General features: G+C 37.0%; 1 protein-coding gene across 1 annotated transcript; it reads right to left on the bottom strand.

Moving 5' to 3' along the window:
* Positions 1-49,965: 49,965 nt before the first annotated feature.
* Positions 49,966-283,129, bottom strand: TMTC2 (transmembrane O-mannosyltransferase targeting cadherins 2). The gene is made up of 12 exons (XM_015629085.2): positions 283,047-283,129; positions 183,235-183,805; positions 146,381-147,209; positions 132,202-132,316; positions 123,049-123,134; positions 122,029-122,213; positions 120,329-120,407; positions 107,099-107,220; positions 93,489-93,570; positions 79,589-79,703; positions 73,009-73,072; positions 49,966-52,715 (listed from the first exon to the last, which is right to left on the bottom strand). Exons 1-12 carry the CDS (start codon positions 283,127-283,129, stop codon positions 52,536-52,538), a joined length of 2,511 nt encoding a protein of 836 aa, XP_015484571.1. The 3' UTR covers positions 49,966-52,535.
* Positions 283,130-288,358: the final 5,229 nt, after the last annotated feature.

Below are 288,358 nucleotides of genomic sequence, written 5' to 3'. Positions count from 1 at the left end.
GGGGTTTTTTCCATTGCAGGTTTTAATGGTGCAAATTTCATCTGTCAAAAAATCATATTAGTATAACCTAGGTACATATATCAGGTAAATACTCACATACATACATTTTCTTTAAGTCCTGGAAGAATACAGTTGCTTCTAAGAGGTGTCCACTGAGATGGTTTCTGCCACTCACTTTCTGGGGCTCCTGAAAGCCAGGCTTTCCAGATTTCAGGCAAATGTTACTGACATTCAAAAGCCTCCTTTAAGAAAATAAATGGAGTCAAGAATGAACCAATTATAAATCCACTATAGGATCCACTAAATAAAATCCCTATAAGTAAATCATAGAATTGCAGAATCATAGAATATCCTGAGTTGGAAGGGACCCATAAAAATCATTAAAGTTCAACTCCTGAAAGAAACCCAACCATCATTGTTAGAATTATGCAGTGCCAGGACAACAACTCACCCACACAAGGATGCATGGCAGGTAAAGTATCTACTGAATCAAACTTCTTGCATTTTTCCTGTGCTTCCTTTCCTCATTGCTCTGAGGTCATGAAAATAGATATTGACTTTAAAATCATATTTCAAATAGGGAACTTTAAATTATTTGTCTATAATTTTCTCTACCTTTCACAGTATCAACACAGATTTCCTCTCAAATTGCGCAAACATCAAGTTAAAATTCTTACAGTGATTTGCTAGCAGCCATGCATATTTTTGTATCTTGATTGGCAGGCCTATACTTAAAACAATTAACTAAAGATTATGTTTTTAAGTAGTTATTAAACCTTCCATAAAGCTTGTCTAGTGTTCTGCAGGGCTTTTTAACATAATATTAATATTCAGAAAATTATTTCTTGATGGGGAAATATCTTTAGAGAAATACCTAAGTGCAGATTCTGCAAAAAGTAGAATAGAATGTAAATTACATACTTCAGTTAGTAACAAAAAGAGTATTAAGACTGGCAGTCAGCCATCCATTATATATTATAGCTATAATATTTGCAATACTTAGTTGGTTCACAATTGCTCCAGGAGAATTAACTTCCAGTCTAGAGCAGAGAAATGACCAGCAGCATCTTGTTTTGATGACAAAAATGTACAGCTTCTCTGAAAGAACAAGTGGGAAGCAAGTTTCACACAGCTTTATTAGCCACTTAAAGATAGTTCTAGAGAGTCCTTTAAATGAGAAATTGCAGGATTTCTTCTATGTATCAAGTCTTTAGTGGTGTCAACTGTAAGCCTAAAAGGAATGTTCAGTGGCCTGATTTCTTCTGTATATATCATATATATATATATATATATGATATAGAGATAGATAGATAGATAGATAGATAGATAGATAGATAGATAGATAGATAGATAGATAGATAGATAGATAGGTAGATAGATAGATAGATAGATAGATACTAGCAGATAAGCCCATAGGTAGGACTCAGCATCTTATTATAGGTGCTTTTAGGAACAGACAGCCATCACAGCATATTCTGGATTGCTCTACCCAAGGCTGTTGTTAAGCATTGAAGTACATTTTTGGCCTTTACCTTATTGTCACATATGACATACTAAGACATCCTAGCATACAGAAAAGATTTTAAAGACCTGGAAAAGGATTTATGCCGCTCAATGTCTGATGAACATACAAACTTCTACAATTTCATGTGTAAAAGAGATCTCTGAAGCAATGCTAGTTCAGATTTAGATGCACTATAATGACAAATTTGATTATAGAACTGAATTTTTATTTTCAAAATACAGTTTAACTTCACAGGTTTTCTACCAGCTTATTTCTTCTTGAATATTTAAATGTCCAAAACCAGTTATTCCAGAAACATAGGGCCTCCAGATGGAGCATTAAAGTATAAGTAAATATATTTTAAATTGAAAACAGTGTTTAATTGAACTCATTAATGGCTGCTGAGTCTGGAGAGAGAGGTAAAAAAAAAACAGAAAGACAGCTCACCAGACAGGTTCTTCTAATCTTGCAGGATATTAATCATGTCCCTTGCAATGAGAAAATTCTATTAGCTATTACATTTAAAATGATGTGCAAAAACATTGAAAAGAGCTTATTTTAATAACAACATTATATTGAAAGTTTTTAATGGAACAATTGGATTCAATACAACACGACATAAAACACATTTGCTATATATAAATAGGTATATAGGAGCTCTGTAGTTGGGTGACTGGATATACATTTGGATGTGTATTTGGGCAGTCAGGTTTGGATTTCTTTTACTTCATAAAGTGACTGTGTCCCACCACTACAGCTCTAATAATTGAGCAATAGCCTCACAGTGAAAAGATTTTTATACACGGGAAACATCATACACTGTGAAAGAACCAAGATAAATTAACAGTCAAGGTCATTTATGTCTCAGCTTGCCAAACTTACTGCAACTGAAACATTCCTGAATGGTATCTAAACTGCTACATTTACCTTGCAGCCAAAAGTACAATCTAAATTGGAGTCCAGACCCACCATATTTTAAGTACTTCATTAAATGTTTGGATTCTACGTCCATAACAAAGCCAAACATCATTAATATTAGCCACTTAAGGAAATTGGGCTATATTATAATCTGTGTTCACCACCTAAATTGTGTGAAGCTTTCATTTTCATTCAGGAAACTGCAGGAGCTTTCTGCTCCTCACTTTGCCCAGGATTCAGAAGGATCTGATTTTAGACATCACACAGCAAACCAGTTTTACTAGCAATTACTAACTAGTAATTTTTCCCACTGGAAAGTACTAAAAACAAAGGTGCAAGTACTGCAAGACAACACTCTCTGCACTCTTGCAACAATTGCAGACATATAGATTTGAGTTTCATGTCTCTGACAGCCCATTAGAAAAAGCTTTATGTGGAAATTTTATGTCTCCTTTCCCTCCACAATACAGTACACTATTCAAATATCATAAAGTTTTGGGGAAATTAATCTGGTAGGAAGGGATACTGTACTCCTGATGTTTTGAGTACATTACCCAGTCATTCTCTGTAAGGCCATTACTCTCTTTTCCATAGACACAGAAACAAATTCAATGAACTGTCAGGCCCTGAATTGTGGCTCCTGCTCAAGTGGTAAGAAATATTTTGTGCTTGCCTCATTGAGAATAATCACTTGAATAAAACCAAACAATCTCATTCAATATATGCATTTCAGTGGCTTTGATATTCTTCACAATATAGTTCTTGTATATATTGGATTTTTTATTTCTTTTTGTTTGTTTGTTTCTGCTAGGCTATTGAATAAGAGACACTTTGAATGAGAAACTTACAATGACGGCTCAAATTAAGTTTTCCAGTTATGAATTTAACCAGACAGCTATTGGAAACTACAATTGGTAAATACTAACTGTTAAAGAAAAATCAGACATGATTAGCTGTGTAATATATACATATATATTGCATTACTGTAAAAGCTCTGTTTTATTGGGTTTTACTAACCAAGTGCTGTTTCAAGTGCTTATAAAATCTAACTACGCTATTAAACCTGGTTCTTTAGCCTGAATGTGATGGATTATGTATTATTCAGTTACTATTTGTGACTTGACCTGGATGTTGAGATTGCTAGCATATGGCTGTGTTTTGCTACTGGCAGAGTTGGATGGTCAGTGTCCTCCTGGCTGTGCGTCAGTGAACTCACGCTGCACTAAAACCAGTAAGAGAAATACACTGCACAACCCTCCTGTAAGGCCTCATCATACAGCAAAGACAGCCTTCAATCTTCTGTAAAGAAGTCAATGCCTGAACGTGACTGATAGCCCTGCCTTCAAGGTGACTGAAATTTAAGTCTTGACTCATGGATTCACAGAACTTCTGAAGTTGGAAGGGACCTCTGGAGACTGTTCAGTTCAACCACTCTGCTCAAAGCAGAGCTAGCATAAAATGTCTTTTAATACCAGCTTCATTAAGGAATTTTAAGATGCAGGGCTGCTTCTTTGAATCAGATAACCAAAAAACCAAAAATTCATTTTTGGTGCTATTAAAAAGTCTTGCCAAAAGAGACCATTAAAAGATGATTTTCAGATAAGATTTGTGCCCAACCCAATCTATGATATTCTGATAAAAAACCAAAGTATTGTTGTCCTTGCATATCCTGCTTGAACTTCAAAACACATTAATTTCTTTAAAAGTACCAAATTTCTGTTTAAAAGGGCTCTTGCACACAATAGTATTATTACAGCTTTGAGATTTACTCTGCCTCTACTGAACACAACAGGCTCAGGGAAAGAAGTTTCAGCTACCACATTATAGTTCAAGCTGGAGTACGTGCACAGTGAGCAACAAACGCTCAGATGATCAGTAGCGTGCAGAATATGCAGTTTTGGTTTATGTCTGATCCATAACAGAGTGACAAACGAAATCCAGCACCCATTGCCTTTGGAAGGAGTGTCTAATGTGAATCTGTGCTAAATTACTACCCCATGCAAAGTATTCCACCAAAAGTATTCACCAAAATGAGTCCAGAGTTTCCAGATGCTTTTTTTTTTTTTTTTTTCAGTAGAAAATGTTCATTCTTGGTTTATAGAACTAAATCATCACTAAAATCACAATGACTTGGGACCATCCATACAAACACACAGAGTTAAAAGTGTGCCTAGGGAAAATGCCTGCATAACTACTTGCTAGATTTAAGCTTTCAGTGTGAGGAAAATGCATGAACAATAACTGAATCTCACACATTTCCATTTTTAGTCTGGAACTCCCCATCTCAGTCTGTTCAGAAAGGTTTCAGATTTTATTGCCATGGTAGTAAAAACAATGACCCAATAGTAAGTCCCCATCCAGCCAGTGAAAATTCCGAAACCTAAAAGGCTGATCCGGTAAGATATTTAAACCCATGTGATTCCTTAGTACAGAAGTAGTCCCACTGAAGTAAACTAGAACTGTTTCTTTCCTTGAAATAACGCCTTCTCTTAAGGTCCCAGTATTCTGCCAAACTGAGACCTAAGAGAAAGTGTCTCATAGAAAAGAAAACAGCTATAATTCCTATTTTCTGTTGGGGACTATCAATTTCTTTCCCTAAGTTTTTACATCTGGGCTCAGACTTGCTTGCTTCAGTAATTCAACTGGCACTAGGAACACACAGACTTCTTTTTTTAAAGAAAGGCTAAGTTGGGGAACAAAAAGCTTACAATGAAAATAAAACAGCATAGCTGAAGACCAAAAAGAATTTTTTCCAAACAATTCTGAGGCAACTCTCCAAATTATTTGTGTACAAGTAATCCCCTACATGCAACAGATCATTTCAGCATAGTTAAAATTATTCAAAGAGCCAGTGAGCTCCAATTGCTCATAATAAATTTAAAACAAATTATTTACCTACATTTTCTGGAGCGGCTTTCCCTGATGATTCACTACATTCATTCCCTAACTACACCTTCAGAATACATTTTCATTCAGAGAAGATGAGCTATTTCATGTGGTCAGATGGCATCCTTGTTCAAACCCTGCTCTGGAATGGCAGACATCCTTAGGCAAATTTAAACACTAACAATTTCTAGTTGTTTCTGAGGTCTTTCATCAGTAAAAAACAAGTCAGCCTGTAGAGATGCATACTGCTTGTAACTTAGTATACTATCAGTAATTTATTTTTTCATTCTTGCTAATGTGTTATGCTGTCAGGTGACATTGGAGTTGACTTTGACTTTTGCCCTGTTTATTGCCTTCCGACAATACAATAATGAATTATTGCTGGGTGTCTAATTAATAGCATACTTTTTCAGAGGGAGTTTTATGACTCATTGAGACCATAAAATCATAGTTATTAGACGACTCACCCTATATTTTTTGTTAGAAAATTCTGATTTATATGTCAAATATTGAAATTTAGTGAACTTAATCTGCTTCTAGTTTTAGAACAAACAGGGAAACGCATCTTGTTTTCACATCTTGCCCCTCTAATCACACTCTTTCAAGACAAATATCCATTACACATTTTACACAACCTAGAATATAAATACAACAAAACCTAGTAACTGTGTTTATGATACCACAACTTGTTTTTAACAAATGGATTTTGAAGACCCTCAGTCCTGGGAAGGTAATTGTATAATGGGGTCCATAGTAGCTGTAATCTGATTAGAGAACTCATAACATTAGTGTTGACCATGAATTTTGAATATATTCTTTTCTACTCAATTTTTTTTTTGTTTTAATAAAGTTAGATTATAATTTTAAAATATATGCTACTGTAATGTAAATTATCGCAATGTATAAAGCAAATTTTACTGTCACTAATATCTTGTTAATTTTATTTCAATTTTTGTTTTATTTGATTGTTTCAATTTGTTGATAGCAAGAATCTGAAGGAGCCACCCATTATATCAAATATACATTCTTCTTCTTGAAGTAAATCATATAACACAGTCATCTTAAGCTTCCCCATAAAATCATTCAGGCATTTTTGGCTCCCAGTGTTGAAAAGTGGTCCAAACCTCATTCATCTAATGGGTAAAAACCTTTATACTAATTTCCACCCTAGACCTATACATGACCACTTTGCTTACCTATGTTCATATGCCAAGCTAAAATTTAGTTTGCAGCTAAAATTGTCATTTTATTCCCTAGTGTTCAACTTTATGAGCTTTTTAGAGAAAAAAAAAAATACTTTCCAACCTTTCATTCCACTAATAATTAAGATAATCCATTCTAGCCTCGTCTCCTGCAGTTTGGAGATTAGCTCTCCAAACTGTCATCAGCCAACAGCCTTTTCCTATACTTGTGAGAACTGGAAAAACTTCTAGACCATGGGGGAGAAGAACTGAATCCATTCTCTTCTGAACTGCATCCAGTATCTTGCACTGCTTTCTCTTGTGGAAATGCCTCTCCTTGTGTTATGTTATCTCTATTTTCAGAGCTGAATCATGTTGATAGCTCACAGCAAACCTTCCATAAATTAAAACACACATATTCTTCACATGCATGATCATGCATTGTATCTTATGGAATGTTGTGTTGTTTAAATTATTATTATTATTATTAATTAGTTTTTCCAGTTCTTCTTTACAGAATTGCATCTGATTACACCTTTTATTTTATTACCATTTTTCTACTTACTGTGAATTTTTTAATCCAGACAGTCCCGAGACCCACCTTTGCAAAGCGTTCCGAAGTAATGTCTGCATACAGGCTGCTTCTTTTTCAGTGCCTTCTCCCCACTGCCTTGTTCATCCTCTTCTATACATTTCTTCTGAAGTCGAGTTTAACTAAAAGATCTTCAAGTGAAATAATTATTGAAAAATACATGACGCTTCCTTTGCTTACAAAAGGAATTACCAAAAAATGTACTAGTTTTGTCAAATATAATCAGCCTTTGGTAAGCCATCTTTCCATGTCCTGGAGTGTCTTCATTTGTTGTCTTTGTATCATCTGAGAATAATTTATTTAAACTAAGCTATATTCATCTAGTCTTCTGAATGACTTCTTCCTTTTAACAAACAAAAAATCAATACTAACAAAGATATAAATCCTGTGTTGACAAGAAAGAAAAAGACAGTCTTTTAATCTAATGGAACCTGTTACATACATGTTCAATTCCAACACTCCCCAAATATGTCATGCTGCCCACCCTGATCTCTAAATCTGGATTTATTCCCAAAAAATAGTACAGGAAACTGTACAAATTTTATCCGCTACTACCATGCCTGTTCCCTCACCTTTACCCAAAAGGAAAAAAGTAATGAAAATAGTATTTCATTTGAGGAGGTTTTTTTTCCTGCTCACTGAAGTCCTCAAGAGCTGATTAACAAAAATATTTTGTGGTGTTCTGGTTATGACCATTTGTATGCTGGTACAGAGCAAGCATTTACTAATACCGGGTCAGTATTAGTAAACATGCATCAGCTGGTAGCAATTTCTCATTGTGCTAAAGCGTGATGATGGGAAAAGCTTCCTATGCAAGTACAAATATATCATGTAACTGTCAGATCAAATTAACTGAAATTTAAAAAAAAAAAAAGCTAGGTGTTTTTGAAGCCAGTCAAACTCAATTTTTGCAATACAGTTCTTTGAAGCAACTGAAAGCTGAGCCCATTTAAGCCATGTGCTCAGCCTTAAAGTGAATTCCTTCCCAGAGAAAACCTCGCATTGATTTTCATATAGAATTTGTAAAAAAAATAAAAAAAGGACAAAATTATCCAGAAGCTTTGTGTATTCTTCACCTAATACAAAAGAAGAGGAAGAAATAACAGATGAGAAAAGAAGTGTTCCCTGAAAATTTTTAACTCACATAATGTTAGACATTTTGGTGAATATGGCCAAGTGACTAATATGTATAATTTTAATTGCTTAAAAAAAATTTCAGATGAATATTTGGCAACTGTTATTTAGCAGTTTCCTTCTTTCCTCAATTATTAATTTCACTTGTAAGCTTTTTTACAATAGTGTTCATGAATGTTGTGGAAAACAGACTGGTTTATAGTTTGAAAGGTATGGATGGAACAGTAGCTACTGAGCTATAGGAAATTGAATTTTTTTTCAGTAAATGTAAATACATTAAAACTAGGAAATAGAGAGCATTTAACTTCTACTTTGTCATTCATCTTTAGAGCTATTTTATGGGGTTCTTTTTGTTTAAAGAAAATAAAATATGAATCTACTTTAAATTATTTTTAATAAAATATACCGACAATATTTTTAAAGTATCTGGTAAAAAATATTCTAAAAGATACCTTATGTCAACATTTCTGTTTTGCTTAGGGTAAAAAAAATACCTCTAAATCTTCCCCTCTGGTAATATCACCTGTTAATTAACCACAAAAATTCCAGCGGTACGTCTGATGATGTAACATGGTTTAAATCCGTGTGACTTTTAGAGTCCTGCTGAAATTTGAACATTTTAAAATAAACATCTTAAAGCCACATCCTAGGTTTAGGGATTGAATTTGCCTTCCAGGGATGTAGTTTCCTTCCATTTTATTCATTTGGTGAGAGAAGGCCCATCCCTGATCCCAGTAAGTTCTCTGGACCTGGAATCCTGCTGGTTCTGGTCCGTGAATGTGATTTCTGCCTGTCTCAGTGAGCCTCTCTGCCCACCTGCCCCCCATTCCTGCCTTTCTCCTTCTCCAGCTATTCCCTCTCCTCATATGTATTAATTCACTCTTTGTGCACCATATTCACGTGCAAACTGGATACATATTAATGACCAGTCCTGACTCTAAACACCCTACCAAAACAAGAAATCTAATAAAATTACACCTAAATGGGTTTTTTAAAGAGTTGCATTTTATAGTAAGGCATCAGCAGTAAAGACATACTATTAAGCTAGATTGAAAGTCAAAAGTTACTTCTTTTTCAAGGGTACTCTACATATAATCCTAACTAAAATCAAAATGTAAGAAAACAGCTCAGTCATCAAAACTTGAGTGAAAATCTATGCAGTATATATCTTACTGCTGCTGAATATGAACACCTGGGGGCAGGGGGGCAGATCTTTTCTAATACTGCTTCTCAAGTCTCTTTTCCTGTACATTTCCTTTGAAGCCTTACGAAGCTTTCAAGTGACAAACCACACTCTTTTGAAAGATGTCACTGGCCTGGTTGGAAAAAACAGAGTGGGAGAGGCTGACAAAGTCAATGCATTTTGTTTACAAAAATTTTGCCTCAGTGATCAATAACCATGCGGAACAGAAAGATGGTTTTATTCTCCCTTTGACATGATGCCAGCTCCATTGCCTAAGGACTATTTTCACTGTCAAACATGTTTTGTTCTAGTATCTATAGCCAGTTTAACAGCAACATAATGTTTTATACTCAGAGGTGCCAGCTATGCTTTCACGTTTGATTTGCATTTATTCAATAAAACGTCAGTATTCTAATATGCTGTAGCACCTGGCTTTAAATCACTGGCAGCAACACAAACCTGCTGAATAACAAGTTCAGACTCAAAGAGGAGATATCAGAATGTGGTTTTACTGCTGAGTTTCATTTTCTAGAACTCAGTCTTCACAACATAACATCAAATATTGTGGCAAAGGTTATCATTCCTCTGAAAGTATTTAGTAAATATAGGTACTTGGGGAAGCTTGAGGAGAAATAGGCAATACTGCTGAAAAGTAAACATACCTTCTCTTCTCCACTTAGATTTAAAAAAGAAGGTGTAAATATGGATGGGGTATGGGCATACAAGAAAGCCCACATGTATCTGGCTGTCATGCTGACATTCACTAACCTTTATGTCAGGAAAATATGGATTTAAGGTTTTTAAATTACTAGTCTGTGTTTATTTTTCTTTTGTAAAATCCGTTTTTCTTTCAGATTTTTATAATAAGTTTCTGGACTCATGACTAAATGTTATCATCTTACCCTGATCAACAATTTGCATACTGACAGCTGACCTGCCGTGGCTGGGAGATATAATGTATTAGCTCAGTGATGAGGAGTACTAAAAGTGTGATGGTGGTCAGGAAGACCTTCCACTTGTCCAGGAGCTCTAATTCAGTTCCATTTAGCTGTATGTCCCTACCTTTAAAATATGTCTCTGTCCCAGACTTCCAGACATAGAGGTGTGGGTTTGGTAGTGTTAAGTTCACAAAGAAAAAGCTAAGTAGGTGTGACTGTTTATGAAAAGGAATAATTCTAGAGAAACAGTAAGTTGTTTCACTGAAATGGAAATATAGATGAAATGTGAATTTCATGACCAAGATTTAACAGGAAGCTCTGGGTTGTTTTTCAGTTTTGGTTCATTAGGACAAGAGTCTTAGAACCTGATCTCCTGATGTTTTAGCTAAGAAAAAACAGCTTTAAAAACTCTGTCAGAAGTGGTAATTATGTCTATACAGACATGTCTTTAACTAAATGAGTTCAAATTTTTCCTTCATGTGGAATCGGGTAATAAACAGCCCATTTATCACTGTCCTGATCCTAAAGTTAAGTCCTTATTTCCTTTCATGTTTCTTTCCCCATTGCAAACTAATGGCACATTTTTCTTAAATACAGACTATATAATATATATAAAAATTTAAAATAATAAATCATTAAAAAGCAAGCATTTTGCAACATAGTTGTTTCTACTTGGAAGCCTGTAGTGTAAAACTGTGTCATTTCCAATTACAGTAGCTTACTACCTGGAAAAAATGGACTTTGGAAGATAGGAACCAGAATTCATAAGTGTTTTTACCAACTTGGTGGGCCAGCACTGGGTCAAGGGGCCAGAGAGGGTTATTATTTACACAAACTTTAATTTAGTCCCTTGTGTTAAACCAATGCTTTAGGGATGAACTGTTGTCTAACAGTAGCTCACCAGTTAGAACAAATAGATTAATTCCTAGTCCAGAACCAGCAAAAGACTGAACTGCTGTGAAAATGGCCTTATCCTGTGATTTTTTTTTTGTCCTTTTTTTGATTTCTTTATTCAGGCCCTTCCACTTTTTGGATCAAAAAGCCTCGGGGGACACACATCCCAGGTTTCCTTTTTAGTTACTTATAAACACCAAGCTTTTGGAAAAGACATAGGTTATCAAATCACTTAAAATTTTGATAATATTTTAAAGTATTAATATATGTGAATATTTGAAGAAGGGCAAAAACATGGATGTTGTGATCCCTCAGGCTGGAAGAGATGTTTTTCTTTTAGACATGTACAAATCTTTTACTAATTTTTTTGCAACACTGTCATTCATAAAAGGGCTTCTGCTTTGGATATGACTCTGAAGAAATGTTAAAAAACTTGAAGTTTTGTTTGCCAGAGCATCACAAAAATTAGGCAGTGAAATGCATGGAAAAAAAGCTGCTTTATAGCTTTGTTTTTTCCTCATGGAACATAACAGAAGGAAATGTCAGGGCTTTCAGAAGGAAACAGTTGATAGGCAGGTGCTAAAATAATTCAACGAAATTGAATTTGACTTGGGCAATTATAGTGTTGACAGTGTGTGCACATGTGTGCATAAATGGGGTTTAATAAATTGTTTGGCACACCAAGTGATTAGAAATAGGCACCCAAATTTAATACAAGATTTGGTACAAAAGAACACAAAAACTGAAAAAACTATTTAGCAACAACACAGTGTATTTTTCTTTAAAAACCAAGTTAGTTCATTGGTTGGTTGAATAAAATGATATTGCAGGATGTTACACCTGATCTATTTTCATTTTTATCCTGTTGACCAGGTAATGTTAATTTTGTGCTTAGTAAAAACAAGGACATGTTTTCCAGGAAATAATTAAATTTATTTTTTTTTAATTAATTGTTAAAGAAAATAATCCCTGGAAGCCACAGCAGATTCATTTCTGCTTATAATTCTATAGGGCCTAAAGATGTTCTAGAGATCTTTAGGGACTTAAGAGAGTCTACTCACATTTTCTCAATACCAGTAAAATTCTTGGGTTTGGTTTTTCAATTACTGGAAAATCATCTCCATGCACTGATCATAAACAGGAGAAAGTGGAATTTTTATTTTTTTTTTTCAAATATGCACACAGCTAGATATTTCTCCTGAGTGATACTGTGAATTTGAAGCTTCTGCAGTTTTACTTTGGTATTTTCTCTAGGGTGCACAGAGAAATGTGAAAGGGTCTGTGCCGAATATCCTGAATACTGAAACTTTTTGCAAAAGTGTCCTGGCAGTAGCTTTAAACCATTTTGCTATTATTTCTGAAGGAAATAATTTCATAGAAGCATTCTAGCTGATATAGGCTATCTGTTCAAAGTTTCTCATTATGCAACAGTTACAGAGGGGATATCAAGGTCATTGAACCCATCCATCTAATATTTCCCTCTTACTGATATAACAGTTTTAGTCGGCATGATCGCTTTGTTATTTACCTTGGAAAATTGTTGAGTTGTATTTTTTTTACTACAATTATGCATATTTAATATTACATTTTTCATTAAAAAATATTAAAATTGCATAATGAAGTAGGAAAAATATGCCTTAAAAATGAAGGGAGTGAGTTAAAGGTCCCGAACTATACATAAAGAAACGAAATTACTAGAAAATCTTGTCCAACACACCTAGATAGAAAGATGTGACCACTTGGATGAAAACAGGTCATGTGATGTCTGTTTGTGAAACTTTCTCATGCTGGAGAAAATGTGCACAACTTCTATTGGTGTGTATGCATTTCTGAACACTGGAAAAAGGAAACAACCCCCCTCCCCCCCAGTATCCAATAATCTTAAACTTAGTGGAAACCCTCTTATCTTCCTGACTTTTGAAGCTTTACTTCTCACTCTTCACACCACATGTATAAAAGAACTAAAAGCAGTTGCCTAGAGGAAGGAATTAACTTTACAGATACATTTTTATTTTGGATATTTATTAACCTTTACATTTTACAGTTTTCAGAACTGGTTGTCCACTTTTTCCCTTAGAGTAATTTTCTAGGTTGAGAATGGATTTTATTTTCTTTTCTTTTGTTGCTGCACATTACCTTGCATGACTGCTTGGATTTAATTTGTGCAGCACAGGAATAACTCTTACCTTATTCTCTCTTGTTAACCGTAGAAATACTTCTGCAGGGGTGAAGGTGGGTGCCATTTCCTGAACAACAGAATGAGGTGGATTGGGCCCAAAAACATTCTTCAGCACTTAGACATCAGTTTGGCAAGATATGAAAATATGGAAGATGGAACACATCAGTTGCCAACAGCCAATCTACACATTCATGAGAATCTACAGCTGGCGTGATGTAGATAAGCGCAGTGCAATTAGCAGAGCTGGAATTTAGACGACAGAACAATGGAGCTATCCCTCTTCCTCTTGAAAATATCATCAGGAAACTATTCTTAATGGCAAGTAATTAATATCTTGATTAAACTCTTCCGTGAAAAAAATTAAACTCCAACATCATGGACAATTATGCAGGAACATTAATTTAATTAATACTGGCAAATAAGGATGAATATCATCTATTAAAATGTCAGCATAGCTTGTTTTAGGCTCTGAAAATATCCTATTTTATTGAGGTATATTTTGTACAACTGATGTTCAAGGAGTAGATTCTGAAACATTCTCTTTTTTTTTGGTATATGCCTACAGATAATGGAAGGCTTTTATTGAAGGATAATTTATGGTTTATGTCTTAACACTCATATTTAAAGGAGAAAAAAAAGCATTTTACAAGTCCACATAAAAGAAAAAGTATCTGATATACAACCCTCAATTCTGAGTAGGAACACTATCCTGTTACTTCCTTAAGCAATAAACTACCTTTTTTGTTGATTTACATCATTCAAAGCAGAATAGTTTCTAAAAGAATTTATACCTTTCAAAGAAAAAGAAAGTCACTTTAGACCTGCCCGATCACAGGAACACATCCTGTCAACAGCTCTGCAACAAGATACAGCAGATAAATGGTGTGTAAAGAATACTAATCAGGTTTCTGTATAAACAAAGTGCATCCTACGCTTCAGTGTCTGGAAGCTCATTGTCCACATATTTCTCTAAAACAATAACTCCCTTTTTAAAAATCCTTCTTCCTGGGGTAAAAGATAAGCTTGCAAGTTAGCTTTCATGATGTGTTTTTGCAAGTACCAACTCTGTTGCTGCTATCAGCAAATTCTCAATTTGTGCAGCTTCAGTGATTTCACAGTTGGGTCATTTGAGTTTCTGTCCTTCTAATATTTTAGTAGGTGAGGTAGTGTGTGCATGTGGGTGGCTGTGGAGAATCACTTCTGTGGCCAAATGTGTTGGTATTTTAAATGTTAAGGTAGAGTCCAATAAAAATATTAGAAGCAAGGACTGCACACATTCCTCTTGCTCATCTCATTTCTCTAAAGCACAGAACAAAGGATGCTGAACACATTTGTAACACAGCACACTCGCTGAATTGTTGAATACTTATATCAAACCAGCACCAGCAAATGCAGTAAATTCCTATGAGGCAACACTTCAGTGTACAGACTCAGCAGCAGGAGGTCCAGCGTGTCCACTCTAAATTCTGAGCTCTCAAAGTCCAAGACACATGAAGTCTAAGGCATACTAATTACAGGTCAAAGTAGAACTGTGAAGTTTCAAGTCTTCTTGTTTAAATATTGACCTAGAGAAACAGATGTTAAAGGGTATTTTGTTTGTATTTCAACTGATTACTTTTTAAGCTATAAATTACATTTGGCAAGGGGAAAAAGTTTTCTGCAGAACAGTGTGAAGATGCTGTGTTTCAGAAAGCAGAGAGAGGAATGTGAAAGGGCAAACAGTCCCAAATTCTCTGTCCACACAAATTAAATTCTGTATGGATTCCTATTCAAAGAAGGACAAAAACAGAAGACCTTCAAAATCCAGAACCCTCCTGCAAGAGCTGTTAAACCTGAACTTTTTCCATCTCCCTAAACTTAAAATTTAACTCCAAGTTTTGATCTTCTTGCTAATTCTTTCTGGTAGTCTAAAGACTAGTAGGGAAGGAGAGAGGGTAAAATGGTCTTTCAGACAACCTACTGTAAAAACATGGGGATTATCCTTTATCTTCTGCCCCAAATATTTTTCCAATGAGCCCATTCCCAATTCTTATAAATGATCCAAGGCCCTGTCTCTTTTCTCCCTGTGGATGACTCCTTACCCCCTGAGTGGTTTGGAATGACATTAGAAATCTCCTCTGACATTATCACTTCTTCAAAGCACCACAACACCAGATTCCTGCCATAGCAAAGATCATCATATCCTCATTCCTCCAAACACCCATCCTACCACTAATTCCTGAGTTGAAAATGCCTCACCTTGTCACAACACCCCTATTTTCTCTATCAGAAGTTCACCAAATAAATCCTTGTCTCCTTTCGCATTTCTTACATAAGTCACTTAAAAATAATTGCCATATTGAGCCTTCTTGTTTCAATGCCATGCTCAAGCAGCCAGGTGTTATTTCTTACCTGTTTCCTTCAATTTTGTCTGTCACACCCCTGAATTCTCTACTTATAGCTGCTGTGAGTGCCAAACTCATCGGCGAAACACTGAATATCCCATTTGGTTCAAAATCCTCTAAAGCCTCCTGAATCATCCTTAGAGAGGTAACTGTTCACTAAATCCCTATTCTGACCCAGCCATTCACCTAGGATTAAATTTGCCAGCCTTATTTCTCCCAGGGAATTAAAAAATCCAGATATAAAAATCCTATAGGGTAGGACCCTATGAAAGGGAAGGGACTGTAAAGAACATACTTGGGGAGGTGGGAAATAAAAAAAACAAAAACAAACTAATACTCCTATATTGTTTTCTTAGTCTCTAAGGAAGAAAATGCACAGTAGGATGCAAGGTGTATATGCTCAAAATGTAGTTTTCTTTCTTTTCCAAGTTTCCCTTCTCTTTCCAAAATACAAGGAATGGGCTCCAGGCAATGGCAGCAGTGAGAAGTCGTTCCCTTTGTGTCTCACCTATTAATTTGGTCTCCATCTCAGGCTGCTTGTTGTACTCACCACAGCTCACCGACCAGGCAGCTTTTTCTCTTGCCAATTCCTTGTGCACAATATACTCTCACACACACAGTACTCTCTCCCAGCAGGGAGAGGGGCCAGGGCACTGCCAGCCACGAGAAGCTCTGCTCCTGGATATGCCAGGCACACTCAGGATGCAATCCAACTCAGACACCCGCAGCCTTCCTACCTGAGACCATGGGGAGGCTGTGGAGAGACTCAGGGCAGGCTCTCATGTAATGGAAAAGAGAGAGAGGTTGGTAGGTGTTCACAAAACTGAGACATTTCACACCAAAAATAATATTGACTCTCAAATAGACCTGGACATTTACAAGATCTGAGAGCACTTTCCAGCAGTTTGCCTCAGGGGAAAAAAACATAAGGACACACCATTTCTCCACACATTCTGTAATTGCCATGGCAGGAGAGCCCACTGTGGGGCTGGAAGTCTGACACAGCCCACTCCAGCCAAGTTTTCCAGCAGCCCAACCCAGGGACCACAATCCCAGGTGCATGGCACAGAGCACAGCCTCAACAGCACGAGGTACCATTTCTAGTTCAATTTCTCTCTGTCTGCCAAGTAGCACTGGATAGGTACTTCCCGTGGAACTGTGTGGAACACTGTTTTGTGCCAGTGAGGAGAAATAGGGAATTCAGGAGTCAAAGTGATTGCCTTGCAGAAAAGCCACCACTATCAGAAGATTGTTGGTCTTTCACCCAACACTTCTCCCCCAGGTTCCTATATACAATTATTATGGATTAAAACTCCATTTCCATACATATCTCAGTGAGATTAATTGGACAAAACTTTAATTTCAAGTCTTTATTAATAACTTCTTCAGAAACATCCTTGTGCTTTAAATCCATGCCAGTCAATTCCAAACCAGACATGAAGAAGCCCCCCCACACCCCACTAAGGACTGTCTAAATCTTTTTTGTATTGCAGCATCAATAGAAATCTGGAAAAAAGAAGCTGTTGGAGGGTCCAGATATGGTGTACATGTGGTGATTTGCTACTCAGTATCAGTGGGTCTGACTTATTTTTATATAAAATATTTTTATTCATCTACAAGCTGAGCTCCCATTCATTTGATAAATAGCTACATGTTATTGTCCCAAAGGTTATGCAACCTTTTCAGGCAGGGCTATGCATGGCAGTACACATGCCAAGATGGTAACACCTTGAATTAACACAGATTACAACAGCCTCTTTGGAAAGAACTTTGTTTTTTTAGAATTTAGAATTTTAGAATCTAAAACTTTTTTAGAAGTTTTATTAGAATTGTGATGCAAAAAAAACCCTATAATGTCATTGACTTCATTATAGCATAACAACTGGCAACATTTGCATTTTTCTTGAGTTTATCTCCACAGAATTGAGAAGTGGTTTTCCCACATCATAATGCTACAAGAGAATAGTTTGAAAAAGGCTAAGATAATGTCACAGGAATATTCATTAATATGATTAAATTTCTTTTAAATTTGTCATAAAGCCTCTTTCTTAGAAATTGAATGATAATGCCTGCCAAATACATCTTACTTCAGCAGAAGACCACTGCTTAAGACAATATGCATGTAGACATTCTCAGAAGATCCTTTAGGCATCAGTTGAGTATTCATAAATTAATTTATATGTGGTGTTTTGAACACATGAGAATAGGACATGTTACTGTAATCTCCTGATTTTATTTTCCACAATTAGAAAAACCTTAATGAATGACCATGTTAGCCCAGCAAAAATATTATTCCTATTAAAGAAGAATGTATTCTAAATACAATAGTTATTTCACTTTGAAAAGAAATTCCCTTTCAACATAATTAACTTTGCAAATGGTTTGTCATGTGGAATTATTCAGGAATAGCTAATTTCTTGTGTAATCAAGCTCTAATGAAGCTTCAAATCTCCTATAATATGCACAAAGTAGTATCACCTTTGTACAGACAACAAATTCAAAGCAAAATATCAAGGAAAAGTAAAGTTGTTGACATGACTTGAATTAAGACCTCCAGACACTCTTGTATACACACACTCAGGGTCAACTAACCCACTTCTCTTCCTTATAGGTTTATAACCTATCACAGATGTTGAAACAAGTAGCAAAATTGTGTGAGTAAAATGAAAATACTTTCTATCTCTAGAAAATTGTCACATGGCTAAATCAAAATAAATCCTATCACATTGATTTATTGGTGATTCATAACTAAAAAGGGGTTGCTATTTTAAATAGTAGTTTCTTTTAAGAAGGCAATTTGACAAAGCATAAAGATTCTGATCTGGACAGGCAATCCTAGACATATACATTTCTGAGACAACAAACCAATAATATCTGCTAACATATGTATTTACATATTCTTATTGCTTAAAAAAGTAATGAAGTCATAGTCATGATGCAGGGTTTAAAAAACTTCCCATATGTGCTTGTTCCCTTGAAACAATAGTTCATGTCTCCTTTTGGATAACTTATCAACATACACTGAGTATTCAGAAATGATTAAAAAATGTTTTGCTAATACTTTCCCCATAGCAGGCAGCAGTAGTACTTAACTAAATAAAACCACACTTATATGTTAGAGTTTAACTTAAATCAATGACTATAGGAATAAACTATTTACTTTAAACAAATAATGTTATTAGAATAAAACATTATTACATAATAATTTCTCACTAGGATTGACAATTTAATATCCATTTTCTTCTCATAACTGAAAAAAGTCCTTTATCAAATCCAGTAAATTACCACAAGCTGCTTAAACCCCACTGGCATTAAAATTGTTCTTCTGCTTTTAGGTACCATTAAATGTATCTCTGTGCATCCTCTTTCTTCAGATGACAATTATTCAGTGTACTTGAGAAAGATCAACAACTCCATCATAGCAGACATTCCAGCAGTTTGATTGGCACCATGCAGAACTCCAGCTGCTAAAATTTAAATTCTTTAAAGCAATGAATAAGAAACTCAATTTGCATAATAAATTCTTTTGTGTTAATTGAGATTGCTCATATCATTATGGAATTTGATGGGTGAATAAGGAGTCAAAAATCTGGCTGTGAAAAAAGCAGCCTCATTAAGGCTTATTTCTCCTTTCTGAAAAGAGAATGGATGTGAAAGTATAATGAAGTACCTCTGCACATTGTGAAGCAGCAGCACATACACACAAACAAAGAGTAACTTCCCTATCTGTATAAACTGCTTGCACATACTTGAAAAAGAATTCCTTGCAGTTCATTCTGCAGAGAAGATAGAAACAGTGCTCATTCTTGTCTTGAAATTGTATTATTACATGAATGGTAAATATTGCCTAAAATGTGACTGGAGTCACTGATTATTATATCTTGTTTCCTTTGGCAACCAAAGGGTTGAAGGTACTCTTTGACACCAGCTATTAGTTGTCTAACCTTTCCACTCTGAAGACATGAATTCAAGTCATGCTTTTGTCCCTGTGCCCAAGGACACAGTTTGGCATGCATATTTATAAAACTTGTTTAGAGCTGGACAAGATATGCAAGCCTTGCTCTCAGGAAACCCATGACAGCTCTCCTTTTGGCTTCCACCAGCCAGGCTTTCCCCTAAGGCCAAGAATATAAAAGTGTCACAAGAGATCTGCCTAAACTTTAGCTTCCTCTTTGGCTCCTTCACTTCTTGGCAACACTTCAATTTTTCTTGGCCAGCTTTCCAAAATTCTGGCAAAGAGAGTACAAAAGAAGAAACAAAGAAAAAACCCAAAACTTTGTCTTGCCTCTTGACTATTTCAGGATCTTGTTTTTCCTTTAAGTTGCATCTGATTTGATCTATTCTTTCTTGCACCAGCCAGAACAGTCCCTTTGGGACATTCTCCTCACTCAAGAGCCCAGAAAATTTTGGATTCCTTTCCTTTCTGATCTGGCAAATCCTCTACACCAAAGGGCCAGCAGCAAGTGGCTTACATCCAGTAATACAATAGTTGTTTCCATAAACAATTGTGTTTTTTTTCTTTTACAAAATTTTCTCAAACTTCTGAAGACTTCACTTGATTTACTTATGCACATGGGTTTTGTTGCTTTTTATTAGACCCCTCTTTTAACTGAAATCCGTTTTATAGCATATTTTCTGCTTGTGTCACTTGCTGTCCCTTAGGTGTGTTGAACTTTATCCTTGTATTTAGTTACAGCTGTGATTTGAATGAGTTTTCTTGTGAATTACTTTGAACTAAGCCATGATAGCCTCTGATGCCATTCTCTGTAATTATCTATTTTAAGAAGCAACCACTTAAAGTGTCAATAAATAGTTTTCACAATCACTATACATTTGTACGTGCTCCAAGTGGGTAGCAGAAGTCCCCTGTTATGTCTCTTGTTAGATTTCTGTCGCCTCTCTGATCACACTTACTGCTGAGCACCAGAATACTGGGAATCAGACCCTTTTCTATTTTTTTTTTGGTTCAGAGGCTGTCATTAATGCCTCACCAACAGAAACTATTACATCTGGGTATTCTAGTCACACAGATGAAAATTCCATAAGATAAGGGAAATAAAATGGAGGAAAAATAAATCATTGAGGAAGGAGATTCCCATGACTTGGATAAATTTAGCAATGTAACTAGATCTGTGCTATCAGGGACAGTAGCAGAGCATCAGGTACCAAACAGGGAGCAGTTACAAGTGAGCAGACATTCACTCGTGCTCCCCCAAGGCTTACGTGCTCTTTGGAGTGGGACACAGCTGCAGAGAAGGAGACCAGAGCAGAGATTTGGCAACATAGGCTTGGACAGAAACATTTATTCTTAGCCTTATTCTTATGAGGCTTGTATCCTAAAATACGTCCCACAGAAAGAAAGCAAGAACTTATGCAATTTTTTTTTAAGACGATGGTATATTTTTCTAAGAGGCAGAAAACATTTTCAAAGAGACAGGACAAAAGAGATGACAGGCAGACATCAACCTATGCAAATGTGAGGGCTAATTTCAAATTAGTGAGTTATGAAAGCTAATTTTATGTCAGATCATGCACGAAAAATCAGACTAATCGTATGTCAATATTTTACTGAGATTTGATCTAAAAACAATTGAGCTGAAATAATGCAAACCATTACTAACTGAAGAGCCTAGCACACAAGCTGTGAAAAAATATATAAATAAACTGTACTTTTATGGCAGAAATTCTTATTTATACATGGTTGGTGCAATTTAACCAGGAATAATTGCATTTAAGGCTTTTTGAAATAAACAGAATTGTAAGTGGGTATGTATGAGACTGTTGGAGTGACTGATCTACAGATGGCAGTGAATTCTCTCTTCTTGAAGAATTTAGCATGCCAAATCAACCATCCTGGAAAACAGAGAGTCTGTTTGTTATTTGCTTACTTCCATAAGCATCAATTCTATTAAATTTGTTCTTAAATAGTGTCAGTGTTGTTGTTTTCTTCCTTTTTTTTTTTTTCATGGAAAACTACAAAGATTCCTCTTCTCATCCTCTTAAAAGCAGATTTGTATTGACAGGCACACATCACTCTCTGAATTTGGTTTCATCCCCTGAAGAATTTAGTTCTATGGTCTACAAGAAGTGCTAATGACTGACGGAAGAGGAATTCTCTGCTGCTGGAAGGTTCTCCTATCTCTGCACAAAGCTGATGCTGTTTCCAGTGTCAATGAAAGGTGCAGTGCTGTGTGATCTCAATTCGTCTTCATCACAGTACACACAGCCAGTGCCAAGACAAAGATTCACTCCTGAAACAGTGCAGAATTTCAGAGGGAAACTCCACCCTTGCAGAGCGTGCAGTCAGTGTGATTTGTAATAAAGACGAGAACAGAACCCTTTACATAAATAATTTAAATGCAGAAACTACTGTAGCAACCACACAGAATATAAATTGCTAATTTCAGACAGTAAATCCCCTGATTTCAATATCAAACCATTAAGAGGCTATATTTGTCAGACCACAGTCTGTGCTTGCATGGCACAGCTCAGGAAACTAATAGCACTTCTGCATTCAAATGGTAATTACAAGAAGTAGAAAACCAACCCCACCTTAAATCTTCAGTTATAAATGTTCACTTTTCTCATAAATGAATAAAACAGCACCCTTTTCTAAGGAGCACTTTCGAAGTGCCTGTACAGTTAAATTGAACCATTTTGCATGTGTGCTTGGAAATGTCCCTCCGCACTCTGCCAAATCCATTCCTTTGAGCAGATAGGTCACGGCCATTTACAAGAGTTCACTTCCCCTGGAGAGATTACTCCTGCCTGCTCACAGCCACTGCAGACTGTGCACCCTCACATGCTTCTCATGAAGCAAGGAAAGCCATAAGACGAAAAAAAAAAACACCACAGCAAAACCACTGGGTACTAGAGGTGAAATGAAAATAAACTACAAACATCTGGAAATCCAAAATTGTGCATTATCTAAAAAATGCTAAGTAATCCTGAAAAATTGCAGATGCCAATGAAAGTACCAGCCTCTTTCTTTTGTTATATAAAATAGATTTTGGGGTGCTTTTGAGATTAGTCCCCTTCAAAGCAAGACATCTAGAAACAAACTGGGTCTCTCTACTCAGCTTTTTATCCTCAGGTGAAAAACGCCACGTAATTTTCAGCTAAATTCAGCAGAATGGGCTTGATTAGCTGTGCTGCTCATCATCTTGTTCATTCTGGTTTGTTTGGGTTTTTTTTAATGCCAGCTAGGAAAACTTATAATGTCCCACAAAGACATCCTTTCAGTACCAATGCTTTACATAACCAGATGATTCTCTTTGGAAAAAAATTGTCATATAATTACTGATCCTACCTATGTTGGACATGGCCTGTGTGGAACAAAAAGTAAGGAAAAGTTCCAGTTTTATGCAATATTACTTCCACTTGAAAATTACTCTCTTTTAAGACTCTGGAAGAAATGTTTTTGTCATTCATTCAGACACATGAGAATGCTGAGAAATAGGAGATCTGACATGATTATGATTTCCTGAGAAAACATCATAGATTGTAAAGATCACATCTCACTGTTTTCTAAGCAGTCCAATACCAATATGCATTCACAAGAAATTTAGACTGAGCCAGTTACTTTATCATATTTTTGATAACCCTGGTAAATATATACTAAAAGGTAGAAAGGCAAATTATATTTTCTATTTCACATAAAACACCCAAAACAACTCTGCTTAGAAAGTTTTTTAAATTGCATTGTGTAAAATGTGTAAGATAATCACCAGAGTTTCAAACACGTTTAACAAGTAAACAACACAAAAATAATCAAAGGAATGCTGGTTGCCCAACAAAATTCAGGGGAGCATAAATAGACAAAGTTCTCTGCATAATCTGGTCTCCAGTGTGGTTCAAATTACCTGAGAAGAATGGCAGCAAGCACACCCAGCAGCTGGCACAGCAAAAATATGGTTCTGCTGCCTATTTAAAGCATTCCATTTCTCTGGACCAGGAATCATCTCTTTCTGGCATTCAAACAGAAGGAAAGGAGTGATAAAAAATGAGCATTATCTTGTACTCCATACAAGGACCACAACAGTGAAATTCCCATAACTGATATAAGAACAGAAAAGCAGAGTACTTCCCTGAAACAGCAGACTAGTTCCTCAATGGTCTTGGATTTGCTCAGAAAGGAATTTCCTTCAGTCATCTGTTCTCCAAAATAAACTTATCTCACTTGATGCACATACCATACACCAAAGAGAGTGAGATCCCTATACGGTAAACAGAAGGCAATCATCCCCACTACTTTGCGTAATGAAGAAACCTATAGCAGACTTTTACTCTTCCAAAAATCCTGTGGAGAATGATTTCTTTGTCTTACTGCCATTAATAGCACCAAAATTTCCCATTTCATTGATAGGAAAAGTGTTTAGATGTTGGTATCTTCAGTGCAATTTGCCTTCCTAATAGGAAGAAAGCCTTAAAGCTGCTTGTATTGCTTACCTTCAAAAAAGTGTTAAAGTGCCCTTAACACCAAAAGATACTTAGAGAAAGCAGTTTCTATATGACAAATTGTGGCAGACCAACATAATCTGCTACTTTTCACATGAATAATAATAAAAAAATCCAGATGCTGATGTAAGAGCTTTCTAATTGTCAGGTTTGGTATACCAAAGTGACAGTAGATGTTTATCCCATCATTGCTTTGATTGACAGAAATGTAGGTCTTTTTGCAGATGAGCTTATAGAGCAACTCCGGCAGCTGGTTTGGTTTCAAAATCATAGGACATAAGTGATGAACATCAGAACAGCAGAATTTGACTTCTCATGAGAGTTTCTAGAAATAATCACACTTACTATCAAGCTTCAAATACATTTTTTGGCACGCAAACACACAAACAAATTTTGGTCAGACTCTGTAATCTGGACGCTAAATGTGAACAACAGAATTAACATCTCCTTGCAACTAAAATCCATACATTACTTTCGAGAGTGCATTCGTTCTATTTAGTTAAGGGGTAAGAAAGATGTAAAACAGAAAAAGAGGGAGACAAGGTATGAGTGATCAGAGTATACTGGTCTCTATGTGCTTTTCAAGAATTGCATGATAGGAGCAATAAAATCAAGGTGATTAAGTTAAAACTATATAGATGTGATGTGATCTGACATAGAAGCCTTACATTAAAGGAAATTGAAGAGTACTGATGTCACTTCTGGTGTCATGATATTGCTTATGTTAACACTAGTTTTTGCAATACAAATACAGCAGGGCATATTAAACAAATGAAAGCAATCAGGGCTCTGAATAGAATTCATCAGGCCAATGCACAGTGATAAAATAACCAGCCAACAAGAAATTATCAGCACACAGTGTACCTTGTAGGCACAGTGTAAAAAGAGCCTATATAAGTAAAGATAAAATGTTGTCTCTAAATGTCTCAAATTTTCTCCTTGGCCAGGACTACCAAGTCAAAGCAGGACAGTTTATGGCTGTGCTGCCTACACAGGCTTTTTCATGCTAGGTTGCTTTCCATTGAATCAATATTTTCTTCTTAACTGGTAAATTCTCAAGAACAATGATGTGTTTCAGTGCTTTGACTTTGCTCATAGCTCTTTATCACAGCAGAGAAGACTGACTGAAGAATTCCAAACACCTGCCTGCTTTCTGTGCTGAGCTAAAATCTAAAGTTGCAGTTATTTACCCAGCATTTTCGTGGTGAGCTTGTAAGATCAGCCAGGAAAGATGATCAGTGTGAGCTGAACATGTCCACTGTCAGCTTAGTGGCATGGAAGAATGTACTTCTTTCGCTTCTCCTGGGCTGTAATACACACACAGGGGTTGTTTTGACTGCTCCTGCTCTCTTTAGGCTTGCCTAACAAGATTTGTACTGCTGCCTTTTCTGTGTACATTTAATTCTCATTTAACTCTTGTTTTGCAAGTTATTTCTTACAAAATTAAACCAAAAAGTATTTTTCTATTATTATTTTAAACTTCAGCACTACTATCCCAGGGCCATAAAAGAAGGTCTTATTTAGAGGACTTTTATAGCAACAGCGGCTGTATCCAAAGTTTTCTCTCCCATGATATTCCAGGGTCATTTAGCTTCTCTCCTTCTCTCCTAGCTATTGTTATGTCTCCTGAGACTAACCTGAAATTGTGGTGATTACTGATATTTTTAATGCGCTTTTCAGTACTTTTCCACGTACTTCAATATATTAAGCTCTTGGTTTTTTGCTCTCCTATCTCCCTGTCTCTCTTCACCACCAAAACCATGATCCCCTGCCCCCTAGTATTTCTTAGGAAGAAGAAAGTATAATAAATGAATATATAAATTACGTGTTTAGAATCCCCACATGGGCATTCAAAGCACAAACAAATATTGTTTTCTACTCTGCTCAAATAAACTTTTCATAGTAGAAGTAGATAATTTATTTTCCCAAAGAAGTATTGATTTAAGCTGAAATAAGTTACAGAAGTATTGGGGAGAAAAAAAGATTACAATCTGGCTTCACTAATAGATGTACTCTTTCAACAGCTGAAAGCTTATAAAAGTATATCTAACTCTTTGTCATCCACGATGTTTTGTTACTTATGAAACAAAGCAATTTTGAAATAAAAGACTAATGATCCTCTCTTTCTTGAAAATGTTCTTCTTTCTGCCCTACTATGTCCTGGTTTTTTGACACTTAAAATATTTCTTTCTAGTAATAAACTGAAAACTCTGATTTAGATATTTAGTCCAGGATATTCCCATTTAGACCTGGACTTCAGACAGATGAAAACTAGAATTAGATTTGCTTCTTATAAGGGCAAGGTAAGATTTCAGAAATTCCTGATCTGCACTAAATCCCTATTTTTTCCCCTCCTGTAAGTAGTAGACTGCCTTGTCTGAAATCTAGGCTTTGGTGATAGGTCGTAATTCAGTCATCCAAATTAATTTGTTTGAACTGTCCCACTTTCCATAAATAATTAAATATTCTTTGGACTGCAAAGAATAAGACTAAAGGAGGTTTTTAATCTAGGTCTCCCAAATCCTGCCTAACCCCTGAGCTTCTCAGGAATTTTCCTTGAAAAGAAACTACAGACAGATTCTTTTTCTTTCTTCAAACATACAAATCCAGAAAAAATATTAATTTTGACAATTTTATCCATTTTTTGAGAGAAAGCAGTTGCTCAAAGATTCCTGCCCAGTTTTTCTGGTGACATCATTCAACATCCAACTGTTCTCAGTCCAGGTGCCATCTCAAGCTGTACTGTGGGACCAGTGGCCACTGCTGGGGTCTGAACCCTCCTCTGGCAGCAGCCCCAGTCTGAGAATACCTCACCTGTGGGGAAGCCTCAGGCATGTAAACAAACATTTTTGGGGTGGGGATTTGGGTTTAGCAAGAGTCTTCATTTTACCCAAGAAGCAACTCATTTGAGTCTGGAAATTTGCTCACTTTTCCTTCCCACTATTAGTTCTTAAACAAATTTAGGGTTGTTAACTCATCACACAATTTTAAAACAGCAATGGATTCTGAAGCAAATATCAACACAATTAATTTTTAAACTGACAAAATGAAACATTGTTCTTTATTATTTTTTCAGGGTTTGTGCTTTACTTTTTATGAATATTGTTCATCAGATTAAGAATAAATCCTCAAGGTTTTTCCTTTGACTGCTATCTACTTAGTCACCAATCTAGCAGAGTACCTGCAGATGAGTAAATACAATAGCTGTTGCATTTTATTGTCAAAAAGTATTATGCAAGACTTCTAATGATATGAAAAGAGTCTAGCTATTTGAAAGAAAATATGTGGCTGTTTCTTTTTGCTGTTGAAAGAAAAACATCCCAAATACGACAAGGCTGTAGCTTTTAAATTTCCTTAAACTTAGCCTATCTTCCATTCTTCTGTGCAGGACCTGACATTTGCAGTCTAACATTATTCCACTAAATCACCTCCCAGGAACCCTGAAGTGTCTTCTGTGATAACCTCTGAGATTTGCTGCGAGGTTTTTATTTTCTTTCACATAAGCAATTTTTTGCTGAACTAGGTGTTCTTGAAGAACTCTGGTTTTATGGGCACAATCCTGCACCTGTAATAATTGTAAGTACCAATTAAATTTATACATTTTCAATGCTCAGTTACACATACAAATTCTGACATTTGCCCTAATAATTTGGCTGTGGAGACAAAACCATAATCACAAAGCAGCACACCAGCTCACGCTCACTTCTGCAATTGATACCACAGCATCTTTAAAATGTCTTATTCCCAACTAGAACCTCTCATTCTAACAAGCACAGGGAGACAATTTGCCCTCTTTTTAGACTGCAAGAATTAATACTTCCTAAGTGTCTGAGTTGTTTCATCACACTGGACACCTCAAGCAATAACTGAACTTAAGCAACTATTTTTTTTTGGCCTGCATTTGAGTTACAGATGTGGAACTAAGTAAGAAGGGCCCATTTGGGATTAATCTCAACTGGCCTTGCTCCTTAAAACGCTTGTTCACTGAATGGTCAGCGAGCATCCCTTCAGAAGCTGTAACTCCAGTTCTGTGTACCTCCATTCTCTGAACACCTCAGCCATCAAATCTCACAGTGCCATTTTCAACATTCACTAATCAGTAATAGGTAACACTTCTGGTGAAACAGCAATTTTATACATATGTTTATAGAGACACATAGTCACACCTGATACAAAGTGTATCAATTCCTAAATGTGAACCATAATTATACTAGGCACTCAGTAGAATTGAATTTAATGTGATTTAATTTAATTATTTTAAAGTTTCAGGCCAAAGATTCTCTGGAAATGGTAATCCAGTAATTAGATTATCTGTTTCACTCATTTTACTTTCATTCAAATGCACATTTATTATCTAAGAAATCAGACTAAAATACTAAAAGTACATTTGACTTTTATCTGTGCTTTTTTAATTTTGTGGCTCAATTACATTTATGACACATAATTACATATTTTCTAAATAATTGTAGTTATGGACAAAAAAAAAAAAAAAAGACACCACCATTGTATTCTCATCTTCCTTTACCCAAAATGTATGAGCATCACCTAATTCCTTGAAAGAAAGAGCCCAAGACCAAAATGCAGTCTGTGGCTGAAGAACGAAAACAGGAAAGAATTTCCCCATAGCTCATTCACAAGGTGCAGGTTGTTCTGTGCATTCCCTTGTACCATATTTCAAATATCTGGCATCCTTCCAGAGGACATGGTGAGTGCTTTGGATGACTACATGCTGAAGAACTTTATCTATTGTGTGGATCAGTCATTTTTTCCTTCTAGAGAGTTTGGCCCCTGCTAGACCTATGCATGGCTGCAAATATGCAAGATCGTACATAGATATAAAGAGCAGAGAAAAAAAAGAAAAAAAAAAAAGAAAAGAAAAGAAAAAAAAAGGGGGAAAGAAAAAAAAAGCAAGTTGATCCAGAGCAAAAAATTCACAAGGAAAAATCCACATCAGTGAAAAACTACCCTGACTTTGTAATGTGATCAAATAATGCAGAGGTACAAACGTATAAGTTACTGCTTTACATGCTGCAGACCACCAAATTTGTAATATTCGGGATAATATTAATTTCACTGGGAATTTAATAAAAAGAAAGAAATAGTCTCATGAAGAAATGGTAACTAATTCTTGCAAAACCAAAATTCTATAAAAACAAACTGTCCTAAAATAAGCAGAAAAGACATGTAAATAAGAAACAATTCTGGACTGTATACCTTCTCAGTTCCTAATATGAAAGAGAATCTTTAAAACAAAGAGACTAGAATGCAATTAAGAAGCATCAATATGAATGATGTGCTTCCTGTTTGTTCCACTGCCCACTAAACCAAGCTTATTACTGTTAGCTGATGGAAGAGACAAGAGCAGCCTAAAAAGGAGTAACTGGGAACGCATGACTCATGAATGAGAAGTAGATTCCACCACACTGTTGTCAAATACAGCATTCTGTTGATAAATGGAGATGAATTCCTGGTTTCCTCTTTGTGTCTTTTCTTCAACCTTCTATTCTGTCTGTGGGGCATGGTTTGTTTTTCCTGACAGTTTGAGATTTCTGAGCTACTGCGTTATGGTGCCAACACACACTGTGCACAGTAAGTGAACAAGAAACAATCTGGCTGCTGTTCCGTGCTTTGCAAATACCAATTTTCTTCCCATGACTGTATTTTAGCTCCTACCACCAGACGCCTGCTTTTAGAAAGCTAAATGTTTCTGTCCCAATTTTATGTGTCTAAGATTACAATTCTGACGAAAAATCAAAATTGTCATCCAGTTAAAATAAACTATGCCAATAATCAGAATATGTCACAGTACTACTTACACAAATTAGAGTGAAAACAATTGTTGTTTCTATTTATTACTGACCTTGGCTTTCTGAGGAATCTAGCTTCCAATATTGAATGGCTTCATCAAGGTGAAGTTCATTCAACTAAATTTAAACCAAGGAGAAATTTAAAAGCACTTTTCATAAATAGTACTTAATTATTATCTAGCATTAAAATAATAACAATTGAACAAATCTTTTATATTTAATACTGATTAGGTAACAAAAGCAACAGATTTGCCACTCCCACTTACTCTATTTAGACACCCACCGGCTTGAAGCTAAATTTTCAACAGTAGAATTCAGATCTTTTACCAGATAGTAATGATATAATGTAAAGAAATGCCTAGAGCAAATTGTGCTATAAATGATATGCCACTTGCAATTAACAATACATTTCATTTAGCTTTAATAGGCTATTTACTGCATGATCTTTTGTTATAAATTATCACATCTCTGTTGAAGTCAATTGAGCCTGTTTATACCAGCTAAATCTCTTCAGCAATATTAATTGTCTGTTGGACAATTAATATTGCTTTTAATATTCAGTAGAAAAAATATGATGTGATATTGAGAGGCGTGAAGAAAAGAACAGGCAAGTAAACATTAGAACTGCTTTTGGACTTTTGCAAGAGATGTTGAAAGCCAACATTTGTGTAGAAAAATAAAAGCAAAAATCTCATCCTAATTGGTTTACAAGATATTCTGGCTAGTTTATTTCAAGATCTTTAAATTAACTCCCAAGACAAAAGGGAGAAGGGAAACAAGTAGTAATGAAAATGAGCCCTGCATAAAAGTAGCCCTTGATCACACACGTGAGGTAAAATGACTAATTGCCTAGTCTAGAGATTATTGAAGATCAGCCTGATTCTGCAGTAATGACCATTCTTAAACACTGGATTACATAAAATAATCCAAAATAATCCAATTTAATTACTCGTACTTTTGTCTCTTCAAGAATGTGACAACTTCATTCGTAAATACTCTAATGAAGAACATCATACATCGGCTCATTCACTCTCATCACATTCATTGCTCAGTGCTGTTAGTGAAGTAAGAGGTTCTTTCTCTTTTATTCTAATAGACCACTCTGTTTAAATTGCTGAAAAAAAACATAATGACCTTTACAAAATAATTAAACGTGATAATTCTAGATTATCTCTTAATTAAACCAGAGCTTTGAAACACCCTTTGTGATTCTATCAACAGCTGATTCCAGATAATCTGGGGATAAAACAATTAATCTTTCCTTTTGATTGCTTTCTTTGATCCGTTTTCTGAAAGCAGGTATTAACATTATTTGTCTTAATCATCATATGTCTGAGCATTTGAACTTAGTTTTATTTACAGGTGTATTTTCATATTTCCAATGGATTGGGCACCTTTTCAAGCTGTTTCTGTCATTCATCAAGGTTTTTCACACAAGCAGTAGCTCCACACCAGACACGTGGGGTTTTCCTTGTGTTGAACTCCTTGGTTGGTTCCTGAGAACAGCCATGTTTTGATCTCACAGCTTCAAAGGTCTGCTATACAGGCTCATTAGTCTCTGTATTCATGTCATAAAATCCCAATAGCTGCTGTCAGTCAGTCAAAATGTAGTGGTAGATTTTGAAAAGGATAGAACATGTTAAGGAAATTGGAGCTGAAGTGAAATTTTACTTCACATGATTATTTTAATTGACCTACTTAATTAATGGAAAACCACACAGAATGGCTTTAAACCCCTGGAGATCAATATCATCCCTTTTACATTCTGTATTACCTCATTTTAGGAAACTGAAAGTCTGCCATAGAATTGGCCTTACTGGATGTAAAGGTTTTGTAATAGTTTGGAAAACAGGATTTATTTTAAACCTTTTCTGAAGAGGCTTACACATGTATTAGTGCTTTATTTCTCTTTCATCCCAATTAATCTCTATGAGGGTTGTTCATAAGGGCCAACATTATCCTAACAAGGCCAATCTCTCCCTGGATATTGAATCCAAAGAGGTGGAGGGCCCTTTAGAAGAGCTACATCAGGTCTATCCCAATTAAATTGTAGCAAGAGTGTAGGGAGTTTTATATCACCCTCTGCAAATATCCTCCAAAATTTTCCCATGTAAAAATAGCTATAACAATTTCAGGCTGTTTCCTGTAAACTATAAAATAATTACAACTGCCATTTGTCTTTCTTTTCATATATTTCATGTTATCCAGAAACATATTAACACTGAAACTGCAGTTGATTATTAACAGATATGTTGCAGGGACAGATAAAGTTTCATAATGAGCTGGAATGTACTGAGTTATAACAAACCAAGGTCAAGACTATTAAAGAGGATATATAGAAATATCTGCTCTATCAGCAATCATAGGCAGAAAGTATTTGTATTATAACTTTTCATTAAAACAGACTTGTCAAAATTATGCATGAATTTTCTTGCTGGTAAAAGGAAATGGAAATTTTGTTTATATTGATAAAGAATTTATAATACTTACACCTTGAAGGCTCTCATCTTTAAGGGATTCCTTGACTTTAATGTAAATGTCTTTATTAATTCTTTTGTTAAGATGAGAGTGATATGTAGCCCAGTAAAAATCTGTTACATAAGTCTGTAATAGGTACATTTCTGATGATTATCACCAGGGAATAAAATGGAGAAATTATCATGTTTCCAATTGAATTTCTGCACATGAAACACCTGAAGAGTTTTGTGGACTGCTGATAATAACTGAAACATGTGGCAGTATTGTAGATTTTTGTGCATTAGAAGTGTTACGTCACCACTGAAATTAACCTATGATTTTAACAGTATACTTACCACATTCCTGAACTCCTGTATCTTGGACATAAAGAAAGAGAAAATATTATGCTTATCTCTCAACTGTTAAATTTTCATGTACAGCAAGAAATAATTTAAAAGTCAATATTGCATGGTTCTTCAATGAAACATTTATTACAGAACTGCAAACACTGCCTGTGTTTGTTTAATAGTGATTTTGATATGCATATAACTAAAAACAATGAACTCTACCTATGAAAGCGAGGTTTTCCTCTTTTCTTCTACTTTACAGGACTAGAATTTGCTACTGGTTCCACTTTTCCTGTGTGAGTCTTCTCAAACCATTGACTGGGATTTATTCTGAATGACAAAGAGACATCCGAACACTTCTGTCTCTTCTACTTAGTCTGCAAACTCCTGAGACAGGAGGTTGTATCTTGTGTGGGTGAGAAGAGTAACAAACTCTTGCTAAGGTGTGAAATGATGGCATTTCCCCTTCTGTCACTTTTCACAGGAGTGGCCTGTCTTTTACTGCCCCTTCCTTGAGCTAGAGGAACAAAGCCAATTGAATCGGGACACTGAGCCAGGAGCATCTAGAAGATGGTCAATATGGAATTGTTACTCACTTCAGATTGTCCCAAACTGATGGCTGATGACTCTCTTTTCTCCTAAGCCAGTTCATGGGTTTGTAAGAGCATAGTCCAACACTACCAAAGTCAATGAGAACACCATAATTTACTCCAAAAGGATGGAAATTGAACTCAAAGAGAGAAAAGAGTTATCATGCTGCTTAACTGTTATTTTTCCTGTTCCCAAAGAAAATGTATCTCCTTCAAGGATTAAGAATGTGGGAGGATAGTGTAAGTCTAGTGCGTCAAAAAATTGTAAAGCTTTGAAAAAAGAGGAGACACAATGAGCCACAGGAGATCCACAGCTCAAAGCAGATATCTGGAGATGTAATACTCTTAAAGCATTCATTCAGTGAGACTCAGAAACTGCTGCAATTTCAGCTAAAAGTGTATGTACGTGTATATGCACTTGATTAATGCTCTACTTGACATACCTCATATTATACTGGGAAGTTCCTCTTGTCTCAACAGCCACAACAAAGGAAGTTGCTGAGCAGTACCCAGACTACCATTTGAAAAGAATTTGAAAAGAATGAGAGAGTGAATGCAAAAAATGGCACTTGCTTTATTTTCTGACTTCAGATGGCAAGTAAAGTAGTCTGTGCCATCTGCTGAACAATTTGCCTCCACACTGTCTTGTCTGCCACTTGTTTAACATGTAATGTTATATGTCACTCTGACAGGAGTGCAACATTAACAGGCCCTAACAGGGAATGTCTCTCAATGGGATGACAGCTGACGCCGACTCTGCCTCTGAAATACCGCCAGTTTCAGTTCTATCCTCCAGACTCATTTCTCAAGATTATTAATGATAGCTTGAGACTGAATTTGCAGCACACTGAGTTTAGCTCCTGACAATTACTCCCTGTCCTTTCCAGAAGGGAGGCCTGTGGGTGTTATGACAATATCATTTTATTATTTTAGCTCACATCTTTTATCCTCGCTGGTTTTTATCACACTCAATCTGTCATCCTCTCTTCCTTGTTACGTGATCTTTTTTATTTTTTTTTTTTTTTTTAACTTAACATTGCCTGCTTTTAAAGAAACCTCAAGAGTCTATGCTCAATGTCTCCCTTCTCTGCCATCCCTACTTTTGACACTGAGGAATCACTGTAGGAGGGTACAGAATTTTTGGACAATGGGTGGCTACTCCAAGTTATGCCTGCTATTAATCCAGAGCACTAAATTAGGGGCTGAAGCTATGTGATACATGCTTCAAATGAAGCTATGTGATACACTTCAAATTGGAAATACCCCCAGATACTTCAAACAGAAAACTATCTATGATCTCTAGCTGTTTACCAGAACAACTGTCATGGTTGCTAGGTTTATCTCACTTTTGTATGCTCCCGTCAGACCTGGGTCTTTTCTTAAATTTTATGAGGTTTTTTTCACAAACAGTGCCAGAAACGAATGAAAATTTTCATATAATAACTACTGATAAATTTTCAGGTCCAACAACATTTAAAATATTTCATGCTTTCTCTCTTTGAAAAAGTGATTTGCAGTCCTGTTAAAATACAGGATTTTATATAGTAGTTGGAACAAACCATGAGAGCAACTTCATTAAAAAAACAGTTATAGAGAGGTTATTGAAACAAAAGTAGCCCTAGCACTGGTAAGGCTTATGAGCTCCAGCATGGCAATGCATTAACATGTCTTTATGGCTTCCAGGCCAGAGCTGGCTTCCATTCAGACAGCTCAGTGTGCAAGCAGATCAAACGCGTGACTGTCTGCACCCGTCTGTGCAGACAAAGCCTCGGCTGCTTTCTCTGGCTCATCCTGCTTAGGCTGGTTTTGATGCTCCCCAAAGAAAACACACTAAAGCCATTAAAAGTATTTATGTGTGCTCTTCTAAGGCCCCAAAAGCTAAGTGCTGGTGGTCAGCAGGGCTTCCATCTCTTTTCTTGTGGAAAAGACTCTGCTATGTAATCAGACCATAAGCTGAGTGCTCGTTCGATTACACAGCACACAGAAACAAGAAATTATCAGTGACTGATAAAGGCTCAATATTAGCTTTACTAAAGAACGTGCCATCTTGCTGAATTTCACTTACAAACAGAATTAACTACACTTTTAAAGTCACTTTTAAATGATCTGCATGCACAGATCATCACAGCTCAGGTTTGATTTGGAAGCAGTAGTCAGAACCGAGTGCAGCACAAATCAGATGTGACATGCTTCCCAATAAAAGCAGGGCATTTTCTCCAGTTCCCAAATTGCAGGAAAAGTCAATGACCTTTATTTTATCAATAAGGCTCATCACCACATGTGACTGTAACACCATGTCTGAACAGCAACAAAATGTTCCTTTGTCCTGTTGTGGAATCACTCTCCTTATGGAAGTGTTTACTAATGCTAAACATGCTTCCTCATCTAAGAACCATAGAGACTAGCAAAAGTTATCCTTGGCTTTCTTCAGTGGAAAGAGTCAAGTTTCAGGTCAGACTAGCCAATATTCCTAAGTTTTCAGATATCTATGTCTAGCATGTAGAATGTTTACATAAACCCCTTGACAAAAATCACAGTATACAGTTTTGCTTTTCTGGCACAACAGAGCACTTCAAAGCAAGGATAAATCTTGCCCAACCATTAGATAACATTTTTACACAGCCTGGTCTGAAAATCTTTTATAGATTTTCATATAGTAAAAGTCCAAAGCCCTCACTGGCTTCCACGCTAAGATGCTGTTTTACATCTTTTTGTGCCAAATGTGCTCAGCTTAAGCACAGAATAGTGCAGCCACATTCATGATATTTTTAAAAACCCAACTATTAGAACAATAACTACAAAGAAGATTTTAATCATAAGTTTAAGTCATTCACATACATTTGTACTCTCTTTTCCCCTGGGAAGAAAATAAAAACGAGATACAGGTCAATTTTTCAGGTCAGCTTATGAACTTTCAGAACATATTCAGATACTATTGCAAACAAGTAATAAAAAAAATTTTAAAAAAGCCCTCAGATAACACAATAGTATTGCCAATGCTTAAAGCTATATGTAATAAACATAATATTAAATTCCAATGGTCCATGCTCCCATTGAGTCAATAATTTTGCACCTCCCAAGCAGCTGCATAAAATAAGGAGATCCCCATTTGTTATGATTCTAAATATTTTGGATACAGTAAGACAAAAGATACAATATAAAGATACTCTATTTCTGGGTGGCCAGTTTCTAGTTCACTGCTTTTGATGGTTTGTTCCTTGATGTCAGTTTCAAAATATGGTTTCGTTTATTGGAAGATTTTTGTTATAGTATTTTACACTGATCTCATGACCTCCCTTGATCTCCAGTGAATCTCCTCCTTGATCTCCAGGAATCCCATATTGCAGCAGGAAGTGAGTAACTGAGCAAGCAACTACTGCACAGAACCTTGAACATAACACTATAAAGCAGTAAACTTCACAAGGATTCTCTCTTTCCAATAATAATTAACTCAGAACATCTTCTCAGCTGTGGTTTCTAAAAACTTCGTGGATCTTTGGTACAAGAATAGGGGGCTAACCTCATTATCTTCCAAAATTTCTAGACACGTAATTGCATCTTGCTGGCCTACATTCCTCTGGCAGATGCAGTTGGGTTTAGTACTGTTTCTCATTGACAAAAGCAAATGCCTTTGAGCTTCAGTTGCTCTGAAGTGTTAAATATTGCTTTGTTTTGCTTCAAAGACATTTCTGACATGGGAAAACTATCACTTTATGACCCTTCTGTATGGTGCAGGAGTGATGGGACATTAAAATATTCTGATAGCCTCAAGAAAAGATACTAAGGAATATACCAGTATTAATAAAATAGTGAGTGGTGTTTTAAACCTCTTGTATCAAAGCTCCCAATGTGACATTGAAATCTATAGAACATACAGTGCATGAGGAGAATGCCAGTATTTCTCAGCTTATCATACAAGGAACAAAAGTTTTCAAAATATCAAATGAACAACAATTACATTACGTGAAATTTTCCTTCACTGCTGGAAATTGGGTCCAAAATGGCATATGCCCCACAACTATGCATCCAGATTTCAAGATCAGAAGAAAAACCTGCTGGCAAAACTGAACCTCTGTACTTCAGAAAAACAGGCCTGTGAAGTGCAGAATTAATGAGGCCTGGTTTCCTTTGGCTTGTGCCTAATGGACAGATCCCCTAATGTCCAAAAAGGTGCAACTTCTTGTTTTCCAGCACTGAAGATCTCACTCTCCAATCTGAATTTGCATTTAACATTTCTCTCCCAAAAGGACTGAGAGAGGGGAGGACAGGGGAAAGCAAAATAACAGAATCTTTTTTTTCCTGTGTCCAGCTTCCTATTTTCTGGCTACTAACAGTAGAACTACAAGTATGTCACTCTTGATAGAATTCGGCCAAGAAAGATCACAAGGTGGTAAGAGCAGGACAGGCAGACATCACGTAAGCCTCATCTCACTAAAAGAGAATGCAAAATCTGTTTACTTTGTTAAATGCAAAGTCTTTTACTTGATGCTGGTCTTCCTTAACCACTGCTTAGAAAGCCATTCTTCATCATACTGATCACAGAATCATGATCCAAGGGTATGCAAGGAAACAGTCACTTCAAGAGGTAAATGTGTTTGCTTATGCAAAACTACTGATGAGACAAGAAAGCTAAACTGCATGCATGCCAGTTTATAAAGGTTTTTTTTCTACCTGACTTTGGCAATTAAAGATTTTGTTAATTTCAGTTTATGGTGGGTTTTTCTGATTACTTTCAGATGCCTGTGCATCAGGTATTTTTACCTCCTCTCTCTTTCCCATGCTTTATATTCCTGTCAGCATTTGATAGTCTTTATTTAGGTAAGTTAACTTGCTCTGGGGAAATGTAATTCCTTCGTCACTTTAAAAACAAGGCAGCAACAATGAAAGATGTCATCAAACTTTTAAATGTGAAAGCTCAAAAAGACGTTAATCACAAAGAAAGAATAAAATCTATTCTGTCAAAATAATGGTTTAGACTCTTCTGTTGGAGGCTTCTGAAGTAGTAGTACAAGTAAATCATTTTATTAAATGTTTGAAATTAATTAAATATAATGAGATGGAACAGCATAATGATTAGTAATATTGGTATTTTAAAGTAATAGAGCATAAACTCCTTAAAGAAACATATTTATAGAGCAATTTTAAATTGAGAATATTTTCAAAACATAACGTCTTAGAAATGGATTGCCTCTCAACCAACTGAATAATTCTGTCAAAGTCAAGAGCACTTGGAAAAAAATCTATCAAGGGAGCATGAACAGTTTAAAAATATACTAAACAGAAAGCATGACAAAATTTCTCAGTAATGTTAAAGGCTAAATCAAACATTAAAAAATGAACATCAGTATTTCATATGTACCAAAACCCAACTAGACAACATCAGACACCTGGAATTAGGAAAACTATAGACTATTTAACTCTTTAGAAAGAGTATTAAAAAACACTGAGATGCTGCATGCTTTGTTATGGGGACAGGAGTGAGTCAGGTCTCTTGATACTCAAAATTAACTGCTTGGTGTCCTCCAAATTGGAGACAGAAGTGAGGCTGTTAAACATGAGTGCTAGAGTTATCACTGAGATACAACCATGCAAGAATAAAAAATAAATCCATCCTCAGCTCAGAATTAACATTCATAAATTATGCTTAAACTGAATTGATTATTTGTGCTTATTATTCTAAGCACAAAAAAGTTTAAAATATAATTAAATTCCATATTACTCCTCTGAATTATGTGTGGTTGTGTGAAATCAGGTATCTTTAAACCACACAAGAGGAGTAGACCTGTGGGTGAAATCAGACTTGCTCTCAATATGAAACAAACACTTTCCCTCAAGGTTAATTTTTTCATACTCACCTTTGTTGTAGAGCTCCATCTCCAGAATGTGTTTATCTAGTACAAAGTGTCATAGAGTGACTTTACCTTTAAAATAGCTTTGGGAGCTAAGGAAAGTTGAAGCTGCTGGTGGCTGATGGGAGTCTCTCCTCCTGACCAATTATCGGTCATTTCTAAGAATTGACAGCAGTTTTGACCATTGAAAAGTGAGATCAACCTGTGAACACCACCTTAAGACCTAAGCCTGGGAATTTCTTTGTCTCTTTGTTTCCTGGCTGTGAAAGGTACCAGAGCTCCAGCTGGCTCCCGTTCCCTGCCCAGGCCATGCGGCCCCGTGGGGCAGGGGCTGGGCTGGGCCCAGCGGCTCCCGGCCGGGAGATGGGGCCTGCGGGGCTTGCCCCGGGCTCTGGCCGGGCCAGGCCGGTCCCTGGCTCGGCTGCAGGTTTTGCTGTGACTGAATTCACCAGAGACTGCCGAGTAAGGAAAGAAAAATCTCTTGACCTGCGGCAGGCTGAGACAGTGACCACACTCTCCAGAGCAGCCATGAAGAATCTCCCATCGCAGACAGCTCCAGCTGCTGCTCCGGCAGAGATCATAGAACTTAACCTTTTCATTACCCAGATGAGACTTGCAGATTAATCCTTTTTTCCAGAGAAAGAAAAAGAGAGTAATCAACACATAAAGAGACTTTATAAACTATCAGAGACAGTAAAGAAAAGAATTAAACTTCAGAAGACGTAGAGAATAAGGAGATGCTTTATAAGCTGAAATATTTTTTTGTTAAAGTTATGGAGATGGACAATAGCGTTCTGAAAAAAACTCCTTTAATTCATGACAGAGTATATAGGGAGGAATTGAGTGTTCAAAGCATAGATTGTGAGCAAAAGGTGGAGTAATTGTGATACAGTAAGGTGCTGGAACAGAGGGGGAGAAGTAATAGTTGAAAATTTGAAGCCTTGAGAGGCAATGAGAAAATTTCTGTTTCCAGAGAAGCTCACAGAAACAGATGAAGATAACTTCTGCCTTTGAGTAACTCATCCTTAAAAATGACATCCCTAGACTCATTGACCTATACACACATCAGAGTGATGTCAAATGGGAGGAGTGAACTGATGACAGGATTTTTGGGCAGCTGGCATCAGAGAGATATATAGCTATAACAGAAATAGCTTTCTTGTGAGAAACTCCATAGATTAGCAGAAGAAGACTTCTGTTTTCTGTACAAAGGCTTATGAAAAGACTCTAGCAGGAATTGAGACTGTTTTAAACACCAAAGTTCCAAAGTTTTTTGTCTCTTATGTTGTCATGTTAACAAGGGAATAGTTGGGTAGTGAAGGATAAAGGAGTTTTCTGGAAGTTTATTCTGGTGTTCTTATTCTTGTAGTTTTGTTAATAAACTTCCTTTATTCCTTTTAAGTTTTAAACCTGTTTTGCCCTTGTTCTAATCTATATCACACAGGAAGAAATAAGTAAGTTTTCTAGTAATTTTTTAGTTACTGCTTTAAAACCACAACACAAAGATAATTAGTGAGCATTCCAGCTCTCTGAATGGCTAACTTCAGTCAGAACTATCTTGAGTCTAAATGTAAGAAAAACAGGAAACCTCTTTTGAAACCCAAAAGAGCTGCAAGATGTAGTGACTAGTACTGTTAGTGTCTCTAATCCACTTTATAAAGGTAACTAAAGGTAGTAATTTCCCTTTTTGTCTCTTTGCAGGCACGATGAAACAAGGATTAGCAAGAACAGAATCAAACATAGCGCTGGTAGCTATTCAAATAGTTTGGCATGTGTTTGTCATCGGTAGTGAATAAAAGATGCTGTTAAATTTGTGTGGGTTTTTTCTAAGGGCTTAGTTGGAGATAAATCCATGTCCTACTTAATAACACCCATTCTTTAGTTTTCCTTTTTAAGCTTGCAGAAATAATTAATTATTGCTCTTCATAATTATTACCTGTTGTGAGGAATAAATGACATGATAAATAACAAGAAAAACATGGGATCTTTGGGCTGAGTTCTGTGCCTTAGCCTGTAGTGGGACCCTATGATTTTTCTAGATATGGAAATGTAATGTGTGGGCACTGCTACAGAATGAAACGAGTATGGGATTAATTTATCGTGTGATAGACAGCTGGCTTTCAAAAAGCTTACACATCTAATCCTTATTACAGCACTGGACTGAAAAACAGATACGATATAAAGGCCATTTTTGTTGTGCTTCAGTAATTCATTCTCACGTGACCTCCTCTGTCCTTGATGATGTTCCTCCCACTGCTGATGGATTGCATTTGGATCCACTAGCTTTTCATTGACCAATTTCAAATTATTCAATGCTATGCTTTTGGCTTTCCCAGACTACTGCTTGTCCTATTTGATCTCAGTAGATTTCATTGAGTTCACCTAAAATGTAAGTGATCATATTACAACTTGGTTTTCCTAGTGCTCTTTTTTAAGCAGAAAATGCTTGTATTGTTTGGATGCTAAGCATTGTGTTTTTTAAAGGATTAGATATTACCCATTCTGGAGTGAGTACTGTGATACTGATTTCTTGCATTAAGGAAGGGCCTATTAATAGATCCAATCAGTCTGTCTTCTCAGATGGAATAATTGTCCTCTTTCATGTGCTGTAAGCATGAAGGACATCAACTGGTACAATTATAAAAGCAGCTTCGACAAAACGAACTAGTCAATTTTCTTTGTTAACACTCTCAAATAACTCTGACCTAGAATTCTAGGTCAGCCTAGGATCCAGCCATATCACTTTCAGTACTGTTACCTTGTACATCACCAAAAAGTAGATTTTTGCTTTCAGCATGGATAAGTGTTGCCCTGAAACTTCAGGCCTTCTGATGATGTTTTCATAGTTTCAGTTACTTTCCCATGAAAGTTCTATAAACATAAGTTGTTTATCACATTCCTTCTAAGAAACATCTTTTGATGGACGTTTCTCGTGACCAGTGTGATTGGGTAGGTGATAACTTAATTATCCAATCCCTGGTCATTGTTGAGAATCTATAAATACTGGAGTCAGAGAATGAAGTTGCTATTTTCCTGTTCTAACACTGAGAGGCATTCCTGTGAATCATTTTGTGTCCTTTAGAAACAGATAATACTCCATAAGTTACTGTAGGTCAGCTGACATACAGTAAACATCTATGAAAAAACATGTTTAGACACATCAAGTGTGAGGTGACTAGCCTTAAATTAAGCTTCTTCCATTGTTGTTTAATTAAATTAAATTGGTCCATGCTTGCAGTGACTGTTGACGGTCACTGAGCCCCAGCTGGAAAATATCCTGTAATAGTCACAACAGTTTAAAGGCAAATCTGGACCCTGCAAGGAACCGTAAATTTTGTGCAAGTTTGCTGTTCTTGTGTTTGTTTAGGTTAGGTTTACCCTCATCCTCATGAGATAGCATATTTAGAACTAGTTTCTTTGGTTTATACCAACTAAAACCTGCTCTTTATTATACTGAGGTTGAAGAAATCCACATCATTTCAAGAGGCTTGGGATCTATTAGGGGTGATGGCTGTATCTGTGATTTCTCTCTTTTTGTGTGTTAAAAACACCAGTAAAAGAATTCATCTAAATTTCAGAAAATACAGCTTTTTGCTTCAATTAAATTTTGCTAGAGCAGAAGTAAGTTTCAGTCTGAGAATCTTCCTCCTCCCCTTGATTACTTGGCTTCATCCTATCAATCATGATTATGTTCCTGGTACAATAATTACAGTTTTTAATCAATTTTCAAACATTGTTCAGTGGACTATGAAGTGCATTTGAAGCCCATTATAAGAGAAGTTATACTGCAAGCAACTAAAAACTAATGATTTTTGCAGAATGGGAGGAGAAGGAGTTATACATAGCAATGACAGATCATCTTCTTATCAGGCTTTGCCATTAATTCAGCACAGCACTGAAATAATTACAAATGTGCACTTGACAAACTGAAACATAAATTAGTTCTGAGTTGATTACTCCAGTTGCCTTAACAACAGAAGCTCTCCCAGCATTTGGAGGGAGCATATCTTTCAAAAAATTTTATTTTCTCAAACATATAAGAAAAAAAAAATTACTTTTGCAAAGCATTCTTGTTATAATTTAATAATGTCACCTTGCACAGTAAAACAACAACTCAATGATTGTGTCCAGCCTTTCTCTGCTCCAGCACTGATGCTTTAAAGCAGCTTCTGTCTTGATGCTCTTAAATAACACAGCGTCACATTGCCTGAGTGAGGCAGTAAGCTCCAGCAGAAAAACACAGTGTACCTGAGTGGTTCCTTGTGTAAAGACCACTTCATGTCTCAGCTCCTGAACAAAGTACGTGAAGGAGTAATTTTTACCATGCTGGGAGATCAGAAAAATAATCAGCAGAACCAGCACAAAAATGTTAGTAAGTCCTTATCACAAACAGTTCACTACAGTGAAATTTTAGCTACCTAAGTCAGTGACAAAACCGTTATCATCTTCAATGGGAACAGAATTTCTTCCTTACAAGCCAAGTGAAAAACAGCAGCACATTGTCAGAAAAGCAGCAGAAACCGTACAGCAACAATTTCTGTTATTTGGGTGCAGGCCCTCAAACAAAAGGACCCTTGAGAAGTTTCCTGTTTGAAATAGTATGTTTATTTTTTTTCCCCAGTTTTGTCATATATACTGCTATGTCTTGTTCTCTTAGGATTTTGTGAGTAATCAAAACTTCTCTCTTCAAGAGATTTATTGCGCTCTTCCAGTTTTCAAAGTACCACCAAAACACAAATGTCTGGCAGGGGAAATTACTGCCAGAAAAGTGCCAACATATTAAAACATTTATTTAAAAGACATAACTACCTGGAGCTTTTCAAGCATTTCAGACACAGGATATGTTTTATCTAATATAGAAGGATTGGAGCAAACTGTTGCCATTGAACTTTGCAGTGAGTGACACTCCACTAAAAAAAAAACCCAACAAACTACCCTTCAGTTCTTCTAATTGGGTACATCCAACTTTGTGAATCAAGTCGGCTCCAAGGGCTTAGGTATGTGCACAGAGTTATCATCCCCCTTGTTCCAGGTCTGCTCCAAATGTTCATAATGTAATCATCAATGTTTAACTTAGCAGATGGTTGGAACCTGTATAATTCCTCTTACAAGGTACACAGTATGGTTATATCATTTTCAGTGTCGAATTAAAAGTAGAAATCCAGCACCAAGTGATGCTCCTTATTCACAATAAGTTAATCTATCATTTCTACAGCTTTCTGAGTCTCTCTGATCTGAAATGTGAGGTAATTTTTATGTTTTAGGTATTAATTACTGTCTTGTCATTTAAGAGGCACATATTAAAAAACTATTAACCCTGCAATGAAGTAATTTTTAGAAGTTAGATTTGTGTACCCTTTTATTCTTACTTATAGTCCCTTGAATGAAGCAGAAAAACTAATTACTTTTATTTATACAGTCCCATTAGAGCACTTTACAGCCATCTGGAAGGTACAAATCACAGCTCTCAAGACTATAGTGTCTGCAAGGAATGCCTTGTCTGCAGGGCAAGTAGGGACAAGAGCCAACAGTAGGAGTGGGGTTATGGAAAGTTGCAGAGATGATCTCTTCATCTTGTCACTTCCTGAGATTCTAAGCAGGGAACAGTCAAGATGAGTATGCCAATTGGGGATTTGTCAGAAAATGCAGCAGTGTAGTCCCATTCAACCCAAAGTTCTAGGAGCCCAATTATCAGCTGGTATTTCTACAATAAGGACTAAAATGGGGATTTCCTCCATGCTTTTCTTTAGATGCTTAGTGAGCTGATATGGCTCCTTTATAATTTTGAAGGTAGAAAAAAACCCAAACCAACAGAAAACATGTTTTTGAGCCCTATAGCAAATGAGGACAGCAGGTTCAGCGAGGTGTCTGAGCTACTGCATAGCTTCTTTTTAAAAAAAAAAATTAATCCTTGTGTATTTCTACACTTTGATTATAAATGCTTTCAGGATGATTTGGTCCAGTTTTGCAATAGTTTTTGAGCTATTTTGTATAGCTCAAGCTTAATGAGGTTGCTGGGATTCCACCTCTACAAAGAAAAATATTTATCTATATGGTCACCTCTAATTGACACACATATATCACTACTCAGAGTCCATAAAAATCTGAAACAGTACCCATCTCATTTCATGAGATTTCATTTCATGGCTTCTTTTTTTCTTCCTGCTATGTCTGAAAGGAAGTTTTCATATCAATCAGAATAAACATTACAGTAAATAACTGATTCAGAATAAACTGGATAAATATCTGCAGAACTGGCAGGAAGATTATCAGGCACTGGTGGTGCCAGTGGGATGTGCATGTGTTCACATATAAAGCACATATTTAGTACAATGAAGTGCAAAACCCATCAACTGGGTATCAAGTTATTCTTAGAATGCTGAAGACAACTGTCAGTACCAAATGAAACCAAACTGAAACAAAACAAATGTTATTTCTTTTTGGCTTTGGCAAAAAGGCATAAAACTGATGAAGAAGCTCAACCAAAGGTCTTCTCTGCCTTTCGCTTCAGGGAAAGTTGTTCCTCTTCTGGCCCCTAAATAATTCATAAAACTAACAGAGGAGATGGGGAAAACTATTTTCTAAGCAAGAATATCTAAAGACTCTTCCAATTAATGAGAATTATCAGGAGACATATTCCAGTTTTAAAAATCAAGAAACTCAAATTTGCAGTTATATAGCTAAAAGATTAATTGCCACTAAAACTTCATAGAGAAATGGCATTTTGGAGGGAAGAATAGTAATTAAAATAATAGATTTTAATGACTGAGCTGCTACACTCTATCCATGAATTTTAAGGTATAAGTGCCATTTACTGAGCTCTGTTGCTATTAATAGTATGTTTAATTTTTTTTAAAAAGTCATTGTTAAAGTATTTCTTCAAGGAAAAGGACAAAAAAGGCTATGAAATGATGGTGGTTAAAAAAAAAGTCCTATTCTATCATCTTACATCTTCCTGTTGTCACATCAAAACATTCTCTACCACAATAGGAAAAGTAATGCTGTATCCCAGAAACTGTGGGTGTGCAGAAATGATTGGCAATGATTTGCTTTGCATATCACTATAAACCAGAAAAGGGAATTGATTTAATATAAGGAACAATACACTGAATTATACAGTCATGTACTGTAGAGAAACTTATGGTTGCAGTTGCAACAAACATGACCAAATAATAAAGAAATCAATTCTATGGAAAGCTAATTTCTCATTGTATTAAAGAAAAATACCGGGCATGCAGGAGCATCTGTTTTCAAGAAAATTAGAGACAAAATAAAATATCTCTCCAGAAGAGAAAAAAATATGCTTTGCTGACAGGAATAAAAAAACCTAGAGAAGAGCCAACAAAGACTCTCAAACAATCTCTGCTTTCCAGTATTACCTGCTGCAGCAAAACACTGTATATTGGGCTGAAAAATCTATTCATCTGGGTTAAATAATTACTGAAAGCAAAACTGAGCTCAAGTTTAGCCATCAAATCTCCATTTCTACCTAGCTCTAAACAGAAACTGTAGCTTAAACTACTGAAACTCTGCAAGAGAAAAAACCAAAAATATCCACGTAGAAATAGAATGTCATCAGCTAAAGGAGCAGTGATGCAAGGAAAGACAGGTTCTTCAGTTCTATCAAATGAAGAAAACCCCACATCTTCTCACAACATGGCTTCCACACCCATTTCTTCAAAAGGAAATCTCAATTTTTTTAAAAACATGCATCTGTGGTTAAATGCACACAAATGGATAGAAATTTGTATGTATAAACAATTTCATCTCCAGCCTTACACGTAAATATTTGTAAGCTCAATAACTTTTGTAAGTAAAACCAGGCTTTGTCACTGAAACTATATTCAAAACAATCTGAGTGTACAGCAAGAGTGAATGATTTAATCTATTTAATCTTAAACCCTTCTAGAAGGAGCACTGTGCTGTTTCTGCCCTTCTGAAATGCTTCCTCATGAGTAACCTTTAAAGCCGTCCAGCTCTGGAACTGTGGTAGCACTAAAGAGACACTGCACAACAGGGGAAATAAGATAAAGAATTTATCTTTACTGGAAAGGAGAAACATGAAAAGTGAATAAAAATACAACTTTAAAGGTTTTCCAATCAAGTGGCATAACTTGAGTCACACTTCAGTCTTTTGTGGGTGTCATGGTTTAACCCCTGCCAACAAGTAAGTACCTCAGAGCCACTCACTCACTCTTTCCTGGTGGGATGGAAGAGAGGATTGCAAAGGTAAAAGTAAGAAAGATCATAGGCTGATTTAGGAAAAAAATTATAATTAAAACGTCAATAAATTTAATACATTATAGAAAACCAACAGTAATAATAACAACAGAATATTACAAAAACATGAGAAAAATAAAGCCCAAGAAAAACAAGTGATACAAGTGAAAAACAATTGCTCACCACTAAACCACCAAACAACTGATACCCAGATGGCTCCCAAGCAACAGTTGCCCCCTGCCAAACTCCACCCCAGTTCTATTGCTGAAAATGAAACCATATGGTCTGGAATATCCCCCATGGTCAGCTGTCCTGGCTGTGTCACTTCCCAGCTCCTTGTGCACCCCCAGCCCTCGCTGGTCGGGAGGTGTGAGGGACACAAAAGGCCTTGATTCTGTGCGAGCACAGCTCAGCAACAGCTAAAACATCCCTGTGACATCAACACTGTTTTCAGCTCAGATCTGAAACACAGCACCATTCTAGCTACTGTGAAGAAAATTAACTCCATCCCAACCAAAACCAAACCAGCACAATGGGGAATATATTTTTATGTCCTGAACTTTATAATACTATGTTCCAAGGGCAGCTTTTCCTGTTGGCAATGTTTGGTTTCAATTTATTGTTACAACAGAAGAACTTTTTACAAGTCTGTATAGCTTTGGGGTTTTGTTTTCTTGCACTTAAAAAAAAAAAAAAATTACTGATGAATTCACTTTTCCATAGTTTATTCTAGAATAACTTGATCTCAGGGTTCCTTCTTTGCTCTTGGAATAAAGTCTGTCCCTCTAAAGGTTTACTAATTTTCCCCAAAATGTCTGCCTCTGCTCTCAAACTCCTTCATAATATCCCTTCACAACATCAGATGTATTCTATTCCTATAACTACATTCTTTCAACATCACACTACTGAATCTCAGGGAGATTAAATGTTAAGCATCTGTGTGAAACAAGGCAGGGACTTTTCAAATTGCAGGATCAGTCTACCCAAGGGAGCCTATCTGATCATAATTCAGCTGCTGATGCCTGTTATCAGATATGAGCTGGAAGCAGTGTCTCCTCCCATGCTACCTGCATTCACCTCTGTCAGGCACAACTGCCATGGGAATGCCTACAACAGAATGCCAAGCCAGATCCAAATGAGCTGGTATACTTACACAGAATCATTTAGTGCCTTACCTTTATCTTAGTTGAAATCCCAGAAGTGACACAGCCATCCATAACAGCTATTGAGAGCAAGTTCAGATGGGTCTGTGAAAGCAGGACTAAAAAAACCACCAGAAAGCGGTCGTGTGCCTTCATCAGAAATGGAGACGTAGCAAGTATCTCTTGCCTGAAAGTTGATCCTTGGAAGAACAGAAATGTTGGAAGCATAGCACAAGGCAGACAGAACAGGATCTCACTCAGAAGGGTTCAGGGCTAAGGTGCCAGAGCAGGAGCTCAAGCCCATGCTTAGGCTCTATTTCCAAGAGAAACAAGTGACACAATTCAGATGATTCTTTATATTCTCTACATTCATCATCTGCCATTTATTTATTACCTGCTCAGGCAAGGAATGTCTGAAGGTGAGGCGTGATCTTCAACAGAAATAAGGTGAATTTGCAAGTCACTGACTGCCCTGCTTGTGCCCATGCATGTTTTTCAATCATAGAGCACACCTATCAATGCTCAGGACTGGAATGCAACAGAATTAGGAAGATATTAGAATATTAGTTCTGCACTGAGTTAAGGAGGTTCTGTCCATAGAAGATTAAGAGAAAGCCAAAAGGCAAAAGAACCATGTTGTTTCATAACATCTCTGCACAGGAAGGCAGAAGATTTGAAACTCATCATATGACATCCCAGCATGAGGAAAAGGTGACCTCATACATGCAAAAGACCTCATCCCTAAGTGCAATTTTCTCTTTAGCTTTTGCAACCAGTAACACTTTAGCAAAGTTTTTACTGACATCATGTTTGTATAGTAATATAAAAAAATTTTGTAAATATATTAATCAGCTTTTATTCCTATAGAGTTTAGAAAAAATAATCAAATATAATAATTATGACATCCCTTTGGCTAGATTTAATAAGTATAAATATTTAAAAATGCTTTCAGGGAACCTTTTTGAAAATATCCTCTGAAGTCTTATTGCAATAGAGCATAGAAGTAAGCCAAATGTGACAGGTTGTATTTTACTTATGCTAAACAGTTCTCCCATACATAAAATAATCAAGATTACTCATTAAATTAGAACAATTAAAAAACCCACAGTACTGTTACAGTAACACAAAGAAACACACAGGGTATTAGTTATCAATGCTTTATTATTGAACAAAATTGAAATTCTTTTATCTGGCACATAAACAATTATTTCTACAAAAAGGAAAGCCTACAAATCTGATAATTTATACAAATAACAGTTTTTCAAAAAATAAAATTTTAATTTAGTAAACTTGTCTTGTGCTCTTTTTTTTTTTTTTTTTTTGTTTAGCACTGTCTGCAATAATCCACCACAAATCCCTGAGCAGAGAGACATATTTTAAACATGTTTTAAATTTATCCCAAAAGAAGAAAGTCATCAAGCCCAGACCTATATTAAAAAAATGTATTCAGGGACATTCTTGGTAAATTTACGGTAGTCCTTTTTTCTTTTCCTTTTTTTTTTGTTTTTTTTTAAAGAAACAAACAAAACCAGTTATCAATGCAAGCATGACACCATATCACAGGAGTGCTCCCCTCTTCCCCTTTTTGTGCAATGAATAAAAATTACCAAACAAGAATAAGTACAAGTTGAAGGAGACAATAACCTGGTGAATGGTTAAGACAAAGAAGCCATCGAAGTGTGATGGCTGTTGAGCAAATAAAGCTGCAGGATACCACAGTTCTATACCAAGCTCAGTTACAGTTACTATCTATTTCTATATCTTTTCCCAGAAAGTCAGTAAAGCAAGAGAATAAGTTCAAGCTACCATTGTATTCTAACACTGGTTTCAACGATCAAGTAGAAATTCAAGTTTTGATCCTTCAGTTTTGCTTTTCCAGCAAGAACATAATTTGAGAAAAACTTGACACACTCCACAAAACCAAACAATCTTGCCCCTCTGGTCCTTCTGCTGGGCCAGCTGTAAACTTAGCAACTTCCGGTATTTTAGTGAGCAAGAGGGAAGAAAAGGAAACACATGTAACTACAGTTTTTCTACTATACTGACTTTGAAACAGCTATTCCCCAATCTATTTCAATCCAGATTTCAAATCCAAGTATTCAATTGTAAGGGTAGAATGACCAGGAAGGCAGAGTATAACTCAAGTGTTCCCTTTCCCTTTTGGTACATATACTAACCACAGAACAAATGCAAGTAAAACCAAATAAAAGAAATAGCAACACTTAGAGACTGTAGTGTTAATGGCAGGTAACATTGCTGCAGTCAAGTAATAAATAAATAAATACAGCAAAGTGTTCTTCTCTACATTTTGTTGGAATGGTGCTCAACAGTTAAAAAGGAGTACATAAACTAAAAACCCCAAACCCCTTCTCAGTAATAAAGAGTTTTTAAAAGAAGATCCTGAAGAAGCTTCAGTTCAAGGTGCTCTACCACTTTAACATTTTATCTATCATTATGAAAGGAATACTGAAGCAGATACCAAAGGGCCATTAAATGAAATAATACATTTTCTTACAAGCAATAATACTTATTCCAAAGAAAGAAAGCAGTTAAAAAATGGCCTGGAAAATAATTACTAAAGCTTCATACACTTCGATTTAAAATAAATTATTTTTACATTTAAAATCTGAAGACTAAAACAGTAATGAGGCTAAATTATTCTGAAACAGAAATAAATTGAACCTCACCAAAAGCATATTTAGATACTTGACAGCTCTGCTGCTAGCATGTGTCAGAATACAAACAGAATGCTAATATTTGGTTAGAATCTGAATAAGTTTGTTTAAAACACCAACAATATGGAAAGTAACTGGCAACCACCATTACTGATTCCTTTTAATCTACACTATTTTAAGCATGATCGAATCAAATTCCTTCTAGCCTCATCAATGCATAACATTCCCTTTTCTCTGAGATGCTCATGAAGTCTCATTTTAGCCTACCCAAGCACTAACATTTTCAAATCTAATTTTAATTAGTAATTGCAAAAATATCATATGCAGAATTCAATTTAAAGTTGGACTTATCTGATAGCAAACTAAAGAGATTCAAAGACATTATAATACCAATTATTTTTTTCTAAGATGACAGTCTGACCACACTGATTTGGTATCAGGGCAAATACTCCTCTTCCTTGTATTGGTAAATCACAACTCTGGTCTTTTTTTTACCAGCCTACATACTACATCTGATGTAGAATAAATACAGACAGCTCCTTGATCATTCTGCTACCTCACAGAAATTTGACTGTGTACCTCAAGAAAACTGTACTATAAGTTAAGAAGCTGAAGTAACAGGCATTTTCTCAACTTGCAATGCTGTCATCTAATCACGTGACAGGTTTGAAAAGAGTGGGCCATATAAGCTGTGAAACTGGCTAGCAAGTGGTTCAAAAGTGAGATACAGCAGCATTAAGACAAACTGCAAACACATTGGATTTAGTACACATTTTAATGAATTACAGTATCAGCAAAATACTTTAACCTACTATTACCACTTTAACTCCCATATGGCTTTACTGTGTTTAGTGTTTACTGTGTGATTTTCCCTTCGTATTTCTATGACAGTATACATTTCAAGTACCCATCCAAAAGTAAGCAATATGGGATTTGCAATTATTTATCAAATATACCGAAACAACTTCTCTCACGTGCCATTGTTCCAACTATTTTTGTTGCGTAACAAGTTCTTCATGAATCCCTCAAAGTCTCCCTTTTTCTATTTCTCTAGCAGAGTATCTTCTCCTAGCAGCAATTAGGACCTCTGATCCCTGCAGTCAAGTCCAGCAAGTTCTCTGACCTGACAACTGTGTGGAAGTTCTAGTTCTTGGGTTTAATCACTTTAAGGAAAAGAAGTTCAGAGTTTTCATCATCATCATGTCTTGGATGTTTTCAAACCTTGTTTCTCCATGATATTCCACAATTTGCGAAGATTGGACTGGGTGATGACATCATCAGGTTTCAGTTGAAGAGCAAGGAGGTAGTTTTCTTCAGCCTCTTTCAGTTTGCCATTCAGATGCAGAATGGCTCCAAGATTCATTAGGGCAGCTGGATACTGGTATCAATAATAAAAAAGGAAGGAGGAACATTACAAATATTTTCAATTTTTCTTTTTAGACAATCTTCTTCCACTTAAATTGCTCCCTTATGTTTGCTGATTTTTCATGGAAACAATTTAGTAATTTAAGCAAATACAGATAACAAGAAAAAGTTTCTGAACAGCTGTGCTGTTGAACAGCTGAACAGGTTGTGCTTTAAACAGGTCAAGCTCTAGTGCCTACAGACATAAGACTTTTCTCTTTAATGAGAAAATACAGAGCTCAAAAAGCTTTAAATGTGGTAATGTTGGCATAACACAGGTTCCAAGAGAAAATTAAAGTAATGCAAGAGCGAATTAGCAACAAGAATTTAATTTTAATCAAACCCATTGCCAATAAAGAGTTTATAATCATTGGGAATAGTTAACACAGTGGAACTTATCCCTATTTTCTCTTTGTCTTAATTGTAACTGGTAGAAAATACAACCTGGTCTCAGATTCTCAGTGTGTTCAGGGGTTCTAGAATATCCATTTAGATTCAGGCTGTGGCAATTATTTCTTAATGAATGATTGAATAGAACCAACAATGGTGGAAAAATGTTAAAATTTTGTAACAAATTAATTTGAAAGCTTATCTTACTAAATTATTTTTTTTCATGTTTAGCTAAGACAAAATGCTTAAATTGTTTCTATTTTTTATCTCTAGCTTACTCCATTAAGAAATAATAGGTTTCTTCATGATAATAATGTGCCTGGTCACTGGAGTTAACAAATATTCCAAGGGCAGAAAAACACATTTATGAAGCTGAAGAGTCTAACCTACCTTTTGGCAAGCACTAAAGGTATTCACATCCTAGTGAGAGCACAGTAAAAGCATTTGTCAAACCAGTACTTTGCATTTTAAAGAACAATGGGAAAAAAAAACCACACAAAGTTCACTGTGGTTCTCACCCTCAGGTCTAAGTTTCAATAAGAAAATTCATTAATTAGGAAATTAATACTAATTATAAATTTTATATATATATTTATATGTTTATGTGTATATATGTATATGCATGCATATAAAATAATAATTATAAAAATAATTAGGAAAACACATTTTCAAACTCACATAGTGTTGCCTCAGAGGATAAGTGTTTCAAGCCACCACTTACCAGTGTTCTGCACAAAATAATATTCCAAATGTGAAGCCACATGGTATATCAAGTTCAGACTACTGTAAGGGTGTGTTGGGATGCTTTGGGAGACCTCCACTGACAATAACTTCAGGAAAACTGATGTTTTTAAGACACTGGAACAGGCTGCCCAGAGAAGCTGTGGAAGTGTTCAAGGCCAGGTTTGATGGGGTTCCGAGCAGCCTGGTCTAGGTGTCCCTGCTCATGGCAGGAAGGTTGGAACTGATGGTCTTCAAGGTCCCTTCCAGCCCAAACCATTTGATGATTGTATGGAAATATACGTTAGGTAGAAGGCCAATAAAATATGTACTACAGTTGGTCTCCCAGATTGATGTGGTAATAGGAAATCATTATGGCGAAGACGACTTACCTTTGTTCCAAACCTCTCCACTACAAAGTTAATCTCATTACTCTTATGCTTTCTAATCAAGCTTCAACAAAATCCCTATAATTCTTATGTCCAAAACCTAAATTTTGTGGTGGAAATGTTGTTCAGATAATTGCAATGTTTTATATCCTCATACTATATATTCATTCTTTTTCAGCTTTCTTCTTGCTTCTTTTAACCTATTAATATATGCATCACAAAAACGCATAAATAACTGTGATGTATCAAATTTTCAGAACAAATAGCTTACAGAGTTTCAAAATGAAGCAAAACAAAATTAGTTCAGCCCTCCTTAATGAAACACCACAATGCTAACGAAGAGGAATTTGAAGACGCAATTTCTACATTTACTTCTTCTTGCCTTACCCTGACAGATTTTTTTCCACCTTCCATAAGTCAGTTACTTCATTCTACTGTGAATCAAACAAACAAAAATACCAGCTGTGTTTCATACAGTTTTATCAGTTAAATGCTCTTCAAAAGAAGGGAAAGAAGGCCCATGAAATGTTATGAATAACTCACACTGGCAGCCATATTTTCATAGCTCCACCTTTGAAGTGCCAGTCTTGCATACTGTTTTGTAATGCAGTAATATACTCCTTAATTACAGATGCTCTGGGTGCCAACTGATGTTATTAAAGGGAAGAACGCTTGGAAATCAGCTCCCATGTACATTGATGACTGTTTAAATATCCCCATATCTAATTTATTTTTAGACTTCAGATTGAGAGAATTTTCACAATTCATGAGTAGGAATGTCCATTTCCTCTAGTCATGCTATTTCTTTGTTTAATCAGAGTTCATGAATGAAACAGCTTTCTTAAAGTTATTGACACAGAGCTGTCCTCTCACTTGAATTATAAGTGTGGGTGTTTGCACTGAGACAAAGCTTACAATGAATAAGGACTAAAAAAATCTTAAACCTAGAAAAACTCATATAAATAAGGCACATGTTTAAATGTGCTCAGGACTAATTCTACAGCATTCACAAAACTTACTGTGCAGGAAATAACTCAGTTGTCTCATATGGCTTCCAGAATTCCTCTCCATTTCCTCCATACCCTCCTGAAAACATGATGTGTGTATGGGACTAATCAAGAACATCACATATGTAAGACTATATGCCTAGCTAAGAAACTCTTCTACCATCATGTCTTTAATTTGATATACCATTTCACGAGGGCGAGCAACAAAAACAAATAAAATGAACAAACTTCATGCCTTTTAACTGAAATTTTCCAGCTTCTATACATCATTTTTGATTTCCTGGAGGCCTAACAAATTCCAAGCCATTAATGTTTTACACAAAGGTATCCACGGAAAACGTGAACAGATAAATCATTTCAGGTAGTACTGAAAGTTCATTCCAACTCCATTACATTTCAAATAAGGAAGTGCATGGGATTTTGGAAAGACTGCTCCCTAACTTTCTAGGATATCAGTCACCCCAGCATCTATGGTTTGTTTTAACAGTCACAAAGATTTTGCATGTCTGCAAGATTCCATATCAGTGCTCTCTGGCATCAATAAAGGATGGTCAGAGGATAAGAGAGCAAGAGACATTTGCTGTAGTTTAACTTCACATGGTTTGTCTTTTATTAAAGACAGCTGATAAAACTTTTCAGTACGTTAACAAAGGCAGTCAGCAGCTACCACTGCAATAACATGGGGCTTGTAGCACTGTATAACAAATGACACCACCTACTACTTCAGAGACTTGAAAGGAGAAACAGGCCTGCCTTCATTTCCTTCTGGAGACAGATGCTTTACATCAAAAATAGCTGACTGGCATTTCTATTGAGGTTATAAATGCTGTCTTTTACAGTCTATTTGGAATTATTCCCATTATTAGCATTTTATCGTGGTGTGCTTGTTTCCTTAGTGGTTTTTTGGGGGTGGTGGGGGAAGGTGCTCAGGGGGAGGAGGGGAAAGGAATAACAGAGTAGTTAATGAATGAGGAAATAACACAAGGCAAGCATTTAGTTGCCTGAGGTGGTTTTGGTTTATATTAATGACAATTTTTTCCAATTTTCCCTTGAGTACCAAAATAAAAGGAGAGCATTGGGCCATGCAAAAACCCTATCAAAAAGTCCTCTCTAAAATCAGAGAACTATAGAATCCTCAAATCATTCAAAATAATTCTGAGTAGTATTTCAGGATTACACTACTGTAACCATGTACAGTACTGGACCCACAAACAGAATTAATGACATAGAAGATGAACTGCCTCCTTGTTTGTCATCTCTGCCTCCACATATAGCAAATGCCATAGCAGAAGTACAGTCACAAAGACAAAAAAACAATTTTACTCCTACATGGTCAAAGAAGTTATGGAGAGAGAAACAAATACACAAACATTTAATCTAGCAAAAATATACCTTTTGCATTGCAGAGAAGTATGAACAAAGAACAGTCCAAACACAAGCAAGGAAATCCAAAATTGTTTTCCTCAAAGCTCTACTTACAGATGACCTTCTCTGCTCAACACCACAGAGATCAGGGCAGTAAATTCTGAGAGGAAAGTGCATTTTGTTAAATCTCTAAGGAAATCACAGCAATTTTTACTCCAGTAGAATCACAAGTGCAAGATACTTCTCAATCACCCATTTTAAAAGATGTTGCCAAAATCCATCTTACTCTTAAGGAATTACTGCCCTGTCTGATACTTTAGATGTTTCAGAACAACACCAGGACTGTTGAATGAATTCTGTAGTACGTGTGGCCAACCTACCAGAAACACAGAGGCTGTGTATTGTTTTTAAAAAGTGCAATTAAGGACACTTATTCTTTTAAGGATTTCTTTTGAGTTAAAGAAGGACACAAAACATCAATCACAAATGAATATTTCATGCCAGCACTTCTAGTTCAAAAGGGGTGAAGAATTCAGAAATTTCTCTTTCATAGCTGAAGACACATAGGTGGTACAAGGACTGAGCAGTCAAACAGCAGAGTATTAGCTGTAGAATGGCTCACTAGACATGAGAGAAAATCATGGTGGACTGCTGCACCTATCAGTGGCCACTAAGTAATATGCTGTCATGCCCTTTTTTATCCTTTTACAGTGATGGCAAGAATTTTCTCTTGAACTTTTATTATTGGTGGAAGGAAAAGGTGGGGAGAAAAATGCTGAGAGATGATTGCTGCCAACTGCATCTTCCTCTCCAATGTAATACAGCGACAACACTGTAAATTCATCAGTGGCACATGGAAGCAGACTTTTTTATTGGAGTGCTCTCAGATAAACCAAGCAGCAGTTATGGAGAGAGTCTGATGTTTCTACCTGATTCTCTATGCTATAAGGCTTCTAAAGAACTGCAGTTTGATGTGCTGTGTCTGTCTGTTTTGTTCCAAATGGTACATGAACCACAACTAAGACACTGATCTTCAGTAAGCTGGCTAAGACAACGAAAGTCAATTGTCTAGGCACTGATAATTTGGTGCAAAAAGCATTCTGGATCAAGATGACAGGATGTATTGCTTAGTATGGATCAGACAGAATAAAAAAGCTACAATTCAAAGTTGAAAGGGATTTCCTGTGTCACCAAACCAGACAGCAAAACATTCAGTTCTTTTGGAAAACAAATAAACAAAAAAATGAGCATCTTTGCAAGCTCTTAAAATGGAAAAATGTTCTGCAACTGCTCCTCTACAGTAGTTATGTACATCACTTAAATTTCAATCTGCTTATGAACAATTTTAGTAAGTATGCTTTTGTGTCAACAACAGCTTTCAGTTTAAACAGTTAAGAAGGGAAATGGAGAGGAAAACACTTACCCTGCCAGTATTAATTTGAACATAGAGCACAGTTTCCACTGTTGTATTAGTCAGAAATGGACCTAATCACCTCTGCTGCAAAGGAAATGTGTCTCTATCTAATTACCTCAAGAATGAATAACATAAATAGCTATATAAATCTAAGGAGCAATAGGCCAAGGCTCTGGAGGGGAGTGGATCCTTGGATTCAGTCATCCTCTTTAAGAGTAGTATGTTCTTAACACTGGAAAGGGAACAACCTTACCTATTATTTACTAACATGTCACTAAACAGAGAGAGACCTCATTCACTCTTCACCAAACTAACAAATAGTTGATTTCCAGGGAAGATGAACACCCTGCAGAAAAAAAAAGGACCTCCAAAGAAATATTCAATAAATAAATAAAACTATTTTTTAAAGTAAATAGCAATTAAATAGTTTGTGTTGAACACTGTTTATATATAGTCTCAGGTTCTGATAATATATTACACTAATAAGGCAGAAAACCAGAATGAGTTAACACCTGGTCACCTTAACAGCTGATGATATTACAAAAACATTAGGTCACAAATAATTTTTCTTAGTTTTTTTATTATTTTACATTTGGATACTCTCATCTGGACACCTAAAGCAGATGACACTTTAACCCACCTGGTGACAGACAGATATATATGGAAATTGTTTGTATGCATCTAACCTTGTGTATTTTGAAACACTGAATACTCTCTTATCTCAAATTGCAAACTACATGATACGTACATTTAAAGCCAGAAATTAAAAAGTGAAGGAAGTGTTTCTCAGTTGTTTTTTTTTTATTTATGGGTGGCAGATGTGGTCACAGATTGTGTCCTCATCCACAAATATACCATGAAATTATTCAGTTTGCTTCTGGACTCAGACATCAGCATCATTAAGGAAACCCACATCTGTGAGTCAGGGAAGAGTTCTAGACTTGGCATAGGAAGGAAGCATCAAGCAGTCTACTTTGTTTCTCAAATTGCCACATCAACAAGGGACACCTTACTCTCAATGTTCCCCAGCGGAGATTTTTTATTCCTCAGCACCTCTCTAGTCTCAACCCTCCAAGAGTGCTCAGCCAAGCAAACCAAACAGCCAAACATATATGGAGACATGTTACATCTTACTGCTGAAAAGCTATCTACCACTGGCCTTTATGTAAGTTCATGGTAGGCCACTTTACAGATCAGCAAGTTAACAAAAGCATGTATTACAACTGTTAAAGGTTGTGGATCCTAACAACAGCTGAAAACATCCCACAAAAATGTACTTACACTTGTAATTTCTGTGTATCTAGACATTTTTTCCCAATGGCCATGCACTGATTGCTTTGGTTTATGCTTAAGAAGCCACCTAGTAATCACTCAGTTTATATGGAAACTGTGATGGACATTTTTAGATAACACACTTGGATTACCACAATAAAAGCTAAAGAAGAATATACGTTACAGGCATTTCATATTATGGTCGTACAAAAAAACCCCCAATAATAATTAAAAAAGGTAACATTTTCCAGACCTCAAAGTGTTTCTAATTAAACTTTTTTGCTTTCCAGTTGTCATCAGTATAAGATAGATATAATCTCACTCAGTTTTCCTTTCACTTTAGGATTCCATTTAAAACAAAACAAAAAAAATAAAAATAAAAATAAAAAAATAAAAAATCAAATTACTTAATTTTTGCTTATAGAAACCCAACTATGCTCTAATATCTGCAATTTGATGATTTTAATATATAGTTACAATTATGTTACAAAACACTTAACAATTTATTTACCTTATCAAACTCAAATAGGCTGCATACTAAGTAGGAAGTCTGTACTTCAAGCAAATTAAAAATTTGGTGAACAGAAATGTCATCTCTACTGTTGTGCAGCGATGAATAGAAATTGCTCAAAATCTTTCACTAACAGAATTTTGTCCTATTAAGACAAAGTAAGTTTATTAAAATGAAAATCAATTTGTAAGTAAATGCACTTTTGCCTGCATTTTCTTTCTAAACCTTGGAAAACAGAAAAACAAAGGGCTTTGTGTTGTTACCTAAAGACAAAACCCACTTTTAATATAAAAGAAATGTAAAATGTTAAAAAAATGTATATATAATGTACTTCACCTCAGCAGCTCACATACAGGGCTGATTAATAGCTGTCCATATTAACACAATCAAAACTGGCTAATCTTCAGAGAAAACTCAAATGTACAGAAGATCAGAATTTTTAATCACAATTATACTCACACTATTAGCATTAAAACACGTTCATTTTTCATTCAAACACGTTTCATTTTCTAATGACAATAAAATGTCATTAGAAAATAAAAACACCTGCTGAGAATGAATGTATTATCCATTTATTTTTGCTCAGATACTCATCAAATACATCAGTACACAGAGAAGGTTGTAAGCTTTTCCTAGATGCCTGTAACAGCATTAGAGTTTCTATTTTTCTGGAAAACAGACAACAACTGCAGACTCAGAAAGAAGTCATGCTGATTCTAGCCTTGAAAATTTAACTAAGTTCTAGTTATGGGAATCTCAATATAATGAGATTTCCAATATTTCGACTCAAATGTTCAGTTGAACATTAAATTTCCAAAAAGCCTTTGCACCTTTGGCTGACAACTGAATTAAATGCTTGACAACTAGATTAATATTGGTATAACTGTATGTTTCCCCAAACTATTTAGGTATTTTTAGTTTATATAAGGCATTGCTTTCAGCCACATTGTGTAAACAATTACATAATTTGACATAGCTGGTCTGAGCACAAAGAACAATAATACTGTTTATTTTTAAAGGCTTCCATCATGCACAATCATTTTATCAAGAGAGCCCGCAGACAAAGTGTGGTCTTACAGCATTACTGAAAAGAAGACTCTGAGGTCTAGGAGATTCTAAGGCATCAGAATTTTTTCTTCCCTTTTGTCCTTTTTCATCTGGCTCCTATCACTTCCATCCTAATACAATAAAGTTATGCCCAAACTTCTCTTGAGTTTGATTTTTGTGCACAGAATTATGAGAGCAGCTGAGAAGAGACGCGTGTACTAGAGGTCCTTTGCAAAATGCTGAATTACAGTGTTCTGTATAATTCATAAAAATTCATGCCTTACTTTCTGGCAGCCACTAACCTGCAGGTGTTCCCTGTACAGTATTTAGCAATTAAATGCACAGTACATATTAAAATTATTAACTTCCACAGTAAGTCCATGGATTTAATTTTTATTCTTACAGCCTAAATATTTAAGGGCTGCAGTTTCTAAAATTTGGTCTTTTGATTGCTAATAGTTAAGACCACTGGGCACTAATTGCTCACTAAGCATTTACAATGTTGTGACTTCTAAAAAAATAAAATTACTTGCAGCTAGGGTAGCCTTATTTACCATATCTGAATAGTGGCATGTGTTTACAGTAATTAATATCAATAATAGCAGGACACATTCAGTGGTAGATTTACACATTCTACTCTGAAAGACTGCACTTGATGCAGCATATGCTGACAAATGCTGTTTATCAGATAGAAGTTTTTTGTATTTGTCAAACTAAGGTTTTAAGATATGGACACAAAGCAATAATTTGGATAATATTTTCCTTTTTTAAAAGTGTTAAATTAATTACTTCTAAAGGCACAAGAGGACAATTAGTATTTGCAGGACTAGCACCAAGAAATCAAAGTTCAATTCCTGCCTCTGAAATTCAGTGTTAGAAATTATTCAGTGAAACCAGATGCTTTCTCCAAACTGGTCCAGAGAAAGTCCTCTATGGCTGGAGCGAAGTACAATCCAGGGTCAGTAGACTTAATAAACAATTTCATAGTTGATGACTCAATTGAGGTTATTTTGCCTCAATTTTTACTACACCTATCACTCATTCTATATGAACACCACAGGATACCACAGAAATTAACTTTGGGTTCTACCAGTGAACTGTCTGTTCAAGCTCATTTTTCCACCCAAACCAAAAAGTTTGTCTCCTGTGCAATTTCAATAATCTCTGTTCAGAGAGCATTTTCTTCCTCTGTTGTGGGTAAAACAATCAATTTTTGAATGAATCAGCAAAAAACCTCTATCAATGCAGCTATCTGAATAGAATTTTCCAAACAATTAATGAAGGATCATGGATCTTTCAAAAAGGACAGAAAATGTCTAATCTAATAATTTCAAGTGTATTTAAATGCAGTCAGAATGTGTAAAAATGAAGTAGAACTACTGAGTTGCAATAAAACTCCACCAAATAACTCCACCATGAACATATTAATCATTCACCCCCATAGAATCTAAGAGACATACAGCAAATCTTCTGGAATTCCATCTAGGGGTTTTATTGTGAATTTTATTTACTGTTGCTGTTTTATTGGAAGAAGTTTATATTTTCTTTCATGCTGCAATTGTTTGCAATGAGCTTGAGGCAGCCAGATGTTGAGGCAACTGGCACTGCTACAAACCATAATGTCAGATTAACGTTATTTATTGTTAAGGAAGACAATCCTTATTGGAACACCTGAAGAATTAGTTAAACTTCCTCAACTTAGTAATAAAGCTGTTCATTGTATGGGAGACATTTCAATAGGGTAGGTACACTGGAATGCACATTTGCTCTCCAGTAAAACTAACTGTGGTAAACAGTATCACATGAATGCAATATGAAGAGGTAACCAATAAACAGTGGGGTTCAGACAGTCTCAAAAAGGGACTTTTCCTTGGGGGAAACAAGCAACTCTCCATCCCCTCCCCTCTGCACCTTCTCATATGCAGGCATCTGATCTCTAGACTAACTTTCCAAGGCAAGAATATGTTCAAACTGATACTGAAGTTACTCTGAAAAACAAATTCAAAGCAAATTACTTCATACAGATGCCTGACACCCATCCCCTTCCTAGCGGTCTGCAAATGTACAGCTCTTCTCAGGCAGATCTCAGACCAAAACCAGCCTCACTGCAGGGCATTTCTCCTCTACACACAAAATTACATTCAACCCAAAGGTGTGGGAGGGTGGGGAAGAAAACCAGCTGCAGCAAAACAATCTTGTGAGAAAGGAACTTTCTCCAGAACTTGCGGGGGAAAAAAAAATCTAGTAGACTATGTCAATACACAACTAAAAATCATTCCTAGATTGAGAAATACATCAGAACTACAAATTAGGAAGAAAATTAAACAGTTATCTATTGCAAAACATCCTATTGAGAATGTACAGTTGCCAGGTTCATTTAATGGGCATTAAACCCACATTCTTATGAGTTCTAATTGTGTGATAAAACCATTGCACTCTTTCTAAAATCAGCACTAGAACACTCTATTAGGAAAAGCCTTGCTGGATTATCTTTTAATTGAGTTCAAACAGATGGTTTAATTTCTGAAATGCTATTCTACTGGTGTGAGTTCTCTATTTCATGGCACTTTATTTCTGATTGACACCAAGGGCAAATTTACCAGGCAAATGCAATCTTTCTCTCTCCAGGAACTGATGTAGGCAGCACAGTATCCCCTGCCATATTACTGTCAGACTGTTAAGCACAATCAAGTGCATAAATCTATCCATGATACACTATCTTCAATTCCACAGTTTTAGCAGAGACTGCATCTTTACAAACTACTACCTCTCATCCTCTCCAAGCATAATGATTAATTTTATTTAACTCTGTAGTACAAATCTAGACTATTTAGTTTCCTATTAATTAGTTTCAAAAACCCAGTTTTCAAATTATTTAGTAAATGAACATCACAGCTGAGTACAAACACAACCATTGTGCAGTATTTTTCATTCTTGAAGAGTAAGCACACGAAAAAAAATATATCTGTCTACTAAGATATGAATGAAAAACACTAAAATGCTAGATGAAACAAATCTGCACTCCAAGGGACAGGCCTAGATGACTTCACATCTTTTTCTTTCTTCAAGCAATTTTGATGGTGGATTGATCATATCTATACATGAGATAAAGACTTCAGATTGGCATAATGAAAATACATATTTAAAAAATTTTGAGATTTCCATTCAAATTAACTGAGGTGCAGTCCTACAAAATTTCTGAATCGAAGTCTTGACAATGAAATAGCTCCAGTATTCTTTGGTATGGGAATACCTTCACTTTGGAGAATTTATGAGCCATCCAAGGTGAATTACATCACCTAATGGTACTGCAAGAACATGGGTAGGTGCTCAGAGAGAAAACAGAATCTATAAATTAATACTTCTCTGATTAACTTCTTGAGAAACATACTAAACCAACAATAAATATGTATGATTTTTGTGAAAACATAGTCTTTTTCTATTTTGAAGTTTTAGTCATAACATTTTGAACCCCTGGACAACCAAACCTACAACAGAAAAATGGCTGCATTAACTAAAATACCCTGAGGTACTTCTGGTTTTTTTGTGAGGAAAAGACTTTCCTTCCCAGAAGAAAAGCATCTCCAAGCAGCACAAGGGATTGCCATCAGACATACTGAAAACCTGGTATGACCTATGGGCTAAGTGAATAGTGTATGAATTATTGGAGAGTTTCTTTCTCCCAAACTATGTGTTACGCAGAAAATTACTGTTTCAACATTTCTTGGTAAGAGTAATTGATTATTCAATGGAGTTCTAAATGTTAAATAAATTAGAAAAGGGGAGTTAGTATATAGATGCCTATTTCTAACATTTGTTTCCCTGTAAGTAAAAGCATGACTACACATTTCACTGTTCAAGAGGTTGAATGACTTGCAAAATACATTACATCAATAATTAGACTGTAGAAGGACTAATATTTATGAGAAATTTGTAAACATTTTTATAGCTAAAAATGAAAGGAAAAACACTGAATTATCATGATGATGAGTTTCTGGCTTACTTTGCTGAGTACTTAAGCTAAAGACAGCTCATAGCTGCTTGCATACTTTCACATGAAATCAGAACATAGAGAGTCCAATTTCTCTCTCATATGCAGGAGAAACAGAAGCAACTCTTAAGTCAATGATGGTACTGCAATGCAATATCTGTGTGAGCAGAAGAAACTTGAATGTATTTTCATTTCAGTAAATTAGAACTTGCAAACAGACAAAACAATTCTGTATTGATTAGAATATCAATGTACAACAAATTATTCTAGATGGAAATAAACAGCAACTTAAATGCATTTTAATTCAATTTCAAAGCTCACAAATTACACTGAGCAAACCATTTTATCTCAGACATTTGTGTGTTTAACTGCTTGTATAATCAGGAGAGTACAAATCAACTCCCTAACTCTCAGAAAAGTGAAGATGTGAACTGTAATGACAGCATTTCCAGCTTGTTCCTCTGCATCTTACACAAAGATGGATCACAATATTTAGAACTAGATTTAAGTAGTCTATAATTGCCCAAACGTACATTCAATCTTTGCTTTTACAGAGCTGGTACAATGCAGGAGAAAACACATGTACGATTTTCTGGGGTAAGACAATAAATATTTTCATGTATTTCTCGAAGGAAATTCAGTGTTTTCCACAGCTGAGTAAATCGGTTTTCAAATTATATAACTCATTCTGATATTGTACTTCAGGTACAGGTAAATATCCCCATTCCAGTGGCCTGTATTCTTTCTTTGTCCCTTGATAGAGATCACAGGGATGGAAAACACTCTAAGAAGTTTTCTGTTTTTTCTGTTGTGTTTTTTTTTAAGGTGGGAGACACTAATCTCCACTGAAGAAGGAATACTTTAAGATTCAGAGCAACGTCCTGTACAGAAGCCTGTCCTGGAGCTGACAATTGTGCACAAAAACCTGCCCAAATGTGTAATAAAAATGTTTCAGAGGGCTGTGAACAAATATAACTGCAAATACAGAAAGAAATAGTTTTGTTCGAAAGAATAAATACTGTTTTTCCTGAACAGCTGGATGTAAATAACATATCTGCCTTGCACTTAGCCCCAGACAAGAAGGACCTGAAAGGGGTGAAGCAAAACAACAAGAGAAGTGAGTTGGAGACTAATAAGATTCAGAAAAAGCTCAGGAGGAGCAGAGAGACTTGGATAAGAGCAGAGGAGCATAGGGAAGTATTACATAGGGATACATATTCCCTATCTACATAGGGAAGTATTGCTATTCCTGTGCAAACACTGAAGAGTCTTTCTACCTGAAATGATGGGAAGCTTGCATTCAGTTAATATTAATTTTCTTGAATTTTTCCATTCTGCACAACATTTAGGCTAGATCACCCTTGCACTATGCAGAATGAAAAATGTCACAGCTATTCTGATATCAAATCTCAGAGTCATTTTTATGGTGTTTCAACAGGGACAGTCTAACCAATTTACAGTAACCAAGAAGGGGCTCTCTTGAACTTTTGAGATCAGAGAATGATATCCTCTTCTCAATAAGGGTGTTCCACTGTCTCCTCTCCCAGTGGAGCTGATCCATGCCTAAGCATCCCACCCCTGTATCTGTCTGAATTCAGACTTAAAAACATGTCATCTGTAAATACAGTTCTCATCAGTCATGCCTATTCTTCTCATTAGGAAGCCACAGTACCTGTTTTACTGCCTGAAAGTGCTACATGCCCTGTAACAATTGCTTGAGTCTTTAGCAGGAAGAGAGAAAGAACTGGATCCTGGGAAGTTTTCTTTTTCCTCACACCTTCAACAGGAGCAAAGAAAGGAGGCATTTTCAAGAGGCCAAGAGCACTGCTGGGCTGGAAGGAATCCACAGCCATTCATATTATTGAGGCAGAAAATTTGGCACACTTCAGAGGAAGCCTTAAACAATGTGAGGCTTAGCAGCAGATGGTGTGGGTAGTAGGAAGATGTGCAGCCCTGACACAAGGCAGGAGAAGCTGGGAGCATCTCAGAGGGCACACAGGCAGTCAGCAGAGGCTCCGGCTCCACAGGGCCCACTTTTAACTTTCAGTACAGGCAGACAACTGAACAGATGAATCTGCTGGATGCTAACTACTTAAAAACACAGCTCTGTGTTCATGCCATAGCACCAGTAGATAAAGCTAAAATATTACCATGTCCTCATTATTTTGAAAAAAGAAGTAAACAGGCAGAACAACATTTTAAAACAAGGATTTGCAGCTGTAAATTGTCACGCTTTACTGGCAATAATACATAATTGTTAAAATCATATATATATGGTTTCTCTAGGGAATTATCTGTACAGCTTTATCTGTACTATGCTCCAGAAACCAGGAGTACAGATGGCAAGGCACTCCAGTTGCATTTGAACAACAGGGACTAGGTAGATCTGCTCAAAAGAGCTGCAGGGGTAATAATAGATACATTACTGTGAGGAATCTGCTGTATCCCTGAAGCAGTGTGGCAATGAGATTGGATCCACTGTAGCCAGTTTTTCTGTCAATTGAGGATCAGCTGCAGACAGTGCAAGAATTGCTGTTAACCCATCCATTACTGCCATCATCAATAGATTTAACATAGCAGAAACTCCTGAAAGAATTTATGAAAATTCTCCCTGGTAATAACAGATGTCCTTAACAAAGCTGGCAAAATGTGTTTAAGTTTTTTTCCCTCACAATTACTCCAAACCCAGTAAAGCTAAGTGAGGCAATTACTGAATGTTCATGAGAAAATCAAACAGAAAATTTGGCACAGAAACATTGAAGGAAAAAATATATAATAAAGCAGATCTTGATTACAGATGTTCCAAGACAAAAATGCTGCATTTACTTTCTTTTTTAAAGATGTATGTACTATTGGAAGTATTTTCTTTTAGAAGTCCTGCCATGAATAAACCCCATAAATTATGAACACTTTCCCTAAGAAGGCAGTGAAAGTATGTTATCTCTAAGGTGCCTATGAAATTACAGTCAATTATGTAGAAATCACTAGCATTCTTCTTTCACCAGTTAGACAGCTTGAGGCAGAGCTTATTGCAAGCCTGGAGCCCTTGGCATGAAATCTGTACTTCAGCATTGGGGAAAAAAAAATGAAAATAAAAGAAGCACTTGTAGAAACTTCTTTTTAATATGATATTGTGTTAACTGATTACATAAGCCCTTCAAGTCAAGAAATGGTTTAGTCCCCCACATCATGATTAAACCATCTAGTGGAAATTGTATTTATTTTGCTTATAGGTACATTTCTCCTTTCCCCCTCACTCTCTGTGTGTGTCTTTATGTATGTTGTTACAGTAAGACATTTAATCAAGCCCTTTTGAAGTGGTAGAGTGGAAACAGCTGTATCTGACAATGTGCTGATGACATGGGGCTTAAAGCTGTCATGAGCTCCAGATTGCAAGCAGCACTAATATGTGGTTGGGATGGTAGTGACTTACAGGTCATGGCACCTCCTTGAGGAATGCTCCTAAGCCAATCAGCTCTAGGTGGTGGCTCAAAGTCTTAGGGCTCTGGTGAGCTCTCTTTCATTTAATACTCTTGAGGTCACACTTCAAAGTGCCCTTTCTTCCCAAAAGCCATTGGCCATATGTGGGGGTTCTAGAGCTGCTTTTTGAAGACTGGCTGCTTAAGGCTCAGACTTAAAAAATTAGAAACGCAGCTCTATTACACAAATGATATCTTAAAAGTTGAACAAAGGCTGAAGCTTAAATGGGAATCTCACATTCTTGTAAAGAATGCCAATTTAAAGACAGTTTCCGGATGACTGATTTTCCACAACAAAGCAAGCTTAAAGCTCACATTTTAGAGTGCCTAACAACTTGTTAAAACTATTTCCTGGTTTGTGAAGATTACAATATGTAGGGCACCCAGAAATCAACCCTGAACATAGCTTTTCTTCAGCCATACTCACAGTCAGAATAATTATTGTATAAATGCCCAAGAAAATTATGGTTTCATATCCTCACGCAACTTAATTTGTTAAAATTAGACTAATGTGATAAATGTACACTCAAGCCAACAATGCTAGAACAAACATTTAGGTGCTTCTCAGTGAGAAGGCTCTAAAATCATTTTTTTTTGATCATGGTATAGCAAACAATGCAGTAACATAATTTTTGGAAAGCATTCATAAAGTTCAAGGGGCTAGGGAGGCTAATCTCTGTAGGTTACCTACAGACTTGAAGGAAGAAAAGAGAGTCCTGTAGGAAATAATTAATTGCAAATAAAAGTAGGTTTGTTTTCTGAACTGCTTCCTGGATTCCTCTCTACCTATTCCCTTTCCAGGGGAAATTGACCCTCTGAAAGCTAAAACAGACATAACCTTGAGAATGCTTGCTTCTTCAGTAGAGACAAATTGTTCCCATCTTTAAAGCAGCAGTGTGTTCTACAGAAAATACTGCTCTTCTGAAATTTGTCTGGAAATTACTGTCATGGAGGATAAATACCCATCTATTGCAAATAAAGCCAATTGTGAACATTATTAAGAAAACAGCTAGGTCTGTATCTCAAGCACTAATAGAGCCAGACTTGTTTTTAATTTGCATCCAAGCTTCTTTTCAGCTGGTGCAGCAATTGTATCAAAGTGTTTTAATTCTTTTACCATCTGCAGACAGAAAGTGTATCCAAAAGCAAGGATGGCATTCAAGATGTGGATATACATTTTAATACACCTTTACTATTCAGTTGTTCCTTTGCTGTATATTTTTCTTGCAAATACTTTATTCATTGTAATAAGGCTTGTAATGAAAAAAACAAATTGTATTCTCAGACCTCTCAGAATTAGTTCAGTGATGAATGAATCATCCCCAATATTGCAAAAATAAAATCTTTTTATGCTTTCTCTCTTAAAAACAATAGCCTGCAAGTTTCAGAGAAGTTATATTTTCTGTAACTGAATACTGTGTTTCTGGCAATGTTTTAAGCTGCCTTAGTCACAACTTTTCTAAAAATGGATTAGCTGAATGTGAATGTGACTCAGACATGCAGCTATATTGGTGCTCGCTGCTGCTCTCCAGTTCTGAGACACTGAAATAAAAGGGCTTGTCTAGGAGACAAATGCAAGAGTGGAGACTGCTGTCTGGAAAAAGCACTAAAATAGCCAATTAAGTATCTCTGAAAGTAGTAAATCAGATGGCCGTTTAAACTGGACATGGGTGAAGAAAAGCTCAGCCGAGCAGTTTCTAGATCCAAAGGGCTTATATATTAGGAAGCAGATAAGGAATTGTTGCACATAGAATATTGTTTCATTCCAAAAGCAACAAGAATGGTTGAGAAACCAGAGAGAGGGATGCAAAATGAAAATAGAATGCTGAGAACAAAACTGTGTCATGATAGCTAAATGAGAATAAAAAAATTCACTAATAATCAGTAAAAGATTGCATTTACAGTATTACTAAAATCTCTTATTGCTCCTAAGGACTGTATCTTATAGTAGCAATATTAGAGATATTATACAATATGTTACATTTGTAAAGAAACAGATGCAAGAGTGGAAATCTGAGATTAGTTTCAGGCTGTGCTACATGAAAATCTCACAGGAGCCAGTCATAGGTCTAAAAGTGATAATTTAATTGTCTTGGCACAGTGAAAGAAAGAAGTTGATAACAAAGAAGTGGATCTTCAACTTGGGATCTGGCCAAGTGACTAGGGAACCAAAGGAAAAGTCATACTGAAAAAAAGCAGAGTGCCAGTTTACTTGGGATGCTGCTCCCTAATTCACTCATATCAAACAGTACTGTTTAAAGCACCAGAAGAAGGAAGACTTGTGTTAAACAGACCCTTTGAGCACTTAATTATACTAATAACAAGGTTGATCCACTGCACAGATTGAGACTTCACTGCTGCCACAGTATTCTCACTGAGAGGCAATTTGGGGTCAGACCTATTAGCAACTAAAGAGATGTACACAAATATACATACATGTATACATGGAATGGTAGGAATCTGTATATTACATCACATGAATACATCTAATATCTAGAATTTTCTGTCAAGAAATGTTTCTAGACCATTAGTGATGGATACAAAAAAAAAAACCCAACCCAAACAAAGATCCTTCAAGCACTTATTCTATTTAAGGATATTTCTTTATCATCTTGACTCATGTAATTTTGCTGATCCTTCATATTCATAAGACAGTGAGAGAATACACAGGCCACATACAAAATCAACTGTGGGCATTTTCAGGCTGTGAAAATGGTTTCTACACAGCTCTGGACTGGGCAACTGCAGTCTCTAGGACAATACCTTGATATGCAGCTGGTTCAATTAGCACTGGGCACATTTAATTTATTGGCACAGTTGCAGCCATGAAGTACAGAGTTCTTCAATAATTTTCATTCCATATTTTTTTGCAAAGATTGGAAGCTTATGTCTTACCATGTACACATTAAACTGCTTACTACCAAGTAAGCCTCCTCAAGTGGCTGCTTTTCCTCCCAGTCTGAAACTAGTATGGTAAATTTGAGAGTTAATAACAATAAGAGAAATATGTATGACTACTTCTGGTTTTGTTTACATTTTTAAGACATACCCCTGTAAAGTCATCAGACAGTTGATAATGGCTGTGAAAATGGATACAAGTTTCCCACTTGGCACCAATAAAATATTCTTAAAAAGTCATGAACCATATGCACACCATGCTTACCTATAAAATTAAACTATTATCTTGAATATAAAAGTGTAATTATCTTTTGAAGAAAGCTGAACACCAGTACCTATTAGATTTTTACTCACACTAATCAAAGTTAAAAGAAAGTTTCTAATATAAATTGTTTTGATAATCTTATTCTTCAAAAAGGATACTTCGTTCATAACATGTTAAGTTTGTCATCAATAATCAGAACTCTATACTCAATAATCAATAATAATCAATACTCTAATCCTTAGAGTACTATTGCTGTGAATTTGCTGTCAGTCACTCCAAAGCTCTCTGAGAAACCTCACACAAATAACCAAATATATATAATATATATATATATATATGTATAGGGATATACACAATAAACTTAATTCTTAGTTTCTGGGAAGCATTTTGAGCATACAAGGAAGCACAGAAAAGAGAAATTGTGCCAACTTGCAGACAGCTGAGGGAATACTTTTAACATTAAGGTTTCCTCTCAGAAAAAAAGGCAAAAAAGTATTGCATTATGCAAGCATTATGAATCACAAAGTCTTTATTGTTATTTCACCAAGCATGAAGTAGTTTTAAATAAGTAGTTTTCTGAGAGTTCTTAAGAGACAGTATGAAAATCTGAAATTCCATATGAATAAGTTATTATGGGGGTTTTTATTATATTTTGTTAGCTTGTCTTGAGTCTTCGCTGTTGTTGCTTTTGATTCTTAGCTCTGAAAACTCTTAAGTATTTTTTTTTTACTTGGGTTTTTCCTTTTTTTTTTACTACATTTGCTGACTTGTATCCTCAAATTTGGCACTACAGACTTCTGTGACAGAAATTTTCCTAGGTTTGATTTATTGCATAGACAAAGTGTTATGTATCTACAATAAATTCTGCCCCATTTCTATTCATGATTTTTTCCTCAAAATGTGAAGGTAATTGAAAAGAAATTATATAAAAAATGGTAAGTAAAAAATACTTTATTTCTTTAATTCCTGATGCAATGAAAACTGGAAATAAGCTTCCCTTCTTAAAAACCATCTGTCACTTACTATTACATGTATCTGCTCAAACAGTAAGTATTTCTTTGCCAATACACAACTACATCAGAGATAAACATCTTTACGTTTGCTGAACAATGTTTGCCAGAAGTTCATGACAGATGAAAATGCATAAATGTATTATTAAAAATGCCTTAAACTGTGGCTCACAGTTCATTCTCTTTTACTAGTGAAGAGATGGAATTGGAAAAGCTTTCCAAACTTAACACATTCAAACATAGATAAATAAATCTAAATTTGGAATTCTTTTCCAAGTATGTTTGCCAAATAAGACTTATGGCTAGACCACTTCACTGAGGCAACTTGCAGTGATTGGTTTGACAAATGAACAGCTTCATCAAACTACCCAATAATTAACTAATCAAAGAACCTATATAACACAGGCTGAGAGATCAAATGCTCCAGCAAGTTCTCCTCAACACAAAGGGTTCGGTGCCATGGCACGTTCATCAACTTAAGTAATGGATGTCATTAAGAAGGTACTTACATTAGGTCTCAATTCTGCTGCCATTTCATAATACTTCTCGGCCTCTTCATTAAGACTGGCTTGTCTATCAGGATGGAAAAGAACAACATAGTTACACCTCATTTTCCTCATGTTAAAATGAAACCATACCTAAAGAAGCATAGTTAGAAACTAGACGCTGCAACTATTCCCTGCTGTTTAAGGATATTATCCTAACAAATGCACAAAATATGTAAATCTGAAAGTCTTCTTATGGACATTTCAGAATGTCCATTAGCACAAATCCTCTTTGCTTCATTTTCTTTTTAGTTCTGCAGTGATATTAGTACATAATGGAAAGAAATACAGAAGGCTGAATACTCATCTCAGGCAAAAACAGAGACATACTGGACTTCACCAGAAGAGAATGCGGCTCACTTTTTATCAGACATACTTTAAATTCTGAAACTGTATATATTATACCATAATCCAGTTTCTCACTTTGTGCCTTCCCAAAACCAATATAATTACAGTAAAAAAAAAAAGTAAAAAAAGGCAGAGAACATAAAGATTTCTGAAAACTAGGTTTCCATGATTGAGGGAATTAATTCTGAAAAGAGTTCTGATTTCAAAATTTACTCACATAATTCTAAGCAGGCATTTAAATGTAAATCTCATATTCCAAGAGAATAAGATGAGTTTCTGGGTACCTGAAGCAGTATTAGCTCAACACTTTTTCTCCTCCTTACTACTACTGTCAGCATCTACATGCTCCTAGTAGTTTAGTTTTTATTTCTTCTCATCAGTTTTCAGTTTAATATCTTCATATAAAAGTGCAGCATGTTGCCAAAGAAATCCAAACATGTTTTTGTCTCAACAGGCCCTTTTTATCACTTCTCTCAAATTCGTCTCTTTTCCTTTTGTCTCCACGTTATTAAATATCTCCATGTTATCAAATTGTGTTCAAATTTTGTTTCTAACCACTCAGATTTTAAACATTAGCCCCATAATACATGGACAGACAATTAATCCCAAACAACATATTTTGACAGCTATTGGTCTTGCGGGGAGAAAGGATAATCCCTTTGAAGTTTCTCACGTAATTCCTGAGCAAACTGAAACCACTTCATGACTAACAATTTGCTAAACAGAACCTGGTTTATACCTGTTAACTGTTTTAAATTACTTTGTGCATGTATCATTGACTCAGCGGTTGTAGTGGTTAGAAATGATTGAATGTCTAAAAATATCCGTTCAACCTGCTTCCGAATCACTCCTGCTGGGCATCAGTAGCACTTGAAACGACTGCAAAAAAAATTAATCTCATACTTAGGAATTTCAGGATTTACAACAGGGCACTGTAAAATGAAACATGTTACAGAGCGCTTTTTTCCCCCCCCCGTTTGCACAAATCTGTCAGGACACAAATCATTTCTGAAAGTGGTGAAATAACATACAGTAAACAAGGTGCCCTTCCCAGGAGGCAAATACAAAAGGTACACTTAACCTCCAAAAAGAGTTGCTGGCATGTGAGTGTGGAACACATTAAAATCCTGTCCCTCTCTTTACACCAGTGGAAATGCATGGCTTGCTTTCCTGCCACATGTATATCTTGAAACAAAGATTGTTAATAGACAAGTTGAAATCAGTTTGAATATATAGTTGTCCATTAAAAACAGTTTAGAGAAATGAATGTAGAACAAAGTAACATGGTCAGGAAAATGTTAGTCCAATTTCTGGGGCATTCAGCAACAGTTCCGTTAGTTAAGATGCTGCAGAATTCTGGTTCCCATTTTCAGTGCAAATCTAAGCTAGAAATTAATTATGCTAAGCCCCGAAACAGCTTTCCCTTGAGAAAAATTAAAGGCACAGAGGTAGGAAATTGCAGTAACCCTATGCCACTGAGCAGTAAAGAGCTCTGGATCAACGTCAAATAATGGAAGGACACTATTAAAAGTAACATAACTCACAGTACAGTAAAATATTAGCTAAAATGTTGATAAAAAAGCAGAGAGGAAGGAAAGGGAGCAAAGAGAAGTACAGAAGATAGTCTTTTTCATAGTTACGAGCTATATTTTAAGCTCTATCTTGAATCTTTTCATGAGGACTGACCTTGAAAACATATCTGATTTTCCCCACTAACAACTAGCATCCAATCTCATTTTAAGGGAAAAAAATATTTCCACTTTTTATTCTCTCAAATGTCTTAACCTGAGATTCCAAACCAAACAATTCCCTATATTTAGCTCCAGCTGACTAACAGTGACACCTAATAAATGTGCTTGACAACACATCACTCTTAGATTCTCCTGATACTCAGCTATAATCAGTTTACATTCATTTTGATTTTTACATTTTTCACTGGAAAAAATACTGTTGTAAGAGAAAAACCACCAATGTTGACATGTGAGTGGGAAAGGGTTAGATTTAACCTGCCTGCTGCTTGGTACAAGGCTTCAGACTGTCAATTTTTACAGTAAAACCATAGATATTGGCACACCTACAATGAAATTTTCTTCAGTAATTCCTATTTTAAAATGCTGAATGCTGGTACTTGGCCTTCTTAATGGACCTTTTTGTGTAACAAGAAAATTATAATCAGGTTGTATAATCAGCTGCTCTGTTGCAAAGAGCCATTCATCCACAGCTCTTTTGTTTTATAAATCTATATAGACTTTATGCTTTGCCATACATACATATAGATAGTAAATAAAGGATGAATATACTCTGTTCAGACAATAACATAGAGTTAAGTTGTGCCTATGATACTCTATCAGCAATTACACTCTGTGTTTGGTCAGTGTACTCTTGAGAGCCAAAATACTCGTACAGAAAATCACTGAAAAATTAAGACCATGCCATGTAGTACTGCTCTAAATTAGACTTCTGTTTTCAACAGCCAATAAACATCCTGTAACTTCATGTCACATGAGATCTTCCCAGAACAACCCTTTCACAAAAGCACGGAAAAATGAATTATTCCTACAGAATTTGTTTTTAAGCAAAGAGGTCGTTTTCCCAGATTTGTTGAGGCAAAGCGAAATTCTTTTCTGGTCTCTAATACTACAGCGGTGCCACCACACTGCCACCCTTCACTCTAGAAACAATCATTCCCCTGCCCACAGGAAGCCTTGCTCATGGCAGCTCTAGGAGAGCCCAGTGAGCCGCAGCCCTTGTTAAGACACGGCTCAGCGCTGAAGCTGCAGCCACCGTACGGCATCGCACACGCGCGTCACCGCGTCGCTGGGGGACTTCCAACTCCTCTGAGCAACAGCACTGCAAACACTACAAATGTAAAACACATGACCAGATACTGTTTTAAGAACCACCCAAATGGCTGCGTGACCCTTGAAGAAAGCTGTCTGGAAAACAAATTTGTCGAGAAGATGAATTTTGCAGACAAGTATTATGCAAGTTAAAAGTTACCAGACTGTTGCAAAGAAATTAATTGCATTCATCCCACATCTCACCCATCTTACAGATGACTTGAATCATCTTGCATTGCATTAATGGGATGCTACAGAAGTCATTTAGGGAAAAAAAAATTAATAACCATCATGTAATTAGGAAAGGGGAGGTCTCTCAATAATGCAAACAGAACTAAGTAATTTTATTTTTTTTTTACTTTGGATTCAGCAACAAAGAGAGGAAATCAGCAATGTTGGAATATCTGATTGGAAGAGCAAAAATTACTGTGACTGCTAAACTGAGAACAGGCTATCTAAAAATACAGCCACTGCATTTCAGCCCAGTTAACAATCCTGTTGCAAATTTAAGAAAAAGAAAATTAATTTGCAGCACTGCAAAATTTTCAGAAGTTGTAAATTTTTATTTATGTTGCATTTCAAATTTTTTTATCGGCAAGTAGGGGGATTCAAAAGAAAGGAAAATATTTAACACTAGACTAGAAAAATAAATTGCATTTTGAGAGAATGAAAGGTATGTTTATTTTCCATCCAAAACAGCAGTAAACCAAGAAATGTCTTCATGTTTCTGAGTCTTATGACACTCCTTAGGCTAATGGTGGAAACAGTAGGAGAGAAGGAAAAGATGATTCCTTCCTAATTCAAAAATACATCACTGTGTAAAATATTTGGTCTGAAAAAGAAAATATCAGAATCTATACAAGAATATAAGCTTCTGTTATTATCTTGCAGTCATTTTGGAAACCTTGCATCATCCATATTAATATCAATTTCTGTCTCTTATTCCACAACACGTCTTTAAAATTTATCCCGTGTCTCTCACAAGAGTCATTTCATTTTCATGCTCTGTGAACTTCTATAATGTATTTTCTATCTCACAGCTGTGCAGTTCATTCAAAATTCTTACTTGCTTACCAGTCAGTTTTTATAGCTCTCTAGGGTACCTAAAGAGCAGTTGGTCACCTACTTGAAATTATGTCAGCCTTTCATTTATGACTGTCTTTAGCATTCAGTTTCTACCAGTTTCATTCTGTGTCAGTTGGAGTACTCCCTTCTTTCCATCCTCCTTTGTGTGCTGGTATCTGCTTTCCTCTTGGAATCCCCTCAGCTCCCCATTGTTCTAAAGATCCTAAAAATCATCTGCTTCTGAAGAGCCAGACTCCTGGTGGATTTGTAGCTGCTCTGTTACAATGAATGAATATGCATTGCCCTTGTCCAACAAGTATTACGGAAGCAATATATTTGAATTAATTGCTACGTAAAGCACTGAACAAGGACAGACAACAAAACCTTTAGCAAAATCAGTCAGATGTTAACACATGGGGTTTTAGCAAATATTTGTCAGCACTGAATTCAGCTTTGCCACCCTGACTCTTGCTAAATCCTACAGACCACTTTAGACTCTCAGAGAGTATCAGGAAGACATTATGTTCTTCCACAGAGCTGAGTATTAAGTGAAAAATTAGATCGACTGGGTATCCCAAAGGAGCACAGAGGATTCTAGTTAAACTAAAGCAGGCCTATTTTTTTAAGTGTTTCAGTTTGGTGCATCTTCTTTGTTTTTGAAGGTTGTGGCTTTGCACTTACAGTAAAAATTGAGAATGCAGCTTAGAGTCACTGAGCTCATTGCTTGTGAAGGCCTCCCAAAAACAGTACACTCCCAGCCAGATCAAGGAGGATAACTATGGCTGATGGCAGCACAGCAGCCTAGCTGTTACTTTAAAAGTGAAAAAATACTCATATCCAGATGTACATATATATACCTCAAAGACCTTGAACGCTACACTCAGTGCTCACAGAGAAAGCAGGAGCTTTATTAAAACTATTTCCAAAATAGTACTGATCTACACCACCCCATTTTATAATATACACAATCATACCACTAAACCATCTTGTACAACACACTCAGTAAAATCAGTGACCCCTCTACGCCTTTCTAAATTCAGCTGTCATGCCTAACTTGCTCTGCTTCTGTCTGTGGATTTGTAACACTAATCAAAATGTTTCAAATTGCTGAATTCTGTCTTGAAAGATATTATTCACAAAATCATCATAGGGAAGGGAAGGATCCTTAAAATAGCTGATAACCACTTTCAGGTCAAACTATTGTTTACCAATGAGCTACTTGTCTTGGTTTTCTTTCTAACCTACAAACACTAAGTTATTTTTAAAAAACAACTTTTGGGGCTTATTTACAAATCATGGCATAGAAACCATAATTCTGAAACACAGGTCACTTGCCTGAAGTGGATTCTACCTTCTCTTTTACACTCTTTTCTTTTTTTCTTCCATTTCTTATTTAAAATGCTAAAAGCATAAAGGAACCTAGTAAGGTATCTTCAGCAGAGAAATTATATGAAGAACTGTTTTGTGCTAATGAACTAAATTTTTTAGATTTCCTTTTTCATGCATTTTCCATGCTTAGATACCATCTAAATGAAATCAAGTATCCTTATAGCTGTAAAGCGGACAATAGACAATCATTTGATAGTTATCCTAGAAATAAGTATAGAGGATACCTATTACAGTAATGTGAGTTTAATGTTATGTTATACTCAGAGACAGAAGCTTAATGTTACTGAATAACCAGGTCTGACAGCTTTACTAGCTAAAGTAGAAGTCCAAAGTTTTGTTCTATTCTGATAGAACAGAATTAAATATAAGACCACATTTTAAATAACAGATTCTGAGAATATCACTAAGTGCTCCAATGCATCTCAAAGTAATTATCAGCCTGGGAATATTTAGATTTCTATTTATCATAATGTTCCCTACTGATATTAAGAGAAATTTTCAATATTCTCTATTTACATCCATGTAAGATGAGAAATACGGTCTCCTCTCTTCAGTTGCTATGCACATTAAAATTTTAAAAATCAAGTGAAAGGAAATCCTACAGAAGGTTCTTCAAAAAAGAAACACTTGTTTCATATGCAAGCAAACTGCATTACCTGTTTGTGAACAACAGAAGTTTTGAAGGCTTTAAGTTATGATATAATAAATAGAATTTAAGAAATGCAAAGTGCTAAATTCTGCAACAGTTTAATTCCACTTCTTTGTATCTTATTAGCAAGAATATTGAATTATTCAGAAGAGTTGCTGGGCTTTAAAAAGAATCATGCATAAGCAAAGGCTATAAAGACTATTTTCCTCAAAAGAAGAGGAAAATCAAGTGAGGCAGATGTTCAAGCACTAACCTGAGCATATGGGCTGCATTGAAAACAACATCAAATTCTGTATTATCAAGTTCAGCTGCTTTTTTTGCCATTTCAGCTGCTTCTATCAGGCGGGATTCTTCTAGGAGGAACTGACCTGCAATGGAGAGTGTGAACATGAGCCCACAGAAAATAACTGATGTAATACACTTCAGAGAGTATAGTCAGGAAAAGGAAGCACAAAAAAAAACCCCCAAAAAACAACAAAAAAAATAAAACCCCCCCCAAAAAAACCAAGCCCCAAACCAAGCAGCAAGCCAAGGTCTCATGTTCAATGTTTAGTTATTTCTTGATCTGCTCTGCATTTCATTATTTTTAACATACAGCCAATGTAGAAAAATTGCAATAAATATCACAAGTAATAACAATATTTTTAGAATATATTTAAGAAAAGTGAGAATGATAAGATGAAACTCAGACATCAAGAAACAATACTCTCAGGCCTGAAGAAGCCTGCCATTTGAGAACACGCTTTTCTGCCTATATAATTACAATGATATTTGCTTCCTCAAAACAAATTGAAATAAAATAATATCTACAAATTAAACACATTCCCAAAGCACATCCCAAAATTTGTTTTAAAAGCATATCCTAAAAATCACATAAAATGATCATTTTTTATATACATACATGATAACATTTTTCCAGCTTTAGAATTCTAAGTAGTATTTGCTTTAAAACCATTATATATGTATGTACACCTTAATGGACTGGTATTTTATTATGTATTTCACTAGCACTAAAAGAATCACAACAGGTAGCTTTTTACAAGTTTCCTAAATTATACTTACCTCTCACATTAAACAAAAACAGAAGATGGCTAAAATCAAGTGACTCACTTTTTATAAATTAAATGATCGTTATCTTCAAAGCAAATATAAACTGAAAAGAATGAGTAATTTAGCATTAACCAAGCTTTAACTAAAGTACAGTAGTTTCTAAACAGAACATGCAACATAGAGTAGAACACTATGAGTTTTTCTTTGAGGAAGGTGAAAAAAAGAATTTTAAATGTATTCAACCTTATTTTTGCTCCTTTTAATGCTTTTTTACGCCTAATCTGTAAATGTGTCATTTTTAGTAACAACTTTGTTCAAGAATTCAACCACCTCATCTCTGTGCCTACTTTACATCTGGAAAAGCTACCCTAAAACCTAGTGATTATACATTCCAGCATCCCATCCTTCCCTTTTTGTCTTACTTTGTAAAGTCTCTCAACCAAAACTCCGCCAAGCCATCGCTAACCACAAACTTCATCAGGATCAATATACCATGAGCAAACAATACCCTCTCTAGTAAGGGATTTTCTCTTTTCTCTTTCCCTCTTTCCTTATGCATTCCCTGTTGGTCACATACTTGCTTTGTGCTTATTCAAAAAATTCCCTTAACCAGAGCTAGCAAGGTCTGTACAAGCATTGTGAACCCAGTGATGCTTTGGTACAACAAAGACATTTGCAGAAGGAATCATTTCAATACAAAAAGTGATGAAAGGCAGCTTTCTTAACTTTTTGTTTTCTCTGTGGATACATTTCAGCTTTGGAGAGTTGGCAGATTATTTATTCAGTCTCCTATATCTTAATTATTCAGATCTGTGAAACTTGTAAAAACATTTTGGTACCTCATTGCATTCATAGAGGAAGATTTCCTTGTTTTAGTTACATCTGCACTCTAATATACATCACATTTTGCTACAGTACAATACTCTGTGCTTACTGTGCCCAGAAACAAATGATTTTTTAAAAAAAGCCTTTTCACACAGGAAAAGAAGTAAATAAATAAATAAATAAATAGAAAAAAAATCTAAGACAAAAACATAGTCCAAAAATAGTTTGGACCACAAGAAATTCATTTGTCTTCAGAATTATATATCAGTGCTTGAACTGTTAATGGAAGTCTCTTAATGGAAGTTTCTTCTAAAGGGAAAAAACTTCTGACAAAAGCTAAAAGTTTACCTTTTTTTTTTTTTTTTTTCTTTTGGGTACCACATCAGTGCATGCCTTATATGCAGCAGGACAAACTCAGATTTGAATCTGAAAATTCTCCAAGTAAATCTATCAATAAAATAGCTCATATTTCTTGATTTGGGATGAATTCCCATTTCCTTTAAAGAGCAATCTTTGAAATAAGCTTGACCAACTAGTATTCCTATTCTCTTCCAATGAATGAAGCAAAACAATATTCCTAATCTTTAAGCCCATGTTAAAGCAAACCACCATAAAATGTTAAAATTAAGGTACTTTTGCAAATGAAAGCCCTGGATTAGCAGAGCAAAACACTGTTAAGTGGATGTGCTACTAATACATTCAGCCAGGGGGAAGAAGGAAGATATAAGTAAAACTTCCAGTTCTTCAAAAAAGAAAATTCTAGGACTGTACATTACCATACAGAATTCTCTCCCCTGTACTGGAGGTGGCAGTAACCCATGCTGAGTGGGAAAGTAGCAGATGATGCATATATGAAACCAACTGTATTATCCTCCCTACATAAGCCCTTACAGAACTCCATTTTAGGGCCACTTCTCTTCATAACTGACTTGGATGCAGCTCTTAAAGACAGACTAAGTAACAGTATACTTACTATGTATACTAAGTAAGTTTGCCAATGATAGGAACTGTCAGCTCCCCTGAGGGCAAGTGCTGGATTCTGCACCTGGGCTGGGACAACCCTGGATGTACAAACAGACTGGGGAATGAGATGCTCAAAAACAGCACCACAGAAAGGGAGCTGGGGGTCCTGGTAGATGACAAGTTGAACATGAGTCACTGGCACTGCTGAGCCAGTTGAGGGAGGTGATTTTCCCACTCTGCTCTGTAGTGGTTTGATGTCACCTTGAATATTGTGTGCAATTTTGGGCATCATAGCATAAGAAAGCTACAAAGCAATTAGAGAGCATCCAGAGGAGGGTTGCTGATCAAAGATTTCCTTAATTGCATGGGCTACAAATAAAATACGCTGCATCTTTCTCAGTCTAGTGAAAAAGTCTATACCTGAGTGTATAGGTGTGTGGTGAGTTGGCCCTGCCAGTGTCCAACCACTCATACAGGGTAGGGGGAGAAAACAGAAGAGCAAAACCAAGAAAATCTCTGTATCAACATAAAGACAGTTTAACATGGGGAAGAAAAAAAAAACAAAAAAAACAACCCCAAAACTAAAACAGCAAATTGAAGGAAATTTATCACCACTTCTCACAGCTAGAGTGATGCTCAGCCAGTATCCAAACAAAGCCACCTCAGAAGCCAAAACCCTTCTTGTTTCTCTACCCCAGTTTTTATTGTTATGATGTTATATGGACTGTTATTTCTATCCCTTTGGCCAGCTCAGGTCAGCTGTCCAAGCTGCACCCCCTCCCAAAAAGAGAAAGCCTTGACACTGCTCAAACACTATTCAGCAACAGCCAAAACATTGTGTGTGTGTTATCAAGGCTGTTTTAGTCACAAATCCAAAACAAGGCATCATCCAGGCTGCTATGAAGTTAACACTATCCCAGCCAGACCCAGTACAAGGTGGAAACTTTCAGCTGAAAATTGATTTGCCAAATTCTCCTGAAAGGCAGACTAATTTCATTCACACATCTCAATTTAATTTAAAGCACCTAAGTAGAAAAATACCATTTTGAAAACATTAGCTGCCATTCCTTTTAATCTGATATACTAAATTCATACAAGAACGAGCTGGATTGGCAGTTTACTGCTGCACTTTCTTCATTAAAAATCAGACTTCTCAACCTTTCCTGTCAAAGCCATAAAGAGGTTTTCCCAAGAGAGAGCACTAGCAGGGTGTAATATTGGCAAGGTGTTGAAGGTGGATCAGAAGCTATGATCCACAAGCCCCTGCATCCGGGAACCACTTGTGTGGGTCTAAATTTATATGTAGGATTTTCTTCTCTGACAAGCAGCTGGCAAACCTCATGATTTATGAGATACTGCCCAACATCACATAGAGAACTTACTTATTGCAGGTGTCATGATTCCTGCTCTTGCCAACAACATAAATTATGGTAGCCTGACTGTTTTTTGGAATCACAACAGCTTTTGAGAAAACAGCTCCAAATACCACGTTTTCCTATCTAGAGGAAAAAATATTTTTCATTACTCCTCTAAACTGGAAGTGGGAAATCCATAGTCCAGGAGAATATGTGACTTTCAGAAACACTGATCTTTGCCTGGAATGTCATTTTTTAAAATAAAATTTTCTACCTTTCTTGCTAGACAGCACAGGAGTGACAGTAGATGTGTAGCCAGTAGTTGTTAAAGACCTTTGATAGCAGAGAACTGATTCAATATTTCACAATCCTCTTAGTCATTTTTCCTACACTATCTAAGAATCAGAAATAGCATTAAAGCTGCTGAAATCTGTACCTGCAGACTTGCTCAAATTTACTTTTCATTGCAAACCATCAACAGTGGTTTAGAGTCTATATTTGAGTCTTTATAGACGAAAAAACCTTTGGGGCAATATGTGCAATCTACTGAAAAGTAAGATACAAGTATGTATCTAATTTAAACAAGAACAAAATATTCCAGTTCCCAGCAATTGAAAAGAACATTTATTTTCATCTTTTATAATTTCTTTTAAAGCATTTGTCCACATAAATGAAAGTATGCAACTCTCTATCCTGTAGAAGTGTCTCCTTAAAACAATCATGAACATTTGTAAAGCATTTGTTAAGACATGCACCACCACCAATTTAAAAACCAGACATCTGAACTGATAGTTCTGCTGCTTTATCGTAACAAGAAGCGTATTAATTGGTTGGGATATGTCTGTGTGTAAAAATCTCTTATGTTCACAGCAGAGAGGCATTAGTGTGTTCCTCTAGTATGGGCTTAACTATTCCTTGCAGGCACTGTGAGACTTTATTTTACTAGATAAAAGTGCAATTTGCTTAATTTACTAGATAAAAGTGCAATTTGCACCAATCTTTCAGTTGACATGTTCCCTCTTTTACTCACTGCCAAACATACAAAGGTACTCTGTCCCAGAACAGAGTAGATTTCTGAAATATCTCATCTTGCTGGTGTTGTTTTTGAAAAGAACTATCTTGAATGTTCTCAGAATGCTGCTGGTTCTGCATTTACGCAGGTTGCCATGACAGACTTATGTGGTAGTATCTTCAGTAATCCAAGGAAAATTGAGTAAACTACCATCTGAATAATAATGAAAAAAACTTCCAATGCCATCCTAACAGGAACTTGCTCATTTTAATACACATTTCTCACCAAGTCTTCTGCTTCTTATCCTCTTCAAAAGAATTTTTTACTTCCACAACATGAAAAGTGGCTCTACCAAGATTCAACTGTAAAATCTGTTTGCAATAAACTTCACTAGAAGTTCTTTCAGCACATTTAGCATTGAGGATTTTAAGCTGAGTATCTGCTGGTGCTATTAAAGCATTTCAAGCTTTTAAAGAAATCAGTAATCGTCAGAAGAGGGAGCGGATTCTGGCTGACTCAATACATTGTATCTTGTCCGATGTAGATGATGTCCTGAGAGCAGAATTATATCCTCAGTGGCTTAAGCAGAACCACTACTGAAGTTACTATCAACTTCAGCTCTGCTGTGGCAATGCAGAGCTAAAGAGCTGATGCAACTACGGATTTCAAAATGGAAAATTTAAATTGCATTCAGTGGAAGAAATGAAGACAGACCTTGTCTGGAAGTTGATTTCCAAAGTATTTCAGGTGATGAATCAATGCTTCAAGATGCAAAGTCAATAGATGTGGCTTAATATAACTGTTTCCTTTAGGAGTTTCAAAACAGATTCACTGGCTGTGAAGGAGAAGTTTCCAGAGCAAGGGAATATTTGATTAAATATCCTGCTTTACCAGGCCTGTTTAGACAATTTCTTGCTGAACGTGAAAGATGTGATTGGAGAAACAACAGCAACGTATATCACAATCACTAAAATGGTAGTAGCATTTCAGTTTTTGTTGCTCCTTGTATCCCATTCCACCTTAATCTATAGGTGTACTCTTGGTTTCTTGCTGGAAGGACTTCTGGACACTTTCTCCCTTTAATTAGTTCCCATAGAGAAAATTCTTCCATGCAAATAAAATATAATGAAACACTAAGAAAGCCAGTGGGTGCTGCAATGTCATTATATGCACTGGCTTAGAATTGACTTTTTTTTATTAGCCTTTGTCTGAAAAACTTATCTGTTGTAGTTGAGCTAAATATACCACTGGATGTCATTCAGAGCATGATCACAGATAAGACAGAAAAAATTAACTAGCAGACCTTTGGGACTTGATGACTAAACCTGTGACCACATCTGGATCACTGGAAGCTCTCACCAAACCAAAAGATTAATGATGAAAATATACACTACAGAGGATCTCATGATTTACACATACTGAGGAAGATCCTGAACTCTATATAATTTTCCAGACACCTGATGATGTATAAGGTTTGGAAATGTAAAATTTGGCTGAAAAAGAACTATGCAGTTGTACTTCTGTAGCAGCTTCATGCTATCTCTACAAAATTCCCCAGTGCCTCTGGCATTGTTCATGTTCATTTTTCAGTTCCTACAGAATAGCTACATTTTGGCAATATGGAAGAAGCATACAGACACATTTCTAACCCTGTCTCTGATCTGCACTATCTATATCACATCTCTTGAGCAGTTTAGTATATTGTGCTGAGGAAGCAGAGTCAACCACGTATTAGAGACATCAGAATGATTAGATTTAAGGCTAAACCCAAGGGAAGAGCCAGAAGCATGGAAATTCCACAGCATTTCAGGTCAGTGACCTAGCTTGTTTGGAAATACTCCACTGCATTCCACTTGAGCAATTGGTTCTAAAGGGAGTTAGGAAAAAATGGCCTGTAATAATCTTCTTTTAATGTTGTGTGATAACAGTAGCCTAGAAAGTGGCAAAAAGGAATTAAAATTGGTAGATTGTTCTGCACAGCCCTGTTTTTGTCCTTAGTTTGGAAGTAAGAAATACTGCTGGTTAGTAGTAGCTGAAGATTTTCTTGAAGTTTATAGAGAGAGTTCTGGGAGCAGAAAGTCAAGAAGCTTAATGAAGTCTTTTTTCAAGACAGTTCTATCTTCCTGTTTCAGGTCTAGGAATCCTGTCTTCTCAGAATTACGTGCATTGATATTGCAAAAGCAGGTATAAGCCACAGACCAAAGTCAGGACCCTGATTTGATGGCACATGGTATGTTCAAGACAGAGAGACCCTTTCTCCAAAAAGCACATATGTTCTATGAACATGTATTATTTGAGTATCATAAACTTGTTTATAGTTTCCCTACAAAATAATTGTAAACTAATATTAGGATTTCCAAAAGATTTAAAACAGCAAAATCTCTGTCACTGGCAGAAAGGTTCATGAGTGCATATTGGGTAGTGAGTTAGTGATGGACATATCTGGTTCACTTTGACCCTACCTCATCAAGGGATTTAATTTCTCAATACAAAACCATCATGTAGGTTCCCAATGCAGCAGATCCATGCACTTCTATTTATCATTTAGCAAATACTCCATTTAGCTAACCTCAGTCAGAAATAGGATAATCCAGGCACTGGATTTATGGCTTCTGAAATTCTATTCATTTCATTGACAAAAGTGAACATTAATCTACCTGTGGACTAGGGTGACATTTCTACCATGCACATAAAACTCTCCTAAAAAAATTAGTAATATTACATAAGCAGGTCATGGTTGATATTCCTCTTTCTTATAAATACAACATTGATACTCTATTTTTCATTAGTTCACTGCTTTCTTCATAGAAACTTTTCCTAATATATGTGAGAAAAATAAATTTTTTCTAGGCTGTTCTTCAGTCAATGAAGAGAAAAACCACAAAGCTCAAGCACTGACAGCAATGTGACTACATGGAAATATTATAAATACAGCACAAAGAATCAATTAGGTTGTAAAAGACCTTCAGGATCATTGAGTCCAACCTTTGACTGACCACCTCAGTGCTCCTTAAAGTTAGTACTAAATGCCATGACCAGCCCTCCTTCCTCATCTCCAGTCATGATGACTCCACCACCCCCCTGGGCAGCCTGTTTCAGTGCTGAACTACCCTTTTCAGTGAGAGAATTCTTCCTGATGTCCAACCTGAACCTCTCTGGCTCAGCTTGAAGCCATTTCCTTTAAACTGGTTGCATGGGAGAAGAGACCAAACCTCACCTGGCCACAGCCTCCTTCCAGGGAGTCAGAGAGAGTGATAGGGTCTCCCCTGAGCCTCCTTTTCTCCAGGCTGAACAACCCCAGTTTTCTCAGCTGCTCCTCACATGTGTTCCAAACCCTTCACAGCCTTGTTGCCCTACTCTGGACACACTCCAGCACCTCAGTGTTTTTCGTACTGTGGGGCCCAGAGCTGGACCCTGCACTCAAGGTGTGGCCTCACCAGAGCCAAATACAAGGGGACAATCCCTGCCCTGCTCCTGCTGGCCACACCATTGCTGACCCAGGCCAGGATGATGCCCTTCTGGGCCCCCTGGGCACTGCTGGCTCATGTTCAGCTGCTGACAAGCAGCATCTTCAGCTACTTTTCCTCTGCACAGCTTTCCAGCCTGCAGTGCTGCATGGGGTCGTTGTGACTGAAGTCTAGGACCTGGCACTTCACCTCACTGAACCTCAATCTAAGTAGAAACATCTAAGAAAAAAAAAAAAATCAAGTCACACCTGTAAATATATAAAAATTTTCACACTCACTAATACATGTAAGCCTAAGACTTAAAGACTGAAAAAAATGGTGCTTGAAAACTCACTGCAATCGTATTTCAATGAAATATACTTTGACCTTTAACCAACAGCAGTTCCAACCTATTTTCAGGCTGTGACATAGGAGTGGTAAAGCAGCCATATTTGGAAGTAAGACAGATGCAAAGCGCTCATAAATTTAGGTAAAAATTTAGGTATCAAAAAGGGCTAAGAGCCCTTTGCAGAAACAGTGATTAGAAAGATTAGGATGAAATTGAAAAACAATAAAACAGCAGTTAAGAAGTTAAACTTGCTTAAAAAGAAACAGATAATGTAAGAATATCTATAAAAAAAACCTCCTAAATTATCACAAATTCAAAAGTGAAAGACAATGTAAAAATAAAAGTATATTTGGGAATATGTTAATCTGTTCTTAGTTCAATGAGGATATAGCTAACACAGTTCAGCTTTAGGTAATTTGAAAGTCTCTTTTTGCATTATGTCTCTAACTGAGAACGCACTTTAAAAGGCAGATGATCAGTGTGAACTGCCAAATTCAGTGAGTGCATAATTAATATAATGAGAATAATAAATTTTTATAATGAAAAAGAAATCTTTAAGCAATTAAGAATTATTAGAAACAATGTATTATTCAAAGGAAACTATTTTAAAAGGGGGGGTCTTCAACAGCTATTAATAAAACAGAGTTAATTTGAACATCCTGTGGGGTTCTAGACTTTTCTATTCCAATTAAGCCATTACAAATATAAGGGAGAAGGGTCCTCTACCCATATTTGTCTTGAAGTCTCACTCCAGCTTTGTCTCGCTCTTTTATCCCCCACTCCATTTTCATCATTTTGGAGAGAGGCCACTATATGCACTTTAAGAGGCATAGTGGCATAACATATTTTTAGCAGACAAGTAAATGAACTCTGCTTTAGTGTTTTTTGAGGGGTTTATTGGGTTTGGGATTTTTTTTGTTTGTGTTTTGTTTTTTTTTTGTTTGCTTTGTTGTTGTCTGCCCGGTGGAGTTTCTATGATTATTATTATTTTAATTTTGTTTTTAAACAGCAAATTATAAATAAAATAAGACTCTTCTGGAGATAAAATCTTTACAAAACAAATATCACCGTAGATTTATGGTGTTTATCATTTAAAGGAAAGCTAGTATAGAAAGCTTTCAACAATTTCCAACTCCTCAATTACACTGAAGAATTTATTTTGTTCATTTTTTAAAAAAAGATGAGCACATAAGTATGTCACTGTTTGAAATGCACCTCATTGTGCACTGACAAATTTCATACATAATATTTCTTCAACTTCTCCTGAGATAGGCTCAGTGTGGACAGAAATATGGACCTTTACACCTCCTTTGTCATATATCCAAAAACCATATCCAAAACAACATAGTCTCTGAGCCATAAGGGCACTTGTCTGACCTGACTGAATATCCCTATGTTGGGCACATTTATTAACAAATTTGATGTACTGGCTCTTTAGATGCCATTATGTTCTTAAAATATTTAGAAAACAGTTCCTTTTAATTTGTTTAGTTCATACTAAACATACATACCACTCTTTGTGGTTTATAGGACTGACACTTAGATTCATCCATTTCATTTCATCGAGGCAAGTAGCTCAGAAAGAATCAAATAGTCCATGGAGATCACTTCAATTATGTCATCAATCTGCTGATGACCAACATTACCAAGATTTTGAAAGATTCAAAATGGCCTACATGAGTTAAATGTTCAAAGTAGAGTGGGATGCATGTCTGCCAATATCTTCAGTAGATGTGGGTATGACACTTTGATAAAAACTTTCCCAGAGGAAAAAAACTGGAAACAAATGTTAAATTCTCTTTCAGTCAAAAGTGTTCATTTTAGGCAGTCTTCAGAAAATGTGTATTAATGATATCCAATTAAAAGCCGCAAACCTTACAGAAGCTTTCAAACTCAGTACCCAAAAAAATTCCTCCAGTGTTCTAGTTCAAAAACATATATATCCTGAAAAAATAAAAATAAAAGTAAGTATTGGTGCTTCTTCACTCTTTCCTCTCTCACTTTTTCTTCTTCCTGATTCATGAGAATTTTCTCTCTTCCATCTGTGAGGTGTTTCTGGTAGCATGCTGTGCACCTGTGCAGCTTGTACCACTCTTCAACACTCTTGTATTTGTAAGACAATGGTTTTGCACCAAGGTCAGATGTTCATATAACTGCCATATCAGAGGTAGAAAGGGAAGAAGGGCAAAATAAAAGTGGTCAGGTGAGCAGCAGCCTGCATTTCCATCTGAGAAGGGACTGCCATTCTCTCTGGTCACTAGAGTAAAAGCCCCTTCCCCTTATGTCCAATGAAGTGACATCATGTCAGCAGTCTACAGGGATTTATATCTCTTCTGCTTTTCCATTATTTCTCCCTTCAGACATCTTCAAGCATAATGAGTCTGGGAAACACTGCTTAAAACTTAAATCCCCTTAAATCCAAAGTCAGCCAAGTACCTATAGAACACTAATTATAATGCCAGCTTGAGCAGAGAAACATGCTGTGGTGTTATCTTTCAAGGAGCAACTATGAAACTGTTCCACTCTCTCCAAATTTTCATGTGATTAAATAAGCTGCCTCCTGCACCAAGTCATACCTAAAAATAGCTTTGGCTTAAGGCTTGAATTTAAGCACAATATAAAACAAAGGTAAGCCTCTTAAAAGATACAGCATATTGACAGTTTTTCTCATAGATCCAAGAAAAGTCCAGAAGGTTAGAAGTCAAAAAGAACATCTGCACAACCTGGAAGCACAAGTTTAAAGTGTATGCAATCCATGTGTACTTGGAAGAAAATCTTCAGTCCATTTATTCCTGCTACTCCATCAACACCCTGTCATGTCCCAGCTGACCACTCTTTTCATTTGGCTGCTTTGTGAGGTATGTGTTTTTTTAGGAGTGATGCCAGCTACTTTATTCTCTCTTCCAATATCTTCATGCTGAGAAAAAAAGTAATCTCTAAGATTTACATGCAAAATATGGATGTATTTCCCTATAATTAAACTCTTGGCATACAGGATGTAGAATGTACCTGTGACAAGGTGCTGGAACAAATTAATGAGATGGAAGGGTAAAGCTTCAAGTGCTCGCTAGAGATTCCAGTGGATTATTTGGAATGTCCCTGGTAAAACACAGTACACAGCCCTCGTTAATTCAAGAAATAGGTGGAAAAGAGAAGAGAAATAAAGCTAGGAAGAAAAGAAAGGAAAAAAGGAAAGAAAGAAAGAAATAAAAAGCAAGGAAAATTTATTTCAAATTTTATAAAGTCCTGTGACCAAAATAACAAGGATTTGAGATCAGCTGTACTACACAGACACAAGAGCCAAGCAGAAGTGGACCATATCTTTCTCATAGCTACTTTGATAAAAATGTAGAATAATATCACTGAATCGGTGAGGGGATCAGAAGTTATTTTATGAAAAGATTTCACATATACTCATAAGAGATCTTTGGGTATAATGCTCCAAGACCTAGTGACTGTTAAAGAGAAACTTCTTCTATCTATTGCCCTTCAGCATCCTATTTTTCTATGTTGTTATTCCAAACACTGATTAAATTTTGCTCTTCACTCCTAAACTGCTGAGTAGAACCTCACTTATTTTGCAATTACCACCTCTGCACGATGACAGAACCCACTTTTCTAACCTGGGACACAATGAAGGAAAAGTTTTCCAATGCTTTTAAGGAATAGTTTTAATTAGGAAACAACACACCATGTTAATATTGTAATGAAGAAGTCAAACAGACATAAATGATGATTTGAATAACCATGCTTTTAGTTTATAGGGTACTTGAAAATGAGACGGAGGGAATATTGCAGGAAAGGACAAGTAAGTTGATGACTAATGAGCAAAAACGAAAAAAAATTCTAGACTTGTAATAAAATACACTAAATCCTAACATCATTTGCTGAGATGGACTGTTGAGACCAACCATTGAATTTGTAAGCAAGATTTCCTACTAAATGAAGACAGATTTCTTAGTAACAAAGGCTGGAAGAGGCTTGAGTAGGATTTCAAGAAACAATCAGCTGTAACTTTTTCCTCATTGTCTTGAGATATACACAGTACTTACATCCCAATGAAACAATGGGGTTTATATGCACAAATATCCCTATCATCTTTACTTTTACAGGCATAAATAGAAAACAGGGCAGTGAACTGCAGTGTTTCATAATGCAAAATAATGCAACACTGGGCTACATTAATTTAAAGTCTCTGAAATGTCTGAAGTCCAAAGGTTGTTTCTAGGTATTTAACATACAGAATTTCATACTGCACAGACCAAACAAATATAATGTGAGCAATGTAGACAAAGATATCACAGAGTAAAAACATGATCATTATGTGATATTTATTTTTCCCTCTTGCCCACTCATTTTTAATCATTTTACCAGCTAGAATCAGAAGAAGAAATTAAAATAATATACGAAGATACATACGGTATGCTTTGTGGTTCCCTACCTTCTTCCTAAACGAAGATGAAACTTATCACTTTTTATGTTATGCCAATTGGCACAATATAGCTTGTGTTTTAGGATTTGTCCATTATCAGCTTTAAAATGCAGTTAGAATTAGTCCATAAAGATAAATAATTTTGGTTCCCTGAGACTAAACACATCTGGAAATGTTTTTTGCACATCTAGCAAAAACAATCCAAAGTTACAAAGATACCTTCAAATTAACGGTGTGCAACATGCATGGCTTGAAAGGAAAGATACAGCCAACATGTCCAAATATTTTGTGATACTTAGCCATTTCAAGCCAAGAAGGTGCTGGGATGTAAGGCCTGTAAGACACTTCAATATATGAAACTCATGAACACTAAAGTAAAACTTCTGGTTGCCCACCCACCAACAATGAGTGAAGTCAGGCCGAAACTGTTAACAATAATATTCCAGGCCATGAAACTTTGACATATGGCAGTTTGTTCTTTCCCAGAGAGGCAGCAACACTGAAATTCCTCTCACAGGAGGAAAGCTATGCAAAATATGAAAATCTTCACCTCTCCCTCTACAATGATTGAAACATTGTAATGAAGTAATATATGGTAGATTAGTTTCTTTCCTTTTAGAGAAGATATTTTGCCAGTAGAACTTTTCAAATCTTTAATCACTGGGAGAGATTAACAGCAAGCCTGGAACACGTGTTGAAATCCTATCTATCTGAAACATACCATAATGCATGTAGCAGTTTCCTTTGGTAGGATCCAGCTGAATAGCCTTCATGAAGTACTTCTCTGCCTCACTCTTGCGCCCCTAAAAATAGAAAAAAAGGGGTGAAATTATTTTAAAAGTGTGTCATCCTGGAGCAATCATGTACAGTCAAAATTTCCAAACTCCAGGCACTGCAGAAAAACAACTACTATTATCACTAGATTTTAACTTATATAAATATGAGTGTTTAAGTACTACAGTAAGTTTTGTGGTCAGCTACTTTATGGTGAAGATCTCCAGACTAAGGAAGAAATGCATCCAACATTATCAATGTCCAAGAAGTAAGGAAGTGGTAGAAACATATTGCAAAAAGTATTGTAAAGGGCTTTGGGGTGAACATCAGTTCCATGCTACTTTTCTGGACAAGCAATTACACTCACCCAAGCTAAACTCAGAAGGGAAACTAGGACAGAGCTTTAGTCATGCTCTTAAGAAAAAAAGTCAGTGAGGGCTGGGGGAGGAAAAGCATGTTATGGTTCTATGAAATCATAGAATCCTAGGAGTTCTCATGTTGGAAATGACCCATAAATATTCACTCCTAATCCCTGCTCCTCACAAGACTACCTAAAACCATGTGACTACATGTTTTCCAGATACTTCTTGAGCTCTGACAGGCTGGGTGCTGTAACCACTTCCCTGCAGAGCCTGGTCCAGTGACTAGTCACCTTCACAGTGAAAAATCTTTTCCAAATATCCATTCTGGATATCAGGATATGCCCCTGAGGCAGCTCCATTTCTTTTCCTTGTATCCTAAAAAATACTATATACACAGCCAAAGGTAAAGTTACCACAAATGGAAGTACATAAATAGAAACTATTTTAGAGTTTAATGTGGAAAGTAAAAAAAAAATATGTGTTTCTGATTTTAATGTGGGAAGTCAGATTTCATCAGAAATCAATTCTGACAATCATAAAACAACTGTAGCAGAAATGCTAATTTTTAGAGACAATGGTCAAGGGTTTGACAATTGGTCAGGGAAAAAAAGAACCAAAACTAACAAAACCACAGCCTAACAGAACTTATGGTAAAAAGAATAGACATTTTCTGAGACAGAGATTTTCTTATCACTGGAATCACCAAATCTCTATAGGTCCATTATGGTATAGAAGTGCCAGAGCAGATGCATTAGTGGTCATTATTCTTGAAAAAACAGTGATATTGGATTAGTCTAGTCTGATACTCAAACACAAATCACTATCACATATTCACTAAGACACCTGCGACCTGTTTATCCCTATCCCCACGAAATTAGCTGCTGTGGTTTGTGCTATAAAATAGGCAGCCTGCAGAATAAAGAACAGTTAAGCTTAACCCCTGTGGAAGAAAGGCTTTGTGGTCTGCACCTCTCAAGTTGCCTCGAGTGTTATTTCACAGATACAGCCATATAGGCTTTCTCAAGTTCTGTGGTTTGGAAAGAGACATGGCACACATCCTGCACTATCCCACAAGTTAACACAGGAATAACAATGAGGTCTGTTCATGATTACAGCTGCTTTAGATTCTCAGTATTTCCCTCAGGGGTCTTAAAGACAATAAAATAGAGTGAAGGAAGTTGCGCAGCAGACCAAGAACTGTATGAAGACCAGGTTCCACCAAAACCAGCAGAGGCCATATTTCAAGAGATCATCCTGGAAAAGATACGAGCAGGCTTAACATTTACAGGATTCCAGTTTCACAAAATGAATGTTCACTGGAGATAACAATTCAGCCTTATTATATTGTAAACTTTCTTTGGCAAAGCCATATTCCTTACAGCCAAGTCCTCATGGCACAAGATTCCTACCAACCAAATGGTACAACTACATCATAGAGTACACTATCTTATACTGCAGTGGTTCATTCTGCTTTATTAAAAAACCCAAACAACTAAATAACAAACCCACAAACAAAAAGCCCAAACCAAAAAACCATACGACAGGTAGTCCAGACTGATTTTTCTTCTTTTACTAGTGGAGTAAAGACATACATATATATATATATGTGTGTGTGTGTTTGTGTGTGTATATGTATGTATGTGTATGTATATGTATGTATGTATGTATATATGTATGTATGTATATCTAAACCACCATTTTTTTTAAATAGCATGTAAGTATAGTTAAGAACAAAAAATTAATAAGAAAATAATCATCAATTAAAACAATTGGCAGGATGTTTTAATGATAATCAAACACTCAATTTTGCACATTAAATCTGAGGCTGGTAATTGTGGTCTGCTGAAAGTTACAATGGCATTTCTAAGTCTAGCATCGAGGCTTCAAAATGCGAGGCACTAAGCATATGTATCATTAATACTGACAGAATGAACATCTACAGATTTTGCATAATTGCCTTTTTTATCAGAGTCACATAATTAGTTTTAGCTGGTTGCACTCTGTGTCTATTTCTAGAACATCAAAGCACAGTTCATTGAATACAGTCACAAAATTGTAGCTTCTATGTACAGAAATATAAGGCCACAAACATTTGTCAAACTTGATTAATTTTTATTTACTGGAATCACCAAAAATACATGACTGCTCTACTCTTTTTGGCACTTTCCAAATGGCATGCTGCACTCAAGTTCAGGCTAGTCAGGAGACCTACAATACACAATGATGACAGGTGCCAGCATACATAACATCAAAAGAACTGTGCTATTTACAGGCTCAAATGGTCATTTCACAGATAAAGGGGAGAAAAATCTTTAATTATATCAGCCAAGACATAAAGTCCTCTGATTAAAAATAATCAGCAAAGTTCTATTTGTTCGTGTTGGCCATCAATTTAATTTATATACATTTCTCAAAAACTATTTTAAAAAATGAATAAAAGTGTTTTCTTGTAGACTGGCATTGTGAGGAACCTTGCACAACATCACTAAAATGTTCTGCTTAATGCAGTCTACTGCTAAAATGTCAATACCTCAGCATAGATTTAATATACATCATTTTTTGTGTCAAAATATGCAAAATACAACCACTTGACAGAATCAGGCTATTTCACAATTAAAACTTAGTTTTTATCAACCTTTTTTCAATTATCCAATATACATCTTAACTATCCAACAGAATGCAGACACTGTGCAGTTTACTTGACAGTAATCCTGTCATTGTCCCTTTCCCACATTTCTCAGCATTAAATAAAACAAATGGTATGAGAGAATGAAATTATAACTTTTAAAGAAAATCCAACTAAGTGTTTTAACAGCTGAAAAATACTGATTGGGGGCAGGAAGCCATTTGGTGTGCATGCTCACTGTTACGTGTATTGACCCATACAAACAGGAATTGAGAGCTACTGGAAACCTCCCAGTTTCTAGCAGCAGGGTTTGCAGTCGTATATGCACAACGACATACCCTGGCAATTTTACAAAGCAAAAAACTCTAAGTTTACAACCACATGATAGCAGACTTTTTTTAAGGATAAAGAAGTTATTCATAAATTTTAATGAAAATACTTGACAGCCCTGAAGATTAATAATGGGACACAAAATACCTTCCTCCTCTTGGTCACCAGTTTACATTCAGTCCAGGTCAGTGGCTAATGAAAAGGTGCTATATGACAGCTCAGGGGAAAGGAGTGGGTAGTCCCAGCCCAAACCCTAATGGAGATCCTCTGCACAGATGCACTGGCATATTTATGGCTTTTCAGTGCAGAGACTAACAAGACAATCATAAAACAATCAATGTCAATCTCCTTGCTGAAGAACTTGAACATGATGAAGACACTTTAATAATTGATTTGAAAGACTGGCTGATATTTGCCTTACTGGATCTGGACCTAAAGCATATAATAAGGACAAACTTCCCAGAGTTTTCCATTAATAAAGAGAACATCAGTCCCCCTTCTCCCTTGTCTCATGCCCAAATAAACATTTTTTGCCTCTGATTACCATCTTCCAGCAACACCAACAAATTTAAAAAGGGAAAAAAGAAGTTTTAAAAGTGCAGGTAAGTAAAACAGGGCTCTTACAACATAACACGTAAGTTCTCCTGGTTTTCAGAAATACCTCTCTCTCCACAAATCATGCAGACTCTAAATCAGAGTGGCTGGGTGCTTGCAGTTTTTGAAGACAAACTGTTAATTGTTTAAATATTATTTCAGAAGCTTGATTTTTAAAACAAGTTCTTTGCAATTGACTGCAAGAGGGTTTTTTTGGTTGGTTGCTTCTTCCCTAGAGACCAAATCAATGTATCTGTGCTTGCTAATATGGTCAAACATACAGCTTATCTGGGCTTTCATACAAAATAAATATAAATGACTGTTATGACCACCAGAACAAATGAAAGAGAGCCAACTAAGGGCAGTTCACACATTAGTAAAATACTATATTTATCCTTAAAATATTAAAAAGCTGAGGATAAAACTAGCATTTTGGTATCCACCCCAATTTCTTTTTCCTCAGTTTTCTGGTAAATTGTGCCAAATTCATGTTGAGGCAGCTGTTGTACTTGAGGCTGCTGGAGGCCCAGGGACCCTGCAATGGTAGTAAAACTGGAAAAGACTAATACAGCTGAGCAGCTCTGAATAACCCTCCTGTGGAAACTATGATGACACAGTGGCAATCAGTAAGGTGGTTCAACAAATTAGGTGGTCTTTGCAATTTGAACCAACTTTATATGACATAAACATTCATCATTCTTCAAAAGTTACGGGGGATCACCAGTAGGACACAGACTTCATTCTTCAATACTGTTTTACCAACTTTAACAGGTAATAATGTGATTGCATAAATAACTTAATTTATGCCACAAATGCAGTTAACTGTCACTCTCTACATCTGTTCTTTTTTTCTTTTTTTGGCAAGCATTCACAGTTTTAATAAAAGAGATTGAATTATGAAAAGATTTATTAACGGAAGTTTGATTAAAATGTGCACACTGAAAAGAGAAAACCAAATATTATGTTACATGTTTTTTTTCCTCCTCTCTAGAACAAGTCACAGACTATTCAGTGATAGTAAAAAAGTTTGAACTGAACCTGTGACTTCCTTTTCATGTTTCCATAAGTAACTGCAGATCTACATATCCTGTTTCATAATCAATTCCTTTTGCCTCACAAAAGTTGTGAGGCACAACACAAGTGGTGTGATACTGAGTAAATGAGTAATAAATTCTTCAAAAGCTTTTACTTAGCTGGACTAATGAAACAGGAACTATGGAATTGCATCTTACAATGATGTCATTGACATAGGCAAGCTCTCCACCCCAGATCTAAATATTAGTAGTTCAAAAAGAACTTCAATATCTAGTATTTGGTAGCTAAAGGGATTCTTCTTTCTTCCTTCATTTTGCTGTTATTTCTACAACTCTTCCTTCTTCACTCTGGATTACAATATAAATATACCATAATTTGTATATGAAATGCTAGACCAAGTGAAATATAGAGGACTCAGATTTTTAATATCAAAGGTTTAAAACTTATCTCTGTTTCTATACTTCCTGTGCATTAAAAAGACAAATTTTGCCTTTTCATCTCATCTTTGTTAAAATAAAATAATAATAACCAAACATGGCAGAGAAGCCATCTCAGTGTATGGAAGCATGACTTGGATTACTCTGGAGGAAATTACACTATAAATCTTTATCTACCAAGTCAAGGTAATTCACCATACATTAAACTTTATAATAAATGTGAAGCAACTTTCTCATTGTTGTGACATATCCACATAACTTTGTCACTGAGGTCATGACTAACATTCTCCTTCCCAGTCATTTCACTGGACCAGGGTCCTCACATGCACAATTCAGTACAATGCATACTTTCTGCAAAACCCAGTACATAACCTAGTTCCCTTTGGAAATAAACCTTGGTAGAATCAATAACATCCAACCTCTTCTTTTAGTTTAATCTTCTATTTGTACCTTAAGTGGTCCACTTACATCTTAATATATAACATTAGTCCTCCTTCAAACAGATGCAGAATTTTGTTGAGTAAAAATCCATCCACTATTTTCACTGAGATACTGCTGAAGTCAGTGTGATTGTTCCAAGAGCCAAGGTTAATTGAGAGAACAGTAATATACTGTGCTCTTGAATGTGTATCTACAGTGGCAATTAAAGGCATGATAACCAGAGAGTTGAGATTGAAGCAGTGCCTATTCCAGCTCAAAACTTACTGACTTGGGACATGACTGAGACAATATTAGGGTGATACTTTTTTCAAGTATTATGTATCAAATGAATCAATAATATATTAAAGCTATTTGACATCCATTTTTTCAGTTTATGTGTCCCCTATCACCAAAATCATTCTTGTTCTATTAAAGTATTCAAAACAATATAGAAAAGAAATGTAGGCATATTTTTTTTTCCCCTTGGAGGTTTTTTTTTGTTGTTCTGTTGTGGTGGGATTTTTTGTTTGTTTTTTTTTTTTTTTTAATGATGTATCTTATTTTTAGTCTTTCTTTTGGGATAGCTTGAAGTCTAGAAGGAATTTACCGCCTTACATCACTGTTGAAACCAAGAAATATTGTGTAAAGTCTTAAGTAAATATTTAAAGAATAGATTTCATTCTATACCTTATGATTTATTTACTGTCTATAACCCTATTGAAATGTTCACTTCAGTCATTAAGCTTTGACCATTTTGTACCAAAAATATGTACTGAAATGTGAACTAAATTTCCAGGTTAGTCCCTTTCTTTTCTGTTTAGTCTTAAACCACATTTTATATTTTCTGATAAAGAAGTGAATTAATATCTACTCATATTTCATGACCAGTCAGTAGAATATAAATTCAGTATCATGCTGCTTTCACTGAGTCCTATGAATTTCTTCTAAGCTAAATTTGACCTATTTTTCCACAATTAGTGACCAAATTACTATGCACAGAGTAACTACAGCAACTATATCTAATCATGTAATAAAACAAAAAGATCTCTCTTTTGGTGGGTTAGATCTTTCACGTTGCTTCCAAACCCAGAACAGTCTGTGATTCTTTCATGAAAGCAGTTCATCCTGTATCAGTGATGTTCTCTGTAACAAGCTTTAAACTTATGTTGAGTGAAGTGAGAAGTTTAGGGCTCCCCCTTTCCTGTCTACAGGAAGTCAGAAACACGATACCAAAGATGAGATTCCCTAAAGGAGGTTAGTGAGGGGTTATGTGCCTAAATACCTGTTCCAGAGACATTTATGAACTAGACAGATATGCTATATTTAAATGAAAATATTCTGTTTTACAATTAATTCTATTACAACTGGCATGCAGCCAAACTCATGTCCTAAGGGGACTGGAAAGAATATCTATGGATGCAATACTTCTGGCATGCAGCCAGCCCCTGAAGAAATGCAAACTCAATATAGATGTCAGCTATTGAAATTACTGTAGTTCGGAAATCCTGTCATTCATACTGGAGGTGTGAAAGCTCCAGATACACAAGACAACCAAACCTTTAAAAAAGGGCTCACACTTCTTAAGCCAGTAAACCTGATTTTCCCCACTGAAGAGGGAAACCCCTTCCTTCTAGCCCCTGCAAGTGAATTGCTTGTAAGCTGGGAACAAAAATGAAAATAACTCTCATTTTGCAAACTCAGAACTAAGTACAAACTGTGCATGTATTGATTACAACCCTCAAGAGATTTCAAGTGTCAAGAAAGCTTATAGTGTCTGTGCCAGACTCCAATGACAAACTGACTACAAGACAGAAAAGCAGTAGTGGCTATTGCTTGGCTTAACTTGACTTCCTAGGCAAGGCATTCTCGTGGATTCAGTGTCATTTTGATATTGTCATGATGTGACTTTTGCTGAAATTTCCAATTTTCATTTAAAAAAAAATCTTCCTAGAAGCAGTACTAATAGCCAAGGGATATAGTTTCCCAAAATGAAATACCTAAGAGCTTTGCTGATCTAATTAAATTGACCTGTTCAGAAAATGCCTGTTCACTAATTAAAGATTCTTCTATGTGTAGGCATTTATTGGTCCCCTAAGTATTACTGAAAATACTTTTGTTTGCTTTAAAGGAGTTGATTACTAAAAGAAGAAACCATTCTAGAAGATCATGACTAGATTTAACATAGAGCATTTCAATTTCTATATCTTAAAGACAGTCACAATTCTTTTGACATCATGACTGTTCTCCCTCATTCCTGCTTTCTTCCTATTTGTGTAGATCTAGAGAGACAGAAAAAAAAGTAGCAATGAACCAGTGGCATTAAAGATGACAATATGACAGATTTTTCCAACAGAAATGCAAATTTACTTTCTGTGCTGAAACACCAGCAGCAAGTAATTACAGAAATAGTAAATGTTGAATTAGTCTATTCATTGTACACCATTCTCCCTTTCCCCTGCTGTCCCATTCTTTTCTATTCTTCCTATCTTCCATTTATTTCTATGTTGCCATTTATTTACATTTATTTTGAGACGACAGTCAAGCACTAACACCAATTACTGAATACAGTAGGGTATTTGATAGCAACACTGAGTAATTTCAGAACTGACCAAAAATGGCAGGATACCTCACGTCTTCTGTTTGTCAGAAGCATAAGCAACAATCAACTGCAGGCAAAAATATGGTCACTCACTGAGAAGCAATTATCTCAGAACTTCAGAAAAGTACTGAACTTCAGTGTTAATACTTGAATGTCACAATCCTGCTACTTTTATACTAATCCAAAACACTGCCTGTCTCTATCAAGTCTATAACTGCCTTTTTCCCAATCCCCTTTAAAGAAAACATTTTAAAATCAAATATGTTATATTATAGGGAATCTTCTAGGATGATTATTGCTGAATAGTTGGAGCTCCAGTACCAAAATTTTACAAGGCAAAGTAAATTTTTCTTACAGCACTTCGGGTGATTTTCCAAGCCAGTAAAAAATAAGAGATTAACAGCACTGTGTGAAGCCATGTAAAATGCAAGAAAACACTGTGCAATTTTTTCCAGAGAAATAAAGCAAAGCCTGTAATTCCTAGATGCAGCACACTAAATATTACAATATGAGGCTGTCCCTAAGTACTTCAGCAATTAGAGCCACTACTGCAGACTATGCAGGGTCATTTGTGGGCTCAACTTCACTCAAAAGAGATAAAACAAAACTTAAAAACATTTCTATCCAATTGAAGTAAAGCATCTCAGAGTGGCATGCTACTGTAACAACCGAACACTGACTGATGGCAGAGAGGCCAGACATTAGGAGGGAGGATTTCTTAGTCTTCTCTTTAGGATTACTGAAGTGCAAGGAAGAAAAAAAAATTAAAAGCCTTACTTGCAAATGGTTTTTTTAGCATAACAGCCAATGCCTTCTCTTCTAGAAGGTCTGCTCATATAATGGAAAATGAATTACAGTACATGCTCAAGGCATCACCTGGCACTGTCATTTTTGACAGACTCATTTTTATCCTAAAGCTGGGAGCTTTGCAATTTAAAAGCCTTTCAAAAAATTATGCTTTTCTTTACAATGTAGAAATAAATTACCTAAGCAAGGGATGAGGCTCAGATGGTGTGGTACAAAGCTACCAGAAGATTGGCTATGTCAACTAACATATCAAATTGAAAAACAAATTCCTCAAGCGATTTAAGCAGCTTAACAAGTTAAAGGTATGAAAAAGCACGTAATGCTAAAGGACTACAGTTCTAAACAGCTACATGTCCTTACTAAATATAAAAAAAGGACAAACCTAAGCCCCAGACAACTGGCTATTTTCCAATTATTCTAGTAACTGAGCTACTAATCATGATTTTCAACCACTAAATTATGCTGTCCTAACATATTTTCAAGAAAATTGTAGCTTAGTGAGCTGTAATTCTTAGATACAAACATATAACATGAATTAATATAGGAGCTAGGAAATTCTTGTGACTTATGATATTAGGTAACAAGACTGTAAATTCATTAGCTATTCCTCTGGAGCTCTTAAGCTGGTCTGTTTTTTTCCTACATATACAGAAGCATGCCCAAGTCCATTTGAGTATTACTTGTGTCTTTTCCAGCCTAAATGATTCTCTGATTCTATGTGATGCTGCTTTCAGTAAGCATTAATACTGGCAGCAGACTTGAGAAGGCAGAAAAACTGAGGTTAAAATTAATCCACTTCATTGGAATTAAAGCAAAGAAGTAAAACATAGCTGAATTTGTGAACTTTACAGGTCTGACTTTATTGCTGGGGGTTTTATATTAGAATTGCCTTTGGCTGGAATTTAGGAATTTGTCTGGAAATTACCTCCTCTCTTCCCTTACACCCCCAATTTCACTGCCAGAAAATTTTCTATCTATATTAGCACCTACATCTGCCCTTCACTTCATCAGTGATCTCACATTTCTCTCCTAGAAAAGACACAGAGAGCTGTTATTAACAGTTTTGTCTCAGCACTTATATTCAGAAACAGGTTTATAAAAAGTTCAAAGGTTTGATTCCAATAGATGACAGCAAAGAAGCCTCTAACACATCTCTTCTCCAACATCCAGAAACTAACTGAAGAAGGCTTTTCTCTTTTCTAAATTTACAGGCTGTGAGACAATTACCACTAACCCAGGTAGCAAAGTGTAACGGAAGAATAAGTCACAGCGGTAGCTCAAGTTGGGGTTGGGCTGAAATAACTATGCCAAAGGGAGCAGCACTAACCCAAATCCCAATGAAGTTTATGAAAACTTCCAGGAAGCATGTCAGTTACAGCAACTATATATTTGCAATGGGAACTAATACTAGGACAAGTTCAGTACACCAGGAAGTAGACAAAATGCATTTTGTGAATCGCTTAGCAGACAGTAACCTGCAACACTGATTAAGTGACCAAAATGGAGACAAACCCCATATATTTTACTGCCAAATCTCTTAATCCATTTTTGTGTTGAATATTTTTTCAGACCTGTAGCTCAAAGAACTAATTAGAATTAATGCAAAATTTCAACAAATCAAAGATAAAGGAACTTTTATTTTTCATTAATGAAGTAACCATCAGAAAAATATTGTGCCCATCTGTAAATATTTTGTCATCATAATGTTTCTTGCTATATATTTATGAAATTCTAGAAGTCAACAGGACATCAGCACCATCTTTTCAGCTTATACTGCTGTCAATAGAATGGACATCAACCCTATCTATACATATTGCCATGAATATGAGAAGCAACAGTAATAAAGAAAAAAGTGTCAAGAGATAATAATAAATAAATGCGAGGAGAATAGATCACAGTTGTGGTACAGAACAATTATAGGAAAGCAAGTGTGTGTTGAGAAAGGAAAGGTATTTTACTGCCTATCCTAGTGCAGTATTCAGTGTTGAAAGCTGTATACAAATCTTCTCCTTGCTCAGACACATCCTCCCACAAACACAGCCCAGATGCTCAAGGCACAATCCACCCCACACTTATCTTCCATTTATATCCCCAGAGAAAAGTAAACAGTTCAATTCTACTATAAGGACTAGTGCAGATTTTTCATTGCCTCCTTCTAAAAGTTGGGATAACAACACTAAATTTTCATCCTATTCCTGCACTTTCATAATAAGGGGACAGAATTTAAAAAAAATAAATTAGTGGTTAACAATGTTTGGACACTTCTGGGATTTGGGGATTTTGTTATTTTGAAGAAAACTGTGAGACCTCATTTCCCAGAACCACTGTAAGGCTTTCCCTAACAGATCTCATATTTCACACACTCAGCAGTCAAAAAAATTAACCAGAGGAGTATTGGGGTAGGAGTGGGTGTGTGTGTGTAACAAAAAAATCAAACAAACAAAAATTTGGATTTTATTAAGAAAACTCTTTACTTCCTGTCCTGGCTCTGGCCAGGATAGGGTTAATTTTTGCTGCAGCCAGAGGAGGCATGGCCAGGACCCCGAGGTTGTTCTATACCACCTCCCCATCCAGGAAAGGGGGAAAGGGGTCACTTCTGGATCAAGAAGCATGGTGGCAGGGTTGGATACTGCTGAGAGTTTCTATTTTGTGAGCATTCCCACGCGAATAGTTCGCCTCTCTTGTGCACTTTGTTATTAATATTGTTGCTCTTACTGTTTGTTTTCTTATTTTATTACTGTTTGCAGTAAGTTGTTCTTATTTCAGCCCATGATCTTTACCTTTTGTGCCTCCAATTCTCCTCTCCAGCCTGCTGCAGTGGGAGGGACAGGGAGTAGTGAGAGAGCAACGTGTGGTTTAGAGTGTTACAGTGGGAACACTGAATTGGGAAATACTATTCCTGAACCACAACACTTTCCCACAGCAATTCCAATAAATTAGCACTTTTGTGTCAAAGATCTGCTAAGAACAAGCTGGTAACACTGAGTTTCTGCTATTATTCCTAGGTACAAGGTACCTGCTAGAAAAGCAAGGTAAATACAGCAATTTTCCTGTACAACCTATTTGTAGTTCTATTCTAGAAGAAGGCAAACAGTGGGTGCATATATTTGTTAATATCCCAGCAATTTTAACAGTAACTGGACATTGTTAAAAAAAAAAACCCTTTCCAGGACGTGAAACTGACAGGCAGTGTAGATATAACACTACCACCTTGACTTCATTGCAAGTTAAAACCTTCCCTTCTAGGCAGCTTTTAATAAAACTCTGCAATTAACATTAACACAAGCCGATTTTTAAGTCTTCAACTGTTACTCATACAGAAAACTTTTGTTGTATTTCCTTCCCCTTTTCCAAATTCAAATACTAACAGTAAATGATCTCCTGAAATTAATCATGAGCTGTTGTTTTCCACTGGATAAAAGACATCTTTTGCTTGAAGATTGGACAGCACAATCAAGACTATAGAAAAAGTTTATCACCAAGTGAAAAGCTGAGGAACTTTCAGCTGAGGAATATTCAGACTAAGGCACAACAACTCAAGAACCACAGAGAAGTGTGTCATTAGTGCACAGAAAGCAAATATGAACTCACCAAGGTAAACAATGAAAGTAAATGTAGAATAGATAAAAATGAAAGAAAAATGGGAATGAGAAACTAATAACAAACGAAAGGCAGTTTTAAAACAGAATTATTTAAATTAATAAAATAGAAATCCATTTTCATCTTCAAAATGTGTGAACATCAAGGAGGGATTGGCACTTTGCTATAACGATGATATGGGGTTAGTTTACCTGGAGCTACAGGCACACCTGCAGTCAAAAATTAAGTAAATTTTACAGAAGTAAGGAAGTCCAACTCTTCTGATTTTTTAGAACTCGCTCTTAGTAGTTGAGCAGTTCTTTCACATGCTCAAAGAGATACCCCTAAAGAATGTAAATTCAAAGCATGAGATGCTATTGACAAAGTATAGGTGACACCCAGCCATATGCTGCTCCAACAACCCTGAGTCAAACACTGAATATATTACAGAATTAATTCCAATACTTATCCAAAGAACTTAAAGGCTTTATCAAGAGAACTTCTTACTGTGCATTACGAAGTTCCTTTGCCATTATAATTATTTTTTTTCCCAGCACAGAGTTGGTACTACCTCAAGAATAGATGCAATGTCTAACAAAAAAACCAACAAAAACAATACTAAGTCTTTAATTAGAAGAAGTAACTGAAACAGTGTGACAAATAAGGCAAAAAGCAATTTTCAGGCCAAAGCCTGCCCATCCACCCCTTTACCTAAACTACACAAAGGACCTGAGACCACTTCCCAGGAGTATATAATAATAAACTCACTGTCAGAGCCAGCAGTTTTCCATAGGTGAGATGGGCCGGGATGTGGTCACTCTTGGATCGCAGTGACTCCACATACCAGTGCTCTGCTTCGGGCAGCCGGCTCATTCTCATGTAGGCTTCTCCTGCAGGATCAAACAAATGCTAGTGAGAATAACACATATTTCTCAAGGCTTCCATAATTTATCTCATAATTTTCTATGTTTTTAATGTGCAGAGATCTAGAAAATCATGAAGTGATTTGAACACTTGCAACCACACCCACACACAAAAGGCCTTGCAGACACTTGAGTGAGGAGATTAAGTTAAGGCTTTATTAGGGCTGGAATAGCATAGCTGAGACGAAAACTAGTGTTGGAACAGAATTACTAGAGAGAGAACCACGTGGTAAGCTTTAGTCAAAAGTCTCAAAGTAGCAGAAATTTTACCTTATCTACTTCTCCTCTATCACTCTACATTGCAAAGCATGGAAAAGCATGGAGAACGTGGAAAATGTTTGCATTTAATCATAATAACTCAAGTACCGAAATTTTGTTTCAAAACGCAGGGAAATTTAAGAAAACAGTCCTGCAAGTATATTGAAGGGATTGGCAAGATATTAAAAAACCTAATCTCTGAATGTAGTTATATTAGGTCATCTGCCACAACTTGTTTAAATTAAAAACATAGCATCCATTATTTTAAAATTGCTAATCTTAAGAAGTCACATACAAAATGACTGAAGCTGGACATTTTTCAAAGTGAAATCCTTGACAATGAAAGGCAGAGGTAGGCAAAGTTGAAGAACAATATATGAATGGGATATCGGAAAGCCTGTTATATGTTTTTATATATATATTAGTATTAGATAATTGTAGTCATAAAGTTTCTAAGAAAGAGTTTAGCGTACACAGCAAGAAAGTGTCTTTCTTCAAGAAGCAATTTTCTCAAAGGTTGGAAACAATCAATATGAAACAAGTATGCAGTGGTGAAGAATAAGAGCTTTCAGATTAACACTCTGGACTTACACAGCTCTTTCACAAGGACTCTGCATATAAACGTGCCCTTGCCTAAGTCAATGACAGTCTGAAAATGCCAATTGAAGATTCAGGATTTCATCATCCCAGCAGCTGATCCATCTCTAATAAATGACTAAGTAGCTTCCAAAAATTATGAAGTCACAGGTTATCAAATGCTCCTACTGGAGGATCAAGAGACTGCAGCTGAGAGACCCAAGTAAAGATCAGCTAAGGTTGTCTCCAGGTGAGTCACAGCCTCCAGTTGTTCATTACATGAAAATTAGTAATTGTGAAGGCACCAGGGAGACAGAGGGACCAAAGTTCTTTCACTGGATTAAAGCCAACTACCACACCCCCAAAACTTGGAGAAAAGTATTTTCAAAGAGGAAAAATAAGTAACTCATAGCATGGGAGCTATTTTATCTCTTTATCTTGAATATTTACAGAGGCTATGGAAGATTTTCTTCATAAAAGAAAATTGGTCAAAAATTAGATTAATTAGATTTTTTTCCCTGTCTTTGTCACCAGAGGAGAAGGATCCCAGGCACAATGTGGCACTGAAGTTTTGAGTTTCAGGAGTTAGGGTGTGGTGCATGCAAAATGACCAAACTTCAGACCACAGATAATATAAGCATGATGCAGAGACAGAAGTCATGCTGAGCCAAGGCTAAGGGAAACCAGCATGATTGTTAAGAACAAACAGACTTTTTTTCAAACAATCCTGCTGTATTTAGAGGCTTGCATCCCAGTTTGGAAAAAGAGTCTATGTGTCTATACTTGTCTACCTACATATATTCCTAAATCAAAGATCTACATAGCCTTTTGTACTCATGCACTGGTCTTGATATCCAATTACATACACAGAAGCACTCAAATAATTCTGCTGCTGTTTAGGGCCAAAAAGACAGAACAACTCCCTCCAAAAAAGCTCAGGTTAAATTTAAAAAAAGAAAAACAAATCAAAAAATCCAAACAGGTAAGAAATCCCAGAAGAACATGAACATCAAATTCCATGATAGGAATATCACATGTGATTTTTTTCACTATGTCAGCACTCACAAATATAACATTATACTTTTATCTGCAGAAAACAAAGTCAGTAAGTGCTGAAAGGATGGAAGAAGCTGAAAATCAAGCTATATGCTCCCCTCAGCTCCTCTCCCTAGCTGCATGTTTTAACGCAGAATGTTTAATTATTTGATCGCATAGTATTTTTCCAAGAGGCTCCTGCTTCATTAGCATACAGGAAATGAGGAATCCATATCGTTCTTTTCTCTTCTTCAAGTGGAAAATTCCATCCCAACCTGTTACAGCTTGGCAGAGTTTCAAGTAATTAACAAGATGCTTTAAGAGTAATGTAAGCAGCCATAAGTGATGGAGCTATTATCTGTGGGTAGTAAAGGCTGAATGCACTGCCAAATATAAAACAGATCCAAGGTTCTCATCTATTTTTCATGATAGATTCTGATATAAGAAGAGATTAAGAACTTTGGAGTACTTGCAAATTCAATTTTTAGTATGTTTTAGGAGCTCAACTACTTCACAAACTAAACTCCTAAAACTTTGAGCATGTTTCTGAGTGCGGGTACCTAGAAACAAAGCCACAGTATGTCAATCTAAATATGAAACTGTAATGAGAGAAACTGTATTTCCCTGAACTTCACAGATGAAAACTGGGAGGAACTGTTGAGTTACTTGAAGGCAGGGAGGCTCTGCAGAGAGACCTCAACAAACCAGAGAGATGGGCAATCACCAACCATATGAAGCTGAACAAGGGCAAATGCCAGATTCTTCACCTGGGATGAGGCAACTCGGGCTGTACGGACAGACCGGGGAATGAAAGGCTGGAAAGCAGCGTAGTGTAAAGGGTGCCAGTTGACAGAAAGCTGAACAGGAGCCAGCAGTGCCCTGACAGGAGGGCCAACTCTGTCCTGGGGACATCAGGCACAGCACAGCAAGCTGGGCAAGGGAGGCGATTGTCCTGCTCTGCTCTGCAGTGGCACAGCCTCAACTCCACTGCTGGGAGCAGTTCTTGGTGCCATGATGTGGACTCTGTGTCTAACTGTGAAACAGAGAGCCTCTAGAAATTACAGGCTGCATAGCTCTCTCAGTCCTGCCTGAGAAACTAGCCTGGGAAAAACAAGAGAAAGAATTAAAACAATCCTCAGAGACAGAAAACAGCTGTGCCAGGTGCTGTTTGTCTGTCCCTTGTTTTCCTTGCAAGAGAAAGTCAGAGGGTGGTGTGCACCACTGACCAGTGATGGTAATGTAGTGATTTACTGACCAATCAAAGTTTCCTTTCTTCTTTTCTACAGGAAAGTCTCCTGTACTTTCCACAGATCAGTCTATAAAACAAGCCTGAAGTAATAAACTAAGAGATATTCTCCTAACCGACTCCTTAGAGAGTCTATGTCACTCTCCCAGCCGTTCCTAATAGAGCGACACCATGATAAAAAAGTCCTTAAACTATTAAAGAGTGTCCAACAGAGGACAATGAGGATGGTGAAGGGCCTTGAGGGGAAGCCTTATGAGGCGCAGCTGAGGTCACCTGGGCTGTTGAGCCTGGAGGAGACTGAGAGGAGACCTCATGGCAGTTGTGACTTTATTTGGAGGGCAAGAGATGGGGCAGGCACTGATCTCTACGGTGCCCAGTGACAGGACCCAGGGGAATGGCCTGAGGTTGCTCAGGGGAGGTTTAGTTTGGATATCAGGAAAAGGTTCTTCACTCGGGGGGTACTGGCTGGGCACTAGAACAGGCTCCCCAGGGAAGTGGTCACAGCCTGACAGAGTTCAAGAGTCTGAACCATATTCTTGGGCACATGGTGTGGCTTTTGGGGATAGTGCTGTGCAAGGCCAGAAGTTGGACTCAACGGTCCTTGTGGGTGTCTTCCAACACATATGATTATGTGATTCTGTGACTCTTTGCAGATAATGTAGGTGAACACTTTTTTCTAAGGAACCTGTATGAAGAATTCCTATATTATAACTGATTAGAACATAGATTACTTCAGAAGGAAGCACTGTTAGGGGGTCTGTTATTAATTCCATCTTCTAAATGAAGAAAAGAAAAAGTTGAAAATTGACAACAGCTCCTATCACTGCCATACTCAAAACCCAGAATAGAATCAAGCAACAGATAACTGAACCATTAATTCAATCAAGTGAATTTATGCATTAGGCTGATGCAATTTAATAATAGCTATGCCACCTTGAGTTAATTTTCCAACAAAATGTCGGAGAAAACACGTATGGATTGATTTCTGTAATTCAGGATGCATTTGAGTGCCTGAAATTAAAATATGAAAAATAATATTTTCCATTTATAATCATGCATTCTTATAAACTTGCAACACAAACTATTTAGGCATTAGAAAGATAAAAGGAGTGTCCACTGGCAGAAAACATGCATACCAACACATAAGCAGATTTCTATATTTACTTTAACAAATGCTTTTTTTTTTGCAAAATCTTTCAAGTCTCATTCTAAAAATCTGAAAGATAACACATGGACACTTTATTAATAAATCTTGTCAGATCTCTAAAGTTCAACAGAGGTAACAACGACAGAGAACGAAATTCATGGCAGTGAAAACCTTAAGATATAAATGGTCATTTATCTTCAGTCCCTAATCTGTATCAACAGAGACATGTGTGGCATTGCCTGCACAATGAGTGGTGGTAATAAATTCAAGAGACAGCTAGAATAAAATGGGACCAACCAGTATTTCAAAACTGTTTCCAGCTTCACAAGGGTTAGTTCAGTTAATATTTTCTGAGTTTTATGAACAAGTTTTTTTCTTGTTCTATTCTACGAGAAAGATCATATATAAATAACCTGTAATTCTCATTTATTAATGTAGTGCAAGAAAAACATAATATGCAACTGAAAGACCATTAAAAGAAGGGCATTAACATTTCTATTAATACTTTCAAAGAAATCTGCAAAGGGATACCTTTTAGCTAGATTTACACCACCAAAATTAAAATCCCTATATTCAAGTGGATTTTATTTTTGCCTCAAAGATAGACTACTTGCAAAACTATCATTCACCAACAGTATTTTACCAAATTTCCTCACAATCCCTGGAATTTAAAAATAATCCTTCAAAATAAAATGAAACAAAATCCCAAAAAAATAATGAACTAGCCAAAAACCTCCCACTAAAATCACGCCAAGATATTAATTACAATTAAATATATTTGATTAACATAGCATTAACAATAATTAATATAGAATTAATAATAACTAAAACCTTATAACAATCATAATAAACATTAAATATTTATATTAAATAATGATGCTAAGAAAAGATTAGCTTGCTAGCAGCCATATTCCCTAAAGGCTAAAATTTTTCTTGAAAACTAAGTGGGATGTGTTTGTAAGAAAAATAAACCTACGGACACAAGATTTTCCAATACATACCACATATTGTTAAAAAGAAAAATTAGGTAGCATTTACATTAATGTATGTTACATGGTTCTAGCTTTACCTCTCATCTGCTGATTTCATGTTTTTTCTGTTTCAGATGCATGTAGTCACACGAAGCAAAGGACTGGTGGGGGAGCATGCCAGACTTTCTAATCAGAAAGTACAATAGAACTGTGGATGTAAAAGCACTGTACCTCCACAGGTGTACAGTACTGATACTTTCAGATTAAAAAGATATGTCCTTCCAGTGGTCCTTCTTTTAGGAACCCAAAAAATACTGCTGAAAAGACAACCAAAAAATTATCTCCATAAAGGAGACAATGTAGGGTAAATATGCCTTGCATCATCCTTATATATGCTAATTATCTGCCCCTCAAATTTTGGCATGGTAAAACTGTAATATAGAAAACATTGAATTTGACATGGATAAAACACCAAGTGTCAAAACACCAAGGAAGATGGAGATGCCCTTTGAAAATAAAAATCTCTAATATAGACATTCCATCAGGATTTAAATTTAATCTTTCCATCATTTCTTTTAATTGGGAGTATAAACAAGTTGCCTTAGAAAATGATGGAGAGGTCTGTGTCCCTGTGTGTCGCAATAATGTGAGGAGTTTATGTCTTTGATAATGTGACCGTGCAGCTTTCTTGTGCAAATCAAGGATGCAGATGTGCTTCCCATAAATGCACCTCTCTAGATATATGACTTCCCTCTTTTTTCTCTTTGGTACCAGCGCATAAAATAACACAATAAATCTGGAAGCACAGTTTGATGTTATTCTATACTGTTGTATAAGATATACTGCATCAGATTAACAGTTTTGTTTATAAATATGCCGTGCATGCACATCTTCCCTGAAACAGCTGAAGCATGTGAACATAGTGGGCACCAAGGTCTGCACAGACCAAGCACATTGTTGGTCGATTTTTTTCCCTTTATAGAATAATCTCCTTGAAGATTTCAAGGAATGTATTGTATATTATCAGGGTGTTTGATGGATGGAAGTCAATCTACATTTACTTTGGCTGAACAAATTCTTATAGGCCTCAACTGGCTAAAGCAAAGCTTTATCTGATTTAATCAGACCACTAAGCTACTTTTGAAGGAAAATACCTAAGTAGAAAACAGATATAAATGAAGGGCAAAATAACATCAGTTGCAGCATGGACCTTGCACAGCTGTTTCCTGCTGTACAAAGGCTTCCAGTGAAAGAAGTATACTGACAAAAATAGAGGCATTGAGATCACACAAGATAGGTAATTTCATTTTCATGCCAGTACAGGTTTCTTTAGAACTCTATTACTAGAAGCACTTTCCATTAGAATCATGCCTGACTGGGATCCCTGCAGTCCATTTTCAGTATTGGACCATATTTTTGGTCTGCAAATGTTATGATTATATTTATTTTCATATAAAACCCTGCATGTTTAAAATAAAAATGCATTTCTCATCCTTAGAATCAGCTTTTTCAGACTACTACCTAAGAAAACTCAAGCATTTCATATTAAAATATAGATTAATAATCCAAAGAGATAAAACTAAGAAAATCTGGGAACCTAGGGAAAAAAAAAACCAAACAAACCCAAACATGCTCTCAAACATTGAATCAATTACCATCTCCAGCAATTTACTGCTGTAATCTTCATAACCAGCTTGATTCCCTCAAAGCTAAGTCCAAAAAATAGGAGACATTGCAATCAGATCGAAGATTCATACTTAGAATCATAGAATCACAGAATCATTTAGGCTGAGAAAGACATCAATCATCACCAAAGTCCAACCTTTGATTAAACGTCACATCAACTAGATCACTGCACCAAGTGTTACATCCAGTCACTTCTTGAACACTTCCAAGGATGGTGACTCCACCACCTCCCTGGGTAGCCCATTCCAATTCCTGACAACCTTTTCAGTTAATAAACTCTTCCTGATGTCCAGCCTCCCCTGACACAACTTTTTCTTGTTTCCTCTTGTTGTATTGCTGGTTGCCTGGCAGAAGAGACCAACACCCAGCTGGCTACTTGCAGGTGGTTGAAAAGAGCGATAAGGTCTCTCCTTATCCAGGCTAAATATGCCAGGCTCCCTCAGCTGCTTATTGTAGGACTTGTGCTCCAGACCCTTCATCATCTCTATTGCCCTTCTCTGGGCATTCTCCAGCACCTCAATGTCTTCTTTGTAGTGATGGGTCCAGAACTGGGCAGAGGATTCAAGGTGTGGCCTCACCAGTGCAGAGAACAGAGTCAGTAAGTTCTCTGGTCCAGCTGGCCACACTATTTCTGATACAAGCCAGTATGCCTGGGTACACACTGGTGGTTCATGTTCAGCTGTTGGTGACCAACACCCCCAGGTCCTTCTTCTCTGGGCTCCTTTGCAACCACTCTTCCCCCCTTCTCCCGTGGCTGTTGTGACCCAAGTACAGGACCCAGCAATTCACATTACTAAATCTCATACAGCTGGCCACAATTCCTCATCAGTCCAGCCTGTCCAGGTCCCTCTGCAGAGCCTTACTGCTCTGCAGCACAGCAATTCTCTCACCTCAACAGAGTGACAGCTGTGAACTTACTGAGGGTGCACTCAATCCCCTCATCCATATCATCAGTAAAGATATTAAACAGGACTGGCCCTAATACTGAGCCCCACGGAACATCACCAGGGACTGGCTGCCAGCTGGATGCAGCATTTAGCTTCTTAGCTTTGGACACCTGATATAACCTACCACAGCCTGCAAAGTCTCAGAGGGGGAAGGGTTAAAGTACCAGAATGAGGGTGGGAAGGGGGAGAGAAGGAAGCCTAGCACTTTATTCCCATCACCATTGGAGAGGACACCATTCTTATTTCCATGGAACATGTAATAAAATGTACATATGGAAGAAAAAAAAACAACCTTTTTCCATCCAAGCTAGTTTTACAAGAAAAAAAATTACTTGAAATGTACACTTAGTAAGAAATTACCAGTAAAACTTCATGAGGTGCATAGGAAGCACACAGATGACTAAAGCTTAGATAAGTGCAGGTACCATACTCTGCATAAATTATGATGTGGGGTATGTGTTTCACAGCTTAATCATCTTTGGATCTTATAAATTAAGTGTTGCTCAGCATGCACAGTAAAACAATACCAAAGGATTTCCTGGAGTTCTAAAAACTATTTCAAAATAATTCAATAAGAAAGCATCTAATGGGAACAAGGGGCAAATGGGATAGGAGTCTTAACAATATTAACAGGTTTGTAGAAACAGCCACATCCACGCAAAAGCATAATCAAGTAAAGTGATAGCTATGTTATAATCATCAACACAGAAAGTTTCTCTGCATGCTAAGCCTTTGTACTTATGAGACAAACCTCTGCACCAGATGTAAAATCTGGCTCCCCTTTTCTGGACTGTACACTTGTGTATGATTTGTTTTCTGTCCATGTGCAATGCAGCAGATTTGCAAGGAGAAATTTAAATTTTGTGCATCATGAACTGTATTCATTCCTACAATGTTAGCTTTTTTGTGACTTGCATTTCTCATAAAAAATGTTTGTAAGGCTTTGCCTGAAGTGCATTTGAAAACAGACATTCAGTTAGTTAGCAAGGGCAGATGAAGTACAATCAAGACAATGATCTTTATGACAGTATTGTGCCAATCTAAACCTGAACAATGCCACCCCACCATCTTTCTTGTTAGTTTGGTATTAAAATAAAGCCTCCATGGTCCACTTCACACCACTTAACTGTCAGGAGTATGAATTACTGTAGCAGGTGGGCTAGTGTGGTTTTAAAAGCAATGTAATACAATCAACTGTACAATATCAGATTTCAAGGAACGCAAAAGACATCTAGAGCAGAGGCTGATCCTTCAGCAATCCTAATATTGGCTTTAAAGTGTTCAAGATCCCACAGGGACCATTTTATCTTTTGACCTCAGGCTTTAATTGAAACTTTAAACAAAATATATTACCTATTTAATACAGCTGAGCTGGACTCTGGCCTTTGTAGTGCAAGTTGCCATGCCAAGCAAATTAATCTGTGTAACCTTAGCATGTACTTTTTAATTTACATCAAAGCAATATGGTATACAGAAAATAAATACCAAGCCAACCTTATACAGCTTGTTGAATAACTATTTTGATTCTAGTTTTAAAGTTTCAATTTTAGCTGTTTTGGGTTCTCCTAAGGAAAAAAAAAAAAAAAAAAAAAAAAAAAAAAAGAAAAGGTTTTATTTCTTGGTACAATGCCAGAGAAACATATGGTTTCCTTAGCTGAGTTGTTGTGCACCTGGCAAAATAAATCACAGCAACAGGAGACCAAAATCTTCCCTGCAACTTTTTCATATGCACAAACTCAGAACATCTGATGCTGGTATTACAGCCCTATCTTTTGTACCATGAAAAAAATGCAAAAGTCAAATGGATGCCTGCTTCTTCAGCCCAAATACTTCTTTCTCCCATTAAGAGGCAAGTTACAGAGTGTTTTAAAGGATGACAGTCTGTCAGGCAGACTAACACACCAGAGGAATGAGTCACAGGGCCTGTCAGAGCAAAAGGCCAATAGAAGCAAGCACAGGAAAAGAAGTGTAACACAAACAGGGAAAGCAGGTGGTGTAAAGGCTTAGCACTGCTGGAGTGTTAATGCTACTGCACTCAGAGTGCTGGAGTTCAAACCTGATTCAGTTTAAGCAGTTCATCTCCTGTTTATTCTCTTTCAAGTAGGTCGTGTACATCATACAGGAGAAAGAAAACCGTCCAAAAATTTTTCAGTTACATGAATGAGTAGTTATTAAAAATTAGAGGAAGCACTGTTTCCTTGTATGACATACATATATATGCAGCAATATGTGTGCCACTCAACTGAGCAAAGAGATTACCAGAGACTGGAAATACAGTCATCAATATCAATACAATAAAAACCACAGCAAATAATCCTCGAAGTGTGACTATTCTTGGATTTCATGATAAGGTGTGAAGACTTCTTCCACATTTAAGGAGATAGGGAAGACTACTTCCTTCTGCTACTTGCCAAACAGATGGGGAGCACTCCCCAGTTTCTCCCCCCTCCTCCCCAGCAATGAACATACAAGGAGTGGTGACAGCTCAGTCAGGTTTACGCAGTTGCAAGCGCACAACACAGGACTGGCCTATTTCAGTTCCTCTAGTCTCCCTTTTAAAGGCAAGAAGTGGGCAGATAAGTTTATGTAATGCTGTTTATCAAAGAAAGTGTTATAGAGAACGTGTTTATAATTTTGTCTTGAACATCAAAACAGAAATAAGCACTCCAGGCGGCCTTCAAATACTCAGCGGCACCGTGTGAGCTGCAAAGCGGATGAACTCCCGATAATGGATGTGGCTACCTTGTTCTCCTGTCACACACAAAGCAAAGAGATGACTGAAAAGGTACTTAGGATTTATCTCACCCAACTCGAGCTACTAGGTCTAAGTTAGTCATCTCAGCTCTTTTAGAGGAAAAGTATACTTTCAGGGATTATGTGTATAACCTTAAATAAATGTCTAAATCAGAAAGGCTTCATTACTCCTCAGAGGTATGCTTTTCTTTCCACGCTGTAAAGAAGCATAGCTACCTAGCTCTGTTTTGTCATCTCAGGTAGGAGACACTAAATGCAGCCATGTAGGCTTACATAGACACATCCAGGACAGCTTCAAACAAACCACTCTGAGTCCTGTTAATACAGCTGCATTGCATTTTATTCAGGTCCCTACCCAAGTTTACACAGCCTGTTGGATTGCCTTTGCAGCATAACCTACAAGCAATGCTTCAGCAACCAGCGTGAAGCAAGTTCTGCCTTCCCTGCAAAAGCTGCCATCACAACAGCAACCAAAATACAAATACAAGCTATGTTAATAAAGCTGAAATTCTCAGAGCTCCACAAGGAGCTAAGGTACACTCACTCAGTTGACCATGTCTTGTTATGCCACCAGGACATCCATGAAGTGTTGGCAGCAGCTTAAAGGAAGCGGAGGCCAGGCTATGGGCTAAGGAGAGAAGGGAGGAAGTATAGCAGGAGCCAAGCCTGGACAAGGAACTGAGCTAGTCTTTGTGTTTTAGTGAGTTAAAGAATGCAAACCCCAGGAACTTGGACATCACAGAGTGTGCTTTCAAATGAAATTGAGAAAGGCCTCCTGAACCTAAAAAAATGTAACAAAAAAAGGAAAAATCTGAATAAACTTATGGATCATAGTGGTTTTAAAAGCATCTATTCACTGGAAAAGAAAAAGGGTAGCACAGACCTGCTTTGCAATGGAACAAGCATTACATGCTAGAAACAGCACTGGTTTATGCTTTCAAATTTTGTATTCTGAGGAACACTTATCAGAATTATGAAAAATGTATCTACACTAAAGAAGGCAGTCAAACATCAGAGAATTTGCTGAAGCACTGCAGTATTTCAGCAGTCACTGTAAGATACCAATAGCAAGCAGAGGTTTAATTCACACAGTAGTGATTTTTGATACCACCACTAAATCGATCAGCAAGTGCTGATAAATAAAATTGATAAAACAATAATTTCACTAAGACTGACAATGAACAAAAGTATATGTAATAATCAATTTGTGCCATTCATGGATTTAACCACTGGTATCAATCTGGTAAAGTTTGGTGTTCAGGGAGAAGTAACTCTCCATTGAACTGTATGAACTGCTAAAAAATGTTTAGACTGACATCAGATACTTTGTCACTGTGGCAAGAGAACTACTTAATCTAGCATTATCATTTACATTTTTCAAACATAGAGCATCAGTCACAAGCATAATTTTACTTTTTCCTGTGCCCTAGTACTTATAAGGTGCAAATAAAATCTGCCTTTCCTGAATAAGTAATCAACAACAGTGTAAAAGCAATTGGTATCAACCAATATATTCTCTTGTACACCAGGCAATGGCAGGGGGAACCACACAAAACACCATATGCTTCCTGTTGATCCTAATTGCTTCCACAGATATTTTTAATTGCTCCACTTTGAACTACTTGAAAGTAAGGGTTCTTACATCCTTTTCTATCCCAAACAAAAGAGTACTAGGCCAAACACTGAGGTTGCTTAGCAGAAACACATGAACTTTGAGAGAGAATTCTACTTACAAGCATCTCTGTAACAGTAAGAACCAGCCCTCTTGTTTTCAGATCTGAGTACTAGAAGCAATAATTCATATTATCTTCTTTCTTTTATCTGCTTAATGTATGCCATATAAAAATGCGATCAAGAGTATGAGGAACTGAAGTTAAACAAAAAACGCCTCACAGATAAATTGATTTTTTTTATTTGTTTATTTGTTTATTGTGGTACTCAAAGGACTCTTAAAATTTTGAAGGACAGAGAGCTGGTCCTGGAAGAAAAATAAGAATTCTCTCATTGTAGACATTTAAACTAAAGTACATCAGCTGAAAATAAGATTTTGGCACAACCTAAAAAAAAAGTATGTATCTGTGGGTCTGTTTGAATACCTTGTTGGTTTACAAGGCATTTCAACACCTAACACCTACACACACTGGCACATGGGGTCTCCAGAGTAGTGGTTGAGCGATTCTGCAGACAAAAACACTAATCCATGCATTCTAAATGTAAAACTGCTACACTGACACTCTTAAAGGTATCTGGTGTCTAATAGTCTCATCATTTATTGTACCTTATGCAGCATTGTAGTTGCTGGCATTTAAGCTCTGAACCTAGTTTGGCTTGTACTGAAGGTAATTATTTTGGGGTTTTATTAGCTCAATAATTTGAGCACCAGTTGCCTGGATAAGGTCTTTTGTTTCACCCTGACTCCTCAAATATCATTCTGAAGCACCAACAATGCACTTACCCATCATGTTATATAGGCTCTGCGGTGCAAACTGTCTTGGCATTTTCTGTATTGCTTCTTTGTAAACCGTAAGGGCCTCCTGAAAAGAGACACACAGGTGGGAAAATGCCAACTTAAAAAGCACATGTAAAGTAAAACCAATCTATCTTCCTTCCCCAAATGAAAGGTGCAGGGATAGAGAAAACACATCAGCATCAAAAATGCCACAAAAGTGCAAAATTTTTCCTTTTAAAAAGTTTTTTTTACCTGAATTTTACCAAATTCAGTAAGGCTTATAGACAAGAGATCAAGTTAGTTCCAATATTGCAACTTCTTTTTCAGGCAAAAGTAACAAGGACATTTTTTTATACCTCTTAACGACTGATGAGTTTATAAACATAAAATTCTATAGGCTGTCAAAGAATATGGAGTATTATCAAACTGCAGACAAAGTACACTGATGATTAACTACACTAAGTGACCTAAAAATAAAGAAATCATTATCTACTGCCAAATAATAACAAAGCAAATAATAATAATACTCCCAACAGAAGCCTGCTCCACAGAAAGGATGAGATGCACTATAAAGTCAAGAAAGCCAAAACTGAAATCCCTTTGCAAATATGCTGTGCCTTGAATTACCTGATCATGCATTTATTTATTCACCACTTTGGACACCTGCTGCTCCGTCTTTTAGCTCTGCATCACACAGTCACAGCTCATGAAGGCTGCAATGACCACCAGGAAGAAATCTGAAGCTTTATATTCCTAAAAGCTCTTGTATCTTGTAGGTATTGAACTCCAACTCTACACTCTATCAGCTGTGCAGACAACATGCTGCTGCTCTCTTCTCTGTATATTTGTATTAGATGTCTGTATTTTAACCAATTAGCAACTCCATGTGACAGAGCTGGATGCAGCAGACAGATGACAGGGAATCTGTCCAGCTTGTGCATGTCTGATCTTACACAGCTGACATAACTGTCATGGTCAGGAACACTTCACATGGATCAAAACCACTCAACTCCTATTCTGAAGTATGCCTGACAATGCAAAGAGAGAATGAATTTATTTCAAATACTGCTGAAGGTCAAACCTCAAGTGAATGTCCTGTTTCAGTTAAGTTCATCAGGGAAAATAGAGAGGAATCACAACAGTCACAGTTGCATGTGTAAATGAGATGGGATGGCTTGGGCAGTTTATTGTTACATTAAAAATATCCAACCCACTCTAGCACTTAGGTCAAGTTATCTGAAAATAACACAGTGGGATGATTTTAATCACCGAAGTTTTAAATTATTTCAACTGGGTCTTATTTTTGGAGACTTAAAAGCAAGCATAATTGCACTTTTCCAGCTGAAGATGGACTCACTATGTTTTGAATTATAATGCCTCTACACTTTAGGTTGACTGACACTTAATCAGGTTTTATCCTTGCATACCAGCTATGGGTAAAAAGCCAAAACCAATGAACTAACACATATCAGATGAAGACCACTGCTAATGTTGACTGTGACATGAAAACATCACACTGCTAATTAATAGCATTACACCAGTGGCTGTAGAGAATAAATATTCTCTGTAACGAATGCTAATCTTGATCTGGTGAAATTCATTCAGTTCATGTGTGTGATATATTTTGAAAGTCTGGGTGGAAGCAGTACATATTATTTGTACATGAAGTTTTTATAAGTATATTATATATAAATCTGTTATTTTACCTCATAGTGTCCTTGTTCATGAAAAAGTTTTCCTAAGTTATAAAGACAGCTGGTAACAGAGCTTTTATGAGCATGAGGATCTTTCAGATTTTCATCAGGGATCTCTGAACACTTCACAAAAGTCCTCCTGGCTTCCTCTGTCTTCCCTTGGTTCATCAGGATGATACCAGTATTTAAATAGGCAGCTGCGAAGAGGGAAAAAATGTTATCTTTTAATGGAGTTCTATTATGCTGTAGCTACTGTTTCAATTCTAAGTAGTATCTGGTAGAGGTCCCAAAGTTACCTGATTGGGGTTTTGAATAACACAGATCACTCATTGGTATGTGAACATGTAATATATGTAAACATATAAAAGGTACAAATTCAGAGGCAAGGAAGGAAGGCGACTATAAAGACTGAGTAAGTAGGGAAGGAATCACTGGTTAGGCAGGGTGTTCCATTTTGTTCCTCTTTTTAGGACTGTATAAAGCATATAGCACCCTTGCTTGAAGTGTAACAAAAAATACACATATACATAAAAACAAATATACATACAGAGAAGATTAATACCGAAGGTACAAAAGTCTCAGCCATCTTAAACAGCAACACGTAATTTTGGAACCTATTACTGGCAACACCTGAATAATTATTCTCTATTTTCCCCAGGCAAGAAAGAAAAAATGAAAGGACTTCAGAAATATTTGTATTATTCACTCAAATAAATACCAGGGACTGGATGTAGGAAACAGAAAACAGTCTGAAAATTTAGGTAGTAGTGTCTGTGGCTCAACACCCCAGATCAGAAACATTTTAAGTTCTAGAAGTGCTGCTGAGTGTTAATTCATTATCTGCTTCTTACTTATATCACATTAAATTTAGTTGTTTACTAATAAACACTTGCTTTCAAGGGCACAATTTCACCTTTTGCTTTCTGACTTAAAAGCTTCTGGAAAAAAAAGAAAGCATTATAAAAGAGAAGGAAAATTTTCTATGAAAACTGTAGTCAATATTATACAAGCTGGTATAGTTAAAATACTTACAAGCTAGTGTGGGTCTGCTACCAATTGCCAGTTTATAGTAATGCAATGCCTCTGAAAACCTGCTGTTTTCCTGAAGAAGTAATCCTCTGCATAAAGGGAAAAAAAAGAAAAAAAAAAATAAAAAGAAAAAAAAAAAAAGAAAAAGAAAAGAGAGAGTGAGGTGTGAGGTTACTACAAGGAGTAACTTGAAAACAAATACCAAAAACAAAACTTGAGTAACAAAGAAAGATATGCTTACTGGTACTTCAGTGATACAAGCACTCACTAACATTTCAGTTTGAAAATTATTCCATGTATAAAGATGCATAGACATCAGGTGCATCCATATGGCTTTAACAAAGCAGATGTTCAACAGAATAGTTTTGGGTTTCTTGGAAACCAGGATATTCGTCTACTCAGTTGAGAAAACGTTAGCCTGAAAGACTTTAAAAAGTTGACAGAATATGATGGAGGAATTTGTAAGTCATTAATGATTAGCTTGGCCTCTTGTCTTAACCTGAAATAAGCAGGTCTTTTTCAAATGCATGACGAAGTTAAGCACCCAGCCCTTCACATGTTATGCTAAGGACTCCCCTTCTTGAGCAACTTCACTAGATTATTCACTGCAACAGGTTCTAAGAACCCACAAAAATTCTGTTTTTTCCTGTATTCTTTATACTCTAAACAAATTTACAAACTGAAGAGGTATTAAAGAATACTGAATATTTCCAGTTTCATAATAGATGGGCTTTAATTTAGCTTTTAAGACAAACATCCTTGTGAATTGTGCCAACAAATTTCTGAGAAGTGATGTGGACATCATGGACATGAATGTACATTGTATGTATGCTTAAATAAAGACCCCAAAGCATTATTTTTCAGAAGACTAAAGAGCATAAGGAATATATTAAAAACAGAATGATTTTAAAACTCTTAAAAATTAGTCATTTCAGAGTGGAGACTCGGACCTCAGTATCCAGGGGTAAACATCCCTTGTCATAGAACTCAAAATATCTAAGAAAACATAGCTCTTCCTCTAAGGTAGTAGTGGTACTTTAATTTTAATTTAATTGTAGTTTACCTAACCTACAGCAACTTTCTTTTTTTCTTCTATGCTTTTATCTGCTGATAGCTTTTTGAACTGCAAAGAGCTTGGAATTCTTTTAACTCCAGTCTCAAATCAGAGATGATGTTATTTTCCCCTGAAGTTTTCCTTCAAGAAAACTTTTTCAGTTAAACCAGTAAACTTCAAGGGACAAAAAGGGAAGGACAGTTGGCTGAAGTAGCCACCACCTATGTTTGCTTCTTGTCACTGGGTTAGGATTTAACAGAATTGAGGAATATATAATATTTTTCTTCTATACTAGCCTAACAGCATCATATGACCTCACTTTGAAATTGTTTCCCAATTAACTTCAGATTAGGCAGTAAATAATTTTTAATATTAACAGAACTCACATTTAGTAGGTACTCGTAGTAAAGTAAGCAATGAGGAAATACATTCAAGATACTTTTTAGCATGCCACCAAGGTTTGTAACTACTGTCAAGTATCTTGCAAATAGCAAGAGGTATGATCATCAGGATGGAAATAACATTTTCTAAATTTTCTAGAAGCTGAATTTTGTTTACTCTAAAAAATTTTGTATACTGTCCTTACTTTAGGGAAGATTAATTATGGTACTTTGATCCTGTTTGCTATTGATAGCAAGAGAATTAACAGAAAAAATGAGGTGCTTGGTCTGGCATTTAAGCTGCTTTTTACTTTTTTTAAAAGGCAAACATTCTTACACACAAGTTTGAAACAATTTATCTAAGAAATTCCATTCTTATTTATTTTAGTTCTGGAATAAATAATATTGAGAGAAGTACTACAGTAATTGGTCAACTTCACCAAAACAAATTACTTTGGTAAATGTACAACATATGTGGGTTTGTGATTAAAAGAACTTTTATTTGCAATTATTACAAATTAATCCTTTGCATTCACTACATGCTCTAATACTGATACTTTTGATTTATTACTTGTAACTTTGAGGTGGGTTTTTTCTTAACTTCTCTTCCAAAAGATGTTTTTATTTTAAAAGCTGTTCCATGAACTGTCAGTCTCTCAGTGTGTGTCTCCCTCTCTCTCATATATATAACCCAAGCAGCTCAGATGAAGGACTGAGTGTTGAATTACACCAAATAATTAGTGATTTATTTGTATTTTTTATGAGTTTGGGAGAAGAAAAAGAATATAATCTTACCAAGGCATGAAACACTCTCTTCTCCTTGTGAAATTGGTCTTGATTGATCACTAATTTTCATTGTAGCTTCTGGCAGTACAAACACTACCAATTTTTGAGTGTCCAGATCTAGTCTGAGGTTAAACAAAGTCAGGAAGAAGCTGACTTCTCTAGATGCAGTGGAAGAACATCCCTCAGCTGGAGTTCACACCTCGCAGGCACAGCAGATTCCAGTATCTCACAACTCCCAGCAGCCAGGGCACTCAGCTGTAAAAGCTCCTCTCCACTATAGCCAGGAGCAGATCTATACTTGACATGCCATTCACTTCTTTGCTTACACTGAAAAAATGATAACTGCTCTTTGGAGATTTTTGGCAAAGGGAAAGAGTAGAAAGACCACAGAGGGATCCATACAGTGAGAAGCACTGGACATAATCCAGAGGTGGAGCATAGCAACTGACACTTGTGGAGTATTTTTTAAATTTTTAAATTGTGGAGTAATTTTTAAATTTTGTGGTTACAAAAACATAAAGCTTTCCTTTTTCCTTACACAATGATGAACAAAGGAAAGAACATCCCTGAAGTAAGGATGCCTGATACAAAAGAGTAAGTTCAAGTGATAAACTTGGATGAAAACCTTAAAGTCCTTCTAGCACTTCTAACTTTTAACAGTTACTAAAAATGCCAAACAAACTAAATAAAAAAGCCTAACCATCAAAATGCTCCCACAAAAAAACAAAATACAGGAAAGGTTACTTCAAGCTGATATTTCCAAAACTTTTTATTCTCTCCAGTTCACCTTCCAAGCTGGAAGGCAGGCAAGTGAAAATGTTGACTGAAATATGCAACTTCTATGCAAAGACAGTTTACTGACAACTATATGTGGCTTCTATAGTTTAATAAGACAAGTACTGTGAAAGAACAAATGAACATGAGGAAGATCTTCTTCACTATGAGGGTGATCACACATGGAACAGATTGTCCAGAGAGGCTGTGGAGACTCCCTCACTGGAGATACTCAGAAATTGTGTGGACACAATGCTGTGCCATGTGCTTTGTGCTCTGGGGTGACCCTGCTTGAGCAGGGAGGTTGGGCCAGATGACCCACTGTGGTCCCTTCTAATATTACACACTTTTTGATTCTGTGAAATACATAAAGATAAAAGTACTCAAAAAAGAAAAAAGCAACTTAAACCCTAGGACACACAATGGACAGTCATAAACTGTCCATGAAATAATTTAGGATTAATTAGGAGATAAGTTCTATCATAAGTAACAAGATTCTGGAGCCTTACAGCAGGATTTTTATTTTTTTTTGCCTGCATTACTTCTATGTACTTTTCCATGGCGTGTTGTGCTGACCGCTTGCAGAAGTAGCAGACTTCTCCAAGTGACTTAGGAAGTGGCTCAGAATCCTGTTTTTTAAACAGGAAGAAGAATTTTTTAAAAATTAGAAGTTCTCACTATCTGGAAATGCTGCACGTCATTTCTGTAGATAGAATTGCTCATTTAGTTCATGCAGGAAAACACTTCCCCACCAAAATGAGATGTTTGCAACCTTTCTGAATTCTTTAAGCTGCCAACTTTTACCTATCTTGCATCACAAACAATAAAAAAATCTTCCTGTCTTCCTCCTCTGCTTTGGTTTTGACTGAAAGTCACTAAATACTAATGGTACAAAAATGTTTTCAGAGACCAGAAGGCATCAGAGAATATAAAAAAGCAGTAGATGGTCTATGGTCTTTCTGAAGTTTCATAGTAATTTCTTCCTGTTGGCAGTCCTATTCTAGTCAGCTGGTCTCTTACAAAGCAAACTCCTCAGTGACTAAAACTGGCATAAACTGGCTAAGTATGTTACACAAGAACTGCAATTGTCAAAGCAAACATGTGTTAGTGAAATATTTATAACATTTTCAATTCAGGTACAACACTGAAACAGTTTAATCAATTTTGTTTACTGGTTTATAATAACTAATACAGGGCCTGTAAGCTATTACTGTGCCATGACTGCGGTTCTTCCGTGCCTCAAGCTACATTCATCCCATTGATTTCAAGTGGGATTATCTACAAAGGACTACATCTACCTAAATGCTGCACTGGCAAACAAAGAAAGAAATGGAAGAAAATCCTCTTTTATTCCCCACACAGACGTGTCTCAAGTCACACACAGCAAGAGTGGATGTGCTTTGCTTCCTAAGGCAACTCTCATTGTAATGTGAAAGACTAGTGGGTAGAAAGGTAGCTATGGATGCTACTACAAAACATACTTTTTAATCAGTAAGAACTTAAACACAGACAATAACCATTTCTTTTGCAGAAGTCACTAAGTAATCTATTACTCCAGTAGTAAAAAAAAACCCCAAAAAACAAAACTAAATAATCACCCCAAAAACAGCCTCTAGACTTTCAGACCCTGCAGTAACCTTGCTTCATTCTCCCAGATCTGTGGAAGAGCTTCTCAAATGCAAGCAAACTGGTCAGCAAATATAGTCCCAGGTTGTTTTTTTTTGTTACTGGTACAGTTTGGTTGGGAATACTACCCTTTCAGGACCACATCAACTTGCACAGCCCTTATTTCCTGGGCAGAGGGAGGGCTGCTATGAGGATGAGGAGTAGCACTGCTTCTGTCTTTCTCACTCCTCTGGACAACAGGCAGCGCTGTGCTGTCTGCAGTCCTCCAACCAGATGCCTATTCTCTCTCATGTGCCCCAGCAGTCAATATAGAGAGAGAGCTGGACAGAACTTCCTGCAAGAGGGGTCTTTTTGGAAACTGAATGGCAGATACAAACCATTATTTTCCTAATTTTATAAAATGGTGGAAGTTTATGTGAAGACTAAGTGCCCACAATTTCAAATATTGAGACCTGTAATTGAATAGCTAGGTCACTGAGTGCCTTTCACCTCTAACTATGACTTTGAAAACCATCTGTACTTGATATAGGCCCTACAAAGTGCCCAGGGCATAGTTTTGCACTGCAGGGAACCACCAGTGACCTTTGGGTGCTACCTCAAGAGCCAGTCTGTCAACACAGCAAGATTTTATCGAAACATCTTTGGTTACAGAAAGACACAAATTTTAGCCGCTGTCTTTGACAGAGGAAGAACTAGCTGGCAAAGCAGAGATTAATTCCAAACAAATTTGCAAGAAGTTTGCATTCACAGCTGAGAAAAACAACATTCAAGTACTGAAGACACCAGATGACACATCCTCTTTGCTTTTTAATTTAACATCCTGAATGATAAAAACCTCTGGGCTGTCAAGGAAAAGAAACCACAACTTTGACCTGTTTCCCTACTAGGTGGCTGCTCCAGGAACTTGGTCTGGGGAAGGTTCAACCACAGTTCAGCACAGGTTTGACAGTGAAAGACTGGCTGCTTTTAGAGTTTTTTGTCTCTGATTAGGGGGTTTTTATGCCAGCACCCTTAAAAGGCAGGGAAAACATTTTCCAACTTATAAAGCCTAACAACAACAGACAAGGAAGAATTTTGCTTATATTGATTTTTACCTAAGGATGCAGAGTTAAATTTTGCTTGCAAAACACTGCAATCCTAGACTTTCTAGGACAGGTAGTCTTCAGTAGTGGCTGAAATTTCTAACAGAAACATTTTTAAAATCCACATTTATTGATATAATACCCTAAGTTTTCCAATGTAAAGTTTATGGAAATTCATAACACAACCTTATTCAAAGAAATTAAATGATTTTAATAATGAACTAACGAATTTGTACACACAGTGCTCTATCAGTACAGGCAAAGTGAGATACCTCAGGAGAGAAGCAAAGGGATGGCTGATTGCTAGAAATTAATATTTTACAGGGCACTGTATATTACAAAATTACATTTCAAGTAATTAGTATAATTTTAAAGGAATATTCAGTTTCAAGTAACTAGTATAATTTTAAAGGAATATTCAATATCTATGTCAGATTGAGAACATCCTTATAATCACACGAGAAACTCAAAGTAACATAGATGACTAATATGGTTGACAAAGCACAGAGAGGCCTAAACACAGTATATGCAAAACTGTCCTAAGACACTAATTAAAAGCAATTTGAAAAAATACATTTAAAAAACACAAGCTTTAGCTAATAATCATAAGGTAACAAAGGCTGAAAAGCCAAAGCAAACTGAAATAGTTTGTTTTTAATCTACTGAACATTTGTTTGTCTGAAAGAATAAACTATAATTTCTCTACAGCTCTGTCCTTGGTACTTCACAATATTAAAATATATGGTTTTCTCAGTCAAAAAAAAGAAGCAGAGAAAGGTCATTTTATGCTGTTTTTCTACCCTATGAAGCTTAGCTGAAATCAGCAAAGCTGCATAGCTTTGAGAATTCAATTTGAAATATAACATGTTCATAATCAGGTAAATTTTCAAATGTAGATTATGTAGTTATGCACTAATGCATTTTACATTTTTTTAAATGGCAAAAGCAGCTGTAACTCCGAGCCATAAGGTATAAGTTAAAAACCAAAAATACAGTACTGAATTCATCTAGTTTGTTAAATTCTAAGGATATTAATATATTAGTAGTCAATTTCTAAGCTAACCTTACATTGCAATTTATTGAAAAAGAAGGAAAGAGATCAAGTGCTTTTGTTTATGTAGTTTCTCTCTTTGATTGTTATCCATTAAAATTCTGAGTTATAATTTGTTCTGCAGCAGAGAGCACTTGGATTTGTTACTGCTATCAGTGAACACTGCACATGGAAATTAATTTGCATCAAATACTGAGGTATAGGTGCTTAGAAACAATAACAAACATGTGATGCCGTGCTTCTAAATAATGTAAAGATACTGTTTCCTGGAGTTCCATGGAGTGATTGTTTTAGTTTCAAAGGCACATACTGAAAACCAGAAACAGCAACACTGACTGGCCTCTTGTAAGCAGATATAAGACACATTTTCCATTACAGAGGTTTTTTTGTAAAAGGCTCCCACAAGACTATGTGCCAAAGATGGGTTTAACTTGAAAAGGAACTCTTGAGGGTTTGTGCTTAAAAGAATTGATTCATTTCTGTAATATCAAAGGACACCTCATTTACCATCTCTTTTTCATGCTGGATATTGAAGCATCCAACACTGATACAGCCTCCAAAAAGAAAAAATTATGTATGATTTTTCAACTACTGTTGAATAACTGAAGGTTTTGTAAAGCTTGTTTAAAAAATAAGGGATTCTATTTTATTCAAGGTAGTAGTAGTAGAATGGCTAAGAATTAAACTTTACTTCTTATGCCCTACACATATTACAACCAGCATTTTAGTTAAAATCCACACAAATTCAGTAGAATTTCAAAAACCTTTTTGTTCAACAGAGTTGAAGGTTTATAGACATATATTTTGCTTATTAATGGAAAACTGGAAGACTAGCAGCTTATTCTGAGAACAGTGAAAAGACTGAAATCTGATTTCTTTTATGTCCCTGTCTTTATCATCCAACAACCTTTCCTCTTCTTACCCTGATATTAACATCAGCTTCTCTCTACAACACAGTAAAAGAGACAAAGTACTGCATAGGCATATAAAAATTTAATAGCTATAATTTTCACCTTCAAAATGAATAGCATATAGGAAATATACATGTATCTAACTTGTCGCTTTATTTCCTACAATCTGCTGGGTTCAGAAGTTGCTTTTCAAATGTGAGCAGAAGATTCCTCTTAAAAATATGTTTGTCATGCTCCTCACTGCCTAACAGAGAGGGTAATTCCGAGCATACACATATTTGTGTAACTAAATGATTTGTAACAATACACATATTATGAAATATGGATTTCATTTTGGAAATTCTATCATTAAATTATTTTGAGTTTAGTTAAGTCAATAAATTTGCTTAACTGAAAGTCAAATTAATAAAATGGTCAACTTCTATTTTAAACAAGTTAAAAATAGTGAAAAAATACTATTATGGTAAACTTCATTTTCACATATAAGCAGTCATTTTAAAGTGGACTTATAGGCAGAACATTATATTTTGATTGATTTGAAGATGCTTACTATTTGAATGCAGTTTTTGCAGCTTTTGTTTATCTTACAGTCATGCTTTTCTGCTGCACACAGGATATTATTTTCACATGGCTACCTATGGAATGGCAGTCACCTGGATTCTGTCCTCCACACCCATCACCAAACAAGAGCACGTGGCTGCTGGAGGTGAGCAGCTTGTGCAGCAGAGCCCTGCTCCAAGGGCTTGTGCTGCCTGGGTCATGGTAGGAGGGGGAGGAAGGGCGAGGGCCAGCAGGACAAGCAGTGCTGAGCCTGGGACAGCCAGGGGATCAATCCCTCCCTGATGGGACACACAGCACACCCCACCTCAGTGCGAAGCTTGGCACGATGCCTGCTTCCTTCTTCGTGATTTGGTTCATTAATGAGATGGGAAATCTTTTCCCCTGCTGAATAATTATTTTGATGCTCATGTTATTTATCCTCTTACTCACCTACAACAGGGTTCAAGTAATTAAACTTTATTTAACCTATGTTGCTCTGAAGTCAGTCACAGGAGAAAAGTAATTTGCTGTTCTAACATTTCAGACTTCTGAACCTAAGGGAAGGGTATTGGTCTATACTAGGAAGTGTTTACACCCACTCTGCCCACCAAGTGTTATTCAGACTTAAAAAAGAAGTCTAAATAACACCTCACGATTTGAGTCTCAAACAGATGGAGGGCTACAGCTCACAACTCATCTATTGGTACTTTGTTTAGTGTAGGAGGTTTTTTCTTCTTTTGAAGCAAACAGATTTGTAAGTTTACCTTGTCCATACCCATTACATGAATATACAATAATCCTGTCCACCCCATAGTTTAAGGAGCACAATTAATGAAATTACTATTACAAAGCAACAAATAACATTGTCTCCATTTCCAGCAAGTAAATCAGTAGCTCTATTCACAACAGGTTTCAAAGACAATTCAACCCCAGGAAAGCCACACATACTTACAAATTATAAAGCATATCAGCCATGTTGCTGCGATAGTACAAGGCATTTCTATAGGCGCTTTCAGCTTCAGAAATCTTGCTCTGGCTCTTGAGAACATTTCCAAGGTTACCCCATGCTGTCAAGAGGAGAAAACAGTATTCAGAAAGATCTACAATCCAATTACACATGACAGAGTATGCAAGTATCAGGAAGTTTCTCAGGGAGACAAACCCCACAAAGAAACTATTTTTATGGAACGGGAGTGGAGGTTGGTTATTTTTTAACCCCAGCCCTCTGGTTCTGTGCATCTTACTGTGAGATTCACATTTCATAGAAGGGATTTACACGCACTCTGCATTAATATAGATTTTGGTTGGGAAGTTTTTTATAAAAATGTGCCTCTAGAAATTACTCTAACAAAGGGAAAGAACCATTTTCTTTCATGCCACCTATAAATAAAAATCTCCAGAGTCAAATGTGGAACTGAGGCATCTTTTTAGTTTTTATGGGGTTTTTTTTAAGCCTACTGACTCTAAATAGCAAGAAATTTTTTCCAGAGTAGACATAGTCCTCACTGAAGTACTAAAATTTGATATATGACACAGGAATTGAAAGAACAGTTAGGTAAATAACTAGGATTAAAAACATGCCATATGGATATAAACATACTACACAGATCACTAAAATGAATTTTTTTTTAATACTAGAAAAACATTTGGTCCATTTCCATACAATTTATTATGTTACTCAATGTGTTTTTACAGCCCATCTATAAAGGACTTTAGGCAAAAAAAAAAATATTTAAAGCTCCTCATGTGTTCCCTTTGCAGTTTTGAGTGGCACAAAAGCTACATAAAAAAGGAATCCAAATTAACATTGTATGAAAACGCAACCTCTGCTACTCAGAATTTAGGAAGCAAATTTAACCAGCATTACAATATAGTGCATGTGAACATGAAGAAAAAAAAATAACACCACTTTATGCTTATAAATGCAAAGTTGTTTCATACTATTTTCACACTTTCTTAAATGAAAAAAACCAATGGAAAGATGATGTATGTCCTTTCCACCAAATAGAATATATATCAGAACATTCTTCCCTCCAGATGCACTTAAACATTAGCTTAAGTAGCATTTAACTCTTTGCTTTTCAAGAATTTGCATCTATTCTGACTAATGCAAAATTTTAAGGTAGTTTTAATATAACACTGCTATCTAAGTTGATAATTGAGACAGGCATTTTTTCCTCAGAAACTACATCACTTTCAAGCTGCTGTGATTTGTTGCAGAATCATCCTACTACAGGGATGGAAACAGCAGCAAACACAGAATTTCCTCTGAGCAGAATAAGCCTGTCATTGCTGGGAAAAATAAATTAATAAATCCATTTGGAATTTATAAAAAACATGTTATTCAACTGAGCACAACATATTTCATAAATCAAAGAAAGAAAATATATGTAATATTTCCATAAGAAAATAAACTATTTCTTCTGTGAGTAAATCCATTTTGGCCTAGTATTTAATGAGAAATTATTTAACAATATTTATTTATCAATATATCAATAAAAGTCACAAAATTATTCATCATTTTGAAATAAAGCTGATAAGCTATTCTCAGGTTCACTCAGCTTTTCCACTTGGCTAGCATATGTGCAGAATTCTGAAATTTGCCCATTACTGCTACTCTTCCCTTTTTACACAGAGAAAACACTTTGGAAGTACCAATGAAAGTGACTAGCCAGTCTGTAGATATTAACCTTGGAAAAAAAACACACACTTATATATGATTTTTAAAATTAATTTGCTTCTCCAGTAAATGAGCATCCAGTTTTCCATAACTGCATGCTCCATATAATCTATAGGGACTTTTGTTTTCACTCTAATCTCCCGTAACAGTGCATTACATCAAATGACCATTTGAGATACTGATAACAATTGCCTACCACACAGTTATTTACTCCCAACCAATCTTAAGCTCAGTAAATGAAAGTATGCATAAAAAGATGACTCAGTTCATCTTTTCACCTCTTAGACTGGAAAGACACTGTTAGCACTGTTCAGTGTAACATTTTCTCCTCTACACTTCCTTTCGTGTCATGGGTTCTAGAAGTTACCCTAGTTAAAATAGTTTTTAAAACAATACTTTAATTTATATTTTGCAAAATAATCTGCATCAAGTTTTTAATATCAATCACTAATTAATCTATATATTTAATTTTAAATTTATTCCATTTAGACTTTTGTCTAAACTTGTAAAACTGTGAATGATTAACCTAATGTGATGCACTAGAAGAAATGACAATAGCAGAAAACAGCAAATGTAAAACATGATAATCTGACAATTTATCACTAATGTAAACATGAAAACCAAGGTCTTTTCACTTATGCAAACTACAGATATTTGATATAAACATTCATGTCTATTTAAATACAAAAAATAGTTAGAAGAATGATCTAGCTCTGGCTAGTGATGAAGCTACACAGAACATGAGTAGAGATGATACTCATACACCCTGCAAGTTATGAACAGCTAATATCTGCAGCAACCACATCCTCTTGAGTTTTGGTGTATGAGGAAAAGAGGATGGTGTACATACATGGAGAAGAGGCTACATGAACTACTCAAAGAACTTCACTCCTGCTTTGTCGTAAGTAAGCAACTAACCTTCAGGGAAAAAAAATTTCAGTTATTAACTTTTTTCCTTCAAAACTGTAATAGCATTGGTTCAACTATGAGCAACTAATGACCTAATAATCTATGACTCGAATTCAATTCTAGCACTCAACTGTACGTTGTAAAGAAAGAAAAATATTCTTAGAAGAAAAAGAAACTATTTCAGTAATTCTGGAATTTAGAATGGATGTTTATTCCAATTATTTTTTATAAACATCTTTCATGTAATATCTCTATTGGCTAAGTTGAAAAAATGGAATAGTTAACATTCAGAAGACACTAAAGTATACATATATATGCCACATTTTAATCTTTAATTAAAAATTCAAATTTACCCATACTGAAGACCCTATCTAGCACTAGAGAAAAAGGAAGCTGTGAATGAAAGAGCTTTGCAATATTTACTTTTTGCCTGCTGTTTAATTCCCTGTCCACAAAAAATAAAACTAACACAGACCCAGATCTTCAAGAAATAACATTCCATCATAGCATAGGAACAAATATAACATTCACATCTCACTACAAAACAGTCAATCCATTCAAATTTTATTTAACTGCTTATTTTTCCATAGATCATACTCAATATTAATGGGCATATTAAAAATTAAATCAATTTCATCACCTTTATCAAAAGTCAACTATAAACTGAAAAATCTCCTAATGCTTGAGCAGTCTTATGTTAGTTACATGTCTTTGCAAGAAAATGAAACTTTTTAAAGGGATTTTTTTCTTCTGTTTGTTGTTTGGAAATTTTAAATAAATAAATAACAGATGAAATTATGCAGCACTAAGTAGGAAAATAAAATCATTGTTTAAGTGTTAGAATTTTGGCTGTATCAAACTAGACCTCTATTAAACTTTAAAGATTGCATTTACGCCACTTTACAGTGAGAGTAGGTCAAGTTCTCATGTATTCAATTGCTTTCAAAATGAAAATTAACATAACAAATGTTAGTTTCACGTTTAAAATGCTTAACTTCTTAACTATCTCAGTTAAACTGATAATTAAGATGGAACAAGACTGAAAAATACCAAACTGGTATATTAAATTTTATCTAAGCACTTTCATTCTGGAAGAGTGAAAGACAAACAAGAGCAAAACAAGAACAACATTGTCTAATCTAATCTGCCTACTTTTAAGAAGTACATTTCCTAAAGAAAACTAGTAAACTTTCAGCTTGAAACTGAATGATGAAAACAGGTGAGAAATCGAAATTCATGTGTTCAAATATCTTCATTTAAATAAAATGTTCCCTTTTTACTGAACCAAAGATCATGCTATGCTATTCAGTGAAATGAAGATAATAAAGCAACAAAGTATCATAAAAGAGTAGTCAGAAATGATAAAAGCACTTATGTTCATCTCTTGATACAAAAGTTTGCTCTAAATTTAAATAAAATAACATCGCAAATCATTAACAAAGACAACCCAAAGTATTAAATTCTGATTCCTACCTGGCAGCCCTATATAATCCATGAAAAAATAGGTAATAATGAAATCTATTTGGAAACTGCCATTCTATTAATTTATCTGTTGTCCAAACACTTCTGCTGAAACTTGAAGAGGAAAAAATCCAACTAGAATTGCCCATTAAATCACTCGAATACATCCTAACATAGAGAAGAAAAGAAAAATGCTGCCTTTCCTTGTATGTTATGAAAACATACTTGAAAACTAAAGAAACAAAATGCAAGACTTGAAAATTGATACACAACATTCACTATTCACATGAAATTACTTAAGTTTGGTAATACTGTTCTCACCTTGTGCTATCAGACTTACACAAGTTAATCCACAAATTGATGAATGCATTAAGGAGTGTGAACTAGATTATTATTTGAGTAAAACAAACTACTTGAACAAAGACTGAAGTATTTAGGGAACAGCTCAGTAATTTGTAATCAACTTGTCAGCAGTTCTAAACTAGAGCCTTTAGTTCACAGAAAAATGCTCATCAAGCCAAGAAAACCTCTATGGAGCTTTACAGATATTTGTGTATTACTTATTATTCTTTATCTTGTGAAATTAGAAACAGCAGTTCCAGTTTGCTTCTCTCTCTTTAAAATCCTTCCTCGTTTCTTCTGACTTGTCTATGAAAAAGAAGTGAATGCATGACAATTAGAATCTCTATTTTTTTCTTCAATAGTGTTTAAAGGATGAAGCGATGCTGGTCCAGAAAGAAAAGCCTTCACTTTTTCCCTCAAAGGGGAAACAGTTTCACCAATAGAGGAATAACAGACTTCTGCAAGGAAACCTCTGAAAGCTCAACTTCACATTCATAAAAACAGAATGAAAGGAGTTCAATATCTAAAACAGTTTTTCTACAATACAGAGCCACTATCACTCACAAATACAGCCTGAAGATCAACTAGATCATGTTTATTAAGTGGTTTGAGAATGAAAAAAATCATCTAAAATGCTACAGGTTGCTACTTTCAAAGTGGGACAGTTTTTGCACTATGGTTTTTATATTTTTCCTGTTATTTCAAAGGAATCAATTTTTTTTTCAAAATATGTAATAAACGCACACATATAATTTGCAATAATTTTCCTCTAAAAACTTCACTTGTTAATAGAACAATTTGATCAAGTTATCTCCTTTTGCTAACTCAACCACAAAACTGCCCAATTTCTTGTTTCCTAAAGGATTAATAGATTATACATAACCATAATTTATGCATTTAATCTACTTAGCACATTGATTTTTTTTTTTTTTATGTCAGTGGATATGTGGCAATGTTGAGACAGACTGTGTTAGAGACCTATCACCTCAACTTTTACATATTCTTCTTCTATTTATTAAGGTTGTTATTTATATAATTTGTTCAACAGTTCATTTGTTGATCAATTGCAGGGCTTTTGTAATGCCAGCAGGTGAAAGAAAAAACAGAATTAAAAACTATGCACTGCTTTGAAAGCTATCCAGCAGCACGTCAGCATGGACACTAACCAACTCACATTTGGCAAGCGGTGCTTCGGTTTTGTTTCTCAGTTCTGAAAGCCTGATGCAAATGAATGTGAATGCATGACCTGTTCTACTGCTGATACACCCCCTTAACACTCTGGGCTACAGAAAATTAACTCTTCCTCCTCAACAGCAGAGTGACTCTGGAAGCTCAATGAACCTGAGATAGACTGAGCAGCTGCGAGTGTTCTTTGGCTTCACCATTACCTACCATCCTACACACAATCAAGTTCTGCCACACCATCCCTCATGCTAAAATGATTTTTGTGAAGGGTATGGTATCAATCTGATAACTAAACAAATCCAAGTTAGGGAAAACAATTAGAAAAGGATGACCACAGAACCTTTAACATCTAATCTACTCCCTGTTCTGTTCACAGCAGAGCCAAATCACACCTTTTCACACTTTGTTCGCTAAGTGTGCATTGCAAGCCTGTGAACAGCGTTAGCCACGAAGTTCCCATTCCATAAAACTTCACAATGGTCAGCAACAGAGCTGTGAACAGTGCTAACCTTAATCTCATTATATGAGGAACTGTATTTTATAGAGGTAAGGGATATAAATCATGCAAGAAAATGAAAGGAGGACAAAGCAGCAAAAAAATACAAGCGGAACAAGAGGACATGTCTGGGCACCCCAGTCATCTCAGGATGAACCCTGAGGAACTCTTCAAAGCCTCACAGTGACTCAGACAAAGAGGTGGCCGTGTCCTAAATTTGTCAAATTATGCAACCTTCTTAAAAATAGGCTTCTAAAAAAATTATCTGTGATACATTCAAAATTATCACTTATGTCCCAAGTGATGAACTGCAAGTCAGCCTCTTACAGCAATGGCAGGGTACGCTGAAATGGCAGCCCTGGTTCTCCAAGATAAGAGTAGATGGATGTCATGGTGGTTTAAAACCACGACAATGGAACACTGTTGGCTTCTTTCCAGAAAAGGGGAAAAGCACAGTGTCCTAGAAACATCCCAGAAGGGCCGTGGCGAGAAGAAAATCAGCATTTGGGCTTATCAAACCAAGAGAATCTTCAGATGTGCTCAAACAATATATGTCACACTTGGAAAATGCAAATTAGCTCATATCCAGGTAACAGACTTTTCATAACACTTCAAGTTGTCTGGTTTCATTTGTTTTGCTTTAAATCACTGAGAAAGGCAAGACAAGAGCCTGTGAAGTTTTGCCAACCGATACATATCCCCAGTGGTATGGAAATATAGGTGGGAGGAAGGAAAGTCATAAAATTACGTCCTTCATTTATCAGCAAATGAATTAAAGACACTATAACTATTAACTAGCATCTTTAATAGTCCATATTCAAAATACCGTCTGTATTTTAGGACCTCAAAGAAAAGTTCAGTGTGTTAGAGCACCTAAGGAAAGAGAAGGAAATGGTATTGAGAATTCAGTCATTCTGTATCATGATCTTTTCTGCAATTCACAACAAAACTATATACAAGCCTCTTGTGCATACTGTAATTGCATCATTTACTTTTTGGATGCATGATTGGCAACGATGACAGCTCAGGCTTAAGGTATAAAGCCCCCTGTTACAAAGGAGGAGCATTTGAAATCTTAAAATACTTGTATTTATCTATCTACATTGGGATTTTATCCTACCACAAGTGGTATAAAAAGGCATATATGTAGATTACTTCAATGTCCATATTAAAGGTTAGTTTCTCTACCAGATTTATGTAAGTGGACCTGAATATGTCCTGATACAAAATCCATCACAGGTAGGAAAATTATGACATGAAATTCATAGCCAAAATTTTAAATAAAGAGGAATTTTTCCAAGTTGTCATACTTTGAAAAAATGGCAAAATAACAAAAAAATTGGATGATTATCTGAAGTGCTTAAACAAATATGCTCAGCTTGAGAATCAATCCAAATAATCTCATCTTCCTAATTAAAAGTAACTTTTTCCTTCTGAAAAAAACATCAGACTAATTCTGCAGAAAACATACATATATGGACCAAAAGTCTCTCTTTTAATCAAACTAAAAATAAAATCTATCATTTTCTGGCAAAAAAAAACAAAAAACAACCCCCCCCAAAAAAGCCCAAAAAAAAAAAAAAAAAAAAAAAAAAAAAAAAAAAAAAAAAAAAAAAAAAAAAAAAAACTTAGGCCATTTTGCTTGATATTATATGATACAAAAATTCATCTTGGCAAAGCTGATTCCTCCTTGACTGGGCCTGGTTTTTTGGGTTTTTTCCCCTACACTGCAGTTTTTAGCCGAGATAAGCTTGTTGAAGGCTTCCTCAGGGAAGACAGGGGAAGAAGTAACAGTCTGATTGGCCCATGTCTCAATGTCTCATGTTTGTTTCTTTAAAAAAACCTATTAGTTAATAACAGTTTCTTTCCTATCCCCCTGCAATTTAAGATTTACAGATTAGAGATGCTGATGTACTAACTACACTCCAAGGGGAAAAAGAAAGAAATCCATGTTTTCAGACCTCTACACATAAGTAAAGGAAGAATATCAGGCTTTCTCATATCCTGCTGAAGAAAAAGCACATCCTACACTGACCTGGGTTTCAGAGGAAATTACAGCACTTCTAAAGAGCTGGAAGAGAGTATACTCTCACTGCAGAATAAATTCAGAGTTTGAATTGAACTGTAAACCACTTTGCTTCAGCTCTGCACCATATTTGGCATAATCAGACTGTTTTGCTGAGGGTGGGCTGCCTGTGGCATGCTCAAATGGCCTAAATAACTATGGCTGTTTCCCAAACAACTTACAAATGACCATTCCTTCTACACTGTTTAATCACCCAGAGTAGCACTACTACCCATTTAGAGAGCCCCACACTGTTTTCAGGGAGTAGGCCTTTTATTTAACTTCCAAACAATTCTATGTGGTTCATTTGAGCTAACTCTTTTAAAGCTGTGTCCTAGTTCCAGCCAGGACAGAGCTAATTTTTTACAAGAGCCAGGCAAGGTGGTGCCTGTAGTCCCAGCTACCCTGGCAGGCACTGCCAGACCCTGAGGTTATTCACTAATCACTTGCAAGATCTCTTGTTCCATTCAGGGGAGAAAGAGAACATATGGGAGAGTCTGGGTGGGGACACTAATTTTGGGAGCAGTATTCCAAAACCACAACAAGCTTTTAAGAGTGGCAGATATAAAAAGCATTTACAATTTATTTTAAGAACTTTGAAGAATTCTGTAGAACACTTATGCTTCAAATTCTGATGTTTTTGTTATGAGCAGAGACACCAAATTTATCATGGTACATACTGCATAATTCATATACAACAGGCTCATATGGCCATATAACATTATATATCATAAATGATACTTTTAATGTGTTATTCTAACCTATGATTTATGTGCAATTCTAACATATATAACAATATAGGTTAATAACCTATGATTTTGTTAATAATGTCATTTCATTTGCCATACAGTAGCTGTTACAAAGGTTCTTCCTGGCGGCTGGAAATATTTTACACCATTGAAAGATGATATACCTTAAAGTAATTTCTTCTTTAAAAAGTAGCTAAAGCTGAAAATTATTATAGAAGTCAAGGAAAATATCCATGCAACATTTAGTCAAAAAATATTAGGTATCAAAAAGTTCCAGCAAACATATTGGGAAAATGGATGATCACTTGTTATTATGTTTCTCTGACAACTTCTAAAAACATTAACTAAAAAGAACATCAAAAATCACCATAATGACTGTATATTCTGATATATATTAATCAGTTGACTTAGGAGAGATATTATACTGCCATAACTACTGAGAGGTTTTAAAACAACATAAATCATCAAAATAAAAAAAATTCTAATATTTTATGGTAATAGGTAATATGAGTTCCATTCCAGAGAAAAAAATTTAGATTAAAGTGGTTTGTTCAAAAACTGAAGAAGAGTTCATTAGCAAAATTAAAACTAACTCATGAATACCAAACTCCAGATGTTATGCTCATATCACTGGTATTTCTTAACAGTGATAATAAGCAAAATTTTTAAGTGTACTTACTTATCAGCAGGTTTTATATGTTCAAAATCTGATGCTTTATATGGCAATCTGTGCACTGAAATCACTTTCTCTCTCAAGATTTTTTTCCCCCAAACCCACATTTTCTATTCAGTGCAATGTTATATTAATCACAGCGCTAATTTTATTATTATTATTTACATTAAATGAGCCAAAGGAAAAAGAAATAACTACTATAGAGAGTAGTATATTGGGCTGTGGGGCCAAAGATGAGTTGGAGTTTTACTGACAAGATACATAGAAAAAACCTGAATATATGCACCAAAATTGAAATGCAATCCCAAATACTCAAATTATTTTTAAATGCCCAATGTGGTATTTATTAGGACACACACTACTATATTTAGGAGGTATAAAAAAATGTGTAGTGAACAACAAGCTGTATGTCAGAGCAACAGCTACTGAAAGCTCTAAATGTATTAGAGGAGATTTTGCCAGCATAATGCAAGCTCTTAAAAATAAGCATATTTGAAGAATGCTGCTTTTGGTTTCCAGTCACCAGTAGTGATACAAAAATATTAATAATGGAAAATAATGTTTCATTGCATCTTTTTTATTTGTGGGAAATATGGCTTCTGTCTAGCTTGGTATAAGGTATAGTAACTGTTTTTCCTCACTGAACGGTTAGCTGAATTTTTAGTTAAGCATCCACTTTGTGCACTATTTAATAGTTTGGTCAACTATTTCCTGGAATGATCCTCAAAGCCTATTTATACAGGTAATGGCACCAGGAGAATAAAATTCCATCAGTAAATATGACCACGCAACTAATAGCTCTGCAGCAGTCTAGCAGTTTGAGACTCTATTTTCTACTTCTTTAATCAATGTCTGTATCAGGTACAGGAAATACATCATAATGATCTTTAGTGTTCAGATGTGGACTGCAAGGTAAGAAATGGCCCAGAGGAAGATTATGCTTTTTGAAGCCTATTTTTGGTACCACAGGGAAAACTAGATTTAATGAGGCATAATATCCACAATTATTTTGTGTGTCATTACAATTTTATATTAAACACAAGGTAGTCATCACCACAGAATGACCCTCAGTATAACTGAAAAAGACGTGACAGCTAACACCTACTTTTAACTTTTTTGTTTCTTTTTACATTTTGGGAGGCTTCCTTTGCTATAAAAGAACATTGAGATAATGAGAATAGCTTTAAATCAGTTGGGCTGCTCATTAAGTTGAAGGCAGAACAGAGAAACACTTGTGTCTTTCCCTCCCTACAGTCAAAACACGCATATACCCACTTCAGAATCCATGAACTAAATTAGTGAGTCTTGCATATTTCTCCCTTAAGTGCTGACAAACTGTAACAAGGCACTGCTTGATCACTTTAAAGTTATTTAAAATACCAGTCAGAACCAAAACAGCAGAACAAGACCAGTAAAGATGCCGCTAAGGCATCCCAAGGACTCCCTCAGCCAAGGGATGACAGCTGCCTGCCCGCACGGTGAGGCAGCCAGGGTAATCTGGAGGTAGCTTTACCACCTTCTCACTTGACTCTCCCACGGTGCATCTGCAGGTTTTTTTAAGAGATAATCCATGCCCCATGCCTGTGAGTATTTTTTCCACATTGTCAGTGATAAACAAAAACAGCCTGCAGGAATGCACGCTGCAGAAAGGCTGTGGCTGCCTGCAGGAGTAGAGGTTTTCTCGCCCGCAGCAGAACACTGCTCTCTCTGCACTGCCTGCAAGGTACCCCTGAAGGGACCAGAAGAAAGTAGCAGCAAGGTGATTATCACCCATCTCTTCACTGAGGATTGAAGATGGAGAAGCTGCTGAATATGTTTGCCTGAAAGTCCCACAGCAGCAGATGAGATTATAATCTTACACATATCACAACACAGATGACCTGATAATAAACCATCACCAAATGAGGCAACTCCATTTCCAAAGCAGTTCAGCCACATTAGTACACAAATGCACCCATACTAAAAGCTTGCCTTGCAAATTGCCCTTATGCCTTATCAGCTCAGTGCTCAGCACTCAGCCATCAGTGGCACTCATCCTGCTAGCCCAGAAGACAGATGGATCTAGAAAAAAACACTCATCTTTTTGCTTTAGTAAAGATGGTCTTCACAGATTTCTATTTCGAGTTCTTCAAGGGATACCTCATTGCTTTTTAGATTATGACAGAAGCAGCACTTGTTCAGAAGCAGCTCTTTGCAGGAGATGAGAAAAAAAAGCAGAACTATCAGGGAAAATGATCCTGCTACTCCACAATTTTCAGAAGTAAGAAAATACTATTAAGGAGAAACTTGCTACGAGCTGAGGAAAGCAGAGAAATGAGGAGTGACAGCCTCTTCTTAGTCGCCTAAAAATAAGAAAAACACTTCTCCACTCTACCATTTGACTGAGCAGCCCATTGTCCCACTCTCTGAACAGCCTATTTAGCACTAGCATTCATGAAACTAGAAAAAAGAGGCAAACAAAAATATTTTTTTTTCCTATGTCAACCTCATTTAATTACTGAAGAGTAGTGTGAATTGTTGATCTCCTAATGCTTTGGCAGGATTGGCAGCCAGTCTAGTCCAGTCAGGCTTGCCTGACTATACGAGAAATAGAAAATAAAATTAGCATAGTCAAAGCCAGGGATAATCTTAGAAATATTCACAATAATGAATAGAGTTGGGTGACAGGTCACATTAGTTCGGGCTTTCTTATACCGAGCCTTGTTACAATGTGTGTGGGCTAGTAAATATTCAGCAGAAGTTTAACAGGATATTTTAAGCAGATTTATTTAAGTCAGCTCAGTCATGTCTATATCATCACACTGACATACTGTCTTTGCTTTTACACATCTTACAAGACGCTTAATGTCAGCTTATACGCCAAGAAACCAGACGATCATGTACACATGAGTCTGTGCATACTGAGATCTGTATGATGAAAATAACCCATCCTGTCTCCTGGGAGCATAATACCCAGTAGTCTAATTTCCAGACAATGATGCAGCCAATCCTACTGTTGGGCAAAAACTAGCAGAGTATTTTTTTGACCACAAAATCTGGCTCATTGCAAGCAAACAACTATTAATCTGGGGATTTCCACCAAGGATAAAAATGGAACATGCATTAACTGTGCATACACACTTTTCTTTCCAAGGAATTCCAGTGTTTTAATACATGTTTTATATTGTCTTTAAATTTGTCCGTCTAGAGCTTCATATATTCACTCTGGTGTGCTGGCTCCCTGTTCAGTTACTTCATTTCTTGCTCTCCTGCACTAATTTTGAAAAAAAGTAAAACAAATGGGATGCCCTTCTTTACAATTTTAAAAAGGTACTTACTGCAGCAACAAGTTTAGTACTTTTCCTAGGGTGAGAAAGTATATGGAGAAGAGTTACAAAATCAGAGTGACAAACTACTGAAATGTTGCTTTGCTAGGCATTTTATCTGCCAAATCAACTTTTTCACTCCCTGTCAGCTCACAGTAACCACCTGCATTTGCCTCTTACTATCACGGCAACTTTTAGACTGTGGTGTAATATAACTGTCTAGCCAAAATGCACAACTTTATCAGCAGATGACTTTGCATCATATAACGGATTTCTGAGCAGAGGACTGAAAAAACTCAAGTATTCAAGTGCTGTCAAAATTTTCTTTCACAGACAGGCAAAACAATCAGCTAATCCCTTCTCACTTCTGATGAACTGTGAATAAGGAAGGCTTAGTCAATGTCTACATTGCACTCACAGGTGATATTTTGACCATTCTCATGTAAACCTGCATGTGTGCCAAGAGCAGTTCAGCCAGGCAGCATGGAGTTCAGGATACAAGCTGGATCTGCCATACGTGGTTGAAACCACAAAACCACAGCTAAACATTGTTACCGATACCTAAATTGGCAGGTTTACTGCCTGTTTGGATGTGTTTACACTAGCTATGGTCACATCTCATTACAGCATAGATATAACCTTGGAGAGGTGGCTGGGCAAAGTTACAAATAGCTGGTATTTACACATGAACGGGAAGGCATAAGTATTCGACAATAACTTTACAGTACTTGTAGGCATGGGGAACTACAGTCATTTCCTAAACTGAATTATATGACCTCATTTCCTCATTTTTATTATGTAGCGCTGACGTTACTTGCATCAGAGGAAATAAAGGAACAGCACTTCCTTGATGCTGTCCTTGACTATTTATTTTATTTTCTAATCATAGAAAACAGAACATTTGGTAAACTCACAAAAAATCTTCATTAGCATGCTAGATACCAGATACCAAACGGAAAAACACCAGGGTGGGCTCTATAATACTAATAACGCATCTTTAATTTCAAAATGCAGAACCAATACCACTGAAAAGAAAGTATCTCCTTACCTTAGGGTCTCTTTTTCTCCATGTTAATGCCAAACCTGTAACACCTAATCAAAATACATTCCTGCTTTTCCCCGTTTATAACTAATGCACATACCACTGCAACTTGAAATTACGTTTCTTAAAGTATTCTCTTTAGAAGTAGCTAGTAAAATCAGACAATTCAAAGGCAAAGACAGACAGGAACAAGTAAAGCATTCACCATAAAGTGCAAAAATTACCTTTAGCAGGGTTTACTTTTATCCCTGACCTATACAGCATCTCCTCATTCTGCCAGTCCCCATTCCTGACAACGGTCTTGAGTCCATAGAAAACAATTAATGCAGCAGTGGAAAAAAAAACCAAGTTCTTCAGAAAGCGCTTTTGGGCTTTGACATAAAGGGCCCTGACACCTACTGTAACCAGCAGGCAGAAGCCCATACTAGGAACATACAGCACACGCTCTGCTATTACAAAGCCAACATAGAAAAACAGGTTTGTGGCAGGAACGAAGGGCACTATTAACAAAGAGAGAGACAGAATGACAATGTTCTCGGTTGAAGGAAGCTGCAGTTTCTGAATTTCATGCTTTTTTAGGCCATTCTCTTCTTTTGATGCAAAGCTTGACTTCACCTCCAGTGTCTTGTACTCCATCTCTGGGTGGCAGCTATGCCCATTAGCATTTTGCTTGCCATTCATCACAGTTTTCCCATTGCATTCTCTCTCATTGCTGGAGCCCTTCAAGCTAAAGTAGGCAAGGAGGAGTAGTCCTGAATAGAAGGCCACAGTGTGTAGATTCCTCCAGTCACTGACTGCTTTTAGAAGAGGCACAGCATCCATAGACCAGTCAAAGCTGAGGGTATCTGGGCACAGCAACAGCCAGAGGTTCTTGGTTGGCAAGTAAAAGAAGGTCAGAGTACGTGTGAGAAAACTGTCTGAATCAGCTGCTGGATTATCAGAATTAGAAAAACTTGGGGGCTTGTTGCCCATCCAGTACAAGCGAACACCCAGCAGTGCAGTTCCCCAGGAGGTCAATAAACCAATGCTGAAGAACAGGGTCAAATTCTTTCTCTGAAAAAAAAAAAATAATAATAGCATAAATCAACACTAAGTAGTTAGTTGTGTAAATTATACACAAAAAAGAACCAAGAAAATATCTGATAGAACTTTTTCTCAGTAATGGAAACAAACACAGTAGCTCTCCATCTCTGACATTTGGATCACGCCATGTTGGGGTACATTGCTGACTACAGACTAAAGAAACTGGCTTTTTTATTTAAGCTCTATCGGGAATATATCAGAGTCAAGCCTTCAGATATTTTAGGGCTGTCAGTCCTTGCTAAAAATTTAGTTGTATAATGTTCTGGAAACTCTTATTTTAGAGAAATATATGGAATCTTGCATTAGTTCCTACATAACCTCCCAAATCCCTTCTCTGTTTCTGGCTGTGACCAAAACACCAGATTGCCTCAGCTACATTTAAAGTCTAAAGGATGTTCCAGTTCCACTTTCCTTAATCAAAGTCTCTCCTGAGGCATTTCACTAGAGAACTGATTAAAATTTCCAAGAAAGCAAGAGAGGAAAACCTATTTAAGTCTCCTAGCTCCTGCCTATTAACTACAGTGATTACTTGGAGCCTTCAGATCTACCTACTACTCAAAGTCCCACTTCATTTTCAATAAAACACAAAAACTTTCACCTCAGCCTGAGAAAGGGCTTCTTTACATCAAGAGTGGCAGAGCACTGGAACAGGCTGCCCAGGGATGTTGTGGATTCTTGTTCTCTGGAGATATTCAAAACCCATCTGGGTTTGTTCCTGTACAGCCTGCTCCAGGTGACCCTGCCTGGGCAGGGGGATTTGAACTGGATGATCTCCAGAGATCCCTTTCTACCCTAACAATTTTGTGATCTCAGAGCCAAACAATACATTGGGGGTTTTTCATCAAGCACACCATAATAAGCGCTCCAAAACCTTTCAGATCTTTATATGCATCTAAATAACATTATGGGAAGCAGGCAGCTGACTCCATCTATCAATATCATCATTCTAACAACTTGAAGAATTTACACTTATTTATGGAATAACTGAACATTTTCCAGCAGGAGTTGCTTCTTAGGTAAGTTCTGCTCTAGATTGCATGGGCACACTAAATAAAAACTGGTTTACATCGCTCCCTCTCTATATAGAAGCTAAAATATATGTATTTTTGTACTTCAATTTCTCAAACACCTTTTGTAAAGATAGGAAAAAAAACCCCTTATTTGCCAAATAGTTCCAGATACAGAATAAGTACTTTGATAATCTTTTCCCCATTATTATAAAGAATTATTTGTCAATCATTTTTCATTTTATTAGGCTTGGTTTTTTCCATCTCACACTACACACTCCTGGGATGATTATTCAATGTTTACTTAGTTATTCAGAAGCAGAACTTCACAGTAGAATGTTTTATCCTATTTCTACAAAACAACTAATTTTTTTTCTTTGTAGGTGGGCTCAACCTTTGATATCATGAATTACAGATGATTGAGTTACTCCATTTTAGGTCAATTACTAGTAGTTTTCTACAGCTTACTGATGTTCTACTAAGAAGACATAATCTAGCAATGGTAATTTATAGTTTATCTTCTAATATATTAGGAAGAAATTTATATCCTTTCGTATTTCTATAGAGTTCCTCCTTGTGAAGTTTAAAATATTAAACATCAGTTAGATCAGTCATTCAGTTATGCTACATTATGGAATTTAATGGAGGCATTAGTAGGGAACAAACAAATTTATAATGAAAACATTCATGCATATGGATTGTGAACATCTAAAAAATGCTGGCACTTTTTATATATAAAACAAAGCCTGAGTCCAGATTTAATTTGCCACATTAACACCAGTTTAATTTACTAGCTTTTTTACATTCATAATCCACAATGTTCTGGTAATATATCAATCAAAACCCTCATCTACACATCATGGTAACTACATTCCCCAGAAACCTTATTAGAACAACTTGTATTTGTAAGCTGGATAATACTTTACAACTCACTTCTCACATGGTTTCATCCATGCCTGTCAAAACTATTGAAATGCTTTTAATCTTATAAAGCTGTGTCAACTGGTTATCACTACAACTCCCAACTAAGTTTATATTTGGAATAAAAAGATTATTCAGATTTCATAGATTTGCATGCATGTCCTCATAGTAAAACCTCATGTCCCTGGTTCAACTTGTCCTTTCATTCTCATCAAATTTTTCTACATGAAATTTCTTCTAACCACCATTCTGGCTCAATAATTTTCAAACTCATTTCCTTCAAACATACATATAAACAACTCTCAAATGTTAAATGGGACCAATTTACTCTTTCATACAACCTGCTTATGAATATCATATGAGGAGGCTGCTAAGCCAGAAAGAAGCTGGGAAGTGAAAGACAGTCTTTTTTGTTTGTTGGAGTTAGAAGTCTTTTCTGGAAGGCTATATATCACTTGAAAGACTAAGATATCCCACATAATAAGGAAGTGAAACTCGATTAACAGATGAAAAGTGAGCTTTCATGGACTGATTAGGCTGCTTTGCTATTTTGTTAATACTTACTTAACAGCTAGAAGAAAATATCACTTTTCTTAAGTCCTAACCATTGCACTTTTTTATTAAATGCCAAGAAAGTTCACATTACAAAGTTCACTGACAAAACCATGTGAGAGCAGATATGCTATTCCTCATGGAAAATAGTGAAACCTTCTAAAAATTTTCAGGTCTTCCTCGTATGTTAACCAAACACTAACAATCAGAAGTTTGCCTCTTGCTCCTATCCCAAAAATGTTAACAATCTGTAGCTCAGAGATGATCAGTCTTCACTACTGGAGTAACTATTTGCAGTCTCTCTTTTAAGTTTTACATTTGAGGTCTGTAATATCTTATCCTCACAGTTGTAGGTTTTACAAAGAACACAGATTATCCATATACAGGTTTGTGTGACATGCTGTAACAAAACCTTTTTTACGATTTTTTTAGCATTTCAAATGATTTTCAGATGAAATATCTAAGCATTCACTCATAGAGCTCAGAGATATCTGAGTAGGTTTACCACCCACCATATGAATTGATCATGCTGTAAGGCACTAGTCAATTGGACAGTGAGCTCTAGTAGATTCTTAAACTCTATTAACTGACCACAGGAGCAAAGTGCAAATTTCCTGTTGCTGCCTCAGATACAAATGGTTTGCATTCTTCCCCAGATTTCACACATTAATCTTTTCAATAGCCAGTAGCTATATAACCTTTTTAAATTAACTACATGTTAAATACAATTAGCAATAACCTGCATAATACTGACATGCCATTGTGAATTTTCAGATTTCAGAAGAGGCTCAGTCTAGAGGCAAGAAAAATCTGTCCCTAACACTTAAACATATGTCACAACAATTTAAAGTAGGATGCCTTTTTCCACTTTTTTTTTTTTTTTTTTTTTTAGTTTTCAGTTTCCAAATCTCACAGATAGCATTGGCCTAGAAAGGAAAGACAAATTCATTCCTCTTTCTTTCCTCTTTCAACATTCATTATTTTTGCATAGCTTTTATCCCTCTGTGCTAATATAGTCACAGATAATGAGAAAGGTTTACCACACATTTTGGCTTTACTTTCTTTTAAGGCTTTGGAAGAAAATCATTCCAGCAATTTATTAAAATTAAATAATATAGCCGTTCCCCCAGTAGATTTTTGCCTTCAAAGGAAGTGCTTTCAAAATGAACTCTGGTCAGACAAGCACTTTCACTAGTTACTCTTCTTCTGAGCCTCCTGACAGTCTGTACTACTCTGGTCTGATTGTGTAAATTCCGTGCAGTCCAAGAGCAGAAGAGATCCTCTGTAATGCTTGACAGAAAGGATTTGGATTACTATACCCATAAATCCTAATCCAGCCCATCTGCCATATGTTTTGACACCCCCATAAATCCTCTAACCTTTCTTAAGTAGCCATTTTCATGTGAGGAAAAAAATGAGCACTGATTTAGATCAGATTTAATGTCTCCTGCCTGCTCACCACTGCAATTTTAGTCTTTGTGACTGTAGAAACCTTCTTCATCACCCTAGCAAAATACATCTGCATGACACACCCATATTGCACATTTCCCTTGCATTAAATGCTAATTCCTCACTTCATTATATTGCCCTTAAATAAGGCATTGCAGCAGATTTCTTAATTGGGCAGTCACTGCCAAAACTCAGTCATTGCCTAAGTGGTATCCAAAGCATTTTCAAAAGACACTGTTCTTTTAACCTTACATTATCCATTTCACAAGCAGCATTAAACATGGCACATGATCGAGACAGTCCAGATATCAAAATCATAACACACAAAATGTTATTCTTTGAACTCAGGAAATGCAGAGATGAAAGAAGATGTGTCATCAGGCATTACTCACAGGAATTTCTTTTCCAAATTAGAGTTCCTTAAATATATGCTGGCTTGAAACCTGAGACTTCCGAAAGTAGTAAAATGCTGCCAGATCACTAGACTGACAGCATCTTCTTCCCACAGTAGGTAGAGGTTCAAGGATAACAGATCAGCCAATTTGGAACTAAACTACGATTCAAAACATATCCCCACGAGGAATGAAGCTATTTGCTACAACCCCTGCTGGGTCACAGTGCTGAGATGGAAGTGGCCTTTAATGCTGTCTGATCACCTGTCCAGTTTGTTCCTGCTTACATGACCCACTAAATGAGGTTTACTCATTTTCACTGCTGATGCAACGACTGACCTAAAGGTGTGTTCTTCCTCAGAGTTGGAACTCTGTCAACAGCTTGTCCAATATTGGGACCAACTGTGCATATTTAATGACATTTACTTCTAGGTTATGACCCCACACAATTCTCAAACAAGGTAGTCAGTGCATTCACAAAAAAAAACAGCTAAAGATTATCTGCACATACTTTTATTGTAATTAGCCTGTAGCACAAGTTAAACAGTCCTTACTACCACTAACTTGCCTTATATTAATTTGAGTTATAAATACTGGCATTTAAAATTGCCAAAGTCTTACTCTAAAATCCTTCATTCTTTAAAATGAGTTTTTAATTACAAAAAAAAAAAAATAAATCTGAAACCACAAAGACTAACCTCTCCACTGAAAAATAGTTATATGGACTACGGGTGAAAAGATCAGAAAGTGCATGAATGACTGGAGATCATAGAAGAGCAGAAGGACTTGCTACAGACAAGAGAACAGAACAACAAAGCCTTGGGGAAGTAAATAAAAGATGCAACTTAGGCAAACAGAAGTCATGCAAAACACAAGCAGGATGCCAACTCAGCTCTGCAAGGCTGACAGACCAAAGCAATGATATCACACTTACTCAAATGCTCGAGGAACAGCCACCTGAAAAGGACATCAGACACTGAAGATCACTAAAGAAGACCCCAAAAAACCATAAAAGGACTTCTGATAAGGGCTGTGACTATGTAAATAAAGTAATACATATATATCAAGCAAGTGGGGATAGCTAATGATATGTAATTATTGTGTATGATAAGAATAGTTTACCCAACACTCTGGGTACTTGATTAGTGGAAGAATCCTCCAAATGCCCAGCACTGCAATAAAGAATGCCTGCTTTGTAAGGCTCAAATCTGTGTTACAAAGTTTATATTTGGCCAAGTTCTGTATGAAAATACAGTAGCTTGATAAATCTGTTTCCATGGTCAGTGCTAGGAAAGGTTTTCTCTAAGTTGACATAGCTAAATGCTGTGTGACAATGGTGATGCTACCAATATCCACCCAGAGTTACTCCATCTATGTGCAGCAGCAAGAACTTCACACAGGAGATTAGAAACCCATTGGGACCAAAAGACATTCCTGGACTGTTAGACTGTTCAGGGATGCTGTCCAGCACTACTGTTACCACCACACAGGTAGGCAGGTGGTCATCATACCTGAATTTCATTGAACAAGTATTGTCTCATCCAGAGGTTTTACCAGAGGTGAAGGAAAAGCGCTGCACTTTCCATGCTAGACAAAACACTGAGAGCTCACTGAACATGGTAGAACTGGAATTCAGAATTATTTTGAAATAAAAGAGAAATGTTCAGAAAAAATAAATTTGCATAAAAGGCAGGGCCAACACTGTTTGCTTAAAGGTACACAAGTATGAGAAGTGGAGCAAGTAATTGGCTCATCTTCTGAGAAGAACAAGAGATCACCACAGATGAAACAAGCAACTCTTACAAGCCACTGCTAGAAAGGTAAACACTGTACTGAGGCTACAAATGAAAGCACACCTTCCAAGATGTGTGAAGTAATCCTTCCACTCTTCTCAATTCTAATAAATATTATCTGATCAGTAAGTACTGCAATCTTGAGAAGCAAGACTGGGACAACTACCATTTTAATAAGAACTTAATTTGTTGCCCTTTTTCATTAGATTGCAAGCTTTTTAATAGAATTTGTTATGGTCAAAGACTAATTTAAAGAAGAGAGAGCTTGGTGTTTTCTATGTTAATTACTGGGGAAGCTTTTTGTATTCATTCCCTATGGAATACACTAAACAGAAATGGGAATGAAAACCTATCAGAAAATGAATAGAGAAAACAAATTAAACTTTTTGCAGCAAACAGTCTTGGCTAACTATGTAAGTAATTACTGCTCAATGATAGCAAAGAGTGTTGCAAAGATATCACAGGAGTAAAAATGCTCAAATATAAGAACATTTAGCCAATAATTAAAACTGAAAACACTTCACCAGAAAGCTTCTTCACAAGTATGTTTGATAAAATCAATAGAATACCGTGAACAGGATGTTCTCTACTTTGTTTTGCTATACATAAAATATGAAGAAAACTACAAAAAATATTGGTGATGATTTCTTTCTCCCCTTATTCTAGGGATCCTTTTAAGGTGTATTTAAAAGGATATTTGCCTTTTCAAAATACAAACTGCATTACTAGAGTATGAATCAGAGACAGAGTAAAAGATACAGAAAGCATTTACTGACCTCCATATTACAAAACCAAATCTTCAATAATTCAAATAAAGAGAGATTAAAAATGGTGAAGCAGAATATGGATGACAAAACTTACTTCATGACATGGAATGTCATTACTCTCCATTAAGCTAATGTGAAGAAATGAGGCAGTTAGGAGCAATCTCAATTGAACCAATACAAAGATACTTGTCAGTTATTAAGGGGTGAAGTATTTAAAAGAGGTCAGTTACTGGTACTATAAGAGGCGTGCTGAAACCCCTTAACCGAGTACATTAAACTTACTTGAAAGCCTGCACAGTTATCTTGTTTAACTTAAAAAAAGATATTTAATATTTCCTGTGAGGTGATGGTCTGTGGTCAAATGAGTACCTGTAAAACAATCCAGCTTCTCTGAAGGAAATGAAAAACTACATACTCTTTTAGAAGCAAGGAAAAAATTTATTTTTTCTTGAGTACATTCAGTGTTATTATCAAAAACTTTGTTTAAAATAAATTTCTCATTTTTTATAGACAAAATAGAAGAAGTAAAAGAAGTGCAAACAGAAATCCCATTGCCTGTGTGTACTCATCCACATTTACACACGCAAATACACAGAGCTAGCCTTGGTAATTTCTGGTTTGTCCAGCTCCAGTGCATTAAAAACATGTTTTGGGCATCAAGGACATAAATGCAACAGTCTTTCCTTAACATGGCTCTGGTGCAAACAGCCAGCTATTATTAAATTCATTCCAGTCTCACTAATGAGTTGAGTTTGGAAGTGCAGTATTTTTGAGCCATAAAGACGTGATTTATAATGAGAAGTCACTCAGTAGGAAGGCTAAAGTACAGCAGTTCTCTCTGCAAGTTATCATAACAGAAAGCTATTTAATGAGTGTGGGTTTCTTCAAGAATTTAAAAAAGGCAAGATTTGGAATAGGATGTGTTACATTATGCAGACACCCACATCACTGAACATTGCTGCTACAGTAAAACTACCAAAAGAAAAATCCTCAAAGTTGTTCCTATCTTGAGTTTTTGGCTCGTTTTTTAGTAAGTTCTTTCAAATGTAAAACACGGATTTGTAGAGATTAGCAGATAGACACAATTCAGTATAAAAAAAATTTAGTAAAGTTTAATGAACTAAACTAGGTTGCCTAATGTCAGGCACTCCATAGAGCAAACAAAACAAATGAGCCCTGAAGCAAGACATTGTTTGGCAAAGACACAATGAAAGAGCAGAGAGGTACCCTTCCTCAGCAAGCTCAGGAGAGGCCAGAGTTGCCCACAGTTCATCTCTGCAGGAGAGCACCGATAACTCAAATTCTGTTACACACAAACCTGAAGCCTCCCCTTAACCCATCTCCAGTTCAAAGCTACATCCAGTCTCCAATAATAAAAATAAATACATTTTCAGTAGACTATATGCCATAATCTTTATGCATGTGATGGGGACATAAGGGCTTTGCATGCTAGAAATCATCCACCTTGGCTTTCAGATTAAATTGTTGAGGTTGCTAAGGAAGGATGCCAGCGAGATGGTGGGAAGAAGACAGTGGAGCATATTATGCCAAAATTCTTAAAATCAAAATGTAGGCATCACTGATTCAGGTTGTATTTTTCTAGTAAGAAAATTTAGACTGTGGTTCCCTGACCACAGTCTAATAGAAGAACTTAAACAGTAATGATGCCTTGGGAACTTTCTTGTTTATTTTCTCCTATTGTTTTCAGAGTGATGCTTGTAAAGAGTAACATTGTGTTAGCCCAGTGGAGGGAACAGTGTATAAAAGCTGAACAAAGTGGTTAACTTTGTTAAGCCATGACTGTTACCAAAAATGCCTATCAAAATGTGACTTCCAAGAATATCACTAGGAAAACTGCAATCTTCCATGCATGGTAAAAAAATACACATCCATCCCTGCTTCTTCAGTATACTGATACTTGTTTAGAATAGAATATACTTATTAGAAATACTTATCTGAGAACAGTTATAACTGTTCTACCTCAAGGAGTAACATGTCATTTTTCTGAGTCTTGAAAAATAAAAAAGTTCCACTGAACAAAAGATACACAGTCTACATTAAACGGAGAAGTCCTTAAGCTGTTGTGCATGTGGCCACAAAATTCCCCCCCACCTGACAGTCTTAAATATTCATTCCACACCAGCTGCTTGTTTTCAGGGTCACTACACAGGTTATCTAGATGTTATGACAGTAAAAGCCAAAATTTCTGAATCTTTCAGAAAGCTGTGACATATTTCCTTGTCCCTTGGAAGTATGTACATCTTCAGCTTCTAAATAATCCTCAGATAGTAGGATGAACTTCACTGCTGTGTTTGTCTGCATTTCAAACCATCTGCCCAACCCACAGATCCTTCTTCAGCTCATCATTTTCCTGTCAAAAGCACCTTAAGTCTTCCTATGAAACCTCCTTCATCTATACCTCATAGATGGTAGTTACATTCAAATCACGCCAAAAAGTGAAAATTCTTCTAAGTTTTGCTCTAACTACCACAACAAAATGCACCTGATAACAGATCATGATGATGCTTTTGTCACCAGCTCTAACACAGATATACTGAATGATACAAAGCAGATTGCTTATCCACCTTCTGTCTCCTTTTGCTCTAATCCTTCCATACTGCCCCTAAATTCAGACACTGTGTTCCTAACAGTAGTAGGAATTTGCAATTATGCTTTCTATGGAATTTAAGAAGGTGCCCCCACATAAGTATCTATGATACAAATAATTAAGCACTACAGACAGAAGCGAATTCTTTTACTTCCAATCTGGAAATTGTCATCCAACATGCTTCTGTTGCATATTTATTCAGCCTAAGTAGCAGCTTGTCAATAACTTCATTTTCATCTTTCTTTGCCCCCAGCTCCTTTCCCTGTTTGCTTCTGCCAAATATTACCCTGAAATGTAATGGTGCTTTTCAAAATAGTGCTTCCCACTATTTTATACCCAGTATAAAATCTAACATGATGGAACGCTGCATTCTAGGAAGCCCATATAAATATTCAACGAATCAAATAGTTTGGGTTGGAAGGAACCTTTAAAGGCAATCTAATTCAACACCCCTGCCATGAGCAGGGCCATCTTTAACTAGATCAGGTTGCTCAGAGAAGCAAAAAAACTAAGAAGTTGTTAATAATTCACGTTCTCAACTTTGCCAATCAATGAACAAAATACATTTCTTGATGTTGCTTAGAAAAAAAAAAGAGAGAATAACCTTTAAAGACGAGGAATAATCACACATTATGGATTTACCAGGCGAGCAATATTCATTTTAGTGATGAAAAATTTGACTGAAAAGACTAACATTTTAAATTATGTACCTACAATTTTCATTAAAATTCCTTCTTATCTACACAAATACATGAAAATCATTAACCAAAATACATTCCAGGACAGAAATTACAATTGCTAAATTTTTCAAGTCTCTATGAAGGGACCTTGAAGTTTTTCCAGTTATTAAAAACTACATCTTCCACAATTCATTTATCTAAACAGACATTAAACTGCAAAGATAACCCTGTAGTAGTATTTGCAGCTCTTTGAAAGCACTGTTGGATTGTTTGTCTGAGGTGATTTCTGTGATTAATGCTTTTAATACTAAAATGATGAAATCTATGAAAATGATAAAAAATTCACAACGATGAAAATCTATTTTTAATTTCCTACCAGCTTAAAAGTATCAACATTTCAAACATTTGAAAGTGAAATGCCTTAAAGCAGAGGCTCCACAGAAACCATCACTGTCAAGGCCAGTCTCCAAGTTCACCAGAAACCTTACTTGTCTTAATTTCACAAATGGAAGAATTAGGCAGTTGGACTTTTTTTAGAAGACAATGTATTTTCTTCCCTTTTGCTCAGTAACTTCCCAGAATTATGGAAAACCCTCCTGTTTAAGAAGAAAAGCAGAATATCCACATTTCAGTCTCTACTCATTATCTGTGATAGACTCCAGACTATACAGACATTCTCTTCCAAAGACTGCCATGAGTGCACATGATTTGAGTTGTTCTGGAGGAAACCTGAGCTATGCCATCTCAATGAATAAGTATTTTAGTACCTACTGAGCATATTCTCACTCAGAGCTCACTGTGTGTACAGCAGCCCTGGTGTGCTAGAGCACACAAGAAGTAAACCATCCTGACAACAAAGAAGGAAAGATGCATGGTTGGACAGGCTTTACAAACACTCTGCTCATAAACTGGTTAGTGCATGCCTAAAGGGAACTAAGGATGGTTAGCAGGGTTCCAGTTGAGCTGCAAGCAACAGATGAACAGGACCATAAGACAACTTGGCTATTGTGATAGTACAGAATCCACTGTGTCCCTACCTCCTCCTTTGCATTTGGGCCATGGTTTACATACTTTCCACATACTACAAGTATAAACAAAGAGAAGTTTAAATCAAGAATTAAATTATAAAGAACACCTACTACTGCCTGCAACAGGCCTCCCTTGGACTAGAGCATTAACAGCTGGGGCTGACCTCACTTCAGCCAAACCCACAGCCTTTGACTCTTATCACAGAAATAACTGGAAAGCTAGGAAACCCACTTCATTTTAATTTTCATTACTTGCCTTCTGAAATCCCGGTTTAAAGAGGTTTACACATTCTTAAGCACTGGCCAAAACCATGATGACTACATCTATCAGTTTGGTTTGGGGTTTTTTCCTGTGAAAGCTGAGATTCTCACTGGGACAGATGTTACAAGTGTGTAATTTGCTCCTCACAGTCTACTGTAAGTGTACATTTTGTTAAAGGGCTGTGGCTTGTCAAAAGAGCACTGGGCTGGCTGCTTGTCTTACCAGGCAATCATGCACTGGTTTAGTTGGATGTTGGGAAGGAGGAGGGACCTTGCTCTCAGACAGCACCAAACTGGGAAATGCTGCTGCAGGGCAGGGCTCAACAGGGAAAGCTGTGGGAAGCAATGAGCCACGAGGATGGAAATAGGAGGTTTGAGCAAAGGAGGGAACTATATCTCAGAGACAACTGAAGACTTTTTTAGAGACCGACAGGAGACCAAAAAGATCCAAGGGAAAATTAAGAGGCTCTTCCCTTTCAAGGATGACAGTAGACAAGGATTAAACCTGTTTTCAAATGCAATTATTTGAATATACAGCACTCAGCAAATCAGCTCTCATGATAAGTTTATGCTTTATTTTAATATTTATATTAGAGAAAAAAAATAAAAACTAAAAAAGTTTTAAAGGTTCTTGGTGTATTCTCTTTACTGGAAATATCCAGACAGGACTTTTCTCAGAGCTCTGAGATGGCATTACTGGCCTAAGAGATAAAGCAGAAAATGGTAAGAAAACTGACACACAATTTGCAACTGCATGATGAGCCTTCTTTCTCAAGATGCAAAGAGGTGCTTTCTTTTCTACTGTCAATAAGCTTTTCCTTCTACATGGGGGTTCCCCTTTGTTCTAAAAATACACTGACCCTGACAGAAAGAAACTTCATTGAATAAAAGGTCAACTTTTCTTTATGAGAGATTTGATTTTTCAAATAGAAAAGATCAACTGGCATACAGCATTTTGAAACTAACAGCAAAAACCTTCCATTTCTCTAAGGTCACAAGCAAAATCAACATAGGAAGAAATTTAGCTCTACAGAGAGCAGAGATTAAAAAGTATGCCCAGAAAGCTGGACTGCCTTGCCTGGGATTTAAGCTAGGATACAGTCCTGGAAGGGTTTCCACTAGCCCAGGACTGCAATGTCAGCATACAGATGTTGAGTGCACTTGTTCATGACCTGCCAAATCCCCACCAGACTGAATTATTGCTTTTTAAACAGTTTCTTAAAGGACAGGAACTTAATAACCAATTTAGACTATTTAAGAGTCCAACTTTACAAAAAACCCCAACAAAACAGCAAACTAATAAAACCCAAACAAACAAAGAACAAAAAACAAAACCTTCAAGCAACAACAACAAAAAAAACCCAAAGAACCACAAAAAAAGCAAAACTGAAATAGTAACCAGAGGTTCAGGACATCAGCAAGTTAGTTCTACAAACACAAGAGTGACAACAGTGGCAGTTTCATGAAGGGGAAGGTGGTGAGGTAGCAGAAATGTGCATTAAGATTCTTTAAGTTACTGTGGATGTGTACAGAATAATGTAGGACGTCTAAGGATTTTGCAGGAATAAAGTTCTTCACTGGAAAGGAACACAGATGAGTAGAAAGTGCCTGAACTTGTTTTTTTGAATGGCCTAATTTGTTAACTTTTACCTTATTTTAGGCCAATCTGTCTCTTGAATATTTCCCAATTATTTACAAAGCCAGACTGTAGTGGACTCAGAAGGGTAGGATCTAATAATTTCTAATAGTTTGATGCTACTATTCTAGCTACTATTGCTAGAACATTTGCTAAATACTTAGAAAGCAAATTTTCTTTTATCCCACAACTGCAATTCATGTAGAATTTATATTTTAAAATGCTAATCATGCTATCCCTCCTATAGATATAGCCTGGAAAAGGTTATTTTATATACCAGTGAGAAAGAAAAGGTTTTTTTTGTACGTTAAAATACAGACTTCCAAATTCTGAAAAGAAATAAAAATAAAAACATGCAACATGGCTAGCAAAAAAATTCAGCACTGTTTATCTCATGTTGTCTTTCTGTGACAACATTCATAGTGAATAGGAAAAGGTTTGTGAAATTAAGAGCATGCTTTAAAGAAAAATATTCAGATGAAGACTTACGAGTATGGCTAGTCAAGGAAAAGAAGCAGCTAAGAGACACTTGATTATTGAAATTTCATTTAACAAAGACTGCATGCCTGACAAGTTACTTTGACACCTCAGCACAAGCATGTTTCAGTGTCATCTACCTAATGCTTAAGTTAACTTGCATCACTGCACAAGGATCTTTGTTTTTCTGCAAATATCCCTTCTTCAATAAAGAAAGAAAAAAATTGGGAGACCTGGCATATTGGTTTTTCTTCAGATCCATCAGTGTGTTGAAGCATAAAGAATTTGGGTTGTTCTTGAAATACTTGAGCTTTGATCTATTTATGTGAGGAATGTTAAAAATGTAACCCCTAAAACCTTTTATGCTGTGACTGAGTTCTTGATCTGGACAGATCCACATGACTGAGTACTTTAAATACTGCTCTTTCAAGTAGAAACATATTAGGTGTCATTATGCAACCCCTCTGTTCAACTGTTTTGTGCCAGACATTAATGGAAGAGTTGAGACAAAAAGAAAAAAGAAAAACAAAGTAGGACCATTTCAACTTGTTTTAATAAATGCAAAGTGTTTTGATTTTTGGAGAAAAGAAACTTGTAAAACCAAGTGAAGAACATATTTTGAAGAATGGTATGCTTTAAATCCTCTGAAACTTTATTTTGTCTCTGCCACAGTATAGGTTTCTATATGAGAAAAGACATTTTCAGCCCTGAACATGTTATTGTAGCTGTGTTTGCTTGCACCAACTAAAAATGTGCAAGTTCTTTCCAAATTTTCATCAAAATTCTTCAGATTAAAAGGCTGACAATTCTCCCTCCATCCCAAAACAGACGGGAGGAAAAATAGTTTCCTTTGACATAGCAATGTGATTTTATATACTCTAAAGATCATAATTAAATCATAATGAGCCAGTTTTAAATCCTTCTGTCTTGAGGGTGTATCTTTCAAACATCTTTAGAACTACCAGATTAGCCAGGATAGATCTGCTAAATTATGCCACTGAAAATCTCAGAAAAGAATAAATCCATAACCACAATATGCTTGTTTCCCTCTGCACAGTAACTGCATTTTGGATTGCAGACTGTGAGAACATGCAAAATGAATACACTCAAGAAAAAAAAAATCAGCAATTTGAAAATTCTGTTAGTGAAGTGAAAAACAAACTAACAAAAAACCCACCAAGAAGTTGCAAAGTTGCAAAAGCACCAAGTACACAATAGAAGATCATTGTACCAAGATTAAATGTATGTGCTATATAATTCTGCAATAAAGTAACTCTTTTAATCCTATGTTTTTGATAACATTTAATTCATTTAATTAATTCAATTCACTAATTCATCTAATTCATTTCCCTTCACGTACCTAGTAAAACTTTTTACCAGTATTTTAAGAGGTTTCTCAAAGGGCACTGCAAAACTTTTCAGGAAGGATATCCTGAAAATTAAGAAATATCACCAAATAAAATATGTGTGGGATTAAGACAAAATACAGGAAACTTGCTCCTGAGACCTCTTGTGCTTCCTCCAGTTGAGCAAAAGCAGGATCTAAAAGCTTGTTCCAGCAAACTGCTCTTTCCCTCCTCACCCTCCCATGACAGTCCCAGCTCTTCTGCTCACGCCCACCCTGATTCTCAGTGCAATACAAAAGACCCCTCTTCTATCCTCACCCTTCCCACCACCTGTCCCATCTCAATCTCCCTCTTTAGCACACAGCTGGGACAGCTCTTCTGTCTGCAGAATGGTAAGGAGTAAGGGAAGAGCAAGACAGGGCAGCAGTCAGCATGACAAGGCAGAAAGAGCTTTGCAAGGCATGTGTGTGACAGTGAAACAACTCTCCCTGAAAAAAAAAAAAAGGGGTTGGTAACTGGACTAAAGATGAGGTGTTTAGTGCAGTGATATTTCTGGTGGACTGTACTGTTTTAGACTGAAGAACAATTTCAGCTACTGAAGGGAGAGAGTACACATACAGTGAATTGGCAGGGATTTGGGTGGCTGAGCTACTAGAATAATTACTTAAGAGCTCTCCCATTCTGCTAGGCATACAATCTCCACAACACCTGAAGAGACTACAATTTTTTTCATTGATTTGGGGGGTTTTGGTGGTTTGGGTTTTTTTTACCATTGCAATTGTAAGTCTACCTGGTTAAATAAAGCAACTATTCTTTAGCTGACCATGATACTTGCATTTGACAAAAACTATCAGCTTACACAAACTGATCTCCTTTTGTGAATTAACAACCTTCATTGTTTCATTAACATTAACTGCTTAGGGATAAGCCTGAAAGTTTCCAGTAGAGTCTAAAGAGGGTTAAAACAGCTTTGATAAATCCAAGCTTAGCTTTTGGGGTGGATAAACAAATGAAGAATGAAGGAAGCTACTTGGAGGTATTTTTGGTTGGCTAATCGTCTTTATATTATCCGAAGTCAAAAGTTTCCCCTAAGCCTTTACTGGTCTGTACATCTGAACTGTAAAGAGACTAAAAAATACGTATTACTGGATATGTCTAATTGCTGTTTTCACAGCCATAACCATGCCTTTTCAACAGTATTGCCCACAGAAAAAGAAGACATTATGAGGATGTGAGCAACTGAAAAATCAGAAGAGTCCCAATCATTCATTCACCTAATGTAAAACTGATCTCAAAGTTACCCCACATTCCTCCACTGCATCTAGAAAATAAAACACATGGTGAAGAACACAAAGAGAATTTTTGTACAGCTAGCCTATGCTTGATATGAAAACACTGAAAGTTACTGAATGTCTACAAGGGTTGTACTTTACAAAGCTGCGTCTCTCCATGACCAGTCAGCTGTTCTCACAAGCCAAGCATTCTGGGACAGTAATGAGTCCACCTTTTTACCGAGACAGAGTTGTGCACATGGTACTTGGCCGTAGAACACTGTTCAGACACTATGATAGATAATTCATACAATACTTTACCCTGGAAACAAAGTTAAAATAGTAATATGAGCCTGGAAAATGTAACATATATATCTGGGAATGTGAAGCTTTTTTTAGAAATTAGATTAGCTTTACCTTCTCATGTCCATATTGGATCCTGTTTTGTAAAGCCACAGAGCAACTAGAAAGTGCTTGTACAAGTTTTGCTGTCTTCCAAAGATTTATTGTAATACCATACTATCAAGGAAATACTCTCATGAATAACTTAAAGCAAGGGTACATGTTTTTTCTACATCATATATCAAGCACTTTGTACACATTAAACACAGTCTTGCATGAAAACCTAAAGATTAACAAATTTCAGAAATTATTTAGAAAGTGATCATCTGACCCCACACAATTTTTCCACAATGATTGAAAACCCTGAGTATGTGTTAGTTCCATTGCCAACACTGACATTCTTAAAGACACCTTCACTGTTGACATATGAGATTAGAAAACTTGTCCAGGGGATTACAGTAATTGTATTAATTCTTAGATAAATATGTCTAATGAGAATTTTGCCTGGTTTGGCCATCATGGCTGAGCTGAGGCACTTCCATCAAGCTGTCAGTCATCTCCTGATAGGCTTTCAGGATTCATGACCCTGCTGGGAAATGCTGGGTGATGCTTTATCAGGTGCAGCACTCATACAGTGAGAGCAGTAGGAGGGAAGCAGCAGGGGAGGCACTGGGCAAATCTGTGGAATCTGACCTTTTGCTTTGGGCACCTCCTTGGATTTTTGCCTTGTCCCAGGTGGCCAACAGCCATGCTATTTTATAGAAATCTTTTTTTAAGTATGTGTGAAATGTTGCAGTACAAGTTCTTAATGGATTGCACATCTGGCATAATAGGCAAGCGTGGCCCACGTGAGGCCCCAGATTTGCAGCCCAGCAAGGACCTGTACAGGTGGGGAACAACCACTGCTTTAAGAGAAAACCTCCAGCGTGCCAAACTAACATAGCTGCAGCAAAGAGTGAACTCTTGATGACTAACTGCAAGAGCTGTTGACAGAAGTGTGGAGATACAGCAGGTTTTCAGAACACTACAGTGGCCAGTGCAGCAGGTAAAGCATGAATGAAGAAACTTACCACTGAATAGCACAAATATTTCCTCCAAAAATACAATATATATACACAAATCACATTTCTCTAAAGACTAAGGTATTTCAGTCTTTACACTGCTTTCTTCCTGATTATTGTAATTTATACAATTTGATAAAACTGACTGGAGGCTGATACAGTTAACCTACATAAAAGAAGGGGAAGATCTAACACTTAGTTTAACTGGCATTCATTGCCATTGAAGGAATAAAGGCTTAATGTAATCTGAGAGATAGACGAGAAAAATTACTGAACAATTCTTATAATGCAGTTTAATTTAGAGTGTAAAATTACAAATTGAAAAGTTTCAATTTTACCACTAGACAAAACTATCATACTCTGAAATTCTTCCCACACCAGGCCTTTTCTTGATATAAATCAATTTTCAAAATTTAAGACTGAATATCTTTTTTTCTGATTAAGTCCTATTTGGAAAATTTCTCAGTAAAGGAATCTCATAGACAAAAGAAATGTCTTCTAAAATTGCTGGTCTCTTATAAACTTTATAAAAGTACTCCATTCATACTTGAAACCTAAAACCAAATAGGGTACATCCTTCAAGGGAGAAGAATTTAGGCAATAAATGTCATTTATGGACAATCCCATTCTTTATTTTTCTCACCCTGAACTCTTGTGAGCTGTTTAACTGTACTACTTCCAAAAATGTATCAATAAACTTATAGCAAACCAGCCTATAAAAAATTAAGCTTTTTAGAGGATAGTTACCTGTGAAAATCATGGAAGCAGTCTACTGTTATCATTCCTAATCCACAGAAAAAGAATCTAGACAGAATAATGAACTTGTCTAGGGTAATAATGGGTCAATGGTAGAAGCTGATGGAACCTGACATTCTTGAAGACCCTTCTTATCTTGGCACAGCAGTTTGATACATGTTGGTAAACACAGCATATGGAAAATATTTTAGCAAAGATATTAAAGCAGAGAGAGGAAAAGGCAAATATTGTCAGATTCCTCAGGCGAAAATCTACACTTTGTAGCACTGCCCTGTGAGATAAACATTCCTTTTTCTGGTAAATTTCTGTTATAACCAGCTACAAGAACAGTAGTCACATTATTTTGCCCTATCCTCATCACATTTTCTAGAACTGACAAAAGCTTCTGCAACTATTAAGAAAACAAAGCAAAATATATTATTCTAAAAATATTCAAAAATATTTAAAATATTATATATAGATAGATTTAATAATATATACAATAATTATATATGCTATATAATTATATATAGATGTAATAAATATTAATTAACTTTAATATTAATTAAATATTAAAATATTAACACATTTTTAAAACTGCTAACCATTTTCAAGAAGCATTTCCTGCAACTAAAGACAATTATTTTATTTTCAAAGCAAAAAGAAACACATTTTCTTTGAAAGCTCTAAAGTAGCTTTAGAAAACCTTTATGGAATTGAGAACTTTGATCAAGTAGACACCGAGAATATTCTGTCTTAAACATTATAAAGAAAGGAAAAAAGAGGGGCAAAAACAATTGTTAATTATCATTTTGGTAACATTTTTTCATCTTTAAACATTTTTTTAACTTGGCAAAATCGAAGGATTAAGTGACTCTGTAGCAAACAAAAGATTAATTATCACTCCTTTATATAATGATTCATAAACACTAGAAAGCCTAAAGAATATTTTTAATAGCTCCTGTAAGTAAAACTTTGGCCACAAATGGAGAATCTTTCAGTTAATTGATGAGCATTTCTTTTCATATTGTATAAAATGAACTTTCATGTACATGCATAGGATTCAAACTTTTCCCAAAACTGCAGACTGTGGGTTTGGAATTCCCATGAAAAACCAAGAGAAGGCTAAATTAAAAGAGAATATAACATGACTTGGGTCACTGCAACCACAGATTTATATGGAGAGGACTAGTTTTGTAGTAATTGGTTTTGAATATTGCCTTTAAAAATTAAATTAAATACCCAGACTGAAAACACACCTTCTGACAAATCCTCTTCAGTTATTTGTTTCTGAATATTTTGAATGAGGAAGGTTTTGAGTATCAGCAATGAGGACTGAAAGAAAATTTTGTTTCCAATTTAGATGTTTCAACAGAATACCCCCCTACTTCTGCCCTTGGGGAGTAGGAGTATGTATCAGCATAAAGCTTATGTATTTCTGGAGGAGTGCAAAACAAACAAACAAATTTGTAAGTCATCTACACACAACTAGTTTGCAAACATTAGCATTAATGAAGCCTGCTTTCCCCTGAATGCACATACCATGGCAAGAGATTTCATGCCTGATACACAACTCTGAATGTGTTCCTGCTGCTTGGATTGCCAGTATCTTAAAAAAGTGCTCCTGAATTATTTTTCTCTCAGGGAAACTTGTCTCTTCTCTATTCCTATTACAATTTTAGTAAAGCCTTTAAGTGCTTCACCATTGAGAGTATTGTTCCTGAGTCAAATTGGCTTCTCCCTGACGGATGGACACTAAAGTAAAAAGATGGACACAAATTCCAAGCATATTAATGCAACCTGTGTGTCTTTTAAAATAAGCTTACATTAAAACTAGTTTCTGAGACAACACCATCCAGACATTGTTGACTTGCTAAAGATCTTCTGTGAGATAGAAAAATAGCAATTTTTATCTATAGTTCAAGAATATCAAACCTATTTTATGTCACTTTCTGATATGTGCTAAATTTTGACCTAAAAAACATTTGTAGCTAGGCTATAAACTCTAGAAGTAAGGTTGGAACTAACATTGTTTGTCAAGGCCACTTTAGGAAGACACTGGGAGGAAAGTATTAAAAATGTTATTTAAAAATGTTTAATGTAGGGAGAAGTTAACAGAGATGTCTAAAAATTCCTAGTTTCAAGTTTTATCGGGAAGAGTTTTGAAATTAAATTTCTTCTAGAGTACAAAACAGAACTTGAAGAATTAGAAATGGAAGATACTCAGAAGGAAACACAATTATGCTAATCACCTGTAATTGTCAGACATGGGCTATAATATATTTCTATTTCTCTGACTTGTAACAAATTATCTTCCAGCACTTGGCGCCAGGTCTTTGGTTCTTAAAAGAAAACTAAATGTGTTGTGCCCTGGCCCCTCCACACAAGGACTGCTGCTGAACCAGTCCATTCCCTTGATTCCTGGAGCCCCCAGTGATGGTGACAGACATCCTGGTACCCCTTACAGTGCTGGGCTGACCAGATGGTACTTTCCTGGTTCATACCTGAAATGTGCTATCAGTAGTCACTTGTGCACTTACAGATTTGATGCTAGAACTGTCAGCTTATCTTTTCCCACTGAATTTTTCCTAAGCTACCTCAATGCTAATCTCAACAAGGTTTACTCTTGCTCACCAATTGAGAAGTGCCCTGGAGTCTGAAGACTGCATTATAAATATAGTGACTGATCAAATTTCATTGATGGTGTTACCTTCAGACTGACAAGTTTGGTTTTCAAGTGGTATCGTACAAAATGTAGTTCATAAAACAGAAGGCAAGGGACTTCAGCTTTCTGTAAAAATGTATCATAACATTCACTAATTTTGAGGGATGGTATTTTCCCTTTTAGGATTGACAGCTGGAGGAAGTGAGAACCTCCTGGTGCTTCACATGTTTTATGATGATTTACTTGATGAAAGAGAGACACAACAGCTACTTTCTGAGATGTCGGTAATATCCAGAGATAAACAATAAAGTATTAAAATATGCTGAAAGTTCTGCAGCTTATCCCCTGAACTCAAAAAAATCTGCTGAAACTCAATTGTCTAGGTATTATAATCAGTTGTCAACCTTTCCCTAAATAATAGTTGACAGTATACAGATTGGTCAAATACACATTTTTAAATCATTATGTCTAGTAAGACACTCTACTAGACCTAGGGAACAACATACACACCGTTCAATCTTACTTACAAAGTAACTCTTCATGGTTGAGAGATACCTGGGCAATTAGCAGGTCTTTCAGGTTCAGCAATTTTTTCCTACTTCATTTCCTTGCTGGAATTTTAAAGATTATATATCTAGATAAGACTTTAAACTTTTTGGTTTTAGGTTATCATTGACCACACTAAAACAAGAATAGAGTTGGGTCCTTGGGATAGTACAGAGCTAACATGAGAGCAATTTGGTTTCATCTTTCCTAAAAGAAAGCCTTCTACAGCAAATTTACAGTCTTGGCATGTATAAATTAATAATGTTCATATTTGGCCTGTATTGTTCTTCTAAAGTAAAGGGCTATTTTGCAGGAACTAGTTAAATAAAAGCCTTGTTCACATCGTGGCCTGATCTGTTGTATGTTTATGACAGAGTCTGGAATGACATATTTTGCCAATAAGCTTCTACAGCTAACTTGTATTTACACCTCTCTTTCCGTAATATTTACATTTTTATAGGAAGTATTTCTTCTAATAAAGCATGAAGGTAAAGACCAGATCTTAAGACATCAGACTATGAATTAGGAATACATTTCACTTTCACAATTTATCTAATTTTTTTTCCTCCTGATAATAAACCTTTCTGATCTGGCTCTGTTCACACCTTATAAAAGGCTGCCATCCTAATTTGAAGGAATATTCTGACAACCTGGTGTAAGATTTTCATTCTTTGGTAAAGAACATCAAAGAAAATCCTTTCAAGTATTATGTTTATATTATTCAATTATTTATAAATTAACAGTGAAACATCATCATCATGCTAAACTTACATATTTTGTTTTCTGGTTTCCTTTATTAAAAAAAAAAAAAAAAAGCAAAAAAAAAAAGCAACTAACCCACAATTTTATGCTGCCTTTGTCTGGTTTCTAACTTTTTTTATCCATAATTATCTCATGTGGAGAAAATGATGAAAAAAATTTTGGCTTTTAAATATTAAAATGTTATATACCAAGAAATAACTTCATTCTCACATTATGTCAGAATGACACAGCCTACAGAATCTATTTCAATGACAGTTCCTCTGCTACCACAGCAAACAGATATTCAGGTTGAATTTACTGATCCTTATCTTCACGAAGATATGGCAGGACACTTTCACAATTGACATCTTCAAATTATTCCTCTTCTAACATCCGATTTGTATTTTGCAACACTACCACCCAAAATTTCTTCACACAGTTGTCCTTTTTTCAAACAAATCCCCTACATTAACTAGCACTTTCTTCAAACAAATTTTTATATCCATATTTCTAAATAATTTTTGATAGTAATTCTTAAATAACTGCATATATCTTCATAAAACACAGGGCTATAAACCCTCTTTAATGCAAACCCAAGGGCAGTCTTCTGAAGTAACAGCTAATAGCATGAGTTAGCAATACTTTGAAGCATTAAGTGGAAGATAGAAATGGCAAAGCTGTATCCTGACTTTAGGTATGGTAATTATTTCTTATACCTGAGTGAACATCTGTGATCATTAGTTTTAGATTACAATTTCTCAGAAGCAAATCACTTTGATTTCTTAAAGCCACTTCGAAATTGCACATCATTAAAATTGGGTCCTTCTTCCAGTTCCAAATGTCTATTTGAGCTCAACAGAGCACCTATTAAAGAAACATTTGGCATCATAAAAATTGCAGGAGATGGGCAAAGTGCAAAGAGGCACAGGGGTTGAATCTAGTATGTCAAAACAAAAAAAACCCTACCCTTTTCATATCCTCTTTTCTAGTGAAAGGACAACATACAGAACCACAGAATACGCTGTGGGGACGCACTTATGGGAAGGGTCCTACAAGCATCAATATCACCTCTTAACCCTGCACAGAATCATCATCAAGAGTCACACCATGTGCCTGTTGTCCAAATGCTTCTTAAACTCTGTCAGGCTTAGTGCTGCCACCACTTGCCCAGGGAGGCTGTTCCAGTGCCCAACCATCCCTGGGGTGAAGAACCTTTTCTAATATCCAACCTAAACCTCCCCTAACACACCTTCAGGCCATTCCCTCGGGTCCTGTCATTGGGCACCACAAAGAGATCAGTGCCTCCTCTTCCCCTCATGAGTAAGTTCTAGACTGCAGTGAGGCCTCCCTTCAGTCTCCTCCAGGATGAACATACCAAGTGACCCCAGCCAATCCTCACACAGCTTCAATCAAGGCTCTTTTTCATCTTTACTGCTGTCCTTTGGACGCTCTTCAATAATTTAAGATTTTTCTTACACTGTGGCACCCAGAACTGCCCCCAGCAGTGGAGCTGAGGCTGCCCCAGCTCAGAGCAGAGGAGGACAATCCCCTCCCTTGCCCAGCTGGCCATGCTGTGCCTGATGTCCCCCAGGACAGGGTTGGCCCTCCTGGCTGCCAGGGCACTTACACCTAAGTAAGCTTTCAAGAGGAGTTTGTATTTCTGCAATTAACAATTGACTGTAGCAACCAGATACTGGTGGAATAGATCAGTTTACCAAAAAAAACTATGTATAGAAAACATGACAGACTTAAATTTTCTCAGCTACTGACAGTACCAACAGAGGAAAAAAAATGAGGAAAAAAATTACTTATTTCCTTTAACATACATAAAAATTAGTTTCCTTAAAAAAGACTTTTAGTATTTCTAGTTAGAAAATTTTTGAGCCATTTTGCTGCATCTTTTCATGTTGACAGGCTTGGAATGAGTCTGTTGATGTGAAGAAGTTCAGCTTTGAGACTCATGAAAAGGTTAAGGCTGCGTTTTCAGACACACATATTTGGGGTTCTTTTAAATAACGTTTCTTAGAAAAAAAAAATATTAGCATTTTAAATTATTTATGTATCACAGTAATATAACATTTAATCTAAATACTGTAACCATGCCCACAGGATGAAACAGCAAAGCAGAGCACCTGACAGACAGACTTATAAAGCTCCCCCTGAGGGTTTGAAGCTGTCTGCTACACTACAAGCAAAACAAGTAACTGTATTAAAACATGAATTTATTACCCTATGGAGACATTACGTTGGTTGCTAACCACCAATGCCATAGAACGGAAGGTCACATATCAAGAAAGATTTTCTCAAATTTCACTTTTCATTACTCTGCCAAAATTTACAAAAAAAAGTACAAACACAGTATACAATAAGGACAGAGGAAAGGAGCTGTATCATCTGGCTGATAAGAACAATTCTGTTGATTAATACAGATATTTGACCTCTATAGGGTCCCAAATTATCATACACTCAACTTCCCAAACAATGCGCTTTTTTCCACCCTTACTAATTTCTCCCTTTTTTCCTTATAATTTCAGCAGATAGTCAAAAGACTTGGACTTAAGCAGGTATTGAAATTCTTTCATTCTAAATATCGCAGGGAGAAAAACAAACATTTTAATTAGAATTGGTATAGATCTGAAGCAAGAAACACTGAGCAATAAGGACTGAGTCAAAGAGCACTGTCTTCATTAATAAACCTACTAATAAATCTCTACTGCTTCAGAGTAAGGTTTTAGTCTCTGACTGAATTCATTTCCAGTACAAAACCAGGCTATAACTGAAGGAGATATCTATGCCATTTAGCTATTACACAGACATATCACCTCCTTACTGGATGTAGATTCGCAGTCACAAATATGAGTTAGGCAGATTAACAGTAAAGAAATTACACTGACACCTGTATCTTCAATATTTCACCTGATGATGCCAGGGGTAATTATCAGAGCACAGAGGAGCCATCTGGCTATTTCAGAGCCTTGGAGAGCAACCTGAAAACACAAGGACACACCAAACCTTTTCACTACAGTGCAACCACAGACTGCTGACAACATGTCATACCATGAGCAGGGCAGTGAATGGTTATTTAACAGGATCTACAGCTAATATAGTATCATATAGATAGTGGTTTGTGTTGCAGTGCAAACAATTTTCTGATCTGAAAATTAAGAAAACACCTTTTTTTAAATCCATCGAAGTTGCATTTAGAAACTACATCTTCAAAGTACATCAAAAGAGAGATATCAAACCAATAATTAAAATATAAACAGATACTACTTGTACTTGCTCTTCTTTTTTTGTTTGGTTCTTTCGTTTGTTTTTTTTAGGTTTTTGGGGTTTGTTTTTGGTGGTTGTTGTTGTTTTTCCCCTAAAAAATTTAGGTTACATATACTACCTAAAGTGTAACTTCAGGTAAAAAGTGGGATTATAGATATCAAGTAATCTGCCACAACTGCAGGCAGGACATAGTTTTATCTGTAAGTATCCTAACATCGAGTAAGAAACACAATTTTGAGAAAGTAAGGAATTTTTCTTCCCCTTTTTCAAACTTCAGTATTAGAGATGAAATCCTGAAAATATTTATTCTACGGATTTGCAAAACAGAAAGCAAGTTAAAACATTCCAAAGTTTACCTGTAAATTATTAACACTTCCTTCTTAGTTTGAAAGGCCTCAGATGATAATAGTGCTAATTTATTTTGACTATCCTGACAGAGAGGGCTCATAAATACTTAGGTCAAAATGATAAAATTAGCAGATATGTATCATCTGGCCAGCCTCAGGCTTTGTGCATTAGTATCAGTCTAGTACAAGGCAGCCAAGGACGCTACCCCCTACCCACTTAACTTGCCTTTAAATCCATTTTAGCAGTCTGTGCCAAGGTCCCTAAAGTTAGCTGCCTTTTACAGAAGCTGACTGAAAAAATTAATCAAGCAAGAATGTCACTACCAGAACAAAGATATATGGAGGGGGTGTGGTTGGGGGGTTTTTGTTTGTTTTGAGGGATTTTTTTAATTTTTGTTTTTGGGGGGATTTTCTTTCTTATCTAGCTTGGTGTGGGACGGTTGGGTTGGTATGTATATGAATTAGTAAGAGATCAGAGGAGGTGCAAAGAAAGCAAGGTAAAAGTATATATTATGCAGGCACCTTCTAGCTGAAAGGGGTTTGGAACTGGGATAAAGACATAGTTTATTAAATTTTGTTCTGGAAGAAATTATCCTTAGGATATTCTTTGTAACTAAACAGGATTGCATAATCACAGAAGTTGGTATCTTTCAATCCATATTCTCAACCAGAATTACCCACAAACTATTAAGTTAATGGCTAACAGCTCAGATCAGAAGAGATAAAAATGTACTCCTTTAAACAAAGAAACAAAGAAAAGTCACTCCACAAGAACGCTAGTGCTGCCTTTTCACACTACAAACAGCCAAAACAAGCCAAAAATGCTATATATGAAGTAGTCCAAAGAAGCAAGAATTAAAGTTTTAAAAATTGGCATTTCTTCTGTTTTAAAACTTGTGAGAGCTATTTTGAGCTGATGTTTTGCTATTTTTAATAATGTTTTAAGGAGAAAAGTTTCCAAGTATAGAGATAGAAAAATAATAAACATATATTTTAGGAATAAACCATTATCTCAAAATCCCTACTTAATGAACACTGCTATTGATGCAACCTTCATTGTATTGTACAGCAATACAGGCTGCCCAGGATACTTTTAAAACATGCAGACTAAAACATGCAAAAAATTTATCCATAACCCCCAAAGTGCTGTTTTCTGGGAGAGGAAGAATTTACAGAGACTCGATACAATTCTACCCTCTTTTCCCTTGCTCCCTCATTGCCTTTATTAACTCAATATGTCCCTACACTTACTTTAAAGACTTTGTTGCTATGGGAATTTATTTCCATATTTTATTGTCAAGGAGAAACTGAGATTTTGGTGATTAAATGTCACAGAAGCTCTGACTTTTGCACAACCTAATCAAATCTACAGTCTTAAAAAAAAATAAAAATCTGTGTATGTGTTTGAAAGTCTTACAGTTCTGATCATAAAAAGGTACATATGTTCTACCTGGCATTTAAAAGCCAAGTACACAAATTCTCTCTCCCTTCCCCCAAAACCTTCTGGATAATTTTAACAATTTCTGCATGCACATTTTTAATTAGTTTCCTAGAAAATCAAGAATAAAACATGTTTTGTTTTCCCTGTCTCCCAATTAGGACTGTCCACAGCATCAAGAGATTCTTCTCTTTTGTAAGTGACATTCAAGGTTAGTGAGGCTGGAAATTCACCTGGTAGTAACTGACCCATAAAGACAACTACAAAATTGCAAGCATGGGTTCCTTCCCATCCCATAACAAATCTATATTGCAGCTGGAAAAAAGAAATACATGCAATAGGTACAAAATATTGTTCAGTTCCTCCAGTAAATATGCCAAAAAGTGTTTGCTGTATTCTATCACAACTAGCTGTTGCCACTGTAAATCTCATACACTTGTACTTCCCCCCTTTTTAATATTGTAACTGGCTACATAGGTTAATGTTTAGAACCATTCAGAAAAAAGGATGTATGTAATCATTAAATCATTACAATTTCAATAAAACTGAGCATAAGCCAAAAATTCCAAATTTACCCTAGTATCAGAAAAAAAATCTCCCTTGTGGCTCGGGTGTATGGTTCTGTTCCTTCAAAAGAAGCTCTCTCAGGTTCAGAACCAGAGCTCATGTTCATGTACCAGGAATGGCTGTCTCTTGGGTAGGACTCCAAGAACACAGCTGAGCATGCAGCTCTATAAAATAGACTCGGGATGCTGCCAGAGGACTACAGCTCTGAAACTTAGATGACCACAGTTGAGGTGCTCAAAAAATCAGGAGCCTGACCTTCACACTCTGGGCAGCCTTATCTTTCCCAAAGGTGCTGTAACAAACAAGCCTGCACTTCTGCAAGTCAGAACTCAGAGCATCAAGAAGCTTCACCTGCTCCCTAATCTATCTGATTCTAATTGAGGACATACTTCCAAGTTTACCCTCTTCTTACACTATTATTGTATGCCCTGACTTCAGGGAGCAGGAGGTTTAGCTTGCTATTCAGCCGTGATTTGACCAAGTGCAATGAGTTCATTAGGTAAACCTCACCAAGAGCTACAAGCATTCCTGACTTCATCAAACCAGGACATTCAGGTGTCTAAACATGACATTAGGAAACTAATGTCAAGTACTCATGATTGAACACACAGGCACAGGTATAAACTTTCTGTGTGGCATTTAACAAGCACAGCCCATACTTGACGAATACAACCATGAACACATGCATTTTAACCATGGCACTAGACCAGGTTTAAGCAGAAAGGCATAATTCCTAAGGAAAGTCTGCTCAAAAGGAATAACACCAGGAAATGTTTAACTCATTAAAACACCAGTGAGCTTTAGCACCGTATGGTGTTTTTCTCATCCTGTGGCCAGTACCCGGTCAACTGACCCATGGGAGAAGCACAGCCAGAGGGGAAGAAATATGGTTTTCCAGCTAGTGAACAAATGGAAAACTGAAGATTGGCCAAAGCTTCATGTATTTTTTATGCCTCGAAGTTTGTGGAAATCCAAGTCTCCTTATCACAGCAAAAAATACATTTAAGTATTAAACATATTAAATATTGATTAACCCTACCAAAAAGCATGAAATTTAACTGTTCTTTAATATTGATATTTTAAACAGGAAAATTGTCAGCTTCCAGGAAAACAGTTTTACGGAGTTTCTTTAATTAGGGAACTAATTGCTAAGATGAAAAAACATACATCTGTAATAATGCCTAATATTTTGAAACTCAGTTCTTCGACAGTATGATAAGCTTGGTGCTTAATTAATATTCCTTAAATATTATGAAAACATTAATAATTAGGAGAGTAACATTTTCTGATTGATATTATTTGCAAAGATTTTGTAGAGCTGAAAGTAGCAAGCCCCCCAATATCCTGTAATTAAAAACCACCATGAAAAAGTCATGCTATTGATGTCAGTAACTGGCATGCAACCTCAGAATGAAAAGTAAGTGCTAACAAAAACTAAGCAAAGCCTGTGGAAACTTTCTTACCTTGTCCCTCTTAGAGAGATTCCCTTTAAGCCAGGGAGAATGTGCTGGTTTTGTCTGAGATTGAGTTAGTTTTCTTCACAGTAGAATGGGGCTGGTTTGGATTTGAGCTGGAAACAGTGCTGATGTCACAGGGATGTTTTAGCTATTGCTGAGCAGCACTCACACGGCATCAAGGCTTTTTCTACCCTTCACACTGAGAGGTGTGCACCAGCGAGGAGCTGGGAGGGGGCACAGCCAGGACAGCTGATCATAGGGACGTTTCAGACACATTCCATCATGCTCAGCACATAAAGCTAAGGGAAGAAGCAGGAAGGGGCAGATATTCGGAGTGATGATGTTTGTCTTCCCAAGTAATGGCAGTGCATGATAGAGCCCTGCTCTCCTGGACATGGCTGAACACCTTCCTGCCCATAGGAACCACTGAATGAATTCCTTGCTTTGTTTGCACACACAGATTTTGCTTTACCTATCAAACTACCTTGTTCTCCGAGTTGTCCCCTTCCCCATCCTAAGCGGACAGAGTGAGCTAGCGGCTGTATGGGGCTGAGGTGCTGGCTGAGATTAAACCGCAACAGAGAAGAATGGAGCAACACAGCATACTTTGTATGCTACTATGCAGTATAAATCTTATGCAGAACTGAAGACAGTAACAACATTTCCCTGGTTAACTAACCTCTCTGGTAAACTGGAGGTTCTCCACAGATCCTGTAAATAAGAAAAGCCTTCTCTCTTTCTTTATTTACTTACTCATTTATTAAAGAAGTCTTTTCTTTTTTCATCATTCTAGAGAGGCATTCTCAAATAAAGGCTTCTAAATATTACTGTAGACTTCAAGTGGATGGATAAAAGTAAAGGATTTCAGTAGCAATTCCAATGAAGACATTACAGATTTAATATTAAAATATAATCTCTATTATGCAAGTGTCAGCAGCTTCAGCAAGACATCTTATGATTCCTCATTTTTAACAAGATACAACTCTGATAAATTTGCCTTAGGATGCTGTATTTCTGTCACATGTGATATGCTCCAGTGGTTTAAATCACCCCATGAAAATATTTTCAGGAAACAACAGCTATTTATACATATTGATGTCCAATTCAGTACCACTCCACCGACATCACAGGGACCTGCAGGAGATCAATATCTCTGAGAAGATAGCGGAGGCCAATCTTGCTTTTCTGATTTCAGGATCAAACAGAAAAGCAGCAAGGAGCTGTGGGAACTACAGGAAACAGCAGTATTAGCTACTTGAAATTGTCAAGGGAGAAGTAAATTGGAAAAAGCTTCTTTTGTCTAGGAAATATCTGGGGGGGTGGGGAGCGATGGTCAGGACCACACAGGCCTCATGCTGTTGCCATCCAGCAGAGTGAAGAGAAAAGCATCAGGCTGGCTCATCTGCAAATATGAGCAATGTATGTGCAGGCACATTTGTCTCACCATTTTCAGCATTTTGTACAGCCTTAAAGCTGACAGGAAAATTAACCCCCAGCTGACTACTGCAGAATAAGAGATGCTAGGGATATATGGGGCCCCAGCTGGCAACGAAGCCCCCAATCTCCTCCACACTTCTTGAAATGCTAAGGGTTACCCAGCCCACAAATGCAACACTTAACAGCTCAGTGCACTTGAATATGTGGTTCTTGTTAGATAAAGGGAACCCATGAGAGGTCAAGTCATGTTTTGAAGTGTAAGTTATTTATTATTTTTATCTGGAATAAAAGCAGTCTCTATGAAAAACATATTTACTAAATATCTGACTCCAAGAATGAAGTTTGTCCTGCAAGGAGTAGTGGCTGCCCTAACAGTCTAAACACTGTAAATAATGTACTTCAAAGACATGGAGACAGGACCGGACCATGCCCACTCAAAAGAGAAGTTACAAAATATAATAGGTTCCAAAACAGTTGTGCCGAAATATCAAGATCTCGGGTAAGTGCAGCTTAATAAAATTTCTTAGAGGGTGGGAAACGAGCAGAAAAAAACCCACTGAATTAGATTTTATATAATGATGAAACACTACTGGAAAATAGCATAACTTGCAAACAGAGAAGAGATGAATAATAAGCAATACTGACTACTACATTACTAAGGCTTTAGAGCTTCTCAGAAGAGAAGGATAAAACTGCAAATTTAAATCAAGAGCAGCATTTTATTTTGGCATTGCTTTTCAAAGCATAATAGTTCTAAAAGTAGCAACCTCAAAGACTAAAGAATACAGAAAGTGGCCTACTTGAAGTTTAAAATGTTCTCAAAAATCAGTAGCTTTATCTAATACCCAGCAGCATATCACCACAACTAAGAGTGTTCCAAAACCATAAAAGAAAGTAGATTTTTATAAAACTTGGTTTGGTGGTTGACCACGTCATCCACGGAGGCTCCAGGTTTACATCATTACCTTAAATAAAATATTGGCCTACAATAAAATTGTCTTTTACAAAACCAATACTGTTATAATAGCACAGGAGCCTAGATAACGCATCCTGCAATCCAATTTGTGGATCATGTTAAGCTATAGACACCAACAACTAATTCCACATGTGAGACAGACCTCCCAGGGAGAGATTTTAATCAAGTAAAGGATGGGAAAAGATACATTTTCTTTTTTTGGTCTAACAAACCTGCTGTATTAACAATATGTTGATCTGGTAAAATGTTACTGTATTGTAGCAGTGCAACATTAGTAGAACTTATATCTGGTTTAGTTATATCTGCATGGCACTTTGTATACATAAGCCACAGAGCAGTAAATACTTTATCATTACCATTATATTAAAAATGAGCTTTAAATGCATTTTCCTCCTCTATTTAACTGCTAATGTTATTTAGATCCACTCACACTTTAAAAAAACAAAAACAAAAGAACCAAGCAAACAAAAGAAAACCTAAAATACCCACAAGATGAAAAAAGAGCAGCACAGTAGGGTTTGTATTAGCTTTGTACTATTAATTGTACAGAAGACTGTTGATTAATGCTTCTGCACTCAAGTTGAATATTTCAAGTATAAAACAATTAAGCCTCTGTATTTGCATATTTTCTGCAAATACACATCACAGCTCTCTCCCATACCCAAGCTCCCCCTCCCAGTTCTACACCTCTGATGTTTTAACTTGCACAACTCCAGCTGCTGACAGGTACAATCTCTGATACCCATCCCACCTGACAACTCAATCAATCTGCAAACCTGCTATGCAACTTACACTGGAAATTACTCAAGGTCTAGAAGGCCAAAAAATAAAATGAGTGTCTAACTTACTTCCACAAGGAATGCTTTACCCCAGTAGAACACCACTTTTCCATTACTCTCATTTCAAACAACTCATTTATGACTGCAATAAATACAATTCCATCAAAATCTTCTGACTCAAAAACAGTGAATACCTTCATGTCAGCCAATCAGAATAAAATAGAGCTAACCAAAAGAGATGGAGTCCAGACTTAAAACTTTTCCAGCCAGAGTGAGAGCATCACAGGCAGACAGGAATACAAGACTTGGCAAAAGAAAAAAATTCAGCAGCCAAGTTCTACTGAATAACCAATACACAGATGACAAAGAAAAGGGTTGGATAGTGTAATAAGTGGGTACAATACAAATTTTTAAGATGCCTCAGGAATAGCTTCTACATAAAGGGTAGCATTGATCTGCTCAGCTAGTGGTCCAGCTTTTCAGCAACCTTGGTTAGAAGTCCTGCCAGTCTACTCAAATTGCAAACTGGGATGTTTTCATGTTCTCAGTGTGACAAACCAGGATGCACATGATAACTGGTCTTGAACACTAGCCATCATTTTATACCACTGGATACTTGGCCCAAAGATAAGAACACAATGGAAAAAAATAAGCTTGTCACCCAATACCATATCCTACCATCAGCTGGAGCATTTTCAAGTTGCTTGTACCAGTTTACACTTTACTGACCATCCTGAAGACGGTCAGTAGTTTCACTATTCTTTAAACATAAATATTTGTGTCTCTATTTCCCCAGTGGTATATTCTGAAACATGTCATCATTTGCCAAGTTAAAAGCCATAGTCTGGCAGCATACCAGCCAGGTTCCTAACCAGCACTCCCCCATCTCTCTCCATTCCTTGCTTCTGTGCCCACACTGCATCTTTCCTCTCACTGTTAATCAGTACAGCTATCTGTAGGGCAATGACGAGGACTGAATATAACTGAACTGATCCATGTTTGAAGTAACTCCTAAAAGATGTATCTGGGATATTTGGGTGAGGGACGTGGTGTTTAAAGGTTATTTTCTTACCTGCATTTCCTCTCAGTTCAGTTTGCAGCACAGCCTAGGAAACAGCTATATCAGCTCAGCTGGACAGGGCTGAGCTAAAATTTAATTACACTGAAAGAGGTAGTACTTTTCTACTGTTCCATTACAAAGTTACTGCTTACTTAGGTAGTACAGACTTGAGCTAAACACCTTTTAAATTATTTTCCTTTCTTCCTCGGCTCCACTTAACACTTTTGCCTTCCAACATGCTACAAAAGACAGTAACTTCTTCCTCAACTGATCTTTTTGACATCTTTTTTTTCCCCTTTCTCCTGAAGTTGCCCTCTCCCAGTATTACACCAGGAAAACACAAAGAACAAATTTCATAACAGGTATACAGACGCAATTCTTTCTAATTTGTTCAGGCTGAGCAGCCCTCAGCCCGAACATATGTACAAGAAATACGCAGCCTAGTAATTTAGTGAATTTAAAAAATGCAGTTCTGGCCAATTAATCAAAATATTTGCACTTTCTTTCAATAGTCTCTCCTCATAAAACTGTCTGCAGCAAAAATCAAATCTCCACAAAGGTCTGTAATCTGCAAAACAAAGAATTACTCCTTCTAGCATTACAGATAAAAAAACAAATTTTCAAAAGACACCAGCTTACTGTCTAAGACAACTCTGATGCTGGGTGCAAAAAAAACCTCACAAGCCAGCTGTCCAAATTTAGAGCTCCACAGAGCTCTCTAGGAAGACAGACCTTGTGTTCAAAAAGTTAGGATGTAGAAGCTTGGATTTCACCTGTGTCATTCAGGTCTCTTCTGGACCAATCTTACTCTGGCCCTGACATGGAAAAGGAAGAAAAAAGTGAGAACAAACTTTTCTCAATTAAAAGTCTATCAGAAACATCTGAAAAGATTGTGGGTTTAAGCAAGGAGTGTTTAATAATAAAAACTTTCTAGATGTTCAGAATATTCTGTCATATGAATGTTTTTACCACTGTTTAATTCCATAGTATAGGGTAACACTTGAGTTATTAACTAAACTCCTTGAAGCATTTGAAAAAGTCTCAAGTTTGTGCCTTTCAGTATGAAGCCTGCTGTTGCAGATGAACCTTAAGGAAAAAAATAAATGCAACAACGTATTCAGTTTCCTGTTTGTTTCTGCTCAGTGTTAGATGTACAATGTACCATATAGTCTTTGGCTATTGACATTCAGAGGTCTTACATATGTCATTGTATGCGAATAAAAATACCCAAGTATGTGTATACATATATGAAATTATTCTTTCCTTTTCCATTTTGTTAGGAAAGAGCATATTAACTAAGCCAACACCTTAGAGCAATTAGAAAGGAAGCTACAAGTGACTGGGTGTTTTGGGGTTTTTTACTCTACTTGACCTTTATGTTACATCTATATAGTCTGTACAAACAGAAATCATCATTGCTTTATCAAAAACTCCAATTTCTTTTCAATCAATTTCAAAAAGAAATCAAAATTTTCAAATCAAGGTGTTTGAGATAAGTAAGAAAAACAATGAAACAAAATACATATTTGCAATCTACATCTAACTGCAAAACGTGACAACACATGTCCATATGAAATACTGCTGTCCTTTTGTCAAGACAGTATTTTTCTGACAGCCATTTCACTGAAAAGAAAATTACATACACTCAGCTTACTCATTTGTACAGCCACTGCTGTAATGGACTCTTGATTTTAACTGGGGTTTCTGAGTACCACTAAAATACACAGTTTTGTGTAAGCTAGCTTGGGGATTTGGTGAGCTTGATTGTTTGCTTATTTTACTTGTATGTTCTCGGGGAAGAAGTTAAAAAATAGGAAATACTTATTTTATTAAGGCAGTAATACATTTAAGTCATAGTTCCTACTAGGGGAAGGAAAGAATACGTGCCAAAGGCATGCACCAAGTCCTATGCATCTCTGTTAAACTAGAACAATAAGAGTTTTATCTTTGCCTCAGGGAGCAAAGTTGATGATATCAGCTGCCACACTTGCACGCCTGACCAAACTAAGCTGAGTTTGCAAGATACGAGAAGATAAGAGCATGAATGAATTCTTTGCAAAAGGCAGTCAGATACCCAGTGCTCAATTCAGATAACTAGTGCTTGACAGTAAACAGAATGAGGAAGCTGCTGGAAGTAAGGAAAGTAATTGAAAAAGCCCATCCCCGGCACTGAATAATAGCAATGGCTAATAACACATTGCTTAAACAAAATGTAAAAAGACCATACTAAAGCTCTTCAAGTGTTCTTTCAGCATTAAACATCTGTGCTTATTTTTGGGAGTTGACTAAACTACTAAGAATTACTGAGTACTCAAAAACTCATTTAGCATCTGTTTAACAGTGAACGGTGCCTCACAAATAGCTTACTGCAGACAAGACTCACCTTGTGTAAAGCAGAAATGATCTGATGCATTTTCAGTCGATGAAATACAAAGATATCGTACACCGCTGAAATGGCCAGAACAGTCACTCCTTGCTCCTTCCACAGCATGCTGCATCCTGCACACAGCCCTGCTCCCAAGATCCAGCCCCAAGTACTCGGCGAGGAACCTCTGGTAGAGCAGTGCTTCACATAACACATGAGGGAAAGCAGAAAGAAGAGGCAGGCTCCAATATCTGCTCTTCCTACAATCCCTGCTACGGCTTCCGTGTGGATGGGATGAGATGCAAACAGCAGGCCGGCTATCAAGGTCCAGTACCCATCGCCAAAGAGAATCCTGGAGAAGTTTGTGAAAAGGCCAGTGACTGCAGCATGTAAGAGGACATTTACAAGGTGGTAGCCCCATGGGTCCATTCCCCCAACAGCATGGTTAATGCGGAAGGAAAGGGTGCAGAGAGGTCTGTAGGACTTGTGGCTCCCACTGTGAGTAAGCAGTGTCCCCCAAAAGTCATTGTAGAAGATATGGATCCACGGCGTCTCAGGCAAAAGGTCCTGGTTTGTCTTGATAGCTCGACTACAAAAGACAAATAAAAATTTCATTTTAACAGAAGAAAATGGCTACAAATGAAAGGCTGTGAAAATGCAATCAACACTGCTACAAGAAAAAAAATGGCATTGCTTTGGTACTGCTTTAATTCAAGTTTTGAATTTTAACAGGAGGTGTTAAACTACATATCTATTGACTTTCTTCTAGAGCAAAATTTCCATATAAATTGGCTTTTAAAACGTTAGAAACAGACGTTATGCTGTTTCCCTTAAATTAAAACACCCTTCAGTGACATTCTTCTGAGTCTAACCCAGGAGTAATCAGTTAAGATTTGATGAGTTATAATTAAAATGTACAAGAAATATGAAAATCTTGCAAACATAATTGTTGAAACAATGGATCCTCCAGTAATTCAGAACTAAAACCCCAACTGTCCTTTTATATTGAAATTTTAATTTAGATGTTGGAATGGATTTTGCTAACATAGATAAACAATAAATACAAAAGTTGATAGGAGTGTGCAATTTTCTGCTTCTGGACAGAGCATTCTGCCTGTATAATTGTCTTGTGCATATTTTGACTGACAACATTTTCCGCAACACCTTGTTGAAGACAGACCACAGAATATTTAACAGATGAAAATACACTTTCTTTTTGAATTTCTTGTATTTCCAATTGAGGGGGAAAAAAACATTTTTACATTGTATTAGCTTATGAATTCAAGTCTGTCAACTTAATTAGAAAAAAATGCTGCAGCTTTCAGCATTTATGCTTACAACCACACTGGCAAGAACTCATGCCAGCCATTAGCAGTCTCTAAGTCTAATTCGTTACTCTAAAAATCTGCCTCATATAGTGCTTGTACAAATCCAAAGATTTGCATTTAAATTTATGCAGTGGGAGAAGGTGTGAGACCTGCTTAGTGCAAAGAGATGACTAGAATTTAATTAGTTGTATTTAAGCAATTATTTAAAGATGCATTGTTGTTACTACTGAGCTTAACTCATTTAGCATTTATTTTATTAGGGTAATTAAGAATCCAGACTGCTCAACACTCTTCTATTCAAAATACTAAACAAGAGAGTTGATTTATATCTTATTCTCTATTCAAAACCTCTATCTGCCTTACCAATAAATACCCTCCTATAATTAATAATTTTTCAATTCAGATGAGGAAGGAAAAAAAGGTGTGAAACTCAAGCCCACATTTAAAATGCATGACTAATTCATATTCCAAGACTCCACTCACATTCTCCATTTTCTTAGAACCTATATGCAAATGCCCCCCTTTTTTTTTTCTTGTGGTATTCAGGTTTCAGGAATGTTGTCTTGTTCTGGGAAGAAAAATGCTCAAAACTGATATACTGCACCACAGAATCTCCATGCAAATACTCCAAATACCACACAGCTCAGCATTTCCATTGTCCAGAGCATCCTGCTGTAATGCTTTCAGACACGCTTCCTCTCAGCATGTCCTTTTGTATCTGAGCACATAGAGGTTATAGAGAGGTCACCTTAAATCCTTTAAAGATCTGATGATGCTTTTTAGAATATTTGAAAATTTTCATTTTGACTTCTGCTTATGCAGTGGATCAGGTTGCCTGTATTTGTTTTCCCAACCCCACACACATTTTTCTCATTTTAGGCGAGTCACAAAAGAACACTGGAGGAAAACAAGTTCGTTGTTTCCACATTATTTATCTTGTCATTCTGTGTTGTCCTTTCTTGAAACCTAATTCCCCTGTTCATGATTTCGTAGTATAATTCTCAGAACCACTATCAGAAACCAAGGAATTTGGCAAAAATAAAGCAGGTGTCAGGCAAGAAAGAGTCCTTTCTCTGAGAAAAACATAATATATTAGACAACAGCCTTCCAAAGGCTAAGAATGGCTATCAGATGTCAGGATTTAGAGTTGAAACCCTGAACTGCAAAAGTGGGGATTTTTTGGGAAACAATAAGAAAGTAAGTAGCAATAACATTGCCAGCACAACCACCCTCCTCAGGGGCAAAGAGTCCAGACAGTTCCCAGGTTGCTCCCAGGAAATGGTAGCTTTTAGAATTTCTTTTGCCTTTTCTCTGAAGATGATAGTTTTCATGCAGCAGACACTCATATTGAACTCATCCCCACCAAAAGTAAACTGTTTGTATCATAAAGAAACCTAGTGTACATTCCAAAGGCATTAATTTAGTCTAATCTTATTCACAGCTTTACCAACAAATTTCATGCGTCCTTGATACTTTTCTGTTTAGACCTGTCCATACTAAAAATTGAAACAAAGAAACAGACAACAAAATAAGCCCCATACACAACAGAAAATCAAAGGAAGCCCTGAAGATTGCAAGAAGAAAACTTTATTTGGGTAGAGATTTCAACAAGCAGTTCTGTAATAGTCCTAGTTTCTTGTGCATGTAAATGCTACAAATTCTAGTACCTGCCCAACAGCACAAAAGAATACAGAAGCTGACAGTTCCACCTTATTCAGTATTTAGTCACATCAAATGCTGTGCTTGCTATGGATTAAATTTTAAATGAAGTTAAAATTTCTTTGTATGTGGTTTCCATATGGTTCAAGGGCGCTAATGAGCCTTGACAGCCTGACCCTGCTCCCGAGGTTCCCATCCCCTGCCCACAGTCCCAGGACCTCATGTCAGGTCTCTGATGCTGTGCAGGGCCCAGGACCCCATGTGAATCTCCCAAGGCCATCAGGGACACCTCAGAAGGGACAGTCTCAGCTCCCCAGGTGCTACATTGACAAGGAAGGGTCTTGCTGAGCTGAACCTGTATCCCAGCCTGTCCTTGTCCCCAGGCAAGTGCCCAATGGCCAGGTCTTGGGCTGCCCTGGCTCCTGCCTGTGGCAAGGCTCTGTTTTTTATCTAGTTACTGAATCACCAAGCTGTTAACCCTGCTTGGTCTCCAGTTCCAGCAGAAATTCTGAAAGCAACACCTCCTCAGCCTGGTAGCAGTGCCAGCTTGTCTCCAGTAAAGCCTCCTGTGCTAGCAGCCACCCTCACTCTCCGCAGATACACAATTATATTAATTGCTGGCTCTGGAAAAGACTCTGGGATAAAGGAAATTACAAATGCCATATTAGCCTTGTTTCCTGTTTCAGTCACAGTTTACCTTGAGGTTATGTCCTGCAAATTAGTCCAATTTTGCTAATGGGCATAAGAGAAGCTCTCCAACTGCAGTCATCATTCCTCGACAGAGCTGCAAACTGCTCTCACTAAAAGGCAGCAGGTCACCTGAGAAAGTCATTTCTCAAAATTCCAACATAATTGGCATTTTACTTCCAAGCAGCCTCTCAATAGGGTTGCACACTCAGGCAGGGGACATGCTTTCCTCAACTTGCAATGCCTGCCTATTTCACACATCCCAGGAGAATGTGCTATCTTATTTAGTGTACAACAAATGGACATGCTGGGGGCAGGGGGAAGGAAAGAAATTAGATTCAGTTATCAGTTCTTCAGAAATAGAAAGCTGAAGAAAGACAAAAAAATTGTAAAGACAAAATCATCATTTCTAATCCACTTGACACAACGCTTCTGCCTCCTGCCATAAATCACTTATTTGCCACAGGTCAGTGCACACCTTGAGCACAACTCACTGAGCTTTTATTCATCAAACCTAAAAATGCCAGAGATACAGCCATTTGCACGTGCACATATACATGCATACGCACACAAAAAAATTCCAGATGTTTTCAAAATTAACAGCTATATATGTCCCAAACTTCTGTGCTGGTGTTAAACTGATCCAGGTGTTAACACTAGGGTAAAAAAACAGATGCGACACTCTAAAGTGATTTAACGAGTTAAGCCTTATATCCAGCTTCAATATTGCTAATGGTCCCCGTATGCTGAAAATTACCATCAGCATCTGAAGTAGACAACACATTTTAAAGGAAAAGGAGAATTCCCAACTGTGTATGCAGGAAGCCATTGACCAGACATCTCTCACATAAAATAGATAGTCAGTGATGGACTGGCAATGTTGAACATGGAGGTTCATTGTTGTTTTTCCTTAACCATTTTTAAACAGTACTAATTCAGTGGGTTTTTTTTCTTAAATAGCAATGGGAAAACACCCTAGGATATTTTTACAGTGGATATTAATGAGACACCCTAAGGATGCTTTCAAGACTATATGTTACTTATATAGACAACACGACTGAAAACACATCCAAGAGCCTACTTGCTTGAGTACAAACAGCTTCACATCCCCAAAACACACAGCAGCTAAGCAAGTCCTCCAAACTACTTACAGGTTGTTAGGCAGGTGGTAGTCAGAAAGCAGGGAAGTAGAGCTTGTCATACTTGCCTGCCGATTAACTATACATATATATATATATATATATACACACACATTGTCTGTTTTGACAGGATAAAGTCAGAAAATACTACTTAATATGCAGAGACGTCTTAGGAAAGTAATAAGTTTAAGTACATTCATCTAAATGTTTAATTAAAGACTCAAAGGAACTATTTGCCATTCTGGTACAATTCTGGGGACAATTACATCCAACATGATGTGTATTAAAAAGTTCATCTTTCTCAACAGTTGTTAAAGTGGAATTTGCCTTCAAATACAGCAAGTAGTAAAGTTTTACCCATGCCATTTCACAAAAAACAAAAAAAAACAAAGACCCACCACAAACAACAACCCACTGCACAGCAACAATGACCCACTGCACACCAACAATGACCCACCACAAACAACAACAAAAGAACACCACCCCATAAAAAAACAACACCCAAAAATAAAACCCCAAACCACAAAACTCTGTAGTATATATCAACTAAGGATAACTTCAGGAGACCAAAATCTGTGCATGCTCTAAGTTTCAAGTTGCAGCTTTTGGTTCGTCTCAAAAAAATTTGTTCTTAGGTGAATCTCTAAGGAAAATCTAATAATTCAGCTGTTTTCAGAAAGGAAATACTTGGCAACAACTAGCTAGGTGACATACAGGATCCAGAGCTGCTAGCTGGCTCAGAGCGGGACAATACATACAGATTGATGGAAACACCTAGGTTCAAATCATATTTTAAACTAATTAAAGGAAAATATAACATCATAAAAGAGAAATTAGCTTACAAGAACTTTGTATCTAGTTAACTTCTGCCAGTATTATGGTCCTTTTCTAACTGTATAGAAACAGCTGAACTCAGGAGTTCAAACACTGAAGACAACATCTAGTTTTAAAATAATTTTCCTGTCTTACATAATTACTAGTGAAAGCTATTAACTCTATACAGAGTTAGTACAGGACCTCTGGAAAACACATTAACAAACGATAATATTAATTCTCTATTTTGGATTATGAAAGCAGTTTAGCACCAGAACAATGAGGAGCTATGAGTAACTGGCCTGTAAATAGTGTTTTATTTGTAAACTTTCTTGGATGAGCCTTTCCTGAATTAGATATAAACAGTGTGGAAAAGATGGATGAGTGAGACAACTGCAACTACACCATTAGATGATTGCAACCACTGCCAAAAACAAAGAAACAAAAATACCAAAGAAAACAAGTAAAATCACAAAGAAAACCAGTAAAAATGCAAAGGTTATGGTCTTATATCATATAAAGTATAAAGTGCATATATATATATATGTGTGTGTGTGTGTATATATATATATACACACACATACACACTTTCTAAGTGCACTACTATGTCTTTTAAAGAAATTGATCTTTTAAAATAAGCAGTAACTTTTTCCTTGGTTTTTTTTTCCATCAATGATTATATCTGCTGTGGTATAACTGTGTCTGCCAGTAACTGGCTATGATCCAGCAGCCCATCAGCTACATGCTTGTAGACTTTATAATATTGCAACTCAAGATGCAAGATGTTATTCAAAAGAAGGAAGTGGTGGCAATGCTTACATATAACACCAAATGCTATTAGGATTGCTTTAACTACACTTAAACATACTCCATCTATTGATTTTTTTATTGATTAAGAGAGCTTTGAAAACTTTATGTAACTAGAAGTTCAAAATATTTTAATTACAAGAAGGTCAAGATAGCCTTTAATTTTTTTTTACCAGAATATAAATATTTCAAAAGCCAACTATAAAGGTTTTGAACTCTTTCTGCATTGTATAAGCTTTTCCATTTCTATGTATTTCCTCCTATGAAGAAATAAAATGGCCTTAGTATTAACTGTAAATGCACCTCGCTCCCCTCAGTTTAAGATTTAGCCTGATACAAACACTGAAAGATGGGACTATGTGAAATTTGAAATCCCAATTAATTCCAGCTGCCTGGAATAGTATTACTTGATTATTTATGCACAATTAAAAAAAAAACCAAAAAACAAACAAACAAAAAAAACCCCAAAAACACACTGGAAGGAAATGAAAGAAGTAATTAATACATTCATATGCCGAACAATGGGACACCATCAGTGTCCTCTTAAGAGGAAATTGATAAAAGCATAAGGAGAAAAACAGCTCCTGTCTTTGTCTCTGATCCCTGAATTTCTTCACCACAGCATGTACCATAGGTCTGTGAAAAGACAGTTACATTCCTAAATCAGAAATGCTTTCTGCTATTCTCACAGCTATTTTATAAACTAGCTTCACTACGAACTATACCCTGCAACGCAAAATTGCTAATTCTATTCTTCTGAAACTTCAAGATACTTTGCTTTTACCTGATATTCTTTCAAACATATCCCTGAATTTGCCCTGTAAAACATTCATCTGTGCCAAATGACTGTCTGACAATAACTCAAATTTTGTTTATTTTATATATGTATGTAATACCAGCTTCTGAAGCTAAGAATTAGAATTCTTAGCTGGAACCTCTGCTGCTTTTTTTAAATCTATTTTAGATAATAAAAGTGGGCCCAGCAGGCCTTATTAGATTTACTGTTCTGCAGTACAATATGGCACCACATTACTTCTCTTCACCACTTTCCACTGAAAAAAATGAAACATAAATAACTTCTGCAATTCACAACAGCACAAGAACAAATATTTAAAGGCTTGAGAATATAGCAATTTGAGTTAAAATGTTTATTTTCTTACCCAAATTAACAGTATGGATATTAAAGTAGCTTTTTTTGACAGGACACCTTTTGAATATACATAAAGCCTTTCCAAGACACATGCATTTTAAGCCATTAGCTGAAAATAGAGGCACACGTACTGTAGCACTACAAAAAAGAGCTTATCAGACATACATCAGTCCCATGGCTATTCACTTCTCTGAGTTTTTTTCAGCATGTGGCAGACATCAGAGAAAATTAAGTTCAGCAATTTAATTCTGGAAACATTTCCCCCCCCCTCCCCCCCATTTAATTTATTTTTTAATAGTGCATCTTCAGGAAATTTCAGGAGATGGTACAGAATTATGCCTAAGCCCATGACTCTTGTGCACTCTAAATTTAAAGCCTGAAATAATTTTTAAGTTCTGATTTTGATTTTTATTTTTAGGGAAGCACTGAAGAGAATAACCAGGAAGATGTACTCAACAAATACAGAAATAATGAGTGAAGGAAAAACCACTGAACCACAACATAACGACACTTTCCTTTTCTTATTTTTTGAAGGAGACAAAGAAATGCAATAGGGGTTTATTAGTGTATAAGTTTCCTTCTTCAAGTCTTTTATTTCAGCAGTAAAACAACCCTTCATTAACAAGGGCTGATCTAAATTTAGTTTTACTGGTTTAACTGAAAAATATTATTCAAAATCTAATCAGTGAAAACAATTTGGTGCATGCATATCCACAGAGTTCAATTTAACCTTCACACTGTCTTTAGAACTCATATTGAAGAAATATCCATACTGGCAGAAAGAGGAAAAAAACCCAATCAAAAAAACCCAGCTATCCCTTGTCATGTTCATGTTATTCACTGTAAGAATCAAGTGACTCAGAGAACAGACAGACCCACCTTGGCTTTAATTATCCACAGAATTTCAAGTACAGACTGTGCAACACTCACCCAAAATGACACATGCTCACCCAAAATTCTCCTGTCTCCAGGAAGTCTCCTCTTCCCTCCCTCCAGTCCCACTACAAGATACATAATGTATAAAACTAATGTTCTGAAACACATCAACTATATCACTTTTTCTACCCAAAGGGTATCATGTTATCAGATTTGCAGGGTGGGCTGTTTGGGTTTCGGGGTTTTTTTAATAATGCCATATAGAATGAGCATTTTCCATTTAGGTTGAGTCAATACAAATATTACAAATATTGATGCCGAGGCTTTAAAAGACTATATTGTATGGCAAGAAACTAGAACTCTTGCATGTTTTTTCTTGCAGTACTGTCCATTTTTAGTAGAACTTTCCTCACAAGCTTCTCAATTATGCACATACAAGACTGTCCACAAATATATTAGCACACTATAAAAGGTACTTTTTTACAAAAGGTACCTTTTACAAAAGGTACAAAAGGTATTTTTAGACAGCAACTTCTGCTTAAACTTTTTCTTTCCTGAAATCAGTCTGGTCCAAGAAATCAAACACATACCAATTGTCACTACAATCTTCCCAGTCTAGTTTATCAACTTGCCTGATACCCAGTCAATGATTGTAGTTACAGTCCCATTCAAAGACAGGTATTAAATAATAATAAGGGCAAGGGAATCCTCCCTGAGGATTACCAAAATTTATTCTGTGTCAGCTACAAAGTCCAGCTACACTATCATGAACCAAGAGATGTACTGCTAGTTCAGTGAAATAGTCTTGAGAAAACATAAAAAGCAATGCAATCTTAACTTAATGGAAAAAGAAGAAATGTTGACATATAGGTGAGGCTTACATGATCATCATTTACTCACCAGCGAATATTTTAAGCACCTTGTCAGAGGATTCCAAATTTAAAGAAAATAAAATGCAACACTTCTTTTCAGATGACTATTAATCAAAATTCCTATATAATACACAGAGGGCCTAACATCTGGCTAGAAAGCATTTGTGATGGAGTTAGACTTTACCTTCAGTCTTTGCCACAGACACGTCAAACAAATTCCTGTAAGCATTTTTATAATTTTATATTTTTAGCAGGGAAAAAATGGAACTTGCTACAGACCTATGTCAAAACCAATTTTTATGAAAACTAAATTCTCACAAAAAAAGTAAAACAACCCAGAAAATTAAAACCAATATTTGTTCATGCGAAGATGTGTAACAACTTCTAGTGAATAGAGAGACTGTTTGGCAGAGTCCTGAAACAGGATCCTCAGGAAAGTAGTGAAGTCACCATCCTTAGAAGTACTAAATAAATAAGTAGAGGTGGCACTCTGTGGTTAGGTTTAGCGGGCATGGTGGTATTTCACCAAAGGTTGGGCTTGATGATCTTGAGAGATCTTTTCAAACCATAATGATCCTATGAACAAACTATGCTTTTTCTACTCTTCAACATCTTTACAGAGGGCACTGTGGGACACCCTTCAAAAACATACTTTAACAGAGCAGATGGCACTCACCCATTTGGAAAGTTATGAAAAAGGCTGAAATGACCTTTACTGATTTGTTTCATCTTTGTGCCTCAATATATAGAGATGCAGGGATTCACAAGAGTAAAACAAGTTTTGTGGCTTGTCACAGCAATTGTGAAACACTAGAAATTGAAACCACAGTAGTGTTTAAAATAAATGTTATCTTCTCTGAATTGCTTGGTTATAGCACCCAGCTAACAGATAACAGTTTGGGAGTGACAGCCAGGCAATTAATCAGAGTTATTTTGGAATAAAAATGTGCTTTACACTTACCATTATATACAAGTTTGTATCAAGCACACTCTCAAGGATTTTACTGGATGCAGTCAAAGATTGAGGTAAAAAGGCAGGAAATGACAAATTAGCTCAATTATGTTATCAGAACACACAGGGTCAAATCCTGATTTCTGCTAAATTAGCTTTAGTTCACATTGGTATTGCAATAATCTGCACTTTATGTCACTGAAACCAGTAAGTTTTACAATCAACTGCAATTGGTGTAAGCTTTTATAGCCCTTCTGTACACTTTTTAGACTTCCAAGCATAAAAGAAAACAACCAAACCCAATTCCTGTCTATGTTTTAGAACAGCTATCAAGAGGCAGGCAGTTAGCAAGAAGCATCTCAGACAGCAATTCGGGTAAACTGAAGCCATTACCTGAATCACAAAACTGATCAACCTTTCTTGACAATAAAACTAGAGCTAAGTCAAGTTGAACTACAAAAGCAGGGAGCTTTGAACTGAAACATGCCAGATTTTTAAGTCTCTTTAATTCTATGCTAGCTAAGTGCTTGCACTCTTCTCCACAAGTGGTGGGTTTTTTTGTTGTTTTTTGTTGGCTTTTTTATGTGCTTTTGGGTTGTTTTTTCTCCCGAGTAGCTTTAACTTTCCAAAGTAGCATCCTTCTATAAATTAAGGTCTGAAGATCTCCTGGAAGATCAAACCAATATTTAACTGCTAGGCTTAACTGTCCACTCTAACATTAAAGTACAACCACCCCTGACGGCAGCACAACAGAGGACTGCATTTTTTCCTGGCAGATGAGAAACCCAAGTGCCACAAAAGGTTATGGTATTTCATAACACTGGCCTTTAGACAACAACAGCTGTAAGTTCTGCCTAGAGAGACCCATAGAAGAAAACTGATCACACACAAAGGTTTATGAAAGCTCTAAAAAGTAAGTAGTTTGCTTCTTTCAGTAGTCTTCATAAAAAAAAATAAAAAAGGTCTGTGAGAGCACAATTCATGTAGCATTTTATCACAACAGAAATTGTATGTTATATTTCAAAATTCCAACACTGCCAAAGAACAGTAATAGTCTTGCTCCTCATGCCAAAGCAGGAAGACTGCTTGAGATCACAATACGAAGAAACTTCAGACACGAGGGGAAAAAAAACACAGGTAGATTAAGAGAAAATCCTGCAACTCAGTGCAATGAAGCTGACCCAAATGAATCAGAGAACAGGCTGCCTTGGAGAGGTCAGTCGGCACTTTCAGACTTCAAAAAGAAAAAAAAACAAAACAGTGGGTTGCATTTGCTGGCAAGGCAAACATATTCTCTTCAACTCTCTTTTAGCCATATGTGAGAAGATGAGAAATGCTGAATTTCACCTTGAAAAGAAGTAGCTCCAAATTCACTTGTCTGACCTTGAACCGAGATTGTTTTCTGCTAGGGCATGAAGACATACGATATGATAATGATTGCTATGATATAATTATGATTATCATGTATCATATGATATAATATATAAAACACATATTTTATGTAGCATTTAAGAAAGAGCAATGTGATGCCTTTTTTTATCCAAAAAAGAGCAACGGTCCATTTGAATCTTTACATAAACTCAGCAAATACCTATTGCCTATGAAGCTAGGAGAAGGTTACCTCTTCAGAGTTCAGGAGCCCTATTTATTGTTTCCCCTGGCACTTTAAGCCACTGAAAGTTTAATGAAGAAAATTATAGTTTGCTAGGCTATATAAAATACCAGGATGTATTATTTCTGCATAATAAAATCAAGCTAGAATAGCACAGGCAATAAGCAGCTTCTGCTCTGCCAGACTTGCTTCTCTTTCTGGGGCTCTACATTGATCTTGCTGCAAAATAATCAGGAATTTGAGATTTATTTCTTACTACAGGAAATTAGTTGTTTGGAATAATACACTGCTGTGTATGCATCATAAATTTCCCAAGTTCCTCACATGCTGTGGTACACAGAAAGACATTGAGAAATTAATTATGACATAGCCAATAAATAATTACAGCTATGCAACCCATATGTACCATCCACTACGACAAAGTGGCAGCAAAGACCTACAAAGATTTCAGTGTAGGGCTGCCATGTTCTTTTCAGGAAATTTGAAGAAATACTGAGAGAGTAGTGCTATCCAACTGTTTTAGAAAAAAATACTCTGGATGAAGAATGTAATCAGTCATAAACACCTCATTGAAATAAACTTCATTGCCCCTTATAGTTCCTTCTTCATCTTAGTCTTTTAGGACAAAAGCATGTAGAAATTCTTGTAGAATAGAGGTAGCTTCTGGCTCATAAGAGGCACAGGGAGTCCACAGGAAACCCAAAAGCTCACCATCGCATTTTCAAACTCACTGGAAGATGGAAGTCCCACCCTGCAGCTGGGAGCTGCAGCAGTGCTGAAAAAGAGCCTTATTTCACTTATTTCAATGAAGACATTCAACTTAAATCCCAACCTTACAGTGAATGCTTAACATCAACTCCTAAGAAAGACAAAACAGTATTTCTAGAGACACAAGCAGCTGTTAATTTAATACTTCAGGGCAACAAAACAGGTGAAAGTTTTTAATTAAACAGCCCTTCTGTAGGCTAATATTCTGTAATTTTACATATAATTCAATCTAGATGACTTATTTCTAGTAAGTCTGAATATAATAAAACTGGTTTCAATGACCTCAGAGATACACATGCTTATTTGTGGTTATGGCCCCAAGCAACCCTGTAATCAGTCATTCCATTAAGTCAGAAGCATGGCACAAAGCCAAGCTCCTGAAGGAGTTAAAGGTCTTGCACATACTTTATTTGTGTGTTTATTTGAACAGAATGGTGACTTTGGGTTTTGGCCCACCCATCACTTATAGACCTCCCATAACATTTTAAGGAGCTGAATCAACTGAATTTTAGTATACACCAGTTATCCTTGGGACACTAGCTCTTTAAGCATGATGTAAAATCATTGAAAACTGAAGCAACAGGGAAAAATATCACAACAGAGTTTACCTGGAGATATTTTAATGTATATATCCCTCTACAGATGAGTCAGGCAACATTTTGGGGATGGTTTAATTAGAATAGTAGAATAAAGAATTGATGCCGTTACACAGCCAAAAGAAATACACAAACTGCCCAATATAATAAAACAAGAAATAATGGTGATAATTATCACAGAACAAAGAAAGTAATTCAGGCCACCATACTAGGGTGGGTCTTTTGGGCTAGTTTTTCCCTCTTTCTTCTCCAGAGTCACAAAAAGAAGCTGCAGCAACTAACTCATTATCAGGAACACTGCAATGATAGGGGGAAATCAAAAACAAATTAATATTTGAAAATTCACAAATAACAGTAGTCTTAGGGGCACCCTGCTAACTGAAGAAAAATGTACTCATTTTCTCATTCTGGGCTCCAGAGCCCCAAAAATAATCATTAATTACTTTTTCATTCAGAAGCTTCAAACTTGTTGGTTATTTTTAATTAAGGGAGTTTTCATAGTACAAGAAAGAATCAGACTATCTTACTTGAACCTTTACAGCTGAGGTCCTTCAAATACGAGAAACTCACAAGGAAAAAAAACTATGCCAAATGATGAGCAGGAAGCTTTCTTCCTGTGTCAAATTTGTTATCACACATAACAAAAGCTATACTTACTGCTCTGTTTCCTTGCTGGTGATACTGCTATCTACCATAAAAGGTATTTCTCAAAGACAAGTGTCATATTGACTCAAATAAAGAGAATGAAATTTTTAGTACTTCCTAATAGTAGTGATCCTAATCCATTCTAAAATACATGCCACCCCATGTCTGTATTTCAGACTGTACAGAAGAGTCATCAAACAAAAGAAAGCAGCAAGAAAAATGTACTAGAATAGGACAAAATTGTGATGATTTTTTCTTTGAACAGGTACCATAATAAAGGTTGGCAGGTACCAATTCCAGCAGTACCAGTTCCAGCCAGGTCAACTACCCCTTTGAACAGTGTGCAATAAAATATACAAGTGTGACACACACTTCAGTTGAGGAACTGCCGTTTTAAATGGTTCAGTGCCTGAATCTAAAGTTTCATTTTGACTTCTGCATGACTTCTTATTAAATGCCAAGGAACAAATTTAGTGCAACTTTCAGTAATAATAAATATCAATTAATAAAACTGAACTATTATTATATTATTATTATTATTATCATCACCATTATTAGAGCAACTTTGAAAGTGCTCTTTTCTTTATGGCCTTAAATAATGAGAGGAAAGTATTGCCAAGAACAGCAGACACTGAGTTCCTGAAACTCCACCATTCCTGGCATCCAAAATATTGCTGAAAAAAGATGTGGTTGCTCCAAACTGAATTCCATACAGCTCTTAACATCAAATGGATTAACTCAGAAAGGAAAGTTGTTAATGAAACACGGGCTAAAGACAATGCATCTAATCACTTAGCACCTGTGACCTGAAAGACTGCATCTGACTTAATGCTGAAAACTGAAACACGATAGAAACATACACACCAATGTTTAGGTTGCATACATAAATAAATGTTTTAATGGCCAGCTCAGCTTAACTGTTAAAAAGGGAATAAAAAAACCCAACCAAACCTGCAGTAGAGTATTCACCACATAAGGCAGAGGTGACAAGTACAGATTCTTGTAGCATACCTGCAGTTTATTATGTTCTCTTCATCAAAATGGCACAAAAAGTACATTGCAGATACCTCACTCTGATATGACACCCCACTGGGCTTCCTTCCCACCAGGCATATTTTGCCTTTGTGGAATTTACTTAAAGCCAGGAACAACAATCCACCTTTCCTCTCAATATTTATTACATGGCTTCTTACTCAGTGAAGGACGCTGATGTCTCTTAGATACATTTTTGTAATTTTTCAGAACTTAAATAGATGCCATGCAATTACTTTCAACTGAAGTTTTGTGATGATGTTTTTCAAGCCCAACTGATTAAAGCTTGTTTAATGGATCTTGAAGAAAATATATTATTCACCTTAATAAGAATTTATGCAAATCACTGCCACTAGCTTTTACAGAAAACCTTTTCAATTAATTATAATTAGGCTTTTTCGTTCTAGGTTTCCGGGGTTTTTGCTACTAGAAAATTATAAGCATGGACTGTGGGAGGTTTTTTTCAATTGTGGGAAATAAAACTTCATTGTTGTAAAATGATGTAAAATCTCCTATACAAATGAACTTGTAAACTGCAGATCCCTTTTCTCTGCCATTCATATCAGGTCTAAATATATACCCCCCGATATCTGTGACTGGAAAGAAGACAAAGCACATTTGTCCCTGGTGTTGATATACACAAATTACTCCTTGGCTTTAGGAGAGTGATTTTATAGAAAAAATAAATAAAACTATTCAAATAAATAAAGTATTCAAATATTGGTATGTCTCCCCATTACTTTTGAAAACCTTACAAGCACACAAAGATCTCTCTAACTATAATATCGTAAAAGTATTTTTGGTACATATTTCAAGACCATTTCAGTTTCTTAGCATTAATATAAAAAAGGCCTTGCTTGAGTGGATAACTTGGCTTTGAATACACCCAGAAATATTGCAGTAGAGAAGCTGCAACATCTCAGAAAGTACAACACACTTAGGAGTAATAACAGCTGACCCTTTTTAACAGGTACAGATTTATAGTGAGGAAGACACAAAGCTTCATATTGTAATACTGTAGAGTTTATTATGATGAATTAAGAAGCTCCTCATATAAAAGTGAAATCCTTATTGCATTTCAACTAATTTCCTACAGCCAGGTACTTTAAACTCTTCTGAACAGGGAGCTATGGAGCACCACTTTGGTCCTCATTTAATTGGCTGAGGGAAGGGAGGGAAAGTGTTACAGTCTTTCCAGTGGAGCATCTTATTTTAGGGAACAGCACATATGCAATGAGTCTTGAGCATTCCCATCAGGCTGGAGTAGGGTAACATCCTGCCACTGCTTCATTCCACCCTCTTTCTTGAGCAGTGAAATAGCATCCCTGAACCACAGAAATAATCACTCAAACTTCATCCTTTCTCTTCATCAAACTCATGACTAATTTGAAAGAAGGAAAGACAACAGGGGAAACAATGGCAAGGCTCTTAACTAGAACTAAAATTCAGAGAAGCCATTTTCTGTTTGCTCCTATTTCTCTCTTGAAGTCATTGGATTCCAGTCCTTGAACACCAGTGTCAAAAGCAGTCTAACACACCTTTCTCTGTTCTTTCCATTCTTCAGGTTTTGCCATGCTGAAGAACAGTAGGGACAGAAACCATGCAAAAAATGAATGACTGCTTCAAGGAATCTATGTTCTACAAACTTAACAGCTACTCATTGATGACAACTCCCTTCATGCCCCTTTTTCAAATCTTCAGGCATGGCATGTTTTCTGCTACAAAATACAAGTTCTAATCATCACTGATAGCTGCAATCATAGCTCCCATTCATGAAACACAGGAACTGCACATAGATGTATTCCTTTTATCTATCACAATTCTTTAATTCTATGTCATTTAACCAGAAATGAAAGAGCACTTTCTCTTGGAAAAGCAACTGTGAAAATGACTAACTGGTTCTAGGTTTATAGTCTTTTAATCCAGATCAATGTGCTCACAAAATGAATTTACCTACCTCCAGCAGTTAGCTCTACAAAATCAGCCAGGGTTCTGCAAATCCAACTGCTCCCCTTTGAAGCCTATATCGCCTTTGATTTAGGAGTAGAAATTTAGTGGACTAATTACAACTGCAGTGACATTTATATAATGCCATGTTACACATCACAGATCACAAGACATGCATAGGAGTACATCTACTGTGCTCAAAACAGTAACACTGAAAATTAATGTACAGGACAATCAGTTTGAGTTGAACATAAAAACATGAGTAAGGCTTTGGAGGAGCAAGCAGATTCATTAGAAATTAAAAGGCAAAGCAGAATATTAAATAGCCACATAAACAAGGTGAAACTGTTCTATGCTTCTATTTTGCAGGCAGAATTTGAAAGCTGAAACTTCATTAGAAATTCTCTAGGTGATGTATGAACCAGCTCAGCCTCCCATGACAGGACCTGCTCTGCAGGGCCAGTAGTAGTAAAACTGACATAATAGGTAGAATCACAAAGACAGAGAATACCACTTTTCAACACCTTCAGTTACTGCTGTGGTTTATTTTTAAGCAGCCAGTTGGCCCTTTTGGAAGCATGGTTGTAGTCAGATCACAGAAGTCACCTTTTGAACTTCAAAATTCACTGCCAAAGGGATATTATGATGCAAAAATTACATCTTCCTGTTTTGCCATTAACACTGTCTAAGTTGCCAACTTCTTTCTAGGAGTAAATCAGATCTTGTTTTACAGAAAAAAAACTTGCTGGGGATTATTTATTTTTTAATCCAAACAACTAAAATATTCACCAATTTCCTAGATCAAATTTCCATGTAGATGTGACTCTTAGGGATATGATTTAGTGGTGGTCTTGGACTCCATAATCTTAGAGATCTTTTTCAACCTAAAGGATTCTGTAATTCCATGACTTCTAGGGAAAAGTACAATAACTAAAATAGCGGTCAGGAGACAAGTCCAAATGGTCAGGTATCTGGAAGCTCTTAAGCTCCTGGGGTAAAGTGACATTCCAAGACAAATATTCCTGTAAAGAATTATTTCTACATGGCTGATGCATTATTGACTAATTCTCCTTTTGTAAGATTCATCTAGCCAAACAAAGATAATCTAAAGGAAGAAAATTACAGCAGCAGCAGGAATCTAACATTCAATGAATTTTCTTCTTGTAAGTGTGCTTTCATGAACAAAAACAATCAATACTATAATGGCAAACTGGCTTTACACACTGTAATTTCAAGAATTATGGTTTCTGGGACTCAAGTATTTTTCTGCCATAAGACTTCAGACTTAAGTCTGCTCTGGTCAAACCTTTTAACATTTCTTCAGTTCTACATCAGATTAGAAGACATTTCCCTCTGCTCCAGCTTTTTTTTTTTTTTTTCCCTTGTCTTCTGTATTCTCCAATTTCCATTTAATATGTAGGATTACTAAACCACACCCGGGAAAAAAAAATATTACACAATAAATAATTCAATTACTCCCCCATGCTAAAGAAATGAAATTTCAATACAAATTCCTTAAATTGTCCAAATATATGATGGTCCTTTCCAGAAACAAAAACTCCATCCAATAAATGTTTGGGACTTTTTTTTCTAAATCACTTCCTTTTAAATGCCACAATAATCTAGAAACTAATCAATTTACAGGATTTTTTTTCCCTTGTTGATAGCTGAACTGAGTGCTAGAGGTTCTTTCCTCTCTGACCAAGTGTTAATTTAAAATGCAGCAATCAGTCTTAGAAACTTAAACACTCTATTAAGCAAGTGATCAAAATTTCAAACAATCTGCCTTTTTTGGATTATGTCACTTCTTAATAGTCTGGCTAAAAATGTCTTCATAGCAAGTTCTAAAATCTTGCCCTTAAAAGCAGGTCAGAAAATTTTTACATCTGACTGTGAGCTGTTGTGGATACACACTCTCTCTTTTTCCTTAATTACATCAACAGATTTATCAACAAGCATGTTGTTATTTTATGGTTTTTTAATGTATGTATAAACTTCACACCTTACAATGTGCCTCTCTAGGCACCATAAACACAATTAATATACTTATGCAGAAACCAGTCAGCATAAATTAGGGGGGAGGAAGCAAAGAAACCTGGGATTTTTTTCTTGCATACTACTGTCCCATTATACCCAGGAGAGCCAAAAGTCTTAAGCACAGTCACCTACTGCTCTTTATGAACAAAAGAGCTAGCAAATTACATTAAACTAAATAAAACAGGTTTTTAATTTATAACATCTTTGTTCAGTCATTTTTTTATAGTCTTGTGGGAACATTCTCAGTACTGCTGATGGATATTAAGACACCAAGTTTCTCACCTACGTTAAGGTACAGGGGTGTTTTGAAAATTAATTAATGTTAGTGTAGCACTTCAAAAGTGTAAAATACCACATGAACACTACAGGCATCCAGTTAATAAGAGTAGTTCAGTTAAATCCCATTCATCATACTGAATGCAAGCATTTTGTATTTTTAAAGTTCACAGACTGTCTATAAAAAGCCTGACAAACATTAATAGGCACTGACAAGCACACTAAACAGCACAGACAGTCTCAACTTGTTTCTGTAATCAATTCTGAATGAAGTCAACTCAAAGCAGTCACCTCACAGGAACAGGAAGTCCCCACAAAATTACAGCTCCCAAATGAAAAGGCAAGAAATGAGCCTTTTTGGTTGCCATAACCCAGAAAGTCATAGAGGACAATGAGACTGCCCTAACTACTGTGGACTTTGAATCAGATTGTAGAGGTCAACATTTATTAGCTGAGTACCAAGATGAAGCTAGTATCTTCATTACTTGAAAAATTCATTGCATTAGAAAAAGAAGTTCCCTTAACAGCTACATGGTATCTTATCCTTCCTCCCCACCACCAGTTTCTGACAATAATATTATGTTGTTTGGTTTTCACTTGTGCTGTAAAAATGTCTTGGTTTTAAAGTGTCAGAGGCCGCCTGAAATAAACACACATGCTATAGCATCTACCTGCTATATACAACCTACATAGCCATTACCAGTGTGAGAAATAGATTTCTTTATCTATTCAAGGAATCAAATCAAGAAGAATATTTATCAACCTTGCATTAAACTGTACAGTTGGAGAAAAACATCACTTTTGGACACCACAGCCAATTCCTCAACGGAAGAAATGAGTCTGAAACAGGAGATTTTATTCCATTCCAATATTAAATAGTCTCCCATTTAGTTTAACCATAACTGGCAATTCAATTAAAATTTACATGGGCTACTAAAATCAGGTGAACTTACATAATGATAAATATACAAATGTAACTACTTCAAATCATAGCATATTCTGCGTTGGAAGAGACTGACATGGGTCACTGAGTTCAGCTCCTGGCCCTGCACAACACAACCCCAAAAAGTACACCATGTTCCTGAGAGCACTGTCCAACTGTTTCTTGAACTCTCTCAGGTTTGGTGCTATGACCACCTCCCAGGAGAGTGCCTTTCAGCGCTTGACTAAACCCTTGGGGAAAGAAACTTTTGCCAACATCAGAATTAAAGTTCTCTTGACAAAGGTTCATGTCATTCCCTTGGGTCCTGTCATGGTCACCACAGAGAAGAGATCAGTGTTGGCCCCTGCCCTTCCCCTCATGAGGAATCTGTAGACCACAATGAGGTCTCCTCCAGGCTGAATAAACCGAGTGACCACAGCTGCTCCTCATACAACCTCCCCTCCAGACCCTTCCCGTGACCTGCCTTTGGATGCTCTCTAATAACGTTATATTCTTATGTTGTGGTGCCCAAAACCGCACACAGAACTCAAGGTGAGCACCTGCAACTGGAACAACAAATGATAGCTTTCAGTTAATACTTGTAGAACCAAAAAGGACTGAAAACATTCCAGTTGTTCTATGTAGGCATACAGAGGTATTACTGATCTTCTCCATCATGACTCCAGCAGACAGATCAGTAAATGTACTGGAAGTCTGTGCAGAAACATACCTAAATTTAAACTTCTTACAGCTGTGTAATAAAGAGCTTCATTTAACAAGCTGATCTGAAGCTACACTAAACAGTTCACATTTTCGAATCAGCATCAAAAATAAAAATAACATACTTTGAATACACACTCTCAAAATCTGTAGGAAATCAGCTCAATTCTCTCTGCTATTACTTCCGGATAACACAAATAGGGTCTTCTCTATTCTGCAGAAGTCAATACACTTCAGAGTTCAAATGTCTGGTACTACTACAGCAGTGTCAAAGTTTGGTGCAATATGAACAAGAAATGGGTTCCTAGCATTCACGTTTCACTTAAATCTCTAGTTCCAGATGCTTGGCTTAAACACTAACATTAAAAGAGTCAACTTCATTTCAGAACATCATTTCTGTTCTTAAGACTTTAGTAGCAACTTTCACCACCAGTGAGTTTTATATTCATAGAAGGCAATAGCAGTCAGTCAGACATTTGTCTAGGGGCCCATACCTGAAAAGACACCTAAACACATGCTGGCTCCTGCCATCGCCACCCAGACAAGCCACACACACTATTACCTGTTCCCAACAGCAGCGCTATTTATGCGCCTGATTTCTACAGCCTAAATTTGTCCACCACATCTGGTAGGACCCATTTTATTAGCACCTCCAAGTCTCATGGGTCTTCTCACATTTATACACAAATCATTGTCTGTCAGAAAGAATACTATTAACTATAGCCAGGACAGAGGACCAAAAATGGCAAGTATCAGCACTGAATATAACCCATTTCACTTTCAGAGTAAGATTTCACATTAGAAAAAGATTAATAGATTGCTAATCTAAGCAATTGGAAAATAGTGATTATCCTAATCTAATGGCAATTAGACCACTCCTCGAATACTATAGCTAGAATACTCCCCCCAATACTACATTCACACTGCTTTTCACTGTCATTCCACATTAAAATAAAACACCTGAAAATCTGAATATATTAGAATCTCAAAAGCTAGCTGTTCTGTGATAAAGTTTTTCAGTTATTAAGCTAAAAGTTCACTTTACAATGCTGACTTTAAAAAAATATGTATTTTAAAATCTCTATGGAGTTCTTGCCTTCTTGCCTTTCCGTGTGCATATATAAAATAAAAGTTGATTAAGTAATGCTACTATCCTGATAGTAGCAATGGTATAGTGCACTTGTCCCAGGCTTTTTGCAAGACCTGACCCAAAGAGACAAGTCAAAAATCTTCAGACTCATTGACTGAAGCAATTTATCTATCCCTCAGTTAATTTTTACTTCACTCTCAGTCTCCTTTTAAAAATATCAACAAAAAGGCATGGAATAAAGCAGAAAGTAACCAGAGGGGATAAATAATAAAATAAATAATAAAAATCCCTATCAGTTACAAACAGAAAGAACAATGTATGCAACACTTTATCACACAACAGTATGGTAATGCTTCCTTTCTCTAAGTTTTCAGATCTCCAGGATTCTTGACTGCAAGAACAAAAATCAAAGACCAAAAATATAATAATTACAATAGCACATGGAAAAAAACACCTTTTCTTTAAAACATCTAATTACAATTCTGCCTAGGGGCAGAATTGCTCACTTGGAGTCAGATTTTATTAATTAAGGTTCTGTCACGAACAGTAAAACTATTTAACTTGTTGCTGGTTCACTGCTTAAATGATATGAGCTGTACATTTTGTTCGGGAGATGGGTAATAAGGTTGTCCCTTAACATCAGCTGATTGCTGCAGCTTCAGGTCACAGTGAACCATCTGGAAGAGGAGGAAATTATGCCTCCATGTCCCAAAGACCAATAGAAAACTCCCAACCTGGAGGAGCTTATGTAGCTGGCTTTGCCAAACACATTACCTCTGGTCTAATGAAGCTCTCCTTAGAGGCCTGGTACCCATCACTGCCATTTGCCATGCTCTAGGCTTGGTAATGAACATAATTCAGATGACCAGAATTTTAATGTCCACTGAAATCACTGAAATACACATAGAAATTCTTTAAGATGTAACTTTAAAGAACTTCTTGACCCATAATTACTTCTCTCTCAAAAAGCAATTAAAAAAAGTTATTTACCATGCTGCAATGATGAGAGCTACAAAGACAGTGAGGAGCTCAAATGCTATAATGATGTAGGATGGAGAACTCAGTTTCAAATGCAAGACATAAAGTGAAGACAGAACAAGCACTAACTTGCTTGACAAATGAAAATAATTACAAATAGTCCTTCCTTTTTCCTTCATGTATTTTCACAGGAAGACATTAGTTTGATGGAATGCAGAGGGATTACATCAATAACGGGAAGAGTACAAGTAATACTGCTAAGACGTTACACGTTTTTCTCCTGTTGAAAAGAAAAATAGCAGCTCAGTGTTTAGGCTTCCACTCAAGCTCTGCATTGAAGGCACTCATCCCTGTACAGGATTCCCTTTGGGAATTTTCTTTATTCTGTTGTGGAAGGAGAGAAATAAAATTATTATGTAAGCAAACATAATAGCCCTGGAAGAAAAACAACATTTCAGGGCAGACAAATTGAAAAGACATGTAAAAGAGTTAAGATTACATGGAAGTGCATATCTGGATGTGACTCCATGAAAATGGGATTTTGTCAATGAATTAGTTTCATACAGATCTGGATTTTTCTGAATAGCCTAGCAATATGAAAAATGGAAGTTCAGCAATGAATCAGTTGGATTTTCAAGAATGTTTCATACCAAATACTCCTTTCAAAGACTTCTTGTGTCCTAGTAGCACGTGATTTACAGACTTTAAAAATACCATGTATAGTGCAAGAGTTGCTGCTCTGTGCTTATGACAGTGACCAATACAATAACAAAATATTGGTCATGTTGGCCATAAATTTCTTTAAAATCCAGTACACTTCATAGAAGTGTGGAAGTGGTTGATACTGAGCATACCCAGGGTCTGCCCTGTATGTACAGAATTCTTTATTCACACATATATTCCATATATTCACACTTTATTTGTAAACAATGGATTGTACATTACTTATACTACCAAAGCATTACTTTTATTTTTAGAAAAACAAATCCTGTTTGTCCCTTTCCATGACCACTATGTGAAATGTTCATGCTTCAGCACACACTTGAAATAACTTGAAGTCTGCAATTATCAAAGCAGTAGTATTTTTATGGCACACCAAGTGAGATGGCATATGAAAATGTTTTCAAGCACAAAAACAAGATGCATGCATTTCTCATGAAATTCAAAGACTGTCTGGAAAAAGCAGACAGTGATAGAAGCAGCAGCAGGTGGAGGAAGGCAAAGGCTGTCCAGTTTACAAAATTAAAAGTATGGAAAGCAATCCAGAATGCATTCAGACAACAGCATAATTTAACAATCTACAATTGTAAGCAAAAACTATCAGTACTAGCACCCTTAATTTCACATAATTTTTTTGAATCATCAGCTTACAGATTTCCTGCTTTGTTTTCTTAAACTTTATTAAGTTTATTCCATCCCTCTCCATTCAGACTATGGAAGAAGTGGCAGCTCAGTAATTTCTGAATAAGCAGCAAAGACATCTTTGTTCAATTCGTACCCCAGATTAGCTCAAAAGGACTTTTACCCAAATGATTTTATACAAAAGCAAATGTCCCCAGTTCTTAGAAGTCTCATGTAGAAGTCTAACACATCATTCCACAGAAGCAGCATCCCAGGAAAAAGGCATCTACTCACACAAAAAACACGCACTTATGCATGGGTTCACAACACAGCCCGTGCAGAGTTGTGATGCTGTTCTGCCAAAGGCAAATTAGTCCTTTTGAAAGGGAATGCCTATTTTATGAAGCTGGTACTGAAAGTCTACTTCTTTTAACACATTTTCCAAAGAGTAACAGAGCCCCTCTTGTCCCTCCCACATTTCTGGACTATAAACCAGCAGATCAGTGAAAGGTCACAGATCTGTGAATCAGCTGCGTGTGATACGAGGTGGAAGCATGGCTGTGCAGCCAGTGTCTGAAACACTTGGACCACAGCAGGAGAGCGTGCAGCAAGGGCCAAAAGAGTAAGCTTATGCTGAGCACATAAGACATAACAGGTCTGTAAAAGTAATGACTTCCAGCCTTCAAGAAATACTCTGTGGCATTCCAAATCAATATAGCAGCCAGCCCTTTGCCTGCCCTGACCTCTAAGATGTCATCCTCTAACAAATGACCCAGATGACTATTATGCCTTTTTTTTATTATGAGAATACAGAATTACTTTTTGGCCAGAAAGACAGGATGATTTAGGTGTGAATGAGTGTATACTATTGAGAACTTTCAGCAGAAATAAAACTGTGAAGCAAATTTTACAGCAACAGCAAGTGAACAACAGCAGACTAGCACTACATTGAAAGCATGCCCATCCTTGAAGCTTTCAACAGCTGAACAAATCAAAGAAGAGCTGTCCCACCCCCGGCACAAACCTCCCCAATTTGAGATATGTCACCACTTCCTTGGAGCCACATATACCCAATTATCTTCCTTCAAAAAGGACTGTCCAGACAATCATAAAGACCTGCATGGCCACCCTTCCCTGCTACCACCAAACTGTAAAAGGTGAGGGAGGAAAAAAAACCAAGAACCATGAATCCAGTCTTAAGTAAAGGAAGAAGGTGAAAGAAATTGGTTTGTTTGTAATTCTGCTGACCAAAAAACAAGAATTAATATCACTTCTGCATCTCAAGAAGCAGTGAGGATGTGCCTGTCCAGAATGACCTGCTAGCCCAGACTGATCATTCTCATGCTCAGCATCTGCACGCCCACACGGTTTCTCAACCCTGCTGCTGTGCTCCATCCACAACAGGGAAGAAACAACATACACAACCCTTCTCTAGCTTTATCTCTTGGGTCTTCTGCAGGAGAACTTGAAAGCATCAGCACTTAAAATCTCCATCTTCCATGCACACGTACCTACCTGAACAATCACCCCTCAGGCATCAGCTCGCCCCCGAGGTGAGCCCCTTTCTTGACTGCACTCACAGGACAAAGCTGGCAGTCTATCACCTCTGAGTGCTGAAGGGCAGTATAACTTTATATATATATATATATATATATCTATAACGCTTCAGCACCAGGTCTTTCTCTTCGGTGTGATCACATTAGATGCCACATAAAAAAAGTCTGTTCTTAACTGGAACCCCTCACAACTCCAGAGCAAGTAAAAGTGACAAGAGACCTCTTTATTTTCCTCACAGTTATTGAGAAGGTTGGGTGCTTTCAGCTGGAATGTGGTACCTCAGCTGGGAGAAGGCAAGGGAGCGTGACAATGAACAACTTCAAGCTTTAAGACATTTAAGACATTAATTCCCATTTAAAAGAACAGCTTTAATTCCCATTTAAAAGAACAGCTGTGTATCTCTGTCTATCTCACTGCAAACAGTATCAAGACAAAAAGCAGCAGCATTCATTATCAGTCAAAGCAATCTGCTATGAATTACTTTGGTACTCCAAACACTCTATTACCTAAGTATTTCCAAAGGTACAGGCTCAACAAAGAATGAAGCGAATGAAGCCAAAGGACAAGGTCTTCCCTGCAGCCTTCTGACATTGAAATTTATTACCAGGTTATAAATAGAACTGAACCCCCTCCATCCCCCAAAACTATTTTTCCCCGTACTCTTCAGGGAGGAATCCATCATAACATTTAGCATAAGATCATTATTCTTCTGCTTTTAAAGTACTTTTCTAAAAAAAACCCCTCAAGCTGATCCACACATTCATATCCCCATACATACACATGCAATTAGTACCATGATGTATTTAAATAATGAAACACAAGGATACACCCAAGTACAGCAACACCTTATCCTGTTACAGACCATCCTCCATTCATCCACATGATCTTTTTCCTCAATTCGAAAAGTCTGTAAACTCAGTAACATCAGATGAGAAATTCAAGTATGCAACACATGCGTCATGCTTTAAAATACCAATGGTCTACCCAAAATGATCAAAATTTCTAAATATTAAACTAGTACAGGGTTTGCATATGGCAACATTCAGTCTAAGCATGAATGTAAATCCTGTGACAGCAAAGCTCTTGTTCATGAACCCATCAATGTGGAAGTTTACATTACATTAGTACAGACTGAAGACAGAATTTTGACAGTTTTGAATTTCAACTGACAGTGGCAATGCCCCAAAATGTTTTAGACAAAGACAAACCAAGCTTTGATTTCCTACACACCAGCTATAAAACTTGTTACATCTATGCTTGCTGCTAAATAGAAAAGTTTTTCTTTCCATAAATTGCAACTCAGCTAAAACAAGCAAACTGCTTACTTAGCTCTCACATTTGAGAGAATCAGGAGGAAGTGTGAAATGGGGCAATGAACCCAAAAAAAAAAATAACACCTATGTTAACTGTTTCACTTAAGGAGTGAAAAATTGAGAAAATAAATTCAAAGCCAAATGGATGATACCATAGCATGAAAAAAACACTGTAATAGTACCAAATTAATAAAATAAACTATTTTACATTTTCTAATATGCTAGATTAAATATGGTGTACAGGAAGAAGGGGGCTTCTTTATTCAGGAAGTTTAAAATCCCAGAAATTATTTTCAGGATGCAATTTTTATTAACAACATGTATATGCTTCAGAAAATAAGGTAACTGAAAAAAACCCCTAAACCTATGTAGATATAATTTCACTTTCTTTGCTAGTAGGCATGAGAATAGGAGGACACCAGTGCTACAATTTCACTGGAAAATATCTAGCTGCATCATTCATTACCACACACCATCAACCTGAATTATGGTTTTCTGCTAAAACCCTCTTTTATTGAAGGGTAAGCTGTAGCATACCTAAAAGTGAAAAATATCTGGATGTTGAGGACTGTAAGGTTGAATCTACATGGAAAGATAAAGCATTTTGATGAGTATTACAGGGATGAAAAGAAGTACAGCCCTTACAAATGAAATATGGCCTCCCTCCCCAGTTAGAACTTTTCGGGAGAGTTAAGAAAACAGTGGGCAAGGAAGCAGCCCTGAATGTAGGTTACATGTCCTACATCAGAGGCTGTTTAAAAAACAAACAAAACAAAACACAGCCTTGGTAACCACAGAGTGAGTAGTAAAGTCCTGTCATAGCCTGAAAGCCAGCCAACAGGTAGGAAGCAAAGGAGAATTAATAAATGGCTGACTCTCAGCACAGAAAGAAGTTAACAGCGGTGTGCCCCAGGGAGCTGTTCTGAGACTTACACTGTTCCATGTATTTATTAACGACCTAGAGGAGACGGAAAAAATGCTGATGGCAGGAAATTATGTAGGTTAGTCAAGATGAAACAGCACTGTGCAAAGTTCCAAAGCAGCCTAGCAAAACTAACCTGGAGGTTAATCTTCCTGCATATTTAAATAACGCCTGCGTACCTTCATGGAAGACAAAATGCATATACACTTTTAAGGTTTACAGTTTATCTCTTTAAAATGTGTTCACTACCATGGCTAGTGCAAGTAAGGTGCTGAGTCTTATTTTAATTTCCATAAACTCTGTACATAACATAACTTGTATGTTTACATATTTTGTAAATAAATTTGCAACATTTATGTTGATCAAAATTCTGATACAAAACTTCAACAAAAGGAAAACCAGATATAATACTTTCAGACAGAGCTAAATGCAATAGAAGAAAGACTACAATAGAAAAATGTGTATTATAATACTAATAAGTAAACTAGAGATTTGGTATCCTTACAAATTCAATTTTGGTGACTTCCTCCAAAAAGTCAGGGAATTTCCAGAACCACACACTGCTTTTGATAAAAAGTTCATGAGCAAAATGCTGCCATGTAAGGATACAATTAAAAGAAAATGCTACTTTTAAAACAGGACAACTTGAAAAAGATATAAGCCTAATGACATGCTCAAAATATTCTTAACACCCATTGAAAGGTCTTTAGAAAGATCCAAAAAGCACCTCTGCTGTTCTCATTTTATTAAATTACTGAAAAACAGGTGTAGGACCAAAAAGAAATAACAGTGAAAAATAAAAAAGGTTTGCTAGGTTAAATCCACTAGTAAGGATTATTGTCAACTCTGAAGTATTGCAGAAAGCCCTCAAAATATTTTTCAGGCAATTCATTACATGAAAATGATTAAATTAGTAAATCTTAACATGTCCTATAGATGTACATTCAGTCAAGCAGAACAAGCAGAATATCCTGATTATACCTATTTAGAAAATAATGGACTTGGACCTAGCTATTGTCCATGAAAAAGAAAAAAAAATCTCAGTAGTTACTAGATACTCATAAGCTTGAGTTTCAATGCTGATTTATTACAAATTTCAATATATATATAAGGATATTTAAAAAAGATAAAATCTCATGCTATATACTTGTGCACACACCCATTTATTTATTTATTTGTTTGTTTAGCAAGCCCATGCTCTCTGTTTTTTCTCTTAAAAAGGAAACAAGAAATCCTACAGATAGAAAAAAAGATAAATGTACTTCATATAAGGAGCAGCTCAACAGACTGACAATTTTCAAATTGGAAAAAAAATACTGTAAAAATGCCATGGAATGTGTAAACATTTGGTGGTATGCAGGAAGTGAACTACAAAGTGAGGTTTTTGCTTTATTCTTTCCAACATTCACTAATAACATAGGTATTCAGTGCAGACCAAAAAGGTTTCAAGGTATTAAGGTTTCAAGGGAGTATGACTGTGTTTTCCTCTGCTCTCATTCACATCTTTACTCACCTGCTGTTCACTTCTGTGAGCATAGTAATAAGATGGATAAGCAATTTGATCTAGTATGAACACTCATACTTCTTATTAGGGAGGAAAAAAGCTTATGATCGAAGAATGCTGGGAAAATTACTAAAGAAATGACAACTTGGAGGCTAAAATTTGTACAAGATAGCATTAAAAAACAATAACCTGCCTCAAATAGACTTTCTGGGTTTTTAGTGCTAGAATATAAAAGTCAAATGCTGCTGTAATTAGCATCACAAAACCTACCCTCCTTAAATTAAAAGGTTTACTAATAATTTAAAACATACTCATACAAAAGGAATTACACATGACGACTTGAAGGCACCAGCACTTCAGCAAAAGATTCACATTTAGAAATCTGGTATTAAAGAAAAGGTTCTGTTACAACTCAAATTCTTTGTCTTGCATCGTACAGCCATTTTTACTAATAGCAGAACCATTGGTATGAAAGCCAACAGAGAAAGTCTAAAACACTGCCAAATTAGAGTGCAGTGACTTATACCTACTCTGCAATAGTCTGAATAGCTGCAGAGTAATTGAGCATTAAGACCTGATTTACTGTGAGAAAAAGGGGATAGAAAATGCCCAATTATTTAATGACCTTTTCTAACCTCACTCCAAAGGGGAAATAAATAAATAAATAAAACATTCAGGATGCAACAGGAATAATTAAACAATACTCTTACACAAAACTAGTGGGGGAAGAGAGCTCTCTAATTTAGACAATAATTAAAAAGAACACATTTCACTGTAAAAGCAAGAAAGTAAATGAAATTAACTCTTGGAACGTATTGACCCCAACAGTTTGGTAAGAGTAGCAACAGAGATAAGAACAACATCCATAACTGTACTCAAATAAAATACAGCTACAAAGGGTATCAATACTCAAGTTCCAGGATTTTTTAAAATAACCTCTAGGCAAGTCTACATTCAGCTATAAAATCACAGATTTTCGCACAAGTCTTTCTATAACTTTACTCACTTTTAGAGGAAAAATATTCCCACATAAGTAGACAGCAAAATTTTAAACAAACTTTTAAAGTAACCCTTACTGGTTCCAGTATACCAGTTTCAAAATCAACATAAGAAGTATTTTATGTTTTATCAAAATGTTCAGGTAATAGTTCAAAGAGTCACAGATTCTAAGCAGAGAAGACTCCAACTGCTTTGTTCCTTAATAAAATCAAAATGAAGCTGTTTGGAAGCAAAGTAGCATTCAGGAAGGTATCTGTAAACCAGAAGAGTGATGAAGGGGTGAAAATCTTGCTGCTTTAGTAAGAGAAAAGCAGCACTGTGATTAAAAACACCTGAAGATATCTTACGTGTCATGACATTTTTCTTTATTACAGTTCTTCCTCTTGTTCACTTAATAATAAAGTATCTTATAACTACAGTCATGGACAAGGTGCATGCCAAATACTTCAGCCAAAGCACTCTTTTTTATAAATGACTGGACAAGGTTTCCTGTTTAAGAGTAACGTGGGGCTATGATAGAATCACAGAAAGCTCAGCAGTAATCACTCACAGCAAAGATACCGGAAATAAAGCACACACACGTGAAATCCACATTCCCAGATTACTAACCACAGATACATGCGCTAAGAAGCTCTTACTCCTGTAATTTTTCTTCCATGGAGTAATTTTTCAATCTGATGAACAACCAAGATGACTCACAGCAATCCACTTATTATAGAATGTCTCTAAATATTCAAGCACACCAACAAACATTTAACACAGTAACTGTGTTCACACACAAAAGAGAGTAACAGTTCAGGTAAAATTATGGAGATTATCCTGGAAGGTATCAAAAAACACCTGAAGAACAACACAGTCATCTGTCACAGCCAACACACCTTCATGAGGGGGAAAAGGCGTACTTGTCAGAATTACTTCCTTGTACAATAAGGTGACCTATCCAGTTGATGGAGGAGTGTAAGTTCATGGGATCCTTTTGGATTTCAATAAAGCTTTTGATACTGTCTCTGGCAGGATCCTTCTGAACAAAATGTCCAGCACACAGCTGGATAAACACACAATGTGATGAGTGAGCAACTGTCTCATGGGTCAGGCACAAAGGGTTACAGTGAAAGGGGTGACATCAGAGTGTGACCTGTCACTAGTGGGGTTCCACAGGGCTCCATCCTTGGGCCTGTGCTCTTCAACATCTTCTTAAAGGACTTGGACACAGGACTGAAAGGGATACCAGGTTTGCAAAGGACACTAAATTGGGAAGAGCTTTTAACTCCCACAAAAGCAGAGAGGCCCTGCAGAAAGACTAAGACAAATTAGAGAGGTGGGCAATGACCAACCATATGAAGTTCAACAAGGACAAGTGCCAGATTCTGCATGTGGGCTGGGGCAACCCTGGATGTATGGACAGACTGGGAATGAGATGCTGGGAAGCAGAGCTGTGAAAAGGGACCTGGGGGTCCTGGTCAATGGCAAGTTGAACACAAGCCAGCAGTACCCTAGCAGCCAGGAGAAACAACCCTGTCCTGAGGGGCATCAGGCACAGCATGGCCATCTGGGCAAGGGAGAGCATTGTCCTCTCTGCTCTGCAGTAGGGTGGCCTCACCTTGAGTGCTAGGGGAAGCTTTGGGTGCCACAACAAAAAAAAATAGGATATAAAGCTATTAGAACGCATCCTGAGAAGGGCTGTCAAGATGAGGATGGGTCTGGGAGGAAGCCTTATGAGGAGCAGCTGAGGTCACCTGGTCTGTTCAGCCTGAAGAAGAGGAAACGGAGGGGAGATCTCATTGTGGTCTACAGATTGCTCACAAGGTGAAGCGGTGGGGCAGACACTGATATCTTCTCACTGGTGAATGGCCATCCTAAAAGGGAATGGCCTGAAGCTGTGTCAGAAGATGCTTAGGTGGATATTAGGAAAAGGTTCTTCACCCACAACTGGAACATGCTGCCCAGGGAAGTGGTTACAGAACCATGCCTGACAGAGTTCAAGCATTTGGACAGTGCTGTCGGGGACATGTCTGATTCTCCTGTAGGACCAGAAGTTTGACTTCAATGATCCTTGTGAATTCCTTCCAACTCTGGATATTCTATGATTCTATGAATAATAATCATCTTTAGTATACTGCACTCTATGTTCTTATTTGCAATTTTTAAGAACAGTCAGCTGTAAAGTAAGTTTTCCATCTTAGCTGAGTCTTTTAGCATTGTCTAATCACTTCCAAATAATAAGGCCCACAGCTCCTAATTAAAAAGGGACTGTGCACAGTCTTTTTTGCTCACAAACTTCACTCAAGAAAGCACTCAGGTCTAACTAACAAAATTTCTGAAATCAAAACTTTACACATTTTTCTATTAGTGAAGACTATATCCTTGACTAAGCAAGCTTTATACCCCTGCAAAATAGGCATATAAAACTTTCAGCTGGTTTTGATTATGGATATTCTGCAATTATTCATTTGATAAATACATAAAGAAATCTAACATATTAATTGTTGTGCCTCTATTAACTCAAAATAGCTTGGATTTTAAAAATGGCTCTCCATTTATAATGGATTCATAAGCAAACTTATCACATCATTGGAAACACTACTCAAAAAAAAAAAAGAGGGAAAAAAAGTCTAAAGCATCAGCAGTTTCTGAACACCACCATCATCAATCTTTCTAAAAATGTGAAATTGTGATGCAAAGAAAAAGACATAAAATTATAAGCAGAAATTTTAGTTCATATGTTTTCCAAGCCATCCTAGCTATCCAAGGGCATACCTGTGACACTGTTACTAACCTTACTAACCTTACTGAGATGGACTTAGGCAGCCCTGTTTTCTATCAAAGTATTTTATGATATATTTACAGGAAGTTCTAGTTCATTGGTGCAATATAACAACACTATAATAATTATTCAAAAAACCAAAATTCTATAGGCAAGATTCATAGTTTTACTAAGTCTGCATAATAAAGAAAGAATAGAAACAGGTCATTTGAGGGTAATTTATACATTATTTTTTGTTTTATTCAGGCAGCCGCTTCAAAATACTCAAGTTATTTTCTGAAGCCCTGACACCAAATGCCTGTTAGTTCATTTGTGCTACTTTTACAGGGAATACAAATCAGCCTAGCACACAAAAAGTCTTACACTATTTCAGTCTTCAATATAATAGTCTTTTATATGGCACTCTCCATGTTTTGAATCAACAGCTACATTTTTAAAAATTATACCAGAACGTGAGCACAGATACCACCATGGTCCTTGCTGAATGTGTTTCCTAGCTAGGCAGAGAGCAAGCCAATGCTACAGTGTTTGAACACTTGAGACCTTAACCTCATTGCTTAATAACTACATAATGCACCTCGTATGGCAACTGCTCACAGTGCAGGCAGTGAGGGCAACTGGGAAAATGTGTTGCATCACTCTGTTTGGGACCACCAATGTGGTCTTTAGACAACATCCTGCTTTCAGGAGAACACAACTGAAAACAGCTCTCTAATTAGCATCAGACAGGCACAAGCTTGAGCAGAAAGACAAGGGTCAAACAGACTGAAGAGCAGGTCAAGCCACCAAAACTCTATGGGACAATACAGAAGCTACAGGGCAGCAGAGCTTCTCATCTGTGTAGACAATAAGCTATGCTAAAATCTCTAAACTCTCCTCCTCTCTCTCACTGCCTTACCCTCCATAAAGGGGAAAGGAAAATTAAATGGCTCTGTTGTTACTCTGACATGATCGCTAACTTGCAGTTACAATTTCCTGAAAAAAACACAAATAAACAGAGGCCAAGTGCACATCACTCCCAGCCAAAAATATTTATGTTATATTTAAGGGCCCAATTAGCTGAGCATTAAGAAAGTAGAGATATTCCCTAAAAAATTTCACACTTTATATAGAGGATAAAAAATATACAGAAACATTTCTGTAAGGAATCAATCATACCTATTCAATGACTCTGATTTATTTAATTACAAGGACTGATGCTTTAATTTATTTTTTTTTAAATGTAGTAATTTAGGTTCAGAAGGTTGTTTCTCAAAAGCAAAATTACTACTGATTGCTGCTCCTAAGTAAATGCTCCTCATCCCTGAAGAGATTCTTCAGTGAGACAACATACTTCAAACTTTATATGTCTACCTTTGAGAAATTAGCACTCATCCAACTATTTTCAACAACAGCTTTAAATGAGTCATACCCAGATTGCCTGGTTTTTTCCACTGGTTTTCAAAGGAGTCCAGAATCCTAGCTTAGATGCTAACATATACATTGAAGCTCTGTTGCTGGTGGACTTTTTCCTTTCAAATTTCATGTAAAATTGAGGTACGTTATCTGGTTTTGCTAAACTATTACAACTGGGACATTTCATAAACTTCACATCTTCCTTTAACTTTGATGAAATGCTCGTCCTTTTTCAAAATTTCCCTGTGGAAAAAAAATTTAAAAAGGTGGGGGGGAAGTGTTGCTCTCATCAGAGAACTAAATTTACCTGCAGCTGCTTTGCTCAGGAACAAGCTGTCATCAGCCAGCAAGACCATCACTTCTCATTGCTTCCCTGGCATCAAGTCAAACTTCTCTAAGCCCAAAGGGCCAAACCTCAATATAATGCATAGCAAAGGCAGGAAATGGCTATGGGAAATGAGTGTATGCTGGAGAGATGTGGAGGGCAAAAACCAGGTTTACACAGAGGGGAAGACAAAGGGAGACAGTAGGAGAGCAAGGGAAGAGCTAGACCAGTGATAGGCACAGGAATGCAGGGCATCAAAAAAAACCCTGAATAGAAAATGAAATGACATACCAAAGATATTACAAGCCCTGTTGTTTTTGATGTTTTGTAGTGGCTATTATAAGATGTAGAATAAAAATTATCATCCATGTGTTAACTGGAGAGGGTAAAAAAAAAACCCCAAAACAAAAAAAATCAACAAAAAACTTCCACCAAGGACTCCACAGCCTTCTCCTAATCAGTTAAGGAACTCTGCCAAAATGTGATGAATAAATAGCAAGACATCATGTAATTGTTTTATTTAACGAGGTATACACTGCATTGCTAGTCCCATAAGCCATCTACTTATAAACAAATAGGAAAAAATTATTTTAGGTTAAAAAGATATAATGTGTTTTTAAAAGTACTTCCACATTTTGGAACACTTCAAGAACTATCACTCAGTATGTTTTCCAGAATAATTGACTAAATGAGGAGACCACTAAAAATATAAGAGTAAGAGTAAACAGGTGGCCACTGTTCCAAAGACAGTAGAAGGATACACATGAATGGAGACAGAGCTCCATGACCAAGAGGAATTAACCAAAACATTAAGATAATTCTAAAACACTAAATTCACAGAGGGAGATGAGAAATTAAGCCTTGGAAAGATGAAAGAAAGGCTTGCTTTTAAGAGTCAAATCTGAAGTCATCATTCAAATAAAATTAATGTTGAAGAGAGAATTCAGAGAAAGTCAATATATGACCTGACTAAATATTGTAGGCTTCGGTCTACTTCAAAACCTAAAAATTTAGGGCAACAGATGTTCCAGAATAATATAGGTCAGGAACAGCAGTTCAGCATGTTAAAATAAATCACTGCTTTCACATATGAGTGTTGTTTACAGATAGATTAATTGGAAAGGGAATAACCTTCCTAAACAGAACAATCCAATGGGACCACTTCTAAAATACACCTGTATATTAACTGTTTACTAACTGGCATATTTTCTATATTACATATTTTAACTACAGTGAATGCTCAAGAGATGGTAACATTTAAATGCAAATCCATATTCCTACTGGTTCAAGCTGAGAATTTAAGAAACACCTGCTATGTTTTAGGAGTGACAACTAATATGGTGCCTGACTTTCACAAAATTTTCTTCCAAGAAAGGAGAAAAAAACCCAAGTCTTGTTGAGCTTGTAGTACTACATACGCCCAATACATGCCGTACTTATGTGTTAAACATCATATGTATTAACATGCATTTAGTCCTCATTTCAGTCATAGACAAGAATTTTAAAGAAGTCACTAACATTTCAGATTTTGGAGTACATTTTTGTCTTAAAAAACAAAGTTGTTTTTTCAAATGCAATTTGTTTTTAATGGCTTTTCTTTAAAGAGCAGTTTTGAACATAATGGGGTAAAAAATATTTTCTTTCTCCTTGCTTATGTGCAGTATCGCACTACGCTGCTTTAAAGAATGGAGGAGACTTTAAACCTCAGGGAAATCTCTTTTCCTGAACCAGTTTGGGGGAAGGGCTGCTTGAATTTGCTTTTCCATTTGGAGGTTCTCTCCCAAATCTGTCCTAAACTGAGACACCCATCTAACTTCTCTTTTCAAGGTCTATCATTTAAGTGAAAAAACTAATTATTTTGAAGCTTCAAGAGACTTACTTTCATGAATCTTTAATGATGAGTTCAGCAAAACTGAGGGGGGAGAAAAGACAGAGAATAGAGGTGGAGATTAACTATAGCATTATCTAAGAAAAGCAAGTAGCAAGTTGTGTTAAATATTTCAATCAAACAAATTAAAGAACAAATGTTGTAACAGGAGAATATCCGCTCTAGTTTAAGCAATTCATCAGCACCTTAAAAAACAGCACTTTGGGTTATGACTGAAAAGAAAGATCATTGATTTTAAAATTAACTTCAGAAATTGTCGTTTAATGATTGCAGTCTGGTAAGGAGGGATGGGATCCACCTGCCTAAAAAGGGCAAGAGACTCTGGCAGCCAGCTGGGCAGAGTGGTGAGAGGGGCTTTAAACTGAAGAACTTGGGGGCTGACCTACTACAGAACAGCTCCATAAGAAAGGACTTGGGAGTCCTGGAGGACGACAAGGTGATCGTGAGCCCGCAGTGCCCCTGTGGCCAGGAGGGCCAGTGGTACCCTGGGGTGCATCAGAAGAGTGTGGTCAGCAGGTCAAGGGAGATGATTCTCCCCCTCTGCTCAGCCCTAATCAGGAATACTGGAGTATCTGGAAGATTGTTATCAGTAATTTTGGCCTCCACAGTTCAAGGAGCTGATAGAAAGGATCCAGCAGAAGCCACAAAGACGATGAGGGCTCTGGAGCATCTCTCCTGTCTGAGAACACTGTCAGAAGAGACTGAGGGAGCTGGGCATGTTTAGTCTAGAGAAAACTGAGACAAGATCTCATCAGTGTATTTAAGTATTTCAAAGGCTGCTGCCAAGAGGGTTGTGATGGACTCTTTTCAGTGGTGTGCAGCAACAGGACAAGTAGCAATGGCTGTTAACTACAACACATGAAGTCCTTCCTCAACCTGAGGAAGGCCTTTACACTGAGGGTGGCAGAGCACCGCACAGACTGCCCAGAGAGGTTTTGGAGTCTCCCTCTCTTGAGACAAATCAACCCACCTGGATGAGTTTCTGTTTATCCTGCTCTAGATGACCCTGCCTTGGCAGGGGGGTTAGACTAGATATCTCCAGAGGTCCCTTCCACCCCACTTACTCTGTGGTTCTGTGAAATAAGCCTATCAACAAAAAGGAAAACTATTTTCTTTATAATTGTTTTTCCCATTTTCTACTACTTGACAGAAGTGACCATGTTTATGGTTAAGTGTAATTTGGAAACCTACAAATTTGCTCTAATTTTGTTGGTGAATTCACTTACCTACACCTCCACTAAAAAACATGACACTACATTCACATTCTGGCCTACAGCTCTGTATGGTTTAGTTTTATGCTTTTGGAGGAATTAAAGCAAATGTATTGTTTTATGCTGAGCTGAAGTTTTACTGCGCAGGGCCTACATTTAACATATCTAATAACCCCAAAATTCATTTTTTTTTCTTAAAAAAGATTTATGGAAGAAAAACTTTTGAGACAACATGCTTAAAGCCTTAATGTAATTCATTTATTTGAGAAGGATTCATTTAGGACACGCCTTTAACTAAAGGATTCCTCATCTAATCATACAAAACAAAATGCAATCTTTCTGTTTGTTAAGTTACATACAAAAACATATTTACAATATTATTCCACAGCTGGCAAAAGCACAGTTTGGACAAGAGTTGAGAATTTTGCTAAGCCAGACTTGAATACTTTGGGTTTCATACAGAAAAATCACAGGTAGCAACATACCCCAACTTCTCTAACAACAGCTTGATCCCATAAGGCCATTCCTCACTGACTTCAGTATAGAAAAGCTCTGAGGTACTAAGGAATAAGTGGCCAAAATTATTTCACACCTGTAGAGCTACGGGAATCCTGACATAAGGAATTGTGGAATATGTATTTATTCATCTCCTTTTCCTTCCTCCTTCCAAATGAGACAGTTTAATCATTACCTGATACATCACAACCAGCTGGAATTTGATGCTATTCCCAGCACTGATCAATCAGGACCTTGACATTAGATGGATACATTGAAGCCCAGAACATTTTTAAGTGTAGGCTTCAGTTCATATGGAGCTGGCAAAGGTTTCACTCCCCCCCTATTGTTCACCAATCCATAGAGAGTCCTTACAGATGCTGAAAGTTATACTGCAGAAACCAAACCTTTAAAAGAGCAAAAACAGAATGGGATTGAATGAAGCTGCAAACCGGAGTGAAGACAGCCTTTAGCAAGATCCTCTAAAAGGGAAAAACAGGCTTAGTATTTTGTAATGACTTAAAAAAACCCTCCACAAGTTTGAGACTTTTCTTGCAAAGGTCTTCACAAATCTGGATAGAAGCCTGCTTTGCACAAGCAAGCTGAATTCCAGAATACTGACTGTAGCACTTCTTCACTCCTCGCCTGCCAGTTTGCTGACTGTCAGTGTAATTTCTTCTGAAACATAGCTCTGCTTGCAAAATGCAATTCAAATGACTGCAAGGGTATTCTTTCTTTCAGAGAAGCCACCACATACTGTAATAAATATCTATACTGTCCTCTACAAAACTATTTGTTTTAACATGTTCACTTATTAAGGTGAGGGGGAAATGGATGCCATCCAGAAACTTAGTGAGAATAGTTAGAACTTAGTTGGACTGTGGTTTTTAAGGTCTCCTTACAGTGTCTTCAGTAGGGCACCCAAATCACACATTGGCTGCTTATAGATTCAACTCTGGAAGCCACTAGTGGAGTTTTGCAGCGCCCTGGCAAGAATGGCTCAATTCTTTCCTCCCTCATATGAAGCAGAGTGTTAATTTGGTTCCTATACTGCTGTTGCAAAGAAGGACCTGGGACAGATGAAGACACAGTAAAGGCAGGTGCTGTGCAAGCAAAAGAAAGCTTTGCCAGTATCACTCATGTCCTATCCACAACTACCCATCGGTTCCAGCGCCGAGTCTCTGCAGAAGACAGGTTGCCAATGTTGTCACATCGTGTGATATTTCTCTGATGCAGACAAACGTCCTCAGAGCAGAAAGGATGAATCCCATAAACTTCATCTCACTTGTGAGTCATGCCAGAATGTACATTAAGAATAAATAAATAATAATAATTTAAAAAGCAGCTGTTCAATGCTGAAAACTGTAACAGGAATTTTTATTTCCTTTCCCTTCTGCACCACTCCAAAAACCAGAGAAAAGTCCAACTGGAAAGAGCAAAGAGGACTTCCATTTTCTCACACTTGTTTAAACTACACAAACAGCTCTAGCTGGCAAACCTACAAGAACCTTAAACCACACATAACCAAAAGCAAAAAAATAAAATCTACATTTCAAAGGGAAGACAAGCTATTATTATAAAACAATAATAATAAAGCCCTTGCACTTTGGAGACAAGATTAGAGTCCAGTCTCAGAGTCATATATGATTATGGTTATTAAAAAATAGTTTCTCAGAGTATTATTAGAGGAAAAAGCAGGCACTCCATCCCATGTCAGTATTTCATATTTATTCCCCTCATAAGAGATTGGTGTTTGACAGAAAATTCTGCATCTCACCATTTTCACTGAAAGCTGGGGGAGATACACATTATTCCCTTCTTTTGCATTCCATATCCCACAAGACTTTCTACTTTAAGCTACTGAGCAGTTCCAACAGGAACTTTAAGTGTCTTTAAGTGCTTCATTGCTCAACAACATCAGCTGGGTTTAAAGAGAAAATAAACAAAAGGTAAAATTCTTGCTGAGACTCTAGAGAAAAGAAATTTTGTTTCATTTTGAATCATCAAAAATACAAGAATTCTACTTTACATCTCAGATGCCATGGTATACCAGGGAGACTATTGCTCATCATCCTCATGACCAGGTAAAAGATTTTCCGTCTGTCCTTCCTTCCTTCCTGCTCTCCTTTTCATGTCTTCCCAGGCATGTCAGTTTGAGCTCTCAGTTTAACAAAATAAACAGAAACAATTACATCCTTCTTCACCATCATGAATCTCTGAGGTTTTATCCTAATGCCATCTGCTCTGGCCTGGGTAAGAACAATTTCCAAAAGTAAAATAAACTGTGAATGACACCCATCCATGCTCAAACTCCAGCATTTCCTCAAACAAGCAGAACAGGGTTGATGCTGGCTATTGCAATGGCAGATCAGTGGGAAATGTTGACACCAGCAGTCAGGACATTTTAGTGAGTATATTACAAAGAGAAGAGAGTTTTTTTGCTTTAGTGGTGATCCATGCCTCAAAACCAGAAACAGGGATCCAGAGCTGAAATACTGAAACTGTAGGGACATTCCAATAAGCTCTTCTCCTACCCTGACAAGTTCCTTCCTTCCCAGCCTCTTTTAGCGGGCTCACGTGCACAACCTTTACCTGAAGTTCACTTACGTCGGTAGTTCCAGGAGGAGCACTCTCCTGTTTCACTCAAACTCTATCTCAGTGCAAAAAGAAGAAGGTCATTTCCAACTTTTCACTCTCTAAGTGAAGGCACAGCTTCAGTAAACTTGAGCAAACATTACTCTCCTCCTTTTTCTCACAAGCAAGTGGCACACAATACCAATGACAATGCAATATATGTAGCTACATGCTGCTTTTTATGCTTAAAACCACCATATCTATGGATCCAATGAAGAAAAAGCAGGAAGCATTCCAACATTAAAACGGTCCCTACGTGGTTTTGTAGCATGCTAGCATCAATTAGCCTTAGTTCACATTCCCCAAAATGCCTTTTCTGACAGAAAGAAGACTAGAACATGGTTGCTCATGACATCACCATGAAACTATGATGTAGTAACTATCAAAACAGAATAACAGATATCCCCAGGAGTAGATCATAGGGCAGACACTTAAGAGTACAGTTGCTTTATTCCTGGAATATGGATTTCTTGATAAACTTTAAAGTTTGTGTCCTATTTTCCAAGCAAATTATTACACTGTATATCACACCTGAGCTAGGGAAAGTAAGCAAGCAGGCAAAAGACAGCAAGGAACATATCCAGTGATAGTGTGAAAGCTGGCAATATTGTAGATAACTTAACACAGCTAAGAGACTACTGACCGCACAGAACTAATATGCATGTGAAGTCCAGCCAAAACACTGTCAAAATTGCAAGTGCTGATGTGCCAGAGCTGGAAGAAAAAGCAAGAACAAGTTATCAGTTGATTAAAAGTTAAAGTCATCACTGTATAAGCTACTCTGGAGAGAACACAGGGGTTCAGCTCTTGAGAACAGCTTGAAAAGCACTTCTATGCTTAAGAAAATAACAATTAGACTTGAGAAACACTCAATACCCCTGTGCAATTGGCAGATAGCAAGATGGCATGTCAACCAAAGAAAGAAAAAAAAAAAGTGTTTAATTTGTATTAACATTTTTCTCTTAGTTAACTTAAATTTTCCCTAGGGGTCTACACAGGAAAAATAGCATACAACACTGAGTCAATGAAGAGCACTCAAACTTATTAGAAGCAAACAAGCTGGAGGTAAATCACATTTAGAGTGCTTTTCTTGAAAATGTTTCCTCTAATTTTAAGTAGTTAGTTCTCACCTTTCTTCCATTCAGCAGGCACAACGAACAAGAATGTGTCTACAGCAACAGCAGTGCTGAACAAGAAAGCAACAATACTAACTTTGAAGCTGCAGAGCTGTCTGGATATGCTCTTGATGACTATCACAGTAACAGCACTGGCAAAAGGTGCCAAGATTCATTCTCTGGGGTAATTGGTTGGAATTAGGCCCTGGTTAAAGTTGAAGAGAATCTGTTGACCACTGCTCAGACTATAAAACAACACATTTCACAAAACAAAACCACCAAACTTTTCTGCAAAAGCCAGCAGCATAACAGACCCACCAGTAAAAATCACATATACAACAAACAGTTAAGCCACTGGCACTCTGTTGGACATCACGGTTATCTGCTATTCTGGAAAGAGAAGGTACAGAAAAAGTGCATCAACAATGAAAGAAATGTGGGACATGGATTATCATGATGATCATAACATCACCTTGGATATCTTCTACTTTGTATTATGAATTATCCTTACCCTTCAAATACCCCTAGTAAATCAGACAGCTTAGCTGCTGGCACATGCACACAAACCTCACATGCAAGATTTCACAGCACAACACACTGAAGCCTCTCCAATAGTTTCTTAAATATTAGAGTTCTACAGTTAAGAGGAACAAAGTATTCCTGAATTTACTATTTGTTTCTATAGATGTTCGTATAATAAATACACACATCAAATCCATTGCACATGGGGAAAAGAGCCAGTAAACCCACTTTAAATGAAAAAGGGATTTTTGCATATTTTACCAGAAATACAATTTTACATGGCTTGAGAAGTTTAAACATTTCACTACTTCCTAGAACTCAAGCTACAGCTAGACTTGTAGTGGGGAATTTTATTAACTGGTAAACTAACATGGTATTGTTAAGCTCCTCTGTAATATTTCCTTTGAAATATTTTGTATATATTAACAAAACAATTTATATACTGATAGCTACAGAAAGCAACTATTAAGCAAAGCAATGTCTATCTCAGTCCTAAATTGCTGTTCATTAGGCACAATTAAACATTCATGCCAATCTAACAAGATTACTGCCTGGGATCACAGATCATCAAACTGCAGGAGGTATTTCCAGAGGTTCAGTAATGTCTTTCCTTTCCATGGTACAATTGGTTCTACTATATATATATATATATATATATATATTCCACTATATTGGTTCCACTCAGCTACTTAAGATATACAATTTGTTTTTCCAGAGTTCCAGGATTAAGAGTTGTGATGGACAACTGGAATGGTGAGGGATTTTGCTCTGAGACAACACAACTCTGCTCTACCTCCACATTACCTGCAAGAAAATCCTCCCCTCAACTTTAAGTGATAAGTGATTTCGTTTGTGGTTGGTACAGCTTTCTCAACAGATTCTTTTCTTAAAGGGGTTTACAAAAGAAGATCCATTAACAGAATTTAATTAACTCATTTAACAAATCTGACCTTGTGGCTGCTTACACCCTGCCCCCACCCCCTCTTCCCCTGAACTTGTATTTTGCATATTATGCCCCAGAGCATACTGAAAAGAGTCCAGTGTTCCATTCATATTTTTCTTCTGGACAACACAGAATCCAGAAATCACAGCACTTTGTGAATTCATAAGGTCTGATATTGATTAAGCAAAAATCAACCTCACTGTATGAGAGGTCCCTAGAGAAGAAGTAAATAGTTCCAATTTTTTGTCCTAAATGCAATTCAGACTAGGTGAATTTGATCACAAGGAAATCTGAAAGAAAGACTGCAACCCTAAGAAGAAAAATTAATTGGCAAGTTTCTTGTGCATGCAAGTAGAGTAGGCCTATAATAAAGCTGCAAGATGAGAAATGTTTGCATGGCTGAATTACAGATCATATCCAGAATTCCCAAGACACCATAAAAAGCAGATTGCATGAAAGTAAGGTAAGGTAAGATATGAGGTTTAAGTCTATTTGGGGTTTTTCTGTGTGGGGAGAGGGGCAAGGATTTTTTTTAACTTTTTGCAAGTAGGCAAGTGAAAATTCATTCTGTTTCACTAACAACATTGATGCATTTGCAGCTGCCTATATTTCATTACATGATCCTCAAAGAGGAAAAAACTGTCTACAACAGTATGTTCAGCATTATATCTTTTGATTTGCAGCTCTTCAGCACACAGGAAGAAGTTTTGATTCTTATTGTTTCTGCAAGCCAGTTCCTCTGAATTTAGTCCGAGGACATGAAGATGTCCTAATTACTTTTATGTTGATTCCTCCTTATTAATTTAGTAACAGCAAGGAGTGTCACTTGCATTCAAAGTTTCAGATACACTGTATATAGATCAAAAGACATCACTGTAATATGCAATATGCTTTGAAATTTAAATATCAGCACAAATTGGATTTATTTCTCTAAATGAGAGAAGCTGTGACAACTTCTACATGATCAACATGAAGCTTCAAAATTTTAGTTTCCTCTACCATAAAAATCATTTCCATAACTCTCACCCTTATCTCCTTTTCAAGTTCTGACATTTCTTTCAACTTTGTGATGTCTAACAAGGTTGATCTGAGGAATTTTCCTATAAGTGAAGTAATCCGGTGAATACCTTTCTGGTTTTTTCCTTTTTTTAACCAACAAAGCTAAGAAAAAAGAATACCTCTCAGTCTAGAAATACTGACTAGACACAAGCTCCCTCTCTCTACTTTACTCAAGCTTAAGCCATGAGGAGGTATAACCTAAGTATATGACAGTCTTTCAGGCAGCAAGGCTCAGCCTGGCCTGGTGAGCACTCACCTCTCACAAAGCCTGTTCAGCACTCACCCCTCTCTGCAAAGCACACATGATGAAGACTTAAATCTTTGGGGCTTGAACCCAAGCTCTGATGAGATCTTCCCAAACAGTATGATACTGCTCTTCCCTGGATCCTATTATACCAACATAATTTTTCAGATTTATAATTACTGCAAGAAGCCTAAACCTGAAATAAGGCTGCTGGTGCAATCTTTCCCTGGAATTCACTTGCTCCCACTGTTTACAATACTTGAACATCAGCTCTGAATTCAGCAAGATTGTTTTCCCTGAAGCAAGTTCAAAGTTTCAGCCATTCTATCTGATATTTAATCTTACTCATTAAGTGAACAGGCATTTAACCTGTGCCTTGGACTTACATAAGACTTTCTGTTGTAAAAAAGTATAAAACAATATTGATTAGTATTTCAGAAAAACAAAGAAATGCTCCTTCTCTGAGATTACGAAACAGAAAAGTTAAAACACCTGAAGAAACTACCATTCTCAGAGGGAAAACCTTGTGCAGTCTTAACAGACTGCACACTCACTACACATATATTATCCATTCCCATTGTACCTTTTTTCCATTACAATTATATATTCTTTTAAAACCTGCTGTACACAAGCACATCATTATAACATGTAAATCCTTTTGCTGCCAGCTTCATTAATGTGGGCGAGATGTAATAAATAATGCTGCTTTCCTCATTTGCTAAATGAAGAGCATTGAAATAATCCACAGAGAGAAAAAGAAGCAGGAATTGGAAACCAAACAACTTAAGTCTCCTTTTGAACACATACATTTAGCATTAATAAGTGAGGATGTAAGGCAGGTATATATATCTGGCAATAAAATTAAAATTGGTCCAAATACAACCTAAGTTTTAATTCTCAATAGTCTTTCACAAAAGCACACATGGGAAAACTGAATGTAGCAGCACGCTACAGTGAATGTGCACACGCATTTTAATGATTCTGTCCTAATTTGCACACACATAGTTTGGAAGGGAAATAAAAGAGCATAAAGGCTTTTAAGTTTTGAAAAGATTGTACTTGAACCACATGTGTAAGAACTCTGAGAACGCCTGCTCTAGTGGAGTCTGCAGAAAGAATGAATTATTTCCTAGCCTGTTACTCCAGGATCTTAACATCCTATTGGAGAGCCTGTTTACACAATGCACACCAGAAGCTGACAAGTCTAAGGCTCAAAAGTTCAGAATATGCTTTTTGGGTATTTGCATAATAAATGTTCGTATTGTTTTGACAGAACTATTTTTTCCACATCCTAAATATAAAGCTAAAGCTGTTATATGATTTAATGTAGACAGGGACAAGACCTGTACATTCAACATCAACTTTCAAGTTGAAATATATATTGAAATACATACAGAAGATCATATTTTTTATTTGACATATCTTGCTTTCATTCTCAGATATGGCTAATATCAAGGGAGAGGGGTTTTGTAGGAGGTTACAAGCATGCTTCAAGATCTTTCCTTAAAACAACAAGGAACAGTTTAATTTGTGGACTCTTGGCAATAAGAAGTCAACAGCTGTAGAAAGCTCATTTCTTTTGAAACCCTACAGGCAAATGCTCTTGCAGCCTCCAAAAGCTACATCAAATCATCCAAACTGTTAGCAAGATGTTGTAGTCAAAGAAAACTTGCTTATACTCGAAAAAGCTCAACATATGTAATTCAACTCTTGTGTCAATATGAAACAATCCACTATTCCATCCAATATTTTCAGGAAGCATTAGTATACACACATTCTTCAAGTAATTACTTAGCAAAGATGTTTGTGCAAATCATGCAAAATGGAGAGGAACTGTAGCAAGCTCAGAGTTCTGTTTACTTGTAAACTTTAGAATGTATTGCACAATAACAAACCAGAAACTTTTAAGGCGTTAAATACTGTAATAATAAACTATCCACTTTTATTTTTTGCACTAAAAAACCAAAATATCTATATTACCTATATCACTGCAGGAACTTGTTTCAAAAAGTCAGAGCAAAGCCTGCTAGCTTTATCTGGAAGAAAAGCAGCCTTCAGTCCAACAGGAGGCACATCATGTTTAAATACATTTTAGAGGATGATTAAACAAATTCTTTGACCTCCAAAAATCAGAAATCAGACATTTTATTTTTTAAACTTTGAGATTAGCTATTAAAAAAGGTATATTCCCAAATTACAGAAAACAAAGCCTATACAAGCCAAATAGAGGGTAGCATCCATAAAACAGGAACAGATTGTCCATTTCATTTTATCAAATTATGTATGCCAGTAAGCCTCCCCATTCTAATGTTATAAAACAACACAAAAAAAAGGCCTCAAATCACTCTTCCTTCTATCCATGCTGAGATCTGCAAAATTATAATATTTCAAGAAAATCTGGGTCAGGAATCCTAAGGTTCAACACTCATAATTCAGGAGTAGCAATTACATCTACCGCAAGGCAGACTATGGTGCTATGAAGACAAACTTCACTTCTCTTGTCACCTGTCAATGCTTCAGTTTCACCGTTTGCTTTGGCTGACAGCTGACCTTGAGGTGCAATTATGTCTTCAAATTCTTTTTCTTTTTTAAATCTCAAAATACGTAGATACTCTGTCACCTATGCAAGCACCTTTTTTCAGATTCTTGTGCAATGCAGCACGGACCATGTACAGAAGTTAATTACCATAATAAAGAAACTGGTACCAATTTAAGAACAGAACCATATTGTATACCCAAACCTTACTGCACCTATGAGCTAGATTTCACATTCAAAAATATATAAATGGATAAATTCTCATTTATTTTTACTTTTTCCCACACAGGCCAAGCTACTCCATTGATCATTACGAAAACTATGGAACATAGTAGGAGAAATTCAGAGCATTTCCTCTAAATAGCATCTCTTCTGTACAGGGCCCTTTATGCCTTTCCTAAGTCATACAGGAAAAAAAAGTTCAGCTTACCTGTCCTGAATTTATTAGTGAGTTAAGTAAAAGGAACTAAGGATTTTCAGGTATGCACACTTCAGTATGAGGGGCAAACCAGAATTTCTACCCAAGACATTAAAGGAAGGTGACAACATTCAATGTTTCATTATGCCTCTTATTAAGAAGCCAGGGAGATTAATTAATTTAGACTAATAAGGAGGGGGGGGAGATTTCACCTTCCTCCAAAGCATGACCATCACAACTTTTGAGATGATGCTTTAATGTTTCCACTTACATTAAACTGATGTTCTCTGCTCAGGCGCTTAGTATCTTATCAAATCTCCACAGCCAAGTCATGACAAAACTCTTCCCCAAGTCAGACTGGCAGAGTGCCCCTGAGATTTATAGGTACATATTTCTCCACATCCTTATTTAACATGGTATATATGCTTACTAAGCAAAAGCCCCTGATGAAACAGACCATTTCAGAGATATTTCCCCCACCTCAGACTCATTTTTTTGAGGCTAATGGCTCATTCCCAACTCTTAAAACCCATAAGAGATGTACTCAATAGCTAAGAACATATGGTTTGTGGTTACATACTGGCATACGAAGCAGATGAATCCCTCTAGACCAGCCATGTACCACACGCTCTCAGAGTAGACACAATTCTAGCCAGATTTTTCCAACAAAAAAACCCAGCCACAAATTGTGGAGGTCATTTCAGTTCAACTGCTAAGTGAACAGCTCAGCTTTTAAGACTCAGCTGGCTCTGGACACTGTAGGCTTTACTCAGCCCCGCTTTTTCATCTTTTGGAGAACTCATTGTCCAGTTTGTATTGAATCAGATTAATGCCACATTAGAGCCTCACGGCATAAACCAGCTATGGGCCAAAAGTTACTGTCAAAAAAGTAAAATCCATAACTTCAGCATGGAAGTTGTTGTAGCCAGAAGACGCACGTTGATCCATCTAACCAAGTTACACAGCAAAAAGAAAATCTGACAGCAGCTATTTACTTATTGTCATGTGGGAAAATAAATAAATCACAGGATGAATTTGAGCACATTTTCTTAATTAAGAATTTAAAATGAGAAGCTATTTTAGAACTTCATTTTTTACAATGCTACTCAGAAACCTCACGCTATTTTTATTATTGTCTTTCAGTGTTCCTGGTGTCCAAAGACTGAGAAATAAATTATGCACTAGACTGTTTAGAACAGCAAAATGCTCAAAAATCCTTCACTAACACTGCTGATACTGAAAACTGTTTTTAACATTTGACTGACATCTTACTCAACTGTCAGTAAAATGCACAGTAAGAGTTAACCTATTCCATCAGTATGACTTGGAACAGTCTTTTGATTGTAGTTGTAATACTTTGCACATCTCCCAAATGAAGTAAATTACTAAGAATTACGAGTTTTACTAAGACACAATTTGTTAGGAGCATGAAATGTTTCCTATGCCTGTTTTCATTTCAGTCATTAAAGAGTATTTCTATACGCTGATAATGGTATCATGTTTCAGAGCAATGTATAATGACCCCTAGGCTTTATACTGCCATTCTCTAAGGGCTACCCTCCAGAGGGCCACAGTTCCAAAGGCAAAAATGTCTACATCACTCTTTAAAGCAATGCTCCTAAACTAGCTCTGAGCAGGTATTCTCCACAATGACAAAAATCAACCACACACTAGCTGAAGATCGGTGAAGGGTCAGCTCTAATAAGATAAACCATCACACAAGAATGTAACCAGGAATTTCTGCCTAGCCTTGAAGTGACCACATACTTAAATATCATCTCAGAATACTAAAAATACCTACAGCCTACATCCCACTTCTTCAGTTTTATGAAAGTAGGTATTTGCAATCTGAAATACACTGACCACTCTCTAAATCCACATCAAACATCTCCATACCCTCCTGATTAGCAGCATATTACCAATCTTTGATGGTCCTAGCAGTCACAGGAACCATGTCAGGATTACAAGGGTACACAGAATAGAAACTTGAAACCATTAAGTCCCAGGAATAAAACCCAGCAAGCACCACAAGTGCTTCAGGCAGAGCTGTTCTACAATGAATCACTAAAGAACAGAAAAGCTCTCCAGCAGCTAAACTTCCTCTAAACACACCGGCTGGAGTCATCTGCTCCAAAGAGCTGTATTTGCTGTTTCTTTTTTTTCCCCCATCTGTTTAAACAGTAGAATCTTGGAAAGGATATGATCAAATTGTGATTCCATGCTCATTTGAAAGAGGAAAGGCTTTCAGTGCTGGAGAATGAACTGAAAAAAGGGAGTATATTAAAAAGCTTATTCACTGTAATTATTTCTTTTTCTGTAAAATGATTACATACCGAAGTTTTGTTCTGTTTATATCATGTGAAATGTTGCAGAGGTACAAATTTGATGAACTAGGAGGCACGAAAGACATTTTTCATGACGTTGGACAAGACTTGCACAAATGATCTCACAAGTACCCAAGACACCCATTTTTAAGTCTGTGCTTTCTATTTTCTGATTACAGAAATATTTTTAGAGATCGATTACTATTAGCTGTCTTGAATTCCTTTCTTGCTATATGCATTTTAATGAAACATTTTTCATTTCAATTGAACTTAGACACATTGAGCAGCTGCAGGCTCCTTGACCAGCGAAGAACTGGCTCTAAACAGCTAAGAATGCTTGCAATCCCTTCAACCATTTGTACCATTTCAATTAGGATCAGAGGAAATACTCTTTAAATGTACACAGTCTTAACTGTATTTTCATGTCTTCTTCCCAGTGATCCAGCTCAGAGAGCAAGAACACCATTTATATTTACAACCAATGTGATTAGCTTCTACTTCAACGTGTACACTGGACTCCAAAGGGACTTAACATGGTTTGACATTAGTTCTATGAAAGGCCAAATTTTAAACAATTACCACCTTTACAATTCAGTTGCCTGACATACACAAAAAACTTCATTAAAAATTCTGATCTCACACATCAGATATCTGGATTGCAGTTTAGCTACTGAGAGCTTCCACTTCAGCAATGAATCAGAAGCATTTTCATCTACAATGAATAGTGATGAAAAGGTATTGCTCTGACGTAACTGGAGCTCTGATGCCAAGTAAAAAAAATCCTAAGCATTTTATTTCTTTAAAATCCATTGTTACTATAGGCACTTTTATTCAATGGCACATACAGCCAGTTCTTCAATGCATGTATGTGAGTTTTGCTATTTAGGTTTAAACTAAGAATAGATTTTCAAGATAAGAAATGCCAAAGCTAAAGATTTGTACTTGCTAAAATGCCAGAGCAAAAATAGCAGTCCTTCCTCACTTCTCCCACAAGAAGCTTTGCAAAAACACTTTCAGACTGGATTCCTGAACTGTTATCCTGTCTACTTTACCTCTGAAAACATCAGTTACAAAAACTCTAGGCTGAATGATTGAATTTTCCTGTGTCAGTTTTTCCCCTCCTCTATATCCTGAAAGATAGTTCTCATATAAAAGCTATTCTGGTCTATTCCTAGTCTAAGGGTCCAGCAATAGGCATTTCCTTCTCACAGTTATACTTTTCTTCCTCATAGATGCAAAGACTGATCTCTGATAAGACATTTAGTAATGGTAGGTAGGCAGAGGGGAGCAGAATCCTCTTGGTACACTATGAGATTAAAGGAAAATGCTGATTCAGGCCTGATCAGCTGACAAATAACTTCACGCACAGAAGTTTAACATTTGTAACATCATCTCATTGCTACTCACTACAATCACTACACATTCTCTATATGAGGAAGAAAATATCTGTTACTTTTAGTTGTAATACTGGGAAATACTAACAATTCCTTAATTCTGTTGGCCCGTAGTAAGTACTTCATTACACTGGTATTTCCTCTGTACTTCACCAAGCCCACCCCATGAATGAGGCAACTGAGCATCTCTGAATATCATTCACAACATGGTATAGTTGAAATATGTGCTTTCGCACAGATTTCTTAAAAGCTATCAACTAAATGTGAAGATCACCACAGATTTGTTGCACTCGATAATATTGGCCAACATGCAATTGATGCAAACTGTCAAAGGAGAAGCATTTCACTACAGGGCACTTCAGCACACTGCACCAAATCTTGGGATATCACTCAATGCAGGTCTCACTTCACCCAGTGCCAGAAGTAGGAAGAAAGAGCTGCAAATAGAGGACAGAAGAAGGCCTGGCATCAAAGCCAGCTTCTGCCTTTACTGTATCTACAAACAGTAACTCCAACTTGAAGCACCTTGAAATTTCTACATAAAATGAGACTGGCTTGTCTCCCCCTGTACACAGTATTTTAAATTATTCATTGCATCCCAAATGTTTCTGCACAGCACCTACACATTTCTGTTCTGCAAGACTACAGCATTGTTTTCAACCTTTCAAGAGAGAAGTAATTTTATTTAAAGATGCCTTCTCACAGTGGTTATTTTAGTTCCTGACAGAAGTGAATATCAATTTTATTAAAGAGGAGGAGAGGAGCATTATGTGTGGTTAAAAACCGATGTCATCTTTGAACTTATTTTGCCATTCTTGCACCATCTCCAAACCATAAAAACATAACTCCCATTTTACAGATGGTGCTGGAACGGAGCCAGATTTGCTATCCATTTCTGTTACGAGATACAATGAAACCTATTTACCTTCAGGGCTACACAACGGCAACACACATTGAAAAGTCATGTTACCACTATTTTGGTTTCAGATGGAAGAAAAATACTGTTTACCACCTTCACTCTAAGAAGAACTTTGAACACCACACTATCAAAACCAAGTGAATTAAAAACAGCTTCTCAATAATCTAGAATTGGGTACAAGTCATATCAATCCTCAGTAACTTCTCACTGGTATTTCCAGTGTCCACACATAGGAAAGGAGAACACATGAGATCTCCTTGTACACAATTAACATTATTTCAAGTATATTCAAGGCTTCCCTAAGCATTTTAAGATAAACAAGCATGGCAGACTTTTTCAGTTTTATCCTTCTTTGCAAAAGGAAGTCACAGTATCCTTGGCTACAAACCATCACTCCTGTAGACTACGCAGATTTCCTACAACAGATCTTATCTAACTTTTTGATGTAGCCAGAAGAAATATGTCATTAGATGATGCACAGCATTTCTTGTTTCTACTAATCCAAGGTTATGTAGTACACAGCTTTGGGGATCAAAGAGATGAAAAGGTCACATGCGAAAACAAAGGAAAAAAATGCTATGTTTCTAAGGCTGCTATCTATAACCCTTCCTAACGATTATGTTACCACATCCATCCTATTGTCCAGACTTAAACACCAAAATGAGAAGTACAGGGTTTTTTTTACTTCCTCTCCCCTTGTACAAACAGCCATAAAGAATAATTATGATGTGGAAATATACAAATTCAAAATAATGTTAATGAAAGGTATTGACAATCCTTGTGTCTTATCATCAGCTTAGGACAAAAAAGCTCAGCAGTACTTATCAGGTAGTAAAATAGGACACCAGCAAAGATGATCAATACAAATCATCTCAAAACCACTACTCTGCATCTGCTGCCATCATTTTAGTCATTATGGGATAAAAATGCTTTTCAAATTAGCTAGCACTTCCAGCAGATTGCGTCTTTCTCAGCCAACCTTCAGCTACATCATTCCCACCCCCCTCACTACTGCAGAAGAGTTTACAGCAGAGCTAGAGACAAATCTCACAGCACCCAAGCTGTGCCTGCCACCACTGTTGACCCCTAAAATCAGGAGGAAGACCAATGAATCTAACATTATTCATAACCTAGAGACACCTGGAAAGGCCAGTAATACACACCTTTCAGTCTAATGCCTTTTCTGCTACAGGATAGCATCTGCTTGACTTCACTTGTAAAAGACATAAATTGGAGCACTGAAATATGTAATTGTGGTTGTGATGATTCCCATTTTCCTGTGAAGCTATCTAATGGAACAATACTATTGCTAACGCATTACATCAGTTATATACTTAATAACCTAACTGCATTGTTTCTAAGTTTGTGGTCTAATCTGTCCCTGGAAATGCAGTTTATTTGTCTGCACAAGAGAAAAAATGATACCATGAATATTTCAAAAGCAGATAAAACAGAATTCCATTCCTAATTATATTAAGAGGAAAATGAAAGGGCAGTTTGAGAAAAAAAGAACACTGTGTACCATTTTGCTAAAGCAATGCTGGGTGAGATCACTGGTCTGTTTTCCCCTCAACATGTTTCATCCACAGTTAAGCTTTACCGTTTAATAGTAAAGAATATCTACAACCAAGAGCATTGAACAAATCATTGTACGTGACCAGAGGGCAAAACGCGCTACAGAAACAGTGCCCAACAGACAGACGTGGCTGACAGGCGTGTGACCACACATCAATATACAGCCAAACCTTTCTTGCTTTACACTCCTCTCACCAAACTGAGCCCTCAGGACACTCACAATATCACTACACAGAAGTTTGGTGTCAGGATTTCTGCCTGCAATTTCTAGAGAGCTTGGTGGGGTTGCTTTGTTTGCTTGCTTGAGGTTTTGTTTTGCTGGGGTTTTTGTTTGAGTTTTTTTTCCCCTCTGAATCAAGCAAGGTAGCTAAAGTGTGTATATATGGCAATAGCCTGACTATAAAAAATTGAGATGAGGTTTTATGATATTTCCCAGTGTTCTCAACCCATGTTACGATAGCAAGCAGGATTCTATCATTATTACATTTCTGGGTACACACCACTGCTTTTAACAGCATCTCATAGTCCATGAGCACAGGGAGCACCAGCACCTCCACACCCCAGACAATCCCTGAAACACACATGGTGCAAACTGAATGAGGAAGAAACAGAAACCAATGAATATTCATTTCTATTTATCCACCACACATGACTCCTAATTTCACCACCCACAGAAACTGCATGTAATGGGGAAAGGATATTTGACCCATAGTGTATAGTTTGACCTACACAGATAGTTACATGGTAACAGTGATTCAGGCCCAGGAGAAGTAAGAAGACCTTGGAAGACAGAAATGCAAGAACATAAGCCCTGGTTTAGGTCAAAAGAACATAACCCCTCGTTTAGGTCAGTCAGAGAGACCAACAGGATTGCCAGCTAAGACACAAAATAGAAAATAAATGGGGAATGGAAAAGATACTAAAATAATTCTTGAGCATTTTATTTCCCCCAATCCTATCCCTTGCTCCATTCCACATAAACTCAACAACGACCTTAACATTCTACAGCCCTGCCAGGGAGTTGCTTTGAAAAGGTAAGATCTGGGACACGTGAAAACAATCCCAATTACAGACAGTTAATTTGAGCTGATGATCAGCCCTATTGGTTTTTAAAGGAATGTACTGATGAACAGTACTGTCCAATGATGTTTCTCACTTTCTTTCCCTACATTTAGTTCACAGCCAACTGAGAAACAAAATTACTGTGTTGCTGAGGTACAACTTTGCTCAGGCAAGTTTGCTCACAGCACCAATTAAAAACTTTTCCTCCATCTCAGCAAATATTCAATTCAAAAGCAACAAGCTGCACAGAGGGAAAATGTAACAATAAAATCCAGTCAAACAGCCCAAGTTTAAAGGCTACACTATAATAGCTGCTAGAAATTTTCAAAACAAAATTCCTGTCTTTTTAAGCTCCCTTTCCCCTAAAAGGTCCTTTTCCTATACATATTCCTTACACTTCTATTCCACATACATAATGCACCTGGTCTGCCTGACAGAGATGATCAAGACAGATGAATTTTTATGCATGCAAAAATGGACTAACACTCTCAAGAACAATACTGACTGCATGACAATACCAAGAGTGAAAACTTTATGGTGAGCTTTTATTAGAAAACCCCACATTTGTCTAAGCACGTGTAATTCCTTAAAGAGATAAGCCAGCTTTGACAGCTATAGCATGTTTTATAAATACAGCAAGGCTCTGTATTTTCTTCTTTTTATCTTGGCTCATGCAAATAGCTCTATTCAGTTACCAATTTATTCAAAACTGATGAACCTCTGGAGAGTTGCAAGAACAGGAGAGCTTATTTTCCAGTCCATCAGTAAACCAAAAGTGGGATCTCTCTTAGTTCCCCAAACAAATCTGGAGGGACAATGGTAAGCAAAATGAATTAGGTCTAATCCCTTAACTACAAATACCTCCCTTGGTAAGTAAACATTAGAGGGAAGGCTGTTACAATTTCTCTTACTTATTTGGTGTATATAAAGCAACAAGAACTTTAAATCAATCAATCAATCCATCCATCATTCACAGGAGTACTCACTGAATCAGCACATACTTTAGGTTGGGAGAGACCTTTGGAGGCAGTCTTGCCCAAGCCCTTGCCCCAGACTTCCAAATGCTAATTTGGAAGAAAGATCAGTTTGCTCCATTACCTTGATTAGTCCAGGCTGCTTAAGGGCTCCAAAAACAAAGAAACCTGCAAAACCTCTTTCAGTGCTTAGCTACAAACAGTAGCTAATTTGCCTTTAACCGAATCAGAAGTTTCTTCCAACAACATGTGACTGTTGTTGAATTTCCACTAAATGTGTCCAAGATTTACCTCCTCTAAATGCCCTCCTGTAGAGAGCTGAAGTCAGCAGTCAGATTCCCTTTAGTCTTCCTATCTTCAACTTGAGCCAATCCAATTTCCTCAGCCTCTCCCCTGCACTCACACCTTTACCCCCAAACCACCTCAACATTCCTCTGCTTGGCTTGTGCTTCTTCATAAACCTCTCTCTTGCACTGGGAAGCCCCACACTGGATGCAACTCCCCAGATGCAAGGTCCCAGGCACTGGCTAAAGGGGGACCTGCTTGCCTTTACCTTCTGGCTGCACTTTTCCTCATATGGAACACCACCTGGTTGGCCTTAAATAAAAAAATAAAAAAAAAAGCAATTCAAAGTGTCATTCACTATTTTATAACAAAAGAAAAACTAACACCTAACATATACATTGGAAAAAGAAAAAAATTAAGTAATAAAAAGTTGATTTTCATACTAAGTAATTACATAATTAATCACTATACAGTATGTCATGATAGAGGTCAAAAAGAATTAGATACTCTTTAAACTTAATATTTTCTGATTTTTTTAAAAAATAATTATTTGGGCAATTAAAATAGCATTTTAGAATCATGGTATTAGGATTTATCCATTGTGTAGGGGGAAAAAAAAAAGAAAATGCTGTCTTTTTTGTTCTCTTTTTCTTCAGTTCATATTAGCTGCAGTAGATACATCCAGATCCTCCAAACAGACAGAGGATTAAGCTTTTGAAGAGACTGCCTGAGCAGCCTAAGCAACGGCACGCATGGAACCAGCGTCCTGTCGGCCAAACAGGCTTTGCTCTGAAAGGCATCTGGCAACAGAATTGTGGTCTCCATTTATGAGTCTGAGGATCAGCAATGAAACCCTACCGATGAGCTGCACAAAAAAAAAAAAACAAAAGCTGAATACGCTCTTATAAACCCTTAAAAATCACAGCAATCTTAAATATCATGAAACACAAAGTATGTCTGGCAAGGCATTTCCTGATAGACTCTTAGAGAAGACTAAGCCATCTGCTTACTCAAAAATCAATCCTGATGAAATTAAATTAAACTGGATAGTATTGCATGAGATCACAAGAATAGCACTTAGGTGTTGTAGAGCAGTGATTTGCAAATAGTTGAGCTCAGAATGATGGGATTCAGTATGAAAACTACGGATATATCGTCATCAGCAAGAACCCAAAGTCATTTAGAGTATTGGTCCAGGAGAAAAAGAAGATAAGAAGGAGAACTGTAAATATTCTTTACAAATGCTTCTTAGCAAGTGTCAGATAGCAATTCTGCCAGCTTTACAGAAAACGAGAATCTGACAAGATAATAAAGCAGTCGGTTTACTTACCTGGAAATCACATGAGTATGTAGCAGTGGACTAACCTGGGATTTGATAAGAGACAGTGCATTGCATCAATGGTTTTCTGGAATCTCAGCACATCACAACAAATATAGGTATTCATACCAGAAGTTAGATTTTGCTCATAATGTTTAGAATACTAGCTTTGCAATATTAAGGTGTTGTGCTGCAGCAAAATTTATTCAGTAAATCTGACAACAAGGATTTACCATGTCTTTCTGACACAAATGCTTCTAGCCATTTTTTGATTCTGTTCACTGTACAAAAATATAACATTTGTACCTCTTAGATGTAAATGATTTCGGACATTTGGGAACAGAAGATGTTGGAGTACGTGAGAGTCATCAATGCTGTTTCCACATTTTGAAAGATCTGTATTCTCTCATTCAACATTTTTTTCATGACATGTGAAGTATCAAGCATTGATTCTGCTCTGAGGCTGCTTCTGGCTGAAAGCCCTACTAAAACACGTATTCTAATTCTTGTCTAATATTGTAAGTGATTTTAACAGACTTGTTTCAGACTAGAGAGATGAGAGGCAATATCAGCTGAGCATTTTTGACAACCTGCGTTGTAAAAAACTAAAAAATATACTGTAATAAAAACCTTTACACATTTTATTATACTGTGAAACATTATAGGAGCCTCTCTACTTCAATATATATCATGTCTTCAACAGTAGTTCTTTAGTTTTCCCCTTCCTAGTTTTTTTTTTTTGTTTTCCGGTTTTTGATATGCCTTTATTCATGTACGACTTGAAGTCAGTAACCAGAGAAATGTAGATTACTCGAAAAACCAAGCAAAAAACCCCTCAGTGCAGTGAGGGTGCTGCTGTGCCCACTTACGCAGCAATGCTGAATCTCATCACTAAGAGATTCTCTTTATTTTTTCAAAGAAGTCATACTGATCTTAAAAAAGACCAAAAAAAAAAAAAAATAAAGACAAGAAGGTAGCAAACCATTCAACTGATAACACCAGGCTTTGATTTGCTCCAATAGTTGGTGCAGTTCAACACACATCCACTTTCTCAGATCTTCAGTCTCCTCTTATTCCCAAGAATCACCCTAGTGAGGACACTGACCGGCATTGTGCATCCTCCCAGAAATCTAAAAACAGTTTGATTAAAAAAAAAAAAAAAAAAAAAAGCAGAAGTGCAACACTACACATATTACATAGAAGTGTTGCTTTTACAGCCTGACACTTTTCTATGGAAACCAGGTTTTACGGATTTATGTTTTGGCCATAAATAAACTGCAAATATCGTCAGGCTTTTTAATAACCTGATGCTGCCTGTGTGTGAATAGTTTGTTAACTGATGTACTAATTCTCCTGTAGAGAGTCAGATTGTAAAATTTTTCCCTCTAATTGCAATGTTTGTCTTCAATTATTATTGTTATTTATTTACTTGTGCTACAGCTACTGCAACTCAATTGTCAACTGAAGAGAATCTTGCTGTATTTACAAGGCAGTCTGACTTCCCTGCTCCCTCTCCCCTCAGAAAGTTAATGAAGTGAACACTGAGGAGCACTTCAAGAGAAGTGGAGGAAAGACAATTTGGCTTTTCAACTTTTCCGATGACACAAGAAGGTCCTTTCCTCTAGACAAAAATATGACCTTCCTCTGGATGAGAGAATGGCAGGAAGAGCCCTTGTAAGCACAACCCGCCTCTTAGACTCACTTCAAGCTCTTTTAAGACACCTACCCCAAACACCAATGTCCTTTAGCAAGGATGCAGAATTCATCCAAAACCCAGACTATAGCTTTTAACAGACAAATGTTCAAGAAACCAACTCACCTCCTTTTCACACTATACAAAGAAAGATGAAAAATGAATGGGAATAACCACAACTGCAGAAATTATGCATTAGACACAGCAAATACATCTGTTTTCAGCTTTCTAGGAGCCACAGATGCACAGACTGCAGGTCTTGATTAAAAACAAAAACTGAAAAAATAGCAGAAGTGTTGTATAACCCTAGCCTATATTTTTGTCCAGTAATTTAACACTTTTACGAAAAGGATGAGTGAAAGATAGAAGCATCTAGTACAATTCAGATCACACAATGTCTTAACATTCCTTTCACGCCTTACATTGTGAATTTATGTAAAAATATTTTTTTTTAATCATTTTACTCTAAGTCCTTTTGGGCTTTGACGGTGTTTCAGTTTAATATTTTCTAGCAGAGCATGCAGGCAACAGCATACTTGCCTCATATTTTTTTTTTTTACACTAGCTATCCATAACATTTTTTGACATACAACCTTTTGCAGCAGATACTCCAAGAACAACTGTCTTGCATCTGTATATTACCTACTTCCAGAAAATAGCATCTGGGGATTTAGAGAACAGAAGTTTTTCTTCCTGTGGGCTAGATTTTGGCATTAAAAAGCAAATGCTGAGCCAGAAGTTTCCCTCACTAACACAAGTGCTAATTCAACCCCGCCACACCTCAAAACAAACTTCATTCACAGCAGTAGAGCCCAAGGTCACAGTCAGACCCTCTATCACCAGCTAACTAGCAAGCCATTGTTTAAATGTACTCAGCATCCCTACACACTCAAATGCAGAAAGGTGACCTTTCCCATCTCAAAAATACAAATTTGCGGCCACTCCCACACATTCCCATTTCCATGTGGTTCTGAACTGACAACAACTTGGTGAAAGCATAACCAGCCTTATACTCTCTTTTATTTGACTTACACTGCTACAGAAGCATCTGCCACTTACTTTATATAAAAAAAGGTTAGGAGGTTAAGGAGATTTTTTGTTTACCTTTAAGGAAGCAATAGCATAGGTATTTTTGTACAGTGTGTGTATAGCTGCTAGTTCAAAGTCATGTAACTAAACATAGTTTCTCAGCATAGTTATCTTAATAAAGTATTCAAACCAATTTCAAATCAGTGTTTCAATAAAGACTTTAATTATTAATATAGTTCTCATATAAGTGTCACTTGTCTATAAGAATGTATTTTAAGTGCCATGCCTACTGGAACTATTGTGTTACCTGTGCAGGATTCCTTGTACACATAAATCAGTGAGATGTCACTTATTCAGAGCTGGCACAGAACAGAAGAGCTCACACATGCTAGCAAACAAGATTATATGAAATATGGGGTGATGGTAGAATGACCTCATGCACACTCCTAAACATTGAACACTTTCTCAGTAAGAGGTCTTTGTTAGTAATTTTATTACAAAATATTTACCTGAGCTCTTTCACATTTTCATTCTGTGCAAGGGACTTCAAAACAGCTCAAGTTTGCTATAAGGATGGGACAGAGGCCCTATCACATAGCAGAGCCATACTGAAAATGAAGAATAGATTATTTCCCCTGGGTCAGTATAAGCTATTCCTCCTTCACACTTTTAATATATGTAAATTAGGGGCTAAATAAAATGCTCTGTCTCACTCCTCTGGTTCATGCAAGAAGTACTTTCAGAGAGCCAGCGCCCTTCCAGTGGCTGCCTTGCAAAAGGAGGGTGAGAAATATGAGGAAGGACACTGCACTGCACAGCTACCAGCACTCCCTTTCCAGATCCCAGCCAGACTCCGACCCAGACTTGGACTCAAACCCCTCTTTTATTTTTTAATTTTTTTTTAATTTTGAAATATCATCTCTTGCCTTTCAGCAAAATGCTGTAACTTCCAGCTTCAAAGGCTTTCCAGGTCAGCAGGGGACAGACTCTTTCCTATTGGAACTATTGTCAAAACATACTAAACATGCAGTCAGAGGAGAGAGAAAAAAGGTGGGGAGAGCTGGAAGGGCAGACTGGAAGAAGCAGGATGCTCACTTACAGAATAAGAATAGTAATCTTGACTCCAGCCTGATGCTTACTGAGCATATAAATAATTTTGCTAACCATTTTAGGCACTTTTATTTCCAAGCAGAACTGCAGGACTACAATCTTCAGCCCAGAGCTGCAAATCTCATTACTAAAATCATGGCACATTACAACTGCACAAACATTAATAAAGCTAATGCAATCACATAGCTTGATTTCTGAAAATTATCCACAGTAAAGACTTTCATGTAAAAACTTCAAAGGGTTAAATAAAAAACATGTAAGATGTCAGAGCTAAAGACACAATAAACAGCATACATACATATTTTACTACCAGCCTTCCCCACAGACCTGGAGAGTCACATCTGCACACAAAAGAAACAACATAAATGTCAACAGACCACTTCAGAAAAGAAATAAGCAGCAACACTGGAACCTAAATTCTTGCTACCTGAGTTACAAAGTACCATTATTTTTGCTCAATTTCACACTGGATCAGATGCTTGGGGAGGCTGAAGCCTATCGACAGTCTGGCTTTCTCTGGTGTCTCCCAGGGCCAGTTATTCTCACATCCTTCACACTCCTTTGCCTAAAGCCTGAAGGCATTATTCCCTGTAAACAGTCATGCTGTTATGAGGCTTAGTAACCATTCCAAAGACAACAAAGTAATTCTGTCCTTCAAAATGCACTCTGGTTTCCTATCAGGTGTAAATCCCTACAAGATAATGCTCAGAACCCTATTCTGCCTGTTAGTATTAGAGTTCAGGGGAAAAAAAAAACAACATCAAAGCCTTGTTTCATATTTTTTGTTCTTCTGCATGTTTGCTTTTTAAGCACACATCACATTCTTTGATACTGTTCTGTGAACACTGAAAAGAAAAAAGAATGTTGCTTCTACTTCCTGTATTTATGAGGAAAACAATCCTCTTCTCAACAAAATGTTTTAGACCACTTGATCACTTCAGACGACTTTACAAGAAATAGTACATTTGCAGAGAGTGACTTCCATCCCAACGCCATTGATTTCACGCACAGCAGAAAGGTGGACATGGAGTAATTTCAGTCACAAAACAGGGGGATGATTTTCAAAAACCACTGATCTGCTAAAAGCTGCCTTCAAAAAGGAAAAACCAAACATCTCTGTATTGAACAACTGGAAGACTATTAAAATATTTTCTAATAAACACCACATTAGAAGTTCAGAGCCATAAATGATGACAGAACAATGCTTAGAAAATTGTTTTCAAAGACGTATTATTAAGCACATGAATTAACCCTTTTTTTTGTTATGATAATAGCAAGCTGAAAATGCTGAGATCATGAAAAAGCACGGAAAGGGGTTTTTTTTCTTATCTGAAAAGGCTACCAGGCCATCACCAAAATCTTCTAGATGAGTAGAGCACCAGTGGACCAGGCACAGTGTGATTATATAAAAAAAATATATTTCATTTATGTAGTCTTGTGTCACACAATTGGCCTTTATAACCTTTACATGGGCAATGCTTACTGACTCAAGCAAGGCCACCACTTCAAAGCTGCCAAAATGTATCCAGAAATAGCATTTGATCCTGACCACAGCAAAACCAGGCAGATGTGCAGGTTCACATCACCCACAAGCAAATCCTATAATCCCTCCCTCCACCTTCCAGGCACAGGCTATGGATGACATTTCACATAATCCCTCTGAACTTCTCAATAAATGTTGCCCTCCCTTGTCAAAAACCCAACTGTTCAAATAAATACCAGAGGACACTGCTGTAGCCACGTCTGCATCTTGCCCCGACCCCAGAAGTAGGAACCAAGCTAAGTTACAGTGACTTATAAACAGAAGCTGACAGCCCAACTGCTGATCACTGGGAACAAGGAATAATCAGGGTGGAAGCACAGCATTTTAGGAGATTGCCCAGCTGACAGTTGCATATTAGCAACTTTCTACTGGAGAATCATTGTCTCCTGGCAAGTTCTATAGCCTCTATTTCCTTCCTGCTGTAGTCACAGGTTCAAGCAGGAAAAACATCCCCCCTAGAAGGAAAGCACCTTTTACAAGCATCCCTCCTCTCTTCCTCCTCCAACTATAAAAACAATATAGCAACAAAAATGTCACAGTTCCTGCTCAGCTACCATCTCCGCTGGAGATGTGCTCTCCATAACCTTAAATGCCAGAAGACTCTGGGAACAAAAGGCTCCTCTTCCAGACCTCTTCCTCTCATCCTGCCTTCCTTGACCCAGAGAAAGTCATCATAATTGGAGGCTGCCACAAGCTGCCATCTCCTACGTATCAGAACAAAACCAGACTCATTTTTCAGTGATGACCAACCTCCCACTTCTAGGACTGTCATAAGGCTGTCCTAGCTATTATCTGGTTTATAGCTATTGATGGTTTTAAACAGGGACTATGACATCAATTCCATTTTTAGGACTGGGAAGGACCTCCTGTTTCTCAAGACATGCAGTATGCAGCCACCTTACGTGAAGAAGCTTGAGGGCTGCTAGACAAGTCTTGGGTTATACTGTACTAAAAATGTCAAGTGCTGAGTGCAAATAGAATTTTAAAGACAGTTTCCTGACAAATAGGGTGTGCCAGCCACCAAAAACAAATACCCCAAAAATAATGTCTGGTATAGCAAAGATGCAAATTTCTCTCTCATCTTTATTTGATCAGATTTGAATGGAAGCCAAATGGAAGTCCTGGCAAAATGTGGAGCCAGCACTTCAAAGAGGTGGATACCAGTGAGAAGAGGGATAACAGAGTGACTGGCAAACATCTCCCCAGCTTGAGTTGCATCTGCATCTCCATCTGTTACCACCTGCAGCTGAGAAAGCTGCTGCTTTAGGAGCAGACCTTAGCTACACTAGGATAACTTTTGTTGTTAAAGAATCTGAGCTGCATAACCAGGTGAGAACAACATGTCATCACTATTTTTTTTGTTTGATTGTTATGAAAAGCTAAAAATCTCCTAATTCAAATGCTTTCAGCTGGGCATTTCTCCTCTCTAGTCTCCTGACTCTCAACACTTCCTAATTCAACCATGATTGTAGGCAGACCCTTATTATGTGTCATTGCAAGCTACAAAGGAAACCACTTTAATTCAGCCAAAAAAACCTGGAAGCACCACTTAATTAAAAAGTATTTGGGAAATTATAAAGAGGGGGAAAGATAAAATCTTCTTAAATTTTTTAGATACATTTTTAGAAGACTTTTAAAGTCAGATATGTTCTAGTTCCTTCTTTTTTTATTTACTGTGTTAAAAAGGTGCAAAGAAAAATTCCCAGATGTATACATAAAAAACAGTAACAATTACCCTATTTTTAATTCAAAAGTTTAACTCAAAGTTTTGAGTATAAATTTTGAACAGAAGTCTCTTTAAACCAAAACAAGCATTTTAATTTATTAGTTACATGGTAACTACATAGCTACTCTTTTTAACTTACTCCTTCATGAAAAAAAAAGAGGAGATGAGCAAAATTTACTATGCATATTTTCTCATAAGTTGTATTGTTTACTGTACCTCTCAAACAAAATCAGCAAATATCAGCACTCATATGTTTATCAAGAAAAAAATACTACACCCTCCTATTCAAGGTCAGGAAACATTTTATTAGCCCCAGACTTTTATTCCCAGCAGGAGAAAAGAAAAATGTAGCATGTCTTAATCAGATTGTAAGCACCTCCCTATTATCAAAGTATCAGTGACGTCAGAGATGTCTCTTAACTAAGTTTGCAATAATTTGGGAGGAGTATTAGACTTGACATTAGACATTTTGTTTGCTTCACTGAAACGGAATAAAATGAAAGTACAAAAGCCAACAATTGTGTATTTATACAACCCACAGCCTCTAATGCTTAGATCTTAAAATCTGAGGCAGAAGGAGAGCACAGGAAGAATACCCTCCTCTTGATTAATATCAATTGAAGGTTTAAAGGTCTAAATTCTTTCTGCTTCAATATAATTCTCTTTCTATTATCAACAAAACTAGATTCAGTGAGTATAAAAATTTTTCCCCCCAGTAATTTTCAGACATTGCCCCAGATGGATATATATTTATAAATAGCCAAAAGCTCTCTTTTTCAGGTTTTCCTGAAAAAGGCTAACAGCTAAAATTCTCTTCCATAAGGTGTGCTCCTTGCCAGAAACCTAGAGAATACACTGATTATGGATGAGAACAGAGTTTAAGGAGAGTAAAGTCAACATAACCTTCTCTTCCTAAAGTCTGGGAAAACAGAATGACTTCACAGCCTGCTTCAGAGCTAATCCTAGTTTGGACTTTTTCACATCAGTCAAAGGGAGAAAGAAACTAAGTAAATTCCAAGAACCAAACAGCCCAGTCCCTTTCCAAGCAGCCTGAGTTTTTGGATTCAAAAAGACACATTCAATGTAATAGGCAGCAGAAGACACCTGCTTCTGAGAGCTATTTGCAGATTCTCTTGCAGACTGTGCAGACAAATACAAACTACATTTTTGCACTCACACACAGTGGTAGGTACCACCTATCAATGGTGAAGAACACCATTAACAAATAGCACACTCTCTTCTTGCAGTAACTTCATTCTTTCAAGATATTTAAGGAATGGTTTAGAATAGTAGTACAGTAACACAGAAATCAAGACCAAGATCTAGATCTCCATTAAACTTGATGACCAAAACATTATACACAGGTGAAAGGTCACAAGTCAAAACTAAAGATCTTATCTCCCTAGTGTGAAGCAAAGGAGACGAAAATACATGACTAAATGTAGCTGCTACTTCTCCTCATTGTATCTATATTGGAAAACTAGTTAACCATCCATCAGTACTGATAATGCACTTTGTTTTATTCCCAAACTCTACCAGAGAAGTGTCCCTTTTTCCGAGCATACACCAAACTATCACACTATATTAGGAACAGCAATAAGCATGACACTGTCTCTCCTAGCTGCATTGTCCAAGACAGCAAAGTTTATTATTCCAGTTCTTCTTTTATAGACAGGTTCGATAAGGTCCGAGAGGTAAAACTCTCACTGGTCATTAAACTTAGACATCACTATCACTGGTGAAGTGGAACACCACCCCTTGACTGTTTCCTACAAATAAACAGCAAGGATCCTAAACAACACCTGCAAAGATTGTTGTCCTTTACCAAGGACTGTTTGGATTTTTCCTTATGCTTTCTCAGGCCAGAGTGAAAAGCTTGTGTGACTCAGTTTCACACAGGCTCTGTGTTTCTGCTTGCTTTTTACATTTAGCATCCACACCAAACAAGCTGGTAAGATCCCTTCTGATCCAGTACAAAATCAGAAGGAAAAAAAAATAAATGAAAAAGCAGCGGGGAGAGCAGGGAAGAACAGGAAACAAAAGACACAGTACATTCTTCCTAACTACTCATATGCACTCATCATTAACAGAGAAAACTTCACATTATCCTCATATAATAACTTCAAATTTGGACAAAAATTAAAATGTTTTAAATAAACAAATATGATTTGAAGCTTGAAGGCTCATGATGGAATGTATGCAAACTGAAGGGGTAGATGTATAACCATACAGGGAAAGTATGCTGTTATCCTTTGCAGATTAGCCACCAAGGAGTGCAGCATACTTCACTTCTGCTTTACATTCTGCTTATCCATATGATTTATACATACAATAGCTATTCATTCTTTTAATGCCTTTGATAAAAGCCTAACCTAAAAATGTTAAACCCTACATGAACCATGATGTAGTTATTCATTATGTACTTTAATGCAGTGTGTACCAGAGCAGTCAGATAAATGAGTCTACAATCTTTTCTGTTCATTTTAAGCATAGCCTTATCTCCTCATTTGCTGGCTTCTTTGATAGGAACTTCTAACTATGACTAACATGTAGAGTACACAGTATCTTAAGTACTGTATCCGTGAGAGGTGAGAGCTTACATTCACCAGTTGATAGTCAACAGCAACACCGTCACTTTACAAAATGGGACAAAGTATTTAACAATTTTTGAAAAGCCAGTGTTTATTTTCCTTCTTGGAAGAAAAGAAAAATAAATATTTTGATCTTTACAGTATTAAATGGAAACATTCCTAAATTTCTTGCCAAGAATTTGCCTTCCCCAACAATTAGTATATGCCATACAGTTTTCTTTAGTTATTTCCTGATAGCATGGTATTTCTTCTCACCAAGAACATTATTGCACTTAGTAAGCATAATTCCCAGCAGGGAACTGAGACACTATACCATACCAAACAGTTCCCAGCAAGGCACTTTCCAATCTTCCACAATGAACAATGGCAATGCAACAAGGATTTGGCTCGGCTATCAAAGCAAATTGCTGCAAGGACTTATCCTCAAATATCTGAGTTCAGCAATGTGAAGATGAAGCAAATAAATACTTGGTGTACCATCCTTAACTAAAACTTGCCACTTCATTTACAAGCTACCTTTGAAGCAAATGTGAAACCGCCCGTTTACAAAGTTGATTCTCGTGCTTGCTGCTCAGAACAATCCATGGAAGCTTAACTTGATGCAGAATGTGATATAAATCTGTGCTCAAGAACTATGCAAGGCTTCCTGTATCAAAAAGGTTAACACATTTGTTTCTAAATAAATCTCATAATTATTAAGTGGTGTTCATAGAGCTCTGTAAGATATTTTAAAGGTAATTAATATTCTAGAATATAAGGCCTCTTGGAAAAGGTTTTTTCCCTGAGTTCAGAAGATAAATAGATTAGTTCATGTGCAAATTGGATGCACAACTCACTGGCACAGTAGAGATTCAACTTCAAATCAATCTTGCATTACTGTTGGTGACAATACTGTCAAAATAACACAACTCTACAAAAACACAATACGCAACATATAGATGCCTAACATTTTACAAATCGTGAATATATAATTTAACAGTCTTGCAAAACAAAACAAAATTGGAAGAAAATGCTAGTATCACATATTAAGGACACCAAGGTCTAAGTGATACAGAAGAAATTATCTTCAGCCAACTAAGCAGGGAATATAATCCCTCCAAAAATGCTCCTTCTGTCTTTGGTCTTTAAGCACTCTTCTATACTGACAAGATTAGAAGCATATCTGGAGATCACCTGGAAGCACAAATTAGTATTTACAGACAGAATTTTCAATTAAGCAATATTCTTACTGACAAAGGAATGATGCTTTAATAGCAGAAACTGCTTTCACTGAGAAATCAGTTCTAATGTCAGCTAAAATAAAGGTTTTACTGCTAAAGTGCTAAGAATACTCAAGAGAGCATAGAAAATTGGGGATTTATGTGGAACAAGAAACATATATTGAAATCACTTTTAACTTGTTTATCCATGAATCCAACTCAATTACACACTCTAAAAAAAAAACTTTCACTATCAAATATTAAACAAAATTTCATAGAATATTTAAAACCAGTCTCTCTCACTATGACACAAGAATCACATTTGATTTACAAATGTTAATGTAATTATGCAAATGTAAAAACTTTCATCATGTCCTGCAAATAGTTCCATCCTTTTGGGAGTTTCATCTTCTCAGTTTATTTTAAAATGTGCTTTTTCATCTCTTAATTGATTTTCTTCTGTCCTGTGCCTCACCTCCAGGAGGCAGCAAGTAGGAACTGGGCTGATATCTTCCCTGCTGATATATTCCCTGATATGTTCCGCTTTGACAGCAGAGTGCAGCTGTAATTAAGGATGCCTTTAGTCAGAAAAAAAAATAAAAAAATAAAAAAAAAAAAGGTAAAGCAGGAGGAGAAGCCAGAAAGCCAGGCTGGCCTCCTACTAATTTGTTCAGACTCCTGATGCTCTGATGAAGATGCAGAGAGCAGAGTCACCAGCATTTCTGACAACCTGGGCACCCACCCAACACACGTAACACAGATGCTAAAGACAAGCTGAAGCCCAGCTGCAAAGTTTGAGACAGACTGTATTTCTAAGAGCATTCTTCATGCTGTCACTCACTATCAGTTCCCAACAATAAATCAAGAATACAAGTCATAATTACATTCTCTGCTACTTAATGAAGCAGCCACATGCCGCTTCCTTCCCTTCCCACCAACTGTGAAACTTAAAGGTTCAAGAGAAAGACGCTTACATCAAAAAGGTCATTTTGTGTCTTATTCTGCAACAAGATGAACACCATTAAGTTCAAGTGCACTCTTCATGCTACATGCTTCCTTCACTACAGAACACGAGCACTTAAACGACTTTGCCCATCTCCATTTCTTCTACACTGCATATCCTTGCCCTGCCTTTCCACAGAGAAAAAAAGCAGAGGCCCCACCACAAAACCAATTCCCTCACTGTATCTTTGCTCTGCAGGAAAGAACGATGCTTTTGCCTAGTAAGGGAAACAAGGCCATTGTCTTCACAAGAAACTGTTTCCATAAAAAAAGAAAAAAAACATATAGCCATAGGAAAGAATTGTAAGAATTGTCTTGTAAGGAACCATTTCATAGCACACTCAGAGAATGCTGCAGTGATTGTAAATTCCACCTAAGCCACTAAAACCATCCTGTTTTCATTTCACTGTCAACAATGACTTATGGTAAGACTTCTTATCTGAACGAATAATCAAATTGCTTTAGGAGCCTCAGTTTTACATTATCATACACCATTATATAAGCACAATGGTAAAATAGATGTTATCTAACTGGTAGAAGGATTCCCAAATCCTTTGAAGAGAGACTGTCCATTAACCATGAAATTAAGTAGGCCATGCAATTGCACAGCAATGAAGTGGAAACAAAAAGATCACATTTATAGAGGAGATTGGTTAAATTACTAACCAAGAGTATTAGACATGGAGGCATGATCTTAAAAACATTACTGGAGGGAAAAGTATCACAATGCAGAAATGCATGCACATGGCATGGCAACTTGAGAAGAACCCTGTGTTGCCAGCAGGATTCAGTTGTTCATGGAGGGATCAGACCAAAGGCTACTGAAATTCAGGAAACCTATATACTGCAGGTAAAGTGTTATGACCGCTTAAAATGAAAGAGTACTCAGATGTATGTCTTCAAAGCATCTGTGTTTCCTTTTTCATTTAGCTTAGCCAACACATCTCTTAAGTAGCAATGATGATATCTTTAAAAATTGTTAAATTATCTCTGAATTGTTAAAAAAAATGCCACCAGGAGCATGTTAGTTAACATTACAAGCATGCTGACAAAGTTATTCCCAGCTCTGATACCAAGTATTAAACCAAGTGATCACAAAAGCAAGTGTGGACTAAGAACAGCAGTAAACTTCTGAAGTTTACACGAACACATGTGCAACAAAAATATACTGGAACTGCACAAAACAGACCAGCCAGTTCAGTAACATCATCCTTGAAAATGGTCTGTGCATTTGAAATTGGTTTTTTTCCTCAGGTCATCTATCTATATTGTAGAATAAATAAAAACCAAGCACACCCAAAAGGCAGTAAAAACACAAGCCACGCTGTATTTCAGCTCCTCTGAAAATGGGTGTTCACTTGGATTTTATTACTTTTTTAAATAGTAATTCAGTGACAATTCTTTCTTTTCCACATAGCCTTACTGAGACTTGTAGCTGTTGTGATAACATATGCTCAAGAAACAGCTGTATCTCAGGCAGAGAGACTTCCTAACAACTCACTCCACAATGTCTGATTGTTCTGATGCAATTCGATTTCTGCTGCCATGGTGGAAGAGATATGCCAAGCTTCTTAAATTGTTTAGAGAATACCAAGACGGAGGAGATATAAGCATATAACTGAAAACTCTCAAGATGGGAACCTTGTCAATTAAGAACAAACTGTTACAGGCAATAAGCAGCTGCTAACCACTTTCATAGGCTGGGAACAAAAATTACATTGTCTCACAGAGCTCCACATGCACTTTCCACCCTACCCCATCACCATAAAAAATATCTGTGCTGCTATTTCAGATTTAATGTCTTTTTTTCCTGTTAGTCTTGAACTCTGTCATTTACAAATACTTAACTTTCATAACAGTACTGTGAGGCACAAACTTCTTTTTCATTGTAACTCAGGACTCAGCTTCCTACTCTACTACTTGAAATACAAAGCAAGACAACTTAAGATCTTATTTAGCACTACTTACTCTGTAATTTCCCTACCCCCCCCCTTTTATTTCTCATCTGGCAAGCATTTCAAAATTTAGCATGCAAGTTACACAGGCTCAATTCAATTCCTAGATTAGATTGTTAGCCCTAGATGTATGAAGCACTTTCAATCCAGACTCCAGTATGAGGAATTTGAGCAACTCACAAGGCTTTTTGTCCCTAAATCTTGAAGATTTAAAAAAATTCAGGGTCCAATCTGAAAAAAATAGCATCTTATCCTTCTGTCAAAAGGCCAACATCCCTCCTCCATCCAACCCACTATCCTTCATGTATCTATCTTCTCTGGGTCACTGCCAGGTTGCCTCAGAACGCCCCTAGGGAGGCTGAGAAAAGGATTGAAAAAACCAGAAATGGTGAAAAAAGGCTTTGTAAGAAGCATTCCTACTACCTCCAGCTGATTATATAGTGGTATCACTGAATAATTGCAGCAAAAGGTTTTCTGGGTCTGTTACAATCATGCAAATTCGGTTCAAAATGATTCACAAAGGAGTTACTAAATGAGTGCTGACAGCCTTGTTTGCTAAATTTCATCCAAGCATCTTTCTCCCAATCTTAGAAGTATGATAATTGCAGAAGCCTCTGGTATTTCCCCATGAAAAACAAATTAGGCTTTAATGAAATATGCAATCTCATTCCAACATACTGAAGCAGATTCAACCCTGCTTAATATTCCACAGCCAGTACCAAGCAGCTTCTGGAATCCGGGGTAGCTCTGGCAGAGGAAGCATTCCCAGCAGTGGGTAGGCATTTGTCTGCCTCCTGCTCCATGTCAGGGATGTCAGGTGTGTGAGGAATGCGTGTGTTCCATCGCGACAAAGCCACCCGTGTGTGCAACACCAGCAGTGGGCTGTCAGCAACCAATGGGATTGCATTCACTAATGTATCCAGAGAGCCCTGAGTCTCATTGCTGAGAGGTTTTTAATCGCTGCAATTTGAATTTTTGATTCCCAAGTCCATCAACAAACATAGCAAACTATTAATTAGGCTACAGTACTATCATTTGAGAGAAATTAAATGAGACTAAAACTACAACAGGTGTACACAGGCAGCCTGCAGTAATCCTATACACTTACCACGTTTCAGTTGATTCCTGATGAAAGCTTATCCCATTTCACATCTATGTCCTCCTGATTTTGAAAGCAGAAATCAAGGACACTTTCATAGAGGCATAGATTACAAAAGGAGGGACTTTCACATTCTAGCCTTCAGCTACTAAAACTGGACTGAATTTCTGAGCTGCATTACATGTGATAAGTAGACTTCCAGAGAGTGAGGGCTTGCATTAGAAGTCATTATGATTTTTTTTCAAGATCAGGTAGTGATATTACTTCACATGCATGCCTACTCCATCCACTTTTTTCTGTGTGTTAGGCAAGGCTTTTTATCCTTCCTAGTAGCTAAATCTAGAGCATTATATAAAGGACTCAATTTGTCTTCTAGTAAGGCACTGCACTCCTAAACAACTTCTGGGTACATTTTTTCAGAACAAAGAAGTCACAAATGCTTTAACAGGTAACATAACACTTACCATTTTTATACGGAATTTTGAAAACATACCATGGTGCTTGCAGTAGCAGAAACAGCAACACATCTGCTACAGCAACACAAAAATAAAAACACAGAAAAACGGTCTCCCAAGTAAGAACATAGTGGGAAAGCATGTATTCCTAAAGGAGAATGCTTTTCCATCACATTTCCAAACAGCTCTGCAAAACGAAGCCAGGCAGAATTAGCTATTATCCAAACACTACCTACTCTCAGAGCACGGTGTACTTCCCATTCGGAGTGCTTCTCCAAGGGGCAGAGAGGTCCCTGCTCTGACAATAGCCTGCTACCAGGTGGAAACAATTAAGGAAGGAAGCTCTCTTCCACTCTGCAAATTATTTCCTAGCAATCCCCACTAAAGCTCATGCCACAACCTAATTTAACCACTTCACTTGCATCACGTCTCTGTCTTCCTGCATGCCTAGGAAAAGACAACTCCATGAACCTCTCCTTGTTTCTCCTTGATTTCTTTCCTTTGTCATAATTGTAGCTATTTTTAAAAATCAAACTGCCTTCTTCCTGCATCTGAAAGCTGAAATAAGAAACATCTCTTTTTTTGTTGTGAGTCAGCGTAATTCTCTTTACTAGCTATATATTAACTTACAGAAGCTAAAATTTTAGTTCAGATATAATAGTAGGGTATTTTCTTCGATTTTTATTCTTTTTAAACAATGAACAGGGGAAGGGAAGGAGGATAAAAGATGATGTCACTGATTTTGCGATGATATTTTTCTAGTAATCCTGCTTTAAAAAGGAGGTATTAGTGTGCACAGCAGATCAACAATAATGCTACTCTCTCTACCTTATAATCTTTTTATGTGATAGTTTTCTCATGTAGTATTACAGCAAAGAAAAATTTTTAAAACTAAGGTTAACATGATATACTATGCATATTTTAGCAACACTATTTGATCATCTTCAGTATCTTTGTCCTCTAAAGCAAGAAACTAGTATCCACTCCTTATCAACTAAGATGATAATTTCTAAAGGTTATTAATAAACAAGGATACTCAAGTTAAATGAGAGAATGCTCTCATGCATGTAGGAGAAGTAAATACTTTAAAACATTTGACTTGAAATACTAAACCATTATGAATGTAGACAGAAAAAGGGAGAAGTCTCTCAAAATTCATTAAGCCTGCATAACCTGCACATCTTTTTTCCCTCTGACCAATATTCTTACCCCCATAACAACTGTCACCTAGACCTAAACAGTTTAAGAATATGAAGTTAGGAAAAAAAATCCTGCTCCTACTGCTAGTATGACATCAGGATTGAGTTTTTAAATCAGAAATAAGTTACATAGCAAGAGCTATCCTCTCAGTATCAGGCACCACTCTGGACCACCTACCCACACACACAAGAAGATGCATAGCAGAAAAAAGTAGAATTCAAACTGCATCCAGTTACATTTCCTGTTTATTCAATAAAAAAGGCATCACCGTGTTTGCCAACATCAAAAGTAAGGAAGACTATCACTTCCTGTTTCTCAGAAACAGCTAAGGGAAGAGGATGAGGATGCAGCATCATTGTCTCAACTGCAGATTGGTAACTCCCGAGTCTTTCACTGACATCCTGAATTTGAAGAGGAAGGACAAGTCTTCAGTACCTGAGATAACACCACTTTACCATGAGCAGAGATACCCAGTGCACACAGTAAAACTCTTAAGTCCAATGCCCTTAACACACAAAGGTAACTGCAATGGAGAGAGCAACCACAGTCTCTATCTTATTTCCTAAGTGCATGGATGAAAGGAAAAAAGAAAGGGATGAAAATAACACTTCTCACTATGAAGTGGTAAAGTAGGAACAAGGCAGTTATGAATGGGACATGGGTAACAGCTCCTCCTCCCAGCAATGACTTACAACACCAAAGGAGTTGTAAAAAGCAACAGCAGCAGCAGGGAAAACTCTAACACACTTAATCCTCGGTAAAGGGAGCCCAGTTTAGAGAGTCTGTGGAGCTTTTTACACCACCAGAGGGACAGAGAGTACCTAATTACTTGCTATAATTACCAAAATCCATGAAATAGGGAGTCCATTCCTCTGTCACCTTGAGAAAAGACATTTGGACGGCTTTTTACAAAGGGAGGAGGTGTAAAAATATATTTTAATCCCATCAAAAAGATTAGTAAGAATCCTTGAATTTTACATCATCCTCAACAACTGATCAGCCCTGTTCTAAAATATGAAACATTAGCAAAACTGCCAGCCCCATAACATAATCATTGCTTTACTTCCTTGGTAACAAAGGAAACTTCTAATGGAAAGAGATTTAAAGTACAGCATGCACATTCCTCTCCAGACTGCAGCCTTTTCCAATAGACTCTCGTAACAATACATCTGCTGACTATCCCTTCTAGAAGGGAACTGTAAGGCCAAATAGGTTATACACCATTTAAGAGCTTACAACCCCACTCGATTAAAAGTACATTACTCTGAAAACAGGAGTTCACCTCCTGATTCTTCTTCATACGTGTTCAGGGAAGAAACTCCAAAGAGACTGAGAAAAAGTCCTTAAACAGAAGCAGAATTTGGTGAAAAGCACAAACTAAGCAAATGCATCTATGACTTCTTACACACATCTGTGCTGGAGAAAATCCCACCCTGAAATACAGGCACAAAATAGGTGTTCTCCATCTGTGCATGGGACTGATGCTGGTTTAAAGCTGACAGTGTGCTTAGCCTGCTGTCTTGAAAGGTAAAATAAATAAATGAATAAACAGATGCATTCTACAAAAGTCTGCACTTGCAAATATATTGTCAACTATAGACAGAAGTACTGCAATAATTAAGCAGATCTCTTCAGGCTTTGCACTGTTCGTAATATTGCTCAGCAATCCAAAATTAAAATCACTAAAAAGAAAAACTGAGTAAATATCAAAACCGGGAAATACCTGGGAAAAAATATCTGTACTGGCCTTAAAGCACCTGCCAGTAGGTCTGCCTGGATTACAGCCAGCAGCACCCAGCTACATCAAATGCAAAAACACAGGTAAAGCTCCCTAACCAAAAGCAATTTTGAGTCATTTGTTCCAGGGTCATTTTGAAAACTGTCATTAAAAAAAAAAAAGAAAAAAAACAAAGGAATTAACAGCTAGTTTTTCCACAGTAAAGAAGAAAATCTGAGGAAGGTGGAAATGCAACACAATTGAAAAACCTAGACAAACTCAATACACACATCAGAACAAAATATACGAAACAAAAACCAAAAACAACAAAGACCAAAACAAAACAAAACAACAACAACAAAAAAAGAAACTTCAAAAGCTATGAAATATCAGGCTGGAACCAGAAAGTAAAGCTGTAGAGAAACTGCATTTTACAGAGGCTAAAAATAGTCTTCCCCATTGTACATTATCTCCTCAAACAGGAGGAACATACGTGAATTTAGAAGTTTCAACAGTTGTGCAATTCTTCTAGTAGCAAGAATGCCACAAACTGGAATTCCTGAAAATTGCCCTGGATAAGAGACTGTAAATCTGCAAGACCCAGAGATATCTACTGGACAGCAAAGTAAAGCTTGACTAGGCTCAGTAAAGAATGGCTAAAGGAGGATTTGACTTAAGTCCCCACCCAGCATTCACAGAGTGACTATGTGGCACACTAGGAGTTACACACAAAACATCACCTTTCAAAGCACAAACTACAGTCAATATGTGAGAAAAGCCCTCTTCAAAATCAAGGGGAAAATTAATTCAAACACTACATTTGTATTTCTTTCTTTCCTTACACTTTTTCTGGATGAAAAAGGAAAGGGATAAAGACAGACTACCCTTTCCAATACATAAATGCACATTTCTTGCTTTGAAAGAAAGAAGGAACACAACAGACACATTAGGTGTTTTTTTAATTAGAAAGCCAGGAGGCACACAAAGGAACAAACAATCACAAAGGGCTCTGTTTCACTCTGGGTTTTTAAATGGTGATAGGGTGGTATTCATGACAGTTTGTACAAAAAGCACTTAGGTACTAATTGTTCCAGGATGCACCAGCAGGTCAAGCACCCCTAAGTAGGTTCCCATGCCCGGGCCTGGGTTTTAGCTCTCAGCAGCCAGCAGCAAGTGTGGCCCCTAAGGTCCCCAGACGCACTGTGAGTGGGGACCTCATGCTGCTGCTGCTGCTGCTTTCACCCACAGCTCATCAGATACTCATCAGTACTGCCAGCAGCAGGACAAAGAGAATTGCTTCAAGAGTAGACAGCCGACTTTGGAGATGAAAACACCTTCAGACAGGAGTTTCTGACACCTTCACAGAAGGGTCATGAGCCTTCTGATACCTCACAGAAGGGTCAATACCAAGCTTACACCAGCCACCTAGTATCACAGCCACAACCTAAACATGTTGAGAACAAAAACCAAGGGAGGAAGACACGTTTAATCACATGACATCGCAAGACTTTGCAAAAATACATTTCAATCTTGTACATGTACCATTCAGCAGTTACACTGGGATTAATACAGCACAGAGGAGCTGAGGCTACAAGAGTTATTGAAAAGTCCAGTTCCTCAAAGAAGAGTGTCTGCAGATTGAAATAATAAGGCATAATCTTTGTGTCATCCCTGTATATTTCTAGACACTGAAAAAGTTACTATTAAACAAAGTGATGTGGAAGCTGTAGAAAAGGCAATCTACGATACCTTCACACTTGAAAAGGTCTCATGTACCAAATTCCAATGCTTAAACTATTGAATTTGCCTAGCAGAGTGGAACAGTATGTCAGAATGAAAAGAAAGCAGATTGCGCTAATAGATGTTAAACCCAGATTAATTTAAAATTAGAAGATTAACTTTTTACCTGTAAGAAAACAAATTATTTTAACAGAAAATTATGTACATAAAGTAGAAGCAGTTAATCCAAGCAGTGTATGTTCAAATTGTTTATCAGTATTTATGCAATGATATCATCATCTACCCTTCTCACTGCCAGCCTCCTCACGCTGCAGATTATACATTAAGCCACTTCCAAAACAGTTCAGTGGGGATGCTTTCTAGGACAAGAACTGAATCAATGGCAGAGCACCCTTCCTGAGTATAGTTAGTTCACAAATGCATGCTGAAGCTAAAAATAACAACAAAACTTTTAAGAGACATGTTTCCAGGGACAGTGAGACATCTAAAATAAGGGATGTGCATTCCACTGAGCCTCAGACAATACCAACTACAGCAGGACCAACTCGACAGCTCTGTATTTTTGATTTCTTGCTGCCTAGCACCCAGTCCTCACCAGATATCCACTGACAACACTTTCTGCACTGTTTAACAACAACAGACAGAAGGTCCCAATCAAATTTGAGCAAAACCTCACCTACCAACACCCACTTTTTCCCTCTAGCTGTCACAAGCAGGGATGCTATCACAGGGAACTGCTGACACCACATCACTACTCCACACCCCACCCATAGGGGTACTGGGGACAGGGCACATGCAGCTTGGCATCACTGGGGGACCAGCAATGGGGAGACTCCTTGGAAATCAAATTATAGACTTGATATTGACTGTTCACTTAGCTGAAGTAGGGCAATGGTACACTGGTTCAATGAGGATGATGCTGATCTTAACTCCATCAGCTCAGCAGGGGTCAGGGCCAGGTTTCCAGTGTCCCTGCAGCTTTGCTGAAGCCAGAGGAATCAAAGGGAAGCTCCGACAGCTGCTGCAGGATTATCTGAGCAAAAGAGGCAGGGGAGGACAAGCCAAAGGCTTTCCATGAGGCAGACACACCAGTTCTGCAGCAAACCCTCTTGGAAACCAGCACATCCTTGGGACTACTAATACTCCAGATATAAATGGGGTCCTGACCCCAACAAGGGAAAGACTCACAGATCTGCCCAGCTCATGAGCAAAACTGGTGAGTAGAACACACTTTACATAAACACAATGGTTTCCCATTATTTTTATATTTTATGATCTCATAGTGTTCAAGAACTTCACATAATATAGAAGAGACATAATTACCTATATTCACCAACATCAACCCTGACTCTCATTCTTGACCAAATAGTTATAAAACTGAGAGGCAGCAGGTTACATGAATTATAAGAATCAATAAAAATATCAGGTTTTGAGAAGAAAATAATGACATTTAAAGAATCCAACCCTTCAATGACGATGTTTTTCATCAAGACAAGTACAAGCTCCAAGCAGGTTTCTCCTTTGCCCATAGAAGGTACGATGTAAGAGTGAGGTAGGAAAGAATAAGTGAACACAGACAAAGCAAGTGACAAAAATAAAAATAATAAAAAAAAAACATTAAGAAAAACAAACACAACATCACAAAACCAGGAGACAGAAAAAAATTAATATTGACTTGTGAGAAGATTAGTTGAGCTTGTATCACTTTCACAGTTCATGGTCTATGATGATATGAAATTGCTTTTATTCCCAACATTTTTTTCTGATACGGTTTGGGTCTTTGATATTGAAAACAAGCTTTCCCTAAAGATAAAAAAATGCAAAAAAAAAAAACCAACACACAGAAGAAAGTAATGTTAAAACAATTAAAAAGGAAAAATTTTAAAATACTACTGAAAAATATGCATAGAATTATTTACCTAGAGAAAGCTATAGGCTGGTCTTTGTTAGAAATGCAAATTTTATTCAGTTAATCAACGGATGAGTGCAACTTCAAATATAACACTCTGAAGGCTCACATCACCACCTCAGGCAAATTCACAGATTAGCTGGTGGCACTGCTGATGATTCCAAGCTTATAACCAAAGTAAATATTTATTAGCATTAACCACTGCATTTGGATTCTATGATTTAAGAAATATACCTACCTTCAGGAAATAACGAATCCCTTTCATCCTAGACATAGTTACACTGAAAAAGGAAAACAGAATTTTCCAAAAGCTTTCTGAAACATGAAGGGAAAGTTATGAGTGTATGATTTAAATACATTACAAAAAAAAACAGTTGCAATCCTTTATTAAACACAATTAATTTTAATTGTAATAGTCACTTCTATAATTATGGTTGATGAGAAACACTGCACACAATTTGCTTCCCCCACAACAATGCTCCAGATACAGATTTTCATTATCTCATCAATACCCACAGCATGAAGTAATCAGAAATAAAACATGAGCAAAATCTCTGAGATTTTTTGATGTTCTTGAAAAAATAAGACAGTCATATCAATGTTTTGGTTTATACAAGCAATCCTACTAAGTAAAATCAAAAATGGGCAGGGGTAGATATTAAGTATGTTGGTTTTGGGTGGGGGCTTTTATTCCAGAATAGGGGCCTGAACAACAAGGTTTTAGGGCTGGGACAACTTCCAATTTCTATAGTCTCTTAAATAGCAAGGACACAACTCTTGAAGGATCAGACTGCTTCAGAAAACATGTTATGATAATAAATTAGAAATCATTTAGTTTATACTTTTGAACCATCCATACTGCAGATAAGCATTTACTGACTAATCCTGGTCTCTGTCTCAGTTATCTGGCTACATCTGCCCTGAAGATAGAACTACAAATCTAGCACATCCCAGAAATACAACTCAGATTAACACTGAAGCACACAAACAATGCTGTTTCAGCTCAAACTGAGTATGTTTAGATCTTGGAGGAACTCATAAGAGTATGCACTGCCCATATGTCACCCTGTATGGTTTCCTGCTTTTAGCCCTTTATTAGGCTGGACAGAGATTGCAGCTGTTCCCCATATTTACAGAGTCTCCAAAACTCCAACTTAATCACCTTTAATATAGAATATTATTGCCACATGAACTTAAGACAGTTAATCTAATCAAGTGATAAAATCATTATGAAAAGCACTAGCATTCCTGAATGCCCACTATAGATAATTTTTTAAACTTCTACATATAACAGGTCTTGTTATTGCCTTCTGAATTTTGCCATTATCTACCTACCACTTGAATTGTTTTCATAGCATTGACCAACAGCTTTGGTGGGAGCAGTACTTCCAAGGTACAAGAAAAGTTTCTCTGCAGTTGCTACTGGCTCACCTGTGCAAGCATGCTGCTCCCACACCACGTGCGGACCAGTTCTGCCACTAAGTACAAAGCCAATCTCACCATGCACGGAATACAGACACTTTATAAAATATGCTGTATCAGCTAAAGGTGAACAGAGGCCACAGACATTAGCTCTTCTAAAGCATTCCTTTTACCTAAGAAAATGGCATATTAAAAAAAATGGCAACAACATGAAAATCTCAGTATTTTCTTCCTGGTTTAAGATGAGAGAGGGAGATACACAAACAAATTAATGGGGATGGGGATACTATCGCTGTTCTATTTTTTCATGGTAAATTGATAGGTCTAATTATATAATGCATTCTAGAAAGATTATGCCAGCATTAAACATCAGGCTGTATTTATAGGGAACTACAAGAAAATTTATACAGCTTCACTCATTGCTCTTGAGAGCATCTACTAAACATTTCAGTAAAACTGCAAATTGAGCTTTTCTCTAAATACATCAGTTGTGGCTACATTTCCAGTTTCAGACCAAAAATCTTGGAAGCCTGGGAGTATAATGTGTCTTTAAAAATAATTTCTTCTTTAATGTAAAAATTAAGTTGTCCTTTGTCCTTGAAGCTAAGACATGGTAGGAAAGAAGGTAAGTCCAAAAAGAGAGAAAAAAGCCTATCTACCTGGAATTAAAGATGTGTGTCTACTATAACAATAACCTAAGCAAAAAGGGGAAATAATATTTGTCTAATTCATAACATTTAAACTTATAATGGGGTAATAAACGAATGCCACATGCTGTGCAGTGCCACATTTGACACTCACAGTCAGTTCTCATGTTGAGAGGGACTTGAAAACTTCTTCAGTATAAAGTATTCAAAGCAAAAGGCATAGGGCCACTTTTCAAGGGTTTTCCATAGCTTTATATCAGCTATTTCTTCATACACATAGCCCTAAAAATAGCCTTGTCTCTGATGATAGTTCAGCTTGGACTTCCATCCAAACCACTATTGCCAAGACTAGGTTAAAGCTTCGCGCTTCATTAGCCACACAGCAGCCTTGGCAAGGGCCAGCTCAAAGCAGCAGTGCTCTGCACCATCACCGTCTGTCCCAAACTAGGAATTAGCACAGGGAAAGCCAAACAAGGCAGTCACAAAAATGTAGCTTCTGTAGCAATCTAGCTTTTGCACAGCATCAGCTAAGTCTTTGTCTTCAGTCACATTGTTTTATCCATTTTCCTTTCCCAAACAATTTATCTCATTTTTAGGCCCTATTGTGTCTTTCTTCTTGAATGGGCCTAAATCTATTAAGTAAGTCATTGCTCATTTCTCCTTCTTTGGTTCCAGCATCTGTTTTCCGTATATTCCTTAATTACTTTCTATTGTAGGAAAGAGAGGAGAAAACCACCCAGGGAGACAGAGAGAACAGGTTACAAGAGCAATATGAAAAGCCATGAAAGGCAGGAGTGGAATCCCCAGAGACCTCTCTGAACAGGCTTCCCTGGTACCCTCTGACCAGATTATCTGCACTGATTGCTTACCCTCACTTACCCTACTAACAGGCATCCCTTCAGACCTGCTGACCATGCTGATGGTGTGATCGATCTTAGGTTTGCTCCCATCACGCAAACAGGCTTAAGCAGTTTGACCCAGCCTGGCTTCCTGCAACAGGAACAGCTGAGATTGCCAAAGCCTAGGGATAATGTCCCTCAGCAAAGGCAGCAGCATTCAGACTGAGAGCAATTCTTCTCACAGCTTGTGTACTGAGCTTGGATCTTTTGCACCTCACACACCTAAGAGCCAACAAGCTCTGTATATCATTTCACATTTCTCTCGTTATGTTGCCTGCCTTGACCTTTCCTTTAGCCAGACCTCCCCTATTTGGCACCATAATGTTTAGATGGATCTTGTACCTGCAAACACTACTCAGTCTCTAAGACACAGGACCACTACACATACACTGCCTCTTTTCCATGCATTGCTCTTCTCCAACCTTTCAGTCCAAAACTCCTTGGGGCAGAAAATCCCTTCTCAAGAGCTCCTGAAAGCACCCTAAGGTATTGCTCCCTACACAGTTGGATAACGTAACCAAAATGAATGAAATTGCATCAGAATCTCATCAGACCAAAACAAAAATGCTTTAAACCTTGGGAGGAAAAAAAAAAAAATCAACAAAGACTGAGTAGGAAGTACTGAAGTACTTGCCCCAGTCATCTATGCACAAAACAGCCAAAGAGTTTGGTACAAGCACCAAACCTTCTACCGCCTTGCTGCTTTACTTCTTTACCTTCTGGCCCACTACACCAAGTCTCCCCTCTCTATTCCCCAACAACATCTGGATTGCACAATCAACAGGACAATGCAGCTGGGATGTCCTTCTCCATTCTCCAAACACATAGGCACTATTAGTCTCCAACCTAGGGAAGAAGGCAAGGTTCTACACCTACCTGAGAGGAGAGAGGGAGAGCGAAGACAGAAGGAAACTCTACAGCCTGAATCTACAGCTCCTCACCTAGGAGGTCATATATTCCTCCAGTCACTGGAATTCAAAGCACATGGAGAAAAACAGCCTGAGCATGCCAAAATGAGGTCACTCAGAACAATGAACGGTAACTATTATTTTCTTAAGACCTCAACATTTCTCTCTTTATGCAAGTTCATTGTACAACAGAGCAGGTCGAGTTTAAATGAGAATTAGACTGCAGCTCTTTAGTATGCCCCAGGTAAAACAAGTGAGAGCACACAAAGGGCACCTGATAACATTATCTGCACATGCACTATTGTGTAGCTGTTTCCATAGGCACAAAGGACTGTCAAACTGCCATAAGACTTCATGCTAATTACTTTGTGTGTGTTATGAAATGTAAATTAGGACTACCTCAAAAACCTGGAAAATTGCACTTATCTAATTCTCACAGGATTATAAGAGGGCAGTCATTCAATAATATTTCTCACCAGGAAATGTGAAACTGGGCTCTGCAAAGATGCTTTGCACAAAGAGAGACAGATCTGTTAGTGTATATAACAGTTGTTTAGCTGCACATGCAGCTCCAAATCAAATTTGCAAACTGGTGAAACATCTGGAGGGGAGAGCCTCAGATGGTGAGAACCATCACAATTATGATAATACAATGTTTCTTTACCATGTGTGATATAAAATTAAGCAGTTAATATACATGATGATTAAAAGAGTTGACACAATTACCAAATGTTGCATGACTCCTACGACTGAGTGCGGGAAGCTGCCCTGTAATTTCTAATTTACCTTCCCTCTCCCAAAAGAAAGTCTCCTGCTACTAAGTTTTTCTGAATAATGAAACATAATAATGATACTTACATGTATTTGTGCCAAAAAATATAAAATAAAAATACATTACAAGCACAACCCATAAACATTTTCACTGCTTCTTTATTTAGGACCAACCAAGCATTTTATGAATTGTAGTTATTTATGATGTTTTATATACTGCCTTCGTTTATGCACAAAATGGTCCCCTACTTCCTCACTGTGGCTCTTCATCATTCAGCAGCAAGACTGAAGGTCAGACTTCAAACTCTGTCGCAAGGGTCTTATTCTCATATCCTTGCAGGCCCTCCATCCTGCAAACACTCAGCCATGTGTTTAACTTTATGTATACAAGCAGTCTCACTGATCTCATTCATGAAATTCTAGCCTTATTTAAATTGCCACAGGTTTTACCATTGATTCCATTTAGACCCAGATTTCATCTAATGGGACTATTTACATCTGAAAAGCTGAACACATGTCCAAGTGTTTGTAAAACTGAAGTCTCAACAGCAAAGCCAAGGCATACTCTGCCATTCTCTCTCACTAGTATACCAGACCTACAAAATTATTTCATTTTCTTTGATTTTAACTAAGTTAGGACAAAATAAACATATCACTATGTTTATCACTATTTATCCCTCTTTTTGAATATTACTAAGCAGGTTATCCTCTCCAATCAGCAGGAAACGGTTAATGCATAATAGTCTATGCACAAACACTGAGCTTGCTTAGTAAAGAGTTCACTTGTTCATTTGTACTTCAAAAAAGAATAAATTTTAGGCAGCTACAAGAATAACACATTAGTAAGGTGTAGTCTTCTTTCTTTAATTAGAACAGCAGCAATATTCAACCAATCTAAATTGAATTCAATTACATCAGAGCTTACTCAGTTTCTGAAGCAATACCTGAAACAATCTTTGCATTTGCTTCCTCATTTAGTTTTATTTTAAAGCATGGATAGTGTAAGCTGACCTAAGGAGATAACTTCAAACCTTCAGCAGAAAAAAAGAAGGAAACCCAAATAATTGCAAAGTCAGAAGAGATCCTTCACTTCAGAAAGTAAAAATTATGCAGTTCCTGATGCAATTCAGAACAATGACTAAAGAAATAAGGACCCTCTAAACACAAAACAGACAACTTGCTTTTTCTGATTACCATACTGCTCACTATATTTATAGGCTCAGAAACTCCCAAGGGCTTAACTGGATAATTTAATCACTCTGTTGGAAAAGTCACCGATGGCAGGGCTCATCCCTTTACCTTATCCATGATCTGTGCTGCTGGTGCAGATGTAAGATAGCATGCAAGTACAGATGGGATGAAAAATTGTATTTCACTCTGTATGTGTATATATATATACAGTTAGATGTGCAATTAAGTATGCATATTAAATACAACCATCCTGTTAGGAAAACGGTTCTTTTGCATTTTACAACACAAAATACATCATAACAAGAAGTCTTCCTTGAGCACTTATTCTACAAGTGTGCTCACTTACTCTTGGCAAAGGAGTAACTGGTAAAATTTCAGATTCATTCTTAGAATTATCACAGTATCTGCTCTTCTTTAACAGGAGCGCTCTTTGCAACTTCACACATTTTATATAGGATTTCAGTCCAAGAAAAATGAGGATGGAAAACAAATACTCTCCACTAATACAGCAGCATATAAAGTACAACACTGTGTATTTCCATACTCTACACACAGATGTTTCCCCACAATTTCTTATCTTGAAAGAAGTATGCAAAATAAAGTGCTCTCAGTGCCCTTGTTCAAGCCAAAACCTTCAGCCATCACACCCACCACTATGCCACACTAAGAAGGGATGTCCTTAGATCCTTGACCACAGTAAGATCCAGTGCAATTTGTATTTTGAAGCAGAATTGTTTCAGTTACACTAGACAAGCAAGAAAAAAAAAATTGATAAATTATTTCAGTCACACTCATCACTGAAAATTCACATCCACATCACTTAGATTTTTCCTTAAATATTTACAGAAAGACTGAGGCACAGGTATGGATGCTAAATGTAAAAAGCAAGCAGGAATATAGAGACTGTGTAAGTCACACAGGCTTCTCACTCTGGCCTGAGAAAGCATAAGGTAAAATCCAAACAATCTTTGCAGGTGTTGTTTAGGATCCTTGTTGTTTATTTGTAAGAAACAGTCAAGGGGTGGTGTTCCACTTAACCAATGATGGTGGATGTGTTGTTTTAATGACCAGTGAGAGTTTTACCTCTCCGATCTTCTTGAACCTGTCTATAAAAGAAGAACTGGAATAATAAAACTCTTGCACTCTTGCTCTCTTGCACAATACAGCTAAGAGAGTCAGTGTTGTGCTTCTCACTGTTTCTAATATAGTGCGGCACACAGGCACTAATAAAATAGCTCTTTATTTCTGGAATCTTTCCCATACTTACATTTACCTGTGTCTTAGTTCTTTATTTTTATGCTTTAGAGTCATTTTACTTATTCAGAAAACAGTACCCTAACATTCGGATTCAGTAGTAAGAAACTGAGATTTAAATCTTTTTGCTGTAAAATAAACTGTGCTTTTTCACATCATTAAAAATTAGTGAGCATAGTGTGAACACAAACATAAACCCTCTGCCTATAGTAAGCTACAACACAGAGAACCTCAACAAAATCTACAAATTTCAGTCTGCAAGATGTTCAGAACAAGCTGAGCACTGAGCCAAATTGGTAGATGTAAATATCACACACAGAACGTGTTTCTGGAAACTGTGCCTAACAGGGTGGTACCTTGCTCCAAGCTACTGCATCAGAGCCTTTCAAGACACTTATAGAACTCATCACCATGGTACCTGCAAATCTGTACTATCCAAATTTCCTGTTTTGAGAAGCCTTCTTCTCCAACACTATCATCAAGCAGCATCAAGATCTAGAGCTGCAAAGAGCAGCATACCTTTTTTCCTGCAAAACTAGTTTATTTCTATACACATCAAGCCAACAGCTCAGAATTATAATACGGTTAACACTTATCTTAGTGATACATGGAAAAAAATGCTACAGGTATTCCTATACAGTCAGTATTTTCATCATTTTTCAAGAGTAAAATATCAAATATTAGTAATTATTAGCATGGTAAGCTAGCAGACTAGGTATATGGCACACAAATAGGTGAAAGGCAATATTCCTTAAGGCCCTTCTTTGTGAGATTCTTTTCTCCCCTCACTACACACTTGCCCAGCCCCTAAATGAGGTGACCCTCAATTGTCCTCAGACAGGACAGGATTGTTCATTTTAATTGAAAACAAAACACTTAGGAAAAAAATGGAAGAGCTGACTGTCCCCTAGAGGTGAAGAGTTTCCTGAAAATTCTGACAGGTTTACTGTAGTTTCCTGGAAAATCTTACACGTTTACTGATGTTAACATATAAACATCACCTTTTTCATTAAAATCCTGTTTCTTTTGTCATGCGCTACAAGCAGGCTCTAAATTTCAGAAGACCAACAGGCTTCCTTGCTCATTGGACATCCAGTCCTTCCTTTTGCTCTTAACCCGTTATCAGTCAGGCATGAAACTACAGTTACTCAACTCCATTAGAGTAATCCCAGGTTCTGCTAAGAACACATACAAACCTACTCATTCAACATTAAACAAAATTGACTTTGTGAGACTTTCACAGAATTGCAACTTTCGAGAGGGACCTCTGGAGGTCATCTAATCTAAGACACACCCCAGTCCATCCAAATAAAGCAGGCTTACCTGGAGCAGGTTGCACAGGATTGTGTCCAGGTGGGTTTTAATTATGTCCAGAGAAGGAGACCCTCCACAACTCCTCTTGTCTTTTAATTACAGCAAGTACAGTGCTACAGCAAAACACACTCCAGAGAAACAAAAACTGCTCTGGCTAAGCAGTATCTAGAGACCTCACAGTTCTTGGGGAAAGGGGAAGTATATAAAACAAGTTCCTTTCTTTAAGCCCAAATTGTCATTTCAAAATAGCTAGATACCCTTATGAAGGCTTGAGCCACATGGAATCACCCAGCACAACAGACCATCAAAGATGTGGCTTCAGTCGCCGCTAGTTTGCTGTCATAACGAGCAGAACAGGGTGGAAGAAGCAAAGCAGTAAGAGATGTAGTGACTTGCAGCATCACTCAGGGCCCATCCTGACACACAGCCCCAGACTCATTCAGGTGGAGCAGGCACCCATCTGACGCTCAACCTGCCAGCCATACTCCATAAGGCACATCACCACAACCATCTCCATAGCAGGAGCTGCCTTCAACAGCCAGGCAGAGCAGGAACGTGCCTGGCAGCAAACAGCAGCGCAGACAGAACTCCAGGAGATCCAGCTTGGGCTTGGCTTTTTTACCATGAGTACAACAACCAAGGAACCACTTACTCTGTGGCCTTTCCCTGTCCTTAAGGGAACATTTCATCCTCTGGATAAAAGTATATTTTGAGAACTCTCCAGAAGCGTGATGTTTATTAAAGAGAAATACTAACATTTTTAACAAGCCAAGTGATTTACATGCAAGAGATGAGTAATGTACTGTGAAATGGAATAGAACATATAACTACATCTTTTCACAAAAATAGAAAATTTATTAAAGTACACTGGTGTTACAAAGAAGCTATAAAGAACTGTTCTACAAAATAAGAGCTGCTAGACACAAAACTGCCATTTGATTAAATTTTTTCATTATGCTCTTAGTACTTATTCTTTCAGCAGGCTTTATTTATACAGCCATGCAGCATTTAAATTATTTTTTTGGCACCGGAACCTTAATTCAGATCAAAGTGATTTAAAAAGCCTAAGTTTTCTTCTCCTTTAATTATAAAAATGTAAGACATCAGAAGTTTAATTACAAATAATTGGTTAGAAAAAGGAAACCCTTTTTCTCCAACTAATATTGAATTTTCCAGAGCAACCCTCTTTTCTTAAAAAAAAAAACCAAACAAAACAACAAAACAACCCTCACAGAAAAAATGACCTTTAATAGTTTCCTCAAGTACTACTGAAACTGTTCAAAGAAAATGAAACATATACACTGAAAATTATTGGAATTTATTGCAAGGAAATTCTTGTTAAAATTCAAGATTTTGCAGTACAGAAATAGATAGGAGCATACCATACCCAGAAGTATCTTCCCGCGAACAGTGTTTCTTTTGGCAAGGGAGCTGGAAGGAGGCCTGGAAAGCCAAAGAAAGGATAGCAGAATGGGACCAACCTTGCTAGAGACTCATGAACCAAACTTCCAAATCAGAAATTATTTCAGAGAGACGATTCTCCAACTAAATGATTCACCAACTCATTTATTTCAGAGACATGATTCTCCAAGATGATTCACCAACTAAATACTGACACCAAAAAGGTCAGATGGGCCAATACAGAGAGGCTTAATCCAGGATATAAATATCATTTTAGTGGTATCTAGAGTGCCAATATAAAACACACAAAATTAGGCTTGTTAAGACCCTGCCTCAAATGTGAGTCCAATTTCTTCATTTTGTTATTAAAATATTAAAACAATCAATACTGTTGCCACACTAGGGAGATATATCAAAAAAATACAATATCAAATACAAAAGAAGTATGACAGCACCTTCATTGTCATGTAACTGTTGGAAATGAGAGGACAAAACAAGGCACACAGACAGCGTTGCTTCTACTTATTTTTTTTAAAGAAAAAAAACTATTTTTAAAAAGCATATGAAGTATGAAAAAAAAGAGTATAGAGCAGAAGGTTCATAACCTACAGAACAACAGCTGCAAGTTCCACCCACAGAGTCACACTCGACACAATACGGGCTCCTTCTACTCCAGTAAAGGAAATCCACAGTGTTACTTGGAAATGGGGAACTAAGGAAAGTTACCCTAATGGCCAGAACTGCAGGCATCTCATCTAAATTTCCAACTGGACCTAATCCTCTTCTCAAAGTCATCCAATACAAGTCCCCTCAAACAAAGGAGCCAGCCAAACATAACTGATTCTGACCCAGGAAAGTTGACAGGCTGTGAAATGAAACCAAGAATATTTTGGTTTCCAGTGTTTCCAAAGTGCTACAATATCACAAAGACTAAAAACACCAACAGGATCAGTCTGCAGAGGAGAAATTACTAAACAGCTTATAAAGGCACAGGCATTGGGTGCTTCGAAAGGAAGATTTTTTAAGTGTATTATTTAATGTGCTGTTTTGCACATTGGGCAGCAAGAGCCTCCCATGTCTTTTTAAATGTCCACCACTGAAAACACACTCTGAAAACAATATCAAACTATACACATACACAAAGGACTTTGAGAAACCAAAGTTAAAATCACAGAAGTGGCACACTTTTAAAACTAATTCCCACTTCAAGATTTCACATGAGAGACCTGAGACAAATCAGTTAGTTACAAAAAAAAATAAATAAAATTATCCTTGATTAAGAGTTCCAGTTCTCCCCAGTTTGCCTCCAAGATGTTGGCTACTACTTTATAATCCAATGAATTGCATGTTTCAATGCAAAGTGCCTACTAAGAGCCTGTCTGGTGTATAGGCGCTAATATAGTAGAGAACTTCAACTCGATGACTCACAACCTCACAGCAGGTTGAACCCTAAGCATGATACAAAACACCTCTGGGAAACACCCTGAGGTAAAATGCAGGCACAGGAATTACCACAACATTCATGGTTCCAAAACCAGCCACACACTGAATATTTACAATTTAAATGACAATGGGACAGACCTCCACTGCCTACTTTCTAGAAGCAACCTCAACACACCAAATTTTTTCTACACACAAGCTGATTTCCTTCTGAAGTCATTCATCTCCTGTTGGAATCTGGAAGAAGACATACCAAGGGGCTCTTTGATAAAAGCAAACAGGATCATGCTGGTTGGCTGGATTTCAAGGCTTGGTTTTAACCATGATATTCCACAATAAAGGCCTTAGCAGGCTCCTATCTACAGACAGATTTTTATTTTCCTTAATTCTTAAATATCCTTATAATTAACAACATCCAGTGACTCAGGAGTTTTTCCTCCTCCCTGCTAAGTAATTATGTCACCTTAAAACTGCTCCAAACATCAACTTTAGGAAACTATTTTCAGTGGAATTGTATTTCTTAATGCTTTATTCATACACTGGAACTCCATGCTGGCTCTTTTAGTACCAAAGTAAATAAACATTACCAACTTCAATAGTTGCTGAGAAAACATAAAAGCTATTTTAAAAAGCATCAACTGAGAAATATTTCTGCACAGAAATTGCAAGAATGGAGGCTGGATGCTGCAAAGGCACTCCTGACGCATCATGACACTGGAAGCCCACACACTTAGCCAGGCACCACCTCCTAAATAAAATTACCTGATTCACAGAGAGCCATACAACTTTGAACTACATTCCCTTGTATCTGAGGGACAGAAAAACCTTAGACAAGCAGTTAACTGAAGTTACACTTAGAGCAGGCAGCCAAGCAATTGGAAACACTATGTACAAAAATGAAATGTGATCTCCAAGCAGGGGCTGCAGATAAGCACTTGTGGTGTATCTTTTAGTTATGTATTTGAAAGTGTTCAGAGACTGGCTTCCCACCTAAGCACTGGGGACAGGTCATTCTACCACAATGATGTGGAAGGCACACACTGGAGTCTGGTTCCTGGGCGCAGCTTCCAATTATTAATTGCTACATGTAAAAAGCCACAGAGGTGAGAACACCGGACAGAGATCTAGGAAGGGCATTGGCTGCCGTTGAGTGGGTTTGTTTCCATGACAATTTTGGTCACTAAACAGTGACCCTGTTTCAAGAGTTCAAATCCTTTTTTAGGATTTAAGTACGCAAATCACCAAGCTGCATGAAAATAGCATCCAGGCACTGGCAGGGACTTCACAGCAATAGTTCTGCTACCAATTACTGCGTTGTTCCCCTGAATGCGAATTGGACTAACCGAAAAAAACATGTAGGAGCTAAAAATCTTACAATCCTCTCATTAGCAAAATAGCCTAGAGTAACACTAAATTCAGAAACACCCATCCTGGACACAGGATGCTAAATTCAGAAAAACCTGCCCTCCCTTGAAACCCAGGTCAGAGGTCAGGGCAGGGCTTTTGGGGTCTAGTGACAAGCTGGTGAATAATAAGGGATTCCACAGACCAGTCCAGTCATCTAGAAACAATGGTTTGTACCATCATATAGAAAATCCACGTTCAATAATCTGTCAGTCTCTGGCTTCCCAGGCCAGCTGGGACTGGGAATGCTGCTGAGGCCAATGTGCTTAAATCCTGGAGAGAAGGAAATGATCTGAGGCAGTCAACAGTGACCCCCATGAATATATTACGGAGCCTTTGTAGCAGACTAATAGCAAACCTGTCCAGCTCTCTGCTGGAAGAAAGATGCCATAAAAGGCACGGTCTCAAATTTTAGCATACAACAGAATTCTGCTATTTAATATAATGGTAGTATATACACCCACAGTGTTTTTACAGATTACACTGATTCTTAACAGTTTTTGAAGCATCAATATGTGCCACTTGAATAAACCATGGGACAAAAAAAAAAAATAAAAAAAAATTAAGATATAAAAGACAAAAAAATCTTATGCTGAAACCATAATATTTCCAATAAAACAAGTAGTAATTAAATAGATGAAGAAGTAATGGAAATAAGGGACATGAAGATAGTAAACAAGTACTATTTACCTCCAACTGAAACCTGCCACTATTCTTGAAAAATTTCCTCATGAAGCCACTAGGACAATGAAGGCTAACAGTAATTCACAGTGTCCTAGGGAACACAAGGATTAGTATTCAAGGAAGCCACTTTTACTTTTTCTCCCTCTCAAAGCTTAACGAGGCCAGGAATGGCCAGTGAAGCATCACCGATGAACCTTCCACAGTTACAGAGGCAAGGTCACAAAATCTTATCAGCTTCAAACTGTTTGATTTATCAATTTTCTTTTTCCTTGAAGTAAAACAGAGATTGATAGATTACTTGATCCTTGGCTGCTGCTCCAATGATCCAGCTTGTTCCTTTGTTTCACAATCAGCTGTCATACACAAACAGCAGCAACCCTGTGCTAGCCTGAAGCACCATGTGAAGACAGAGCCAAGTGCATATCACTGCCTTTGGAGATGTCTGTCATAAGCCATTCACAGGTCCACAAAATATTTCAGCTGTCCTGAAGTAACAAACTGAGCAGCAGTGTTGACATGTTAAGTAATATTTAGGATGCCATTCCAAAGAAACACTTTCCTCTGACTCTTCAAGTTTCATTCACCTTCAGGCTAGCTTTTGGGGGAAAATGGTTTAATATGGAGCTCCACAGAGGGTGAAACTGGGAAACAAATTGCAAAATTTATACCCTCCTACTAGGGAGGGACTGCCTGCACAAAAAAAAAAATCACACATCTTAAGTCTGGATGACCATCCTGAGACAGGATAAGAACCTGATCAAGTAGATGTGAAATGAAATCCTACTGCCATCCTGACTTAAACAACCTGCCCACAGAGCAAGCTCCCACTCTAAAGGATTATAAAGGAGAATTCATATGATCAGTCACCTCAAGTGGGAAAGCAGAAGGAGTCAAAGGTTGCCAAACCCTAAGGCAAACAACAGACTTACACAATCAAGATACAAAAATTCCAAAATTTATTTTAGAACTTTCAGCAGAAGGCTCAGATCTCCAGATTAAATGCTTCCTCCTTTAAAACAACCATTTCAGACAAAAATTTGGGTTAAAAGAACAGAAAAGGAAATGGGCATTTTAAAAAGGTTTCTTTTCCAAAAAACAGTTATCCCAAAATCTGAGTACAGCTTATAAAATATTTAGACTTTTTTTTTTTTTTTAAATCTAACGTAAAACACTGGCCCAAAGAACAGATTCACCTTTACATTAGAAACAATAACACTAAGCACCTCTGCCTTCAGATTTAGTCTGTTTCTTCAGCTTTGTTCTTGGAGCAATTCTCACCACAGGTTGCCAGCAGTCTTGCATCAGTTTCAGCATGAAATATTCAAATATAAAGAAACTCCATAAACAAACAGCAAAGTCTGATTCAGTCAACTTCACAAAAAAAATAAAAAATAAAAAAAACTCACAGCAAACAACAAGGGAAGGGCAAACTTCCAGATGAGGGAAGCAAAGGAGCTCTAATTCATCACTCTTGCAGCTATCAGATGGTTAACAAATTGAGATGAGATACTTCTGAGCCTTTCAGCAACTTTCGCTCTGGCAAACTTAAAGGATTCAGAAGTGCAGCTGGAATACATATGGGAGATGTTGGAGAAAGTTGATCATTCAAATTTGTAACTCCATTGTGTGCTGGAAGAACTTCCTGCAGATGAGGCGCATCCCGTCAGTGACTCAGAGAGACTTTCTGTCTGCTAACAGGCATGAATTTATTCTCTGAACCAGCTACCAGAAGCGACATGCTTTATGTTAGTGTTACATATGCGACAAGAATCTTAAAATAAAGCCAGTGGGGACATAATTCCTTTTGCTTTCTAAAATCCCTATATTACAGCATCTCAAATGGAAAAAGAAAACCAACAAAACAAACCACCCACCAATATCTTGATGAAACTACAATTTCACATTTGGATCAAAGTGTTTCATTCAACATATTTTTTTATGCAGAAACCATTTTTAAATCAAAAGCCAAATACGTATTTAGGTTATGTTCAGCATTTAAAAAAGAACTGGTATTAACAGAATATTATTGTGCCAGGTTCATCCCATTAGAAAATCAGTTACCGGTTCACTTGGTTAATACTCAGCTACCACACAAACTCAACTATAAACCTTTACTACACAGCCTAACTTACTTAAGCATCTTCTCCAAGTTACCCTTACTCCTTTATGAATATGTAAAACCTCATGTTTCATATAAAAATTATCTTTATGGTGGTTTGAAATTAGCATGCAGAAGGTGGAACAGAGGGGATAAAGGGAAAACACTATAGAGAAAGCACACAAGTCCCTGTTTCCCCATCACCAACCTCACTCCTGGAATTCAGAAGATTTACCTATCAATTGGAGCTACTAAAAGCTACTGGAGAGGTGTACTTGGAGCTGAAAAATTGAGAAGACAACAAAAAGGGACCATAAAATCACAAACGTAAATTAATAATCAAATATACGCACACAACAAGGAGACAGATGGCAAGTAATTTTCCCCAGTGCACTTACACTTGTTCTTCTAGTGCACGTATTTGGGTCACTTGCTAGATTAAATCTCATGTGGCAGACCCAACAGAAGTACTGTCAAATGTGTATGGGCTCGGCCTCTTTTAAAATGATGCAAGTCTGACACTACAGGGTGAAAACATTTAACAGGATTTTTTCAGCGCAGTCTGGAATGTTGCCCAGGGACTTTGAAACAGGGCTGATGGATATTTCTACCATCAGCAAGGCTGCCCCATTCAGGCCTGCTAAATAAAATGCAGCATAACCCTAGAGAAAGTTGGTCTGTCCTACCAAATTTCATGGAAGAAATACAGACAAATCTGTATACATTTTCCAGAACACCAATTTTGACAATGTGTCACTGAGACAATACATCACTCAAGGTAAAAGCTTCCTACCATACTGTCCCTAAATTATGCCTTTCATCTGAGATTTAGAAGAAAGGACCACCTCAATAGATGAGTTGCTTTTGCACCGTTCACTGTAGCAATGCATGACCTTGGATAGGCACTAAATCTTCCCCACCCCAGCTACAAACTGACAGCCACCTGTCTTAGTCAGCACAGGTCACATGAAGGATGACTGCGTCAGTGTAAGGCGCCTGCAGGTCAAATTGTCAGGTGGGCAGGCAAAAATAGTCATGCCTATGTGTAAGCCTAATTGCAGCAATGGGTCTCCCTCCTGTAATACTGTCATGAAACACTAACTGTGTGTGCAGAGATTAGTCCCCCCCTTAATCTGGCAAGAAGCTGGACGTAACACGGTGCAACGAGCAAGATCTTAAACACATCTGCAGAAATGGAAATTGCATTTCTTTCTACCCTGTTACCAGTTTCAAGATGATTTTGCTTAACAATAAATCAACCTTTATTAATGAACAATGTGAGCTACTGTGGCATTAAATATTTTTCCCCCCTCTATCTTCATTAATCTCTTGTTTTGGGTTACTACATGCCACATTCAGTTTCAAACAAATACGTAAAAAGAGGCAGAAAATACATCTATTTGCTCCTAGCTGAACAAGAAGGTTTTGAGCTGGGGAGGTCAAACTCTCAGTAATAATCTACACACATAAGTAGGAAATATCACAGCTGTCTGTAAGAACTACAGTGGCAGGGACAAAGGTGGCAAAAGCATGTGTTTTCTAGGTCTACATCTACAGAACAAAAAAAAATATCCAACAACACTGGCTCTTGTGTTTAGAAACTGACAAGTGACACTTTCATTCAAAGTAATCAATAAATCAGCGGCTCAAAATATCAGGATTGCACTGATGATGTGGAATATATCTGCTTAGCCTGAAAGAAACGAGTTTAGGCAGACTAATGACAAAAAGAACATGTACATTTCCTCAGGCTTAAAATTCATGCTATTTCAGCTAAAGTGGGTGAAGGGTGGGGAACAAAATATTGAATCCTTTGATACAGAGTCAAAGCCCAGACTACAAGCAAGTTTGTTATCTCACTGCCCATACAGTCTTTAGTTTGGTGCCTTGCTGCTGCTAAAATATTACATCTTACCATTGGAAAATTGATTTTGCTATAAGAAGTTTTATGGTACCACTTAATCTTGCCCAACCTACATAAAAAAAATACAGAAAGCAATTACAGACACCCTTTATGTGTTAAGTTTGATCACTATATTAAAAAGAGAATAGTGTGATGTAATTTCAATATAATAGCAAGGGAACTAGAAAAAAAACAACATGGCAATATGCTGCCCTCCTGAAACAAGACATTGCTTAATTTAAGCTAGTTCCCAGTTTAAATGCACAATCTTGGTTCAGTTCAAGTTAGTAGCATGATCCATCTCGTACATGGAGGGCTGTGTCCTGCAGCTCCAGCATCGACCTCCTTTTCTACTGTTACATTTCAAGCTGGCTCCTGCGGGGCAGCAAGACTCTGTGATTACAGCTGAAAGAATACTTTGGGTCTGAGAGCCTGCCTCTTTGAATAGATAACCCTTTCAAGCTCAACAGTTACTAGCACTAAACAGCCCTTTCTGCCTTGTCCCTTCCGGTGCTGCAATTGAAAAACATCCTAATTAGATGACCCCGCATACAGATATGCCATTAACTCGCTTTCAGAACACTCTAGCCAATGCCTAAATCTTAGCTGCAGTGATGAGAAGTACTTTATTTAGTTAGGAGGTAAACACATGAACAAAGCAGTCTTTTAGAACACCTTTTAAACAGTGTGGGATTACTGCTAGCAAAATCAGTGTGTGATTATCTTTTCCACACTTTCAGAGATGACACTCAAATACTACTTTTTCTCGAACTGCATTAAAACACACTCAGGCAAGATCAAGAGTAACTTTGACCTCCACATCAACAGCACCAGAAAGTACTTCATACTGCTTTCCATGCCTAGTCCATTTGAACTGGCCTGCAGGACAGGCTTTTAAGCCTGTGCTTAAACAAGACAGTTTTGCCCAAACATTGCAATATATGCTATGTAGGGTTATGTAAATATTCCACAACTCCTGCAGTTCTTAACTATAATAAGCGGGTTTAAAATAGCATCACTGTATCAAAATATTCACTACTTCCTATTGATCCAACTCAGACCTGACATTTCAGGGCAACAGCAGACTTTTCTCTTTTATTGTTTATGAATGAAGCTTCAAAACTCTAAAATAGGTTTAAGAAAAATCACTGTAGGAAACTGGAAGACTCACAGAAACCTAAAACCACTTAATTGCTCGCAAGGCTTCAAGTACATGTAAATGACCTGGAGGGCTGAAGCCTGAATTGCCACATTCTGCAGCCAACTGTTCCTAGCCAGAGACCCATACCAGGACTAACACTTGGCATTTGCTTCCAGTATAATAGGTTTAATAGTAGCAAGCCTTGAAAACAGGGGGGAGTATTCTGGAAGCAATGACAGATCTTAAACACGGCAGGTGCACTGTAATACTGCTTAAGGGAGAAAAATTCCAAGTTTAGTAACTAATTACTTCAGGACAGGCAGGTTGTTTTCCAAGGCAAATGACTAATCAAACACACATCTGACCCTTTCGCATCCCATCAAACACATATCTGACCCTTTCGCATCCCATCAGCGCCCCGGGAAGTTCAACTCAGCCAGCAAACGTCTTCCTCATCAGGCACATCCCTCATCCCACCTCGCCGTGCTTCCTCCCGTTTCTCCTCTCGCACCAAAGCCTCCAAGGCACCAACCCTGCCTGACAGCCGCTCAGGGAGTTCGCTGGCACCGCGAACCCGAGTCGCGCCGTAAGACCCTCCGCTCACACACGCTCCCAGGGGAATTCCTCGCTCCCTCCCGCCCCGGCAGCCCCGCACGCGTGGCCAGCTGCCGGCTCCCGCAGGGTTCCAGCCGCGCCACCGGGACGGGACGGGCCCGCCGGAGCCCCCCAGCCGGACACCCCCGGGGCAGACGGCCTCTGGCCACAGAGGAGAGAGGCTGATGAAACGCTGTCAAAGTCAATCCCGGCTCACTTTTTGGATGGCTTAATTCCAATGGAGCATGAATCACCCCAGGACGGTTAATAAGTTTAGCCAGGCGTGCTGTTCTCCCTAATAATACATTATAATTATGCATCTGTTTTATATGCCATCAGATTAAGCCACCGGAAAAGGCACAAATCGGAATTTCCCCCGACTAAGAGCAGCAGCTTTCCGCAGCTCCGGCGGGCAGGTACGGCCAGGAGACGAGCAGGTGGGCAGCCCAAACCAGCCCAGCGTCGCTCTCGGCCGGCGGGGCTCCGCTCCCCGCGGCCGCCCAGCGCAGCCCGGCAGCGACGGCAACTTCCCGTGGGCGCTCGGTCCCGGCGGAGCGGGGGGACGGGACGGGAGGCGGCCGGGCACCCTGCTGACACCGCGCACGAGGGACCAGCCCAGGACACGCCAACTTGGAACGGCGGGTCCCCTCCCGCTGCATGGACCTGGAGAGAACCGAGTCCGATCTGTCAGAGCCCCGGGAGCGAAGGGTGCCGCCGCGGCCACCCGGAGCTCCGCAGCCACCGGGACCCTCCGGCACCGCCCCGGGCACCAGGAGCGGGGCGGCCGAAGCTCCGCTCCCGACAGGTGAGCAACCCCCGCCCGCCCAGCCCCGCCGCTGCCCGCCCTACCTGTCATCGTAGCAGAAGTCGGCGCTCAGGGTGTTGAGGTACAGGGCGAGCCCCAGGGCGCTGCTCAACAACTCCGCGATCATCTCTCCGCCTGCCACCGCCGCTGCCGCTCTCGCACCGGGGCAGCCCCCTGCCCTGCCCGACCTCTCGCGCCAGCCCCGCCGCGCCTGCCCCTCGTGCTCCCCGGCACCGCGGGGCGCCGCTCCGCGCTCCGCCGGCGGTCACAGCCTGACGGCGTCCCCCGCTCCGCCGCTCCTACCCCATGGCAGCGGAGCGATCGGCGGCGAGAGCGCAGCTGGGCTCAGCGGAGCGGGGTTCAGCGGCGCAGGGCTCAGCGGAGCGGGACGCGCCTCCGACTCCCGCCTTCCTCCCGCGGCGCCCCGGCGCTACCGCAGCTCCGTTCCCGGCCCGCGCCCCCCTCACTGCCGAGCCGGGCGCTGCCGCCGAGGCTCTGGGAGCGCCCGCGTGGGGCGCCCCGGGCTCCCACCGCGCCTGCGCGCGGGCCCGCCCCGCGCCGCCCCTCCGCGCCCGCCCCGCGCCCCGCCCCGCCCCGCGCGCCAGCGGCTGAGGCGGCCCCGCGCCCGTTCCGGCACCGGCGGCACGGGCTGGGCCGGGCCGTGGGTTCACGGTGTCCCGCCGCCAGCTGGGCACAGTCACGGCTTGTTTTCCTTCCCATTTTCTCCTTTTCCCATTTTTCTATTTCATTCTCTTTTCTCTTCGGCTTCTCCCTTTCTTTTCCCTTTTTCTCTGCTCCTCTTTTCTTCTTTTTCCCGTCTTTATTTTCCTTGTTTTCCTGTTCCCCTTTTTCCCCCTTTTTTTTTAATTTTTATTCAGCCCTGCTGAATAGGTCCGATCAGTAGGAAAGAGAAGGGCGGTACCTCTATTGGAGATGGGATGCCAGGGGGCTCCACACTTGCCCACAGCCTGCTGTTTCCCTCTATCAGTGTGAACATCCATAGGGAGCTCTTAGCTTTGCTTACAGTTAAGCAAAATCACTGAAACTTGGCAGAGAGGGTCGGAAACAAACACACCCCAAGGCAAGGAGTGCTGCAAGCTGGTGCTCCCTCAGGACAGCCCCACAACTGCTGCCCACCAGAGGAGAGGAGGGGTGGCTATAGCCAGAGGTGTGCACTTTGAGTAGAACAGGTAAATAGACTGGAAAGGAAAGACAGCTGTGGAAAATAAGGCACTGGAACCGTCCTCCAGAATTTATGGGATATAGAGGCATGAAGTTATGGAAAGGATTTGGGTCCATCAAGCTGATTGTTTCTTTTTTATAGAGAGTTTTTTAAAACATTGCCTCCTTTCCCTGCTAGCCAGCCCTTTTATGTAACTGTTTCCTCATGATTTCCTTCAAGTGGCACATCATGCTGTCCCAGAAGAATGGGAGACTGTTCATCAAATTGTGTCTAATAAATTTGGGAGCTTTTAACAAGTTTTCTTTTTCTTCTATGTGATTTTTTTTAATGCTGTTCTTTGCAACCTCGAAATATACGAAGTGCATTAAGACCTCTTTTCAAGCAATGCTTAAAGTGCTCCTCAGAAGTCTGCTCTGAGAGTTGCAAATATCTCAGCTGCTTCTATTTAGATTCAAGGAGTGTGTTATCACCAGCAGTGGCAGTAATTGCAGACATGGGGGGAGGGTGGCATTTTTTTCAGAATATTAAAGCTTTGAGGGGCCTTATTGAACCCATTAGCAGATTACATTGATCTGGCATTAAACTTTCCAGCCTGAAGCACTGAACATAGTAACCTAGGTTTTAAAGAGTTGGTATTCTTTGTCAGAAGACCTATGATCCCTCCTTTCAAACACCAATTCTCAATATGCTTCTGGACCTACTGCCAAGATCCCAGTCATCACAACTTAGTCTTTCTTGCTGCAGTGGAATTGCTGAATTCACGCACTAGGTTTGTACAGCTCCTTCTTTGGAACATCCTAATAAACTCTGCATAAAAAGCAGTATAATTGCTGCTGAGTCATAGTGGCAGAAGCCTCTTGTTATCCATCAAAAGCATATGTATTTTTTCTTCAAAGAGGTAGGACTACTGATTGGGGTAGATGAAGTCTGGCAGAAAAGCTTTAGAAACAAAATAGATCCTTCAGGAAAAAGAAGTTTAACAAAGCCAGGCACTGTCTAATAAAAGCAAATGTCAAGAATGGGTGGGATGAAATGTGTAGACTGTGTAGAGGGTACCTGTTCCCCAGGACATCCCAAGTGCTCCAGGGTGACTGGAACCAGCCTGTCCAAGTAGATTTAGCTGCACTACAAGAATCTACAACATCTGTGTCTTGTGGAGACATTTCTCCGTATAAACAAAGGACAAGTTTCCTCCCAATGGCAAGAGCTGTCTCCAGTGGAGATAACTTGCTTTGTAGAAAGATATAGATGGCAACATGTGCGTGCACCACCCCACCTGTCAGCTCTGGGCCACAAGCTGGGCCATGCCAGGGACAGCAGCCAGAAAGAGCCAGTGCAGAAAACTGGAGACAAATTGAACATAAAAATTATTTACCCTGTTAAACAACACCACAAAAGAAAACAAGAGGGTAGAAATCAAATCATGTTAAAAGAATTCCTTTTCTTCTTAAAGTTAGTTAAAAGTATTAGATGCATATAGTTATGAACACTATATTTTACAGTATCATTGAGAGATATCAGACAACATTCTGACTCATAGCAGATTTACAATGTGATGTACAGAAACCACAAGGTGTCAGAAGAGCTAATTTGGAAGTTCAGATCTGTCACTAAGCAGACATTTCAAAAACTGTCTTCACCTCCAGAAAGTCACAGGCTGTGATGCCAGGGAAGAGAGAGGAAGTGTAGGGCTGTAATAACACATAATAATAACAACAGTAATTGTAAAGATAACTGGAGTTGCATAGTCTAACAGCTCATCTACTGTGTAGAGCTTAGTAGATAAATTCACTTTGTTTTGCTTTATTATAAATAAAACAATCAAAATTATCTGTTTTAATACCAGCTGGGATTTTTTTTCATTAAAGACATTATGGACTCTGAGTCACTGTGTTAGAAGATATTCCACCTAAATGGTGCCTGAAAGATTAAGTTGTGGCACAGCATGTAGAAATACATGTCTGTCACAGTGACAGATTTGGTTAACCGGTCACTGGCTATGAGACCTTAAATGTCAGGGTAATGCATGTGGTACAGATCCCTCAACAGATTAGATTAGACACTTCAATTTCTATACACTGGGTTCATTTGATGGAGCTTGTAAAAAATATTTGTGCCAGCTTCCTTAAAGCATCTGAGAAGAGAAAGGCTAATCCCTGGAAAGCTGCTGGGGTTTTGATTAGAATAAGCTAACCAGATATTAAATGTTACTATAGGAATAATTAAGTGGGATTTTTAATTTTTTTGACAGTTCCTATGCTCAGATGCCATCAAAGAAATGTCATAACATACTGTGCCTAATTTTGAACAATCCAAATGACACCCGAAGATGGTGAACCTCAGAAATGTAAACTTTGGCGCATTTTGAAACACCCATGTGGTCAAGAATAAACTGGTGTTATATAAGGAAGGAAAAAGTGATTTTACTTGATCAAAAGTGGAGAAAGAGGAGTAGGGGAGAATGCTCTAGCCAAGTGCTGCTTTCACAATTACTGACTGATCCAGAGAGGTAAAGCTGTTGGATTCTGTGGACTAGGATCCAAGCTGTTGTTTTCCTTTCATGCTAACAAGATCATGTTAATCTTCAAAGACACCAGTATTTCTGCTTTCTCTAAGAAATTGCTTCCTTTTTTTTTTTTTTAGTGTTATGATAATATCAGCAATGACAAAGTAAAAATCAGTTGCAACTCAAAAACTGTAAAATTTCATTGAAATCTTTATGAAATATGACCATAAAAAGCAAAAAGATGCAGGAAAAACAAGCACACACAGGACTTCCATCAGTACTTGGAAGAGATTTTAACTGAACACATTTCCTAAGGATGTACATTTCTGGGAGGCACCAGTTCCTACTTTAGATCAGTCAGTGGAGCTAGAGTATTGCTGCAGAGCTAGAGAGAGGGGGGGGGAGAGAAAGGGAGAGAGGGAGAGAGGAAACCAATGCGTTTTAAACTTGACCTAATCTAATTATGCAGATTCTCTCTACAGAGAAAAAAAAGATAATTCAAGGGAAGTTTCTTGTATGCACAACACATGCAGGAGCATTTGTATGACTCATAGGTGAGTGACATATCTCAGTAGCAGAGAAAAAGGTAAATTTTAGTTTCTTCTGAATTTTCAGGATTATTTTCTTAATATTACTCCATTCTAGACTAATCCTAATCTGCTTTGCATATTTATCTCCCATGTTCCTTGAGATAGCTCAGAGAGAGATCAAAAAGAGTTTTTAATCCTTCTTGTTCAGAGTAAGTTGACAGTATAAACTTACTAAATGCAGATATGTCTGTTTGTCATCTCCCAGAACACGATCCTCTTACTGGTTTTCTCATGCTTTATAAAAATAGCAGTATGCTAGTTTTGGGTTTTGGTTTTTGGAGGTTTTTTTGTTTGGTTTGGTTAGGTTGGGCTTTTTTGCAGGTTTGTTTTTTGGGTTTTTTTTTTTCAAAAGAGCTCAAAGAAATACAGATTCTTAAAACATGGCTCTGGAAGTAAATTAGAATTAACCTCATTTTACATAGGTGGAAATTGAGGCAACTGGCATTTGTGTCAGTTTATCCAAATCATATGAGAATTCTACAGCAGAAGAGGAATCTATCCAAGGTCCCATCTATGAGTCCAAGTCATTCATTTGCTTTCATCATGAGATCACCCTTCCATTCACAGTAATTGATATTTCCTTAGACAAAACACAATGGAATTATCTCAGGGATTAATTTGGCCTAGGACACTAATTCTGAGAAAAGTCCTACTTGACAGATGGATGCCTGCAATGTAACCAAGAGGTCTGCGGTGCTCAGCTAGGATTTTGTGCAGGTGGAGGATAGGGAGTATGAGTTGTGTATCATATCCTGCCTCTCATCATTTCTTGGCAGCTGCATTGCCCAGTAGATGGAAAAGTTTCATCAGCGGCTGAAAATCTGTTCCTTGTCATCTTCCTTCCCATAAAAAGAAGCGAATCATTGTGCTGTCCATAAGTCCTCTACTTTTCAGGCTATTGACACTTCCCCTGTGATGCAGATGTTGAAAGACAGTTTTTACTCTAGATCTGTCTACTTGTACTTTATTTGTCCTTCAAATGTACAACCTGGGATATTGGCTGTGAAAATTGGACAAAAAAAATGATACATCTCTATGGCAGCAAGATCAGATCTTCATCCCACAGCAGAGCAAAAG

The sequence above is a fragment of the Parus major genome, chromosome 1A, assembly GCF_001522545.3.
Source record: "Parus major isolate Abel chromosome 1A, Parus_major1.1, whole genome shotgun sequence".
In the NCBI taxonomy this organism is placed as follows: domain Eukaryota; kingdom Metazoa; phylum Chordata; class Aves; order Passeriformes; family Paridae; genus Parus; species Parus major.
The sequence above is the reverse complement of the archived record's forward strand: the minus strand, read 5'-3'. Positions and strand labels throughout refer to the sequence as shown.

Bases quoted from the DNA above. Each gene is read 5' to 3' on its own strand.
- TMTC2 (XM_015629085.2), bottom strand. From the start codon at position 283,129: ATGATCGCGGAGTTGTTGAGCAGCGCCCTGGGGCTCGCCCTGTACCTC. The intron at 107,221-120,328 runs GTAAGTGCATTG...TTGATCCTGCAG, and splicing joins GAGCCTATATAACATGATGG to GAGAAGCCTACATGAGAATG. The intron at 52,716-73,008 runs GTAAGTACCTTC...TATTGATACCAG, and splicing joins CAGCAGAATTGAGACCTAAT to TATCCAGCTGCCCTAATGAA.